This window comes from Schistocerca cancellata, chromosome 5 (genome assembly GCF_023864275.1).
Source record: "Schistocerca cancellata isolate TAMUIC-IGC-003103 chromosome 5, iqSchCanc2.1, whole genome shotgun sequence".
NCBI lineage: Eukaryota > Metazoa > Arthropoda > Insecta > Orthoptera > Acrididae > Schistocerca > Schistocerca cancellata.
The window spans coordinates 355803638-356091995 of NC_064630.1; positions in this window are offsets into that span (position 1 = coordinate 355803638).

Here is a 288358-nt window from a genome sequence, read left to right on the forward strand (position 1 = left end):
TCTCAGCAAGATCTCCTGCTAAGGTATGATGGTGATAGCTCTTGTAAGCTCCTCGCGTATCTTCAGTTAATACACATATTTCTAGAAAATTTAGCGCATCATTGGAAATCACGCTCACGCTCAATACGATGGGCTATTTAGTGATAATTCTTTATTATATAAAACTTTGTTCATTTGCTTCTAAAGGTAGCTAGCACGGTAGAAATTAACTTGTCAATGACAACTGCTACAAATTAAATCATGAACCGTAATGCAGAAAATAAAACCATTCAGTCAGCGAAACAAATCTACTGCCATCTAGTTTCGGTTAATATTTTCCGTCGCAATGGAACTGTTTTAGATAGTCTCCCGCAAACTCGTACGCCAACGTCAAAATCTTTCCACTGCAGTTGAATTATCTGTATTGACACTCAACGTAACGTGAAAGTCAAGTACATCTGACTGTCCCAGTAAGAATATGTTGACGTTGACCTCGGCTGTCACGAGACGCAACCGCTCATACTGATAATGTTCTCAGCCGTCTCCGTTCACAGTTCGGAATTGAATTGAAAATCAAGTGTCCATAATTTGTTGATTGTTGATTACAAAACTCGGCAGTCTATAATATGCTGTTACAGCAATGAAGGCAGTATATACAGCGAACTTTCGTCAGATTCATCACGCAATAATGGAAATTATAGAAACATTCGGAAAACAGTCTAATGTACTCGGCAATCTACATTTACATCGATACTCTGCAAATCACATTTAAGTGCCTGGAGGACGGTTCGTCGAATCACGTTCACAATAATTCTCTGTTACTCCATTCCACAACAGCGCACGGAAAAAAACGAACACCTGTATCTTTTCGTGAGAGCTCTGATTTCCCTTATTTTATTATAATGATCGTTTCTCCCCATGCAGGTCGGCGTCAACAACATATTTTCACATTCGGAGAAGGAAGTTAGTGATTGAAATTTGGTGAGAAGGCCTCACCGCACCGAAAACGCCTTTGTTTCAGTGATGTCCGCAGTACTCCGAAAGAGGACAGGCAAGCGTGGTGTAAGCAGTCTCTTTAGTAGATCTGTTGAATCTTCTAAGTGTCCTATCAATAAATCGCAGTCTTTGGTTCTCTTGAAATGATATTTTTAGCTTTAACTTCCGCGCTTTTCTTAGTTCAATGTAAACAGTTTAACTATTAATTAAATATAACATAAACGATTTCTCGTTCGGTGACGTCTTGTCAGAGAGAAGAAAAGAACTGCAAAAACAACGTCGAAATCGGCAATAACACCACCATCTTTTTACCAGCAACTAGTGCATAAGAAATGACTTCAACAAGTTCAGTGATCGTCTCGTTTTCGTCTCGTAGAAAATTCATTCTTCAGCTTAAAAACCACTAGTTCTAATATTGGTTATTTACTGAATTTTAATAATTCAGGTATTTTACTAGTGTTCCGCTATGTCAGGAAAAAATAAGTTATACTTCTCAAATATTGAACACTCCTCTGATATCAAATATCAACTGTCGACTTACGGAGACCCGGAACGTCCTATACTTCCAATGTTAAATGTAAGGAACATTTTCTTATGAACTATCAACACCAGAATGATGAAACTTCTACAGTTTAATATTACATATATTTAATACCATGTACCATATGGATTTTAATTTATTGGTGTTTTTGGGAAGGTATTAATTATTTTGTTACTGAAAATAATTGACACATTTTCTGGCATAATATCTTTTAAATAAAATCTGTTATCAATTATGTATCACAAAAAGGCTATGATACGAGGTGTATATTGGCATGTTTACATTCCTTGAAAATTTTAAGTCTTTATCTCTAATAGTTTAGCAGAAAATGTTCCTTCTATGGCAAAAAAGTGAACTTGTGGAAAACGAGTTTCAATGTTTCACTAACATTTTAGTGGAGTCCAGCACCATAAGAGGGGTTTTCACTGTCACTAGACATCTCCCCATCTAGCCTTCTTTTCACACCTTTCATTCTTTATCTGGCTTGCCTCTCACACTCCTTTTCTTTCATTTCAGCATCCCGTTTCCTCTCATTGTCTATGGACATCATTGCACTCACCATGTACTTTCCGGGCATCACATCCAACTTCTGCAGCACATTGCACTTTATAATGTCACCTTTGTTGTACGTAGCAATGGCATCATTTATTCCAAAATGAAGAGTATGAATGTCCACAAACACATTTTTTGAGATTCTGGTCCAAAGTAAATTATTCACACTTTCATTTTGAATTTGTGTATGTCCATGGAGACATTTCTTCAAAAGTTCAGGTGCAGAAAGATCTCTGAAAATTGCTTTTATAGCCTTCATGACAGTTTCTGGTAGACTGTGATGATGCTTGTATACACGTTCAGATCCCTGATATTTGTTGTACTTGCACCAGGAATTGGGTCCCTGTGGGCATAGTCCATGTAGTGGTTCCTCGTCAGTCGATAAGGTGTGTTAGTAAAGTGCCATTACAGCCTTTTCCATTGCATCAACACTGTGAGTATTTTGTCTTATTGCCAGTCCACAGTCTCTCTGCAAACTGTTGATTACCTCGTCTGCCAATCTTTTGGCTCCACCCACAGGTTTTCCATCAATGAGTACTTGGCCTTTCATTGTGGTCTTCAGTCGACGTAGCCTTGTTCCCATACATTTCTGAACGTGACCTATGCACTCCTGTTTAGTAATGGTAACATAATTTCAGCTCAGATACAGCGGCAAAAGACTTCGAATCACCATCACCCAGGAACTGTAGGTATCTGACCTTGTATCACAGAAGAGAGCGACTGAAAATGTCTTTCACACCGGATACTTCCATGGCCCCACTAGACCCACCGTAATTCCTTCGACAGTTTTCTGCATACTCATCCTTCACTCTTTTAAGACACCTACAGTGCTTGGATTTAATTACAACATCAATAACTATTGTAGTATCAGCACTTGTTGCAGTTAATACCCCATTATGTGAAGTGTGCCCGCGCTTCTGCCACGTACCATGTAGTGCGACAGTCAGGTCCCGAGGATTCTGAACATCTGGAATTTCTTCATTCACCGCCACAGCCTCCTCTACCGCTTTTTTCGTGGATTCTTGGGCAATATCTTCAACACAGGATCCAACAACCGAGTTATATTTTGAGAATTTCGTTGGTGGTGGTGGTGGATTCATTACACCACAAAACATTTGACCAGCAGAGTATCCCTTACCGATTGACCTTAGAGCATAAAAACATCTAATATTTACACCATAGTACTTGCTTTTCTCATTATCAGTTTCACCTTGGCCTATTTAGATGTATTCTGAGTTCCAAAATGAAACACTGTAATGACAACTAGTACAATGGAGACAGATTTCTGCTGCAAGTCCTATGTATCGCTTGACATTTACTGACATACTCATTTTGCAACATTCCTTAAACAGTACTGAACTCTCAGTCACCTTTGAGAGCAATGAAATGTTAATTATTTCGTTCACATTATCCTCACTACACTTCTCCAATAAACTGTAGTATTTTTCAGTTGATCCATGCAATTTCTTGCTTGTGCTAGAGACAGGAGTAGATTTCACTTCATGAATAACCTCACTATTTTCGGAATCATTTCCCAAGGTCGGAGAAATTGTCACAGTTCCACTAGTGTACCTCGGAGGAGGCTTCTTCCTCTTGTATACTCTGTTACTAAATCGAGGCATTTTTGATAAGTTCCAGTTACGCAATAGAAATACAACACAAATCGTACAATAACCACCAAATGCTCAATGTAAACAACAGTATCCAAAGACTACAATACGCAGACAAAACAATTGCCTATCAAATCGTGTTGCCAACATAATATAAAGTCTTTGGAAAGACCGGAAGTTTTGAAAAACGATGTTTTCAATGAACATGTATCCATGGAAATTCAATGTCGTGACATGCCCTCTACAGCACACTATTGAAAATAATATTTTCAATACTTGGAGTTGAGCTACAGTAAGATTATTATGTCATTTTAAAGAGGAAGATCTGTAGTATTTTATTCCACAATAAACTGAAAACCCAAAATTTCATTATTTTTAGGTTGCGGGTTCCCTTACGTGAGAAAATACAAATTGAGACCAATGAGTTACTTCAGTAATAAATATTCTCACCCCCTTTTTTTCAGCAACATTTAATTTATGATGTTCGAAACAGTGTGTGGAAAGATCTGTGTGAGCTATCGTAATATATGTAGCTGTTTTGTAGAAGAGAGACCATACTTCTCTACAGCTACTGAGCACTCTGTAAGTATGGCAGTGCGATCACAGAAGCGTTTACAGACTATTTATCGATCGTTCCACACTCGAAGACCACGTAGGAGAAGTGAATATCCAAACATGTGAGTGCAGGCTTTCTCGGCGAGTTTCATATATGAAGTCTTCACTGGATGTCAGCCGAGTGGCGTCGTCGTCTCGTAACAACGTTTCGATGGAATGCGTCTCCATCGTCTTCAAGCATTCCATCGAAACGTTTCTACGAGACGACGACGCCACTCGGCTGACAACCCGTGAAGACTTCATATATGAACATCCAAGTATTTCCTAGCGGGCTTTGATTTCACTTATTTAATTACGATTTTCCCTATGAAGAGAGTCAAAATATTTTCGCACTTGGAGGTCAACGTTGATGATGAAATTGCACCAAAAGATTTTGCTCCAACGAAAAGCGCGATTGATATAATTTATGGATGTTTATCTTATTGTGTGGATGAGAGACTTCAGCTGATGATATGTATGAGAAAAAGTACAACCACAGCTGTATCTTGAAAATGTCTTTATTCTATGACACGACTAGTTTCAACGGCATACTACCGCCATCCTCAGGCCTCACCACTGCCAAACGAGTATTTGGTGCATTTACTGTTGGGTCCTTGTTACTAGCACACGTGGGCTAGCTTTCATCAGAAGTAACACTGTATTGTCTCCAATGCCGTGGTACTTTTTCTCATATTGGTATAATTACCGCTGTCCCAATTAGCATATAATATCCTTACATCCTCTCCCCTGTTTCGTGACTATATCAGATAAGCTACTTTTTTTAACTTTTTCGACGGCCTCCGTCAATTCCGTCTGGTAAGGATCCCATACATCAGCACTCCATCAGTGAAGGGATAAATGCTGTGTTGTTGGTCTCTTAAGTAGATTGTTGCAACTACAAGTGTTATGCCAACAAAACGTAGTCTTCCATCCCTCAAAAATTTTCTCTGTGATTGGTTCAGTTTCAGTTGACCGTTATTGTAGTCTCTAGGTATTTAGCTTCATCAACAACCTTTAAATTTGTGTGGTTTATCGTGCAACCGAAATTAAAAGAAATTGCTTTTAGTATTCATGTGGCTGACTTTATACCTCTTCTGTTTAGGGTCGATTGCCACTTTTCACACTGTGCAGAAATTTTTCTAAATTATTTTGCACTTCACTACGGAGAAAGGAATGGTCCATCGTGCAACGTGACTTGGACTGGCTATGGGCATGACTCTCAAGCGCATAATGGCCAGAAGGGGATATCAGTGCATTTTTTGGTGGCTGGAGATTGGGTGCGTAGAGAATGGAACTTTCCATTCCTTTGATCGTGCACATACAGAATGGTTCGCTTGCCACAGTGTTAAGTGTGTACTGCATCTCCATTTGAGGTAAACTACTGCCACCAGAGTCAAATGTCTTGGGCAGCAGGGGCAGCGCTATGGATCATTGCGTCTTCTAGCAAGTGACAGTAGGGACGTAATGGGGAGGAACAATTGCCAGTCCCATGCTGGACAACAGTAACCAGTGATAAACTTTACCATCTAGCATTACCTTTCACCACCTAGTCATCATCTTCGGAAGTCACAACCTCCTGGGTGTGTCAACGGCGAATTACTTCCACTTATTTTCGTACAGCAACCAGATACCCGTTCCTTCAGGAATTCAGTCGCTACCTCATGGCTGCTGAACTGTTTGAGAAAGGCTCAAAAGACACAGGAGGGTTTGTGTGAGCTTCCACGATAGTGACCTCAGTCCTTTGGAGCACATATTGGATTCCATCGAGCGAGACATGTACGTCATTAATCCACCATCGACCAACTTCTTAAGTTACGTGAAAAGCGGTTGAGCACTCTACGATTGCCAAGCTCCACAGTACTTTCAGTGTCTTACAGAGTACTTGCCAGGGTGTATCATCAATGTCAGCTATCAGGGATAAATCAAGTTCCACACGATGAAAGGTAGTGTCTCTGATTTAACTGAGTTCCTTGTTGCTGTGGTCTTCAGCCCAGAGACTGGTTTGATGCAGCTCTCCATACTACTCTATCCTGCTCATGCTTCTTCAAGAACCTACTGTAACTTACACCCTTCTGAATCTGCCTAATGTATTCATTTCTTGGTCTCCCTCTACGATTTTTACCCTCCGCGCTGGCTTCCGATACTAAACTGGTGACCTCTTGATACCTCAGAACATGTCATACCAACCTATCCCTTCTTCTAATCAAGTTGTGACACAAATTCCTCTTCTGCCCAATTCTATTCAGTACTTCCTCATTAGTTACGTGATCTACCCATCCAATCTTCAGTATTCTTCTGTAGCACCACATTTCGAAAGCTTCTATTCTCTTCTTGTCTAAACTATTTTTCGTCCATGTTTCTCTTCCATATATGGCCACACTCCACACAAATACCTTCAGAAAAGACTTCCTGACACTTAAATCTATACTTGAAGTTAACAAATTTCTCTTCTTCAGAAACTCTTTCCTTGCCATTGACAGTCTACATTTTATATCCTCTCTACTTCGACCATCAGCAGTTATTTTACTCCCGAAGTAGCAAAACTCATCTACTACTTTCAGTATCTAATTTCCTAATCTAATTCCCTTGCGTCCTTTATGTGATAAAAAGTATCCAGAAACCTATTACTGGACACTTATTTGGGGTATATCCACATATCTCCTTTGTGATTGCTTGATCTCTGCTAGGGGTACTCTCAGTGAGGGGTGTGAATGTCTGTGGAGGAATTTCAGTTCATCATTATGCGAAAGCCGAAATAAGAGAAGATATTGATGCTGGATCATGGGACCTGGAACGAAGTCGATGTTCTACCTTATCCGAAAGACGTCTCATTGTGTTCAATTCAGGGCCCTGGACAAGCCAGTCCACTTCGGGAATGTTATTATCCACTAACTCTTGCTCACGTAAGCTGCTTTTTACAGTGGGCATCATCATACCGATATGAACCGTCGTTGTCTCCGAACTCTTCCTCTGCTGTTCACAGTTTACAACGCTGCAAGATGTGTTCACATTCTTCCACATTAAGCTTTTTCTAAAGTGCAATGAAGGCTAACCACGAAAAGGTACCCAAACCGTAACATCACCACCTCGGCATTTCACTGTCCGCACTACGGATGATGGGAGGTAACGTTCTCCAGGAATTAGCTTAACCAAAACCCTTCCATCGGATCGCCACAGGATATACCGTGATTCATCACTCCAGATCTTTCATTTCCAGTCATCCTCTGTCGAATTGTGTCACTCTTTACATCACCTCAAACGTGGCATAGCACTGACTACAAGTAGGTGTGGCTTGTGAAGAGCTGATGGATTGTTGCACCCCATCCGTTTTAACTCCCTAGCTGAATTGCTGATAGCACTTTAAAACTTGTGAGTGACCCATCTGCTGATTTCTTGAGACTTTATGCAACCATCCGCCGCAATGTTCGAAGGTGTCTGACCGTCTGTACGTTAGGTCGGCCTGGTTTGGTTTAGCTGTGGCTGTTCCTTCGCGTTTCTACAACCTGCAGTTGACTTGGGCAGCTTTAGACAGGGTGGATTCGTTACTCAGGTGATATCCAATTACGAGTCGACGTTGGAAGTCAAAGTCCTCTGCTAACCGACCTGTTCTTCTATTACTACTTCAATTCTGACAACACAATAATCCCTATCTGCTCTTATATTGGCGGGTCCGCCTCTCGTCACATCTAGTGGCCAGTTCAGCACTGAATAGCCGCGTGTGGATCCTTTTGATCAGATTATGTGTTTGTGACTGACTAGTGAAGAAACAACTGAAGGGGTCGGCAGAAGAAAACACTGATTCTCAGTTTAGCAGAGATTAACGCAGTCTTTATCTCACAAAAAAAATATTAAATCGGGCACTAGTTTCATTCTTTTTTAAAACCGTCTTCAGATCATTCTCTGAAATGTAAGTACATTTACAGACTTCTGGGGACATCTGACAACAAAAGATTACCAACTGGAACATTTAAACATAAGAACAATTAAAAGAAAATGTACCCAATACTGGTAGGCACACGTAGTGAAGGGAGCGGATACCGACTTTTGAGAGATGAACATGAACTGCTGGCTAGTGTGATTTTTTTTTCTTTATTGTAGTTTCTGGCAGCAGCACAGTCCACCACTCTTCAGCCAAATGGTTTTACAACATACATGAAATGGGAACGCTTACAAAAAAACAGGGTGATAAAAGGGGGACATAAAAAACACAGCAAATGGAGATGATGGGAGTTAAGATATACACTAATACAGGAACATGCACAGGGAGGGGAAAGTTAAAAAGTTGACATAATGTTAAAAGAACACAGTTGGCAAATTGTTGCGCACTTAAAATCACAGAAGTTAAAAGTTGGCCACAGTATAAAAATCACACAGAGTGAGACACTTAAAAAAAAACCACTGGAAACGACAGAACACTCACAAATAATAAAAGCCGCTGGTATGGACCTGCTGAGGTACTGGAGGTCAGAGAGGAGGGAAAGAGAGGGGAGGGGGGATGGGGTGGGAAGAAGAGGAAAAGGGGGGACAGGGGGCGCACCAAGAGGCAGGAGATGGACAGGGCAGGAGATGAAGAAGGAAGACAAGGCAGGAGGGAGTGCAAAGACACTAAAGAGGAGCAAAGGAGAGAGAGGGGGTTTATGAGGGGGTAAGCCACTCAGGAGAAGGGAGGGGGGGAGAAGGAGCCCTGAGGAGGAGGCAGGAGGAAGGTGTCATCAGACTTGGGAGGAGAGGTAAATATCAGGGTGAAGCTCATCATCTGGAAGGGCTAGGTGCTGGAAGTTGTGTTGGGAAAGGAGGTGGAGAGTGTGGAGATGGAGAGAGGGTAGGACAAAATGGTAAAGGTGCAGCAATGGGCTGGGGGAGGAGAGGAAGGGGGACACTAGGGGTGAGGGGGATCGAGTCGGCAGACAATATACAGGATGCGGATGTGTTCAAGGAAAAAGAGAAGGTGGGTGAAGGGGATGAGGTAATAGAGGACAGAAGGCGGATACGGAAGGCGAGGTGGAGTGCATGGCGTTCTAGGATTTGGAGGGCTTTATAGAACCTGGGAGGGGCAGAAATCCAAGTGATGCTGGCATAACAAAGGATGGGGTGGATCACGGATTTGTAGGTGTGAAGGATAGTGGAAGGATGGAGTCCCCATGTCTGGCTGGACAGGAGCTTCAGGAGGCAGAATCTGTTGTGGCCTTTGTGTTGGATTGTAAGGAGATGGGGAGTCCAAGTGAGGTGGCGGTTGAGGGTGAGGCCAAGGTATTTGAGGGTGGCAGAGAGGTGGATGGGACAGGCATAAATGGTTAGTTAGAACTCATGGAGATGGATGGAGGGTGTGGTGCAGCCTATGATGATCGTCTGAGTCTTGGAGGGGTCGATACGAAGGAACCACTGGTTGCATCAAGTCAGGAATTGGTCAAGGTGGGCTTAGAGGGTACGTTGGGACCATTGAAGGGGTAGGATAAAGAGCTAGGAAGGCAGTGGCATCAGCAAATTGGTGGAGATAAGCAGGCAGGGGAGGTTTGGGCATATCAGCAGTGTACAGGAGATAGATGAGAGGGAAAGGACAGAGCCTTGGGGCACGCCAGCAGAGGGATAGAAGGTACGGGAGTTGGAATTGTGGATAGTGACATAGGAGGGACAGCAGGAGAGGAAGCAGGCAACGAGACAGACGAAATTGATAGGGGGAGCATAGGTCTGGAGTTTGAAGATGAGCCTGGGATGCCAGACATGGTCATAAGCATTCTAGAGGTCAAGGGAACAAAGATAGCATATCGATGGGTGTTAAGTTGGAGGGAACGAAAATTGGTAAGGTTAAGGAGTTAGTCATCAGCTGAGAAAGAAGGCAGCAAGCCACACTGGGCAAGGGAGAGGAGGTGGCGATGGTTAAGGTGGCAGTGAATATGGCTGGAGAGGACGGTCTGGAAGACCTTACTGATCATGGAGGTGAGGCAGATGGGGGGGGGGGGGGGCGGGATTCCTAGATGTGGCATTAGGTGACGCCATCATGACCAGGGGCAGTGTTGCATTTGGAGCACAGGACGAGTGTGATGTCATGTGTGGTGATAGGAGTTTTGATGTCTGAGAGTGGAATCTGATGCAAGTACTGGAAACTAGGGGGGAGCGGTGGCACAGAGGTATCAGTGTGGCCAAGGGGAGTGGGGAAGAGAGAGTGATCAAAATGGGGATCGTCAGGAATGGAGAAGACCTCAGAGAGGTGGAAAGCAAAATGGTTAGCCTTAATGTTGTCAGGGAAGGGGCGACTGTCATGGAGAATAGGGTAATGTGGTGTGGGATGGCTACCAGTAAGGCAGTGGAAGGCTGACCAGTACTTGTAGAAGTTGACAGGGAGGGTGGAGTTGAGGTGTGTGCATGTCTGGCGCCAGTCCCGGCTTTTCTTTGCTGTAAGGAGGTTCCAGATGTGTTGCTGTAATTGCTGGTGGTGGATGAGTCTATCCCGGTCACAGATGTCTAGGAAGGAGTGGTAAAACCTGCGGGATTCACAAAGAAGGATGGCCTGTGGAAGAAGTATAGGGCGGTGATGGTGGATGAGTTTGGTAGGGGCATGGGTCTCCACAGCATCCATGGTAGTCTTCTTAAGGAAGCAAGAGGCATGGGTGATGTCAGCGGGACGGTGAAAGGTGAGGGGGTGGCTTGCGACCTGTGAGGCAATGGCATCCCGGTAGGCATCCCAGTTTGTGTGGCAGTAGTAGTGGATGGTTTGGAGGGGCAGCTGGGCGAGATGCTGCAGGGGGGCGGGGGGCCACAGGCAGAGGAGACGGTTAGAAGAACGGGGAGGTGGTCACTACCAATGGGATCGAGAACATCTATGGCAATACTACCAAGGAGGTTGGGGGAAGTGAGGATAACATCTGGGGTGGAGTTACTTTCAGGACAGGTGTGTTGTGGGAGTGGAACAAGGTCACAATGGAGGGTGGTGAGAAACATGCCACTGCCAAAGGGAGGCAGGGTCTTGGCTGTGGATGTTAAGGTCAGTGGCAATCATATAGGTGGAGAAGGTACAGTCAACATGAAGTCGTAAGGAAGGGGGGCTGTGGGATGGATATGGATAGTGGCACAGGTGATAGTGAGGAAGGGTAAAAAGGTACGGAGGAGAAGGTGTTCAGTTGGGTAGGGGTAGTGGCCGGACAGAGAGATGCTTGAGGTGGCAAAGAGCGACCCCACCTCGGGCAAGAGGAAGGGAATTGTGAGTGCGGTGAAAGAGGTAGGGAGGGGTGTGGACAACATGGTGAGGTTGGAGGAAGGTTTCATTAAGGATGAAGGAGGCAACCCGAGGCTCGGATAGGATATGCATTAAGAGGTATTTGTTGGCAGGGAGAGAGCGAATGTTGAGGTAGAGGTGATGATACTGGTGACACACCAGGAGATGGAAGTGGGGAAAGGAGCTTAAATGAGTGTGTCTAGGCAGGTGAAGGTAAAGTGGGCCTGGTTCCTGGTTGTGGGAATAGGTATTTAAATGGAAAACAGAGCGGGCGGCGAGGGAAATCTGCTGGAGGGTGTGGGGGCGCTGGAAGGGGTGGATGTTCTGCAGAATGATGACTGGGCGTACATTCTTCAATGAAGAAGGACCAAGAACTAAGGTGCTTGTGAATCTGTAAGACAGAGTCACATACTGCTGTGGGGGGAGGGTGGAGGGAATTGTTGGGGTGGATGGGTGGGTCGTTGCGGCGAATGGGGACAGTGAACTTAGGGTTGGTGGGAGGGGGTTTTGTTTTGCATTTGGAAGTGTAGGTGGGGTGGGACTCGTTGCAGGTGTTGCAGGAAGGGGGAGAGGTGAGGTTAGGACACTGTTTAAGGAAGTGGGAAGCTTTACAATTGGGGCAGGTGTGGGGGAGGGTTTCTTGCAGTTTTGGGTGAGATGGTCGTTGTACAGGAGACAGCGCTGGCAGTGGTAGGATTGAAGAGGGGAACAGGACGGGTCAATGGGGTGGCGGCGGTTGAAAATCAGGGCTCCCTGCGTGAGGAGGTGGTCGATGGAGCAGGCGGATGCAGTAAAGATACGCATGAGGAAGGTAGGGCCAGAAGAGTTGTAAATACGGCGTGCCGAGCGGATTTCCAGGGCGGGGTGGGCGTTCAGTTCCGTCAACACCTCCGCCTCCATGATCACAGGGCTGAGTTTTGTGATCACAGCAGTGTACGTTGGTGGACGAGGGGGTTGAGGCTGACTGGATAGCGTGGTGAGGCAATGGTTTAAGTAGGAGACGCTCCTAACAGCCAGTAGGAGGCACTGTAAGTGAAAAGTTACATACAAGTCGACACATAAAATAAAACACAAAATGTGAAATCTAAGCTAAATAACAACAAAACATAACTGCTAGAGGAATCAGTTTATTAGAATACATTAAGTAAAACTATAGGTAGTGAGATAATAGAAATCTGTTATGAGAATGAATACTGCCCTCTATGAGCAGTTCTTATACTGGGCATCGATACACAGGACATAACCATAGCAATGATAAACTTCTGACATGCCACTGGTTCGCATGGGGATGGCGTGAAGTAGCCATACGAGCTGTCTGAAGCAACCAAACGATAGTACCAGGTGGTTACGATAAAATTATAGCTATTCCCAGAGGCCCGGCATGTGCTGTAGTTATCGTATGGCAGGGAAACATGCAAGATATTTTAATGCGTTAATACGGAACCGATTTACACTGCGAAAAAAATTAATTCAAATTTTGGCCATTAGTTGCAAATTTGGCGTTGTGAATGCCAGGAAGAGATACAGAAATGTATCCATATGTAGTCTACTAGGAACTGGACGTGGGCAGAAAACGTCAAACAAGTGAGAAAGCCATAATATTGATTTTATTATTAACCGCCGTTTCTACAATTTGTTTACTATTAGCCCCGGAGACGTTGACGAAATGCACATCCGTAAATCGACATGGTGAATATTCGCTCGCGTCAGTAACGATGGAATCTCAGCAATGTGTGCCTGCACACTGGCTTTCGGATAAGGTACATACTGAAAGTGTCCCTGGTAAACGCGCTGTTTTAGATATCTCCAGTCTCAAAAGTCTCCTGGATTCAGATCTGGCGATCTTGCACATCATGCTTCTGTAAAACCTCTAGAGATAACACTTCGAGGATGGTTGCATTAACAATATCTTTCACTGGGGAAGCGACATGAGGTGTTGCTCCATCATGCATGAAACCAGTGATTTCACCACAGCTGATCTCTTCCAAAGCAGGAATCACATTCTATGCAAGGAGGCCTCGATAAAGTGCAGACGTCACGGTACGCCCTCTGGGCGTACATTCTTCAATGAAGAAGGATCAAGAACTAAGGTGCTTGTGAATCCGTAAGACGGAGTCACATACTGCGAGTGCAGTGGCTCTGATGCACAACAGTATCCGAGATTCGGCGATTTAGCATTTCTGAGCGTTCATTGCACCCTATAGTGTAAAATGTGCGTTGTTACTTGATACAATACTGACTGGTCACATGTCTTCAGCTTCGATCTGCACCATAAACTGAAGAGCAAGTTCAGTAAATTGCCGTCACTCATGGGGTTTCAGTTATTGCACCGTCTGTATCTGGTATGAGTACCAGCGTAAACTAGATCGCCGTACTTACCGTACTGTTTACCATGGATGGAAAATTCTCGTGAGACTGTACGAGCACTAACACTACCCACGGCGCGTGTTGCACGGTCAGTCACAGAAACAAACACCTCGTCGACAATTTCGAGAGGGGTGGCACGCTTTCCCCTCCCCGGTGCCACACCAAGCTCACCCGCGTTTTCGAATTTCATTATCTTCTTCTTTAAACCATTTAATGACATTGGGCCTCTCCTCAAACCTTTCAGTGATACTCTCTCAGGGCAGCCCTGTAATTGCTGCCGTTCACATAAAACAGTTACATTAACAGCGCACGGCCTCTCTTCCCGGTATCCATACAACTGATCGCGTCACGGCTTTTAAAATGACAGCTCGGAGGTCAGACCGTGATGCAAAGTATCAGATTTTCACTTGATGGGCGCAATTCGTACTGATTTCTTTTCTAGAGCAAGTACATTCCCTACTAACACATTTGCATATCTACCACGTTTCGCTGTCACACGAGAATTACGACCCACACTGGATCTCTGTGGGTATCTGCACTTTAGTTATAACCGACCGATAACAGAGAGGTAATAGCCACTAGCCGCTTTTGCGTGTTGACAGGGAGCGGCAAACACGAGTATCCATTAATGTATCCGTCATCCGCCGCTAGTAATCATGGCGATGTATACAACATGATGAATCGCCGACAAGGCAAATATAGCTTTAGACGTGGCTACAGTGACATGGTTGCTGCATCGAGTTTTGCAGTGGCGATCAGTACGCCGTTGGCCACCACGGACACATGAAGGTTGCAGAATGTTACCCAGAACCCAGTAGCGTCAGTCATAAAATAACGAACCTAAAAATTTAGTGTACACAGTTATAGTCATAATAGTAATTCAACTTAATGGACCACCGTTGGATGAAATACTAAGAGGTTTGCTTTAAAATACAAACAAGCTGATAAAACAGTAACGGAAATGGCGTACTCAAGAATACAACTTTAAAAACCTCAAATAAGGCATCTGTCGTTAAAAAAGTGAAACAAAAGAGGAGGTATCTGTTACAACCAACCATCAAAAAAGATCAAAAAATATTTGTCTCCAAAATCTAACTGCTCATTCAGTAAAGATAACGGCTTCTCTTTGTTATGTGTATAAATTTATGCCTCATCTAGTGTATTTAATAAGACTTTGTGGGCGCATTATGGAGAACTGTTAAATTATCGTGAATGGAATCTTCGGAATTATTACTTCGGGTTAGGTGTTCGCCAAATAACGATTTACCATGGGCGAAGCCTTATGAGTGCCCTATAAACCGATTGGAGATGTTACGGCCATATTACGGCCCATATGTCCGAAATATTGTGTATCATAGTCATCACACTGAAGATTATAAACGCCAGAATTTAGATACTTACTGTCGCAATTACCGATAGTGTGTGCCTATTCTGTAAGAGTTTAGCAGTAGTTTGTTCAATGTTTCAAGTTAATTTATTCATTTTGTCTTAAATATTACCCATATCGGTCGGTCTCTTTAGAAAATTTTCGGTAGACAGTTTCGAAAGATTGACGTATGTGTTGTCACTTATTGGATAAAAAGTCAGCTTCAGTGTTATTAAAATCGTAGTCCTCAGAGACCTGTTTGGGAAGTGTTATTTCTTTTCGAATTACATCAGACTTTTGGGTAATTTTGGTATTCTGTAGATCATTCATTGAAAAAATAATTTTTTTTTAATTTAAAAAGATTGCAGGAAGCAGCATTAATAATGACATCGCAGATAGCCTATACGGCAAAAATTGTGAGATACAAAAAATTTATACTTCTTCAGCCTTCAGTAAAGAAAAGCTTAGGATGAACTTTATTTAAAATATCAGTAAGTGCGAGTATTTCACCTCTGGAGCCATTACAAAACAACAGACTGTCGTCAACATAATTTTGTAGTAGCGAATTTTACTTGTGATTTCAGGGTCGTCTTTGAAAATTGTTGTTCGACAAAAGTAACAAAAAGTTTCGCTAACCTGCCTGCTAGGGAGTGTTCCATTTCCAAACCATCTTTTAGATATGTAATAATGAAATGTGACTGTGTTGAGCAAATATAATTTTTTGTTGTTTTACTACCCATACATGGATCAAAGACGTTTCTCCACCTTCAGTGGTTTTTATATATTATGTGTTGAACAATATACAGAATATTTATGTTTTATGACACCTAATCAACTTTCTTCATATTAGTGACAGAAGTATTATCACGAAGAATAAATATACAACTTATTATTCCATATTGATTTTCATAACTCTGTTTGCTATGTGCAGGACAGCTACAATTGTTGCCTCACAATATGTCATCTCCAATTAATAAGCATTTATCAACGTTTTTAACGTAATTTCTACATCTTTTTTATTTTGGCCTAATCTGATGTTATCAGCTTCTTATTTTTATATTTTTTTCTATTGATCTCCTGTCTGTATATTATGCGTTTTAAACAAAGTTTCGCTATTTTCCCTTTGACTATCGTTTATTAGTTGGAGTATATTTTTTTGAAAAATGTGTTGAAATATGCTGATTGCGAATAGTCTTTGTGAAATGTTAATTCGGGAGAGGGAGAAAACTATGAATGAAAACTTGCTTTTTGCAGATCTCACGTTTTTGTGCTTCTGCAGGATGCCTGAGCTGAATTTCCTGGTACACATTGCTTCACTGTTTGTTTTGAGTATGAATTTTTAATCTTGCAGAGACATAGGCTGTGGGGGTGGGGGGGGGGGTGAAGGGTGCGTTGTTTCTCTGTGTGTGTGTGTGTGTGTGTGTGTGTGTGTGTGTGTGTGTGTGTGTGTGTGTGTGTGTGCGTACATGTGTGTTTTACGTGTCTTAGTCGGTCTTCTGATAATTCCTTTAGAGCTGAGAACAGGTTTCCATAGTATAGTGCTGTGCATTCATTCATCAATTCCTTTACTTCTACCATGGCTTTTTGTATCTGGTAATTCTCTTCTATTATACGTTTCTGTAGGTGGCTTTGCTCTATTTAAGAATTTTTGAACCTGTTTCTGTGTCTGCTGGTCTGCGTTCCTTCTCCTTGTGATGATCTGCTAATAAGGAATGATTTCCATTTCTATTGAGTGCCATACTGTGTTCAATGTATTTGACATTTAATTTTCCACTTGCGGTTTGATTGTTGACGTATAGTTGTGCTGGTGCTTGTGGGTTTTCTGGATATGGAGAACATTTTGGGTATTGTGTCTGTGTATTGTGATGTCTAAGAAATTTAGTTTTTTGTTCTTTGGATACAAAACAAATATGACAGACAAATTAAATCAAAATAATGGATAATGCACCCAACGCACACCAGCTAGCAGATCAACACCAACACACAACACAGAAACATATCATAAGCACACATCACACAAACACACTCAACACGTCTGAAAACGATACATATACAACTAGAAATAAATGGCACACATTCATCTGTAACATAAGTAGCTCACGGAATAGCCAATAAATTAAAAAAAAAAAAAGACTGAAAATTGTCTACAGAACAGGAAACTCAATACAACAGAAACTGAGGACCATTAGCGCTAACACAAGCCAACACAACACATTTGAGATCTACCAGTTTATGTGTCAAGACTGCAACTCAGTTTATATTGGACAAACAAGTAGAAATTTCAACACCAGCTAGACTGATCACAGAAGGGCACGCAAGTGTAACAGCAGTCACTTCACATTAACATATCGTCTCACATCGTCTCATGGACAAGAAACACAGACCAACAGATATAAACACAGACCTAAAAATTCTTAAATACAGCAACAGCCACCTATAGAAACTTATAATAGAAGAACATTACCATATACAAAAATCCACAGTAGAAGGAAAGGAAGTGCTGAATGAATGCACAGCATAATGCTACGAAACCCCATTGTCAGCTCTAAAGGAATTATCAGAAGACCGACTAAGACACATAAAACAAACACACGCCCACATACACACACACACACACACACACACATACATACATACATACATACATACACACACTCCACACACACATACACACACACAGCCTAAGGTCTCTGCAAAATTCAAAATTCCCGCACAGAAAAAAAATGGCAGAACAAATGAACATCACACAAACTGTGAAACAGAATGCGCTAGGAAGCTCCGCTTAAACATCCTGTAGAAGCACGAGAACGTAAGATCTACAAAAAGTAAGGGCAGGCACACAACGTGCGCCCGCCCTCCCCATCTATATCTCACATAGCCTAATCACAGATAGCATATTTCAATACTCTTTTTCGAAAAATTTTCTAAAAACACTGGTAAATGGGAAAGAGAAAATAGTAAAACTTTGTTTACATAATATACAGACAGGAGAACAACAGAAAAGAAGTAAAAATAAAAAATCAATAACATCATATTAGGCAGAAATATAAAATGTAAAAATTACGTTAAAATTGATAAAGGCTCATTAATTTCAGCTGACATATTGGAAGGCAATAATTATAATTGTGGTGCAAATATCAAACAGACTTGTGAACACTAATATGCAACAATAAGTTCTATATTTATTCTTCGTGTTAATATTCTTGTCAATAATCTGAAAAAGCTGGCAAGTATCATAATGCATAAATGCTTCGTATATTGTTCAACAGATGATAAATCAAACCTGCTGAAGATGGTGAAACTTTTATGAACCACTTATGGGCAGTAAAGAAAGAAAAACTGTGTTTGGTCAAAACAGAACCACAATTTCCCGTTTACATGTTGGCAAGAAAATGTAGATAAGGAAGGAACTTTGACCACAAAATGACCATATCTTTTAGGCTATATTTTATGTTTAAAAGAAAAGCATTTAACTGTTAAGTAGTTTCAAGTAGTTCAATAAATTTGGACACTTCTTCTGTACTCATAATTTTATCTCGTAATAGATTATACACTCCTGGAAATGGAAAAAATAAACACATTGACACCGGTGTGTCAGACCCACCATACTTGCTCCGGACACTGCGAGAGGGCTGTACAAGCAATGATCACACGCACGGCACAGCGGACACACCAGGAACCGCGGTGTTGGCCGTCGAATGGCGCTAGCTGCGCAGCATTTGTGCACCGCCGCCGTCAGTGTCAGCCAGTTTGCCGTGGCATACGGAGCTCCATCGCAGTCTTTAACACTGGTAGCATGCCGCGACAGCGTGGACGTGAACCGTATGTGCAGTTGACGGACTTTGAGCGAGGGCGTATAGTGGGCATGCGGGAGGCCGGGTGGACGTACCGCCGAATTGCTCTACACGTGGGGCGTGAGGTCTCCACAGGACATCGATGTTGTCGCCAGTGGTCGGCGGAAGGTGCACGTGCCCGTCGACCTGGGACCGGACCGCAGCGACGCACGGATGCACGCCAAGACCGTAGGATCCTACGCAGTGCCGTAGGGGACCGCAACGCCACTTCCCAGCAAATTAGGGACGTTGTTGCTCCTGGGGTATCGGCGAGGACCATTCGCAACCGTCTCCATGAAGCTGGGCTACGGTCCCGCACATCGTTAGGCCGTCTTCCGCTCACGCCCCAACATCGTGCAACCCGCCTCCAGTGGTGTCGCGACAGGCGTGAATGGAGGGACGAATGGAGACGTGTCGTCTTCAGCGATGAGAGTCGCTTCTGCCTTGGTGCCAATGATGGTCGTATGCGTGTTTGGCGCCGTGCAGGTGAGCGCCACAATCAGGACTGCATACGACCGAGGCACACAGGGCCAACACCCGGCATCATGGTGTGGGGAGCGATCTCCTGCACTGGCTGTACACCACTGATGATCGTCGAGGGGACACTGAATAGTGCACGGTACATCCAAACCGTCATCGAACCCATCGTTCTATCATTCCTAGACCGGCAAGGGAACTTGCTGTTCCAACAGGACAATGCACGTCCGCATGTATCCCGTGCCACCCAACGTGCTCTAGAAGGTGTAAGTCAACTACCCTGGCCAGCAAGATCTCCGGATCTGTCCCCCATTGAGCATATTTGGGACTGGATGAAGCGTCGTCTCACGCGGTCTGCACGTCCAGCACGAACGCTGGTCCAACTGAGGCGCCAGGTGGAAATGGCATGGCAAGCCGTTCCACAGGACTACATGCAGCATCTCTACGATCGTCTCCATGAAAGAATAGCAGCCTGCATTGCTGCGAAAAGTGGATATACACTGTACTAGTGCCGACATTGTGCATGCTCTGTTGCCTGTGTCTATGTGCCTGTGGTTCTGTCAGTGTGATCATGTGATGTATCTGACCCCAGGAATGTGTCAATAAAGTTTCCCCTTCCTGGGACAATGAATTCACGGTGTTCTTATTTCAATTTCCAGGAGTGTATTTCATAATGTCAGTTATTTCTGTAATCAGTTATATTTGTATATAAATTTGTAATATAAAGTGAGGAAAATCCAGCACCATCGAGCATATCAGCGTTAAAAATTGCCTGAGCCAGTAATTTTACGTAATGTATTCTTATAAATTGCTTGTTCTGGAGTTATGTTTTGTTGTTATTTAGCTTAGATTTCACTTTTTGAATTTCATGTTACTACATTGTATTTTTGTAACATTTTTACTTACTGTGCGCCTCATTAGCTGCTATTGATGTCATGCAGAAGAAGGTGGTCCGAGCGTCTACCACTTAAGCCATACCCTCTCCACACCACCCAGCAGCTACCGTTCGTGCCTCAAGAGCCAGTACCTGCTCCGTTCATCACTTCCACTTGCCACCATTGGGTATATTTTCTATTAATTATTCCTACGTTTAGATGTTCAGTTTTTCATATTTTGTTGTCAGATGTCCCTCTAAGTCTGTAACTGCACTTAAATTTCAGAGGATGGTCTGAATATGGTTTCAAAAAAGAGTAAAATCAATCACAGTTTTAATAATTTCTTATGTGACCAGGGCTGTTTTAATTTTTTTTTTAATATTCCGCTTAGATCGCTGTGCAGTTGACAAGTAGGCCAACACATACTAACAGACAGTGCTGCCCCTAAATCCATTTTTTGTCTTAATCTATAATTTTCTTTTTTTGAGAATTTAACTCAAACTGTCGCTCTCATAAATCAAAACTTTCTTCCCCCGATCCCTTCAAATTACCTATTGGAAGAGAAGCATCACCTCATTTTACGCTATCCGTTTTTCATTAAATGTGATGGTCTTGAGAATTTGTTTGGTGACATGGTAGCAATGGTGGGTTTAATGCTGTAATAGGAAATATGTTTCTTCGCTCCGTAAATCTTTCTCGATGAGAAATGTGCACCTCCAAAAGCAGCAGTAGTCGAACAGTTCTACAGATTTGTGAAATTGCAAATGAAAGGAACGAAGATTTCAGTGATTACAGTTTAACGTCCTTCGAAGAGGAGGCCATTGGTGACGGTCCGCAAACTTGATAAGGGACAAATGGGAAAGAAAGTCGGCCGTGTGCTTTCAAAGGAACCGTCCCAGCAGTCGCCTGAAGGTATTTAGGGAAATCAGGGGAAAACTAAATGCGGATTGCCGGATGTGAATTAAAACCATCGTCCTCCTGAATACAAGTCTAGTGTATTTCCATAGCCCCATCCCGCTGAGTTGAGGCTTCAAATGGAATTCAGATTTTGTCGCACGTCAGTCATATGAAGTACCAAATTCCACACTTGTATCCCCTTGATGACCTTCACTGATCACTCAAACTTTGCAATGTGCTCTATTATTTCTACAGGCTGGTCTCTAGAGCACATTTTAAATCGTTTACAGTGAATGTAACTTAGTAAAGAGGCTCAGGTTTCCATTACTGCAGATGACTGACGTTTTTCATTAAGGAGACGCTAATTAGCCGAGCATAAGAAACTCCAATACAAAAAATAAAAGGAAAACATTTTTATAACCAAAAGATGTTTGCCTGCACTGCATATGTGATGTGTTCTATTTGTAACTGTCATTTTTACATGAGTTCCAATATTCCATATTTACATGAGTTCCAATATTTTTTCTTTGTTGTTGTTTCGCCCCCATAGCCCCATATGGGAGAGAATTTGGTTGTCGACGAATACAATTGGGCAATATATTGTAATTCTTTTTAAATATTTAAAAAATTGTACTCGTCAATAGAAAAAATGAATGTTTTACGCAATTTAAAGACAGTAGGTCAGTTGCCTAAATTAAAAGATGAAAGATTGAGTTCTTGACTGATTAAATTATATATACAGATAAATGCAGAATTAATGTTTCACACACTATAAGAGACAGATGGTCGGTTGCAGAAATTAAAAGACAAAAAGTCGGTGTGTTGCTTGACTAAAAAAGATGCATAGAGGAGTAAAAGTGGTGAGAGGATGTAGACTGCCTGGTAAAGGGTTATCAGGGAGTTACAGTATGTGGGGTAGGATGCAGCAGGGTATTTGTGTAGGTAGATGATTGGAGCAGCGATTTGGGATGGTAAGAGAGGTGCAGTTCGATAGCAAACATGAGGAGGTGAACGTAGGAGAATGGTGAAGAAGTGAGCCCTGACACAGAGGGAAGGGTGGTTTCTCCTAGATCTTGTAAGATTGTTATATACCAAAGTAGATTTCAAGGTCATGTAAAGTGAGTTGATTACTTCGAGAAGGGGTGTGGAGTGTGTGCAGGTGTAGTGTTGGGGGAATGTGGTGGTAGACACATGGCAGAGTACCAGGATGAGAGAACAGGTGGGACAGTAATAGGTGGTTAGTGTCGAGTTTGCGGGTTACATACGATACTCGAAGGCCTATGGTAAGGAATTTTATAATTTGGTGGAGGATTCAGGTAGGGGAGGGTAAGTGAATCCGAAAGGCCAGGCAGAATGCAAGGCGTTCGAGGATTGTAGGGCGTGACAAAAAGAGGGAGGATCAGATGTCCAAGCCCCATTTGCAGAGATGGATCACATCAGAGATTCGAAGATGTGGAGGATCGTGGAAGAGTGCGATTCCCATATTCGACATGTTAGTAGTTTTAGTAGGTTTAGACTATTGTGGACTTTCTGCCGAATGTTTAGTAGATGGGATTTCCATGTTAGTCGATGAGCAAGTGTTGTTAGTCCGAGATATTTTAATGCGGTAGTTAATTGGATTGGACAGTCGTAAATGGTAAGATAAAAGTTGTTGGGGAGGAAGCTGCAGGTGGTTCGGACTATAATTATTGCCTGGGTTTCGGTAGGGCTGATTTTGATAAACCGCAGATTGATCCCTAAGTTGATCTGATTGAGATTGAGATGAAAGGATCTTTGGGATTTCTGGGGAGTATGTTAGAGATGCAGAAAGGGCTATCACCATCATACTGGAGGAGATCAACAGGAGATGGCGGCTTTGGCATATCGGCAGTACAGACATACATGGCAGGAAAGAGGACAGATCCTTGGGGCATATCTGTAGTGGGATGGAAGTTACAGGAGTTGGTGTTGTTGACGGTGACATAAAAAGGGCGGTTAAAGAGAAAGCAGTTAAAGTGGACACAATTTATGGGAAGTGTAAAGGTCTGGATCTTAAAGAGGAGACCAAAATCCCGTAAACGATCATATGCGTTTTCGAGATCAAAGATGGCAATAATATTGGGTTCGTGATTGTTGATTTGGTGGGAAAGGAAATGAGTAAGGTACAGGAGTTGGCATCGGAGGAGAAATTTGGACAGACCCACACTGATGGACGGAAGTGCGTAGCTCTTGTTTTAGGTGTTTATGGCTATGTCAGGATCTGATGGACTCTACCGTGCTAAATATGGAAGTGAGGCTGATGGTATGGTGGGTGGAGGTGTCACTGTAATGTTTGTAATTTTTTAGGATAAGGAGGATTCGAGAGGTTTTTCCACCGCTCAAGATAGAAATCCATGTGAAGGACTATATTCTTAAGTGCAGTTAGGATTACCAAGAAGGAGCTGGGGCATTTTTTCAGGTGTCTGTAGGCTATGCAGACATGTTGTTATGGAGTATCTGTTGAATGTCTTGTGTAGTTATCGAAGTATTAAGTTCTGTCTGCGGGATGTTGCCAAGGAAGTGGAAGCAAGGAGCGTGGAATGTGATAGAGGACTGTGCTCGAGAGCTGTCGGGAATAAGTAGTAATCGCAATGGAGGTCATCATGGATGGTGAAGGTGTTAGAGGAGTAGAATATGAAGTGTTTTACTTTTCTTAGGTTGATGGGTAGTGGTGATTACGTGCAGGAGGGGGTAGGAACGAACAGGTTTGTTGCCAGTAAGCTTGTGAAATATCTTCCAGTTTATGGGCACTGTGGTGTTTAGGTTTGTGCATGTTTGGCGCCAAATTAGTCGTTTCCTTGAGCTTAACAGACTTCTAAAGTGCCTTTGTAGTTTTCTGTGGTGTGTAAGTGTGACTCAGTCACAGGTGTTCAAATGGTTCAAATGACTCTGAGCGCTATGGGACTCAACATCTTAGGTCATAAGTCCCCTAGAACTTAGAACTACTTAAACCTAACTAACCTAAGGACATCACACACACCCATGCCCGAGGCAGGATTCGAACCTGCGACCGTAGCAGTCCCGCGGTTCCGGACTGCAGCGCCAGAACCGCACGGCCACCGCGGCCGGCAGTCACAGGTGTGCAGGAAGGATTGGTATATGTGACGTGATTCACAGGGGAGGAGGAGAGTATGTGGATGAGTGTCGGGTAGTGTGGATAGATAAGCTGTGGAATGTGGTGAGTTATGGCGTTCGGCAAGATCTGTCGAAGAAAGGTGGCAACGTGATGGAAGAAATTTGCGCTGGAAAGAAAAGAGATGGCTTCTGATGTGAATAGCAATGTATTCCCTGTAACCATCCCAGTTGGTAAATGAGTAATGCTCGATGTGTTAGGGAAAGCCAGGAGGAGTGGGTGCATGAGTAGAATGCGTTGTGCAGAGGACGGTGAGTAGGAAAGAGAGATGGTCACTTCCAACAGGGTTGAGGACTACTGCAGTAATGTGCCCAAGGAAGTTAGGAGATGCAAGGATAACATCAGATGAGAAATAGTTTTCAGAGTGGGTATACTCTGGGACAGGGAGTATATCACCATGGAGGTCTTCATTAAATCGACGTCACTGCTCGAGTTCAGCTGCAATAATGTAAGTTGAGAAGGTGTGATAAATGTGGGTGAGGAAATCGTATGAGATGAGATGATGCAGTCGGATATACATAGCGGCACAGATAAGAGAAATTGTTTTGAGGAGGATAGTGAGAATGAGGTGCGTGTTAATAGTATTGTAAAGGGATTGTGATCTTGAGTTCTTTTGGTGGCGAATAGCGACTCTGCTTCTTATCATGGGGAGCAGGTTATTGGTTCGGTGGAGGATGTATGGAAAAGTGCAGAGAGTATGATGGAGCTGGAGGAAGATATCGTTCAGGATAAAAGTATCGGTGTTTCGTAGCGATAAGATGTGCATGCAGAGGAGTTTGTTAGCTGATAAAAAGCGAATATTCTGGAATAGGATATCATGTTACTGTTGCATCATAATTTAGGGAGAGAAGTTTTGATCTGAATGAGTGGCTGGGTTGGGTTGAAACTAAGATGTCGAGATGCGAAACAAGGAAGCAGACCTGCTTGCGGAACACATGTCTTGTGAGTTGAGGCGAAAGACAGAGTAGGCAGTATGGGAAATTAGTTGTAGGGTGTGTGGCCTCTGGAAATGGTGGTGTTTTGAAGGATGATGGTCAGAGAACGGAAAATGTCTTCAGCTGTGGGAGGTGGGCAGAAGGAGTTATTGAGGTGGGATTGTCAGGAGGTTGGATGGGAACTGTCAGCTCAGGTTTGGTGGAGATTGGGTTTTGCACTTTGAAGAAAAGGTCGGGAAGGTTACAGGTATTACATGTAGGAGTGGAGGTGAAGTTAGGAGATTGATAGATGCGGCTCCTCTGTGAAGAATGTGGTCAATTGTCTATGGGAATTTGGTGAAAATGCAAACTTGAAAGGTTGGGCCAGAGTCATCAAAAATGCAGCGTGCTTCCCAAACTTCTAGATGCGAGCTGGAGTTGGACTCGACCTCCTGTGCCATGATGACTGCGTCGATCCGTTTGATCATGGCTGAGATGGTAGCGGGTTTGGCTATGAGGTTGCAGTTGTTTGGTCTGGGTGGTAGTGGAAAAGGGTGAGAGGTTTGCATGGATAGCAAAAGTTATTTGGGGGGTTTCCTGGAGGAGTCCAATATGGAAGTCTGGATAAGGGGTTTGATAAGGATTGAGCATTTTCTGGGTATGAGCTGAGAGTTGAGTAAAGAGGAGATATATTTTCAGCTTGTAAGGAGGAGGGTTTTGGGCTTGAAGATGTTGGAGATGGACAGGAGAGGAGGAAAGTATGAAGTCTGCAAAGTCTGGGCTTTGTGTTTGCTTTGTTCTTTTTTTGGGATCGGGTTGGAGGCAGTTTCAGTGCTGAGACATTTCATTGTCTTTCTGATGAGTGTAGGCAGTGGGCGCAACTAGTAGGCAACTGGTGACAGGGTTGGTTGGAAACGGATATGGACGAAGAGGGCACCACATCCCAGGATCTTGTTGCAAAGTTATCTGTCTGAGTCGGTGGAGATGGAAAAAGTGGACCGACAGGTGTTAAAGCTGCTTTCAGTGATGCTGATCCCTGTGCTGGAGGTGCGGAATACAAAGGGGTTGCTATGGAGGACGATGTGCCCGGACAGGAGAGGACTGGGAGAGGAGGATAGTCCTGGTGGAACGTGGAAGTGCTCCTTGCGGTAGTTACAGGGGACTGGGAGGGGCAAGCATAAACAATGCTAATCAAAACGATTTCGGGCTTGCAGCTGGTTGTCGTTAGCTTCCATCCACGATATTTCGACTGGACAACTGCCATCCATCCTCAGGTGAGCCATCGAAGACTGACGAAGACGCCCTCCGTTCCGTAATATATAGCGTGCAACGAGTATTCCGCGCGTGCGTCAAAATCATATGGAGAGACGAACCACACCGCCTGCCAGTAGCGCCCTCGCTGGTGGAACTACAGAACTCAGCTCTCTTCGGCGTTGTCAGTTGCCACGGTCTTCGTCTGGAGCACATCTTAGAGATGACGGGGTTCCACGCATTATCTACGTGGTTTGTCACGGTTGATAAGATTGCAAACTGATGTTACTAACACAGTAGCGCTATCAAATACAGTCTACTGACGGGCCTCGGTATGCACGTATTGCTTCTCGGTTTTCAGTTACTCTCGTAATATTTTCCACAGACATTAAATCTTTGATACAGTTATTCAGAATTTTAACAGGAAATTGTTAATAGTATGTTAAAACCGTTAAATTCATTCAATGTACATTAAGGATACACAGCACGGTTGCGTAGTGGTACAACTCTGGACACGTTTGGAGAAGACAGCGGTTCTAAGCCCCGTCCGGCCATCCTGATTTAAATTTTCCATGGATTCTTTAAATCACTAAAGGCAAATGCCAGAATGGGTGCTACGAAACGTACACCGTCGATTTCGTTGCACACCATCCAACAGCTTATCCTCTGTCTCTAACCACATCATCGTCGACAGGACGTTAAACCCTACTTGTCCTGTCTTTCTTCACCTAAAAGATCAGTATAACCTTTTCGCCAATTTACATTTTATTTTCTGACAAAGCAGACACAACAAAGAAGCAACAGATTAACTCCTGTAAATACTCAGTGATGAATGTAGCAAAATATGACATTTTACTCTTATTGTAGCACTTAAGCTGTCAGTGTGCAGCGGAAGATGAAATCTTCAGGCAAATTTTCCAATTTCGGCACTAGTTTCGGGTTTACAATATGTTACAAACTTAAATGCATTACGCCTAGTATACTTTCTCCATGGTACACCAGAAGATTTGTCGGGTTTCAAGCTAAATGGCCCCAATTTATTCGTACAAGCTATTCTAACTTTTTCTAATGCGCCCTGATCTTCATAGAATTTTTTATTAGCTCTGTCATCTAGTGTTAGTCGCTCTACCCTTACATTAATTCTATATACATATGTCACGATTTTATTAATAATCACAGCATTATATTTGTTAGCAAAAAACTGTGCACCAGTTTGATATTCAAACTGAACATTATGCGTTAGATGCTAAATACACGAGTTTAACACCAATTCCACAACTGAGTTATCATCTTTCAAGAAATGCGAATAAAAAGTTATCTGGACTAATGCTACATTCGTTCAATTTGTTCAATCGCATGTAATGCCGCACACAGCATTGCTGAGGTTCTTGTGAGATTGGATCCACATATAACTATTATGCACTTACTCTTCGTAATATGCTATTATTACTAGAGCGGTACACATACACAGGGTGATCTTGAATAACTAGACAAACGCTGTGAGTTCATTCCATGTTCATATTGGGATTTTTACGAACTACCGGATGATCGAAAAGTCAGTATAAACTTGAAAACTTAATAAACCACGGAATAATGTAGACAGAGATGTAAAAATTGATACACTTGGTGATGATCGTGTGCTCAGCCGCCAATTTCGCCATGCTTGGCCTCCCAGGTCCCCAGACCTCAGTCCGTGCGATTATTGGCTTTGGGGTTACCTGAAGTCGCAAGTGTATCGTGATAGACCGACATCTCTAGGGACGCTAAAAGACAACATTCGACGCCAATGCCTCACCATAACTCCAGACATGCTTTACAGTGCTGTTCACAACATTATTCTTCGACTACAGCTATTGCTGAGGAATGTTGGTGGACATATTGAACATTTCCTGTAAAGATCATCATCTTTGCTTTGTCTTACTTTGTTATGCTAATTATTGCTACTCTGATCAGATGAAGCGCCATCTGTCCGACATTTTTTGAACTTTGTATTTTTTTGGTTCTAATAAAACCCCATGTCATTCCAAGCATGTGTGTCAATGTGTACCTCTCTATGTACATTATTCCGTGATTTATTCAGTTTTCAAATTTGTACTGACTTTTTGATCACCCGGTATATGGTACAGTATCTCTTAAGGGTGGTAGCCACCCTTGACAGTCGACACCGCAAATGGTTTCAACTGACAGCTTGTGCAAAATAGACTGTTTAGTATATAACCCATATTGGGCATTGAACATGACACGTAAGTGCTCACCGATGCTAACGCAATGTAAGAGTACCAGGCAAACAGCGTATTCGACAAGCTAGCATTATCGACGCACAGATGTGCGTGCAATTATCTCCCCAAGCAATCGACCTAGAAGAGAACTGCTCCACGAGTGTACGCAGGTTCATAAAACTGGTCTTTCTACCAGCACAGAGGTTGTCCGTTAAAACCATTTAATGGGTCGATGACCCAGGGTGCCTACTGCCACATAGTTCGTTTACTGACTTTTCCTGACAGATATGAATAGCGTTTAGGACCGAGTCTCAAACCCAGAAGGTTCCCTTTCGTGGGCAAAATGCCTATCGGCTGAGTTTTCCAGGTACGTCTCATGGCTCAGCTTCATTTCTGCCAGCACTACTGTCCCAATATTCCAGATTCTGCAGAAGTCCTCCTTATGTCCAGCGGAACTAGCGCTCCTGATGTAAAGACTATTGCTATAATGATGAATAATTACGCTGCATACTGAGAGCTTAACTGCTACAATGAGAGTAAAATGTCATGTTTTGCTACATTCATCACTGAGCATTTACTGGAGTTAATCTGTTGCTTCTATGTTGTTTCTGCAAGGAGAGCATTCGTAAGTGCTTTTGAGCTGAAACTTTTCAGATCCAGTGTGCAACATGGCCAGAGAGCACACAACTCACAAAAAAAGTTTCATAAATGCAATCTTCATTCAGTTAAAAACGTAAGATTATTACAAGTGCAGTAACCTCTAATAAGAAATATTCACAACTAAATATATTTACTTTAAAATTCCACTGAATGGTTAATATATCTATGCATGAGGATGGTGGCAGATTAGTTTTAAATTTATGTTAATCGTGTATCTCAAAAGAGTCTAGGATCGAAATGCTACAAATGTTTGCTAACGTCAGACAACACCGAAAAGTTCTTAATAAGTAAGATCCTTTATGTTTTCGATGAAGTTCCTTTAAAGGACCTACGAGAACAACGTTAAGGCTGGAGAATACATCAGGCAACAAAGAAAACAAATCTTAAAACACTAATCCAGTAATTGAAATTACAAATTTTCAATAAGAGAAAGCAACAGTTTTGGTCTGATCGGAAGGAGCAACGGCCCGGATTATTATTCTAACAACCGTTTAAAATTTCACTACCTTTCAGTTAGACGTCGTTTAGACAGAACGATTTTTAATCACTGTCCACTGGCCAAATTATTACACGACCACACATGACATGACACATAATATACCCAGAATTGTTAAAACTGCAGTCTTATGCTCTAAGGCAGCTTTACCTATATACAAGACAATATACGTGACCAACTGGTCAAGGCGAGACTTCTACGCAATTCTGAAAAATTTGAGAAAATGAACTTGAAATTTCTGCCCTGGCCAGAAATTTTAATACAGTAAACAGTTCAGGTGGGTTGACAGTTTAATCACTATGCCACAAATATTATCACTAATGTTTTACGCTAAAGTAATCTTATTAGATTTGTTAAGTTTGACATACGACAGCAGCGCCAAGGCCAACGAACAATCACGCAACAATTTTAACATACCTTCGAACATGGACCAATTACGTGCTAATACGAGCCTTATTTGTTGAGATCAGTACCTGACACTGATTTTCAACGACTCATTAGGTTCCATCAAACAACACAAGTACTAAACCAGCTGGGTCTGAAACACAGATTCTTATAGCCAAATCGCATGATACACGACAAGTAATTTAAAAAAAATTTCTTCAACAAATGACAGAGAGGTGAACCAGAATACAAATAAGATACAACTGAACATCAACGAGACTAACTATGCTTACAGTTAGTCTACCAAAAATAATATTAAAAATAAATTATAAAATATCTGCGCTTATCGCCAGTACAGAACATGGGCAAGATGAGACAGAACGGGCGTGCAACAGTCACTCTTTAACGGACAACGTCTACAAACCTTCAACCCCATGCAAGCTGAAAGGCGAAGCTGATACTAAGAAATTGCTGAGCATAACAGACCATTCTGCAACTAAGCCATTCTAGTATCGGCTTTCTTGAGAACCCTGCCTAGCACCATATTAAGGAAACGTTCGCAGCTCGTGGCTTAGGGGCTGGCCTCTGGATCACAGGGTCCCGGAAATTTGGAAATTTGTGGTAAATTACTATGGGACCAAACTGCTGAGGTCATCAGTCCCTAGTCTTACACACTACTTAATCTAACTTAAACTAACTTACCCTAAGGACAACAAACACAACTATGCCCGAGGGAGGACTCAAACTCCCGACGGGGCGGGGTCCCGGGCTCGATTCCCGGCCGGGTTGGGGACTTTCTCTGCCCGGGGACTGGGTGTTTGTGTTGTCCCCATCATTTGTGAGAGTGACTAGATTGCATTGTGAAAAGAAAATGGACTGTGGAAAAATTGGGACTTTGTACGGGCGCTGATGACCGCGCAGACTAAACGTCATCATATTACGCAACAGAGGCAATAAGGCAGATTGGGCGACTGGCAACATACACTTCCCCTTCCGTCAATGCCACAGCCCACTGCCGGTTCAACAAGCAGCGTACAACCCTGATGGAAAAGAGGCAGGAAGGAAATAATAAATTCCAGTCCCACTGGACATTGCAGCAATGTAACAACGAGAAGTCAAAATTTGGGCCGGCACAGACTCGAACCTAGACGCTCCGCTTCTCTAGAACCGTTGCCTTAACCGCATCGGCCATCCAGACACGCTTTCCGTTACACCCAAATTCGCAACTTCGCGCGAACCCCGTCCATTAATCCCATACCCGCAGATTTCTCCTCCTCCGTAGGAATTTGGACGCTGGTTGTGCGTCCGAACCTAACTTTTTTCATCAAACAGCCTTCAAGGCTGTGGAATTATGAGTGGACGTGTCCGACAGAACAGACACCCCTCATATCTCTATCTCTCTGTAATGCCTAAGCTATCCCTTAAACAGCTGTTGCTCAGCAGCCCTTGAATACAGCACGCAGTAAATACGTTTCGGTGTTATTATTGTGCAACACAGTCATTATATCTGATGGGGCCGGTTTTCATAATAGGCTTCAATCATGTTTGTAAGTGCAAAGATAAAACTATAGTGCAAAAACATTTCGCAAACCTACTAAACCACGAACAGTGTATGCGCTGCTCGTACCCAGAATTGTGAATACAGTCTGCAGTAACAACACAAGCAAGTGAAATTTTCGCAAAGCCTAAGACTGTGTGCTGGGCTGGAACGCGAATCAGGAACATATGCCTTTCACGGGCAAGTGCTCTACCGACTGAGCTATTCAAGCACAACTCACTGCCCGCCCTCATAGCCCTAGAACAGTAAAAAGCGTTTACTACATGTTGCATCCATAGACAATAACGGAGGAACGTATCTTCATGCGTTTACAGCAATCTGTAGGTCGTTCTTAATAGCAAAGAGCTTGCACTAGAAGAGATGTGTTTCAAATTTCTAAGATGAAGAAGTGCTCATAGCTCTTAAGGTACGCATTTTAGAGCCCATATTTTCTCGACAGTTTTTCTTGTTATGGTCCACAATACCACCCCTCTGAACATAGGAAACTATTTTTAGCACCCTGTATTCGTATACCATAAACTGTGGAAGAAAATAGAAAACAAAGTTTAATGTTACTTGTAACTGATAAAAGGTCGTATCTGAGGCTGACTGCTCATCAGAAACCAGAACACAATGTAATCAATTTTTTATTTAATTTCTTACATTCTTTATGCCAAAGTTAAGCAAAAGCGTTAGGTTCAACTTCTTGCCGTCAGTAAAAAGTAAAACAGAATATTGGAATTCTCTTGAAAAATAAGTTTAACCTGCTATATGTAATGGATTATAGATGTACTATATGCAATAAAGTTTTACGTTTTGGTTGTATCTGAATAAACTCTTCAACTTGCAACACCTACAATTCCTATTATTCAGTTGCAAAAATCTGTCTCAGCAAGAAATAATTCATTTCCTTAAATAGTCCCTGTTATATATTTTTTAAATTTTTTGTAAATATTGATTAGAGTGACTAACTGCAATGTTGGCAGTTTGAACCTAGTATGACTTTGCACCCTCTCTGGTCTAGATAGATCCATTGATTAAGCTGTGAAGTGTGTCACGGATACGTTGTATCCTCTCCTGACAGAAGCTGGGCCACAACAACCCTTAATATACTGGACACTGCGACTATGTCGGAGCTGACATCCGAGCTGGTTCCATACGTACTCTACTGAGAACAGACCTGGGAACACAGCTGGCCACGGGGGTGCCTCAACATCACACAGACAGTTTTTAGAGGCATGCGACATGCGCCAAAGAGCATTGTCCTCTTCAAACATGGCATCACGAGACTGTCACATGAGAGCTAACACACGAAGATGGTCCACAATATGGCGACCCTGCCTTTAAGTGGTCACACGTGGCCGAAAGGAACCTTGACGACGAATACAGCTGCCCTTAAATTCCAATACACTGCAACATCTGTCCATTGTCACATCCGAATGTCCCACTCAGATGAAAACTCACTCAAGAAAGTCACTACCAAAATGTGTTAGGTGCTGATAACACTGTCTCACACGAGTGTGTGGCACCTTTGTTTTCTTCAGCGTCAAGTCAACTTCTCACACAGTTCGCGCCCATTAAACACACTACCAGGCGTTATAACAGCACTAAATCTTTTTCTTTATTTCTTTTTAAAAAAAGAAAAAATCTTTCGCCACTTTTGGTCAACCTATAAGTTTTCTCACGCTACAAACGAAGTGAAAGACAGTGAGGGGTGAAGAACCAGTTAATAAAGGGTCAAAGTGAATACAAACAGATCTTCAGTTTTTCAGACGAGTTTGCCTTCCTTTACTGCTTATTTAGTAAACGACGTTATTACTTATTAAGAATGAACAACACTAAGAGTGCTTACCAGCAAAAGGAAGAAGATAAAGAAGAGAAAGATTTTGTAACAGCAGAAATTAAAGAAGTCTGTTATGCAAGAAGCAAGATAGCGCGTCGGAACCTAACCAGCAAGGCACACATTTGACCTTGAACGCGTGGAACGACACGAAACCATGCTTAGAATAAAACTCAGTCATAAAAAATCACAGTGGTCTGTGTCATTTCCATAGAAAACGTTGCATTTAACCACAAGTGGCATTTTAAGAAAGAGAAACAAAGTAACAAGATAGCAGTACCATAGACGCCAATTATACTTAATTCAACTACGTCAGTCTCTCGTTACATTTTCAATCAACTGTACCAAAAACACTGTGTTTAAAGTAATTATAATAATGCAAAGCGCACTTACCTTACACACCCGATATGCTTAAATTGGTCCTCTTAGTGCAGCTGTGGGATTTCTATGAAGTAGTTGAAAGAGAATAGAGAACAATGTGCACACCTCACTACAGCCACAGTTTTATATTCAAGATCATTTTCGTATTCAAGCAGTCCAGTATCAAAAGCCATGCTAATTACATTTTCAAATTAAAATGTCATAATCTGTCTTTCACTCCACACATTGCAACATAGGAGTATAGTTTGGCACAGAAAATTGATTGTAAATGGTTCAAATGGCTCTGAGCACTATGGGACTTAACACCTGAGGTCATCAGTCCCCTAGGATTGCCCGAGGCAGGATTCGCACCTGCTACCGTAGCGGTCGCGCGGTTCCAGACTGAAGGGCCTAGAACCACCCGGCCACACCGTCCGGCCAAAATTGATGGTAAATCACTGAAGTCTGATGATAAAATAACGATTGTGTTTCTTCACTTGTGGTTTGGCCCATTGTAGTCGTACAAAATCAGCGATCCTTCTGATACAGAGTTTATATTGCCGAAAGAGAGATACATCAAGCAGTTGGCATATTTTGTTGTTTTCGATGAACGTATCTTCAGCATACCAGCTTTGTTTAGAAAACTTATTTCTAGAATGGTACCATCTGTATGACCTGACCAGTAGTCACACAACAGTAGACTTTTTTTGCTTGATAAGTATTCGCCAAAGACTGAAGTTAGAAAACGTTTCAGGTGTTCTTTATTCATTTTTCTATTTCTGCTTGCCTCCAGATGAATGTTTAGTGGGCAAGTTGTTTAAAATTTCTTTAAAATATGTAGGCCGAAAGATCCTTGTCACTTTTGAAAACAGATGTAAAACTTGTTTGCTAGTCTGCCTGTCATTGATAAATCCACACCAGTGTTGTAGTTGTGGGCAGAGGTACGGACAGACTGCAACACACTAGCTGTTGTTTTCTCTCCTTTGTTCAACTGTTTTGATGATAAGACATTTCGTATTGGAACTGACTCTAGTCTCTTTTCCAAACATTTCCTTTCTCCATACCCTGGCTTGTCATAAGCTTGGTCACTTCCTTCACAAAGTGCTGTGTCTTCTAACGTATACCGTAATCGTCTTCCATATCCTTACGTGTAACAAATGTAGCAATATGCCTGGATGAAATGCCATATTCAGCCTTAACATTGTCGCTTAAACAAATCTAAACTCTGAAATTGTCCACGCTAAGCATTTCAGACCCTTCTAGCACCCACATTTGCAGATACCAATAGTGAGTCGTAGGTACATACTACCTTGCTCTATTAAATTGCAATTTTACATGCTCTTTTATACTTTGTAATTGCGACTGTCTGTTTCCACTGATTCGAGCTCCCGCTAACCATTTGTTAAACACATAATTTAGAATTAATCTGCAATTTGATTCACTTTGAATCCATTTGTAGCACCTCATTAGTATGCTATAGAAATTGAAGTCACGATTGTAACAGTCTTTGTAAATGCACTCTAGTACGCTGCCATCAATACATTCTAATAAACTGAGCCTCGACTGTGTGGGTGGACATAGTTCGTATTCACTTTGACTGGATTGTTCCTGTTGTTCTGGAGATGAACGTTGTGTACTGTTTGAACAGTCACCTTCAGGTTTAGATTCTTCCTGTCCTTAAAAGTCAGTATACCCATCCAGCGTAACATCATATATTTCTGAATAATTAAGTTATGTAATACATCAGCGAAATCTCTATCCTTGATCTCGATTTCATTTCTGTGATCGGTACGTCGCAATTTTGTCCCTAATATATATACCACACTTGTAGGATCTACTCTTTTCATGATAACACTGTACACAGTTCACACAGTAACCCGCATGCGAACACTCCGAGAGATACATTCATACTGGAGCCATATCAACTCACGCAACTCGAGCTACATCATGCCAGAGTTAGCAAATAAGGGCGGAGTTGTAAATGGTAAGTACACAGACCCCTGTTGTTTTTATGATTGAGGGTTAGTGTAATCATGGTTTCGTGCGGTTCCGAACGTCCGAGGTCAAAGATGTCCTTTGTAAAGAAGAACCTGTTTTCAATTTGCGTTTTCTGTTCATACTTTATAGCCAGAAAATTATTAGAAACTGGCGCGTCTAATGATTAAAGACACTGTGTAAGTATACATAGCGCACAAACAATGTTTAACAGTTCGTGAAACACATCTTTCTGTGCATATTCCGTGAAAGACAATATTGCGAGCCATCTGGGATGAGCAGCCGACGTTAGAAACTCTTTCGCTAAACTCCAGAAATTTCAGAAAAGCTGTTATCGTAACGAGAGTTGACCCTCTTATATCTTACTTTAATTAAAACCTGAGGTCTCTACGTCCCACGCAGCGCGAGCAAAATTAAAACCAAGAGGACAAGTCACGCGTAAAAGTGCATAGCTCCATTGCACTTAATCATGCAACTTCTGGGGCCGTCGTAGCGTACATAATGAGTAGTTGTTCTAACTTCGTATAGTAATGCGTCAGCAAGCACAGGAAATTTTTCTAGGCAGACTGAAAAATGTCCTTGTTAAATCTCTTTGTAAGAAAGGTGACACGAAATACCTAAATAATTAACGACCGATTTCATTACTGACATTTTTCCGAAATATTAAAGAATGTTATGAACGCAATATTAGAGTCACTCATAAATATAAAAAGTTTTTTTTTTTATAACGTTGTAATTTGCATTCCAGAAGGACTGCTCTACTGAGAATTCCACTTATTAATTTACCTACCAAATACCACGAGCATTACTAATAATTTACTGCCAGCTGTATTTCAATTGTCGAATGCGTCTCACTGTTTGTATCGTGACACTCTCTTAGCAAAGTTTAAATTTTATAGAATCGATGGTTACACAAACAACTGGTTTGAAAAATCTCAAAATGGGGATCTGCATTAACTTAAAAAAAAGAAAAAAGTTCAGTATATTCATAAATGTATTTGATTTCGATTTGCAATTTCGTTGAATTTACTGAACGGCAAAATTTTGGCACTGATGGAGGAAAGGTACATGCTTTGAGGGGTGACACTATTAGTGACTCTAAACAAATAATTCATAATGACGTATGCCCTATTCCGAATGGTTTCCGAGATAGAACACATTTTATGTAAGTTTTGTAAGTTTCTCTTGAATAACTCGCAAAGTGCACCCTCCAGCGAAAAAGTGTCAAAGTACAAAACTAAACTATATTAAATTTGCTACAAGAAAAGGTCCTATTCATTTTTTTTCTCTAAAACTAGTGGTTTGTGCGAAGAGAGTGAGAGATTGTTGAAAATCTTGCTCGACGCGCATGCGCTGTAGCTTACGTAGTTTTTCCAGGCCAATTTGAGGTAGTTTCCCGACCAGATAGACCACAACTGTCCCGTATCATATTGTCCGTCGCAGCTTGCTACCTCAGTATGCTACCTCAAATTGGCTATTCAAGAAAAATGCACAAAAGTGATATTAAATGTGTTCTATCTCGGAAGACGGCCGCTGTGGACGAGCGGTTCTAGGCGTTTTAGTCTGGAACCGAGCGACCGCTACGGTCGCAGGTTCGAATCCTGCCTCGGGCTTGGATGTGTGTGACGTCCTTTAGTTAGGTTTAAGTAGTTCTAAGTTCTAGGGGACTGATGACCTCAGACGTTAAGTCCCATAGTGCTCAGAGCCATTTGAACCATTCTATCTCGCAAACCATTCGGAATAGGGGGTACGTCCATATGAAGTCAACTACAAATTTGTTAAGATGTCCGTTCACAACAGTACATTCAGGCAGTTGCATTCCGTATCTCCAAAAAATCAGACCGTATTAGTCCCGATTCAGAATACAGGGTGTATGAAAAAGAATCATCCGATTTGTCACGTCTATGTTTCTGACACTAATAAACATATACAATGAATTTTATTTTTTGATGAACGGGAAACTCAAAAAGTTTCTTTCATACCTTTTCACAGGTTTTGAATATACCCCCCTTGAGATGCATGGCATATTTCAATGCGTTATTCGAATTGTTCCCACACTAGCGAGCATGTCTTGAGATACAGTTTCCACTGCCACGCGTAGTGTCCGCGTGGTTTGAGGCGCCATGTCACGGACTGCGCGGCCCCACCCGCCGGTGGTTCCAGTCCTCCCTCGGGCATGGGTGTGTGTGTGTTGCTCTTAGCATAGTTTAGGTTCGTTTAAACAGTGTGTAAGCCTAGGGACCGATGACCTCAGCAGTTTGGTCCCTTAGGAATTCACGTACATCTGAACATTTTTGAACAGCTTCCACAGCTGCTGTTATGCGATGCCTCGGTTTATTCATTGTCATTGGTAACGGAGGCACGTAAACATAGTCTTTTATAAACCCGTACTGGCCTGGGAGGCCAGTAATATAAGGCTAAATCATTTGGTCCAGTGCGATCGTTCAATTTCGGCGATTTGCCTTTACACAAACGACCTGTTTCTCTGAATTGTTCAAGCCATCGTCTAATGCTCTGTTTTGTAGGAGAATCCACACCATACCTAGTACGAAAGTCACGCTGAACAGTTATTATTTACCCGCACTGAGCAAAACGTGGAACACAAAAGTCCTTCTGTTGCGACATCATTTTTACTCGAACTGATGTGGGTGCATATTGCTGCTACCTAGAGGGAACCATAAAAATCTCGATACCTTGCTCTTTCCAACAATATATTGTTTACGCACATGTCTCAAATAACATAATAGCTACGATTTTTTTTAAAATCGGGTGATTCTTTTTGATATGCCCTGTAGTTCCCTCCCTCTTAATATAAACAAATTACCAAGATTCAGTTCTCTCGATTTGCAAGAGAGCGCACCGCTCTGTTGTAGTAGTATGTGGTATGTTGTTTTGGTTGTGCGCTGTGACATGTTTTTGCATTTTCAACAGAATTTGAAAATTCTTTATTTAAATGAGTGTGTCTGTACTTAAATTGCAGGATGACGCGAGAGGATGGAACTTGTACGTTATTTGATACTGAAACAGCTGAGTAAAACTGAACGTACTGAGCCTACTTTCTCTTTACTTCTTCTTATCATGTTAACACTGACAAACAATATTCTAGCGCAACGCAATCTGACTGCTCAAAAAAATTACAGCCTGACTTCAAATAAGTAATTCAGAAGAATGGCCCTGACAAAAAATAAATCTTAACTATAACCTATACATTTCATTAAGCACTTACCTCACTGGTCCCGGCGGATGTTCTAGTCCTCCCTCGGGCATAGGTGTGTGTGTTTGTCCTTAGGATAATTTAGTTCAAGTAGTGTGTAAGCTTAGGGACTGAAGACCTTAGCAGTTAAGTCCCATAAGATTTCAGACACATTTGAACATTTTTTTGAACTTACCTCACAAAAATCTTCATTACGTGAGCTACTGCAATACAGCGAGCGTCAATACTGCCAGATAAATAAAGGATTCTAACTACTAAAGCCACTAACTACTAATAGGCATGTGGTTAGCAAAGGAAAGATTTTGTTGCAAACCAAATAATGTATTTTTTACCTTAATAAAGTGACATCCAGTGCGAATACGAATATAAATCGTCATTGACATCCAGAACAAAGATATATAATCATGAATAATTTTCAATCTCCAAGTCGGATACTTCCAGATCTTTAGCCTACGCTAACACTTCAGACCTGTAGCCTCCATGAATGCTAACTTCTAACATTTAACATCCGTCACTGTTGGCTGTTCATCTCCAACTGCCGAACAGTACTTCCATCACTGCTGGCGACTAACTTCCAACTGCCCAACGCTACTGGTGATTAACTTCAAACAACGAGTCCAACCAACCACGGAGTCTCTTACAAAGAAAGCGCAGTCAGAGATGCAATGCAAAGCGCTACACAGCGCTGCCAACACAGAAGCAGCCCACTTACAAATTCATAATTTCTTTGTTCGCAGAATGAAACACGAAATTAAATGTTGTGCAAAACTGGTCACAGAAAAGGGGACAGGATACAGGGACACATCTGTTGATCTTGCTGGCCACCGAAGTAATTCAAAATCACGAAAACAGTACATAGAGATGCATGTCACTTGTGACTACATAGAGATGCATGTCACTTGTGACATGCCTGTTGAAAATTACAGCACGATACTGTCCTATGAGAGGTAGCGCATATGGGCGTAAGATGGCCGTGACGTAGCACTGCGCCGACAGAGGTCCCTCAGTCACCACCAGCGTGACCCGGTGGCTCCAGACACCGACGGCAGGAGTAACGCCGCTGTGCCTCGCGAAAATGTTGGAAAAATGGGACACCGCTCTAGGTCGTCGCCATACTCACCTTCGACGGTCGTCCGGGGTAGCGCAGATTTGCTATTCATTGCTGAACACCGTGTGACGCCATTCTTCAGCAGCCAGTGCTTCATAGTCGCGGCACATTCCATACGCAGTAGTTCTACACTCCTGGAAATTGAAATAAGAACACCGTGAATTCATTGTCCTAGGAAGGAGAAACTTTATTGACACATTCCTGGGGTCAGATACATCACATGATCACACTGACAGAACCACAGGCACATAGACACAGGCAACAGAGCATGCACAATGTCGGCACTAGTACAGTGTATATCCACCTTTCGCAGCAATGCAGGCTGCTATTCTCCCATGGAGACGATCGTAGAGATGCTGGATGTAGTCCTGTGGAACGGCTTGCCATGCCATTTCCACCTGGCGCCTCAGTTGGACCAGCGTTCGTGCTGGACGTGCAGACCGCGTGAGACGACGCTTCATCCAGTCCCAAACATGCTCAATGGGGGACAGATCCGGAGATCTTGCTGGCCAGGGTAGTTGACTTACACCTTCTAGAGCACGTTGGGTGGCACGGGATACATGCGGACGTGCATTGTCCTGTTGGAACAGCAAGTTCCCTTGCCGGTCTAGGAATGGTAGAACGATGGGTTCGATGACGGTTTGGATGTACCGTGCACTATTCAGTGTCCCCTCGACGATCACCAGTGGTGTACGGCCAGTGTAGGAGATCGCTCCCCACACCATGATGCCGGGTGTTGGCCCTGTGTGCCTCGGTCGTATGCAGTCCTGATTGTGGCGCTCACCTGCACGGCGCCAAACACGCATACGACCATCATTGGCACCAAGGAAGAAGCGACTCTCATCGCTGAAGACGACACGTCTCCATTCGTCCCTCCATTCACGCCTGTCGCGACACCACTGGAGGCGGGCTGCACGATGTTGGGGCGTGAGCGGAAGACGGCCTAACGGTGTGCGGGACCGTAGCCCAGCTTCATGGAGACGGTTGCGAATGGTCCTCGCCGATACCCCAGGAGCAACAGTGTCCCTAATTTGCTGGGAAGTGGCGGTGCGGTCCCCTACGGCACTGCGTAGGATCCTACGGTCTTGGCGTGCATCCGTGCGTCGCTGCGGTCCGGTCCCAGGTCGACGGGCACGTGCGATGGAGCTCCGTATGCCACGGCAAACTGGCTGACACTGACGGCACAAATGCTGCGCAGGTAGCGCCATTCGACGGCCAACACCGCGGTTCCTGGTGTGTCCGCTGTGCCGTGCGTGTGACCATTGCTTGTACAGCCCTCTCGCAGTGTCCGGAGCAAGTATGGTGGGTCTGACACACCGGTGTCAATGTGTTCTTTTTTCCATTTCCAGGAGTGTAGTATTAAGGGCAGCCTGCTGATGGGACGCTGATTCCCAAATCCCGCCGATGCTAGTCTCCGGCCAATGTTGCGCGATCACACGGGATGCTGAGGGAGTTCATTTCTTGTTCTAAGTTGGCAGGAGCAGATGTAAAGATCTTACGATGTACTCGGTGCACAATATGACTATTGTCCTCTGGTGTGATCAGATGTCGACGACAGAAAGCCTGACGATTACTGTGTCTTCCCACTAGACCCCGTGGGGTGCAACATCGGGCGACTGTCACATCTGAACGCCGCAACCAGGCTGTGCAGTGTCGTCAGAACAAGACAGCCAGGACAAAAACACCACAGGCGCCAAAGTGGGAAATGATGCCAGCGCCATGGACACTCGGCACTTGCGCGGGTTCCACTAGCGCCACAGGCGGCGCTGAGGATGAAGATATCGACTTCGCCTCGTCCAATTGCCGACCGAGTACAATCCGCCAATGACCAGACGACAACGGACAGAACCCTACTCGGAAGACAGAATAGCAACTCTCGCCCACTTTGTTACAGATCATCGTCCAGGGGTTTCTTAAACAAGGAACGTCATTTAGTTAACTCTTAGAGGTGAACAGACAACTGTAAATTGCATTGTCTATGTACTGTGAAGTTTACATACGATTATTTGCACTTAGCCATTGAGAGCATTTTATGTCTTACACTACTGGCATTTAAAATTGCTACACCAAGACGAAGTGCAGATGATAAACCGGTATTCATCGGACAAATATATTATACTAGAACTGACATGTGATTACATTTTCACGCTATTTGGGTGCATAGATCCTGAGAAATCAGTACCCAGAAAAACCACCTCTGGGCGTAATAACGGCCTTGATACGCCTGGGCATTGAGTCAAACAGAGTTTGGATGGCGTGTACAGGTACAGCTGCCCATGCAGCTTCAACACGATACCACAGTTCATTAAGAGCAGTGACTGGCGTATTGTGACGAGCCAGTTGCCCGGCCACCATTGACCAGACGTTTTCAATTGGTGAGAGATCTGGAGAAAGTGCTGGCCAGGGCAGCAGTCGAACATTTTCTGTATCCAGGAAGGCCGTCAATGTGAACAAGAGGAGACCGAGACGTGCAACCAGTGGCACCCTATACCGTCACGCCGGGTTATACGCCAGTATGGCGATGACGAATACACGTTTCCAATGTGCGCTCACCGCGATGTCGCCAAACACGGATGCGACCATCGTGATGCTGTAAACAGAACCTGGATTCATCCGAAAAAATGACGTTTTGACATTCGTGAACCCAGGTTCGTCGATGAGTACCCCATCGCAGGCGCTCCTGTGTGTGATGCAGCGTCAAGGGTAACCGCAGCCATGGTTTCCGTGCTCATAGTCCATGCTGCTGCAAACGTCGTCGAACTGTTCGTGCAGATCGTTGCTGTCTTGCAAACGTCCCCCTTTATTGACTCAGGGATCGAGACGTGGCTGCACTATCCGTTACAGCCATGCGGATAAGATGCCTGTCATCTCGACTGCTAGGGATACGAGGCCGTTGGGATCCAGCGCGGCGTTCCGTATTACCCTCCTGAACGCACCGATTCCATATTCTGCTAACAGTCGTTGGATCTAGACCAACGCGAGCAGCAATGTCGCGATACGATAAACCACAATCACGATAGGCTACAATGCGACATTTATCAAAGTCGGAAACGTGATGGAACGCATTTCTCCTCCTTACACGAGGCATCACAACAACGTTTCACTGGGCAACGACGGTCAACTGCTGTTTGTGTATGAGAAATCGGTTGGAAACTTTCCTCATGTCAGCACGTTTTAGGTGTCGCCACCGGCGCGAACCTTATGTGAATGTTCTGAAAAGCTAATCATTTGCATATCACAGCATCTTTTTCCTGTCGGTTAAATTTCGCGTCTGTAGCACGTCATCTTCGTGGTGTAGCAATTTTAATGGCCAGTAGTGTATATTACAACCAGTGTTGCAGACTTCATTATTCAAGAAGTCAAAAAGGTAAGTAAAACTTTTTAATTCATTTGTGTGACTTTGTTTCTATTTTGTTGGAGTGTTGTAGAACCTTCGTTCTCCTATCCTGTTACCTGACCCTGGAGCATAGCTGTGTTAAGTGGTAGAAATTTTCTTAGCGATGTAATGCCAGAAGCCGTTTCACGAACTCACAAACTCGGCCTAGCGTACCAACAGTGGCACCTCGGCTTCCGAAGCAGTAGCGACAAGGCCGTTACAAAACTGGCGACGAGGGTTTACAAAAATCTGGATACTGCAGGATTCTATCAGTTGGTTGATGCAGTCAAACAATGAGGTCAGTTTCAAAATCTGTCAGGAGATGGCAACAATGTCTCACGCAAGTACACGTCATCTTCAAGACCTTCGCAGTGACGCCTGTTATATACTCCAACAGTTCTGATAACAATATTCAATATCAACAGCACTAATGTACTCTGGTTGCCGTTCTAGCTTGTCACAGGGAATTGTAGCTGTAATCATTTACGTTCCCGCCGATGGTTCTTACATCCATAAAATTGAATTGACATCCGACCGTTTTTTCTTCACTTTTTTTTGTCGGGTGGTGCGCTTCAGTCTGGAACCACGCGGCTGCTACGGTCGCAGGTTCGAATCCTGCTCCGGCATTGATGTGTTTGACGTCCTTGGGTTAGTTAGGTTTACGTAGTTCTAAGTCTATGGGACTGATGACCTCAGATGTTAAGTCCCATATTGCTTAGTGCCATTTGAGCCATTCGGGTGGTGCGTAGTGAAAGCTTTTATATACCACGGCAGTTTCAGTGTGCAGTCAGAGTACCAGTTCTTCATAAAGTGTGGCACTGTACGGCTCCCAGTTGATACTCCGCAAATTTGTGTAGAAATGTACACTGAAGAGCCAAAGAAACTGGTACTCCTGCCTAATATGTGTAGTGCCCCCGCGAGCACGTAGAAGTGCCGCAAAACGACGTGACATGGACTCGAGTAATGTCTGAAATAGTGCCGAAGGGAACTGACACCATGAATCCTGCAAGGCTGTCCATAAATCCGTAAGAGTACGTGGGGGTGGACACCTATGATGAACAGCACGTTGCAAGGCATCCCAGATATGCTCAATAACGTTCATGTCCAGCAGAAGTATTTAAATCATAACAGTGTTCCTTGATCCACTCTGTAGCAATTCTGGACGTGTGGCGTGTCGCATTGTCCTGCTGGTATTGCCCAAGTCCGTCGGAATGCGCAGTAGACATGAAAGGATGTAGGTGATCAGACAGGATGCTTACGTACGTGTCACCTGCTAGAGTGGTATCTAGAGATATCGGGGATCCCATATCACTCCAACTGCGCACGCCCCACATCATTACAGAACCTCCACCAACTTGAACAGTTCCCTGCTGACAGGCAGAGTCCATGGATACATGAGGTTGCCTCCATACCCGTATACGTCCATCCTCTCAATAAAATACGAAACGAGACTCGTCCGTCCGACCAGGCAACATGTTTCCAGTCATCAAGAGTCCAATGTCGGTGTTGACATAAAGCTTTGTGTCGGGTAGTCATCAAGGGTACACGAGTGGGTCTTCGGCTCGGAAAGCCCAAATCGATGATGTTTCGTTGAATGGTTCGCACGCTGACACTTGTTGGTGGCCCAGCACTGGAATCTGCAGCAATTTGCAGAAGGATTGTACTTCTCTCACGTTGAACGAATCTTTTCAGTCGTCTTTGGTCCCGTTCTTGCAGGATCTTTTTCCGGCCGCAGCAATGTCGGATATTTACGTTTTACTGGATTCCTGATATTCACGCTACACACGTGAAATGATCGTACGGAAATATTCCCACTTCATCGCCTTCTCGGAGATGCTGTGTCCTATATTTTGTGCGCCGACTATAACAGCACGTTCAGACTCACTTAAATATTGATAACCTACCATTGTAGCAGCAGTAACAGACACTTGTTGTCTTATATAGGCGTTACCGACTGCAGCGCAGTACTCTGCCTGTTTACATATCTCTGTATTTGAATAGCCATACCTATACCAGTTTCTTTGCCGCTTCAGTGTAGTTGTGTAAAAGCTTCCAAGACCATGCGAAAAATCAGCTCTCTTTATTACGGATTTCAACTTCCGCAATACATTCTACCCACTGATCTGCATTGGGTTTTCTCCGCTCACGCTTGTGAAACGTATAGCAGCTACTTTTTATCAAATCTACTAAACTAGATGCCAACAAAATCTTAACATAAAAGAAGCCCTAATCACAGCCATGAAATTGCCATCCGTCGAAACTTCGTTAGTTCAAAAATGGTTCAAATGGCTCTGAGCACTATTGGACTTAACTTCTGAGGTCATCAGTCCCCTAGAACGTAGAACTACTTAAACCTAACTAACCTAAGTACATCACACACATCCATGCCCGAGGCAGGATTCGAACCTGCGACCGTAACGGTCGCGCGGTTCCAGACTGAAGCGCCTAGAAGCGCTCGGCCACTTCAGCCGGCCGTTAGCTCAAATCAAGGGTAGAGTCATTCAATTAGGGGAGTTGGAATAGTACGATTCCATATAAAACATGTTATTACACTCCTGGAAATTGAAATAAGAACACCGTGAATTCATTGTCCCAGGAAGGGGAAACTTTATTGACACATTCCTGGGGTCAGATACATCACATGATCACACTGACAGAACCACAGGCACATAGACACAGGCAACAGAGCATGCACAATGTCGGCACTAGTACAGTGTATATCCACCTTTCGCAGCAATGCAGGCTGCTATTCTGCCATGGAGACGATCGTAGAGATGCTGGATGTAGTCCTGTGGAACGGCTTGCCATGCCATTTCCACCTGGCGCCTCAGTTGGACCAGCGTTCGTGCTGGACGTGCAGACCGCGTGAGACGACGCTTCATCCAGTCCCAAACATGCTCAATGGGGGACAGATCCGGAGATCTTGCTGGCCAGGGTAGTTGACTTACACCTTCTAGAGCACGTTGGGTGGCACGGGATACATGCGGACGTGCATTGTCCTGTTGGAACAGCAAGTTCCCTTGCCGGTATAGGAATGGTAGAACGATTGGTTCGATGACGGTTTGGATGTACCGTGCACTATTCAGTGTCCCCTCGACGATCACCAGTGGTGTACGGCCAGTGTAGGAGATCGCTCCCCACACCATGATGCCGGGTGTTGGCCCTGTGTGCCTCGGTCATATGCAGTCCTGATTGTGGCGCTCACCTGCACGGCGCCAAACACGCATACGACCATCATTGGCACCAAGGCAGAAGCGACTCTCATCGCTGAAGACGACACGTCTCCATTCGTCCCTCCATTCACGCCTGTCGCGACACCACTGGAGGCGGGCTGCACGATGTTGGGGCGTGAGCGGAAGACGGCCTAACGGTGTGCGGGACCGTAGCCCAGCTTCATGGAGACGGTTGCGAATGGTCCTCGCCGATACCCCAGCAGCAACAGTGTCCCTAATTTGCTGGGAAGTGGCGGTGCGGTCCCCTACGGCACTGCGTAGGATCCTACGGTCTTGGCGTGCATCCGTGCGTCGCTGCGGTCCGGTCCCAGGTCGACGGGCACGTGCACCTTCCGCCGACCACTGGCGACAACATCGATGTACTGTGGAGACCTCACGCCCCACGTGTTGAGCAATTCGGCGGTACGTCCACCCGGCCTCCCGCATGCCCACTATACGCCCTCGCTCAAAGTCCGTCAACTGCACATACGGTTCACGTCCACGCTGTCGCGGCATGCTACCAGTGTTAAAGACTGCGATGGAGCTCCGTATGCCACGGCAAACTGGCTGACACTGACGGCGGCGGTGCACAAATGCTGCGCAGCTAGCGCCATTCGACGGCCAATACCGCGGTTCCTGGTGTGTCCGCTGTGCCGTGCGTGTGATCATTGCTTGTACAGCCCTCTCGCAGTGTCCGGAGCAAGTATGGTGGGTCTGACACACCGGTGTCAATGTGTTCTTTTTTCCATTTCCAGGAGTGTATTCTACGAAATGGGAACCCCGGATGCAAGACAACGCCTTGGCCACGAGGCACTATTGCGGAAATTTAGAGGACCGACATTTGAAACAGACAGCACGTAAGATACGTGAAATCAGGACTTGTTCGGACACATACAGACAGCCTTTTTAGCTCGCTCTATTTGTGAGTGGAATAGGAAAGGAAACGATTAGTAGTGGTGCGCTGTACCCTCCGCTACGCACCGTGTAGTGGCTTGAGGAGTATGTGTGCAGATGCAGAAGTAAACTGAAGTTCCAAAACAGTGGAATTTAACTTGCTCAAGAGGCAAGGTAAGGTCAGGTTTGAGCTGAAAGTAGTACAAGTTATTACATCGTAGTACAAGCAGAGAAATGAACCTGAAAAATTTCCTCACGTACATAAGTGACGGCTTTGTACGTGTTAACATAATTAAATATCTTCACTGTGAAAACTGCGACAGTGCCAAAGGAGACTAAAGAAAACTATCTTACGAATATTAAAGGAGAATTAAGTTGGTAGCGTGTAAATCATAGGAGCGACTTCTTAGGGAAAGGTGGGGAATTTAAGTCTTTACCTTAAATCTGAGTGATTACAACAGAGTTACATTGTCTTGCCACGTATTTTTGCACATGTTCATTTATTTATTTAGCCTGAACTGATTAGGACCATCAGACCCTCTGGTACATCGGAGCAGGGTTTCACACATACAGTATCTTTTTTAAATCATAGTTACCTGAGAAATGACAGTTTTAATATGACAACTAGAATTAAAATTATTCAGTATCTGAAGTTGCAGTGTGAGTATTTTATACCGATTATTAATTAATAAAGGTAATACTGGCAGTATTTGAACTACTGCAGCTGCTGCCAATGACAGTGATAAAAGTAATATTAAAAATAATGACAATAACGACAATAATGATAGTGGCAGATACAAGAAGAATTTATAGGTATACAAAATAGACGTTTTCTGATACGCCTATAACGAGTTCTGCGGAAAGGAAAATTTAAGGAAATAAGGTAGATTGGGTTGAAAAGAGGAATGTACAAGAGTAACAAGTGTGTACAGGGACAATGGTAGTCCTTATTGTTGCTTTAGTAGATATGTCTTTAACTGTCATCTGAAGCTACCGATGTTATTCCTTTCTCTAATATAATACAGGAGGTTACTCGAGACTCGGGTTCCTGCTACTGAGAAGACATCGAGAAAGTGGCTAAGCGATGGAGTGGGACAGAATGTATTTTGGTCTGATGGGAGCGGGTGTTTCTGTCATGTTGGTCAGCAAAGAGCGTTAAGGTCGAGGAGAAATATGAGGGACAGTGGACAGTGTTCATTGATAAGACAGTAGAGAACACAGACGGTATGGAAATCTTTGCACTTGTCTTGACGCAGCCAGGATAACTGTGCATATAATGGTGAAATGTGATCGAAAAGTTGAACATTACAAACGTAACGAACACAGGCTTTTATAAGCAATTTCAGATGCCGTGAACTTTCCTGAGAAAGGCCTTGCAGGATAAGATCACTGTAATCAATAATTGGAAGTGTAAGTGTTTGAACAAGTCTCTCCTTCAGGTCAGTCTCTCTCGTTAGTTTTAATTGATAATGGAAACACCCTTGAGCAGCATTCTAGGATGGGTCGGACTAATGTTTTGTCACCAATCTCATATATAAACTGATGTACTTTCATATTATCTTAAGAATCAACTGAAGTCCACTACAACTACGTCTGAGCCAATGGGATCGTTCCGTTTCAAATACCTACAAACACTTACGCTTAGGTATTTGTGTGCCTTGGCTAATTCAAGTTTGACTTATTGATATTGTGCTCATAGGGTACCAGATTTAAAAACGTCCAGTATTACATTTCTGAATATTTGAAGCAAGTTGCAGCACTTAAATCTTATAAAGATCTAACTGAATATCTGTGCAGCATTTTTGAGACAAAGTTTAGTTACAGACAACTACATTGTCTGCGAAAGGTCTGAGTTTACTATTAATATTGTCTGCAAGGTCATTGATATATAATTTAAACAGCGAAAAACGAAACTCCGTCCGAACAGGCCTTGGAAGGCCCAGCGGTACCGACCGGCCACCGTCTCATCCTCGTACCACAGGCGTCACTGGATGCGGATATGGAGGGGCATGTGGTCAGCACACCACTCTCCCGGCCGTATGTCAGTTTACGAGAGCGGAGCCGCTACTTCTCAATCAAGTAGCTCCTCAGTTTGCCTCACAAGGGCTCAGTGCAACCAGAATTTAAGCAGCAAGGGTCCCAAAACACTACCCTGGAGCACTTCTACGTCTTTCGATGACTCTCCACCGCAGATAATACGCTGCGTCCTTGCTAATAAAAAATCCTCAATGCAGTGTTGAATTTCTCTTAATGAGGTCGTCCGCCGCCGTAGCTGAGTGGTCAGCAAGGCTGACTGCCACGCAGAGGACCCGTGTTCGATTCCCGGTACTGCCAGGGATTTTTCCTTGGTGAGAGCACTGGAACGGGGTGCATTCAGCCTCGTGAGACCAACCGAGGAGCTGTGTGATCGAGTACTAGCGCCTCGATGTCACGAAAACTGACAACTGCAGGGAGAGCGGTGTGCTGTCCCCAGGCCCCTCCATACCGCAGCCAATCAAGCCATTGTCTGATGATGACACGGCAGTCGGTCGGTAGAGTTGGGCCTGCCAGGGACTATGGAAGGAGTTTGCCATATACGATCGTACTTTCGATAGCAAAGATCGTCGTCGTGCTTAGTTAAATGGCTTTCGGAAGTCAAAAAACAGTACGACTAACTGCTTGTCTTGATCCACTGCTTTCAGGATGATACTCGTGGAAAGCGGAAGTTGAATGTTAGAAAGGAAATCCGTCTTTGGGTGGTAAAGTGACTATTTGATATACGGGTGTAGTCTGAAGAATGGAATTTTTACTGGAACTTTGTGAAGTTGAGGTAAAGAAGCAGAAATTGACTGCGTTTCTGAAGAGTGTTGGGTGCACTAGGACTAGGAATTGCAACACAAAGTAAGGTGAGAGTGAGAGAAAGTGAAACAGCAGCGGTTTGGAGAATATGGCGGTAGCATTCGGACGAAACTCGAGACGGGGAGATAGGTAGGCATATTGATTTGTTGGAGAATATGGGAATCCTCAACGGGGAGGGTATTTTGTGGAATGTTGTCTACAAAACGGATTGTTTATTCGATGGTAGGGGGAGGTAAGTAGTTTGCTGGGTGAACTGCGATATCAATAGGGCGGATGAAGATGTTAATTTTGGTGATAGGACGCTTAGAAGTCAATTTATAGGAGTAGTGCAGTCTGTCTTCTTAGCTGCGTGGTCAGAGTGTCCGACTGCTATGCGGCAGACCCGGGTTCGATTCCCGGCAGGGTCGGAGATTTTCTCAGCTCCGGGACTGGGCGTTGTGTCGTCCTCATCAACATAGACACGCAAGTCGCCCAATGTGACATCAACTGAAAAGACTTGCAACTCGACGACCGAACTTCCTCAGGTGGTGACTCCCGGCCATCAATGCCATAGTATCATTTCATTTCATTTCATGAGTAGGGCCAGAGAGGGCAGGCCACTAGACTTGGCGGGTTACCAATACTGTTCTTCACCGAGTATGCGAAAGAACTTGCCCCTAGTCTAGCACCAGTGTACCGAAGGTCTCTGGAGGATTGAAGTGCTCCTGATGACTGGAAAAAACACATATCCTTCCAGTTTACAGTTAGGGTCGTCGAACAGACGCACACATCTATTGGTTGTATCTATGACGTCGGTCGGTTATAAAATTTGGAACACGTTTTACGTTCGCATATTATAACCTTTCTGGAGACCGATAATCCCCTTTCTAGGAATCAACGCAAGTTCTGAAAATAATGATCGTAAAGACCCCATCTCGCTGTTCGTCCACGAGCCGGTAGATGCTTGGCTTCAATAAGGCATTTGTTGCAGTTCCGCATTGCCGCTAATGAAAAAAATACGAGCGTACGTAATATCAGACCAGTTGTTTGACTGGAGTGATGGTTTTCCAGCAAATGAAGTGAAGCATGTCGTGGAGAGAAGTTTTCAGATGTAAAACTGACTCCGGGAATACCCCAAGTGACTGTAATAAGTCCATTACTTTTCATAATCTCTACAAGTAACATGACAGGCATCGAAAGTTCCATTAGGCTTTTCACAGATGATGCTGTTACATCAGAGAAGTCGGGACACTAGGAAACTGTAGCGAAATGCAGGAACACCTGAAGAGGATCGCTGCTTGATGCTGGGAGTGGCATTTGGCCTTAAAAATTAACAAATGTCACGTAATGCATATACATAGAAGGAAAGACCTATTATTGTACGATTACACGATTTCAGAACAATCGCTGAGAACAGTTACTTCGGTAAAATATTTTGGAGTATGTGTACGGAGCGATTTGAAGTGGACCGACCACACGAAACCAATCGTAGCAAAAGTGATGCCAGGCTGAGATTCAGGGGAAATATAGTCTTGTCAACAAAGAAAGTAGGTCGCAAAATACTTGTTCGAACAATAGTTGAATATTGCTCGTCAGTCTGGAATCCATACCAAATAGAATTGACAGAGGAAATAGAGAAGTTCTAAAAAAGAGCAGTGCGTTTAGTTAAGTGCATTTAGTAAGCACTAAAGCATCACGGAGATGAACAACCAACGCCAATGGCAGATACTGCAAGAGAGGCGTTCTGCATCACCGTATGATTTCCTGTTAAAGCTTAAAGAGAATACATTCCCAGAAAAGTCAAAAAATACAGGGTGATTCAGATGTCGTTTTATGCAACCCGTAACATTATATCTGGTCTTTACAAATCACGTGCGAGATTTTCATATTTCCTCGGTCGCTACCCCCAAACTATTATTCCAATAGAAAAAATGAACAGGACCTTTTTGTAGCAAATTTAATGTAGTTAAATTCTTCATTTGTGTGGCCGTTGTTCCAATAGTTGCTTTTCAATTCTTGAGGGTATTTTTCTTCTGGCATTGGAACTACAATAATGCGTGATTTTTTTTCACCACATGCGTTTCGCTTTATTGAGGTAAAGCATCATCAGTGGTCTGTAATTAAATTATTTACATTTTGATTTGCGAACAGTTCTTTAAGAATATGTTGATTTATACTTACGGTGATTTTCGCCTTAGCTCTCATTCACATAGGGAATGCCGTCTTCTAGCACATCGTTGCTTTTCTGCGTTAGACACAGATAATATTAGACGAAAATTATCAGTGTCTAACGTAGAAAAGCAACGTTGTGCTAGCAGACGGCATTTCCCTATGTAAGCGAGAAATCAGGCTAAAATGGCCGTAAGTACAAATCAACATATTCTCATCGAACTGGTTTTCGATCTAAAAGTAAATCAAAATGTAAATAATTTAATTACAGACCAATGATGATGTTTTATCTCAATAAAGCGAAACGCGTCTGGTGAAAGAATCAGCATTTTTGTAGTTGCAATGAAACAAAAGTGAGCTTCAGACGCAGCTCCAACGCCACACTCAACCCTCATCAGTCAGGATTTCTATTATGTTGTTCGTGGAACTCCCTCGTATCGTTGTACAAAATTTTTCGACTATTAAACTATTCCCGATATTCCATCTTTTTCGGTCTCTATTGATACGGCTGTTACGCCACCAGCATAGTCGGCCATTTCGTTAACATTATTAGTTTAAACAAGCCCGTGAGGATAACGAAAGGAAAACGATTTTTTGTAAACTTAACGCTAAAACTAATTACGTTGACGTTTCTCCGAAGTTAACCCTCACAAGCACAGTAAGTTCGTAGTCAGAAGACCTGACGAATACGACGATGTAATTATATATTTTACACCGTTAATCGTAGAACTGTTAGGTAAAATTTATGCAAACGTCAATTTTATAACTTTTAAGTGCTCGGTTAAGCCGGGAGTGTAATTAAGCCAGTCAATAAGACCAAAAAAGGTCGAATGTTGGAAATAACTCGTGTAGTCACAAATTTTTGTACAGTTGTAGGAGGGAGTTGCGTCAACAACATACTAGAAATCCTGACTGTGGGAGTGGCGGTGCACTTGAAGGCTTCTTTTTTACGTTTTTTTTAATAACTCGAAAACTGGGACTCTGGCGGAAACGTATCCCAGTACAAAACTTAACTACATTAAATTTCCTACAAAAAAGATCTTGCTCATTTCTTTTGTAGGACTAATCCTTTGGCCGTCACGAGAGAGAGAATATGAAAATCTCACTTGTGATTTTTGAAGGTCAGATATAACATCGCGGGTTGCATAAAACGACATCAGTAGGGGCAGCTGAAATATTCTGTATCTTGCTTATTCCCACATACATACTCGCGGAAACACTATCGAGATAGAGAAATTTGACGCAACACGGAGGCATACGGAGAATCGTTCTTCCAGTGAACCATTTGTAACTGGAACACGAAAAAGGGAAGAGACAGCGGTACACGAAGTACCCTCCGCCATACATAACAGTTTGGCTTGGGGAGAATAGATGTAGATGCAGGTGCAGAAGTGGTTGGATAGGGTGAAGGTACTAGCAAGGGCGAGAAGTGGAAAGCTCTCGTAAGTTAAGCATTTCAGACAACGGCATAATTAGGCTTGGGGTCGGGAAAGTTGAAACGATGTTCACAGCGATAATGAGGCCGCGTTTTTAATGAGATGATCGATATTTGAAGGAGATTCTGAGAATCTGCTCAAAGTTTAATTTACGCTATATGCTTAACGCCTGACTTTGCTCCACAAACACCGTAGCATATAGTGTTACTATCCCCCAGGCTCTCTTCGCAGGACATAGGCCCCCCTGGTTGGGAATTAAATATGTTTGCCGGAAGGAAACATCGCTTATGAAGCAGCGATACAGATTTTATTGACGTCCTTGGTGATTGTTGTTGTATGCTCGTTAGGCCGGTTTTTAAGACTTTGAAACATGACTTAGACCACGTCCTACTGACAATGTAACAAAATCTCACCAAAGAAGCAATTACTGACCGTGAAAGCCTGCTTTGTAATATTTTACCGATACTTTTCATGAAACTGATAATTCACCTAATTGTCAAGGTTCTCAGACAGATGTTATACGTTACGTTTAGTCGCGTTGTGGCGCTGTGGCGACAGTAAGACCGTGAGGCTGCAGGTATAACATAGAATAGTTAACTCGAAAAGGCTACGGTGCCATTTCTGTTCTGAAATTAATTTAGAATAAAGATAATTATGATGGTATAAACAATAATAATTAAATTACAATACGATGAAGCAAAATCAATTAGAATGTGGCAGTGTAACACAATCAAAAATCAAAGTTGTTGTTAGGGAGTGGTTGTCTGGGGGTGCTTGCCTCATTTAGTAAGATATGCTCCTTCCATACGTGGTGATATAAAATATTTCCGTTGGCATTGTCCGGCCTCCAGATGGATGAGATACTTCACATTAACATAACATACATGAAGTGACCATAAATATGGAAACACCACACATCACCATGCCTAATGCGATGCAGGAAAACCATCGACATTCAAAACAGCGTCCAGTCGTCACATTCTTACCATATTCCCTGTAAAATAGCGACAAGCTCGGGTGACGATTATGATACTGAACAGCACCATTTTCTCCAAAATAGACCAGAAAGACTCAATAATATTAAGATACGGTGACCGTGGTGATCTGGGCAGACGCTACACTCCATCGTCGTGCTCAAAAAACCAGTTCTGGTCGATTCGTGCTGCCTGAACAGTGGCCCTGTCGTCTTCGTACACACTGTTACCGTTGGGGAAGAAACCTGTACCATGGGACTGACCTGATCAGCCAAAACGGTCATATACTCCTTCACAGTAAGATAAAAGTAACCATGGACCTTTGGAATAGTACGAAATGACTGTTTAAATCACCAGCTAACCTCCATCATGTTTCACTCTTGGGATGTGATCTTGGCCGGAAGTTGGAAACAGCTTGAAACAACGCTCAACCGACGAAATTACTTCCTTCCATTGCTGCATGGCTTCGGCACCCTGTTTACCTGTTACTGTCGTTTGCATAATTGATGCGTGGTCTTGGAATTCGAGACCCACCCGCAATTCCCTGCCTACGCAGCTCCCTTCGTGTTTTGGTGCTGACAGAGTTCACGAGTGCGACGTTCAGTGCAGCAGTGACTTTGGCAGCCGTCGTCCTCTTATTTGTCATCAGATCCTGTTCTATGACCGTCCGTCACGACCACTGAACATTCACTTTCGTCGGCGTTGTTATTTAGCGGGTGATGGTTTTCAGCTTTCGCTGTATACGGTGTAAATCTACGATACGGTGCCTCTCGGAGCACCAAAGACTTTGATTATATTGTTAACGAAAGCACCCACCATCCGAGCACCAACAATATGGCCACGTTCGTATTCACTTAGCTTCGACAGAGTGCCCTCACGACTAGAGAGGACACTGTCCTTACCAGGACTGACCCTTGCAACGTATTGAAGACTTTTCACAGGTGCCGTTCGTGGTCAAACAGAACAGCGTAACCTGCAGCTTTGGATACCATCTTCGTCTACGTTCAAGCCTACGTTTCTCGCGGTTTTTTCATATTTTTGACCAACCCCTGTGTAACTCTGTCCGACTGTCAGCTAGGGATATTCAACTCTGTGCCCTCCTTGATGTTATACCAGACAAGCAGACTCTCTCTTTTCTCCTCACTATCGTTCACGTCCTCAACAAGGCTGTAGCATGCATTCATCACAGTAACTGATACGAAAGAGTGAGACACCTGAAACGCAAGGCGCTCCAGTAGTCTACATCTACACTCTCCAAAGCACTCTGACGTACGTGGTTCAAATGGCTCTGAGCACTATGAGACTTAACACCTGAGGTCATCAGTCCCCTAGAACTTAGAACTACTTAAACCTAACTAACCTAAGGACATCACACACATCCATACCCGAGGCAGGATTCGAACCTGCGACCGTAGCGGTCGCGCGCTTCCAGACTGAAGCACCTAGAACCGCTAGGCCACACCGGCCGGCCTGTTTTATGGCAGAGCTTGCTTCACATTCCATTGCATTCAAGGTTTCTTGCCTTGCATTCACGCATGAAGTACAGGAAAAATAAGTGCTTAAATATCCCGGTGGGCACTGTTTAATGTTGTCTTTGCTATACCTATATGAACTACATGTAGTGGACTTAACACTAGTTCTTGAAATTTTATAAGTAAGCTATCGCTGGACGCTTTATGCCTATCTTTAAGTATCTGCCAGTTCAGGATTATCAGCACTTCTGTAACGTTTACCTGTGGGTCAAATAAATCTGCCGCTGTTCTATATTCTCACTACCTCCTATTAGTCTTATTTGGTATCGATCCACACACTGTTCTTAGATGGGCAGCACAATCACAAGCAATCTCTTTTTATAATAACTGCATTTTCCCAATATCCTAGCAGTATACCGAAGTCGCCCAACTACTTTACCGATGACTGAGCCTACATGATCATTCTATTTAAATTTAGCACCCAACCCTGTATGAGTTGATTGATTCCAGTTGTAACTCAATGTTCTTTTACTCATCGCATAAAGTTCACAGTTTTACTGAACATTTAAAGCAAAAGACTAACAGCGGCAGCACGTTGAAATTTTATAAAATATGACGATATTTGTGCAGCTATTTTCGGATTGTACTTGCTGTAACTTAATGTTATTATTACTTCAGCCCAAACAGGCACGGTAGCAGAAATGCTATTTCCTAGTATGGATCTATAAAAGGTGGCACTATTCAGGTTAATATATCCAATTTTACGCTTGCTTGAGAGAGTTGCACTAGAACAGAAATGTGGATACAATATAAGAAATAACCAATATCAACTATGAATATTTATGGCATACAATTATACTTAACATTAGTAACAATTTGATGAGTGGCATCTGATGTCCTAAAAATACAAGAAAATCTAAATAACTTTGCTGTCTCTTGGCAGTCTATGACATGACTAAAAGTAATATGCAGGCATTCATAGTGGACTGTAGCTATTTTTTATATAAATAGTGAATGCTAAGCCGGAACTGTTGTCTTCTGAATGGAACTTGAGGAATTGTTCTGTAGCAACACTGCAGAAAATGCTGACACCGTTGGAATGACGAACTGAAGGAACTGAGTGAGTGTTGGTGGAGTGTCATGTTTTGCTGGTGTTGGTGATACAATCTCCTGTATTAGATGGAAGTGAAATAGTCCGCTGTTGGCAATCATCTCTCTGATGGTTGGTAACACTGTCGGCGGCCGAATATTATGCGCCACGGGACGTGGCACGGAAGTAGAGTGTAGTCCCGACTAGCGAGTGCAATCTGAAAGTGGTTACTCGGAACTGAGAAGACGCCAGCGAGAGGTATGCTTGTGTGGTACTGCTGTGTACCTCCAGCCACGTACACAACATTACATCATTATAAATAACTGCATCACCTGAAATAAGTCTGATGCTATTAATAATGTCTACCAAGATTCTAATCTACAACATGGACAGCGAAGGAGCAAACACTGTTCCCTGTGGTACGCCAGAACGTACGATTAGAAAGGTTTGTGGCAGTTTCTGAGCCGTAAGGATAGGTGAGTAAGCAAATACATGACCAGCAAACACACTAATCGTGAACATAAACGTCGAGACAAAAGAGCAGAAATGCAGAAAACACCATTTGATGCTTTCGAGAAAAAGAATAAGTGTTCTTCTCCATTACGGTTGTAAAACTACAGTAGGCTACCGTAAATTGTAGTAAGTAAGGAAGTAAGTTCACATATGCTGTCACTGTCGTACTAGATTCCATTAAAAACCAGAAGTGGTGAAACATTTAGAAACCAAGTGCAGATATATAAGGGGCTGGGTAAATTAAGAAATATTTTTGTTCTAAAAGTTATCCTCCCATCTGTTACTGGCACGTAAACGTTATTTATAGCTAAACTGAAATTGTCAATGTTTAATTCATGTTTTATTCGAAAATTGTTGATTTGCTGTGTGAAACAGAGAGATGTTGTAGTAAAAGTAAAGAAAACAATATATGTTTATCACTTAGCGTTAGATAACATAATTTCCTCAACAAAAACTTAAAATAAAAGAAAGTAAAACAGAAATATATAAAACATCGCCTGAATAGTTAGTCAAACTTACATTAAACATGTTTTGTTATTGATAAACAACTTTCGGGTTCATCAACAATTAACAGGAAACTCTTGGGTTTGATCATCATGAGAACGTTCTTTTGGGTATGAAATAACAACAATAATCATATGTATTTTATATATTTGGATTTAAACTGTACTTGCATCAATATTAATTGCTGTGGTTATATAAAATCACAGAAATTACTCCATCAATAATGTTTATTACTTATATAATGCAATTTACATTTTACAAATATAAAAGAGACACTATGTACTAATACTGAATGTAGTGCTGTTCTAATTATGTGCAAAAGAAACAATCAGCCAAACAAAAAAACAAAGAGAAGTCGTCAGTTCCAAGTTTCTCATTTACACATTTATTTCGTTTCTTTCTCTACGAATACTACCGGCAATACTACCATTTACTACTCATTTATGATTGTGCCATCACCACCTAACTGTAGTTTTGGGTAGAGCGGATCTTTCTTCTCCGTGTATGACTACTTAACTCATTCTGGAGCTATAATATATTCACTTCGACAACTAAGTTGTATCCTCTCAATAATTGTACACGGTGCTGGACACCTGGAAGGAAATTTTAGTCCTGGACGTACTTGTAAACGAGAACTGGAAATGAAATGTATCAGGCTGACAACCCGTGTTGAACCCTGAACTTGGTCCACGTAAGGGCGTTTGTTACCTGCAAAAGGCCGACTTTCCAGTTGGAGAGCACGACGAGTACATAGTTTCAGACTGTGTAGCAGCATAATCATTCCAGAAATACTCAGTAACAAAATCACGAACGCTAAATTCAACAAATATCTTTAATATTTTCACCCTCTACTTACAGCTCAAGATAAAAAGTAAGATTTGCCCATCGTTTAAGGTCATAATATTCTAACGCAAATGAATTTGAGGGTAATTATGAGTACCATTTAGTCACCTAAACAGTAGTTGTTGGGACTACAGCTACAAAAAAAGTTTGTTTAGTGATACAATCCATAACAAGTAATAACAATAATTCTAAATGCAACGCTCCAAGGTGTAATATAGTTATCCATTTGTTACTGAAACTCTGACACATGACAAGATAGATTATTCGGCTACAAAATGCGGCCACTAAATTAAATTCTGGCAGTCAGCGTAAATAATTTCAAAAAGAAATCAAATTTTTTTTCTCGTTGCGATCATCCGCTGTGTGACAGATGAAATTTGAATTGAAACAAATACTTTTTTGTGGGCTGAGCATGCATCTGTCTGTTTGCTGTCTGCCTTCGTATGATGGTGTATGTGTATGTGTTTGTGTGTGTGTGTCTGTGTGTGTGTAAGTAAGTAAGAGAAAGACAGCTCCTTCATATTGATATCCCGTGTAAAATGAATACAAGTAAATTGAAAAGTATTGACATCCATATATAAATGTCAATCACGACTACGTCCTTTTTTTTAAAAAAAAATGCGACTGCTCAAATAACGCAACAGTTTATGGTTGTCGTAATCTGACAGTTAACTGTTACCAGCCGTTTTCACAACCATATTGCGTACTTCTTCTGAATGATGTGGATCATGAACTAACGCGAGTATTCAGTGTCTGGCAACGTCGACGTGAGTTCAATGTCTAATTATTCTGTTGGCTGATTGATCGAAGAGAAGAAAGGAAGCAAAGTTAAGTAAGGGGGAAACAGAAATTCTGCTAGCTGTTTCTTCTCGAATGTTCAGTCTCCCTTGCCGATAAAGAAAGAAAAAGACGAGCAATTTGATACAAACTTAACTTCTTTTTAGGACCTAATACCACGTAATCCCTTACCACGAATGACAATGTGACTTTACATCGAGAAGAATCAGTTGCAAACTGTTACCTCCCGCACTTACAGCTCGGATCTAACATTCAGTTAACTGTTACCAGCCGTTTTCACAACCATATTGCGTATTTCCTCTGAATGATGTGGATCACGAACTAACGTGAGTGTTCAATGTCTGGGAACGTCGACACTAAGATGTGAGTCTACTGTCTAATTATTCTGTTGGCTGACTGATAGAAGAGAAGAAAGGAAGGTAGGTTGCAAAGGGAGAGCAAGCTAGGTTGGATTGGGGTAGGCCAGAGACTGATCGTCTTCTTGTCTACGGAACCAGATGTTCCACTTAATGCAACTTTGGAAGTAAAGTGGTATAAGGGAAACGGAAAAAATTTTCAGAATACATACATGCGAATCTGAATTCTGCTCATTACGAATGCGAACACAGTACCTTAACCATTCCTCAGTAGATGATGGGATGAGTATCTGAAGTATAATTCTGGGCATCTTCCAATGAAGTATTAATATTTGATCGGATTACTTATTTGGTTGTTCCGTGTTCATAATACAAAGACCTCTAAATAAACTGCAACTGTCTTTGAACATGCAGGCCACATGTTCTAGTATTACATTTCTTGTCTCAGCAGAACACAGCGGACACGAAATGTCAGTACAGTTTAAACCAAAGTACATTCCGATTCAGCATCCATCTGAGTCTACTAGATTTGATGTTCAATATTTCTGAAGAAGAAACAAATAAACTGTTTCGAAAGTAATGGAAACAAAACTTGTGTGGTCCTGATAGTCAATAGCTCCTCCTTCATTTTCACTTATCCTTTACTCGCTCATTCCACTGTCGTGTGAAACACAACCCTCAGATGCACTAGAAATCAAAGTTGTATTAGCTACATCTTTAAGTACCAGTTGTAAGGTTTTGAGGACAAAATAACAACGGTGTAAGCTGTAAAAATTTTTGGTTTAATGTTGCAATCATCACAGAAATATACGCATTTTACAGTTTACAATGTGACAATGTTACGACAGTTGTCGAATGAATGCATCTCGTCCTCAGAAAGTGAAATAATCCTAAACAAAACAATGGTAAATTTTAACTAGAAGTTTCTCTACAAAATTAATTTTACGACTACATCATGATGTTGGCCAGTACTACGATAAATCATCCAATTCCGGTACAAAGTTCCGTACTATTTAGGATGACGATCAAGTCTACGGAAGATGGTTAGTTTTGTGATAAGTTGAGCAAAAGATTACCCAAGATCGCTCGAGTTTAGAGTGGACGCAAGCTGATGAACAAAGGACTTTACACCTCTGCTCGTGGAATTCACCTTAGCTGCGATGAGCTGTCGTCTGCATGGCTGCTCTCGTCCTCTGGAATTCCTATAAAAACTAATTAAGCCTTTGCTTATTTTTCCAGCAGAAACTTTCCCTATGTTCCTCGTTATGTGAGAAAACACGTACTCATCCCTAGTCTTGGAATATGGCGATATGCATGCGCATGTCTGGAGCAGCATGCATATTAAAATGCTCTCTCAGTCCTCGTAAGAACAATTAACTAACTGACTGGTTCGTTTCTCCACAGTTGGAGCTCAACGCCGCTACAGCTAATATCTAGCTGAATGTAGCTGCATTGAACACAGTGTTCACACAAAATTCTCCTCTGTGTCGTAGAGAGCGTTATGTGCCCCGTTCTGCACTTGACGCCAGTTCAGAGAAGAGTCCACGAAATTTTCGCTCTCGTCATTCTTGTAGCCGAACTCTCTCTCCACCTGCGTTTTCTCATTCTCCACGTCACGTCTTTTTTCGACCAATAGGAGCGTTTCTCTTGTTTTTGTGGAAACTCTCTCTACCAATCGCAAGGGCCCTACAATTAAACTGCGTCAAAATCTCGGCACTTTACTCCTTCCTAGTTCGTTTCCGCCAATTAGACGTTTTGTGCCCACTCCAGGCGCCTAAAAGTTACATGCGTACATCACATGTGTACCACTCGCTGTTCACGTGATCAACTGCATCACTGGTTTTGTTCATATCCTATTTGGAATTCCGAAACACAGTTCTCTAAAGCTTCATTCTGTCCTACTTCTGGTGGCCCATTACTTGCTCTCCAGTATGCATCACCTGTCCGGTCGCTGCCTCTCGCCGCAGGACGCCCCCTAAGAGGTTTTCGTGGTGCCTCCCGTGGTATGGCCTCTGCGTCTGCCTGTTCCTGTTTCCACAGAAAACGTTTCCTCTCGCTGCTTCTTTCACCTTCTGCTCACTGACATGCATTTTAAAGGAGTGGTGTGTTAATACCGTCTATTGAGTGTCATCCCTATTGCTTTACATACTTATAGGCAAATCTGCTCATTACCGCCGTTAGGTAAGTTAGGTAAGTTAGGTGTCAGATTCACTTTTCCGTTACCATGTATAAAACTCTTATGTTAGGTGCTAAATTGACCTTCATTTATTCTGAGACCCTACAGAGTAATTAGTAAAATAAACTATTAAAACTGTGTAGGCATGTCTTGAACAAAGTTGACTATCTTTTACATCATACCACTGTTGATGATATTAATTACGAATAAATTAAGAAAATATTTCTTCATTATAATATAATATTAAAATATGGAATGACACATACTCTACAATCCAAAACGAAATAAATTTTTACATACCTTATATCTGAAACTATGAATTCCCTACAAGCATTTGTGTTGTCACTGGATTGTAGAGAAACATACCTCAAATACAACAGCATAATTCTATAAAAGAACAGCAAATGTCGATTTAACAATGTTGCAAATACTAGTAAATTTCTTGCAGGATATTCGCATCAGATACAATGCACGCTAGAGATAGAAACATCTGTATGATGAAGTATGAAAGCATTGCAGTAGTTTATATTTCAACCTATGAGTTCGTAAGAGCCTATGATTCCGGTCTTCACTGACCTTATACATTATCCTTTGTTTTGAAGTTTGACTCACATGTATACAACTTCAGTCTAACTACGCGTTTAAATTTCATAATGACAAGAATTTTCTCATAGCGCAATGGAATAATTAAATGGGGGGTTTAACAAGATTTAAACCGAAACAAAACATAACCATATTCCTTACAACGAATCTCACTGAGCTACTGCCTATATGTATACATGAATGAATCTTACAGATGTAATTCGTGCAATGTTAATATGTTTGCACTCTGTATCCTATAACACCTAGTTGAGCTGAGCAGCAGCAGAAATTTTTCTGAAAGTAATCATCTCCAAAAAATACGTCTTCAAGTTCAACAGCAGCACGAACTTACCTGACTAGCTGAAAATTTCATTTAACGATAGAACACTATGGGAAGGGCGGCAATTGGGACATTATATTAAACCATCGTAAATTCTAATACTCCATACTTTATTTAAAGGAAGTCATAATTTATAGTGTATGCACTTGTTAATTTAAATTACAAATTCTCTAATGGTAATTCACATAGAAAATAAATTCAAAATGTCCTGTTTTACACCCTGTACTGACAATACCAGATTGGCGAGAACCGCGAGCTGATACCAACTGCAATTGTAAAATTTACGATGGTTTAGTTATCTATGATTAACTAAAAATCTTTAATGTTAAAAGGAGTTTCTTTCCTCAAGGCTTTAAACGAAGTTAAAGAGCACATAGTACACCCTAGTACGTAGTTTTTTAGTGAACACTTGTAGAGTTTTGAGTAAATATCGAAAAAGCAACACTAAGTTCGTAAGAATCCCAAATTAAATTAACAGTTACTATATTGTTTGGAAACTGAATTCAAAATCTCATCTTTCGTACACAAATACCATTTAACCGACCACCTGTCTTTACTTGATCAGCCACAAACAAAAGAAAAATAAAGCACAATATATTCGTACTATCACCCTCAAATATTATGTGAGGAGTGGAAGGAGAATGAGATAAACAACGTGAAAACTCTTGTGACTGAATGAAGAGTGGATATAGTCTCCTACGTGTTCTAACGAAGTTGTGAATGTGAACAGACACCTAGGTTTACAGACGTTAGACACGACTGCAAATTATCTTGTGCAAAGAAATCTATTGTTCCATAATCTGAAAACACATGTAATGTATAATGGCGTAAACGCAACGCAAGCAAGCATCCAGAAATCATTCCACCACAACCCATTTCAATATCACAAAACAAAGCCTCTATACTGAACAGATCACCACGTCGTCATGAGGGCAGGCGGAACGAGAGATAGTGTCGTGTTGTCCACTGACATGTGGCCACGATAGCGGTTCTCTCGGCTTTTGGTTGGCTCCCGTCAATATTCAGGACACTCGAATGGAGCAAAACTCATAATATTAACACAAAGATAAGGTACCTTAGCAGACGCAGAAGTGACTGCAAAATTCTTTGAAAGAGAACGAGTGTCTTCTGACACATGCGTGTAAACAGAGCATCAAATGAGTGTGACAGCAGACGATTTTCAAATTTTGCTGATTATGTGGATGCCCGTTAATGAAATAGTGCGGTATTGTACTCACCTATTGGCCCTACGCTTCGGACGATTTTACAATAAACGACAGAAAATTTGTAACTAGAAATAATTAAATACTAAACAGATGAGAACTTTTTGCCTGGCTACAATATGGCGAACACGGACGAGCAAACACATTGAAATGCTGTGCTCAGAGACCAGGATTCTACATCCAGGTAGCACAGAGACCACTTATGTCATCCACATCGCCTCAGAGGTTAATCGCCGTTTTCATTTGAAGTTTAATAGCATCTTATTTTCAGGATAAATTATCGGAATTCAGAGCCACTCAGCTATTGTTTTTAATGGACAAACATGTTTCAGAAGCTTTGTACCACATTCAGTGCCTACTTGTAATAAGTTCCACAAATTGCATAACACGTAAACACGTTCTAAGTAATAATTATTGTATCGAAATTAAAGATAAAACAATTTATATTTGATAACAGCCCTGGCCTTTAAAGATTTAACTTCTGCAGGACGTCATTTAGAGATGGTGGACAAAAATAAGAAAGCAACAAAAACAAAGCACATTACTACGCCTGGTACGGTGTAGGAAAATCTTTGGCATTCAAAACAGTTTCCAGTCATCTAGGAATGGATAAATACAGATCCTATATGGTTTTCAAGGGACCCTTAGACCATTCTTCATGCAAAGTACATCTACATCTACATCCATACTCCGCAAGGCACCTGACGGTGTGTGGCGGAGGGTACCTTGAGTACCTATATCGGTTCTCCTTCTAGTCCAGTCTCGTGTTGTTCGTGGAAAGAAAGATTGTCGGTATGCCCCTATGTGGGCTCTCATCTCTCTGATTTTACCCTCATGGTCTCTTCGCGAGATATACGTAGGAGGGAGCAATATACTGCTTGACTCCTCGGTGAAGGTATGATCTCGAAACTTTAACAAAAGCCCGTACCAAGCTATTGAGCGTCTCTCCTGCAGAGTCTTTCACTCGAGTTTATCTATCATCTCCGTAACGCTTTCGCGATTACTCAATGATCCTGTAACGAGCGCGCTGCTCTCTGTTGGATCTTCTTTATCTCTTCTATCAACCCTATCTGGTACGGATCCCACACCGGTGAGCAGTATTCGAGCAGTGGGCGAACAAGTGTACTGTAACCTACTTCCTTTGCTTTCGGAATGCATTTACTTAGGATTCCTCCAATGAATCTCAGTCTGGTATCTGCTTTACCGACGATTAATTTTACAAGGTCATTCCTTTTTAAATCACTCCTAATGCCTACTCCCAGATAATTTATGGAATTAACTGGTTCCAGTTGCTGACCTGCTATATTGTACCTAAATGATAAAGGATCTTTATTTCTATGTATTCGCAGCACATTACACTTGTCTACATTGAGATTCAGTAGCCATTTCCTGTACCATGCGTCAATGCGTTGCAGATCCTTCTGCATTTCAGTACAATTTTTCATTTTTACAACCTCTCGATATACTACAGCATCATCCTCAAAAAGCCTTAGTGAACTTCCGATGTTATCCACAAGGTTATTTATATATATTGTGAATAGCAACGGTCCTATGACACTCCCCTGCGGCACACCTGAAATCACTCTTACTTCGGAAGACTTGTCTCCTTTGAGAATGACATGCTGCGTTCTGTTATCTAGGAGCGCTTCAATCCAGTCACACAATTGGTCTGATAGTCCATATTCTCTTACTTTCTTCATTAAACGACTGTGGGGAACTGTATCAAACGCCTTGCGGAAGTCAAGAAACACGGCATCTACATGGGAACCCGTGTCTATGGCCTTCTGAGTCTCGTGGACGAATAGCGCGAGCTGGCTTTCACACGATCGTCTTTTTCGAAACCCAAGCTGATATCTACAGAGTAGATTTCTAGTCTCCAGAAAAGGCATTATACTCGAACATAATACGTGTTCCAAAATTCTGGTGGCAAGTTCAGGCAACGATGGTGGAGGTGGATAACGATCACGCACACTTACCTTCAAACCAGAGCACAAATGCTCAATAAAAGATCTGATCACAGTTGTGACGGTTGAAACCCGCGTCCGGCCATCCTGATTTAGGTTTTCCGTGATTTTCCTAAATCACTCCACGCAAATACCGGGATGATTCCTTGAAAGGGCATGGCCGACTTCCTTCCCCGTCCTTCTCCTATCCGATGAGACCGATGACCTCGCTGTTTGGTCTCTTACTCCAAACAACCCAATTGTATTGCGGTGACAAATTGAGATATTACAATTCATCCTCGTGGCCACAAAACCAATCCTGTATGATTAGATCTGTGTGAACAGGGGGCATGTGCTTTTGGAACACAGAATCGCCGTCGGGAAACAAATATTGTAAAATGAGATAGACTTGATCAGCCAAATGGTCGCATTGCCTAGCTACAATATGGCGAACAGGGACGGGCAATTTGGCAGTAATGTGACCTTGAGAAGTAATCATAGGGTCCTTGGAATACCACGATATAACTGCCAAATTATCACCGAACGCCCGCCATGTTTTACTTCTGCGATGTAACCTCAGACAGAAGTGGGAGACAGTGAAAAATACGACTCACCCCTCCAAATGGCATTCTTCCATTGCTCCATAGTCCAGTTGTTGTGGCTTCGATACTGTGTTTTCCTGGCATTACTGACGAGTGGTTTGGGAATTCCAGCTCGCCCTCAAATTCCTTCCTGTTGTTTGATGTTGACAGAGTTCGCGAGTGCGACAATTCCACAGTGACACTGGTAGTTGTCGTGCTCTTGTTTCTGGTCACAATCCTCCTCAAACACCGTCTGTCACGATCACTCAACTCACACATTCGTCCGTGTTGTTACTTAGTCGTTGCTGTCTTTCCATTTTCCTTGTATGCGGTACAGATGTTCGACACGGTAGCTTTTCGAACACCAAACACTTCTGCTGCCTTGGTTACGGCAGCACCCGCCATACGAGCGCCACCAATTTGCCCACATTCTAATTCACTTAACTCCGACATAATGCACTCACAACTACACAGAACACTGTACTCAGCGCGACTGACACTTGCAACGTATTGAGGACATTGCGCAGGTGCCATTCGTGGTCAAATAAAACAGTGCAACCTGCACCGTCGGCTAGGATTTACGCTTATTTTTAAGCACACATTTTCCTCGATGATTCCTTATTTTTGTCAAACTTCAGTACATTACTGTCCACCGCTCGTGGTCTCGCGGTAGCTTTCTCGCTTCCCGAGCACGGGATCCCGCGTTCGATTCTCGACGGGATCAGAGATTTTCACCTGCCCCGAGATGACTGGGTGTCGTCTTCATCATCATCATCATAAATCCCCGTTACGGTCGGAGAAGGCCAACGGCAAACCACCTCCATTAGGACCTTGCCTAGTACGGCCTAGTACGGCGGTGCGGGTCTTGCGCATCGTTCCCCTACGATCTGTGAAGACGCATGGGACTTCATTTACATTTCAGTACATTACTGTATGTAGCTTCCCGCCCGGTTGGCCGTGCGGTCTAACGCACAGCTTTCCGGGCAGGAAGGAGCGCCTGGTCCCCGGCACGAATCTTCCCGGCGGACTTTTGTCGAGGTCCGGTGAACCGGCCGGTCTATGGATGGTTTTTAGGCGGTTTTCCATTTGCCTCGACGAATGCGGGCTGGTTCCCCTTATTCCGCCTCAGTTACACAATGTAGGCGATTGCTGCGCAAACAAGTTCTCCTCGTACGCGTACACCACCATTACTCTACCACGCCAACATAGGGGTTACACTCGTCTGGTGTGAGACGTTCCAAGGGAGGGTCCACCGGGGGCCGAACCGCACAATAACCATGGGTTCGGTGTGGGGCGGTGGAGGGCTAAAGTGGACTGCGGTAGTCGTCGTGGGGTTGTGGACCACTGCGGCTGCGGCGGGGACGGAGCCTCTCCGTCGTTTCTAGGTCACCGGTCAACATACAATACAATACAATACAATATGTAGCTTGCCATTAAAAACGAAACAATGTTATTGTGAAGTGCCATCGGGAACAAAATGACGATATTGTGAATTTAGTTGGTGAGTTAAATTTCGCGTCTCCCTAGATATACATCCACACACTTATTCCGGGAATAACCATACGGTTCACGGGGGATGGTACTTTCTACCACCACTAGTCATTCACTTTCCTGTTCAACTCCCGAATAAAGTGAGGGAAAAACGGCTGTCTGCCTGCGTACCACTTCAGGTTTCTCTTATCTGGGCCGGCCGTGGTGGCCGAGCGGTTCTAGGCGCTGCAGTCTGGAACCGCGCGACCGCTACGGTTGCAGGTTCGAATCCTGCCTTGGGCATGGATGTGTGTGATGTCCTTAGGTTAGTTAGGTTTAAGTAGTTCTAAGTTGTAGGGGACTGATGACCTCAGATGTTAAGTCCCATAGCGCTCAGAGCCATTTGAAAATCTTATCTGGTATTCGCGGTTCTTACGTGAAATGTGTATTGGCAGCAGCAGAACCGTCCTGCAGTCAGACACAAATGTCGGTTCTCTAAATTTTCTCAATACCATTTTGCGAAAAGAAGGTCGACTTCCCTCCAGGAATTCCCTTTTTAATTCACGAAGCATGCCTGTAATAATCACGTGGTGACTGAACCTACCGGTAGCAAATCTAGTAGAAAGTTTCTAAACTGCATCGATGTCTTCCTTCATTCCGATCTCGTTTGGATCCCCAACTCTCGAGGAGTACTCTAGGATGGGTTACACTAGTGTTCTATAAGCGATCTCCTTTAAACATTAGCTACACTTTCCTGGAATTCTTCCGATAAACTGAAGTCAAACATTCGCCTGCCCTATTACCTGTCTTAGCACCTTCTCTCATGTCGTATCGTTTTACAACGTTACGCTTGACTGAGTTAGGCAGCACACTATTAATATTGTATTGGAATTTTATACGATTTTTTTGCTTACCCATCTGAATTAACTTACAAATTTTATACATTTAGAGCAAGCTGCCGTTCACATACCAAATGGAAATTCTGTCTAAATCTTCGTCCATTCTGCTTCAGTCAATCAACGGCGACCCTTCCCCGTAGACTACAAACAGTTCCAGATTGCTCCTCACGTCATCCGTCAGCTCATCTACATGTGCAGAGAACAATATAGATCCCATCACACTACCCTAGAGCACTCCTAACGTTATCCTTGTCCCTGATGAACACTCCGTCGAGGACAGCGTACTGGGTTCTATTACTTAAGAAGTCTTCGAGCCACTCACATGTCTAGAAACCTACTCCGTACCTTCGTTAACAGACTGCGGTAGGGCAATGTGGCAAAGGCTTTTCGCATTTTGCGATCTCTCCACATCTTTGGAAAAAGCGCGGGGAAATATCTATTCGTAAGTGAACCGCGACACTGATTTCCGACAGCGTTTAGCTACTTTGCGACACCGGAAGAAACGTAAGGGGTTGAAACGTCGACTCTGAAGCGGAAAACGACGCCGCATTCTTACCTAAAGAAATTTCCGTCAATGAAAATGGCAACAAAAGCCTTCAGACTTACGTAATATTAAATTACTGTGACAGAAGCCCACGAGAGGCGGAGAGAGGAAGGAAATTGGTGTGTGGCTGTATTGATGCGATACTGTTGCTCCCAGCCCAATATAGGACAGCGCAATGAATCACAGGGCGCAATGGGTGGTCGACGCACGTGACCTGACACGTGGCGCTACCCGTTATGAATATTCATCGCCCTCTGGCTTCCTCTCGGCATGCGTGTACGTGCATCGAAATTTCCAAATCCTCTACGCACAAAGCAGCACATTTGCGGCAGATGCAAATCCTCGCTGTCAGTGACCGAATTTCGCGCATGTTAGCAGTTTAGTGGAGAACCGTCATCATGGACTTCTAACATTGAGAGGGCAGTGAAGGAAACTCTTGAGAAGTTTTGGAACTTTCGGAGCTTCCGCTCTTATCTACCGCATTATTAGCATTCGTCGGCTATCGTTCCGCAGAACTACTGCGTTGAACACAATTCTTTTGCCTCCTGGTTTCTTTTGGTGGAGGCTTTCGTAGATCGCCGTCTTCGACTTACATCTCCGACATAAACTGAAAGAGGTAGAAAGCCTGCTAAATTTTTTAGCTAAACTGAGTACATAAGAGGCTTGACTTCTGCAAACTGTTCTTACAGCATTTCCCTTTAATACAGGATTTTGACTGAAGGATAATCTACCTAACGGCTTCAAGACGCCGCATTCTTACCTAAAGAGATATTTCATCTACATCTACATCTACATCCATACTCCGCAAGCCACCTGACGGTGTGTAGCGGAGGGTACTTTGAGTACCTCTATGGGTTCTCCCTTCTATTCCAGCCTCGTTTTGTTCGTGGAAAGAAAGATTGTCGATATGCCTCTGTGTGGGCTCTAATCTCTCTGATTAATCCTCATGGTCTCTTCTCGAGATACACGTAGGATGTACTGCTTGACTCCTCGGTGAAGGTATGTTCTCGAAACTTCAACAAAAGCCCGTACCGAGCTACTGAGCGTCTCTCCTGCAGAGTCTTCCACTGGAGTTAATGTATCATCTCCGCAACGCTTTCGCGATTGGTAAATGATCTTGTAACGAAGAGCGCTGCTCTCCGTTGGATCTTCTCTATCTTTTCTATCAACCCTATCTGGTGCGGATCCCACACTTGTGAGCAATATTCAAGCAGTGGGCGAACAAGTGTACTGTAACCTACTTCCTTTGTTTTCGGATTGCATTTCCTTAGGATTCTTCCAATGAATCTCAGTCTGCAATCTGCTTTACCGACGATCAAGTTTATATGATCATTCCATTTTAAATCACTCCTAATGCCTACCCCCATATAATTTATGGAATTAACTGCTTCCAGTTATTGACCTGCTATATTGTAGCTAAATGATAAAGGATCTTTCTTCCTATGTATTCGTAGCACATTACACTTGTCTACATTGAGATTCAATTGCCATTCCCTGCACCATGCGTCAATTCGCTGCAGATCCTCCTGCATTTCAGTACAATTTTCCATTGTTACAACCTCTCGATATACCACAGCATGATCCGCAAAAAGCCTCAGTGACCATCTGATGTTATCCACAAGGTCATTTATGTATATTGTGAATAGCAACGGTCCTACGACACTCCCCTGCGGTACACCTGAAATCACTCTTACTTCGGAAGACTTCTCTCCATTGAGAATGACATGCAACGCCCTGTTATCTATGAACTCTTCAATCCAATCACACAATTGGTCTGATAGTCCATATGCTCTTACTTTGTTCATAAAACGACTGTGGGGAACTGAATCGAACGCCTTGCGGAAGTCAAGAAACACGGCATCTATCTGTGAACCCGTGTCTATGGCCTCTGAGTCTCGTGGACGGATAACGCGAGGTGGGTTTCACACGATCGTCTTTTTCGAAACCCATGCTGATTCCTATAGAGTAGATTTCTGGTCTCCAGAAAAGTCATTATACTCGATCATAATACGTGATCCAAAATTCTACAACTGGTCGACGTTAGAGATATAGGTCTATAGTTCTGCACATCTGTTCGACGTCCCTTCTTGAAAACGGTGATGACCTGTTCCCTTTTCCAATCCTTTGGAACGCTACGCTCTTCTAGAGACCTACGGGACACCGCTGCAAGAAGGGGGCCAAGTTCCTTCAGGTACTCTGTGTAAAATCGAAATGGTATCCCTACCTTTTTTAATATTTCTATTCACGGCTGAAATCATCGATGTATGAAACTTAGTTCAGGTGTAGGTGAAACCAATTTGGTTGCTGGATGTTTCAACCAACCACTCGATTCTGCAGTGACGCTTCTAAATTCATTCGAAGTATGTCTATTGTCAGCGTGCGTAAATACCCACACCTTGCTTTACTAGTTGGATGCGACTTTAACCTATCGAGTATAGACAGAGGCGTCTATGGATTCACTGCAGGAGGTACAGGCAGACAGTCATGCGAAATACTTTTGAACACGTTTTCTGAAAACTATCTTGAGCAGCTAGTTCGGCAGCCCACACGCAATGTAAATATCTTAGACCTTGCAGATACAAATCAGACTATAGAAACGGGTACTAGCGATTATGGTGTCATTACAACACCTATGTTTACGAAAGTTCACAAATTAGTTAAGAAGGCTAGGAGAGTGTATCTGCTAGAAAGAGCAGATAATCAGTTGTTAGGCTTAGACAGTTGTTAGGCTTAGACAGTAAATTGACATCACTTAGTTCCAATAAGATAAACGTAGAGGAATTATGGGCGAAGTTTAAGCAGATCGTAAATCGTGGTATGGAGATTATGTGCCTAGTAAGTGGATTAAGGATGGGAAAGAACCCCCCTGGTTTAATAACGAGATTGGAATATTTCTGAGGAAGCAAAGATGTTGCACTCTCGATTCAAAAAAGAACGGGCAAATAACGACAAGCAAGGATTAGTAGAGATTCGTGCGTCTGTGAAAAGATCTATGCGCGAAACATACAACTGCTACCACCGTCATAGCAAAAGATCTGGCAGGGAACCCGAGAAAGTTCTGGTTCTGTGTACAATCACTAAGTGGGCCTAAGGCTTCCATCCAATGACTTGTTGACTAGTCTGGTTTGGCAGTTGAAGATAGCAAAACTAAATCCGAAATTTTAAATTTCACGTCCAGCAAATCGTTCACGTAGAAGAATCGTACAAACATAGCATCGTCCCGCGTGAACGACGTAGTAATAATCATCCCTGGTATAGAGAAACAACTGATGGAGTTGAAATCAAATAAGTCACCCGGCCCAGATGGAATCCCAACTCGGTGTTTCATAGAGAACGCTTCGGCAATGGACCCTTACTTAGCCTGCACTTATCCCGAATCACTCGCCCATTGCAGAGTCCAAGGCGACTGGAAAATCTCATGTGCTACGAAGGTGCTTCGGGAAATCAAATGGGAATCCTTCGAGGGAAGGCGACATTCTTTTCGAGGAACTCTACTGAGAAAAATTAGGGAAACGGCATTTCAAGCTGACTGTAGAACGATTGTGTTGCCTCCAAAACACAGGGTGACAATCATGAATTATATGGAAAAAACTTAAATTCCTTACAAACCACGGCGTGCAGACACTTATGTAACATGCAAACGTCATTACAGATATTCGGATTTAGGTTCTGACCTGTACGTTATGTCTACCATCAATGGCGACGATTTGGCGCAGACGAATAGCGAAATTCTGCATGACCCGCTGAAGTGTCGGAACAGATGCTTTCGATGACCCCCTGAATGGCTGCTTTCAGTTCAGCAGTGGTTTTGTGGTTATTGCTGCACAACTTGTCTTCAATACAGCCCCACAAAAAGGAGTCGCATGTGTTCAGATCGGGAGACTATGGCGGCCAATGGAGGCCTACGCTAGTAGCCTCTGGCTATCCCAGAGCCTTAGTGCGGGCCTCAAAGTGCTCCTCTCCTGCTTCGATGGGGTCGAGCGCGAAACACATCTTGTCGAAATGAGGGTCACTTTGGATAATGGTGAAGAAATCATCTTCCAGAACCTTCACGTACCGTTCGGTAGTCACCGTGCCATCGAGGAATATCGCACCGATTATTCCGAGACTGGACATTGCACACCAGATAGTCACCCGTTGACGGTGAAGAGACTTATAGACTGCGAAATGCGGATCCTCAGTCTCCCAGATGCGCCAATTTTACTTATTGACGAACCCATCCACATGAAAGGGGATTCATCGCTAAACCAAACCATACAGCGCATACTAATTCCCATCATGTCCCGAGGCCAACCATGCAGCTTGAACGTCCTAACACAAACCGTTGACAAGTTACGGCGCTACTGCTAACTCAGTTCGTTTACACTTTCCAGATGTCATACATCACCGAATGTACTTGCAGAGTATCACTAAATGATAAATAGTTCAGAAAATACGATGTCATAAACATTGAGCTGAATGAGAAATTAGCATTTGCTTAAAATGTAGCACAATTGACCGAAACCACATTCATCCAGTCTTTCATAATGGGAACAATGAGCGACATCCAAAGAACTTTAAGCATAATTTCAAACCTTTTCCAAACTTTTTCGAGCTCGCATGCTTAACGTCAAATATTTTTAACACATCAACTCATTTATGAGTAAATCAGACGTTTTAAGCTGTTTCATACACGGGAGTTCGATTCTTTAAAGAATCGGGGTTTACTGATGAACGATAATCTATCGCGGTATAATTGTGATGTTCAGAAGTAGGAAATGCTGTACTAGCGCAAGGTAGAATAAAAGGGGAGCTTAAACGAATATTTGGGAGTGCATGATTACGATTATACATTCTATATGCCTGTTATGATCTGTAAGTGCAATTATGATCTATTTTATAGGCAGATCACATGAAATGAAGATGTCGGTGATAACTTGTTCTCAAATCTAATAGAGTCTCGTGTAAAAATGTAACAGATCATGGAAACAGCTTATAACTCATGTGAGTTTTTTCAATGAATGGAAGATGTGAATAAATCGAAAGCAGTTTAGTGTAATTCCTTATTATTAACCATTAAGTCAATAAAAAGGTAGCAACAACGACATTACATTTGTACTATGATGGACCACGTGGGGTACAGCTTCAGGTAACACAAGAAAGAGAACATAAGGAAATTCTACGCACTGTAAAATACTAAGGGAAATGTAATGTTGTGAAAGTAATGGATGCTACCCTCTAGTCTGACGGATAGACAAAGGAAATACCGACATTGTTCCATGAACAACGGATGTTAAGTCTGGATATGTCTGAAGGCACACTTAAACCCCTGAATGCCTTGCAAAGAAAGCGCTAAGCTGTGACAGTACAGCCACGACATCACCATAATTCTTTTAGGATACGGTATCGAAACGACAATCGGAGCGTAACATCGACTCAGCACACACAGCGTCGTCATGCTAGCACCGAACAGTGTGAAGATCCAGCGATATCATAACGGGGAAACAGATTACTTTCATCTGGACTTCACTGGAGCATGGTTCCATCGAACTTTTCTGTGCAGACCAATCGGTTAACTATACTTCCAAAGGTATCGACAGCAGAAATACCTTTCCGAGTTAAAGACTATAGTACGCGTAACAGTCGAGAACTTGGATACAGAACTTCTTTGCACTACGTCAGCGATACACGACTGACTTAAACACAAATGATTTGGAGAACGACTTTGAAAGCAGGACTTTCGTGATGCAGCCGATTTCCACAATGGAAAATCACAATATCCTAATGTCATTAAACCTGTCAAATTACCCTTAGTGAGACGCTAATTGCATTCCAACAATACCGTTTCGATAATACTAGCTTCTTTTTTCCAAACTCTATTGTCACTCTTCGTACTGCTTCCACGAATACCCTCCGTTCTGTACAGTGGCAGCGTAATGAACTCTCCGACAACGAACAAGTATAGTCACACGTCGCAAAGAAGAAGGGATGTCATGGAAAAGCCATTTTTCTTACGTGTACATATCGTTTTTAAACTCAAGCTCTTAAGAAACTGGTATAGGCATGAACATTCAATACAGGGATATGTAAACAGGCGGAATACGGCATTGCGGTCGGCAACGCTAATATAAAAAGTGTATGGCGCAGTTGTTAGATCCATTACTGCTGCTATAATGGCAGGTAATCAAGATTTTAGTGAGTTTGAAAGTGGTATTATAGTCGGCGCACTAGCGATGGGACACTTCATCTCCGAGGTATAGATGAACTGGGGATTTTCCCGTACGACCATTTCATGAGTGCACCGTGAATATCAGGAAGCAAGTAAAACATCAATTTTCCGACATTGCTGCGGCTGGAAAAAGATCCTGCAAGAACCGGACCAAACACGACTGAAGAGAATCGTTCAACGTGACGTTCAACCCTTCCGCAAATTGCTGCAGATTTCAATGGTGGGACATCAACAAGTGTCAGCGCGTGAACCATTCAACGAAACTTCATCGGTATGGGTTTTGGGAGCCGAAGGCCCACTCGTGTACCCTTGATGACCTCACGACACAAAGCTCTACGCTTCGTCTGCGATTTTGATGACTGGAAACATGTTGTCTGGTCAGACGAGTCTCGATTCAAATGGCATCGAGCGGATGGACGCATACAGACATGGAGACAACCTCATGAATCCATGGACCCTGCATGTGAGCAGGAGACTGTTCAAGCCGGTGGAGGCTCTGTAATGGTGTGGGGTTTGTCCAGTTGGAGTGACATGGGATCCCCGATACCCCTAGATACGACTCTGACAGGTGACACGTACGTAAGCATCCTGTCTGATCACCTGCATCCATTCATGTCCATTGTGCACTTAGACAATTCTAGCAGCACAATGCGATACCCAACATGTCCAGAATTCCTACAGAGTGGCTCGAGGAACACTCTTCCGAGTTTTAACACTTGCGCTGGCCACCAAACTCCCCAGACGAGAACGTCACTGAGTGTATATGAGATGCAACGTGCTGTTCTGAAGAAATCTCCACCCCTTGGTGCTCTTACGGATTTGTGGACAGCTCCACAGCATTACTTCAGACATTAGTCGTGTCCATGCCACGTCGTGTTGCGGCACTACACAATATTAGGCAGGTGTACCAGTTTCTTTGACTCTTTAGTGTAGTTTACACAGCACTTAGTCTAATGAAGATCGTAAGTTTTTGTCAAGGAATCTATTTAAAATGACCGTGAGCACTCCTCAGGATCCTCTTCATGAAAACGTATAGGCATCTACAAAGTTGACGTCAGACTAGAACTGATTGACACAAATCCGAAACGAATACAAGGTAGTATCAACAAATTCTCCAGAACCCTCGTCCCACAGATGTATTATTTTTCTAGCTTTTCATTAGTCCCAAGGTGTGGATGTTATAAAATGTTATAGGGCTGGTCAACTTGTCAGATACTACAAGTTGACTTAGCTTGCAGACCGTGAATTACTGATACCGAGGAAGTTAGTGGCACTCTCACAACGTTACAGACGATCATCATAGGATATGACGTCACAGCCTGGTAAGTCGTGAGTGCCTTTTAACTAAATAATTTAATAAGCTGAATTTTATCTATGTTGGATAGAATTTATTGAGGTCAGCAACTGTATTACAAAATTTATAAAATACTTTTTTCACTTCAGTCACATACAACTAGCAATCATTATCACGCCGCCTTTCGACAACATACTACCATCAGCAGGTGCTTTACAAGAAATTTTACATTAATTTTTAACTATAGATTTTTTTTTAGTCTGATGAGGTCTGTTTGCTGGGTGTGCCAGTGGGGCTATGTGCTGAAATTTATGCCTGTGCAGAAATGTTAATTTATTTCAATCTGTGCCTTATGCGAGTCGCATATTTAAATCACTGAACTAATGTCCTTACATTTTCGCTGAATATGTATTCGTCTGGCGCACAGAGCTCAAGAATAAACAAGAAACATCAATAGGCAATTTAACATTCAGTTGTTTACATTTCAAACATTTTTGACTGCTAAGATAACACTTATCTTCGTACGTCACGTAATGTGGTCAGTGGTATCTAGATGGACATATATGAAGAAGTAGAAATTTTTATTCATGACACAGTACACGATAAGTTACTAAATGAAAAACTAAAAAGTTACGATGTAAAATTTTTTTAAAATTTCTTCAATGTGAAAACTTGGTTTATTAATACAAAAAATAACGAATAATCAAGAAAGACTAAGTGATCATACCACAATATATGCTGCGACATAAATGTGATTACACAAAACAGTAATTTTATTATTTGTACTTCCTTAGCAACTAGCGATTAAAATCTTTGTAAAGTAAACAACTGACTGTGAAAATGTTAACTAATAGTGCAATGTTTATTCTTGTGCTCTGTGTGCCAGACAAATACATATTCAGCAAAAATGTAAGTAAAAGCTTCATTGAGAAGATTTAAAAGTACAACATATTTAAGGTACACTCTGAAATAAATTAATCTTTCCGTATAGGGATAAATTTCGGTAGATAACTGCTCTGGCACACCCAACAAACAGCGCTCTTCATATTCCACTATAATCTTTAAAAACATCTATGTATATGAGTAAAATACCAGATGATGGAACCATGCTGCCGAAATGTTTCGTGACAAAACGTATCACTAAAAATTGACTGAAGACGTAAAATTACTTTATATAATATGTTTTAATAGGTAAGAAAACATTATACAAGCTACTCTTGCAATTGTACATAGGTATCGAGTTGATTTTTTCAAAGATTTTTACATTTAAAAAGTCATCAACATCACTTACACTGTAGACTTACTCAACACGTTACACAATCTTCTCCTAGCTAATTGTGGGTTTCTGGCAGCTGGAGAACCTTTAGAAGGAAAACTACAAATCTTAGTAAAGTGGCGCTCTCGGGTTCCATCATTTGCCTGTAAAAAATGCTCGGCGACAGTTATTTGTTTGACTGCACAGGGCGGCCAGCGAATGCAGTTTATATAAAGCTCATTCCTTGTGATTTATCGAGTTATCGACTCGTCGTAAAGCTAGTAATTGAATTTGGGAGACTTCATCGATCAACGCGGCACTTGTACCGCTTTCTTAGAACACCCAGACGCCCGGAAGCCCGGACACGGGAACGCGTTGGCGACCGAGAGAAAGGGAAGAGAAAGACGTTTGTCTCTGAGCACTCGGGGAAAAAGAGGCGAGCGGTGGGGAAACTGCGGCGCCAGCTCGGGCTGAAAGGCAGATTGCTGTAGTGTAGGGGGAAGTGGATTAGGCTCCGACACGGCGCGCTCTCCGCAGCCTTTTACAGCGAATGGCTGAACGTAATGGACGCGTTCGGCCGGACTAATTCTGCTGAAGCGGCCAGGAATAAAAAAGCCGTTCCCACGAACTCCCACACCCCTCACCTCTCACCACTCACCGTGCCACGCGAGGTCTCCTCACGGCACCTGCAGTTTCTCGTGATGTTAGGTCCGTTACGCGTGCATCTGGACTCACCAATAAGCTACTGTATTTTATGTGATGGAGGGCACTCTGCTCCACAGAATCGTTTCGTCTGCTTCCTGTTGCAGACTTGGTTGCTATGTGACACAAAAGATTTCCGGTATTACCTAATGTCGCCATCTTTACCTTCGTAGGGGAAAGAGTGTCGGAGAAAGTGCGACAGTGAAGTACCTATCACTCAACTATAAATTACGCTGAAGAGCCAAAGAAACTGGTACACCTACCTATTATCGTGCTTGCAGAAGTGCCGCAACACGACGTGGCATGGACTCTTTCTGAAAGTGTCTTATAGTCACGAGATCCTCAGATTATCTGACTGCCAGGATGTGCTAGTTCATTTAGCCTTACCCAGGGTGCACGTGTAGTGTTATACTACGGACGCGAACTAGCTTTACAGGAGATCAGGGAACAGCGGATGAACTGCTTCACAACTTGGATGCTGCCAGAAGACAAAAGTGGACGGAAATTGTAGAAAGCCTCAATTTCCAAACATCTAGTAAGCAAGCATGGTCACTGCTGAGAAAACTAGGGAGCGCTTCACCAGTACAACGACAAAAAGGAGCTGTAAGACCAAGTGCTACAGCTGCTCATCTAGTTAACACGTCTAGGACACCAAAGGATAAAACACATACAATCCAAGTGAAGCGAGAACTCAAAATCTTAAAAAATGATGCCACACAAACTGAACACTCTCGCCCTTTCTGTAGCGAACAAATAGGAAAAGCTCTGAAAGATGTCAAATCAACAAAGGCACCAGGTTTCGACAACGTTCACCCTGAATTCATAATATACTGTGGCAAGTATACAAAAATATGGCTGACTCAATTTTTCACAAGCATCATGCAAACTGGCAATATCACACAAGACCTCTAGGTAACAGCTATTCTAAAGTCTGGGAAGCCAGCTGACAACCCAAAAGCTACAGACCAATTGGCCTGCTGTCTGTAATTTACACATTACTAGAGAGGCATATATATATATATATATATATATATATATATATATATATAACAGAATTAGCCCAGAATTTTTCAGGGTGATCCCAGTTGAAAAGGCAGGCTTTCGGCCAGGAAGAAGCTGTACTGACCAGGTCTTGTCACCCAGAGAAAATTGAAAACATCAGTGGCCTTTATTGACCTCTCAGCATCTTACGACACTGTGTGGAGAGAGGCATCATGTACAAAATTCTCCGAGTAATTCCTTGCAAATCTATAGCACGCTTAATAGACAGCGTGCTCAATGATAGGGTGTTCCAGATAAGTATGGGCACTGACTACAGCTCCATCAAAAAACTAAAGAATGGCTTACCACAAGGATCAGTGCTCGCTCCACTACTGTTTAGCCTCTTTATTGCAGACCTGCCGGAAACACAATCAAGAAAGTTCGGGTATGCTGACGACTGGGCCCTCGCTACAAGATGTAGCACAATTTAAGCGTCTGAAGACATCCTAACGAAAGACCTGAAGATAATGGGTGAATATTTTCGTAAGTGGAGACTTCAACCAAATGCTTCCAAAACAGAGGTTAGCTGCTTCCATCTCAACAACAAACTCGCTGGAAAGGAACTCAACATTCTATTTGAAAACACCGTTCTCAGACACAATAAAACTCCGAAGTACTTGGGCATGACGTTGAACAGAGCACTGTCTTTTAAAGAGCACCTAACAAAGACTGCCGAAAAATTAAAGACAAGTAACAACATTATTCAAAAGCTCTGTGGTACTCCCTGGGGAGCAACGGCCTCCACTGTCCGCACCTCTGCTTTAGCAATTGTATTCTCGGCTGCCGAATACTGTGCTCCGATTTGGCTGAACAGCCCACATGTAAAAAAGGTGGATGTCCAGTTGCAGAACACTCTAACGATGATTTCTGGAGTAATCAAACCCACTCCAACGCAATGGCTCCCAATATTACGCCACATCCCGCCGCCACACGTCCGACGTACTGACGCCCTTGACCGTTAATACAAAAACATCATGGGAAATCTAAGCCTGCCAATCCACTAATAGGCTTCGATCTAGGAACCCACCAACAAGAACAGCAAGGACCTGTGTACAAGAAGGTTTCAGGGTCTGCAATATGGAAAGCATAGAAAATCATAACATGCCTTGCATCACACAAAAGCCACCTGGTTTTGACCTAACACGCAAAACGTGCTCGACTCTAAATAGGACTCGAAATCGTCATGGCAGATGTGCTTACTCCCTGTATAAATGGGGTAAAATACCATTCCCTCAGTGTGACTGCAGAGTAAATCAGACCATCAGCCACATTGCTGAAGAGTGTTCCAGAAGAGCCTATAATGGGAGCCCCGACGACTTCCTGCTCGCAACTCCAGAGTCGATAGATTATATTAATAGGCTTGATGTTTGTTTGTAATCCTTAAACTTTGTTATATTAGTGAATTTTTTGCAATTATTAACGTTTATTATATTAGTGATTTGTCTGTTTCTTTCTTATGTGTCTGTATTGCCATACGACAAATAGAATGGACTCGGCTAATGCCTGATGTAGTGTTGGAAGAAACTGACACCATGAATCCTGCGGGGTTGACCACAAATCCGTTAGAGTACGAGGGGATGGAAATTTCTTCTGAACACACAAAGAGAGTTCCTCGAGCCACTCTGTAGGAATTCCGGACGTGTTGTGTGTCGCATTGTCCTCCTGGTATTGACGAAGTCCGTCGGAATGCACAATGGACATGAGTGGATGCAGGTGATCAGGCAGGATGCTGACGTACGTGTCACCTGTCAGAGTCGTATCTAGACGTATCGGGGATCCATGGCACTCCAACTGCACACGCCCCACACCATTACAGAGCCTCCACCAGCTTGAACAGTCTTCTGCTCAGATGCAGGGTCCACGGATTCAGGTTGTCTCCATGCCTGTATGCGTCCATCCGCTCGATGCCATTTGAATCAAGACTCGTCTTACCAGGTAACTTGTTTCCAGTCATCAACAGCCCAAGCGAGGCGTAGAGCTTTGTGTCGTGCGGTCATCAAGGGTATACGAGTGGGCCTTCGGCTCGGGAAGCCCGTATCGATGGTGTTTCGTTGAATGGTTCGCACTCTGATACTTGTTGATGTTTCAGCATTGAAATCTGCGGCAATTTGCAGAGGGGTTGCACTTCTGTTACGTCGAACAATTCTCTTCAGTCGTCGTTGGTCCCGTTCTTGCAAGATGTTTTTTCGGCCGCAGCGATGTCGGAGAAGTTTTTACGGATTCCTAACATTCGCGGTACACTCGTGAATTGGCCATACAGGAAAATACCTAGTTGATCGCTATCTCGGAGATGCTGCGTCTCATCGCTCGTGCGCCAACTATAATACTATGTTCAAACTTAATTAAATCTTGATTAACTTGCCATTGTAGCAGCAGTAACCGATCTAACAACTGCGTCAGACACATGTTGCCCAGTGTGGCCGAGTAGTTCTAGGCGCTTCAGTCCTCAACCGCGCGACCGCTACGGCCGCAGGTTCGAATCCTGCCTCGGGCATGTATGTTTGTGATGTCCTTAGATTAGTTAGGTTTAAGTAGTTCTAAGTTCTAGGGGACTGATGACCCCAGAAGTTAAGTCCTATAGTGCTCAGAGCCATTTGAACCATTTGCACATGTTGCCTTATATAGGCGTTGCCGACTGCAGCGCCGTATTCTGCCTTTTTACATATCTCTGTATTTGAATAGCCGTGCCTATACCAGCTTCTTTGGCGCTTCAGTGTAGATCGGTGGTTGACAACCTGGCGCTAATTGCCTTCCATCTCAAGGGTCATAATAAATTTTCTGATAGGCAAAAACAATAACGTTCAATTATGTATCGCCAATGAGGTATAGAAAACAAGCAGAGTTGCGAAATTCAGTTATTTTTATTTAATTGCTGACCGGTTTCGGGTATCAGAACCAATTCTCAAATTTTCCAGAGAGAAAAAATTGTGCATTCCGTGTTAGCACGCAAATAATCTGATAACTGTACACACTTACGTCTAAGTCAAGTTACGTACTTGTGTCTAAGTCAATTTTCCAGTGACCGTTGGCATGACAAACATGCAATTTCCATGCCAGTGGTCACTGAAAAACTTGACTTAGCACAAGTATGTAATAATAATATTGTTTGAGTGCTGTCACGCAGTTCACCACTTCTTTCTGTTTGGATCATCTGAGAATTGGTTCTAATACCCGAAACCGGTCACCAGTTAAATAAAGAGAACTGAATTTCGCAAGCTGTTTTCTACGACAAACAGATTAACACAGTTTGCGTCCTGTTATTAACCCAGCGTGCTGGAAATACAATTGTATTTCAGTAACGAGCTTAAATTGTTTTTTAAAGATCATTATTATTATTACCGTTTCGTGAGACTATATTTAGTACAGAAGATACAATAATTATTTTTTTATCAAATACCATCGTTAATGCGTGACACTATGTCGTGGAGGTTACGACTTTTGAGACGAATGTATGAACATCATCTTCTTCGCATAATTCACCCTCTGCACGTACGCTTCGTACTCCGTACCTCATACCATGCATCTATGAACATAAATATGGGCTAGATACATCACATATGTGTAAATACCTCCTGAAAATGCTGTCTCAGAGTTATAAGTAGTTTCCGCGTTAGAGCATATATTGATTCATTACTCGCTCACTGCAATGAATGAACCAATTTTCAGTACAACAGGACAGTAATTATGTAGTGGCTAAAAATGTTGTCAGTGCAGGGAAAGTGGGAGGGGGTGGGATGGGGAGGAGAGGAGGGAAGGAAGGGGAAAGGTAGTGTGCTTGGTTATCATCTTAATTCTGATAGCACCAAGTAATAAATGTCTAGGAAAGAGTGAGAAACAATGGATTAGATAAACTAGAAATATTCGTCCTATGAATCGTAAGGAAAATTTCAGAGCCAAAAAGTAACACAAAGTTATGGAAATTAAGAAGTAATGTTTAAACACATGAAAATACACAAAAACAAAAATAATAAGGGAAAGGAGACTGATGTTTTAGAACTTCCAACAACTGATTACCTTACAATGGAATTAATGTGCTAAATATTTGATCTTAAATACGTAAGCGAGAAACAGTTTAGAAAACGTTTTAAATTGCGTTTAAAGTTTGTTGGAAGTAAATAAGCGCTCTCATTATCAAACAATGGATGATACGGCCAGCATAATTTGCGATCCGTCTTAAGCTAACGTTAGTTTTTCATGCATCTCAACGTTTATGACGTCACACGTCCTCAACTTTGCGTCGTACAATTAGAACACTTTGCAGATACATTCAGTGGTACACAGGGATACTGTCTGCAAAATGTGTTGCCAATAGGGATAGTAGTTAATAAGTAATTAATTAAATCGACGTGCCTGATGCGACAGATTTACTGCATTAAAACCGTATCTAGATGGAGAAACAGATGAACGTAGTAAGCGATTTTCTTCTTCCTTTCATCATTTTGTGAGGCGTATGAGCGAGAAAAAGCTTCGTAAATGTTTGAAATTGTGTGTAAAGTTTGTTGCAAGTCATTAAATGCTATATTTCTCAAATACTCGATAAATAAAGTCTGAGAAATTTGCACGCCTGAGTTTTACTGCCTCAAGACTTTTACACAGTTTCTAATGGTAATAACTATTTTACAGAGCTAACATTTGACGTAAAATTATACTTCTTAATAAGTAGAGCCTGACAGCATTTTACATTTTTAAATTCAGTCAGTAGTTATATGAAATACTGAAAATCAAATTTTTATTGCCCCTGAAAACCGCTCGAGAGCCAAGCCGCAAATGGAAATGTTCCCCGGTTTAGCATCATAGGTGAATGACGAGGTTGACAAAACAGTCTTCAGGTATCTCTTGGAATAGCAATTTACAACTAGCTGGAACCAAGAAGTTTAAAAAGCTATAGCAATATACAACGTAAAAGCAGATTAAATAGCAGAAACAGTTATTTTTGGAAGGAAAATGCTATAATTAGAAGGATCTCAAGCAAAAAGCAGTAGGAGCACTGTTGTGAAGTGAGCTGAACAAAGAAGAAAGAGGCATGGAGAGCTGATGAAAGAATAGTGAACGAACAAAGGCGAACAGAAGAGAAATTCTCGCGTTGTGACGTTCTTCTTATCACGAGGTGAATATCGATCAGTCTTAAAGTCTCTGTCTGTCTTCACATTCTCCCGATTCAGAACGCGCAAAAACTATTAATTCCATTCTACGTGAGATTACCGACAACAGCTACCTAAAATAAATCCCAGGTGGATGTTCAGTGATTAATTAAAACGGTGGCCCTGCCTAATAACATATATCTGACTACCTTAAATTAAAGGTCCTCCTTACACGCGATCCAAAATTTTCAATTCTCTAAGAGTTTCTAGAGTTTCCCAAGAACAAATATTTATCATTTTTCATAATTATTTCTCTACACTGAATTAAATTCCAAACTTAAGCACAATAATCACTGCAACATACTATCAGTTCCATTGCACAGAACTATCAATTACCATAAAATAAATGCTGTATCTAATATTTGTATATTCAGCAAACACCATATAACTGAAATACGCCGTATTTCCATACCTTAAAGTAATTTCAAGTAATTCAAATTCGATATTATTTCAAGACTGACTAGGTTCTAATTTTTAATGTCCCTGTGTCCATCACATTTAACATATTTGGGAACGCTGAAAGAATTTGCGTTTCACGGAATATCAGTGTGGGCTCTGAAAAACAAAAGAGCATCAGAGGGCCCAGTGGGCGTCGTGAGTCGAACTTTACTATAAATAAAGACGAGGACAAACACGGCTCACAGACCGATTCGACTCCAACCAGCAAGTACACTTAACAACAAAACCCGCAGTAAAGAAGAAAATCACTGGGACTCTGGTCGAAATATTGAGCGTAACATGGAAACAGGTACTCGGCTGAAAACGCAGAAGCTCGCTATTAATCAATCGCGCTCAGAAAAGCTGAGAGATCACAACAAAATAATCACTTGCAGGCCGGCCGGAGCGGCCGAGTGGTTCAAGGCGCTTCAGTTTGGAACCACGCTCCCGCTACGGTCGCAGGTTCGAATCCTGCCTCGGGGATGGATGTGTGTGATGTCCTTAGGTTAGTTAGTCTTAAGTAAGTTCTAAGTTCTAAGGGACTAATGACCTCCGATGTTAAGTCCCATAGTGCTCAGAGCCATTTTTTTAATCGCTTGCACATAAATCAGTGTGTTTCAAAATACACATTACTTAGTGATAAAGCGAAAGATACGTATGACGCTTAGTAATATCAAAAGAATTTCATTAGTGTGACAATAATCAGCGGCGGAAGTTGAATGACTTCTTTCTGTAAACGGGTGTGATGCATTTGTGCAACGTCGTGTCCATTACCACTGGCTCGATCGTACGTTAAAATAAAAACAGTTTCATATCAGCGCACACTCCGGTGCAGAGTGAAAATCTCATTCTGGAAAAATAAAATCTGTCTACTCACGAAATGAAGATCCTGCTAAGATTTAACCAAACACTTGTCAAATAATTCAGAACTACAACAACAACTGATACCACTATAGCTAGGACATAATACTATTGTACACATGAAAATCTCTACGCAGATAAACACTGAATATTTAAAAATGGATAGAATGGGTACATCAGTAGATTTAATCGAAAATATGAATACACAACGTCCAATAAAACTGATTGTTTCTTTAATTCATTGGCGTTCGGACGTAAGAAATGCATAAAACATTCTGGGAACTTCATGCTGCGTCAGTTCAAGGTAAAATTTCGAGCTTTCCATGGTTTCCTCCATCCTCTTCACCATGAGTAACTGTTTAAACTTCTTGTTTTGATTGGTCCGTAATTACGTCATGCTGTCTCAGAGGGTGTCAACGTCTGCTCTGGTAGCGCCACCGCTCAGGCTGTAGCGTAAATTTGTGATGAATATCTCTGGCGCTTCTCCGCATTGAGATCTCGCCTGCACGCAACGCTACGATTGTATACACTGTCACGGTTGAAGATTTTCTCGCACATTCTTATTTCCACAGCCTCTTTAAGTACAGAATCCCAGTACGTAGGGGCCTTTGACAAAATTTTTGCTTCGTCAAACAGTATTTTATGTTTGTTTGCGAGGCCGCGCTCAGCAACTGAAAATTCATGCAGTTCTCGATTTTTAATATACTGTTGAAGTTCTGCAGAGCAGTCGGAAACGGTGCGGATGGGTTGACCGAATTAATTGCTTCCGCACTCACATGAGATGTCGTAAATCCGAGGGATCTTAAGGCTAAGACTGTCCTCAACAGGGCTTAGCATCTTTATCTTCTTAGGAGATCAGAAAATATATCTGATACCTCGTCATCGCAGGACTCTGCTAATTTTGCTGTGCGTAGCACTGCAAAAACCGAAGGAATGCAATCGGTGGCTCATCACATGAATGTCAAACATTTTCACGTTTTCTTTTCTGGGAGAAGGCTGACTTCATATCACGTGATCCATAGTTGTTCTTTGGGAGCACGTACTTCACATGACTAATTTCGGAATACAAGTGGTCCTCTTTAGAAACAGGTTTTGCTCTGTGAATCAATGTGTTTAGAACTGCTGGGCGGTAATGATACAAATCGGTGTGCGTCAACTTGCAGTAGACTGAGTGGCCGAGACGTATATCCGCACCAAAACGTCCAAAAATGCAGTCCTCCTCCTTTCTTTTTCCCTACAGCGAACATCGTATTAGGATGCACCTTGTTCATGTGTTCAAGGAAGTGCTCAAGAGCGTCTACGCCGTGTGGACAAATCCTAAACGTGTCGTCAACATAGCGATAAAATGAAGATGGGCGAATGAGAGCTAAATATAATGCACATTCCTGAAAATGTTCTAAAAAAGAGTTGGCCATTGCTGGAAACAATGGAGAGCCAATAGCCATTCCGTCTCTCATCTCGTAAAACCTACCGCCGTACAAGAAATAGGTGGTCGTCGTGACATGTCGGAACAACTTAAGTGTTTCAGGAGGAGAATGCTCTGCCAACAGTGACCTCCACAGGAATTTTTGTAAATCGTGGGACTACGTCTACGCTGACTAAAATATCCTTTCAGCCTACTCTAATCTTGAAATAATTGGATGTAGCTTCGTCATCAGTTGCACTCTGAAGTGCAACTTATGATGATGACTAGTACCAACGGCCTTGCCGCAGTGGTAACATCGGTTCCTGCCAGATCACCGAAGTTAAGCACTGTCGGGCTGGTCTAAGACTTCGATGGGTAACCATCCGGTATGTCGAGCGCTGTTGGCAAGCGGGGTGTACACAGCCCTTGTAAGGTAAACATACAGCCGGGAAACCACATGCCCCTCCATACCCGCATCAAGTGACGCCTTTTGGTTGAGGATGACACGGCGGCCGGTCGGTACCATTGGGCCTTCATGGCCTGTTAGGGCGAAGTTTAGTTTAGTAATGATGGTGACTAGCATCGGATATCTGTTTCCATTTTCGAACCATCCGTGCTGTAAGTGTGACAAATACAGGCGATGGCCAGTGTACAGAAAATTATAACTTGCTGTTGTTAAATCGCCGATATATCGCTTTGATTGGTGCAGGGGAAGTTTCTGTACATGGGCAATCACCTGTATTTGTCACGCTTACAGCACGGATAGTTCTAAAATGGACACAGGTGTCCGGTAATAGTCACCATCAATAAATAAAAATAGATACTTCTCAGGGTAACTTACGACGAAGCTACAACTGTTTATTTCAATTACAAGACAAGTTGAAGTCCTATTTTTCACCTGCAGCGCGCTGCAAGTTCGTACAACTCTAATCTGTTTAATTTTCTTAATGAATATCTGAGAGTTTTTGATGTGATGTTCACAGTGACCAACTATCGGAGTCATCAAGTTAATTAAATATTTGGCCAGCCTATAGGTAGGAGAACCATTAGCGCTAACAACTGGCCTCAGTGGAATGTTCCTTGTGGACTTTAGGTAATCCGTACAGCCTAGAAGGCCTAGGAGCTCGTGCCTTAAGATTTTCGATGACATCCTCTGGCAGACCAGAATTCTTCAGGAACTTCACCATTTTTGTGCTGTATGATGGAGTTAAGTCCTGTTATAGGCGTTAGTACGTGGTATCTTCCAACAGCGGCGGAAGCGGTGAAACCACCAGCCCAGACGCTGACACTGTCTGCGACAACATGATGTAATTACCGACCAAACAGAAGCCGTCATTGTGCTACACAAGACCACCACAGCAGGATTTTTGACAGTCGGTTGTTCCTGACGATGGTGATAGAGGTAATCGTCGAAAGCTTGACGTTCTACCTTGAACTGACACGCCAAGAAGTCAGAGACTGTTTTATACAACATAAGTCGCGAAAGACTTTGTTATCATAAGCAAAACAGCCGGCCACTATGGGTTTTATCTAAATATAGATGTAGTGTATCTCTGGATCGCATAATACAGTGTGTTCGGAAATTCCCGTTACAAACTTCTAGGACTTGTAGAGGGGAGTGAGTACATAATATTTTGAACAGGAACCCATGTCCAGAAACATACCTTTTCGGTTAAGATGTGTAACGCGTCAATGTCTGCTGAGGGAAAGAGGTAAGTCTCAGAGGTTGCTTGTTCGGGTATGCAATAGGATAGACAGGGTGGCATGAACTCCAATGGACTACGTCTCGTGAAGTCGTAAGCAAAGTTTAATTTACGAGACTCCTGCAGGGATAGAGAAAAAACTGCTAGCACGAGTCGTGTCGCTGCACTGGAAATTGAAGAGAGATCAGGTGGAATGGAAAGTGTCAACCAGAACATACTTGGTAGATACTATGTAACAACGTTGGTGGTCGCCACATCAACCCGCTGTTGTAAGGCATCAGTACTGTACGTACAGTATGCTGGATTCTTTTTCGTTTTGGATTGATGTGAAAACGCAGTGTTTAAGTTTTAACATGAACAAATCTGCTTAAATGATGACTGGATGTTTCGTTATGTTTCCTTTCTAACTGTTATCTAGTAAAGATACTTTCTCACACGTAATTCAATCCCTCACGCAGAACTGGATGAGTTATACGTATGATGTGAAACCGTCGTTGAACGGAAATGGTTCTTTTGTGGACATAAGTGAATATTCAAAACCCACTCACCTCTACAAATTCTAGGCGTCTGTAACGGGATTTTCCGAACCCCTGTATAACTTACAATACAGACCAATTTAAGATGTTGTAATTCAAATACAATAATTTTTACATAAATTGTGATGGATACCATGATTATTTCCTCATATGTTCGTCATATTGTGAGTAGCAGAAACTTCGTTTATATGTTCCTTTCACTCCCTATGAAGGCATGTGTAGCGGGTAATATTGTTTGATAGCTCGTTTCCCAAAGACAGCTCTTCCTGCAGCACTTTTGTGATCTTATGCTGTCTTCATGGGCAGCCGTAAAAATATGCGTTGGATCTTATTTGGAGTCGCAGTTGCAGTAGGGAGATGGGACCACTGTATTTGCGGAACGTGCTGCGGTTGAATCGAAGACATGATACTGTCAGTTAGAAGTTCCTGTTTGAACTACTTTTTTCCAAATCAAAGATGTTTTGCCTGCGAAATCAATTCCGTTATAAAATCAGTTAACGTTTTTGATAAACTTCATATATTTGCTTTATCGTAGCCTTCGATTAAGGAAAAGAACATACTTTTCATTTGTTTTTTCTTGTTTCGGTGTCAGAGGTCTTCCTCCAAAATTCACAATAATATTTGTGACAGACCCTGTGTGCATTGCAGCAGCGTAATGGCACACATCCTTACTGGCTTTCTCGCCAGGTTTCGAGAGGGTGCGTTTCTGGATGAGGTATCGAATATATTGCTTCCCCCTACTTATACCTCCCGAGGAGATCACGAATGTAAAATTAGAGAGATTAGAGCGCGCACAGAGGCCTTCAGACAGTCGTTCTTCCCGCGAACCATACGCGACTGGAACAGGAAAGGGAGGTAATGACAGTGGCACGTAAAGTGCCCTCCGCCACACACCGTTGGGTGGCTTGCGGAGTGTAAATGTAGATGTAGATGTACAGGGCGAGCATGTTTCTATGCATATAAGTTAAGTGAAATGGCTCAGTAAACGGTGTTCTTCATTCACGTCAAAACGAAACGTACTAGACTGCCTACTCAGCACTTTCTCACACTATGGAACTTAATTTTACGAAACGAACTTCAGAATAATTTCTCGCTTCTTATACAAGAGAAATAGTAAGCCATTACAGAGAACACGTAATGAGAGTCTTACAGCGTGAGTGATGTTCATAATGCTATGCGTATACAGATAGAGAATTGCACGTTGAGTGAATCCCTGAACTTGAGTAAGATGCAATATAGTTTACATCGTTACTTTTCATAGAAATTATCGACGAAAATGTAATTTTATGTGCAGAAGCTTTCGTACTGACTTAATCCTAAGGATATGCCCATATTTGCCCTATTATTGGCAAGTAATGGCACTGACCACATTATTTTCGAGTGTAAAGTTTATTACAGTTCAATGATCACGTAAATTGTTTGTTGGCTACATCGGTTTCAAATAACTGGTCACTATTAGTCGCTCACGAACACTTCTTAGCCGATGGCCTCATCAAACCGTTCTAGGAGAACATGGCGACTGACGGGGACTCCAAGGAAATGTTCACTCATGCTATCTAATATATTATAATAGACGAGGATTGAGAGCAGCTCTCACGGAAATGTTGACACCCACCATATAATGTATTATAATACATAAGCACTGTAGAGAACCCTGAAGGAAATTTTGACTCCTAGCATGCTCTGAGGCAGTCATCGGGTAATGAGTGCTTATGAGCTATAGATAGTGAACAATCAGCTCAAACCGATATACCCATTAAATAGTTTATATGAGAATCGAACTGAAATGAACTTTCTACTTAATCCCAAGGACCTTTCAAGTAAAAACGAGACAGTAGTTCTCTTCACCGGTAGATGAAATGCAAGTAGTAATAAGGAATACTATAATTTAACTAGAATAAGGGAATCATTGGCAAAAATTTCTATGTTATTGTGCCGGCGTAACATCAAGCGCCAGCACGTCGGCCTGGAAATTTACAGCAGAGAGGGCTGTGAGACGACGTCAGCCAATAGTACTCTGTCTAGGGCCACACCACGACAGGGGCGGCCCCTATACGAAGAGAACAAAAGCACCGCTCCGCCTAGCCGAGGCCCTTTCCCCCCTCCCCCTTCACGTTTCCTCCCCTTCCCCCCCCCCCCTTTTTCCCGTCACCTGACCAGTTTCCCCCACCTGCTCTCGGGTGTGGTATGTCATATTTGTGCCAATTTTTTCGTGCAGTGTTTAAGTGAGTGTTCAGTGTTGTGCGTCTTTCCACAGTGTTGCGAACAGAAATCATGCTGTCGCTGGGTGTGCTTTTTATATCTCTTGCGAACAGAACCCAGACTGTCGCCGTGTTTTTTAATTGTCTGTCTATTATTTTTCTGCTTCCTGTGTATTTTATTAGCATCATCCACCCTGTGTTTTATGTTTTAAGCTCCAGAATTTTCTGCCATTTTACCTTTAAGTCACCGATTTTATCGCCAACTGTTATTATTTTTTTCTTTATCTTCATCTTTGTACAACAAATTCTGTAGGCTGAAGAGTGGCGTAATAAGCTGCTGCCAGCCCACCCCCGTTAGGGGGAATTGAAACTCAATAAAGGAAAAAAAAAAGTAGCCGAGGCTGCACTAGAAGACTAGCCGTCATCCAGACACTTTAGCCGTGACTTATGCACTGTTATTATCTACTTGCATGGAAATTGTATACATCTAAGGGCATTTATTATTTGCATGTCGCCATTTGCTTGCGACCCATCATTGTAAATACGCAAAGTTATTGTCAATTTTATCTTACTGTAATAAACTCCATTAATAAGCTTTGCTGTAACTGATGTCCAGCTATCCGAGAAAACAGCTTCCTAGACACCCTATATTAGAAGAGTGGGCCGGGTACGGCAGATATACTTAAGACTTATAAACTTATTCTTCTCCCGACGAATGAAGAAAATGTTGGGATGTATGGTATCAAGTGAACTGATGAGACGAAATGGCAATCTTTTTTAAAATTAAAATCAAAGCGATCAACATGTTTACTAATGTATTTATTACTATTGAGACAGTACATTATAATATTTATTTCTACCATGATGTACATTAGATTTTTAATTATTCAGCTACCACGATAGATTGCTTTGTAACAGTGTGCAACTGGAATAACGTTGTTGATCTTAGCTGTAACTACTCGTGGTTCTTTTAAATTCTTCGTGGGAAAGACGATAACTTTCGGTCGCAGAAACGAGGATCTGATAGTTAACGCCTCCCTTCCAAAACCGATTTTTTTTCGCGAGAGAATATTGTTATTTGGGAAGCAGCAGTGGCAAAATAAAACTGCAGCGGGACAGATGAGCAGAGGCGTCACCCGTATCACTGAAACGAGACACGGAAACAAGGGCCGCCTGTGATGTCCCGGTTCAGCTAGCATTTTCCCCCCTGAACTCACCGAAATAAAATACTCGGTTGGGCGGGGAAAGTGTTTTCAAATCCTGCTATTCGAAATCAGAGCGCAGAACGACAGAGCAGACTGTCCGCGAACACAGAGAGCGATTTCGCTCCAGCTCAGTGCCGACGAGTGGCGCTCGACGTGAAAAATTGGAACAGCTGCACGTGCGAAAAAACGAGTGCCGCGTGCGTACAGTGCTGAAACATATCGGTTTTAGCAGCAAACACAGCAGCGTTGTATGAGTAAACAGATCTCAAATGCAGTATACTCCCCAATTACCGTTAACCTTTAGCAAAGCAAGCACTTTTCCGTTTTTCCATTTGTGTATGAGCAATTTTAACTGCAAAAAATATGGTGTAAAGGAACATACTTAATCTTAGTGCACCATCCGACAGGAATGATTTTGCACTAACTGAACAAATGTACGCGGACACCTGTTAGTCGACATTAACATGGGTTTTTTCCACCCTCAATCTTTATGACGGCTTCAGCTCTGCTGGAGACACTTCCAGTGAGATATGTCTGTGGAGCAATAGTAGCCCATTCCTCCTGAAGGGCTGAAACCAGAGAATATAGCGATGTTGGACGCTGTTGTCTCGATAGAATTCGACGTTCTAACTCACATCAAAAGTCTTCCATTAGGTCTGGTCTCTGAGAAGGCCAGTCCTTTTCAGGTATGTTATTAATCACAAAACATTGCTTCACAGATGCTGTTTTGTGACAGAGTGCGCTGTCGTGCTGATACAGGTATAGTACGTGGTACACAGCAGTGTGTAATTTGTGCATATTCATCCGCATTTAGCGTTTTCTTAAGCGCTATAATAGGGGACCTCAGCCTAACTACGAAAACATCCCCATAGCGTAACACCATCTCTGTACTTCAGTACCGAGGCCGGCCGATGTGGCCGAGCGGTTCTAGGCGATACAGTCTGGAAGCTCTTGACCGCTACGGTCGCAGGTTCGAAACCTGCCTCGGGCATGGATGTGTGTCATGTCCTTAGATTAGTTCGGTTTAAGTAGTTCTAAGTTCTAGGAGAGTGATGACCTCAGAAGTTACGTCCCACAGTGCTCAGAGCCATTTGAACCAACTTCAGTATTGACACTAGACATAATGGCAGGTAATGTTGCCCATGCATTCGACACACCCTAACGCTTCGTCGGATTGCCAGAGGCTATAACATGGATCATCACTAAAGGTCACTTGTTCCGAGTGTTCGCCCCGATAGCTGAGTGGTCAGCGTGACGGATTGCCGTCCTACGGGCCCTGCTTCGATTCCTGGCTCAGGGACTGGGTGTTGTCTTCATCATCATTTCATCCCCATCCGGTGCGCAGGTCGCCCAATGTGGCGTCGAATGTAATAAGACCTGCACTAAGGCGGCCGGACCTGCCCCGTAAGGGGCCTCCCGGCCAATGACGCCAAACGACATTTCCATTTTCACTTGTTGCGAGTCACCCGCCCTCCAGTCACGTCGCACTTGACACCAGCTCAAGAGTCGCCTAGCACTGTCAACAGAGATGTGTCGCTTAGGAGGAACTGGCCGACCCATGTGTTCTTAACTCGATACACAAGACCATTGCGCCATCTCGTCACTGGTTTGGAACTCACTTGTGATTCTTTCCGATGGTTTCATGTGACATTTTACTATCACTCTTCACAATGCCTTACGCTCCCTGCCTGATATAAGTTTAATCGTGGTTATTCATTCGCATTTCCGCTTCATAATCACATCCCTGACAGTCGACTTGGGCAGCTTTAGGGAGGCCGAAAAGTCCCTTATGGATTTGTTACTCAGTTGATATCCAGTGGTACCCATGGCCTCCTTAGTATATGTGAAGAACAGCCTGTTTGTGGTGCATTTGATGTGCTCATAACAGTTCGCTTTTTATATAATGACAAGAAGGCATAAGCTGGTTCACCGACAGAACGACCCTCAATTTAAGGTGATAATGAGCTGCATGTGGCACGTGTTTTACGATCTTGTGTTTTGTCTTTCTTTCTACCTAAGCCCTCAGGTCCAAGCTTTTAGTATATTAGAGGATGACTGACACATTTAGTTATTAACTTCGTGATCACCTTAGATTCTTTTCGGGAATTGCCTTTTAGTGGATGTACCAATCTGATACCAGTACTTTTAATGGTCTTCCTTGACTCGCTTGCTGCATTGTACCGTTCAGAGGAATCAAGAGTGCTATGTTATAAATAGTACAAGCGAGAGTACGTGTCCTTATGTCGTATTTTTGGCTATCCACATATTGTGCGCTCTAGCCCCATTCGTTTCATACAGTCAATGTACGGCTACTGACGACCGCGATATTGAGCGCCCTTAAGTCGTAACAACAACAACAACAACAACAACCAGTGCCTAGTCCACGTTGGAAGCCGCTGATCTCTCTCGACCGACCTATTCTGCTGTTACAGTTTCTCTGCTGACAACAAAATGTGCACCGCCTTCTTTTAGGTTTGCGGTTCTGCCTCTCGTGACTTTTGATCATGTAGTGTCTACATCGTGAACGTTAGTGAACGTACCACAGAACCTATAGTTACAGCGGACGATGGCTTTCCTCCGGATGATACCTCCCCATTAAGAACGAAGCACTAAAATCTATGTTAGCAGTTCCTCAGTGCAAACACTTTTCTGTTCGGATAGTCCGTAAGAATGTACTTTGTGCGGAAATGAATCGAAGGGTTTCTGCAAATCAAGGAACACTGCATCATCTACTGTCATCTGGATGTCGCGAACGAACAGAGCTTGAAGTCGGCCTCCGGTAGCTGAGTGGTCAGCGCGACAGAATGTCAGTCCTAAGAGCCCGGGTTCGATTCCCGGCTGGGTCGGAGATTTTCTCCTCTCAGGGACTGGGTGTTGTGCTGTCCTAATCATCATCATTTCATCCCCATCAGCCGGCCGCTGTGGCCGAACGGTTCTATGCGCTTCAGTCCGTAACTGCGCTGCTGCTGCGGTCGCAGGTTCGAATCCTGCCACGGGCATGGATGTGTGTGATGTCCTTAGGTTAGTTAGGTTCAAGTAGTTCTAAATCTAGGGGACTGATGACCTCAGATGTTAAGTTCCATAGTGCTTAGAGCCATTTTAACCATCATCCCCATCGACGCGCAGGTCGCCGTAGTGGCGTCAAATCGAAAGACTTTCACCCGGCGAATGGTCTACCCGACGTGAGGCCCTAGTCACACAACATTTACATTTTACAAAGCTTGAAGGGTTTCACACGACAGGTGTTTCTGAAGACAATGGTGATTCCTACAGATGAGTTTTTCAATCTACTGACGCGTGGGACGGTTAAAAGCGCGACTCTATATCGAAAGCGGTAGTTGTTACAAAGTGCCATTTGTTCAGGTAGCAACAATTTATCGGCTATCTATTTCAGCACTGCTGTGATTCCACAGTCGCAAAGTTAGAGCTATTGACACGAGACGTTCTCATCACATTTTCTGTCAACTGTTCATTCCTTTCCAAAACACCAGCCGCTTTCTATTAACCCTCGCTCCTCCTATCACTCTCTTTTTGTACACACCGCATCCGTGCCTGGAGCAGTGAAGGATAACATGAACAAGTTGCAAACTATAATATTTATTATTCCTTCCGTTACCCCACATTAACCTGAGCTCCGAACACAATGCCTTGACCAGTAACGCTGTAAGGCACCTTTATACAAGAAGTGGAGTCCAAAGCTTCTTACTAATTTTTCTACAGAGCAATTAATCAAAATTGTAATTAATTGTCTGTGTTCCAGCACCAAGTTACAACAGTGACAGAGTTAACATAGCGAAAAGTAATTGAGACAGTTAAGTCTATTCTTTCAAACTATGCTGGACGCAATTCTGTTAGTCTGTAAGTTCACTTACACGTGATTTATTAGTGGCACTGAGTTCGTGTAGATGACGTCAGCCCAGAAATGTTTCCCCTCTAAATTATCCGTATAACAGTGAGCATTGGGGGTATAGTTTGCAGGAGGACCGTACAGACATACCGTCGTTTTAGCGTTGTCCAGATTTTGTATGGAGGACGTGCTAATCAGCATCCCCAGAATAGACAAGCACCTGAAAGAGTTGAGAACAAGGAAGTCACAAGGTCCGGACAGAATCCCAATTAGGTTTTACGCTAGAGTACTTAAACCCAAACCTCCAGATGTCAGACACTCAGATCGGTACCAAACGTTGTATGTCGATAGAGCATCAACCAAAACTCCGATTTAGTCCGTACTGTGTGCTGTCGTCCAGCAGAACGGGAGTTAACGTTAATTAAAAGTAACACCCACTTCGCAGCACAGGAAAAGCATACCTGTGAGTAACTAATACGTATAGCTTCCACGGGGAGGTTGGTAGAACGTTTGATCATCGTACCAAGCTTCTTATCCTTATGGTCATGGCTTCATATCCCAATTATGACATTTCTTTTATTGTATTATGTGCAAAGTGTTATATGGGACTATTAATACTTCGCCGGCCTCGGTGGCCGAGCGGTTCTAGGCGCTTCAATCGGGAACCGCGCGACTGCTACGGTCGCAGGTTCGAATCCTGCCTCGGGCATGGATGTGTGTGATGTCCTTAGGTTAGTTAGGTTTAAGTAGTTCTAAGTTCCAGGGGACTGATGACCTTAGATTTCAAGTCCCATAGTGCTCAGAGCCATTTGAACCATTTTATTAATACTTCCGCAGGTATGATGAAATTGTTTCTTTACTCTGCTGTTTCGATTGCTCATGCTTACTCTGTGAAACTACAAAAGCACTAGTTGCTTCATCACGATTGGTGTCTGTTCTGTATCACATATCCGACAGAACACCACACCCATCAATACAAACGTACTCAGTAGGTTTGCTACTTTCAATAAACGAAGCGAAAGCAGACTGATAAAAGAACATTGCTACAAACTCCGAAATGTCCTTTTACATGCCGGGAAAATGTTCTGCCGTTTAATAGCGCAACGCGTAAACAGTTAAAACAAACTGTCGTGAATCGGGTTTGAATGTGGGACCTTAAGCTCCACGAAGTCACGTCTATCAAGTAACCCACGCGAGATCTGGATAACTATCATTCACAGATCAATAGTCGTGGTGTCACTTTTAATCACCGTTTACGCATGTTCTGCTGGACGACAGCACATAGCACGAACTAAATCGTTGTTATGGTCGATACTCTATCTACAGACAACGTTTGGTATCGATGTGAGTGTATGACACATGGAGGTTTTTGTGTTAGCTTGCCTTAATCGCAAATCTCTCCCCCGGCGAGAAATCCCGATAAGACCCGGAAAAAAGAACAGATGACTCCCGTATGAAATAAGAGTAAAAGAACGGACCCGCAAAATTATGATAGAATTCCTTTACGTTGGTATTCTGCAGAAATCTTGAGCGTTTTCTGACTTCGAATATAACAAATTTCCTTGAGATAGAAAAGCTTCAATCCGCGAATCAGCACCGTTTTAAAAAGCATCGCTCATGCGAGACCGAGTTTGCTCTTCTCTCGCATGATAATCTGCGAACCATGGATGAAGGGCAACAGGTGGATTCCATATTCCTAGATTTCCGGAAAGCGTTTGACCCGGTGCAGAGTGTTAACGAAGGTCCGAACATACGGAATAAGTTCCCAGGTATGTGAGTGGGTGAAAGACGTCCTAACAGAAGCCAGTATGGTGTCTTCGACGACGAGTGTTTATCAGAGACAATCGTATAGTTGGGAGTGCCCCAGGGTAGTATGACACAACCTCTTTTTGCTCTCTGTATCCGTAACGATCTCATGGATAGGGTGAGCAACAGCTGTGGCTGTTTGCTGGTGAAGCTATTGTGTACGGTAAGGAGTCGTCATTGAGCGACTGTAGAACGATACAGGATAATTTCGACAAGATTTCTATTTGTTGTGGTGAGTGGAATCTTGCTGAAAATGTGAATGTGGAAAAATTTAATTTATTGCAGATGACTAGAAAAACAATCGTGTAATGTTCGAATACAGTATTAGTGACGTGCTACTTGTCACAATGTCTCCCATGAGGCACCGCCTTATCGTAGCACTGTCCGTGTGGGCGGGAGAGTTTGTGTGCTCCAAGGAAGCTGAGACCTATATCGGCGGTAGCGTAGCTACTGGCAGGTCCAACCTAGCCGGGCAGGTCTCAGCAGAGGAGCCAGACAAAGTGTGCCTCAGAATGACCCGTCTTATATCCTATATATCCTATTCCCTACCCTCTCCTCAGTTACCATTCCTTCTCTTTCTCTAATTACCTTAACACACCACTGCCTTGTGGTTGGTCTCGGGAGGGATGAAGGCTAAGGGAGAAAACCCTGAAAGAAAATCTGGAGTGGGGCCCCAAAGGCGATTGGAAGGCGTACTACGTCCCCTTTCGGCAGCTCCTGCAACCGAAGTGATACCAGACGTATTGGCTTGCCTTTCCTCTGGATATTATCATTTAGGTCGAGAGGGAGACCGTGATGATGGGCAACTCACGTGTCTTCATATTTATTGCTCAGGCTTGTAGCATCCTGGAGAGGACACTTCAGCGACGTCCAAGGACTTCGGCACAACACGGGAAGAGGCAGTTACCGGTTATAAGCTCTGTCTGATTGGCGTAAGACTCGAGTGCCAGGGGCCACTTCTGACGGTGGGAGAGATCATTGCATCTCATTGGACAGCTATCGCCCGCCTCAAGCTGGGCAGCCCCCAGCCAATAAGGTGCTGTCCCGCCACTATCCGCCTGCTTCACGGGGTGTGTGAAGCTTAGAAGTAATCTTCGACAAGCGGGTTGATATAGTACACCTACCAACAACAAAAATGAAATAATAAAGAAATCACTATTTCGTATTGCCACCTCGAATGTTAGGACCATGTGTCCTAGGTACATTGACGGTGCCCAAGAAGTTGATTTCATCCGAAAGACTGCCGTAATTGACAGAGAGCTCCACCGTTTGAATGTAGACATCGCGGGACTGCAGGAGACGCGGCTTCCAGACGCGGGCTCTATCAGGGAGGATAATTACACATTCTTCTGGCAGGGGAAGTCTCAAGACGAGCCAAGACTTCATGGCGTAGGATTTTCTGTTAAAAACGCCCTCCTGGACTGTACTGTGCCACCATCCGGTGGAACAGAGCGAATTATTGATTTGAAAATATGCTCCTCAAGTGGCACTGTCAACATCCTAAATGTGTACGCTCCTACCTTATCATGGAAGAGAAGGATCTGTTTTATGACTTACTCTGTGACAGAATAGCCAAGGTACCTAGCACAGAGACACTGTATATTCTAGGGGACTTTAATGCTAGAGTTGGATCAGATAACGACATATGGCCGAATTGCCTGGGACGTCATGGGGTGGGAAAAATGAATGAAAATGGCCAGAGACTGCTTGAAGTTTGCTGCTTTTATGGACACTGTATCACAAACACGTATTTCCAGCTTAAGGATCAGCACAAGGTGTCTTGGAGACACCCGCGCTCTCATCATTGGCATCAACTTGACTTAGTTATAGCTAGGCGTACTGGTCTCAAAAATGTGCTACTGACAAGAAGTTATCATAGTGCTGATTGCAACACAGACCACGCCCTAGTGGCGTGCACATTGAGGCTAACTCTTAAGAAATGTCACCATGCTAAACCGACAGGTCATCCCCGTATCAATACAGATCATGTTCATGACACACAAAGAAAGCAGGATTTTGCCAGTAATTTTGAAAGTGCTTTCCCAGGAAACGTGCAAGCAGAGAGGAATGTTGATAAGAAATGGGCAAAACTCTCGGGTGCAATCTACAACTCAGCAGTATTGGCCTATGGAATAAAAGGAAAAAGAAATAAGGACTGGTACGAGCAAAATTTGGAAGAAATGGAACCAGTCACTGAGGCTAAACGGAAAACCCTGCTTGCTTACAAAAGAAACCCAAATGAAAGAACTCGAGATGACCTACGAAAAGCAAAGAACAGGGCACAGCAAACATCCAGGAGATGCGTAAATAACTACTGGCCGAATTTATGAGCAGGTATACAGAAAGCGGCCGACTCTGGGAATGCTAAGGCAATGTACGGTGGTATTAAGAAAGCAATTGGACCAACTGTCAGAAAAATAGCTCCTCTGAAGTCCAAGACAGGTGAAGTCATTACTGATGAAGGCAAACAAATGGAACACTGGGTTGAACACTACCTCGAGTTGTATGCAGCCGAGAATGAAGTTAGCAAGGATGCATGTGACGCCATCAAACAAATACCAGTTATGGAAGAACTAGATGCAATGCCTACTATGGAAGAACGTAGTAGAGAAATAGATTCTCTTGCTAACGGAAAGGCCTCAGGTGAAGATGGGATCCCTGCAGAGGTTATTAATTATAACAAGTCTGTTCTTCTCAAACATTTATATTCACTTATCACAACCAGCTGGGAAGAAGGTTATGTCCCGATGAGTATGCGGAATTTGAGGATAGTTACTCTATATAAACAGAAGGGAACAGAAGTGATTGTAACAATTACCGAGGCATTTCTTTACTAAGTGTAGCCGGGAAAGCTTATGCAAGAGTCATCCTAATGCGATTACAGATCTTAGCTTCCAGAATCTACCCAGAATCTCAGTGTGGCTTCATGCCCGGCCGATCAACCGTGGATATGATCTTCTCCTTGAGACAGCTAGAAGAGAAATGTCGTGAGCAGCAGAGGCCACTTTATATTGCTTGTTAAAGCGTTTGATTTAGTGAGCAGAAATGGGCTTTTCAAACTGTTGCAGAAGATTGGATGCCCACCTAAACTGCTGCAGATAATTGTCTCTTTCCATGAGAAAACACAAGCAACAATTTGCTTCAACGGTAAAACATCAGAAGCATTCCCTGTTAATAGCGGTGTGAAACAGGGGTGTGTGTTAGCTCCTACATTATTTGGGATTTTCTTTTCCCTTCTGCTCAGATTTGCCTTTGAAGACTGTGAGGAGGGAGTGTATCTACATACGAGGTCTGATGGAAATCTTTTCAACATTGCTCGCCTCAAGGCCAAGACCAAAGTAAATACAGTTGTTATCCGTGAGTTGTTATATGCGGACGATGCAGCTCTAGTACCGAACACAGAAGATGAGCTGCAGTATATAATCAACAAATTATCAAATGCCTGTGAAAAGTTTGGTCTACTCATCAGCCTTCAAAAGACTAAGATCATGGCGCAGAGCACTACCAACCCTTTAACCATTAGCATTGATGGCAATCCTTTCCAGATAGCTGATGACTTTACCTACTTGGGATCCACAATATGTAGCAACTTGTCCATGGACACTGAACTTACTAACAGAATCGCAAAGACGTTATCTGTCATGGCTAGATTGAAAAACAGAGTATGGAACAACGGACTGCTTACCACAAAAACTAAATTAAAAGTCTACAACGCTTGTGTTATAAGCACCCTTCTCTATATCTGTGAGACATGGACAACTCTTCCTAGGCATGAATCTCGACTCAACAGCTTCCATCTCCGCTGTCTCCGGAAGATCCTTCAGATCTCTTGGAGAGATAGAGTACCCAACACCGAAGTCTTCCATCGTGCAAGCACAACCAGCATCTTTGCACTCCTGAGTCATCGACGTCTAAGATGGTTGGGACATGTCAGGCGCATGGATCTTGAACGGATACCGAAACAGCTGCTGTACGGCGAACTTCAGGAAGGTGTGAGGCCAGTGGGACGACCGCATCTTCGTTTCAAGGATGTCTGCAAGAGAGACCTGACCAAGACCAGAATCAATCCAAGTCGCTGGGAAAGCATTGCAGATGACCGTGTCAAGTGGAGAGTAACTGTGCGCAACGGCGTCAAGCTCTCAGAGGACGGACGCACACAGGAACAAATAAGGAAGAGGACAAAGCGAAGAGACAGAGCGGCTTCTGTTCGAAGTCCCTCAAATTTCACATGTCCAAACTGCAGTAGCGACTGCCACTCTCGAGTGGGACTTTTTAGCCACAGCAGAAGCTGCAGACTCTGAACCAAGCATGCTACACCTCAAGGATGGACGGATGCCATTTAACTTGTCACAATCACGTCGATTAAGCATGTAGGCTTAACGTTGCAAAGCGATATGAAATGGAACGAGGACGCAAAAAACTGTAGTTAGGAGGGCGATTGCACGATTTCGGTTAATTGGGAGAATTTCACGTAACTGTGGTTCGAAGACTGCGTACAGAACACTAACAGGACCCATTCGTGAATAGAGCTCGAGTGTTTGCGGTCCCCACCAGGTCGGATCAAAGGAAGACATCTTAGCATTTCAGATCCATGTTGCTAGATTTCTCATCGGTAGGGTCGATCACTAAGCCAGTGTCATGGAGATGCTTCACCAACTGAAACTGGAGTTACCATTTCACGAAATACTATTGAAGAAAATTAGAGAACAGGCATCTTCGACTGACTGCGAAACGATTCTGCAGACGCCGATGTACATTTAGCGTAAGGACCGTGAAAAGAAGACGAGTGGAATAGGAAAGGTAATGAGTAGTGATATATAAGGTACCCTCCTCCATGCACCATACGGTGACTACTGGAGTATATGTGTGGATGTAGATATAGTCAGTAATTTATAATGGCTTACTTTCATGTATCACACATAGGAATAAATATGTTTTTTTACCAGTGATTATTCTTAGCAACGTAGTAGCAGTTCACACTGTTAAGATTAGATAGTAAAAACGTCCTTTCAGCAAGTAATTGAAACTACTTGAGTCATTTTACAAGACGGTAATGGTCCCTTTCTTTGTGTCGCTTAGAAAATGGCAGCCATCATTCCTTCAAGGACTTCTACGCGTCTGATCCTCGCATCATAGGTTTCACGAACTGGATTATTCCGTAATTATGGGTACATCTACATAGATACTCTGCAAATTACATTTAAGTGTATGGCAGAGGGTTCATCGAACCACCTTCACAATTATTTATTATTTCAATCTCGTATAGAGCGCTGAAGTAATGAACCCCTATATCTTTCAGTACGAACTCTGATTTCTCTTATTTTACCATGGTGATCATTTCTCACAATGTAGGTTGGCGTCAACAAAATGTTTTCGCATTCGGAGGAGAAAGTTGGTAATTGGAATTTGGTGAGAAGATTCCTCCTCAACAATAAACGCCTTTGTTTTAATTATGTGCATCCCAAACCCTGTACCATTTCAGTGACATTCTCTCCCCTATTTCGCGATAATACAAAACGTGCTCCCCTTCTTTTAACTTTTTCGATGTACTCCATCAACCCTATCTGGTAAGGATCCCGCACCGCAGCAGTATTCTAAAAGAGGAGGGACAAGCGTAGTGTGGGCAGTCTCTTTAGAACATCTGTTACATTTTCGAAGTGTCTTTCCAATAAAACGCAATCTTTGGTTAAGCTTCCCCACAACATTTTCTATGTGTTCCCTTCAGTTTAATTTCATCGTAATTGTAATTCCTAGGTATTTGGTTGAATTTACGGCCTTTAGATGTGACTGATTTATCGTGTAACCGAAGTTTAACCGATTCCTTTTAGCTCTCATGTGATTGACCACTTAGTTTTCGTTATTTGGGGCCAATTGGCAATTTTCGAACCATACAGATACCTTTTTTCAATCGTTTTGCAATTTGTTTTGATCTTCTGATGAGTTTACTAGTCGATAAACGACAGCGTCCTCTGCAAACAACCTAAGACGGCTGCTCAGATTGTCTCCCAAATCGTTTGCATAGATAGAACAGCAAAGATCCTATAACACTACCTTCGGGAACGCCAGAAAGCACATCTGTTTAATTCGAGGCCTTTCCGTCAATTATTACGAACTGTGACCTGTCTGACAGGAAATCACGAATCCAGTCACACACCTGAGACGATATTCCACAAGCACGCAATTTCACTACAAGCCGCTTGTGTGCTGCAGGCCTTACGGAAATCGAGAAAAACGGGATCTATTTGAAATTCCTTGTCGATAGTACTCAACACTTCGTTGAGTAAAGAGCCAGTTGTGTTTAACAAGAACAATGTTTTCGAAATCCGTGTTGACTGTGTGTCAATAGACCGTTTCCTTCGAGGTAATTTTCGAACGTAATATATGTTCCAAACTCCTGGTGCATATCGACGTTAATGATATGGGCCTCTAATTTACTCCTACTACCTTTCTTGAATATTGGTGTGATCTGTGAAACTTTCCAGTCTTTGTGTACGACTCTTTCGCAGAGCGAACGGTTGTATATGACTGTTTAGTATAGAGTCTCCACGACATCAGCTTGATATTAGTACATCAAATGAATTCGCAGTTGCGAACTTGGACAACCATCAGCTGTATAAGGGAATCACGACAGTGAAAAGTTGTGATGGACCTGGACTCGAACCCCTATTTCCCGCTTTAAGCGAGCGGTCGGTTTAACAGAATGATTATCAGTACACAGCTCACTCTTCTTAACGATGCAGTGTTCCACTGCGCAAGCATGAATGTCTTTCTTACTCGCGACAGAGGCACTGGTATATCATAACTACCCGACGACACCAGAGGTCAACATTCAATTAAAATGACCTCCCCTATACGGGAATTAGACAATGTGTGTACGAATACAGGTTGTGACGCAGCAAATACGACATACACAAGTTTGGGTCTGGTGGTGAGTCGTGCACAGATAACCAAATCGGTTAAGGTGAACGTTCGCGTAAAGCGGGAACTTTGGGTTCAAGTCCCGGTCCGGCACAAATTTTCGTTTTCGTCATTCCCTTAGAATGGTTGTTCGCAACTGTGAATACAGTTAATGTATTTCATAATGCCTGTAACCGCCGAAGTGCCTGTTCCTTCGGAAATGCATGCATCTGTGAATCATCATTCCCTCGTTCATCTTAACAAAATAGGTACTGTAAAATCTTATCGCTTGACGTCAACAGCTCGTGGTCTGGCGGCTAGTGTCGCTGTCTCTGGATCACGGGGTCCCGGGTTCGATTCCCGGCCGGGTTGGGGATTTTCTCTGCCCGGGGATTGGGTGTTTGCGTTGTCCTCATCATTTCATTATCTTCATCATCATTCGTGACAGTGGCTCGATTGGATTGTGAAAAAAATCGGACCGTGTAAAAAGTGGGACTTCGCACGGGTGCCGATGGTCAAGCAGTTGCGCGTCCCACAAAACCAAACATCATTATCGCTTGGCAGTAGCGTCGGATGGGACCGGGCGTCGCATCCCTCCTTCGCAGGACTGCGGCAGTAACCTTCTGGTGCCCCGTGTCTTAGCCACACACAGTAGCACTTTCCATATCTGGCAACCTTCTGACTGCTTGTGTCACAAAGAACCGAGTGTCATGTGTCTTTGACCTCTCTCCTCCCCACATCAACAAACGTTCTCATTGGTCAGCCTATAATACTACAACACCGTACCTCACAATTATCAGTTCATATATTTTGCAATATTAATACTGAAACTTCCTGGTACATTACAACTGTGTGCCGGACGGAGACTCGAACTCGGAGCCTTTGCCTTTCGCGGGCAAGTGCTCTACCATCTGAGCTACTCAAGCATGACTCACGACCCACCTTCACACCTTCACACCTTCAATTCTGCCAGTAACTCGTCTCCTACCTTCCAAACTTCATACAAGCTCCCTCAGATGCCGCGAAATGCAAAGGTCCCGAGTTCGAGTCTCGGTGCGGCACACACTTTTAATCTACTAGGAAGTTTCATATCAGCACCCACTCCGCTGCAGAGTGAAAACCTCATTCTTAAAATATTAATATTGTTTTCTGAATTTAAATGTATGTATTTTATTATTTCATTGACTAAAATCATTAAGATGGGACATCTATTAATGTCAATTTTAAATTTATTTTTTATTAGTATTAAAACTCATACACTATACGTTCCCAGAGATTAAATGATGAAATCACATTCGAAGTGCCTGAAAAATAATTAAATGTGTGACGCGACCTTACTGCGACACCCATTTTTTGAAGCAACGTTTCGATACTAGTTCGATTAATAACGATTCAGTGGATTACTTTCAAGAAAACTTGCACGGGATACAGTTAGAAGGCTGTGATATATACTCTTTGGTTTTGTGGATCATCTGCGTCTCTGTACCGTATCTTAGAAACAATAATGAACCAGCTGCTTTGTTTATGAAGAAGCCATTCTTGTTTTGCCTTGTGCTACTGACAGAGATTTGTGCAAGTGTTTGATTCTTGAATTTAATTATGGGAACTTAGGGAAGATGAAGGTATTAGAGAGAATGAGCTTTAAGCTAGGAAATTTCACTCAAGACATCTTGAGAAAAATTGATTTATAGCGCCTCTCTACAGCTGTAAAGGCAAGACCCGGTTAAGGAAAGAGGTTTCAAATGGTTCAAATGGCTCTGAGCACTATGGGACTCAACATCTTAGGTCATAAGTCCCCTAGAAGTTAGAACTACTTAAACCTAACTAACCTAAGGACATCACACACACCCATGCCCGAGGCAGGATTCGAACCTGCGACCGTAGCAGTCCCGCGGTTCCGGACTGCAGCGCCAGAACCGCTAGACCACCGCGGGCGGCTAAGGAAAGAGGACAAAAAACAAGAAACGAGAAGAGAAACCTTGAAGGGAAAGAGCACGCTGACTACAAATCTGGGGTCTTCTGAGTAGGTGCTATAGGGAAAAACCTTAGGTTTAACTTCAAGTTGCATTTCCCAAAAACTTATTTTTTTTAAGATTATGTACCTTTTCCTCAGAATCTATGAAGACCCGAATTAAGAAATTTTTCCGCACTTATTTCTGTAAACCAAATAAATGTTGACTCAAGAGTAAATTTTGAAATTCTGAGTGTAAGCCGAGATATGGGGCGAAATGCTTGGAATTTTGCATGATTTTCATATTATACTTAAAAAACCATAATCAACTAATTTTTAAATTCTCCTATTCAAAAATTCATGAGAAAATCTTACTCTTTTCAAAGAGATTAAATAGAGAAAATTTTGTAGAAATCTCCTCGATAGTTTCTGAGAAAATCTACATACATTATTTTTGAAAATAAAACTTTTAAATTCTATAAAAAGTTAAATATACATAATCCAAGGAACTTAGCAGTAAACTGGTTAATTTTATCTAAAATACAGTAAAAACTTTCGTTGCTGTATCTTCAAAATTATGGATTTGATTCATCCTTCAAATAAGTGCGTCTTTTTGTTGTTGAGAAACCACTCGAACTCAATTCTGTGAAATACTGTAATGGAAACGCTAGCAAAGTCATGGGCCTTGATTTCTGTAGAATGTTAAGAGTATAACACTAACAACATTGAGCTGAGGAGACGCGGGGCAGACAGAGAGTTGCAAGATTATAGTGATCGAGCATGGATGCGATGTGGCTGTCAATCTGCGTAATTAACTTCATTGTCAATGGGGTACCAAATCTGCGGTAAGGCGCTGTAAATATTTAACAAGCGAGCATGTATTATCAGGGGGACAGTACATATTCTAATCAATAGGAGTTAGCAAACTTGTTTATCGGAAGTATTGTACTGTGGAGCCACAAATAAATTGCTCGTTTCTGAGGTATAATGCCTATTTTTATTGCCAATTAATACATTATGACGGACTATCTGAAAGTCATCATACAGTAAGACTGTGGCATTTAGCAGTGTAATACTGTAAAAAAACTTGCCAGTGTCGTGGAGTCAATATTTTCGAACATTATAGTGCTTTCTCGTAAACTGTAATTAGCATTCACTGTTAATCATTTTTCCAAGTCATCAGCCATCATTAGGATCTTTTCCTGCCACCGTTATTACCTTGTGAAACATTATCAAAAGACATATTATTATTTTTTACATAACTTAAATGCACTGTTAAACGTTTAATTTAACTAATCCATGAAACTACAAGCAGTGAAGTTAACTGCTGAAGTTAACTGCATTCTACAATTATTTGAAAAAAATTAGTGCATATTAAGAATAACTTTAAAATACTGGAAAAGTGTATTGGATTTTTATTTTAAACAAAAGTGATAATATTTTCTGTGTCTCTTAAGTAAGTTTTTTTGTAATCTTGGGCTCTCGTAATTTCGGCGTTGTTTATAGTGACTGCTGCTATCTGTAAAATCATGTTGAACATAGCTGCTATAAACTCTGCTATGAAATATTGATTAATGACAGTCAACCTTATTGTGGGTGACTTCGATCAGCACATATCGCGATAAGTGTTGCTAGTGGCTAATCAATGTGGTTTTCATTGACTCTAAAGTGTTTCAATACAATAATAATTAACTTTCCTTCACTTCATTATCGTCACGTTTTCATTTGAGCTTCCACGTATGCATTTACGCCTAAACACTTGTCAGTAATTAGTACGTAATATGATTTGCAACCAAACAAATATCAGTTGATAACTTCTGCTGAAATATGACCTGGCGACGGTAAATTACCATTCAATAATTAATATTTCAGTTAACCTCAGTTATGTAGTTAATTAAAATTTTGGCTAACTACATTAAGATAATCAACTTGAAAGCAAAGATTGATTCCGCTACATGTTGCCAGTATACTTAACTTTTCGATACCTTTCAGTGATCGCCTTTCCGGCATTGTTTCAGTCAAAGTTATTCTTCGGAATCGATGTCTTTTGTGTGAAGTACAGAACCTTGTCTTATATGGGTCATAAACGCACTGAGGAGTGTGTATGGATTATGAGCCTTCATCCTATTTTATTATGTCAATATTTTAAATCCTTACGTTGTTCAGAACAGTACAAAAATCAATATTTACTCTTTTTACCTAAAATAAATTATTTTAGTCTTTTTAGTGATAAACCTATTAGTAAAACACTTTTCGATTTAAAAAAGTCTTTCTTTGCATTTTGTCTCAGGTTTACCACCAATGACGCTTCTTGTCTGATCTTTGTGAGTACGACCCCACTATATCTTTGTGTGCTACATGAAAAACTCGAAGACGTCCGTCTTTGTACCTATAAATAGTATTTAGCAATATTTCGTAACTTTTGAAAAAATTATCTCGAAGCTCAGAAGAACCTTCATAAGTTTGCCCCGCTGTACGAGAGTTCGAAATCTGTTCCATAATCGTGCAGCACAATGACGTCACGGAAAAAGTCTGTAATTCTGCACATCTCGTCTGGGACCCTTCAGGTGACGTGGAACGACCTGTAGTTTTTGTAATCAAGCAGCACTCTTTGTTGTTCTAGCATCCTACGATAAACTGTTATCAGAACCAATTTTTAAGTTATTTTAAAGTCAGAGGCACTTGAATCTGTTATTAAAAGCGTCTTCTGAGCTTTTTTATAGAAAGTATTAAAAGATTCTTCCTATAAAAAAGCTCAGAAGCCGCTTCTAATAACAGATTCAAGTGCCTCTGACTTTAAAATAACTTAAAAATTGGTTCTGATAACATTTAGTTTCTTTAACAGATTCACTTGGTACACGAGCTTGACTACTTGCTTGTGGAACACAGTACAATCTCAGGATGAAATGTTAATACTTGGAACTGTGCGAGCACTGACAGACTTAGAACTCCTGCACTTTATTAAAACTATCGTCTTTAAAATGGCAACCTGTATCTCGATACGACTGCTAAAACTCAAAGTAAATCAGAGAGAAACGTATCCACCAACGCTGGTATTCCAGAGTCAATGATACTTAAAACAAGTAGTGTGTTAGGTACTAAGCTAACACGAACATCAATTCGGAGTAGAACCGTAGTCTTTATCGAGTTGGAAGCTGCTATACAAAATCTGAAGCGCCTGAAGCAATTACACCACTTTTATGAAAAAAGGGCATAAAAACTAAGATAAATGCCGAGACAGAAACGAGGAAGACAGAAACAAAAATTTTGTGGAGAGTATCGTGTACATTATGTTTGTGTTTTCGAATCGGTTCCGCTAGGACCTAAGACTAACTTAAAAGGAGATATTTGAAAAACCAGAAGTTGCAGTGAATGCTGCAACTGGTTAATTCGTAAATGTGCTTGAGATCATTGATACTCCAGTCTTTTCATTAGAGAGAAAATATTATTAAACCTGTCTAAAGCGTAAAATCAAAAATTTTATTAGAATTTTAAAACGTAATATCTACAGTGATCAATTATAATGGAAAATCTTTCACAAAGTCATTATATCACCAGTTTAACTCAACTTTTGATATAATCCAATTAAATTCTAGTTGATTATATACAGGTTGGTCAGAAAAAGTCTAAAATTCTCGTAAGGGGTATGCAGAATAGGCTGTGCTGAGAAGTAATTGATACGAAAAAAATTGTGTACATTGCTCCGTTTCCAAGTTAATTAGCATTGAAGTTAGACATTCAGGCCGTTATACGCCCAAATTCAAGTGGCCCGTCAAGTAATGTCACCAAACGTGTTTTTCATTTGGTTTCCTAAAACCGAACAAGAGAGCGATACAAAATATGGAGATGGGACTGTAGTAAGGATCGAACCCGAGACAAAACCTGAGGACTCTATCATCTACGCTAGGAAAACAACTTACACAAATTGTCTCTGGCGTGCAGCTATAATTTGAACACGTAAAGGTCTGACTGGCTAATTTTTATGTTAATTAACTCGGAAAAGGTGCAACGTATTCATTTTTTCTGAACATTTATTTCTCAGAACAACCTACCCTGCAAGACCGTTACAAGCTTTTCAGACTGTTTCTGACACAAATCCAGCTCATCAGTTCATGCATACGACTCCAGCGTTGTGCTGTTGCTGATGGAGTACTGGTTATTCTTCTTGTTCTACAGTCGCTCTTAATGTTTGTTTGTTTATTAAGATTTTCGTCCATACAAAGGTTTTCCTCCAACACAGCAAACACTCGGAAATTACTACACCTTAATTTATCTCATTAGGACGTCCCTCCAGGTGTTCCGATCTTGTATACCTTCTTCCTCTGCGCCATGTCTTTCCACCGTTGATCATAGATTTTGGAGCCAGGTGGTCTCACTGCGTCCTCTTCTCTTCTTTCCCTCCGGTTCCCATTCCAGACGCCGGCCGCTGTGGCCGAGCGGTTCTAGGGGCTTCAGTTTGGAACCGCGCTGCTGCTACGGTCGCAGGTTCGAATCCTGCCTCTGGCATGGATGTGTGTGATGTCCTTAGGTTAGTTAGGTTTAAGTAGTTCTAAGTCTAGGAGACTGATGACCACAGATGTTAAGTCCCGTAGTGCTTAGAGCCATTTGAACATTTGAACCCATTCCAGAATCATTTTCGGTATTCTGGCTTCCTCCATTCTTCTTGTATGCCCGTGGCATTGTAACTTCGATAAAATCAATATTACGCTAGACTAATTTGGGTCCACGTAAAATTTCTCTTTAAAAATCAGTTGGTTTATAACGGGAAATAAATCGATGCTTTCCATCGACGCTGGGCGTCGTCTTAAAGACGTTACGAACAGCATTTGTCTGCGCTACCTCCAGTCACACGTTGTAAAAGAGAAGTTGCAAATATCTGCTTAAAACCCAGACAAAATGCCACTGCCGGCTGTTAGGAGAGACAAGCTGTATATACAAGATATTTCGGAGTTACACTGACAGACTTCCAGGGGATGTAGAAGGTGTCTTGAGGAACAAAATGAATCGTGTCCGGAAACGTCATCCAACGACGCTACAGAGCGTCGAAGCTATAGGCGCCGGCACCTGTATATCTGTGTATAAACTGGCTGATTCCGTGATGATGTTACAAGCTTTCAGGGCTGATGGATAAATGTCTCGATTTTAGTTCAGGGACCGTAGTCTGTAAACGACCGAGTCGAAAGTTACAAATGAAAATCGTTCTGATATCTCTGACAGTGTAATTAATATAAGTACCGGTAATGTTATTGCTAGGACTGCAGGGTTGGGAACTTCCAGAGGTAGTAGCATGTACCAAAACTGAAAACAAAATCAAGTAAATATGTGCTCCAAAATGCGTACCTTAAGAGATTGAAGCACTTGTGCAGTAGAGGACATGCGTTTCACAGTAGCGAAAATGAACAACTCTCCATAGCTCCTCAGTTACGCGTTCTAGAGCCCATGTGTCCTGGACTTTTTTTTGTTTGGTCCGCACTACCACCTCTAATAGTTTCCTGCCTTCTAACCTTAGCAACAACATTATCGGTATATGTATTCCACTGTCAGAGGTACCAGAACGATTTTCATTTTGACTTGTTAGTTTCGGGACCACGATTCCTCAATTAAAATTCATAGATTAATCATTTTATCATTCTCCATCATACCTGAAAGTTTGTAACATTATCACGGAATTAGCTTCTATATTCCGGGACATCAGGAGGACTGCGACGAATTTTAACCCTCACTTTCTCCCATCTCCTCCAAATTCTAGTCATAAAAGTAAGTGTATGTGTATAGCAACTATCAGATGTCAATAAATAAGGGTCCAGAATGATCTGCAGCGGAACAATTACAGTTCTAACGCAATCGTATTGAGTTATTCGTAATACATGTAATTCACGCACAAAAGGTGTAGCCTAGATCGCCGTAGTTCGAGTGGCTCTTGACTATGAGACCCTCGGCTGGTACAATTAATTCAATAGATGGATGCAATTCGTCACAGGTCCGGCTACTAATAAAGAGAGGTTCACAAACATGTCTACCCAACTCCAGTGGGAGACACTAGGCTACAAGCGAAGTGCATCACTATTAAAATTCCCAGAATGCATTCATCAAGAAGAGACAAGCAACCTAGTACTTCCTTCCACAGGATCTCACGTAATAGCCATGAAGTAAGTTAGGGGAATTAGAACTCCGAAGAATCTTATTGATTGTCGTTACACTCACTGCCAGTTCCTTAATGCAGTAGGAAAGAGGAGAACAGACAGGAGGATCAGAAGCACTTTCCACCACGTGCTGTAAACAGAATTGCGAATTGCATATGTTTCCTATATTTAAAAAATGAGTAAAAGAGAGTTATTATATATTTTTTATTCTTTTCCCACGTACATGAGGTACATTTCTCTTGAGATCTGCAATTGTAAAAGTAGCATATCGGTTCTTTCGTAGATAACATCTTTTGTTTTTTGTTTTTCCTCTGGCATGTTCTACATCCTCGGTCATTTACTCACTCTTAGGATATTAAATTAATTCTACCTGTTGATGAAATGAGAGCAGCAGTCTTACTAGTGCAGCATAGCGGACAGAGACACGGAATTGTTTAACAGTAGAAACATTAGGCTTTCAGATCTGTTTGTGCCTTTCGAGAGGAGTGAAAAGCACATACCTCTTTAGTTCCTTGAACATGTCAGCTTTGTACATACAACACAGCATTTGTTCCCTTCTCCTATCAACTCAAGAAATCGTGCCCTTAAAGACAAATGCTGGTAGTTTGCTCAGAGACATGACGAAGTCATGCTGCTTCATGACAATGTGAAAGGACATATTACGAACCGAGTGAAGGAAACCTTAAAGGGTCTTCGATAGGATGTCTCTAGCCTCCCTCCAACCCCTCGGTCATATTAACCTGACATCGGCCCATCCAATTACCATTTTCTTCGGTCCACGCGGCGTGGCCTTTCTGAACAACACTGCACATCTCTTCACGCTTTCGAAAACTGTATCACTTCAAAAAAATTCTCAAGTGCAATTAGGACTCCAGCACTGAGGGTTCCGTATATAAACAGCTCACCCATCCTGGGAATCGAGAATTTCAACAATTTTTGCTTGTTGTCGATATCGATAGTGGCAAAATATTGGTCTCGGGAATCCCAAGACCGTTTCAAGAGGTGTACAGTAATTCTTCAGACAAACGAGGACATAAATTAAAAGCGAGCAGGGGAGTTCAATTTAAATAATTTACGTACAGAGAGATGATTTAATAAAACCTTTTTAATTACGTGATAAAACATAACTACAACTTACATTTTATGTTTGCATGCACTAATGTTCGTACTCGTACATTATGCTTTTGACCGACGATGAATGTAATGTATGTTCAAGTGGCAAAAGATATTTTTGTATGACGTTATTACAGTTTAAAAGTTTCAGATTTTTTACTTAGCTTCTATTGTGAAACCTTGCTTCTTGACCAACTTAATGATTCTAAGTGAGCAGGAAGTACGCTGCAGGTTTTTCTGAGTGAGTATCAAAAATATGCACATTAATGACCGACTCGTCTAACTAAATTGACATAGAAGCTTAATTTTTTTACACAACCAAGGAAACATAGATTTTAGTACGTGACATAAATTTGAATCTGATACACCAAACTGTTCCAGTGGAGAAGAAGTCTTAAAAGACGGACAGCCTGGGAGATAAAAAAATGGCAGAATAAATGTTTTCGTGTGATATATTCACAAATTGATAATTTTGGGATTTTTCTTTACTTCTACTGTGAAATCTTGCTTCTTGCCAAATTTTTTCGTGATTCTAGGTCAACTGGAACCATCCTAAGGGTTTTGACGACTGAATTTTTGATTATCAAAGTATGTGACTTAAATGGCCGTATCTTTTAATTACGGTGCTTTGAAGCTAAGGGACCACAGAATTTACTATGTGATATAAATCTGAACTAGATATATCAAACTGTTCTTTAAGAAAAAAAGTGTCTTAACAGGCGGACAGACAAAACGACAGACGGATAAAAAAATTCGAAAAATATTTTTTCGTGTAGTATAATTACAAATTAACAATATTCGGTCTTTTTTCTTTACTTGTACTGTAAAACTTTGCTTCCTGCCAAATTTAATGATTCTACATCAACGGGAATCACCCTATAGTCTTTGATGAGTGAGTTTTCGAGTATCAAAATATGTGACGTAACCGACTGTACCTTTTGATTGAAGCGACTTAGAAGCTTAAAAAAGTTTACAACCTTCAAGGGACCATAGACCTTAGTAAGCGACATAAATTTTAACTTCATGCGTCTACTCGTTCCTGAGAAAATGAGTTCTTAACAGTCGGAAGGATAGACAGATGGACAAAAAAGCGATTCCTGTAAGGGTTGCTTTTTGAGGTACGGAACAATAAAGAACTGAACTGTATTCATCGCGGAATACATTTGTTACCTGGAAAGTAGGGAAAGTTTGCATCTGGCGAAGGACAGTACTTTCAGTAAGTTGTCTTATACCATACTGTTAAAGTAAATGTGATGAACATGTACAGAACAAATAAATGATTACAGTTTTCAGTCTAAAAAACAGCGATAATTAATCCAAGTACCCAATATTAATGTGTACAGCGAACAAGTGGGAATGTAACGCAATCCAACCAATATATGTAAAGGATTATGGGCAGTTATAGCTACGTGGATAAGTCGGGGATCATCTCGTGTTGTGGCGTCGCGTAATATCCGCTCGTCGATGCATACAATTCTCATCTGTGCTGTAGGATAATGTGCGCTTCGCAGCCGTACTGGATAGCCCCACATGGCCGAAATGTCACGATACGAAAAAATCTGGTATCCGAAGATTCCAATCATCATGCCCTGCTCCAATTACTACACGTTGTTGGTGTGTCTTTTGCCTTAGACTAGGCTAGGCGTACTGACGCTTCCATGTTTCCTGTGCATCTACAACCACATCTACATCTACACTCCGCAGGTCACTGCGAAGTGCATGTGAGAGGATTGTTTCCATTGTATTTCTTATTATAGCTTCATCGCATACCATACGTGCAAGGAAAGCACGACGAATAACTACTTAAGTACCTCTCTGCGTATTGTAATTAGTCACAGGTCCTAAGGAAGTGCTACAAAGAGGGCTTTAGGACACACGTAAATCGCTCACTTAACGCTGGCTCTTAATATTAGAGCCTAGTCTGTAGCGAGATATTTGATGTTTGGATGTTGACGAATGGCATTTGAAGTTTCCTGCCTCATCGTTGCGCTCTCCCATACGTACTGCCCTGTTAGATTTCCGTACTTAAGTTGAAATTTATTTGACATACTAAATTCTATGGTCGCTTGGCGGTGTAATGAACGTTAACATGTAAGCCAATGCAATCAAAAGATACGACATTTATGTCACGTATTTCGATACTAGCATATCACTCATCAAAACCTACAGGGCACATCCCGTTGACCTATAATTATGAAACTGGCCAAGAAACAAGATTTCACGTTACAACCAAATCCGAAGATTGAGAATTTGTAATTATATCACAAGGAAAAATATATTTCTGTCATTTGTTATGAGATTGACTGTCTGTCCGTCATTCTATTAAGAGTCCCTTTTCCCAGGAATAGGAAGAAGTTTCAAGTTGATATTTATGTTACAGTCTAAGGTCTACAGTCCTTTGGCCGTGTACAAATGTTAACCTTGTAAGCTAATGCAATCAAAAGATACAGCCATGTATGTCACATATTTTGATACTCATAAACTCATTCATCAACACCTGTGGAGTACTTCTACTTCTCGTAGAAACATAAAAAAAATTAGAAAATTGTTAATCTGCAATTATATCAGACGGAAAAAACATTTATTTTATCATTTGTTGTCCGACTTAATACATGAAATTAAAAAACTCTAGAAAGTTCTAGAATCACTGGGATTGATATCTTGCCAGTAACAATGTCGTTAAGGAAAAAATCTATTTTAGTCTATATACGTAATTAAGTGACACAACTGGCCGATTTTTTATATACGTTCTATATCCCTAGACATTTCTATCTGGTACGGGCCGCACACACCTGAGTAGCATTCTGGGGTGAGACACAAGAGTGTTTTGTAAGCAATCTCGTCTGTTCAGCTACATGCAGTAGTAACGACAATAACAAGTACATTCGTCTTCAGTAATTGCCACCTCCAAGACACATTGCGCCACGAGATCTGCGAAGATAGAATATTCTTATCAAGGAATATGATAAATTAATTAAAAATCCTCAGCACCAAATCAACTCCGCTTTGTTATCAAGGAATATGATAAATTAATTAAAAATCCTCAGCACCAAATCAACTCCGCTTTGTCTGCGCTTAGAACCCCGATTAAAATCCCGGCATACTCTCATAATACAATCAGAATCGCTGCAAGCTATGGATCTGAACATGAACAGGAAGTGATCAGAAACCTGAAACAGTATTACCAACGAGAAACGTCAGTCTCTGTTAAGACAGGGTAGAAGGCCAGCTTCTGCGGTAGACAATTAACAGAATTCACAGAGTCCATGTTACCTATTCCACCAATGGGGAAAGACTTCTTCTTCTCATTGTGACTGTGGCAATGAACATCAAATCATCAGAAACATTGTAACAAGCTGTATCATAGGAGCCTACGCTGGAACTCTAGAAGATTTCTTTGAAGCGATAGACTGAATAAGATTGAAAATTTGTGTATTACACTCTCAGGCATAAAAAACGCCACATAACGAAGGAATTGTCCTAATGAGACGGAAATCGATAAATGTGATGTACATATACAGATAAACAAGTAATTACAACTTCAGGAAAGTGGTATGCTTTATTCAAGAGAAAGAATTTCACAAATTTATCAAGTTAGTTACGCGCTGGTCCATCTCTGGCCCTTATGCAACCAGTTATTTGCCTTCACATTGATTGATTGAGTTATTGGGTGTCCTCCGGAGGGATATCGTTCCAAATTCTGTCCAACTGGCGCCTTAGATTGGCAAAATCCCTAGGTGGTTGGAGACCCCTGACCACAGTGCCCCCAATTCTCCCAATCTGGGAGATATACGGCGACCTTCCTGGTCAAGGTAAAGGTTTGGCAAGCACGAAGAAGCAGACACTCTTGCCCACTGCAGGTGGTCATTATCTTGCTGAACTGTAAGCTAGAGATGGCCTGCCGTGAATGGCAACAAATTGTGGCGTAGAACATCGTCGACATACAGCTGTGATGTAAGGTTGACGTAGGTGAAAACCAAAGGATTTCCGCTATGAAAAAAAAATCATTCCTGATTGTCGGGCCGTATGGCAACCGACTATCATGTCGGTAACCCACTGCTGTCCGAGGCGTCTCCAGAAACGTCTTCGCTGGTCGTCATGGCTCATAACGGAACACAATTCTACTCCAGTCAGTGAGATTCCAGGTCGAATATATCTGACACAACTGTAGACGGGCTTGTTGGTGTACAGAGGTGAATGGTAACCAGCGCAACGAGCGCCATAAGCTCAGCCACTATCTGTGAGTCCTCTATTAATGGTCTTTGTGGTCACTTCAGCACCAGTTGCACGTTGGATCGATGATAACGATGACTCCGCGGCTTTGAGTGCTTCTCTGACTATTGCTCGGTCCTCAAGTTTTGTAGTCCCTCTAGATAGACCGCTTCCTTTTTGAAGCTATATTCGGCCATGATTCACCCATTCCTGCCAGATCGTCGAAGAGTGGCATCGCTCGGATTCAAATGTTGAGTGATTCGCTGATTACTCCAACCGGCTTATTTGAGCCCAGCTACACGTCCTCCGTCAAATGCTGACATCTGTGTACATTGTTCACACGCCTGTCTGCTAAGCATAGTTACTGCCAACTGATTACACGGAGTAAAATTCGCTAAATCTTTTGCCTCGGTATCTGCATGTCCCCTGTTTGCTATCCTTGTTAGCTGCGCAGTGAAATCGTGCTGCAGCGTCACCCATTCATCCATCGGCCGCCAAAGTTTACAATATTGCATTTCAAAGTATAAAGGTCAATAGAACTGTGCAAAATTTAAATTTTGCACAGAAGTATGTGGAGCACACGCTACGCGATGCGAAGTCCAGGTTAGCCAGTACATCAAACAATTGGTCTGCGAGAGAGCAATGCGATTTCAATGAAATTTGAATTAGAAATTTGACTGTAAAACAAATGACTAAGATAAAATTTTGACCCTGAACATTGTTCATCTTTATCTTTAGTCTTGCAAGCAATGATTGTACGAAAACTGTTACTTTAATTACACTGCAAATGAACATAAAATTTAACGCATCTGACTTTCTGATAAAATTACTTGAAAACTCACAAGATAGCAATTTAAGGAGATCTACTACTGATATTAAGCCTCTGACCTGATATGATATTTTCACAAACACATTACGAAAATCACTATAGCTTACAGGGGACATGAATTTTGATGATAATTAAATCTGTTGGCCTACATGTGCGAACGGAACGCTCGTCTGCTCTGCAACTTGTTGCTTTTAGGAATATTGATCCGACTGCCCAAAACCAAATGTCATTTACTGTACTTGCTATGTGCAATGCAAGACGGTATCTTATCACTTTTCGTAAAAGTGCTTTTCAGTATAAAACTCGCGGTGTGAAATGCGAGTATGCAAACACATCCATAAACGTAACGAATGAAAAATGAGGAACTGAACATAACGACTGATAAATAAGAACAAAGACTCCAAGTACAATTATACTTAATTAAGCCATAGCAACAAATTACCCTTTCATAAAGTCTTAACAACTAGACAAATTAGCAAAATATTTCTTAATAGCTGTCTTGTGTATAAATGCCTTCCTTGACACTTATTTCAACTATCAGACAAGTCCAGTTGCTTCACTATAAACTTTCTACAACAAACTTTAATCACACTCCAAGTCTCAACGATAAGAAATTACGCAGAAATTATATATATATATATATATATAAATTATATATATATATATATATATATATATATATATAAACTAAATTACCTTAAAATTCCTCTTTTGATATTCCTGCTTTCATATAATTTCATTCCCTCAAAATTTTGTTCAGAACATATTATTAAGAAATCCTTTTTAAATAACGCTGCCTCGTCTGCACGGCAGGCCAGCTTCCATCCTTCTCAAAGCAAGTACATAGGTAGACTGTTTAACACACACTGCGTGCTACACTCTTCAACGGAAACAACCTCTCTGACCAACATCTGTGGCCTCAGGAGCAGACTTGCAAAGAGTATGGTTATATCAATACTACAGAGGTTGAGTACATTTATCAAATTCATAACTTCCTTAACATTTATTGTCAAAACTTCTCTAAAATCATCATTGCAAATAGGACAGTCCCCTTTCATATTTTTCCGTCGATACCTGTATGAATGTGACCAATCTGACTTTTGTAGATTTAGTGTTTTGCTCCTATTTATTTTGTAACATAATGACACTCATGTATGTTAGTTAAAAATCAGTTTCTATTGCCATACGCTAAATGAAATAAATATATGTAGACCAGTTACATTTTTCGGTGTCCTACCAATGAACTGAAGTCTGCGACTAGCTTTACCTACGACCGCACTGTCTGTGCTAGGTGTAACACTAAAATGTTGTGTCCTTAGAAGAGACCACGCTTACACGCCATCTCTCTGCAACAGCAATCACTTATTTCTCGTGCACTGTAGTACATATCTTCCGAGTTTTTCTTCATTCGGTTCGCTCTCTCTGCGAGTTAAAATTTTCACACACGGCAGCGCAGATGTAAACATCCACCCTATCCTATCTCGCGGAACGGACGAGCTGCCTCACTGCCAAAGCAAAACACGGAAGCTTTTCGCATCCTGTCGCGGTACAGAAGGGATGGTAGAGAGATAAACAACAAGGAGCAAACAAGGAGCCACGGAGCGGAGTAGGCCTCGCCGGAACAGGTAAATGGGCGCAGCGCGTGGGCGTATCGACTGCGCCATCAGCCGGTGATCAAAGTTGCAGCACCGCGCGCCTGCCTGCGTGTTGCCGACATCCTTTATTCAGCGGGCCTGCCGCCTGCCGCTGCGGCAACCCGGCACGCACGGCCGAGAGCCTACTGTACCACCTCGGGAGTTCCACTCAAGGCTCCCATTTGACAGGGAGGTGCATGCGTTATAGCTGGAAAATTGGTAAACCATGTTGGCACCTGCGAATAAAAAACAAAATTATTGAGGCGAGTTGGGGCGTCCATTAACACAGGCTCCACACGAGAGCCTCATTGCTAACTTATGCTATTGGCGAGTTAATTGACGAACCATGTAGTCGAGATTCCGCGCTTCTCAATGAATGAAGCGAAGTACCGGCTATTGCTTCGTCCATCCGCCCGTGAAACCATGAACTAAGAGGGGGTACCCAAAAAAAGCCGTAATTATTTTTTAAAAACTGTTGTTGTTGTTGTGGTCTTCAGTCCTGAGACTGGTTTGATGCAGCTCTCCATGCTACTCTATCCTGTGCAAGCTTCTTCATCTCCCAGTACCTACTGCAACCTACATCCTTCTGAATCTGCTTATTGTATTCATCTCTTGGTCTCCCTCTACGATTTTTACCCTCCATGCTGCCCTCCAATACTAATTTGGTGATTCCTTGATGCCTCAGAACATGTCCTACCAACCGATCCCTTCTTCTAGTCAAGTTGTACCACAAACTTCTCTTCTCCCCAGTCCTATTCAACACCTCCTCATTAGTTATGTGATCTACCCATCTAATCTTCAACATTCTTCTGTAGCACCACATTTCGAAAGCTTCTATTCTCTTCTTGTCTAAACTATCTATCGTCCATGTTTCACTTCCATACATGGCTACACTCCATACAAATACTTTCAGAAACGACTTCCTAACACTTAAATCTATACTCGATGTTAACAAATTTCTCTTCTTCAGAAACGCTTTCCTTGCCATTGCCAGTCTACATTTTATATCCTCTCTACTTCGACCATCATCAGTTATTATGCTCCCCAAATTGCAAAACTAATTTACTACTATACGTGTCTCATTTCCTAATGTAATACCCTCAATATCACCCGACTTAGTTCGACTACATTCCATTATCCTCGTTTTGCTTTTGTTGATGTTCATCTTATATCCTCCCTTCAAGACACTATCCATTCCGTTCAACTGCTCTTCCAAATCCTTTGCTGTCTCTGACAGAATTACAATGTCATCGGCGAACCTCAAAGTTTTTATTTCTTCTCCATGGATTTTAATACCTACTCCGAATTTTCTTTTGTTTCCTTTACTGCTTGCTCAATATACAGATTGAATAACATCGGGGAGAGGCCACAACCCTGTCTCACTCGCTTCCCAACCACTGCTTCCCTTTCATGCCCCTCCACTCTTATAACTGCCATTCGGTTTCTATACAAATTGTAAATAGCCTTTCGCTCCCTATATTTTACCCCTACCACCTTCAGAATTTGAAAGAGAGTATTCCAGTCAACATTGTCAAAATCTTTCTCTAAGTCTACAAATGCTAGAAACGTAGGTTTGCCTTTCCTTAATTTAGCTTCTAAGATAAGCCGTAGGGTCAGTATTGCCTCACGTGTTCCAATATTTCTACGGAATCCCTACTGATCTTCCCCAAGGTCGGCTTGTACTAGTTTTTCCATTCGTCTGTAAAGAATTCGCGTTAGTATTTTGCAGCCGTGACTTATTAAACTAATGGTTCGGTAATTTTCACATCTGTCTACACCTGTTTTCTTTGGGATTGGAATTATTATATTCTTCTAGACGTCTGAGCGTATTTCGCCTGTCTCATCCATGTTGCTGACCAGGTGGTAGAGTTTTGTCAGGACTGGCTCTCCCAAGGCCGTCAGTACTTCTAATGGAATGTTGTCTACTCCCGGGGCCTTGTTTCGACTCAGGTCTTTCAGTGCTCTGTCAAACTCTTCACGTAGTATCATATCTCCCATTTCATCTTCAACTACATCCTCTCCCATTTCCATAATATTGTCCTCAAGTACATCGCCCTTTTAAAAACTATATATTTTCAAACTGTTTACAAAACAACCTTATCCTCTTAAAAATACTCTCCATTACAATACATACGAAGCACAGGTGCTTCCACTCCTCGAAACATTTTTGTAGTCATCTTTAGAAATAGCTGAAATCCCCTTCCTTGTTTTTTTTTCTTGACCTCTTCAGTGTCGTGAAATAGGTGTCCTTTCATGCCCCTTTTCATGCGTGGAAATAAGAAAAAGTCGCACAGACCGAGGTCTGGCGAGTAAGGTGCATCGGGCAGCGGAATCATAACATTTCTTAGCCAAAATTGTCTATCAGAGATGGTTGTGTCTGCAGGTGCGTTATCGTGGTAGAAGAACCAGTCTCCTGTCTGCCACATATCGGGTCTTTTTTGACGAACTGTTGTGCAGTCTTCTTAAAACTTCCAAATAAAAGGTTTAATTGAAGGTTTGACCTTGGGGAACAAACTCTGAATGAACTACGCCCTTGGCATCAAAAAAAGCAAATCAGCATTGTTTTGATGTTTGATTTGAATTGGTGACATTTTTTTGGATGGGATGAGGATGACGCCTTCCAGTGCCCTGATCGTTGCTTTGTTTCTGGGTCGTAACCATAGCACCATGACTCATCACCAGTAATGAGCTTTGACAGAAAATCTGGATCAGTTTCAAGCTGTTGTTTCAAAGCACAACATGTTTCAACTCGACCTTCCTTCTGATTGTCAGTCAGAACCAGAGGAACAAACTTGGCGGCAACCCTTTTCACTCCGTTAAAATTCGCTGAACCGAGCTCCAAGATAACCCACTAATCTCTGACAGTTGATCGATTGTCTGTCGACGATCTGTAAGGACAGGCTCCCGAATTTTTTCAATACCTTCGTCAATTCAGGCTGTTGATGGACGTCCAGAACGAGGTTTGTCATCAATCGACATGTCGCCCGTTTCAAATCGAGCAAACCACTCGTACACCCGAATTTGTCCCATAGCATCATTTTAGTAAGTTGTTTTCAACATTAAAAAGTTTCAGCAGAATTTTTACCGAGTAGAAAACTAAATTTCGCAGCTGCATGTTCTTCATTTAAACTTAGTATCATAAAAAAGAACAAAACAGCGCTAAGACAAAAAATCACTGAAGACTAACAGAACAAGTCAGATAGACAACACAGGCGGCCCTGAACTGGCAGTGAGTTCCACTAAACACGCCTAGCGGCAGAAATGCGTACTACACATGCTCTGCTCACGGCAATGTTATTCCGGCTTTTTCGGGGGGGGGGGGGGGGGGGGGGGGCTCGCTCCCTCGTAAATTCAGAATTTCACTTCATGATGATGATGATGACAATAATGAAGATTATGATGAGGATGATGACTATGGAATACAGAATGAAAATAAACGTGAAGATTTCTAGCCTATTTTTTTCAAGGCAATCAAGGAAGATAGCAACGAAAATTTGTGGCAAGTTAGTGCAACGAGTTGATAACCTCATGCGCCTAGTATGTAAAACAAACAGTACCATGACATGTAATCTAGAAACAAAGACAAAGCTTTTTACTCGTTTCCATCATACTGAATGGCAATAGACACCAACTTACTGGGATTCAATGCAATTGCGAAACCGTCCAAGTTGAACAGAACTTTGTTTTTGTTTACAAGGCGTCCAGTTTACGAACTTAGTTCATTATCAAGCCATAACGTGTGTACGCTGGTCATCTTACTTGTATGAGTGACTAAGTGCACTCAACACTGGACTGTCGTAGGCAAATAGTACATTGCACTTAGCCACTCGCGCAAGATATGTGGCCAGCGTACACGCATTGCCGTAGCACTTATGTGGAGCCGGCCGCGGTGGTCTAGCGGTTCTGGCGCTGCAGTCCGGAACCGCGGGACTGCTGCGGTCGCAGGTTCGAATCCTGTCTCGGGCATGGGTGTGTGTGGTGTCCTTAGGTTAGTTAGGTTTAAGTAGTTCTAAGTTCTAGGGGACTTATGACCTAAGATGTTGAGTCCCATAGTGCTCAGAGCCATTTGAACTTATGTGGATGGCTTGATAATGGACTAAGGTCCGAATCTGGTCGCCATTGAAATGAAAACAATCTCCTGTGTAATTTGAACGATTTCGTAATTTCTTTGAAAACGGAGACGTTGTGAAAGAAATGTGTAATAGAAGGAGGAGTATTTTCTGTGTGTTAAATATACAACTAAGGAAAAGATTAGTGAAACGTTTGATATCTAAAGTTGCACTGCAAGGTTCTGAAACTTCGAGACTACTATGAAGAGAGAAGAAATACACACGGGCTTCTGACATTCTTTTTTGAGATGAATGGAAGGTGAACCGATTAAAAAAGTAATGGGGTCATGTTGCACAGAGCGAACAGGAAAGGCGAAATATTATAAACAACTGAAGGGGTTGTCAAAAGAAACAACTAACACTTAAAATGTGTGTGTGACTTATAAGGCGTAGCTTCCTATTGAAAACACCTCTTTTAACTACTTCGCCGACCGTGTATAGCTACGTCTACACACTATTTCTTTATATCTGTCAGTGGTTTATTACTTTACAGGGTCTCGAGTTTCATGCAATTATTCGTAATTCAGTTGTTGGCTGCCGAATAGCTTGCTGGGCTACCCTGCAGCAGCTAATATGACTCTCTGAATACAGATTAAATACAGTCCTGGAAATTGAAATAAGAACACCGTGAATTCATTGTCCCAGGAAGGGGAAACTTTATTGACACATTACTGGGGTCAGATAAATCACATGATCACACTGACAGAACCACAGGCACATAGACACAGGCAACAGAGCATGCACAATGTCGGCACTAGTACAGTGTATATCCACCTTTCGCAGCAATGCAGGCTGCTATTCTCCCATGGAGACGATCGTAGAGATGCTGGATGTAGTCCTGTGGAACGGCTTGCCATGCCATTTCCACCTGGCGCCTCAGTTGGACCAGCGTTCGTGCTGGACGTGCAGACCGCGTGAGACGACGCTTCATCCAGTCCCAAACATGCTCAATGGGGGACAGATCCGGAGATCTTGCTGGCCAGGGTAGTTGACTTACACCTTCTAGAGCACGTTGGGTGGCACAGGATACATGCGGACGTGCATTGTCCTGTTGGAACAGCAAGTTCCCTCGCCGGTCTAGGAATGGTGCAACGATGGGTTCGATGACGGTTTGGATGTACCGTGCACTATTCAGTGTTCCCTCGACGATCACCAGTGGTGTACGGCCAGTGTAGGAGATCGCTCCCCACACCATGATGCCGGGTGTTGGCCCTGTGTGCCTCGGTCGTATGCAGTCCTGATTGTGGCGCTCACCTGCACGGCGCCAAACACGCACACGACCATCATTGGCACCAAGGCAGAAGCGACTCTCATCGCTGAAGACGACACGTCTCCATTCGTCCCTCCATTCACGCCTGTTGCGACACCACTGGAGGCGGGCTGCACGATGTTGGGGCGTGAGCGGAAGACGGCCTAACGGTGTGCGGGACCGTAGCCCAGCTTCATGGAGACGGTTGCGAATGGTCCTCGCCGATACCACAGGAGCAACAGTGTCCCTAATTTGCTGGGAAGTGGCGGTGCGGTCCCCTACGGCACTGCGTAGGATCCTACGGTCTTGGCGTGCATCCGTGCGTCGCTGCGGTCCGGTCCCAGGTCGACGGGCACGTGCACCTTCCGCCGACGACTGGCGACAACATCGATGTACTGTGGAGACCTCACGCCCCACGTGTTGAGCAATTCGGCGGTACGTCCACCCGGCCTCCCGCATGCCCACTATACGCCCTCGCTCAAAGTCCGTCAACTGCACATACGGTTCACGTCCACGCTGTCGCGGCATGCTACCAGTGTTAAAGACTGCGATGGAGCTCCGTATGCCACGGCAAACTGGCTGACACTGACGGCGGCGGTGCACAAATGCTGCGCAGCTAGCGCCATTCGACGGCCAACACCGCGGTTCCTGGTATGTCCGCTGTGCCGTGCGTGTGATCATTGCTTGTACAGCCCTCTCGCAGTGTCCGGAGCAAGTATGGTGGGTCTGACACACCGGTGTCAATGTGTTATTTTTTCCATTTCCAGGAGTGTAGTTTCAAGTGAATTCAGATTTGTTTTTAGATTCCTTCTCAATATAATCACTTTCTAGACAATTAAGCATCACAATTTTCACTGATAAATAATTCACAGCTCCGTATCGATATAGTCTGATATAAATTCACTTCGTGTAAATATTTCGAGACTACAGATCAACGTGAAGCTTACTGACAGATAAAAACTGTGTGCCGGACCGAGACTAGAAACTCGGGACCTTTGCCTTTCGTAGGCAATTGCTCTACCAACTTTTTTTATTTTTTAGCCAGTTTTTGGGCAAGTGCTCTACCAACTTTTTTCCCCCGGACACGGTATTTTTTTTATTTTTTTCCTTTTTTTGGGAGTGAGGGGTTTGTATTTATTTATTTATTTATTTTATATGAAGGAAGGTAGGAGAAACAGAAACCTTTATTATTCACAAAATAAATATAGTACGTCCTGACACATGATAATTGTCCTGGAAGGAACCTCGCTGCCGTCGTACCATGCAGCATGAAATAACAACTAAATCAAAATGGGGCCACCTCCGGCACCCTAAAGAAAAGTATTTATGGATATGAAAACAAAATTTGAAGTACATCAATTTGCTAACTGTTCAAGCGTGAGGTTTTCGTAGGTCGCATACTCGCATAGTGTTCTTAGTCGATCACATTACTTGGTCGGTTTCACAACGAAAGCACCGCCGCTCATCTTTGCGCACCCGGCACACCCCAAGTAGATGACGGGTCCGCAAAAACCGTTACTAGGAAATTGGCATACCAATCCTTGTACTTTTGTAGCCGTAAAAGTTTTGTGTGTCCATCTTGCAAGTATTGCCAGTAATCCAGGACGTTCAGTAAGTTCGTACGTGTGTCACTATAGATGTAATGGGCCGTCATACCTGTGATCCACGCCACTGGGTTCGTCTTACGACGCGGAAAATATGTTTCCTCTGGAAAAAATACTATGTCAGAACAGACTGCTGTATAGATAGTGCGCCGCATGAACGCTATTATCTTTCTTGCGAGAGTCCAGACAGCCAATGCCTCGCCGCAGACCAGCCGATGGTCATCCGTATCCAGCACGCCGCATTGCTGACACAAGGGCGAATCCGCCAAATGTATTGCGTACTTTTTATCGTTTGTAGGGTATTTTCGGTTGACGACAATGTACCATGTTGATCTGACTGATGTAGGTAGGTGAGGGTGGTGGACCGTGCGCCACACCACGTGCCAAATAACAGCTGGATGTTTGCGTTCCACCCTGTTCCGGGCGATCTGTCGAAGAAGTCCTTCGATGTCGACTGTCGGGTCGTCGGTAAACGCTCTCGAACGTAACTGTGTTCCACGATGAACATGCGCACATACGTTAAAGAGGGCGATATATGGCCGACACTGACTGAAGGAAGATGCGATGTTGGTACGAGTCCCTCGATGATCGTCCCCGTAAGCGAGTGATTCCTGTAGCGCCACCGTTTGAGCATAGTATTAATATATGTGGCACGCGCCTTTTCGTGCACGTTCACTAAACCAACGACCCTCTCTCGCGCTGGTAGGGTAAGCGTATTGTACTGTACCTTAAAGAGTTGTCCCAAGCACACATAGTACCCAAAAGCCGCCTGAATCCTCATAGCCATCGTGTGCGTCAAGGGGAGAAGGTGTGTCAGGTGGCACATCATGGGCGCGAGATAAAGGTTGACGAGTAACACTCGCTGCAGCATATCCATCGACAGTAGGGCGTTTAGTCGTACTGCCGTGCGGACTCTGAGTAACAGTCTTCGGTAGTTGTCCGCAGCCGTTCTCGCTGTCTCTTTATGAAAGGTGATACCCAAACAGCGGAGGGTTTCCACCGCAGGTAAGGGTCCTTCCGTTCCTGGTTCTAGACCACGCCCCACATGCATGAATTGTGATTTTCGGTAGTTGACCACACTTCCAGCTGCCATCGCATTCGTCTGTAGCCAATCCAGTGCTGTTTGAGTCTCCATCTCATTCCGTACGAGGAACACAATATCATCCGCGTATGCTCTGCATTTGAATGATAATTGCCGTAGGGAGATCCCGGTAAGACGGCGGCGAAGGCCTGCGAGACACGGTTCTAAGGCGATCGCATAAAGGAGGATCGACGAGGGGCAACCCTGTCTCACTGATCTTAAGATCTTAAAATACTCAGTACTCCCTCCGTTGGCCACCATCGCTGATCTGGCGTCGTGCAACAGCCGCATCACAGCATTGGTCAATAATGGCGTGACACCCATCCTGTTCATCACCGCCGCAAGGTACACATGATCTACGCGATCAAAAGCATGATCGAAATCTACTGCAACCATCGCCCCCCGGAGGCGGCATGCAGCCGCGAGAGCGACGACGTCACGATAGTCTCCCAAGGCTGTGCGGATATTACTGATGCCGCCAATACAAGTCTGATCGGCATGTATTCGATTCTTCAGCGACTTTTTGATACGACTTCCCAGGATGCGCATGAAGATCTTGTAGTCACTATTAAGGAGGGTCAAGGGACGATAATCACAAGGCCGTTTGCAACCACGGGTCTTCGGTATCGGTATCATGAGCCCTTCCGTGAATTGAATGTGAACCGGTACTTCTTGCCGCAGAAGCTCATTAAACATACATAGCCACATCGGTGTCATAATGGTCACAAAGGCACGGTAAAATTCCAACGGGATTCCGTCTGGACCTGGGGACTTGTTGCAAGCACCTCTTGTAATCGCTTCCTCCAGCTCTTCACACGTAATTTCAGATAACCCGTCCGCTTCCCCGTTCACACTCGTCGCGTCTGGGATCTCTTCCAGGACGTTCCCCAGCTCCCTCTGACCCTCCCCGTTGCTCGCGTAGAATCTGCTAAAATGATCTGTGAACGCCTGTGCTATGCCCCTTTGTGTTGGAAAACGACGGCCATCGCCGAGATCGATCTCATGTATTAAATTCCTGCGTCTTCTTCGTCTTTCCTTTATCACATAATGCATCGAGGGAACCTCGTTGGGCAAGAAATCCTGTGACCTCGCACGTATCATCGTACCTGCCATCTTCTGCGTCGCAAGTTGTACCAGCTTCGCCTTAACTCGGTGGACGGCCGTCTGGTGTAGGTGGTTGAGCTAAAAGTTCCCGGAGAGCCGTAAAGTAAAACTCAGTGGTCGTGCGCTGCCATTGAGAAACCTCCTTCCCGTAACCTATTAACGTCCTCCGTAAAGCTGGCTTCGCGCACTCGATCCACCACTGCAGGACAGAACCGAAAGAATTTCGTCGACGGAGGCAGCCATGCCACGCGTTCTCCACCATGCGTCGGCATTCTGCATCTCGCAGGTGGGAGACGTTCATCTTCCAATTACCCCTCCGTCTCCATACCTGCTGTCTATCAAGGTGAACCGTACAAATATATGCCTCGTGGTCTGTAAACGCTGTCGGCCATATTCCTGCGTCCACCGTCGACATTGCTAACGCCCTTGAAACGTATCCGGTCCAAACGGCCCGCGGAGTGGCTAGTAAAAAATGTATATCCTGGTTGGTTGCGATACTTCAGGTCCCATGTATCGACTAATTCCATCCCGTTGACCAGCTCCCTAAGTTCTTGGCTAGTAGTGTAGTTAGGTTGTTGGTCCTTTCTGTCGAGTACACAATTAAAATCTCCGCCGAGTATGCAACCATCGTATCGTCCCTGGAACAACGGTGTAACCTCATGGGCGTAAAAATCTGCTCTGTCCCTTCTCTTATTCGAGCCTGACGGTGCGTATATGTTTATCAAACGTATTCCACCTATGGTCACGGCCGTACCACAGGCAGAAGGCAAATACTCTACTTCGTCTACACGTATCACTTCCTTTAATAGTATAGCTGTGCCGACGCCTCTCTCGTCACACGGGGAACAGTAAATGTCGTAACCGTAAAAGTCCGAGGGGGGAAGTACACGAACTTCTTGTAATAGTGCTATGTCTAAATCCGCAGCCTTTATCATGTCACTGAGCATCCTAATTTTTACCGGCGTCCCAATGCTATTGATGTTAACAGACCCTATCCGATAAGCTTGTTGCATGGTGGTCAACGTAGATAGGGTACCGTACGGTCCCTAATTTTGCCCTACATAGGCTGCTGTCGGACTAACGTCCCCCGCCGTCCCCTCATATGGTCTGCCATTATTCCGTGCACTCTGCCGGTCTTGCACCGGGAGAGTGCGTGGGAGCAGTTCCTCCGGCATCATCTGTTCCCCACGGAGGTGGCTCTTCTGACCAGTCCCCTAGTGTCCCATCGTTGTCGTGCGGTGCAGGCACCGTAACTTCCTCAGTAGCCTGTTGCCGTCTATCGAGCTCCTTCGCTGTGTCTGGAGCATCGTCAGCGGTAGGTCGTGCCGCCGTCCCGCTGGCCACCGGTGCATCCACGCTAGGCAGTTCTTCTGTATCGATGGTCGTCTGCTCTGTACCCGTAAACGTCTCAGAAGTGTCTGCCAGATCAGAGTGGTCGTTCTCCACCGTGAGGCGGCGCTTCTTCCGGCGTTTTGGTGATCGCTGTTTACGTTGCCGGGCCTCGGAATCAGAGGTCAGCATGGTCTCCAGTTGTTCGTGGGGGGCGTCGGAATCGTGCGCCGTCGTATTATCGACTCTCCAAGTGCCTTATCTGAAGGGGCCGCAAGCGGAACCGAAGAGAGGGCGTCCTGTGACTGCTGCAGGTGGTCCAGTGCAACGTCGTCTTTCTGTGGCTCGCCACGATCCGCCGCTGTCTGTGTGTTCTGGTACGCGTCTGTCTCGCGGCCCACGTCATCGCGTAATGCGGCGACGTAAGTCATGGGAAGCACAGTCGGATGCGGCGTGAGTGGTGGATCATCCCGTGGCAGCTGTAATAACCTTCGTTGAGCACACTCAGAACGTGTGTGTCCCTCCTTCCCACATGCAGAGCACGTCCTTGGTTGTCCGTCGTAAATGACAATCGCCCTACAACCGGCGATGTACAAGTATGACGGGACGTGTTTTCGGAGTTCGATCCGTATTTGTCTGACGCCATTGAGGACAGGATACGTCTTGAAACTCGCCCATTTTTCGGCCACGTGGGATAGGACCGTTCCGTAAGGACGCAGGGCGTCTGTCACCAATTCTTCTGGCGCTTCGAATGGAAGCTCAAAGACGCGGATCGTTCGGAGGCCCATGCCGGCGTGTTCAACTGTTACCGCTCCAACATTCCCCTCCATATGACAGAAACTAAGTCCTTGTCGGTGTCGAAGTAGTAGTTCGTCACATGCCGCTTCATTTATGAGCTTGACATAGACCACGCTGCTGACTATAGATAAGTGTATTCCAACTAGAACGTCAGGTTCGATTTTCACCTCGTCCCGTAAATAACGTTCGATCTCGTAAGCCTTCGGTCAAACATATTCTTTAAAAAATTAAATTTCAGTGTCGATTTGCGGAACGACAAGGTCATGATTCGTTCTATGTACACCGCGACACACCGCTACACACTTAACGTAAACACCTCTCGCGCAGACGTGCGGCAGGGACGTAAACTCCGTCCGAACCGCTGCGCCGCCGAAGGCTGACTGAGCTACCCACGCACGACTCGCGAGCCCTCCTCGCAACTTCAATTCTGCCAGTACCTCGTCTCCTACCTTCCAAACTTTACAGAAGCTCTTCTGCGAAACTTGTAAAACTAGCACTCCTGATTGGTAGCATATTGCGGAGACATGGGTTGGCCACAGCCTAGGGAATGTTTCCAAAACGAGAGTCTCACTCTGCAGCGGGGTGTGCGCTGGTATGAAACTTCCTGACAGATTAAAAATATGTGCCCGACCGAGACTGGAACTCGGTAATTTTGCCTTTTGCGGGCAAGTGCTCTACCAACTGAGCTACCCAAGCACGTCTAGCGACTCGTCCTCACGGCTTCAATTCTGCCAGTACCTCGTCTCCTAACTTCCAAAATTTACAGAAGCTCTTCTGCGAAACTTGTAAAACTAACACTCCTGAATGGGAAGATATTGCGGAGACATGGCTTGGTCGCAGCCTGGGGAATGTTTCCAGAATGAGATTCTCATTCTGCAGCGGAGTGTGCGTTGGTATGAAACTTCCCGAGAGATTAAAAATGTGTGCCAGAGCGAGATTCGAACTGGGGACCTTTGCCTTTCTTCTGCAAGTGCTCTACCAACTGAGCTACCCAAGCACGTCTCGCGACTCGTCCTCAGCTTCTATTCTGCCAGTACCTCGTCTCCTACCTTCCAAACTTCACAGAAGCTCGAGTCTCGGTCTGGCACACAGTTTTAATCTGTCGGGAAGTTTCATATCAGCGCACACTCCGTTGCAGAGTGGTGCTTTGGTGATCATAAAAAATTATATAACTTTCTTTCAGTTACGAAGATTTTCCCAGTTTCAAAAAGAATAACATAATTCTGGTTCTATCTAAAATGAAGAACAGGTTTCTGACATCCTTAGAGGCACTGCAGAGATCTATAGCAAACGAGAATGTCAAATATTTTTACGTAAATTTCGCAGCACATTTTTCACACAGTTAACTTTTACCATCTTAGTAAGCAAAGAACGCAAGAATAAATTGGCAAAAAGTAAACAATCAGTTGTTTTAAGTCGGTGGTTGCACTTTGGAATATAAAAGTAAATTTTTTCCACGAAGATAATCTTTATTATCATAATAAGCAACGAATATAACATGAAATTGGCAAACGGTAAGCAATAAGTTGTTTTAAGGGTTGATTTCGCTTTGAACACAATGGCACTTATAGTTTTCAACCACCCATTATTTCATGCGATATGTTTGAAACTAGCAAGATCCAACATGTCGGAACTTTCATGACTCTTAACGCCTAAAACAAATTATAGTCCTTAATGACAAGCAAAATTGGTCCTAAAATTTAGTAAGTTTGGTATTTCAACCGCATACTGTCGTTTCATGATGCTGATCAAAATAGTAGTACAAACTGAATATTACATTTCAATGACTTAGATAAACTTACTTTCACTTGTAATGATCTCCTCAATATGGCCACTATAAAAAAACCATATCTCAGAATCTCCTACAATCGCATCGCACAATCTCCGCGCCGACCATTGCTTTGAACGCTATAACTGACTCCCACAATATACTACGTTCGTAAGTACCTCTACGTCCCATTAGAAATCTGGCAATAGCATCGGTGGTTTCATGCAAAAGGCGGTAATACTTCAAAAAAATATTAAAATGTTGGTTTCAGGCAGAGACCACTAGGGTTCAAAGTGTTAACGTGATTTCCTGTCGCGATAGAGAATGCTGTGACTGCCTGCCGACAGGTGTCGTGGTACCATCACAACTTCGGACGTTAAACCTCATTGTCAACTAATTTAAATTAGACGGTAGATTATATAACTTTAAAACAGCAGTATTTTGATTACTGTCTTTCATAAGGCAAGCACAAAAGATTCTGTTTCTGCTAATAAATGGGTTTTCAAGCACTTTTATTTGCATTGTGTCTCTCGACAATCCCCAATTTGTGTGTCTCTACGTCTTGTTACATCCCAGGAAATGCGACTGATGCATAGAATTGTGCGAGACTTATCGGCGTGAAACGGAAACACACGAACTGAGGAAAACGTCGGATCGGCTGTCTTCGTCACCACCTTCCACCGGACGCCGTCGCACTGTTCTACCCTTTCGGTTCAGTCCGAGGACTCCATCGTACAGCTCACCAATTTTTTTGTTTTGTTTTTTTGTGGCAAAGCTTTTATTTCTGCTCTGATGAAACAGAAGCGAGTTAATGGTTAGGTTCCCCCGTCAGCCTCTCTCGCAGCGGCAGCAGCGAGAGAAAACGAGAGAGAGAGAGAGAGAGAGAGAGAGACGCCTTTGTAGCGGCTGGCGTCGGTATTACCTGGCTGAGAGGTATAATTTAGCGTTGCGTTCTTGCTATTTGTCTTCCCGCGCAAAAACAAAGAGCGGCGGTTGGAAACTGCGTATTTTCACTTCTGTGAAGCCCGTGACGTGTTCTCTCTAAAGGTGGACTCAACACAAACACAGAGTCTTTTTATGGCGCGGTCACATCCAAAATACGTCCCAGGTAAGTATATATCTGCACCAGCATTTCTGGAGTTACCTATTTTCTGTGTAAATGTAATTCCGTCACGTTATTTAATTCGAAGTTTTCAGACATTGTTATTTCATTCTGCGTATAATCCATTTTTTCCCATAATTTTCCATTATCGTTTCTGATTTGTTTCCTTTCACGTTTTGAGCATTCCTCAACTTCATTTTCATGATTTGCTTAGTAAAATCTTTTTGTTTTCTATCGGTAGTATTATAAGCACCTCGAAAAAAAAAAACATTAATTACATCCAGGAAACATCACGTTCATACCGTGAAATATAGGCGCTAGGTTTGATGTAGAAACAGCCAAACTTATAAGTTTCTTTTAGTTTAATGTATGACTAGTTTCAGGTTACCCTAACCCATTTTCAAATCATCCTGTGAGAAGTAATGTTAAAATTACAATTTATCCAATAAACGGTTACAAAAATTGAGTGCGTCGTACCAAGATATTCGTACCAAACAGACAAAACAGTATTTTCCGTAACAGCACACAAACGATGTTAAGTTTGTACATACATCTGTATCAAAAGTCAGTCTTCTGTATGAAGATTGTCAGCATAAGCATACAACTGCCAGCCCACTTCCTAGGCTACCACAAGGAAACCTCAGTAAAGGCTGTAGGGTGTACTGTCAAAATTCACCAAATTTCTTTATTACAGTTTCCAGTCATCATGGATAAAACAATTAGTACAATCAAAGTACAAGTCAGCTACCACACTTATGCTCTTAAAAATTTTCCAGTAAATGGCAGGACATTTAAAGTTCCTTACTTTTTTGTCGAAAACAGCAGAACATTTAAAACCAAAAAACAGTAAACAACAGCAGCGCCACATATGGTGTACAAAACTAAAGTCGTATTTCATAGCGACACAAACAATTGTTCATTGTTCATAGGACTTTTGTTTGTATACATCGTCCATGGCGCTGCTGTTGTTTACTGCTCATTACTTTCAAGTGTCTCCTGTTTTGAAAAAACTGAACTTTCTTTTAAATGTCCCACTGTTTTTGGAAAATTTTAAAGAGCTTAAGTGTAGTGTTGACTTGTACATTTATTGTATTTACTGTTTTGTCCTTGATGATTGGAAGCTGTAATAAAGAAATTCCCTGCATTCTAATATGGCGCCCCTCCCCCGCTTCCTGAGGTTTCCTCGTGACAACGTAGGAAGTGCACTATCAGTTGTATTTTGTCCTGCCAGTGTTCGTAGGAAAAAACCTTACTTTCGAATACATGTATATACATTCTTAACATGGTCTGCGTGTTAGTATTAAAACTACTGTTTCGTCTGATACGTATGTCCTGGTACGATGCGCTCTGTATCCTGTAATATGCACTCAATTTTTAACAGTTTATTGGATATATTATAATTTTAACTTTCCATTTCACATGATGGTTTTAAAAAGTGTTCAGGTAACCCAAAACTAGTCGCCAATTAAATAAAAAAATTGGATGTTGCAACTTTGGATGTTTCTGCATCAAACTGGATGACAGAAGTTGCTGTCACGTTATTGACCCAGCAGGATGGAAATCCACAGGCTCCAGTCTTACGAATGACATCAGTTCGGCGACAAAGAGAGTCAAAAGGTTTTCAGGAATGCTATATACAGATAAAGCCAATCATTGATGATTAGATTCCATAGATACACCAAATTTTGGGGGTGTACGAAGGAGTTCCAAATATTTTCTATGCAGTTTAGTTCGCTAGTCGACGTGCGATAGGATTCCTAAGCGGATGGAAAACCAAGAATCTATGTATGTTGTGGTGTCGTCCGAAGAACGAAACGAGGTATCATGACAAAGTTGGAACTTCACAACGGGTCCACAAGTAAGCACAATCTCTGCCAGACGCAACGACGAATGAGATGTGTTGGCGTAGACACACCCTCAAGGACGTCCATACCCTTCGTTGCTGAAGCCTTACTTATGCCAGAGTGGCGTGCCGCTCAGTCGACACTGCAATTACGGCCGAAGACGACACCGTCGCCTCACTCCAACACCAGCACTCGAGAGTTTATGATCAGTTGTACATTCAGGGAAGAGACTATTATTCTGTACTGCATCAACTGATGCATTAGTTCCTTTTTCATCGATGACGACAGAAACTGAAGTAATTAAAATTTGTACCAAGTCTTGGTCTTGAACTCAGGTTGTCTGCTTACTAGCGCGAAGAGCTTACCAATACACCTTCAGCCCGTTTCTCCTTCTTAAATCTTATTTCCTAAGCCTTCCGATATTGGAATAGCATTCCAACTTCGTAAGTAATGGGGAAAATCTGCCTGTACCTCAAGTGTAGGTGATTTATTGATCTGATGGAATTACATTTTCCTGAAGACATATGAGTCTCAACTTTACCTTCGATAATGATAGAAGCTGAAGTAATGAATTAAAATTTGTACGAATTTAACTAACCAGGAAAGTACTTGAGATCGAACAAACACAAATACACCAAAGTCGTGTGAGAAATAATGTAAAGGTCTCTTATTGCACTAGTGATACTCCCGCATCTGCAAAACTCTGCAGTCGTCTGTTAGAGGCCTCTGCGTATGCCATGCCGCATTGCACACTGACCTGCCGGTACGCCAGTCGGGACCAGAAGGGACGGTGCAGTGTGCCTCTGAAGTTGCGGTTTGTGACATTATTTGTGTCTTGAAGTGTCAGATGGCTCGGCGATTGGTAATCAATCCTGCTAATGTATTGCGATTGGTTGAGATGAAGTTACGAAGACCCCTTCTTCGTGATGATGGTATTGGTGTAGAAGACGAATCATTCGCATCTTTTCTGGTATCTACTACAGTGCAGAAATACCAGCAAAAGTTAGAAACAGATATTGTTGTAACACTAACACATAATGATGATGATAGGGATGATAATGACGAACAACTTATTGCAAACGGTAGTGCTACGGCAAGTGCGGGAAGAGCCGTTGGAAGCAGTGACAGTGAATACCAACCGTCTCCCAAGAAGAAGGTTAGTCCGCAGCTCGTGGTCGAGCGGTAGCGTTCTCGCTTCCCACGCCCGGGTTCCCGGGTTCGATTCCCGGTGGGGTCAGGGATTTTCTCTGCCTCGTGATGACTGGGTGTTGTGTGATGTCCTTAGGTTAGTTAGGTTTAAGTAGTTCTAAGTTCTAGGGGACTGATGACCATAGATGTTAAGTCCCACAGTGCTCAGAGCCACTCCCAAGAAGTAGGTTAAAGTTGCAAGTATCATCACGGCGTTTGATGACAACACACTGGAGAACATGTCCGATGATTATTACGTAAGAGGTTTCGACACATACGACAAGCTTCTGAAAAGATACCCTAAAATGAAGTCTAAAAGCAATATTGAAAACATACTGGATTACGTGGGAAAGAAAAGAGAAGGAAATACAGTTTTCAAAGGAAATCGTACACTGCTGTTCAAGACCATCAAGGAGCATGTAATGGCGAAATTCGATGAAGCACAAGAATGCGGTTCCACCGTTCATTATTGGCATTTACAACATTGGGCATTGGACGTAGCCAGCAATCTCGGGTGTACAAACTTTACAGCTTCACTAGGATTTATTACTAATTTGAAAAAGGAGTTTAGGATAACATCACGCCGTATCACTATGCTCCAAGCACGAAAAGATAAGGATGACGAAGAAGAGCTGATTGAAAGAGCTCAAACGTTTGTTGCTGACGTCAATGAGCATATCACGAGAGAAAACATCGATATTAGTTCTGTATGGAACTGTGATCAGAGTCAGTTCAACTATGAACTTTCTTGTGACAGAACACTATCCATGAAAGGGGAGAGAAACACTGTCGCGATGTTGCAATCAGTTAACTGTGCAACACATAGTTACACGATCGATGTTGCTATATCAATGGACGGACGATTGGCAGACAAACTCTATATTTGGTTCCAAGAATCCAGTGGAAAGTTTGGACCCCGCGTGTCAAGGGAAATAGAAACGCGGTGCCCTCCAAATGTCGTCGTCGATGCAAGTGTGAGTGGGGAGATGACGAAACAACATCTGAAGACGTTTTTTCTGTCGGTTTTGAATCCACATTTGTCGAGAAAGTCATTAGTACTTCGTGACTCCTGGTCTGGACATAAGGATGAACGAGTACTACTGGAAGCATCTGGCGGAAAACATGTAGATTTAAAAACCATTCCGCCTGAAACTACAAAATATGCACAACCTCTGGATGCGTATTTCTTCAGGCAATATAAAATACATGCCAAGAGAATAACAGACTTCATTAAACTACGTTCCAGTAATATGTAGCCGAAATTGCACGACAGATTCTTTATCATGAATATGTATTCTGTCATTTACAATCAGTTATCTGCGGGAGTATACAGACCAATGCGTCGTTACGCGTGGCAGAACGCTGGCTACGATATTGGTGAATCAGTGAACAACTTCAAAAGCGTCATTGACGTGGCGTTCAACACTGATATTATAGAATGTGCAAATACGCCATGCGATCAACTTGCGTTTTGCAGTCATTCGTATTGCTCGGAGCATGTTATTGACATTCCGTATTTACATGTATAGTTAAGATTGCTGCATTACGTATGGCGTCTACAATTACATCTACAGTGATATCTAGAGCATGACTGCAGAGTTTTGCAAAAAAACGACACCTACCAGCACATTCAGAGGTACATAATGGCCCTGTAACCAAACTTCCATACAGATCTGTTTGTTCGAGCCCAAGTACTTTCCTGGTAAGTAGTACCGACTGACCTCCACTTGCTCCTCTACCAAAGCCGTCTTCAGACAGCAGTATTTTAGCCTTATATGGCTGCCATAATTTGGTGACGAATACAGGTAAGAGGGGGATAGTTGGCTGGAGGCATAAATTGAACCGGCTGTAGAAGCCTATGTAGTTTCTCTGAGACTATGATTTTTGCACGTTTGCGGTAGTGAGTGCGCATCACATAATCCATTACCTCCAGAATGGAAATAGAGAAAGATCTCGTCTCAAGTTTAAAGGAAAGTCAGATACACACTGTCCAATCACGGTAATGTGGCCAGTTATCTAAAGTCTGAATAACTACCTTTTGCTCACGGATCGCTGCGGGACGTGGAGGAAGAATGTCTGTGAGGTTCTGATAAGTACCGATGGGAATGTGGAGGCATGTGGACGCCAGTGGCTTCGCCAGCTCCGCCAGGTTTCTCAGTAGAGGACCCACTGCGTGAACAGCCCAATCAAGGTGGTGCCACAGATTCTCGATTAGCCTTAAATCCGGGAATGCACGGTAACCTCATCCTGGTGCTCCTTAAACCACACGTACACTGCAAGCTGTATGACATGGTGCATTGTCATGCCATTAGATGTCATTGTGCTAAGGAGAAACAAACTTCATGTACGGGTGGATATGGTCCGCTAGTATAAATGCGTACTTCTGTTGATCCATTGTGCCTTCCATAATGACGAGACCACACTGGGAATGTCACAAAATATTTCCCAGACTATAACACACACAGGATGTTTGCTTTCAAACGTTTCACGCCGTACACGGCAACTGCTGTGAAGCATACAACGTCATCCATCTGAAAATACCAGCTGTCGACACTCAATCGAAGGCCAGTTGCAGAACTAGGGTGCAAATTCCAACCTTCGGCGCCTATGAACAGCAGTCACCATGGCTGTATCAACTAGGAACGTGATGCAGAAGCCCATACCCAGAAACATCCGCTGAATGGTCATTGAGGAAACACTGTTGGTAGCCCCGTTGGTTCATCTGGGCAGTCAGATGCTTAAAAACTGCATGGCTGTTGGCACGTACAAATCTCCACAGCCGTCATTCAGCTCTGTCATCTGTGGCCCAGCTGCCTTGGCAACAGTTTTGGGTACTGCCAGTTTGCTATGCACGGTATACTTCAACTATGGTAGCATGCGAACAGTTTATAAACTTAGCCGTTTCAGAAATTCTTCGACTGTTGGCCCAAAAGCTAGTGATCATACGATTTTTGGATGACAGATACATCACCCCATTTCCCCATTATAACAGCACCTGCACTGTTTTTCAATACACTTTACATACTCTTCACTGCTAGTGCTGCTGCCTCACATCTGCGAGTGAATTTTGCACGTTGATGTCGAACATAGGTGGTGGTGACATTAATGTGACTGGGCCGTGCTTTATCTATGTTTCAGACTCAGCATTTCTGACGCAAAATGATAGCAACTGCCATTTCTCATTTCAAACTGTTCAAATGTTGCACATTGCCTTACTTCATGTCGAAATATCGCAATAACTACTAACATTAACCAAGTGACGGTACATAATGAAGCTATTGATACGTAATCAGCATGGTTTCAGAAAACATCGTTCTTGTGCAACGCAGCTGGCTCTTTATTCACACGAAGTAATGGCCGCTATTGACAGGGGATCTCAAGTTGATTCCGTATTTCTAGATTTCCGGAAAGCTATTGACACCGTTCCTCACAAACGACTTCTAATCAAGCTGCAGGCCTATGGGGTATCGTCTCAGTTGTGCGACTGGATTCGTGATTTCCTGTCAGGGAGGTCGCAGTTCGTAGTAATAGACGGCAAATCATCGAGCAAAACTGAAGTGATATCAGGTGTTCCCCAGGTAAGCATCCTGGGACCTCTGCTGTACCTGATCTATATAAATGACCTGGGTGACAATCTGAGCAGTTCTCTTAGGTTCTTCGCGGATGATGCTGTAATTTACCGTCTAGTAAGGTTATCCGAAGACCAGTATCAGTTCCAAAGCGATTTAGAAAAGATTGCTGTATAGTGTGGCAGGTGGCAGTTGACGCTAAATAACGAAAAGTGTGAGGTGATCCCCATGAGTTCCAAAAGAAATCCGTTGGAATTCGATTACTCGATAAATAGTACAATTCTCAAGGCTGTCAATTCAACTAAGTACCTGGGTGTTAAAATTACGAATAACTTCAGTTGGAAAGACGACATAGATAATACTTTGAAGAAGGCGAGCCAAAGGTTGCGTTTCATTGGCAGGACACTTAGAAGATGCAACAAGTCTACTAAAGAGACAGCTTACACTACACTCGTTCGTCCTCTGTTAGAATATTGCTGCGCGGTGTGGGATACTTACCAGGTGGGATTGACGGAGGACATCGAAAGGGTGCAAAAAAGGGCAGTTCGTTTTGTAGTATCACGTAATAGGGGAGAGAGTGTGGCAGATATGATACGCGAGTTGGGATGGAAGTCATTAAAGCAAACACTTTTTCGTCGCGGCGAGATCTATTTACGAAATTTCAGTCACCAACTTTCTCTTCCGAATGCGAAAATATTTTGTTGAGTCCAATCTCCATAGGTTAGGAATGATCATCAAAATAAAATAAGAGAAATCAGAGCTCGAACAGAAAGGTTTCGGTGTTCGTTTATCCCGCGCGCTGTTCGGGAGTGGAATGGTAGAGAGATAGTATGATTGTGGTTCGATGAACCCTCTGCCAAGCTCTTAAATGTGAATTGCAGAGTAATCATGTAGATGTAGATGTAGATGGTGGATGACACTAGGAGTAACAACTTCATTCTGAATAGTTTCTTCAAAATAGTTTGAGAAAGACTACAGAGCAGCTGATACACTCATGCAACCGCTGCAGGAAGAGAATGTTTTGTTCATGACAGATGAAGTTCACAGCTGAGCTGGCGACATGGGAGAGGACTCGTCCAGTGCTGAGAACGAGAATGCGCTTCTGCACAAGGCCAAACTATGTCACATGAGCTCTACACGCTTTGATCATCAGTAATATCTTCATACAACTGTCTTTATTCTGTCATCACAACAGCATTATTGTTGCTGAGAATATGTCAATATACAAATTAATGATATATCTTCAATATCTGCAAGCTACTGAACACCACATATGGAATCACAGACATACCCACCAACTATCTGTCAAATATCCAAAAATCCTCTAAGGAAATGACCAAGAATTCGCATCATTACGCAGAACAGGACCTTAACGCACTCTTATTACTTATATAACATGTATTTATGATAGCTAAAACAGATAACGCTATAATTATAGCAGTTCCTCGAAATCTGTAAAAAAGTTAATCGTGTCACATGTAACCTGCTCATTTAACATTTTGCAGTTTTGCGCTAGGGCTATAATCTCCAGTTGTTGTAGCATTTCCAATTTTGTAGATCTATTCCGAAATGCAAGATTGTAAGACCTTTTTTAGAATTTCGAACAACGGTTGACCACTTTTATAAATGAGCACGGCTGTAGCCCCATTTTCGTAATTATTAATCCGAAATGAACCTAATATTAGTGTATCACGTTTGGAATGACCTTACAGTTCGGCCAATGTATTTCATGTTATCGTACTGCATTGAATTTTGTAGACGCCTGCCTTGTCATAATTATTAAACTACATATTAACTTTCAAACTATGATAGGCACGATCTCACAGGTAGTCAGAATCAAATTCAAAGTTGGCTTACTATTATTATTTATTATACACGTAGTAGACCCTTTGTGGATCACGTGAAGCTTCTAAAGTTTCTTCTGCGTTTTTCCATGAGACCTTAATTTTCTCGCTCATGGCTTTCTTTCTTTCATCCGTTAACTTTGTACCGGTCTTTTTGGCTCTTGTTTCTGGCTGGACTTCCCACTTGTCTCTTTTTATTCTGTAGATGTTACGGTCTGCAGTATCCTGAATGGTGAGTTAAGCATCATTAAGGTCTCTTAGTACTTGTTCGGCCCATGTCATATCTTCAAGGCTTTCAGCGGCTGTGAGTACCTGTCGTGTGAGTCTATACTCAGGGAGTCTGTGTATGTGGCCATAGAATTTTAGGCGTCTATTTCTAATGTCAGCAGCAATATTTGTAATTTTCTCTGTAGTTTTGTTGTTTTGCAGTCTATATCCAGCTTCAGTTTCTCGTGGCCCAAGGTTTTTCCTAGTGATCTTTCGTTCTTCTTTTTTTTTGATTTTGTAGTAGTACCTTGTTTTGGAGAGACAAGGTTTCTGTTGCGTATAGCACCTCGGCTTTAACGACAGTGCTATAGTGCCTGATTTTTGCAGGCATGGACAAGCACTTTTTGTTGTAAAGTTGGTGTGTTCAACCATAGGCTCTCTTTAGTTCTTGTGCTCGAGTTTCTTGAGATTTTTTTCTGGTCCAGTGGGTTAGAAAATTTCCCCCAGGTATTTAAAACGTGGAACTCTGTTTATCCGTCCTTATTTTGTGGTGAGATTCTCTATGTTTAAGAGTGTACACATAAATTCCGTTTTCTCAAAAGAAATTTGCAAGCCAACCTTCTCGGCGAATTCCTTGAGTATTTCTATTTGATGTATTGCATTTTGTTCACTGTCAGTCAAAATTGCTAGGTCATCGGCAAAGGATAGGATTCCATAGGCCACGTTTTCTAAACTCACTCTCCCATTTCCTTATGACTTTGTCCAAAACGATGTTGAACAGAATTGGAGGTAGTACGTCTCCTTATCTTACTCCAGTTCTGATCTAAAAACATTCCGAGATTTCCCCCATTATTTTATTTCAGACATTGTGTTGGAGAGTGTCTGCTCAATGCGCTTACGTGTTATCTGGTCAAGCCCGAGCTCTATTAGTGTATTGACAAGGGATTTACGGTCGACTGAGTCATACGCCTTCCTGAAGTCGACGAATGTACATATGGTGGGCTTGTGTCTAATAGCTCTGTATTTCAACGTTGTTTTTAGATTAAAAATTTGTTCAGGCCAGGAACGTCCGGGTCGGGAATCTGCTTGATACTCCCCAATCTTGTGTTCAGTTTGTTCCTGTGTTCTCTGCAATAGGCATGAAGAGAAGATCTTGTAGGTGACTGGTAGAATTGAAAGGCCTCGGTAATTGTTGACAATCGTTCTGTCTCATTTTTTGTGCAGGAGATGGATAAGTGCACACTTCCAATTGTCAAGTAATTCTTCTGTTGTCCACATTTCTTTAATAATTTCCGTGAGCTCCTCCAGTGGTTTAGGGCCTAAATTTTTCAGTAGTTCTGCTACTATGTTGTCTTCACCAGCCGCTTTGTTGTTTTTGAGATGGTGGATGTGCTTGAGGATTTCTTCTTTTGAGGGTGGTATCGAGTCTTGGTTGGTGTGTGCGGGTTGGTTCAATACATGGGAATCTTTCTGTGGGTTCTGGACAATTCAGTAAATTGGTGAAATAAACTGCGAGTTCTTTGCAGCTTTCTTCATTAGTGCTAATTTTCCATTTTGATTTTTAAAGCAAAGATTTTATGGTGTACATCCTCTTATTCTATTTGTAAATTTCCTGTAGAAATCTCTTATACTGTAATTCCGAAAGTCACTCTACAGTTGTTCCAGTTGTTTGTTTAGGTATCTTCTCTTGGTTTGTCTGATGATTCTGGCTGTTTCTTTCCGTAGTTTGAAGACATTTTGTTGTTTCTGGCGTTTTCTTGCTGCTGTATTTCTGGAAGGCCAATTTGCGTTTTTTAAGGGCGTTTTCACAGTTGTCGTTCCACCATGCATGTTTTTTTTTCTTTTTTCTCAGCGGTAGTAGTTCCTGTGCTTTACGCATTATCTTATTTTTGAACTCTTCCCATGAGTTTGCTTCCTCTTTCTCCCATTCGCCCTTTATGTTTGTTTTGTGGAGACTTTATGTCGAATGTGCTTGAGGATTTCTTGGGATTGTACTTTCGGGGAGTGAATTTTACTTTGACACGAGTAACGTAGTGGTCTGACTCAATGTTGGCACCTCTTCGGACATGTACATCATGAATTTCTCGTTGCTGCGTTTGGGTGACTGCTATATGGTCAATCTGGGATTCTACAAGTTATAGGAGAGCCCCAGTTTTTTGCTTCCTGGGGTGTTTTCGTAAACATGTCGACATTATCTTCAGGTTGAATTGTTGACAGAGATCAACTAGTCGCGTTCCATTTCTGTTGGTAAATTTGTGCGCAGGATATCTACCTACAGTCTTCCTGTGTACTTTCTCTCCGTCCAGTTGTGGAAGAGTAAGATGGTGTCCTTCTTGGGGATATTCGCCATAGTCCAGATGGTTCCAGAAATTCTCCACTTCGATAGGGTTTTTCTTGTTGTCTATGTTGGTTGTGGCGTGAGCGTTGACAAAGGTATGATTTCTGTTGGCGAACTGTATAAGTGCTGTCATGAGTCTGTTGTTGACGGGATTATTAGTATTATTATTATTCTTTATATGTTAAGGGGCTCCGGAACGCCCTATACTTGCAATGTTAAAATAACGCTTATAAATTACATCTTTCCTCACAATGTATTTGAGGGAGGAAGTTGAACATTTTAAAGATTATTTATTGGAATATGGGCTACAACTTAACACAGGGAATTTACAAAATTTTAGTTCAGTTATTAAAGATGATTTTTTTTCAATTGTAATGAAAATTCACAACATTTTTTTGCAATTTTTTATTTATACACTCCTGGAATGGAAAAAAGAACACATTGACACCGGTGTGTCAGACCCACCATACTTGCTCCGGACACTGCGAGAGGGCTGTACAAGCAATGATCACACGCACGGCACAGCGGACACACCAGGAACCGCGGTGTTGGCCGTCGAATGGCGCTAGCTGCGCAGCATTTGTGCACCGCCGCCGTCAGTGTCAGCCAGTTTGCCGTGGCATACGGAGCTCCATCGCAGTCTTTAACACTGGTAGCATGCCGCGACAGCGTGGACGTGAACCGTATGTGCAGTTGACGGACTTTGAACGAGGGCGTATAGTGGGCATGCGGGAGGCCGGGTGGACGTACCGCCGAATTGCTCAACACGTGGGGCGTGAGGTCTCCACAGTACATCGATGTTGTCGCCAGTGGTCGGCGGAAGGTGCACGTGCCCGTCGACCTGGGACCGGACCGCAGCGACGCACGGATGCACGCCAAGACCGTAGGATCCTACGCAGTGCCGTAGGGGACCGCACCGCCACTTCCCAGCAAATTAGGGACACTGTTGCTCCTGGGGTATCGGCGAGGACCATTCGCAACCGTCTCCATGAAGCTGGGCTACGGTCCCGCACACCGTTAGGCCGTCTGCCGCTCACGCCCCAACATCGTGCAGCCCGCCTCCAGTGGTGTCGCGACAGGCGTGAATGGAGGGACGAATGGAGACGTGTCGTCTTCAGCGATGAGAGTCGCTTCTGCCTTGGTGCCAATGATGGTCGTATGCGTGTTTGGCGCCGTGCAGGTGAGCGCCACAATCAGGACTGCATACGACCGAGGCACACAGGGCCAACACCCGGCATCATGGTGTGGGGAGCGATCTCCTACACTGGCCGTACACCACTGGTGATCGTCGAGGGGACACTGAATAGTGCACGGTACATCCAAACCGTCATCGAACCCATCGTTCTACTATTCCTAGACCGGCAAGGGAACTTGCTGTTCCAACAGGACAATGCACGTCCGCATGTATCCCGTGCCACCCAACGTGCTCTAGAAGGTGTAAGTCAACTACCCTGGCCAGCAAGATCTCCGGATCTGTCCCCCATTGAGCATGTTTGGGACTGGATGAAGCGTCGTCTCACGCGGTCTGCACGTCCAGCACGAACGCTGGTCCAACTGAGGCGCCAGGTGCAAATGGCATGGCAAGCCGTTCCACAGGACTACATCCAGCATCTCCACGATCGTCTCCATGGGAGAATAGCAGCCTGCATTGCTGCGAAAGGTGGATATACACTGTACTAGTGTCGACATTGTGCATGCTCTGTTGCCTGTGTCTATGTGCCTGTGGTTCTGTCAGTGTGATCATGTGATGTATCTGACCCCAGGAATGTGTCAATAAAGTTTCCCCTTCCTGGGACAATGAATTCACGGTGTTCTTATTTCAATTTCCAGGAGTGTATATTCAAAAATATACAGTTTTTTGGAAAAAGACTGTGTTAAATTATGCAGAAGGTACTGTGTAACATTTACTGAAAGTTTGAAACAAATATGTTTGGAAGATCCTTAGAAAACATGTAATTAGTATGAGAAAATAAAAGTTTTGGGAATCGAGCGATAAAGATTGGATTAACTTTTTAGTGCATTCCAGGTCCATAGGATGGATTATCTTCATCCTCTGCAAACTCCTCCTCCAGCTTCCTCTTGTTCCTCCTCCTGTTTACTCTTGCTTGTATTTCTAGACTCTTTACAGCCCTGTCTGCAGCCCGAAGGCGTTCCTTGTCTAAAGCAAGCATCGCTCGTACCATGTTAGAACCTATCTTCATTCCCATACTTCTAAATACCTTGCACCTTACAATGTTGCCATCATTGAAAGTCGCAACAGCATCATACACACCAAAGTGAAGTGTTTCTATTCCAACAAATACAGTCTTGGGGATTCTCGACCATATAACACTATTTACACTTTCATTGGGGTTTTGAGTTTTTCCGTGAATACACTTTTTCAACAGTTCAGGTGCTGCTAAGTCTCTGAAAATAGGTTTTATCACCTCCATTACTGCATGAGGCAGACTATGCTTATGAGTGTACACTTCACCAGTTAGCAATCCTTTGTTATATTTACACCAACTGTCTTCTTCTTTGGGACACAAGCTATGTTGGGGATTTTCATCGGTTGAAGAAGTATGAAAAAAAAGAGCCCAAACAGCCTTCTTCATTTCGTCGACACTTTGTGTATTTTGCCTAATAGCCATTCCATAATAGTTCTGTATTTTGTCAATTACACTGTCAGTTAACCTTCCCTTCCCATCCAACCCTTTACCATCACTGAGTTTTTGTTTTTTGTACGAAGCTTTCAGTCGCCGAAGTCTTGTTCCCATTCGCTTCTGTACATGTCCAATACACTCAAATTTCTGCGCTATAACATCATCACCATAGGGCTTCAGTCCTTGAACATGTTTGAAACTTTTAGAATCACCGTCACCAAGGTAATTAACATATCGCACAGCGCCACAGTGGGTCACGCCCATGTAGAACACATTTTTAAAAAAATTTAAAAATAGTTGTAGTCTTCGGAATTGAATAAATTATATATCTATTAAAAGGTAATAATCTGCAGATTCAGAAAACGCAAAAAAGTAAAAATTGAACTTTTCATGATTTTGAGCCTTTCCGGAGCCCCTTAAGGATTTTCAAATTGGCTAATTACATAATACAGAACAGCTTAGGTGCAATCTGAGATTTGTGAGTTGCTTCTTATTCCATGAACACATTCTGATTATCGATTCAAATGTTTCCAATGTTAATAACTCACTTGAGGAATGTCACTTTCCTGCATAGGTAGTTTTCGTTTCATTTTGAAATGGCTTATTTCATTACTAGTAAACCAGGCAATACTTCACAATTGCTAAAAATATATGCTAAAAATATATGGATATGAGTCACTCTCCTTTTGCCACCCTCTCCCTGTCCATAACCTCTTCCCTCTCTCTCCCTCCGTCTCCTCCTCCCCCTCTCTCTATCCGTCTCCTTGTTCCCTCTCACTACGTCCGTTTCCTCTAGACCTCCTCCTCTGTCCATCCACTCATCTCTCCTCTCTCTCTCTGACCTTCTGCCTTTCCTATTTTTATTGTAAAAATAACGTTTATTGTAAACTGAAGTCACTTTAAACGAATGGGTAAATCGGTTGGGACCTTCGGTGGACTTCTCCAGATGCTGAATCTCTAAGGAAAGTATCTTCAGTGACTGTTCTTCACACAGTTTTAATCTAAAACACTATAGGTTACAAAGTTTTAGGCGATTCAGATTCCATAGTAGTATTCTAGTCTGTTATTCTCTTAAACTTCAGTGTGAGGAAGAAAACAAAACAGCAAATTTTTGTGAAAACAATTTTTGTTTCAAATATATATTTTAGAAATAATTTGACTAATAGTTTAAATGCAATGCTATCGTATTTAAAACTATCTGTGACATAGGAAAGCAAACTGCACATTTTCACAAGGAACACCACGGCATTTCTTTATTGGGGTCGGTTTTAATACACCTAAATGTTTGTTAGAATATTTTGTAAAAAGTTGAGGCATCTCCTCCCTCTCAAGGACTTTTCAAGATTTCTGCTAACAGTGCTTACATATATTCAAACATTTATTAGATTATCGAGTGAAAATCTGCAGTAAAATGATCAAAAACTTTTCCAGATATTTGGTAACAATGTCTTCTTTTTACATAGTACTATACATTTAGCAATCATCTAATTTTGCCCCGTTGGATATGATTAAACTACCGAATGCTTTCATTTCGTTTTCCGGTAAGTTCTATTTACACATAAAATTAGTGATTTCCTCCAACTTACTTCTTTTGAAATTGCAATCACTTTATTCTTCAGAGGAACCCAGAAAATTTTTCGACTCTCAATTTCCCATGTAAATTTCTCTGCATCGAAAGTCATCAAGAATTACCATCCAGAAGGCAAATATATTAGGTTATTACGACACGTGTACAGAGATGGATATGTAAGGTAAATTTCACAGAAGAGGAAAAGAAATAATTCAGTAGCTTGATAATGTCCAAGTGTTTAAAATTTCGGACTGCTAACTAATGGAACGAAATGAATCTTTTGAAATAAAGGAACAGTTGACTTCCCTCAAGAAATTCCTCAAGAAATTCACTGCAGCTGTGACGTCAGATATAAAAAGACTATTAATATCAAAGTTTTTTGCAGCAGAATTTTTGTGTACCTTGGTGTTCAGACAGTGTCAAATGACAGGTAAAACTCGAGCTTTTAAATGTTAACGCCATGTTCTTTGTCAGCAGATGACTATCTCCCACGACAAAGATTTTTCTTATAGCAGTGTTCATGCTTGTAATTCCAAGAGACATCACCCAAATGTTCATAACCATAAACACTATCACGAATCAAACATGAACGTTACTGTACAGGAAGCAGCATTTGCTCTTGGCAGATAGTCATCTTCTGGAAAAAATTAAAAAAAAAAAAAACATTGCACAGTGCTTATCTTCGAAAGCTCGAGTCTCGAGTTAGTAACTCCGATCTTACGAGGTCGGAGCTCCGAGAAGATTTTATACGAGTCTGTACATAATTGCCGGCCGGTGTGGCCGAGCGGTTCTAGGCGCTACAGTCTGGAACCGCGAGACTGTTACGGTCGCAGGTTCGAATCCTGCCTCGGGCATGGATGTGTGTGATGTCCTTAGGTTAGTCAGGTTTAAGTAGTTCTAAGTTCTATGGGACTGATGACCTCAGAAATTAAGTCCCATAGTGCTCAGAGCCATTTGAACCATTTTTTTTTTGGTACATAATTGGCACCAGCCAGCATGGTCTATATCTATGGCTATGAGACGCTTCTGGCTAATGCACCTGAGGAGCGGAAGTCCCTCACCCTTGCAAGACACCCCCCCCCCCTCCCGGGGTAGCGTGTCGCGACGCACCTGCGCCTGCCCTAGTCGCCACCATAGTCCCATGCCCCCCTCTCTCATCCCATCACCCCCACTACTCCCCCTCACCATTGTCGCCACCAGCACGCTGCCGTTTTGTCTGCCCCGCCATTGTGCGCGCCAGCTCCGGGCCGGGGCTTTCATTTACGCGATACCATTCCGCGAACAATAAACACACACCGCTGTTCACAGAGAATAAAACTTTCAAGTAGCGTCCCGCGTCATTATCTCTGGGGAGGCGGATTATGCCGGTTTGGCTGGGTCAGGAACGCGCAGGGGCAGAAGAAAGTAACGCAACGTGCTGGGCGGGGACTCGGCTCCGCCCCCGCCGCCTCCACCGCTGCCCTCGTCGACATTACGCGCCGCCCTGTTTATCACGTCGGGCACGCAGAGGCCGTAGAGACACCGGAAAACTCGCAGAGCCTACACTGCGCCTCTGGTTTATCGCCAACGTTAACACGACTCTGAAGTCGGTGTAAAGCTTTCCTCATAACTCATATAAATGTGCACGTACACCAAGTTTTTTAACATATTTCCTTGGAGTTAGATGTGTCCAAAAGAGGAAGGAAAATACTGTTGCCTCGAAGTATCTGCAGTAGTTGATAGGTGCCACACTACCTTTGCAGATGCCAATGTTAGACAATGCAGGTTTTCATAGCCGGTATTTCCATCCTTAGTTCAAATGGTTCAAATGGCTCTGAGCACTATGCGACTTAACTTCTGAGGTCGTCAGTCGCCTAGAACTTAGAACTAATTAAACCTAACTAACCTAAGGACATCACACACATCCATGCCCGAGGCAGGATTCGAACCTGCGACCGTAGCGGTCACGCGGTTCCAGACTGAAGCGCCTTTAACCGCACAGCCACACCGGCCGGCATTCCATCCTTAGTGGCCAAAGTGTCCAGACATCAGTTAGTGGGCATTAACATGAAGAGCGACCACTCTTAGCCTTTATGATTACTTGGACTCTGATGGGGACACTTTCAGTGAGGTGTCTGAATGTCTGTGGAGGAATGATAGTCCATTCTTTCTCAAGAGCCGAAACAGGCGAAGGTACTGACGTTCATCACTGAAGCCTGGAGGGAAGCTGACGATCTAACTCATCCCATTGGGTTTAGGTTGGTAATTTCAGGCAGGCCAGTCTGTTTGAGAAATGTTATTGTCCACAAACCGTTTCCTTACAGATTCTGCTTTGTGACAAGGTGAATTGTCATACTGATTCAAGCAATTCTGAACTGTTCTTCTGCTGTACTCAGTACTGGTAGAAAATTGTGTTCTTATCCCTCTGTGTCCTCTCAAGAGGAATAAGGGAATCATACACTAACTAAAAATACCCCCGTAATACAACACCAACTCCTCTGTACCTCACTTTTGGCACTAAATGTGGTGGCAGGTAACATTCTCCAGCCGTTTGCCAAATCAAAGTCCTTCCATCGGATTGCCGCAAGGTATTGCGTGATTAACCACTGCAAATCACTTGTTTCTAGTCATACACTGTCCAATTGCATCCTTCTTTACTACATCTCAACAGTCGCTTAGGATTAGCTAAAGAAATGTGTGGCTTATGATGAGCTGCTCGACCATCGTACCACACCCTTTTTAACTCCCTCCACACAGTCTTTGTGCTAGGTGGACTCCTAGACACACTTTGGAAAATCGTGAGCGATTCCTTCGCTTTTCCACTTGACAATGACATCACCAACAGACGAAATGGACAGCTTGAGATGGGTTGGATATCAATAATGGATTTGTTACTCTGGTGATATCCAACGACCAAAAACTAAGCTCCGCCCGAACAGGCTATAAAGGCCCAACTGTACCGACAGGCCTCGATGTCATCCTCAGCCCATAGGCGTCATTTGATGCGGATGTTGAGGGCCATGTGGTCAGCACACCGTTCTCCCGGTCGTAGGTCAGTTTACGAGACTAGAGCCACCAATTCTTAATCAAGTAGCTCCTCAGTTTACCTCACAGGGGTTGAGTGCACCCCGTTTGCCAACAACGCTCGGCAGACAGGATAGTCTAGCACAGTCCGACAGCGCTTAACTTCGGTGATCTGACGACAACCGGTGTTACAACTGCGAAGTTTACTGTCAATGAACTCTTCTAACCGACCCGTTCTGCTGTTATTTATCTTCTACTGACAATACAGTAAACCACGTCTCCTTTTTTATTGGATCTACCTCCTCTGACATCTAGTGATCAATTTCGCATTATGTAACGCTGTCCAAATACTTTTGATGAGATAGTGTATGTTTCTGTGCCTATCTTTTCGCCTTCTAATGCTGGAAACTTCATTTGAGAGTCCATGATTTCAATCCTAAACAAACTCATTTCGGCTTTCTGAGATTATTTAAGTTCAAAACTACTATGTGAGTCTTTTTAGCGTCTGATGACGCCTCCAGCATTAGGAAGCGAAACGTCAGGCACGGAAACAAGTCTCGCCCACGGCCTACAGCCCATATAATGCAAGTCACAAAGGATGGAAGTGTTAGTTTTCCCTTGAATAGAGAGCATCTATCATGGGACTGACCATAATACATCTCTGCACCCGCATGTGGCTCTTGCCTCGATCTAATGCGGCTTTTGGCGAGTTGCAATGCTGTATAAGGCAGTTATTCGTCATTCAGTCACTCTCTCTTACCGAACTACATTGTTCTTGAAACTACCTTGCAGACGTACAGTGCGCCGGTCTGGGACTGGAATACGGGGCCTTTGTCTTTTGGGGTAGGTTCTCTACCAACTGATCTCAGCAAGCACGACTCCCGACTGATCCTCATAGCTTTAATTCCGATACCTCACCTTCTAGCTTTTCATGGAAGTTCTCCTGCCTAATTTGCAGGACTAACACTCCTGGAAGAAAGTTTATTGCGGAGATTTAGCTTGGCTACAGCCTGGGGTGTTGTTTCTACAATGGATTTTCACTCTGCAGCTTAGTGTGCGTTGATATGAAACATCTCGCACATTAAAACTATGTGCCATAACGGGATTCGAACCCGGGTTCCCTGCTTTTGCCTGAAGTTTGGAAGGTCGGAGTTCAGGTACTGGCGGAATTACGGCTGTGATGACGGGTTGTAAGTCGTGCTCGGGTAGCTCAGTTGGTAGATCAGTTGCCAACAAAAGGAAAATTCTCGGGTTCTGTAAGAAATATAAAAGTAGTACCTTATAACCACAATCGAAACCAGTTATTGGACAACAGATAATACGAAATTCTGTTGGACAGAGTTCGCTAATGCCATATGACAAGACTTGCTTCATATAAAGAGGAATTATTAGCATTTTACCAAAAATCTGAATTACCTGTTAACTACCACTGTCGCCTATTGTCTATTTATTTACCACAATTATATCATCATAAAATGATTTTCACTTTTACAGCCAGCCAACAATGCAAGAACGTCGCATGCCTCTACACTGTCGTTTAGAGCTGTGTAAACCATACTAGTTACAATCAGTTAATCATCTCCAATCAAAACGTAGCCCATAAAAACTGCTCAGAAAATCTAATTTGTAAATTATCGTCTTAGACCCGAATTACAGCTATTCTCGATATTAAATTGAAATGAAGTGACAATATGTGCGTTGGTGTAACGAGAAGAACAATATTTAATGTTCAAAAATAAACAAATTGCGTTTTTTCTGCTAATTTTAATTTGATAAGAACCAGTTTTCGGATTGTAGCGTCATCGTCATGAAACAGCTCACTAACATTCACAGAAGATACTAATGTGCAAAAAATCAGACATGAGAAATCAAATATCAACAATTACAGAACCTTTGACTATGAGATTGCATGAGAAATCTCACATCGAGAGTTCATCTCTCGCATTATGAACAGTTTCAAACGTAGAACACAACGAAAACGCTCGACATTAAAATACACAATTTCTATCACTCTGATTGAAAGGAGAAACAAAATAAGGTATGTTGATAATTATACTGTGGTTCAAACTTTTGGAGAGAAATTTGATCACTGAGACGGAGGTCAGGGAATGAGTTCCTGGTTGACTGGATCATGTGCAGCTGAAGAGTAGGGATGTACTCAGCTGTAACCGATCGTTTAGAACCAAGTACTAACGCATTAGAAATTCTACTAAAATATTATGTGTTATATTCAAGCCAATTCACGTGCATGATATTTGGTCTGTTCTTGTATATACATGACAAACAAGATAACAAATAATTAAAAAAATAAATCCATTATTATCTACCTAAGGTGAGTTTAGTAGTCGAAGCTTTTTCCCTCGTTGTTGGTTGTCTGCAACACTTACATTTTTAACTTTGTAGATAAGAGCTTCCATGATCACATGTTCAGCAAATGTAAAAACTGTAAGAAACACCACAGCTCACATAATTTTCAGGAATAAAACAGATTTATTAAGCAATACTGCTGCTCATAAAATCAACTACACTGACTGTAACAAACTCTATATTGGTAAACAGGCAGGGTATATTAGCTAGACTGACTAGAAATTTTTTAGAATATGCTATAATATGCTACTACTACTTACTCTTATCAAATAATTTATTGCCACTTGCATCATAACAATATATTGATATAGTACTGTGTCTACATTTGGCAGCGACTTGTATTTTCACATTCCAGTGGCACTGTAGTCATAATTTTGTTTGTTTAATTGAGTTTTCTACGTTTTGCACATATTTCAGTTATTTCCTAACATAAATAACATTCATTTTGACTTCCCATAAAATTTTGGTGAATCATACAAACTTTTAAAATATTATATGTTAACCTTGTTCTGTCCCAGAACAATGCATTGATCGTCTGTATAAGTTTTTTTCATGAAATCTGAGCTCAGATCTGAGGAGATCAAAAGAATATTGGTAATTCTACAGAAAAATCTTTAGCAGCTAGAGGGAGGGGTTAGGTTGACAGCTATTGTGGCAACTAGGGATAGTTAAATAGGTACCGGAGCAATAGCAAGAACTTGTGAGGTAAGAATGTGGGAAATTGGGAAGCAGATAATGAAGAACCTTAGTTCGTTAGTTAAGTAGAAATGAGAGTAAAATGCGATGGGAAGCGGTGTACAAGGAGATTAAACCTGTCGAAAGATTTATGACATTTATATGATCATTTTGAAGGTACATGCTATAGACTGTACATCAATAGTTGTCTTATTGGCAGTCGATAATTCACCCTCTGCGTTTCCAAAATACAACGTCGCAAATTATGCACGAGGACGAGAACGTGGAGTGCATGCCGTCGGCCATACGACTCCTACACGCAGACTGCCGCCCCCGCTGTGAGTGGTACGAACCTAAACCGAGTGGGTCTCGATGAAAAATTTCTGTCGAAACATGCGTATCCTTCGATGGTCAGTAACTAATTTAATTATACTCGAATCTGTGAACCACTGATCTACAAGCAGGCTGTTTTAAAAAGATTCATGTGATTCCAAATTACTATATTCTACATGGTAAACCCTAAGTCGGGGAGGATCTCCTTGGGTTCCGGAATAAGGTGCGTAAGAACACGTGAGACAATACTGACGATACGACGCATCCTAGAATCCTAGAAGACGGGTCCAAGGAAGGCAAACTGACAACGTACTCCTTAAAATACTTAAGGTCATAGGAAAAAACACAGAGGGCGAAAAGTTATCTAAAACGTGTACAGAAATCAGACTGCTGTTATAATATTCGAAGGACATGAATGGGAAGCAGTAGCTGAGAAGGCAGTAAGAAAGGGTTGTGGTCTCTCCCTGGTGTTATTTAGTCTATAGATTGAGAAAACAGTTAAGGAAACGAAGAACAAATGTGGAAAGTGAATTGAAGTTCACGGACGAAAGGCAACAACTTTGAACGTTGCCGAGGATATTGGAATTCTGTCAGAGACGGCAATGGATTTGGAAATCAATTGAATGGAAGGGATAATGTCTTGAAAATATATTATAAGATAACCATAAGAAAACGAAAAAGTAAAACGAGTATAATGGAACATACTCAAATTAAATTAGGCGATGCTGATAGAATTAGATTAGGAAATGAGGTACTAAAAGTAGTATAAGAGTTTTGCTATTTGGGCAACAAAACAACTGACGATGGCCAAAATAGAGAGGATAACATGCAGGCTGGTAATAGCAGGAAAAGCATTCCCAAAAATGAGAAATTTGTTAACATCGAATATAAAGATAACTGTAAAGAAGTCTTTTCTGAGGAACTATCTTTACGGAAGTAAGATAAGGACGATAAACAACTCAGATAAGACTGAATATAAGCTCTTAAGGTATAATACTATAGAAGAAAGCTATGAAGAGTAGACTTGTAGATAGAATAATTAATAAGGAGGGATATAATCGAAAAGTGAACATTTTTGACAGATTTCCTAAAAAGATGGATTGATTAACAGAATATATGAGGATCAGACAGGGCAGATGATGTAGCTGGATGGAATATCTTAAAGTGCGAGGCCTATTTTCCAATACAGTTTTATTTTGGTTCAAATGGCTCTGAGCACTATGGGACTTAACTTCTGAGGTCATCAGTCCTCTAGAACTTAGAACTACTTAAACCTAACTAACCTAAGGACATCACACACATCCATGCCCGAGGCAGGAGTCGAACCTGCGACCGTAGTGGTCACGCCGTTCCAGACTGTAGCGCCTAGAACCGCTCGGCCACCCCGGCCGGCGTTTTATTTTGCCCACCTTGTTGTAACTTAATGCTGTTTATTAACACTATTTCAGTTTCATATATATATAGATATTTTGGAGACAGGGCGATCACTAAACATTCTGCAAAATGCGAATTTCTGTGATGTGGAATGAAAAAAAGAGTAACATTTATTTTAATAGAAAGAAAATAGTCCTAACATTAGAGAACATCCAGAAATGACATAGATGCGCATGGTTATGAGTAATCCAAATAGAACTGGCCTGAAAAATATTTCACACACCTTTACGTACGCAATCCAAGTTACATGATCCGCTCCCAGGAGAGATGATGAAAGTTGTGTTGCTTATTTTAAGGTGCGTGAAATACACTAATAGAAAAGAAAAATAGTACATTCTTTTAGAAGTTTCCAATTCACTCAAGATTTATTGTTGCAACAGTGTATATGGAGTACATGAAATGATTACATGTACACATCTAATAGCACAGGCAGTTCTGAGGTACCAGGTATGGATTCATACTGAAACACTCTTTTTACTACGTGATGTAGCCTCCACAAGCGGCAATGTAGACGCTGACAATGACGTTCAGTCGATCGTACAGATGGTGAATACTGTCCTCGTACACGTTTGACACGCCTGCTAGATCTACTGACGTACTTCTGTAAGGGTTGTTGGTTGACGAGTCGCACGGGTCGCTTCTCGTCGCATCATGTCCCATACGTGCTCCACAGCAGACACGTCCGGAGATCGTGCTGGACAGGAAAGCTGCTCCACGTCTTGCGGAGCACGTCGAGTTTCTCGAGGAGTGGTTGGGCGAGCATTAGCGTGCAAACGACCATCACTTACACGTAAGCAGAATCTGTTATCATCGCTGAGGAAAAAAATAAATAAATGCTATAATTGCAGGCTTGCCTTTCTTCAGCTTATAAATTAACTCGTAGAATACTACGGAGAAAAAAAATTACTAGATATATGATCCGCCTTCTATGCAAGACACTGCTTTTCTTGTTACTCAAACATGTTTCGGCACCTCTACGCCATCATCAGTCGGTTTTGTATATTGAACAACTGTAAAAAATGAACATATATTAAGCTGTAACTGATCTATTAGGTATACAACTTTGCTTCCGCCGTTTTGCAATAGACGGCAGTAGATGCAAGTGGGGTTCGGGTGGTTGGTCATAGGTGTAATACCATAAGCTTAGGCATCTGTAAACGTAATGCCATAAAAATATTAGTCGATTTATAATTGCATCATAAGTTTATTCTCGATTAAGTTCGTCAGCTTACGTACCCATTTCTCGCCATTTGCTGGAAGTTTTAATTTTCTGCTTTAACATGAAGCAATCTGCAGCTGTGGCTCTTAAAATGCTGGGTAAGACCAGTGGTGATGAAACCATTAGTGGAAGAACGTGCAGGTAATGTTTTCGACGCCTAAAGAACGGTGATTTTGATGTCGGAGAAGAGCATGGTGGTGGAAAAAATGGTTCAAATGGCTCTGAGCACTATGGGACTCAACATCTTAGGTCATAAGTCCCCTAGAACTTATAACTATTTAAACCTAACTAACCTAAGGACATCACATACACCCATGCCCGAGGCAGGATTCGAACCTGCGACCGTAGCAGTCCCGCGGTTCCGGACTGCAGCGCCAGAACCGCACGGCCACCGCGGCCGGCATGGTGGTGGAAGACAGAACGTTTACGTAGCTACTGAAACAAACGAAGACAGTCACAGGACAGCATTATCGAAAGTAGTTGATGCGTTGGAGCCCAGCGCTGAAATACAAATGGCCACAATACAGCGATAGACAATAAAGGTAATTTTGCAGCAGGTCAGTGGTCGCCCCCATGTCGCAAAACCCGTCAAAATATACATGCAAACGCCGAATTCTCCATACGTTGCTCTCTCTGACTACCACCTTTTTCGATCAGTGGCATACAGTCTGGCTGACCAGCACTTCCAATCGTATGAACAAGTGCAAAATTGAATCGATTCATGGATCCCCACAAAAGACGCCCAGTTCTTCCGCTACGGGATTCGTATGCCATCCGAAACATAGGAGAATGTAGTGGCCAGCGATTAGCAATACTATGAATCATAATTTTCTTTGTAAGTTTTTCACAATAAAGCTCCAAACTTCGCAAAAAAAACGGCGGAAGCAAAGTTGTTGGCCTAGTAACAAAATGAGACCTAGACATTTTTCGTTTGTTTTTGTTCTTACCTTGACCTTATGATATACGGTTTGCAGGACCATCTGTATGGTGTCCTGTACTGATAGCTTGGGTAGGTACACTTCTGGCCATTAAAATTGCTACACCAAGAAAAAGTGCAGATGATAAACGGGTATTCATTGGTCAAATAAATTATACTAGAGCTGACATGTGATTACATTTTCACGCAGTTTGGGTGCATAGATCCTGAGAAATCAGTACCCAGAACAACCTCCTCTGGCCGTAATAACGGCCTTGATACGCCTGGGCATTGAGTCAAACACAGCTTGAACGGCGTGTACAGGTACAGCTGCCCATGCAGCTTCAACACGATACCACAGTTCAGTTCATCAAGAGAAGTGACTGGCCTATTGTGACGAGCCAGATGCTCGGCCACCATTGACCAGACGTTTTCAGTTGGTGAGAGATCTGGAGAATGTGCTGGTCAGGGCAGCAGTCAAACATTTTCTGTATCCAGAAAAGCCCGTACAGGACCTACAACATGCGGTCGTGCATTATCCTGCTGAAATGTAGGGTTTCCCAGGGACGGAATGAAGGGTAGAGCCACGGGTCGTAACACATCTGAAATGTAACGTCCACTGTTCAATGTGCCGTCAATGCGAACAAGAGGTGACTGAGACGTGTAACCAATGGCACCCCATACCATCACGCCGGGTGATACGCCAGTATGGCGATGACGAAACACGCCAAACACGGATGCGACCATCATGATGCTGTAAACAGAACCTGGATTCATCCGAAAAAATGACGTTTTGCCATTCGTGCACCCAGGTTCGTCGTTGAGTACACCATCGTAGGCGCTCCTGTCTGTGATGCAGCGTAAAGAGTAACCGCAGCCATGGTCTCCGAGCTGATAGTACATGCTGCTGCAAACGTCTTCGAACTGTTCGTGCAGATGGATGCAAACGTCCCCATCTGTTAACTCAGGTATCGAGACGTGGCTGCACGATCCGTTACAGCCATGCGGATAAGATGCCTGTCATCTCGGCTGCTAGTGATACGATGCCGTTGGGATCCAGCACGGAGTTCCGTATTACCCTCCTGAACCCAGCGATTCCATATTCAGCTAACAGTAATTGCATCACGACCAACGCGAGCAGCATTGTCGCGATACGATAAACCGCAATCGCGATAGGCTACAATCCGACCTTTATCAAAGTCGGAAACGTGATGGTACGCATTTCTCCTGCTTACACGAGGCATCACAACAACGTTTCACCAGGCAACGCCGGTCAATTGCTTTTTGTGTATGAGAAATCAGTTGGAAACTTTCCTCATGGCAGAACGTTGTAGCTGTCGCCACCGGCTCCAACCTTGTGTGAATGCTCCGAAAAGCTAATCATTTGCATCTCAGAGCACCTTCTTCCTGTCGGTTAAATTTAGCGTCTGTAGCACGTCATCTTCGTGGTGTAGCAATTTTAATGGCCAGTAGTGTAATATTGAAGACGGTCGCGCTACTTTCCTCTAAGTGAGGTCCACCGTCGCTCTAAACGTGCTGCGGCGTCTGTGATCCGCCAGTCGCTTCAGCTCTGACAGCTCAGCGTGTTCCGGGCCATCCTGCCAGCAGTGTGACGTCAGCGCACGAGGGGAGGGAGCAGAGTTATGCGCCGTCACGCCGCCTGGCTTCGCCCGTGGGGCCAGCGCCCACCCATGCACTTGCTGCAGTCGCCTTCACTGTCTCTTCACCTCGTCACACAACTGACGTCTCGAAGCTTCCCGAGACCTCCAACTGACTATCATTTGATTCAACGTTGTTACCTTCTACAGTGCCGGCCACATAAATTGCAAGGCATTCAACAAACATCTAATTGGTCTCAAGTGTAATAAATGCTCAGATATGCAAATAATAAGCTTCTCAGCGCAACCAAACAAATCAAACAGGAATAACGTCACTTATATTCTGTATACAAGGAAAGAATGCGCAGGAAATTCCTCATACAGAAATCACATTTTGTGAGGATAACGTATTATGTCTGGTCTAACAGGGAGACAACAGTTTATCGTTCACGGAGACGGCTGTTCGCGTTGGTAGACATCCAGCAACTCTCAGATGAATATGGAATCGATACGTTCAGGAGAACCATACTAGCCTGTATATAGGATTTCACTGGACCAGCGCTGCTAGCACTCGAAAGGACCGACATACTCTTTGCTCAGCTGTGCAACCACATGACTGATGTGTAAGCACTTGTTTGTTGCAAGACAAGTGTTAACACAATGTGTATAGCAGCAAGGAGTCCCTGCAAGTGATATTCGGCACTGACAACCAGACTGAAATCGCTGTTCCCAACGACTAGAGTGGACGCAAGAATGGATCCACATCGTCTTTTCAGATCAGTCTTGGTTCTGTGTACAGTATCACGATGCGGATCTGCGCATTGAGGCTCCGAGAACAACGAACGCTGCCAGATTCCATTTGCCTTTGTCAGAGAGGTGCAACACCTGGCGTCATGGTCTAGTTTGCTACTGTGCATACAACACCGTCACTCGTTCTCCGTGTAGCCAACGATTTGGAGAGCAGCTATGACGTTTCTGACGTTTTAAGGTCAGTAGTTATCCATTATCTTCGTGGCCTCTGTGACGTTATGTGCTCGTCACCAGTGAGACTGTGTTGAGAAAGCCGACCGGTTTAGCTGAGCGGTTCTAAGCGCTTCAATCTGGAGCCACGCGACCGCTACGGTCGCAGGTTCGAATCCTGTCTCGGGCGTGGATGTGTGTGATGTCCTTAGGTTAGGTAGGTTTAAGTAGTTCTAGAGGACTGATGACCTCAGATGTTAAGTACCATAGTGCTCAGAGCCATTTGAACCATTTAGTGTTGAGAAATAAATGTATACTATAGACATGAAGGATAAAGGTGTAGATTTTAATAAAATCTGTTTTATTTAAAAAGGTTTAATAGTTCTCACTTAAAAAATTCTAAGGCATTACTTTCCAACATGCTCTCGTACATTCAGCAGCGCGTAGGTAGCTCAGCTTTTTTTACTGGATTCTACAGCTGCTTCCTCCTCATTTAGCGGGTTTCAGCCTTTTAGACTCCCTCTTCGGCATCTCGATTCAGGCCTCGCACCACCAGCCCGCCGCTAAGATGGTGTGGCGGGCGGTTCATGAATTATGTAGCAGAATCGGCCATGCTTTCAGAGGAACCACCAGCTCCACTTACGGCGTGGAGGGAATCTTCTGCGCTGTAAAGAAATCGAGTTTAGGACTTGGAATTTCGTCGGTCAGCGTTTCAGTATGAATGAAGCCCTAGTTTATGCGTGATGAAGTAAAACGCGTTCTTGCTCGCTATTAAAACAGGGTACGCATCTAGGTGCAAAGTTCCAATTCATTTCGTGGCAATCACTGCTCTGCTTCTCGTTAGCTTGCAGCACACATTTATTCCAAGTTTTTAAGACATCAGTCGTGTTTTTCAAACACCCGCTGCACACACTACACACATATCCTTTCAGTTGACGTAAGAACTGTGACGATACACCTCCTTTTCCACTACATTCTTTGTGCGTTTCTAGTGATCTGTCTGTAAAAAAATTCGGTATCCGTCCATAATGAACTCAGAAAAATGAAAGGTGATTAGCATTTTCATCACATATCTTAGTCACACAGTTTTCCAATAAAATCCATTATACTCCGCAAATACAGAACCGACCCATACTTGTTTTATTCAAACAGTCATATACTGTACAGAATGCATTCTTTAATAGACATGGTTTTACTGACTATTTCAACAAGCGGGTTTTCGTTATATCTTTCGTTTCCATGAGTTTATTAAACAGTTTGTAAACTATTTAAATAGGTTCCAACAATGACCATGAATATTGTTTTTGATTATTATGCTTTTCACCGTTTTCTGTAGTAAAAATATTATGACCATATTTTACATGATCCCTACTAAAATAATATTTAAAAGAAAGACTCAGCGTACAAAGATACAGCTTGTAAGAACAAAATACTTCCTGTTGTACACATACAGTAGTCTATAACACGACATTTCCGCTTACGCTGATAGTCAATATTAATCCCTACTTTTTGTCTGTTTTTTTACACAATCTGTGGATTTATCATTCACATTCAGTGCGACAGTATTGCTTTCGGCCTTAAAACTCAATTTTATCGTCTTTTCTTTACGTTTAACTTATTAACCAGTTATGAATATTTCTGAAGGATTCATCTGCTTATTTGGCCGAACCATCATAATCACTTTGAATTTTTGGGGATGTCCAGTCATATATCTTCTAGCATACAAATAAAATCAACTGAATGGAGTTTGTTTCCTCTACCAGGGATTCCGATGATTTAATCGTAATTACAATGTTACTGTCATCCGCAAACTTTTTTCTCTGTGTCTAACTTTGTCTGAAAATAACTCATGCATATCAAGAACAATTGTGGTCCTAAGATACTATCCTGAGGCACATCTATATCGACGTATTTTGGAGCTGATAAATGTAATACTAAAAACTTCATTTCATTTGAGACTCGTACTATGTCTTTCTGATGTATCCTGTTTTACGGCCAAAATCGGAATGATTCATTTGCTACTCCTAATTCCCATAGATTGTTCAGAAGAGGTTGTGAGATGGCTAATTTTTCGTGCGGAAACTCTATCTGACTTAAGAACTTGTTGTGAAATGCACCTACCTCGTGTCTTGAGTCATGTAACTCCGCCAATGTCTCTCTATGTCTTTAAAATTACGTATGTTAATCTGATTTCTAGCCACAAGAAAAAATTAGTAGAATGATCAGCCACACATGTAGAGAGGGAGTAATCAGAAGAAATTTACATTTGAAATGTGTTTGTTTGAGAATCTACACAGCACATCAAACGTGTGACTACTTGGTGCAACACATACAAATACATTCAATGAGGCTGCTGCGTCAAATAAAACATTAAGTTACGCAAGTGAATATTACTACATATCCCCTTTATAGCCTTAATCTAACAGTCCGTACTACCCATGCACGATCCGTAATGAAAAAGAACTGTGAAATTACTCTTGGTACCACGCACGTGTGACTGCTTAATACCATTCTGGACTCCTAACAAAGAGTAGCCGGCTTACATACATTTTCGGGTTCCTTTTCACGTTGCCCACAAATTTTCCACGCCTCGGTGCAAAGATACGAGACAACACAGCCCTTAGAGCTAGTGATCAAACCCGTAACTCGCCTTAAAACTACATGCAAGAAGACCACACGACAAACGGAATTTTGCATATTTTTTTAATATTCATAGCTCGTAACTCAAACATCAGTCACCAAAAGTAGTTCATCGAGCTAGGTGGCGCAGTGGTTAGCACACTGGACTCGAATTCGGGAGGAGGTTGGTTCAAACACGCGTCTGACCACCCTGATTTAGGTTTTCCGTGATTTCCCTAAATCGCTTCAGGCAAATGCCGGGATGGTTCCTTTAAAATGGCGCGACTGCCTTCCTTCCCTAATCCGATGGGACTGATGACCTCGCTGTTTGATCCCCGCCCCCAAACCAACCAAACAACCAACGAAAAGCAGTTCGATGCATCTCTCAAAAATTCTCGATAAAGTCGACTTTGATGTTTACCGAGCGTCTTTAATACCATAAAGTATGTTTGGTCTCTCTTTCCCACGGGAAATGTGGCTCTTGGTACAATCTTACCTGCCACGTAAGATTCTTGGTTTCCATTCCCAGATGACCCAAATTTTTAAACATGAGTGCAAGTTCTAGGAAGGATAAAATACACAAAGACGGTAAATATTAGTAGCGCTCGCACCTGCATCGCTGATTCCAGTCTCGTTTGGGTCATTTTCTTCGTTCATTTCCAATACTTACGTCGTTCGAATACAAAATTCATCAAATATATTAACACGTACATAACAGTCATTTTTATGAAAAGTGAACTTATTATGTATAATTACACATCAGGCATAAAAATCCATTTTTCTTTTCAAATACAAGTTTTTAAGACACAAAAGAGTTAATGACATTAGCTGCCTGTGGACACTGATTTAAATAAATGGGGAAAGTTGAAAATTTGTGCCAGACCGGGATTCGAGCCCGTGTCTTCTGCTTATTAGGCATAGGCCTTGATCACTGCTCCAGGCAGACATCACAAGTGCGTGGATTACCTTCGCCCGTCTGCCGTCTAATCAAATTCTCGGCTTATCTGCACACTACTGATGCAGTGCCCTTGCGAATTACCGTCATTACTTACGGAATTTGGTCAGTTCCCCAAAGAGTTCAAGTGTGGTGTGCATTCGCCACAAAGTGTTCAATGACCTCGTCTCAGTTATATATGTGGTGTCCGTTCTTTTGGACACGTCTGAAAGAACAGATACCCCATTTATAATTAAGGTGAGAGCAGCTAATGATCACTTCAGTGAGGATGCATGTCATGTTCGAACTCTTATTGGAATCGGCGAGTGATGAGGATAATGGGCAAGGGACACTACACCAGTACTGTGTGAAGAAACTGAGAATTTGAATCAGACGGTAAACAGACTAGGACAGTCCATGAACTTGCGAAGGCTGCTGTACTTAGATGGCTCAGTTGTCAGCCATAAGCTTAGTAATCAGACGAACCAGGATCGAATACCGCTCTGGCACAAATTTTCAGCTTTCCCTATTGATTTAAATCACTGCCCACAGGCAAATAATGTCGTTAATTTTTTTGTGTCTTGACTCGTAGTTGTTGCAGGAACAAAACGTTGTCTATTCTTTCGGATATGTCTAAAAAAAAAACAGGCAGCACATTTAACAAAATTTAATTACTAATCTTCTCTAAAAGATTGTTAACAAGGATGGTCTGAAACCATTACAAAAAATTTTTTTGATCCTTAAGTATTTTGCGCTTCACAGAAATGCTCATGGAACATGCTCTTTTGTTTACAGATTTACTGCACCAGGAAATCGAACCCAGGCTGCATAGCTGGTAAGCGATCATTCTACCACTGAGCCATGCAGCCCATGGAAATATTTGTCTTGCTTTAAGATATTAAACACTCTTGGAAAATTTCTAGTCGATTTTCTTGAGAAGATTTGAGATTTCCTTCGAAATGCTCTGGGAGATTAGTATTTGAGCTAAGAACTGTACGCATCACAAATACAAAGAAATACAAAAATCCAACTGCCATGTGGTCATCTTGTGAGTTAACTACTGTATCTATGTGACCAGGCGAGATAAGGTGATAGTATCACTTTAAGCACACAGAAAGAGCGCCAAGCACGACAACGCAGACGCGGTTCAAAAAATGTAGTCAACAGTGACAAATGCTCCCAGATGTGTCTAGCAAAAAACTAATGACCCAAAACATTATGACCACCGTTCACCGCGAGGCTGAATACCTTATAGTGGAGTTACGCACACGTGACGCCGTAGTATACAGACGGAGGAGAGAGGGACGGGGAATCAATCAAACAACAACGCAGGTCGCAATGGGGAAATTCAGTGACGTAAGTGACTTTGATAAAGGTCAGTTTGATATGTCCCTCCGCCCGGGAAACACCAAAGCTGGTCGCTGTTCGAGTGCTACTGTCGTCAGCCTCTACGGAAAGCGAGTGAAACAGGATGGAGCCGGGACAAGGTCATGGGCGTCCATTCCTCATCAAACAAGTTGAAGGCTAGAGGCTTTCCCGATCAGTAAAGCGATTCAGGCGACGATCTCTGGCATATGTGACGACATAATGCAATGCTGGTGCAGTATGAAGATAGGGTACAAGGCAGATGCAGGCACAAGTGTTTCAGAGGACACAGTTCAACGCTTCCTGAACGTGGATGACACCCACGATTTCCCGTGTTACCGAACTACGCTGGTATGCTGAAAAGTATTGTCTCCGAATTTTTTAGTCCTTTATCAACATAGTTGAGGTAATACGTGTCATGCATGTTACTCGGCCGACTTTCCAGCTTCGCTAATGCAGGTTACTACCCTCGACCACTAGGTGACTCCGAATTGTAGCGCGTAACATGACGGTGTGTAACGTAACTACACTCCTGGAAATTGAAATAAGAACACCGTGAATTCATTGTCCCAGGAAGGGGAAACTTTATTGACACATTCCTGGGGTCAGATACATCACATGATCACACTGACAGAATCACAGGCACATAGACACAGGCAACAGAGCATGCACAATGTCGGCACTAGTACAGTGTATATCCACCTTTCGCAGCAATGCAGGCTGCTATTCTCCCATGGAGACGATCGTAGAGATGCTGGATGTAGTCCTGTGGAACGGCTTGCCATGCCATTTCCACCTGGCACCTCAGTTGGACCAGCGTTCGTGCTGGACGTGCAGACCGCGTGAGATGATGCTTCATCCAGTCCCAAACATGCTCAATGGGGGACAGATCCGGAAATCTTGCTGGCCAGGGTAGTTGACTTACACCTTCTAGAGCACGTTGGGTGGCACGGGATACATGCGGACGTGCATTGTCCTGTTGGAACAGCAAGTTCCCTTGCCGGTCCAGGAATGGTAGAACGATGGGTTCGATGACGGTTTGGATGTACCGTGCACTATTCAGTGTCCCCTCGACGATCACCAGTGGTGTACGGCCAGTGTAGGAGATCGCTCCCCACACCATGATGCCGGGTGTTGGCCCTGTGTGCCTCGGTCGTATGCAGTCCTGATTGTGGCGCTCACCTGCACGGCGCCAAACACGCATACGACCATCATTGGCACCAAGGCAGAAGCGACTCTCATCGCTGAAGACGACACGTCTCCATTCGTCCCTCCATTCACGCCTGTCGCGACACCACTGGAGGCGGGCTGCACGATGTTGGGGCGTGAGCGGAAGACGGCCTAACGGTGTGCGGGACCGTAGCCCAGCTTCATGGAGACGGTTGCGAATGGTCCTCGCCGATACCCCAGGAGCAACAGTGTCCCTAATTTGCTGGGAAGTGGCGGTGCGGTCCCCTACGGCACTGCGTAGGATCCTACGGTCTTGGCGTGCATCCGTGCGTCGCTGCGGTCCGGTCCCAGGTCGACGGGCACGTGCACCTTCCGCCGACCACTGGCGACAACATCGATGTACTGTGGAGACCTCACGCCCCACGTGTTGAGCAATTCGGCGGTACATCCACCCGGCCTCCCGCATGCCCACTATATGCCCTCGCTCAAAGTCCGTCAACTGCACATACGGTTCACGTCCACGCTGTCGCGGCATGCTACCAGTGTTAAAGACTGCAATGGAGCTCCGTATGCCACGGCAAACTGGCTGACACTGACGGCGGCGGTGCACAAATGCTGCGCAGCTAGCGCCATTCGACGGCCAACACCGCGGTTCCTGGTGTGTCCGCTGTGCCGTGCGTGTGATCATTGCTTGTACAGCCCTCTCGCAGTGTCCGGAGCAAGTATGGTGGGTCTGACACACCGGTGTCAATGTGTTCTTTTTTCCATTTCCAGGAGTGTATGTCGGCGGGTGGAAAACAGCGTCCAGTAATTCAGTTTCGAATTCGAAGAGTTCGTCCACACGTGAAGCATCCCCTCCTTCAGCATAACAAGGCAAGACCCCACACGAGCACTGTGACATCTTCAAGAATCCGATGCCTTCGATTCATTCTCATCGTTCCTCCTCCTTACAGTCCCGAGTAGGCCATATCCGATTTTCATCTATTCCCACACATTAAAGAACGTCTTTGAGGCCTTTACTTTGATAGTGACGAAGCGGTGCATGCAGAAGTGAGGTTTTGACTCCATCAATAAAGTCGAACATTCTATACTGATGGTGTCAGCGAACTGGTCTCTCTTTGGGGCGCAGCGTGTACGTCACCAGGGTGTCTATGCTCGGGATAAAAATGTAGACATGGAGAATAAAGATGTAGAATGTTAATTATGTTTGTTTTCTTTATAAAGTTTTAAGCGTTTTCACGTAAAACGTTTGGGGCATTACTGTTCAGCACGCCCTCGTACATCGCGAATTGTTATTTGAACGGACATAGGATCGCCGAGATTGGACAGTGGATCGGTGGACACGTATCACCTGGTCGGACGAATAACGATTCTTGATACACCAGGTCTCCATCTACATCTACATGTATACTCCGCTAGCCACCAAGCGGTGTGTGGCGGAGGGCACAATTCGCGCCAATGTCATATTCCCCCCCCCCCCCCCCCCCTGTTCCACTCACGGATCGCGCGAGGTAAAAACGACTGACGGAACGCCTTATCTTTGAACGGTGATCATTGAGAGATTTGAACGTTGGTGATAATACACTACTTTCCATTCAATGGACAAATATAATACTAGAACTGACATGTGATTACATTTTCACGCAATTTGGGTGCATAGATCCTGAGAAATCTGTACCCAGAACAACCACCTCTAGCCGTAATAACGGCTTTGATACGCCTGGGCATTGAGTCAAACAGAGCTTGGATGGCGTGTACAGGTACACCTGCCCATGCAGCTTCAACACGATACCACAGTTCAGTTCATCAAGAGTAGTGACTGGCGTATTGTGACGAGCCAGTAGCTCGGCCACAATTGACCACACGTTTTCAATTAGTCAGAGATCTGGAGAATGTGCAGGCCAAGGCAGCAGTTGAACATTTTCTGTATCGAGAAAGGTCCGTACAGGACCTGCTACGTGCGGTCGTGCATTATCCTGCCGAAATGTAGGGTTTCGCAGGGATCGAATGAAGGGTAGAGCCACGGGTCGTAACGCATCTTAAATGTAACGTCCACTGTTCAAAGTGCCGTCAATGCGAACAAGAGGTGACCGAGACGTGTAACCAATGGCACCCCATACCATCACGCTGGGTGATACGACAGTATGGCGATGACGAATACACGCTTCCAATGTGCGTTCACCGCGATGTCGCCAAACACGGATGCGACCACCATGATACTGTAAACAGAACCTGCATTCATCCGAAAAATGACGTTTTGCCATTCGTGCACCCAGGTTCGTCGTTGAGTACACCATCGCAGGCGCTACTGTCTGTGATGCAGCGGCAAGGGTAACTGCAGCCATGCTCTCCGAGCTGATAATCCATGCTGCTGCAAACGTCGTCGAACTGTTCGTGCAGATGGTTGTTGTCTCGCAAACGTCCCCATCAGCTGACTCAGAGATCGATATGTGGCTGCACGATCCATTACAGCCATGCGGATAAGATGCCTGTCATCTCGACTGATAGTGATACGAGGCCGTTGGGATCCAGCACGGCGTTCAGTATTACCCTCCTGAACCCACCGATTCCATATTCTGCTAACAGTCATTGGATCTCGAGCAACGCGAGGAGCAAAGTTGCGATACGATAAACCGCAATCACGATAGCCTACAATCCGACCTTTATCAAAGTCGGAAACGTGATGGTACGAATTTCTCCTCCTTTCACGAGGCATCACAACAACGTTTCACCAGGCAACGACGGTGAACTGCTGTTTGTGCATGAGAAATCGGTAGGAAACTTATCTCATGTCAGCACGTTGTAGGTGTCGCCACCGCCGCCAACCTTGTGTAAATGCTCTGAAAAGCTAATCATTTGAATATCACAGCATTTCCTTCCTGTCTGTTAAATTTCGCGTCCGTAGCACGTCATCTTCGTGGTGTAGCAATTTTAATGGCCAGTAGTGTAATATATCCTCTACATCCTCGTCGAAGATCGGATTTTGGAATTTAGTTAGCAGCCCCTTCCGTTTAGAGCGTCGTCTATCTGCAAGTGTGTCCACTTCAAACTATCTATGAGATATGTAACGCTCTCGCGATGGCTAAGTGTACCAACCACGAATCTTGCCGCTCTTCTTTGGACCTTCTCAATCTCTTGAATGAGACCCAACTGGTGATGGTCCCATACAGACGAACAATACTCTAAGACTGGACTAAATAACGTATTGTAAGCAATTTCCTTTGTAGAAGGATTGCATCGCTTCAGGATTCTACCAACAAACCTCAATCTAGAGTTCGCCTTGCCCGTTACTTGTGTAATCTGATCATTCCATTTGAGACCATTTGGTATAGTCACACCCAGATACTTGACGGATGTTACCGCTTCCAAAGACTGGGCATTTATTTTGTACTCGTACATTAATGGGGATTTTCGCCTTGTTGTACGCAGTAGGCTACACTTACTAATATTGAGAGATAACTTCCAGTCATTACACCACTCATTTATTCCCTGCATATCCTCATCGATTTGTTCACAACTTCCGTGTGGTACTACTTTCCTGTAGACTACAGCATCATCGGCAAACAGTCTAATGCCGCTGTCAATACCATCAACCAGATCGTTTACGTAAATCGTGAAAAACAGCGGACCTATTACGCTGCTCTGGGGCACACCTGAAGCTACGCTTGTTTCTGTTGAAGTCATCCCATTCAGGACAACATACTGCTCTCTGTCTGTTAGAAAATTTCTATCCAACCGCATGTGTCACCGGATAGAATGTAAGTGCGCACTTTTTGGAGCAAGCGACAGTGCGGAACTGAGTCGAACGCCTTTCGAAATTCGAGAAACATGGCATTAACCTGGGAGCCGGTATATAGAGACAGTCGATGGTCGTATGCGGGCGCGCCATCTTCCAGGCGATCGGCTACCTGCGGCATGCAGCGGTCGATAGGGGAAAGTACTATGTTATGGGGGACGTGAACATTGGCTACCACGGGACATGTGATTGTTTATCTCAATGCTAAGAGTTTGTTGCGGGGGGGGGGGGGGGGTTGATTTGGGGGAGGATACCAAACTTCGAGGTCATCAGTCTCATCAGATTAGGGAAGGATGGGGAAGGAAGTCGTCCGTGCCCTTTCAAAGGGACCATTCAGGCATTTGCCTGAAGCGATTTAGTGAAATCACGGAAAACCTAAATCAGGATGACCGGACGCGGGATTGGCCCGTCTTCCTACTGAATGCGAGTCCAGTGTGCTAACCAGTGAGCCAACTCACTCAGTCCATGTGGTTGTAATCGAAGGGACGATGAATGCTGTGGACTACATGAACATTACTGTGGACCAGCTGCACCCTTTCATGTTTGATGTCTTTCTCCACGACGATGGCATATTCCAACAAGATAACTCTCCATGCTACAGTGGCTTGAGGAGTATGTCTTGGCCACCAACTTTGCCTGATCTCAATCCGATGAAAGAAATTTGGGACGCAATCGCTCGTTATTACGCCCCCACCTGCCACTGGCCAATAATTCACGGAAATTACATGACCTGTGCGTATACTTCTGGTATCATCTTCCTCCGGAAATCCATCGAGGACTTATCGAATCCACGCCACGCTAATCACTGCTATGTTGTTGTTGTGGTCTTCAGTCCTGAGACTGGTTTGATGCAGCTCTCCATGCTACTCTATCCTGTGCAAGCTTCTTCATCTCCCAGTACCTACTGCAGCCTACATCCTTCTGAATCTGCTTAGTGTATTCATCTCTTGGTCTCCCTCTACGATTTTTACCCTCCACGCTGCCCTCCAGTACTAAATTGGTGATCCCTTGAAGCCACAGAACATGTCCTACCAACCGCTCTCTTCTTCTAGTCAAGTTTTGCTACAAACTTCTCTTCTCCCCAATCCTATTCAGTACTTCCTCATTAGTTATGCGATCTATCCATCTAATGTTAAGCATTCTTCTGTAGCACCACATTTCGAAAGCTTCTATTCTCTTCTTGTCCAAACTATTTATCGTCCTTGTTTCACTTCCATACATGGCTACACTCCATACAAATATTTTCAGAAACGACTTCCTGACACTTCAATCAATACTCGATGTTAACAAATTTCTCTTCTTCAGAAACGCTTTCCTTGCCATTGCCAGTCTACATTTTATATCCTCTCTACTTCGACCATCGTCAGTTATTTTGCTCCCCAAATAGCAAAACTCATTTACTACTTTAAGCGTCTCATCTCCTAATCTAATTCCCTCAGCATCACCCGACTTAATTCGACTACATTCCATTATCCTCGTTTTGCTTTTGTTCATGTTCATCTTATATCCTCCTTTCAATACCCTGTCCATTCCGTTCAACTGCTCTTCCAAGTCCTTTGGTGTCTCTGACAGAATTACAACGTCATCGGTGAACCTTAAATTTTTTATTTCTTCTCCATGGATTTCAATACGTACTCCGAACTTTTCTTTTGTTTCCTTTACTGCTTGCTCAATATACAGATTGAATAGCATCGGGGATAGGCTACAACCCTGTCTCACTCAGTTCCCAACCACTGCTTCCCTTTCATGCCCCTCAATTCTTATAACTGCCATTTGGTTTCTGTACAAATTGTAAATAGCCTTTGGCTCCCTGTATTTTACCCCTGCCACCTTCAGAATTTGAAAGAGAGTATTCCAGTCAACATTGTCAAAAGCTTTCTCTAAGTCTACTAATGCTAGAAACGTAGGTTTGCCTTTCCTTAATATTTCTTCTAAGATAAGTCGTAGGGTCAGTATTGCCTCACGTGTTCCAACATTTGTACGGAGTCCAAACTGATCTTCCCCGAGGTCGGCTTCTACCAGTTTTTCCATTCGTCTGTAAAGAATTCGCGTTAGTATTTTGCAGCTGTGACTTATTGAACTGCTATATTGCGTTCCAAAGTTGACGAACACACTACTGAGCAAGTGGTCAAAATGTTTTAGCTCACCAAAGTGGTAGTGTTTTTTGTTTAGTAACTTAATGCTAGTAGTTTTAAGAATCGCCTCCGCAGTAAGTTGCTTAGACTTCCTGCAGTGGTATTCTTTGTCTCCGTGTCGGTGCCTCTCTCGCCACGTAGCGCCACATCCCAAGAATAGCCGTGTTCGGCGGCAGGCGGCGCGCGCGAACTCGTTTAAAATTTCAGACCGGAAGCGGAGCCGCGGCGTGCATTATTTACTGGAGGTGACAGCCAGGCGTCGCTTCTGTCGCCTACCGCCCCCTCTCCTTCTGCCATCGGACGCCGGGCTAAACGCCCCGGGTGGAGACACTAGCATGCCCACGAGCCCTCGACAGTCGCGTTGCTCGCTACGTGTCTCGAATACTCCGGGTCTCCTACAGAAAGCGTCGCCTGCTCTGTAGCTTGCAGTCGCTCCCTCTGCCTTCCGCCGCGGGAAACACTTGCTACTTATCGGCGCGTCGTGTTCGCCCGGAAGTGTCAACTGCATAAAACTGAATATCTGTTTATACAGCGCGTGGAAGTCGATATCTCCCACCATACCAGGGAGGCTTACATTGTCTCTATCGTTCGTTCAAGTCTATCGTCGCGCGGCGTTCTCCAGAGGCCCGTTTGCTGAAACTTGGACCTCTGGAGTGCAAACACATCGGCCCGGATCACCATCTTCTGGTAGATGATAAGAGCCGAACTCATAAACAGGTTAACGCGGGCAAACAAGTTATAAAATGCAAGCAGAATACAGGTTTAGAATATCACGCAAGGATTGCATTTTGTATTAAAACAGGGATCTAGAAACGGCGGAGAGGCTTCGTCCCGCCGTAGTTCTCAGTGGTTCACAACCTCACAACAGGCCACATTAGTCCATCCACCCCACCGCCGCCACACACCGAACTCAGGGTAATTGTGCGGTTCGGCCCCCAGCTGGTGGCGCTGGCCTGAACTGCTGCGTGGTTTATTTTTCCGTAGTCGCAAATGAGTCCATTGCAAAGAAATAGGTGCTGAGAGTGCACCATCATTTGGCCCCGACCAAACACGCATTGCGATCTGTAAGGAAGTATCAGCAGCTCTTCATTCACTTCAAACATTTAAAAAGTGTTTCCTCTTGAACTTCAACGGAAACTCTTATAAATACTTGTACTTCTAAATTTTCATTACTGTGATGCTATTCTTCGAGGACTTTGGTATGAGAGCTCATGGCCATTGGAACTGGTGATGAAAGTTCGTGCGCTACACTTTCGTTCTTTCGACTATATAACTCCTGCATACGAACAATTGTCATGGTTACCTAGATATACCCGTAGACTAGCAATTCTAATACTGTCCAAAACGTAGAGCCACAAGTATACATAAAAGCTGAAAACGTTTTGTAGTAGGTTTTGATATACTCGTACACAATTTCTTGTCCAATGTATGAGAGGCCCTGAAGACCCTAATCTAGTCAGGCTTAATAAGTACATACAATAAATAATCGATTGAGTAAATGTAAGCAACAAGAATAAATAATTATAAACGTTAATGGAGTCACCGAAAATGCCAAAGATACTAACAAAACGAACGGTTTTGATGACATTTACATTATAGAGATACAACTATTCTTTGTACATAACAGCTTCAGGTAACATACATATTATGTTGCCTTGTTATGACAACACTACATAATTAACTCTTTCAGTTATATTGTTCGCGACAGTTTTAAAATCAGATAATGATTGGGGACGGGGAGGGGGGGGGGTAAATAAACTGTTATACTACGCATGGATCTGATAAAGTTTAGGGAGCTGTACTAGGTTAAAGTGAGGAAAGATTTCCGTTTATTTTTGTTGTTATTGGTCTGGTGAATCTAATAAAACATGTCCCAGATGTGTATCTGCAGTAGTTTTCAGGAACATCCAGAGAATATGAATTCACGTGTGTTATGGTATTAATAAATGCAAATGGTTCAAATGGCTCTGAGCACTATAGGACTTAACTTCTGAGGTCCTCAGTCCCCTAGAACGTAGAACTACTTAAATCTAGATAACCTAAGGACATCACATACATCCATACCCGAGGCAGGATTCGAACCTGCGACCGTAGCTGTCGCGCGGTTCCGGACTAAAGCGCCTAAAACAGCTGGGCCACCACGGACAGCTAATAAATGCAGATTACCTGACACATTCACACAGTTTCAGTTAACGTTATTACCATCATTTTTCCAAAATTAAATTCTCTACAACTTCTGTTGAAAAATTTGTGCAATTGTCTGGAATTAAAAAAGCAAATTTAGCCAAGTAATTAATCAATTAAAAATTTTAAGAAATTACTACTTCGCTTCACTGGATGTTCTGGAAAACTATTGTAGATACCAGTGTGGGTAATGTTTTATTAAATACACCAGACCAGTAACGACAATATAAATGGAAATCGTGATTTACTTTAACCTCGCACAGTTTTGCGATAGCTTCATACTGGCGAAGTTGCTAAATCTCAGGCAGAATCTTTTATTAGCTGTGACTCCATAACTAAACATTTGCGGACTTATGTTTATATGCACTTTTTTCTTTAGTTCTACTTGTAGAGTAGCGTATTAAAACACTTGCATATCTTCGTGAATCACCCTGTATACTTTCCTTACCGCATCACGCATCCGAAGCGCAACTAAATGGCATTCGGTCTCTGAATGGGCAATGGTCATAATGTTTTATTTCTTCAGAGTAGATACACGAAGAACCTGAGAGATTTCACGTGTGGACTATGTCTTTCGAAATCACAGAGTACAGCTAGTAGGGAAAGAAGCGAATATGCTCTGTTAACTAGTCATTGTCCAGACAGCCCACAAGTCCAGTGCAGATCAGTGTTAATTGCTCTTCACAACCGTTGCGCGGGCGTTTATCGACGTCCCACGTGTGGCTGTTATAAATATCGAGCATTCATTATCTAGTGCAACAGGAGTCATCTAAGCAAAGTGTATCTCCAGGAAGGTGAGAACTGTCCACAAGGCACTGCCCCAAAAAAAGCGATCTCTCATATCAACCACAGTTGAAGATTACTCTTTTTTTAGTGTTACGAATGTAAATGCTGTTTCCTTATTACTTTCAGCGGAGTGCAATGCGTGACACCCATTTAACATGCACCTCTACCAGTCCTGATCTAAGGCACCTCATCCACACTGCTTCTTAGTTGGTAGCCTGTACAGTTCGTTATTCTTCTCGGTCCTTGTAGTAGCACTAACCCCGCTTTCATTAACTGTAAAGTGCAAACTAAAGAGATGACTGAGAAAGAAGCCTATAGAAACGTAGAAATATAGAGAGATGTGTCAATGAGATACTGAGATGTAGTTAATTTGGTAATAAACAGTGCAATTAAGACATATTTTCGAGAACGTGGGGGACTGTAGACACGCGAACTTGAAAAACTACCACAACATACTCTCCAGCGATAAGGTGAATTTATAATTGTTAAAAAAAGGTCGACCCCTAGCAAAGACTCTACAACTTCAGACATTATTCAGCACGGATCATTTTGCAGTTTAGTCTTGTATCGTGGGTGAAAAATAAAAATCGAGAACTTTGGAAGGAAAACCGGAAGTACTGTAGTGTTATCAAAGCTTGATGTTAATACTACGGTGCTGCCCAGAACTTTTCTAAAACCTTGGCTCACCGATCATAAGATTATTAGAACTATTATTAAAAGTTCAAGAGACTTAGTTCAATTGCAGTTATCTAGTTCCTTCTGATCACAATCGGTATTGTGAACAGTCCTAAATGTGACTGTGGCTACGAATGTAATTGTGGTAAATTCAAAAAGGGTATGCAAATTACTTCTCCCTGGGCGCCAAAACTGTGAGAAATAGGAATTTTTAGTGGAGATTTAGGGAAAAATTATTTTATCTCTTATTTTCTGTTCATACACAATATTTTCTAATTCTTATATGTGAAAGACCAATAGCCGCCTGGAGTGACCGCGTAGTTTGAGGCGCCATGTAACGCACTGCGTGGCCCCTCTCCCCGGAGGTTCGAGTCCTCCCTCGAGCATGGGGGTGTGTGCCGTTCTTAGCATAAGTTAGTTTAAGTTAGTTTAAGTAGTGTGTAAGTCTAGGGACCGATGACCTCAGCAGTTGGGTCCCTTAGGAATTCACACACTTTTGAATATTTTAAAATACAAATACTCGCATAAGGTTTTCATCTATTTGTTGAAAGGTTACGTTCAACTAACTGAATAATGACATATACTTCATCGGCAAAACATTTGCACGATCAGATGTGATATGATTACTGGATACACGCACAAGTTAACGTAGTTTAGGAGAAACACGGGTAAGCTCTCGAGAAACTGGTAATCTGCACTTAGGAAATCCTCTACCGTATCCGCTACAGCAGCGTTTCCATTACAGAACCTGTAAGAACCAAAATTTCGGCATACTCAACACTTGTAAATACATTCACATCTTCACTACCGAAGACTCGACATATATATATAAACATATTCCAATTACTAAGATAGTACAAACAATGAAAATAATCCTTTTTGTATAAACATATGTATGTAATGGCACATTCAAACAATTTGATTGATTGATACTTTTTGGTTATCCACCTTTTCTTCAGTCTATATTAACAAAACAGACACTCCACAATGAAGAAATCTATACAGCTACTCTGTGGCTTAACATTTAACAGCCTGTTACTATGTGCTGTGCCATAAAAGAAAACTTGTAGCTCGTCATATTGGAGTCACTTATCCCTTTTACGTAATTTATGAAGAACATTCCCAATACCCTGCAACAGGTGGTCAATGTCCTTAATGAGGATGGCTATTGCTGAGTTAGCTAAATTGCATGTGTTGTAGGCATTTATATGTTTCACATCCTGCGACATGGTCATGGGTTAAACATAGATCCAGAAAAATTTTTTAAAAATAAAAAGAATTCTCTTATTTCCCGTCAATAACCGATTTCGGTCATCAACGACCATCTTCAAAAATTTATTTATGTGTCTGTTGTATGTTTTTGGGAAATCTTGGCTCAATTTGGCCTCCGTAGAGGGTTTTACGTGTTCTATACATTATTTTGTAAATGTGTGATTGTGTGTGTTTGCCTCGCTGTGTATCTGTGTGGTCTCAGTATGTCTCGCAGTGCGTCCTTATTTGATATATCACTCTAATTGTTCGTATTTGGTGTTTAAGAGCAGCAAAATAGAACAACACTACATAAGATTCAGAAACAAAATGTTGTAGTTCTCGTGTTGTGACAATGATAAACAGAGAAATGTCACCTTGTAATAAGACATTGTTGAGTATCCATTTCATTTGGTAAATTACGATTTTCAGAGCAGGTAGTCTAAAATAAAAATAATATTGCGTTTGTGTTCAATAAATGCGGTAGCTACTGGCAGAATCGAATATTCAGTAATTACTAGTACACCGAATTGTGCCTAGAGAAAGAGAGAGAGAGAGGAAACAGCGTGTCATGTGGTCGCCGTGAGCTGATGAGATTCACTGCAAGTTCGCCGAAAACACGGTCCGTGGGACGAGGCGGCGGCTGGGGGGAATGTGACGTAACGCCAAACGCAGGCTGTCGAGTATCGACCGAACATTATCGACAGTGTCGTGTAGTGGCCGGGGTGGGGGCAGGGGTGCAGTCACTCAGCGAGGTGTGGGTGGGGTGGGGGTGGCGCCGGAGCAGACGTGAGCTGGCGCGGCCCACCTGCACGTGACCCACGACAAGTTGCTTTCAACGGCTTCACTCGAGGCGAGGTAACGTGAAATCGCAGACACGCGCCCGCCCGACGCAGCTGACGTCAGCCAGCACACTGTCTTGGCCAATATCTGTCCTGCTGGTAACGACCGGGCACAGGGAAGATGGCGTCCTGACCCCTGCTCCCTCCCCCCTGCTCCTGGTGTTGCCCGCTCTAATGGAGTCAAGACGGCCAGGCTTTCCAACAACATTCCTGTCACTTTCTTGCAGCAAAACGCCGTAGTCTCTTGTATCACCTCGTTTTTCCAAAGAAATACGTTTTTCGAATTTATGTCAGTCTTTGACCGCACGAACTTTCCATCTGAATAATAGTTTAGATCACTTATGATCATCTTCAGATCAGGCTCGCAAAGACAATATATAAGTCGTAGCAGTGTAACTTGATAATACAAATACTAGTAACTAGCTTAGCGCCCGCTGGTCCGCTCGTGTTGACCGTATGGCCAGCACAGATTTTTCTTTTCTTTAACCGATTTTTTTATGTTTTCCACAAAGCGCAACACCTAAACATATCACGCTGATTAATGCCATAGAAGCATGGTCTTTTCCGAAGGTTCTTCTGACGAAAAAGCGATTCTGGTAGCTGGAGTCCAAGGTCCTTTTTAACCATGTCTTTTGCGTTCTTGTGGTGATATATAAGTAGGAACTTTCATTCCCTAACGCAAATTTCTTTACATCCAACAGCGAAGTGAAATAGAGTACCAATTTCCATAGATTTAGCTTTAAATTTTGTTATATAACGAAATACACTCCTGGAAATTGAAATAAGAACACCGTGAATTCATTGTCCCAGGAAGGCGAAACTTTATTGGCACATTCCTGGGGTCAGATACATCACATGATCACACTGACAGAACCACAGGCACATAGACACAGGCAACAGAGCATGCACAATGTCGGCACTAGTACAGTGTATATCCACCTTTCGCAGCAATGCAGGCTGCTATTCTCCCATGGAGACGATCGTAGAGATGCTGGATGTAGTCCTGTGGAACGGCTTGCCATGCCATTTCCACCTGGCGCCTCAGTTGGACCAGCGTTCGTGCTGGACGTGCAGACCGCGTGAGATAACGCTTCGTCCAGTCCCAAACATGCTCAATGGGGGACAGATCCGGAGATCTTGCTGGCCAGGGTAGTTGACTTACACCTTCTAGAGCACGTTGGGTGGCACGGGATACATGCGGACGTGCATTGTCCTGTTGGAACAGCAAGTTCCCTTGCCGGTCTAGGAATGGTAGAACGATGGGTTCGATGACGGTTTGGATGTACCGTGCACTATTCAGTGTCCCCTCGACGATCACCAGTGGTGTACGGCCAGTGTAGGAGATCGCTCCCCACACCATGATGCCGGGTGTTGGCCCTGTGTGCCTCGGTCGTATGCAGTCCTGATTGTGGCGCTCACCTGCACGGCGCCAAACACGCATACGACCATCATTGGCACCAAGGCAGAAGCGACTCTCATCGCTGAAGACGACACGTCTCCATTCGTCCCTCCATTCACGCCTGTCGCGACACCACTGGAGGCGGGCTGCACGATGTTGGGGCGTGAGCGGAAGACGGCCTAACGGTGTGCGGGACCGTAGCCCAGCTTCATGGAGACGGTTGCGAATGGTCCTCGCCGATACCCCAGGAGCAACAGTGTCCCTAATTTGCTGGGAAGTGGCGGTGCGGTCCCCTACGGCACTGCGTAGGATCCTACGGTCTTGGCGTGCATCCGTGCGTCGCTGCGGTCCGGTCCCAGGTCGACGGGCACGTGCACCTCCCGCCGACCACTGGCGACAACATCGATGTACTGTGGAGACCTCACGCCCCACGTGTTGAGCAATTCGGCGGTACGTCCACCCGGCCTCCCGCATGCCCACTATACGTCCTCGCTCAAAGTCCGTCAACTGCACATACGGTTCACGTCCACGCTGTCGCGGCATGCTACCAGTGTTAAAGACTGCGATGGAGCTCCGTATGCCACGGCAAACTGGCTGACACTGACGGCGGCGGTGCACAAATGCTGCGCAGCTAGCGCCATTCGACGGCCAACACCGCGGTTCCTGGTGTGTCCGCTGTGCCGTGCGTGTGATCATTGCTTGTACAGCCCTCTCGCAGTGTCCGGAGCAAGTATGGTGGGTCTGACACACCGGTGTCAATGTGTTCTTTTTTCCATTTCCAGGAGTGTATTTTCTTAAAAATTTTCATTCCCCATTTCACCCCTTAAGGGTTTAATTTCCAAAAACAGTGAAAGACGTATGTTTTATTTCTAATAGAGAAGTCAAATATAAATTTTCAAAGACTTAGCTTCAAAAACGATTTCATAATGAAATATTTCCTTAAAAACTTTCATCCCCATAGGGGTTGCATTTTCCAGAAACAGTGATACACGTATGCTTTATTGCTTTATTTCTAACAGAGAAGTCAAATCTAAATTTTCATACACTGTTTCAAAATGATTGCCTAGTTAAATATTTCCATAAAAACTTCCATTCCCCCATTTCATCCCCATAGGGGATGAGAAGCCAAATACAAATTTTCTTAGGTTTAGTTTTGAAAATGATTTCATTATGACATATTTTAATAATAATTGTCATCCACTATTTGACCCTCTTAACGGTTGAATTTCCATTCGAGAAGTCAAACACCTGTTTTCGTATATGTAGCTTTAGAAATGCTTTACTTTAATAATGATTTATTTTTAAAAAATCTTCCCGTCCTTTTACCCCCTTAGTGGTTCAATTTCCAAAAATGCTCAAACACAGTTTTCGTAATTTTAGTTTCACCACTGCCCTAATAGTAACATATTTTCAAAAAAAACATTACATTCTACCCTACTTCGCCAGCTTAGGGATGGAACTTCGAAAAATCTTTTCTTACATGTCGCCTACAGTATAAGGTCAACATCTTCTCCAAATGTCAGGTTACTGTCCACAGCAGTTTGGGCTGGGCTATTATGAGTCAGGCATTTCGGACATGGCCTTTTTATAAATAGATAAAACGTAATATAATGGCATAAGAAGCAGATAAATATAATCGTAGGGCAACAAATCTATGTTAATAAGTTAGCATAAAATCATAGAATCTGTAGCTAAGAACAGAAGCGTCAAATAATATAAAACATGGTATCTGAAAGACAAACAACAGTCAGTGACCTATATTGACGGGAAACGTGGGCGCAGCCTTAAGTATAGCGTGCCGACGTCACCCCAATCGCATTCGTCTATGAAACGTATTTTCGTTTTTTGACGATGACGCTCTTGGCTTCAAATTTTACATTGTTTGCACCACTTAAGTAACACAATTATGTTGCAGTTACTGCTTATGTTCTGTTTCTACGTGTTAGGTAAATGCTACAACCGATATTTTTATTATGCTGCACTGCTGCCATTCATATTCCTGCACATTTTTTCTGTTTTTCAAGATGACCTGAAGATGATGATATTCGATCGGAACTAACATCAAACCAAAAATCCCGTGTATCAAACACATACAAATTCGACAAATACGCTCACTGGATCCCTGTATTACTCATTGCTACCATGACACATGTCAGTATAAACACATTACCAGTGAAGTACTGCAATACTACAATTGAATTATTGACAGAAATAAATATGACTGACGCATTAGCAATGATACTACAAATGAAATGAAGTTTCATAATAACCACTACAATAGTTATTAGCGAAACGGCAACAACAAGGAGTATGAAACAAAACTGTGACTAGACTAAAGATCTCTTTGTAGAGAGGATGTAACTTACTACATTGCAGGCAAACTCATCAAGAGATGCAGCTTCAGGTGTCCTCCAAAGAAGTCTGTTGTAATCTTTGCTATTGTGTATTAACGAATATTTATGGGGAATACCAATGGGCTGAGACATCGATGAGGATTTGAACTGAGGAAGGAGGCATGCGAGGGAGGTCTGTGTCAGTGTGGCTTAGCGGTCAACGCGTCTGCCTAGTGATCACGGGAACTGGGTTCAAATCCTGGCCATCGTACAAATTTTCATTCGTCACTTTAGTCTGCATATACACTCCTGGAAATGGAAAAAAGAACACATTGACACCGGTGTGTCAGACCCACCATACTTGCTCCGGACACTGCGAGAGGGCTGTACAAGCCATGATCACACGCACGGCACAGCGGACACACCAGGAACCGCGGTGTTGGCCGTCGAATGGCGCTAGCTGCGCAGCATTTGTGCACCGCCGCCGTCAGTGTCAGCCAGTTTGCCGTGGCATACGGAGCTCCATCGCAGTCTTTAACACTGGTAGCATGCCGCGACAGCGTGGACGTGAACCGTATGTGCAGTTGACGGACTTTGAGCGAGGGCGCATAGAGGGCATGCGGGAGACCGGGTGGACGTACCGCCGAATTGCTCAACACGTGGGGCGTGAGGTCTCCACAGTACATCGATGTTGTCGCCAGTGGTCGGCGGAAGGTGCACGTGCCCGTCGACCTGGGACCGGACCGCAGCGACGCACGGATGCACGCCAAGACCGTAGGATCCTACGCAGTGTCGTAGGGGACCGCACCGCCACTTCCCAGCAAATTAGGGACACTGTTGCTCCTGGGGTATCGGCGAGGACCATTCGCAACCGTCTCCATGAAGCTGGGCTACGGTCCCGCACACCGTTAGGCATGGGCGCTAATGACCATAGAAGTTTTGCGCCCTAAAACCACAAACCAAAAAAAAAAAAAAAAAAAAAACACCGTTAGGCCGTCTTCCGCGCACGCCCCAACATCGTGCAGCCCGCCTCCAGTGGTGTCGCGACAGGCGTGAATGGAGGGACGAATGGAGACGTGTCGTCTTCAGCGATGAGAGTCGCTTCTGCATTGGTGCCAATGATAGTCGTATGCGTGTTTGGCGCCGTGCAGGTGAGCGCCACAATCAGGACTGCATACGACCGAGGCACACAGGGCCAACACCCGGCATCATGGTGTGGGGAGCGATCTCCTACACTGGCCGTACACCACTGGTGATCGTCGAGGGGACACTGAATAGTGCACGGTACATCCACACCGTCATCGAACCCATCGTTCTACCATTCCTAGACCGGCAAGGGAACTTACTGTTCCAACAGGACAATGCACGTCCGCATGTATCCCGTGCCACCCAACGTGCTCTAGAAGGTGTAAGTCAACTACCCTGGCCAGCAAGATCTCCGGATCTGTCCCCCATTGAGCATGTTTGGGACTGGATGAAGCGTCGTCTCACGCGGTCTGCACGTCCAGCACGAACGCTGGTCCAACTGAGGCGCCAGGTGGAAATGGCATGGCAAGCCGTTCCACAGGACTACATCCAGCATCTCTACGATCGTCTCCATGGGAGAATAGCAGCCTGCATTGCTGCGAAAGGTGGATATACACTGTACTAGTGCCGACATTGTGCATGCTCTGTTGCCTGTGTCTATGTGCCTGTGGTTCTGTCAGTGTGATCATGTGATGTATCTGACCCCAGGAATGTGTCAATAAAGTTTCCCCTACCTGGGACAATGAATTCACGGTGTTCTTATTTCAATTTCCAGGAGTGTACATCATAGACATTTCAGATTTGAAAAAGTATTTGGAACCATAGTGCTGCATTTGCTTATAGCACTTATGTCTGCGGTTCAAGGAGGATCCTTCGTTTTGTTCGATACTGAGGTGTTATTCCAATACAGTGGGAGAGCCTCTTAATGCCGTTTGAGTTTAGGGATAATACCATGTGGACTGAGGCATCAATGGGAGTTTGGATTGACGAGGGAGGCGGCCTAGAGTAGTCCAGGCAGTTGTGCAAGCCAACTGTGCCACGATGGGGTAGTGGTTAGCGCATCTGCCTAATGAGCAAGAGCTCTGGTCTCGAATTCCGGTCATCGTAGAAATTTTCATTCGTCACTTCAGTCTGTATAAATACGTCATGTATGTTACTGACTTACAGACAATATTAATAGTAACTCTTGCGCAAGTGATGCAGCTATCTATAATGAAGTTCTATCAAAGATAGTTGCACAAATATCCGTCACATCTTGAAAAGTTTCAGAAAATGTGCAAATATAGTAATTTACTTTAAATAATCATAAATGTAAATGTCGCCTTTGCAAAACACATCTAGTACAATACTGATAAGCCATAAGTGGAAGCAACCAACTCATATAAATAACTAGGTACAGATATTTGTGGGTATATGAAACTGAGTTATCACCCAGGCTCAGTCGTATGTAAAGCACATGACACACACAGGCTAAGTCGAAAGACACTGGGAAAATACAGTAAGTCCACATAAGAGATTTGCTTGCAAACACCCGTGTGATGCATCCTGCAATATTTCTCAAATGTGCGGGACCCATGTCAGATAGGATTAACATGAGTTACTGAACGCAAACAAATATGGGCAGCACGAATGCTTAATTCGCGGAAAAGTGTCATAGAAATAGTGAAAAGCCTGTACTTTCGAAGGCTTGAAGACATGCTCCGCTGGCCGATGTGGCCGAGCGGTTCTAGGCGCTTCAGTCCGGAACCGCGCTGCTGCTACTGTCGCAGGTTCGAATCCCGCCTCGGGCATGGATGTGTGTGATGTCCTTAGGTTAGTTACGTTTAAGTAGTTCTAAGTCTAGGGGACTGATGACCTCATATGTTAAGTTCCATAGTGCTTAGAGACATTTGAACCATTTCTGAAGACATGCTCCAACTAAATGAAAACACTGCATACTTAGTTTCAAAAATCTTTATTATTTGAGGAATCTAAGCTACGTATAGCGTTAGTAGTGACCGTGACGATGATAAGATCAGACTTCCGAAAAGCTGTCGGCGACAATTGAACTAATATACAGTTAAATGTCGAAAACAAGCCGGCAACTAACTCTTAATGAGTAAAAAGTCAAGATACCCAATATTTACGAAAAGTAAAAATGCAGTAACGTCTGAATAAAAATTTTATAAGTCACAACTAATGTTAGTCGCGTTATCCAAATATGTTGTGCAGCATATGGATAGTGGTGATGCAGATTCCGCAACTGCAGTATTGATTCTGAATAAAATACCTGCACCAGTTGCACTTTTCTTTTTATTTGAGAAACCACGACCGATTTCGGTCCCCAACAACAATGTCCAGTGGTATCCACATAGCATCGACAGGCAAACAACAATTTAATTAGTAAAATACAGACGAATGTAGAAATACCTAACATAAGCAACGAAAGGTAATAATAAATCTTCAGAACAACTCCTCCATAAACTTGATAAAAGCAATATATTAAAGAATGAAAGCCATTCATTCACGTGATGATAAGTATATTACTCCAATTACGATTTAATAACATAGAAACTAACACACAACTTAATACGCTGTGACGTATTTCCAATCCCTGCTTACCTCCCTGCCTTCTACATGTCCTCCAAGTAACACTCCACTCCCCAATTTAAGTACCGCCTCCTCGACCGTCTCATCAGTTGTTCTGTGTTCTCTCAAGACGCTTGACGTGTTATTTCACATTACAAACACTGTCGTAAAAAGTTGTACACCTGAAAAAGACAACGTCTGTTTTGATAAGATGACGGCATATGCCACCTGAATACTGATAATCGTATCACCGTCGTCCGCCAACAGACGGCGTATTGGCATAGCTACAAAAGCTCCATCCGTGTCTGCATTTTGATAGGGAATGCGCATGAAGCAAGCAGGCAACTATGCCACGGAGACGCATTTATGCTTCTTACAGCCAAGTGAGCGAGTTTGAAAGACGTCAAATTGTCGCCTACCGAGTGGCGGGATGGTCCTTTCGGAGAACTGCCACACAATTTGAACGCGCTGCTTTAGTTGTGCAACGATTCTGGTGTCAGTGGTCACGTGAACATTCTCACACCCGTAGACAAAGTTCTGGGCGTCCACGCAGCACAGACGCCCAACAGGATCGTCGTTTTGTAAGTGAACCGAGACGTATCAAGACGAACTGTTGCTAACCGATTACCAGCAGTGGGACTACGGGCACGAATACAGCTAGCCTGTCTTCCACTCACGCCACAGTATCGACGTACACGGCTCGACTGTTGCCGTCGGAGGATCACTTGGAATATGGAATGGCGCACCGTGGTCTTCAACGATGAAAGCAGATTCTGCCTGCAAGCAGGTGATGGTCGTGTGCTCGTACGACGTATAGCTGGTGACCGCTGTCCCGTAGAGTGCGTTCGTCTAAGACACACTGGTTCCACCCTACGCATTATTGTGTGGGGTGCGAAGCTACAACTCTCATTCATCTTTGGAGGTTAAAGTGGGAATGGTAACCAGTGCTCTAAGTGCAGAATGTTGTTAGATCCCTTGTTTTCCGTTCTTGCAACAGGGAGGTGATGTGTTGTTCCGACGGGATAACGCTCGCCCACACAATGACCATGAAATTCAACGTGTTCTGCAAGACGTGCAGCATCTTCCCTGGAGAGCACAATGCCCACACTTTCCTCCAACCGAACACGTGTGAGATGTGGTGGGATGAGAAGTGACCCGTATGACTGGTCAACCAACAGCTCTTACAGAACTACATCAACAGGTCGAACAGGCATGGAATAACGTATCCCAGGACAATATTCGCCATCTGTACGATTGACTGGATGCCAGGGTCAGCGTGTGCATTGCCCATCCTTGAAGGCCACACGTTGTACTAATATGGGTGTTTTAGCATGGGTCGAAACCTGGTGCCTCAGAAACGCTTGTGCTATGGATCTGTACACGTAATCATTTCATGTACTCCATACACAGTGTTGCAACAATAAATCTTGAGTGAACTGGAAACTCTAAACCAGCAACGTGTATCGATTTCTTAGTGGTGTCAACGAGTTTGCACAATATTTATGCTATTATGATGTTTTGATGATGCATGTTGACGAGTTCTTTTTCAACATTATTTAGTTTATGTTTATTATGCTTGCTGTTTATGATGGCTATTGATACATTCTTCTCTGTTTGACTAACTCCACTGTACTTTGTATTTTAATACTATGTAGATACCACCTTGTGACCAAGATCGGTTATAGTCTTTAAAGTGAGACGAAAATTGCAACTGTGCTCACATTTTATTCACATTCATATAAATATGTCTAGAGATGCCACGTGGAACGACCTCATAGGTTCAGTTATAACTAAATCAAATGTCTGTGATTTGTTTATTGCATATTCGGGAACACCAATTTCTCTACAAAAGAGGTTACGTAGGAAACGTGTGTGTGGTTCTGTATGGTTCATATCTGCATACGTGTCAACTGTATGGAGCTCATATTTGGTAGGATTAACAGAGTACACCGATTGTATACAAATAACAATAATTCTGTCTGGCTCAACGGTCTGGCCCAAGTTTTTCAACCGGATGCCGCTTCGTCGAACTGCGTGCCCCTAACCTACCCCAGTCATCCTGCTGGAGAAACAGGACCTTAGCATGTTACCGAACCACATGTCGTTCCTGACGAATCGTCACATCACAGAGATATAGACTAGGTTAAAGGGATGGAGTATTCTGTAGCCCGACCAGGTTTCGAACCTCCGTCATTTCGGCTTTACCGTTGAACCACCATATAGAACCGTGCATCTACAGAGACGGGCGGTGTGAATGTCCACAGACTTATTTGTCTTGTGAGATTTTGAAACATCTGAACTGAAGGAGAGAAACGTCTAAAACATCACGAGAAACTGGTAGAGAACGTCAAGCACCGTGGCTATCCTATAGAGATGGTGCAGAAAAAATGAGTCAAATAACATCTCCACACTGCCATACAAGCAGTCCCTTTTAACCACAGTCAAAACAAGAATTAAAGGAGACGTAATTAAGAATACCCCCTGCCACGCGCCTTACACAATTCTGCAGATTATAAATGTAAGTTTGGAAAGATAAAGAAATTGCTCTCGCAGTAGTGGTGCTCCCTACAGTCCATGGCTTCGTGGGGCCTGCACCACACTCGAACCCTACCATCAGCCTTACCAATTTAAATCGGGATTCATCTGATGGTCTTAAGTCACTGCGTTGTCCATGGTGAGAGGTAACGCCTGAAATTTGCCATTCTCGGCACACTATTGACACAGTGGATCTCGGATTATTAAATTCCCTAATATCTTTCATTATGGAAATGGTACGCTGTGAAGCCTCAATTTAACGCAGTACACGATTACTGAAAATGATTGAAGCGATTTTATAAATTCACTGTAGCTACATCAACTGACATATTGTCAGCACACTCAACACAGATCTAGAAAAACTCAAAAAGTTTTGTATTGTTGCAACCGCACTTCGGATTTTTGCCACGAAAGCGCGACACTGAGCGGTTAGGTAAGACGATGACAAGCTCCGAGGAAGCGTATGTTCTGCCCGCAGCGAATGAAGAAACGGTTGACCACGACCAGACGAGTTTCAGACGTAGTCCACAGATGTCGACGAAAAGAGGAAGCAAAGAGCTGAAGACACGACAACTGACAGTTTAGAAGAGCTTAAGCAAACGACTGAATCTGAAGCCTTACCGCTTGCAATTGCTATAAGCCCTGACTCCCGATAACAAGTCAGACGTTCTGAATTTTCGGCTCAGCTTCAACAGCTTATGGAAGACGGTGGGCTTTGTGAAAAACACATCTTCAATGATGAAGCAACATTTTTTGTGAATGGCACAGCGAATCTGGATAACAGAGAATCCCCACATCATCGTGCAGCACATCCGATACTTATTAAAAGTTAATCAGTTTGGAATTAACCTGCCAACAGGATGAGGCTCCACTCTCTACTATCTTTTTGTTCGTAAAGTTTCAACAGGGAACTGAGAAACCTATGGATTCGTCGTGGTAGGGTTGATCATAAATTCGTGATGTGGCTTAGACACTCTCCCCACCTAGCCCTATGTGGTTTTTTTGTGTGGTGTTATGTGAAAGATTCAGTGTTTACGCCTCTTCTACCACTAAACGTGCAAGAACTGCGAGCTCGCATCAATAGTGCTTTTGAACAGACTCATCGGGACATGCTGCACCGAACGTGGGAAGAACTTGACTGTCGACTTTATATCTACAGAATAAGTAGAGAGGGGGAGGGGGCATATAGGAAAACTTGTAATATGCCAAAAAAATTTCAGTTTTCCTACGTGTGCGCAGAGACTTGTGACAATATGTCAAATAATAAAGCTACAGCAAATCTGTGAAATTGCTTCACTCATTTATAATAACCTTGTACGTGACTTGCAGTATACATACGTATGTACAGTATTGGCAAAATAAAACTATTGCAGCAACTATTTGATGGACCTTCAGTTAGCCAATCAAACTTACATCATCTTCAATCATGTGGGGATAGTGTAATCTGGATTGCCTAACTGAAGGTCCATCAGATAGTTTCTGCGATAGTTTTATTTTGCCGTCCGTGTGGATGATTACACGTAATAAACAGACTGTACAGTTACGGCCTGTTTAGAGAACTAAAACGCCCTGTATAAAAATAACATAGATTCGATAAACAGGGATCTTGTAAAACTCAGCTCGCTCTTTCGTCCATGAGATCTAGAGTATCGTGACCAAACGCGACCAGGTTCATGCCGTGTTGGGCTTCCGGAAGGCGTTCCACAGTGTTTTATACTGTAGCGTAGTGAAGCAGAATACGAGATTACAGAGTATTGGACCGGATCAATGACTGAATTCAGAACTTACTTGAAGCTAGAGCTCAACAGTTCGTTTTTAACGGAACAAAAGTGTACCGCCAGTAAAGTCTGATCTATGTTTCGCATTTCCCATAATATTTTCTATCTGGTTGTTGAAATTTAACTTGTTCGTAATAGTAATCTCTAGGTATTCAGTTGAATCGATAGCTATAGAATTTGTGTAATTTATCACCTAATAAATATTTAACAGTCCCTATTTTTAGTACTCATGTGAAAAACTGCACACTTTTCGTTGTTTATGACCAATTGCGACTTTTCGCACCGTACAGGAACCTTGTTTAAATAAAATGTTACTTCATAGTGATCTTCTGCTGAGCTTACTAGACGGCAAAGGACAGCATCACATACACATTAAGAGCGTTACTCATAGTGTCTCCTAAATAGTGACAGTAAAGGGCATATAACACTATAGATATCACTTCGGTTTCACCATTACATTTGAGTTCAGAATATAGATTCCACAACAGGTGACTGTCAGTGAGACTGGAGGTAGTTTTGTAGACCACATGTACTACTACTCTTGTAAACAGGTGTGTCTTGCTTTCTTAAAACCCCTGAGCACTTCTGAGCATTCTTTTTCCGAGTTCCTACAGTATGTTACGGTTATGTGACAGGCCACCTCAGTTGCAGATTTTATCCGTCACAAAAAAAAATATCAAATGTGAAGAGCGTGAGTCGAGCTTGATAACCAACTACATGTATGTGGAACATGACTTTAGTTCTGTGTATCAGTTCTAATTACCTGTGCTCTCACGGGAAACATATCTCTGTCCGAGAGATCTGCGGTAAATTATGGTCAAGAATGGAGGTTATTCGCTCGAAAATTCTGTCCAGAACTTGACAGGGAAATCGCTCGACGCTGCAGCTACATTAAGTTTCAGCGACTTGAGGCCGCTTTTCAACTCCACTAGTACTGATTACCATATCATTCATATTACCAGCGGCATCTCTACACACTTCCGTCTCTGTATAAATACTGCAACATAAATCTATTGCACCTACCTTCTATAGTCAAACATTGGTTTCGTTCTACAGTTTTTACCCCTATACTTCCTTGCGTTACCAAACTGACTATTCCTTGAGTCTTTTCGATACCTCTTCATTAATTATCCTGTCTACTCATCAAACGTTCCGTTGCATCACATTTCTTCATGTCTCAGCTGTTTGTCTTCTTCCTTTCATTTCGCTACAATGCCACACGCCATAGATTTACCTTTAGGAAGGTGATATTCGAATAATATATAATCAGCAATGATAATTAAGTCCCTGGGAGAAAAAATAAAATCTTTCAGGTTTTTCCATGACATAGTGTCTCTCTGACGGCAAAAGACTATAAGATCAGTCGAACGGAACGGATAATGTCAGGAAAACAGGTTTTAAGTTTAACATTACAACGAGGGTAAAAGCGTGGTGAAATTAAATTAGGTTTTGCTGAGGGAACTGCGATTATATTAGATTAGAAAATCTTGTCTCACATTAGGAAATGCAACAAACGAAAGTAGTATTGGAGTTTTGTTATTTGTGCAGCGAAATTACGGACGATCGCCGAAGTAGAGAGAATATGAAATGCACGTTGGAAATAGCAAGAAACGTGTTACTGAAAGAGGTACGTATTTTAACATATAATGTACAATAAGGTGCCAACGTATAGGATAGCGATAAGCAACTATACAGACAGCGGTAATATTGCGTATACAACGTGTAAAAGGGCAGTAGTCTGGTGGAGTTGTCATTTGTGCTCAGGTTATTCGTGTGAAAAGGTTTCCGGCGTGATTATCACCGCGTGACGGGAATTAACACACTTTCAATGCGTAATGGCAGTTGGAGCTAGACGCATTGGACATTCTATTTCGGAAATCGTTAGGGAAATCAATATTCTGAGATACACAGTGTCAAGAGTGTGACGAGAATACCAGATTTTAGGCATTACCTATCACCCAGGCAACGCAGTGGTCGACGGTCTTCGTTTAACGACCGAGAGCAGCGGCGTTTGCATAGAGTTGTCGGTGCTACTAGACAAGCAGCACTGCATGAAATAACCGCAGAAAGCAATGTGCGATGTATGACGAACGTGTCCGTTAGGACAGTGCGGCGAAATTTTGCGTTAATGGGCTGTGCCAGCAGACGACCGACGCAAGCGCCTTTGCCAACAGCACGACACCGCCTGTAGCGGCTCTCCTGGGCTCTGATCGCACTCGACTCGAGAAACCTGTCCTGGTTAGATGAATCCACATTCCAGTTGGTAAGAGCTGTTTTAGAATGTGGGAGAGACACTACAAAGCCATGGACTCAAGCTGCTAACACGGCACTACCCAAGCTGGTGGTGTCTCCATAGTGGTGTTTACATGGAAATGCCTGGGTCCTCCGATCCAACTGAACCGATCGTTAACTGGAAATGGGTATGTTCGGCTACTTAGAGACAGCTTGTAGCCATTTGGATTTCATGTTCCCACACATGTTACAGGGCCATAGGTTTTCGCAATAGGTTTGAAGAGTATTCTGGACAATTCGAGCGAATGATTCGACCACCCACATCACCTAATATGAATCCCAGTGAGCATTGTGGAACCCAATCGAGAGGTCAGTTCGAGCACAACTTCCTGCACCGGCAACACTTCCTCTAATGTGGACGGTTATAGAGGCAGCATGGCTCATTACTCCTGCAGCGGACTTCCGACGACTTGCTGTGTCCACGCCACGTCGAGCTACTGCACTACGCCTGGAAAAAGGAGATCCGACACGAAATTAGGAGGTGTACCATGAATTTTGTCACTTGAGTGTATATATACTTTTATGAAACTAGTGTGAAATGTGGACGATAAACACTGCAGAGAAGAAGAGCAAATGAGCTTTTGTAGTGTTTTGAAGAACGTTGAAAATTAGTTGGGTAGGTCGAATGAATAATCGACAAGTACAGAAGAACCTGAGTAATAGAAGCGATCGTCTGATTAGATACATCTTGTAGCACGTACGAGTTGTTCATTTGGTAATTGAGGGAATTGCGAGGGCACAAAAATTGTAAAGGAAGACCAAGGCTTGACTACAGTAACCAGGTTCGTGTGGATTTAAATTTTAATAGTTACGAAGAGATGAAGAATCTTGCACAGCCTAGACTAGCTCGGAGAGCTGTGTCAAACAGATCTTCAGACTGAGGACCACAACAACATCTGGTCAGCGTGATCAGCTTCCTCTTCGCCTAAAATCACCTTGTCGTCTGCGAGAAGCATAGTATCTAGATCAGCGACTATAACTTCAATATTTTGAAAGCTTCCTACTCGTTTTCTGAACTAATCGGAGTACATAACTGACACGTCATCGGTGAAAATTTTCTATAAATATCCTCCCTGTAGCACAAAATTTTGACCCATGTATGAATACTAACGCGATCTGACTGCCATTTGATTGTTAACCTCAGAAGTAGGAAAGACCTTCACAGCGCAACGAGAAATTTAAGGAAAGCTTTATTTATTTCCTTTCTGTTTATTTATTTCTTTGGCTTTAAGGAGAGCTTGAACATATATTTAAGTGAATGTCACATTACGATAGCCTGACGCGGTGGGCGTGCGGTTCTAGGCACTACAGTCTGGAACCGGGGGGCGCTACGGTCGCAGTTTCGAATCCTTCCTCGGGCATGGATGTTTGTGATGTTCTTAGGTCAGTTAGGTTTAAGTAGTTCTAAGTTCTCGGGGACTGATGACCTCAGAAGTTAAGTCCCATAGTGCTCAGAGCCATTTGAAACATTTTTTGAACCACATTACGATAAACACACTCTGTCCTCCTGGTACGATCTGAAAGTGTATCTGCGTCGTCCGATAGAGAGTACATGTGCGACGGGGACGTAAAACTTGATTTTGTATAATCGCCTATTCGCAATGAACATGAACCACAATAATCACTTCAAATATATTCAGGATAAGCAACAATTCTCTAAATTCTCAGTAACACGAATCTACCTTAACTTTTGCTGAAAAATTCATGCCGATTGCACCTTATGTGAAAAACGATTCTGCTGACGACAGGACGTGTCCACCGATTTAAGTAAGAATTCATAAGCATGGAAACAGATAAGCGCAATGGAACTGCCAAAGTCACGTAATAATTTTGAGACATGACTGTAGGATCAAAATAATTAAAGAGAAATTTAGAATAACTTCGTATTATTATAATCAAGTGAGAAATTGCAGTAGCAAGGTTACATTTGTTCTGTAACGGACTACATGGAGTACACTTCCACTAAGTATTTGAATCAGAACAAAAAGTATTAAATTCCAGCAGAATTATAAAACAAATGCAATAACCACGTACGTCATGACCTACATTCATGGATGAATAAATGAAATAGCAGCGCTGTTGATACTTCAACATGGAACAAAGCCCGTTGCTTTGAACAATGTACTTAACCTTGGTTACGAAGTACATATATCTATAAAGCTGCAAGTCTGCGAATTAAATATTACGCCAATGTGCGCTTGCTAAAAACAACAGCACCGTAAATCACAAACTATTTTATATTCCGGGCAACCGCAGCTGTTGAAAGGCATGAGGTTAGAAAGAATTGGTAAAATTGTTTATTATAACACGACCGGTTTCGCGGCTTTAACCCGCATCATCAGGTGAACCTGCGTTGCAAAAAGCAAAGTACAGTGTCACCGCATTTTGCGGATATTCTTTTACTAATTTGAATATCCGAAAAATGTGGCTACACTGTACGTTGCTTTTTACCACGTAGGTTCACCTGATGATGAGGCTTAAAGCCGCCAAACCGGTCGTGTTATAAAAAACAACAAATTTACTAGCTGTTAGCGGATTTCTTCATAACATCGGCACCGTAAATTCTTGTGTGATGCAGCATAGACATGGCCATCGAAATGAAACTTCAGACAAAATCATCTAGCTAACGCAGGCAACGACCTCGAGATGCATCTACTCGCTACAATCTCGAAAACACAAGTGTGCTTCCTTCCTCTCGTAGTGCACGCGGGCACATTGCTCAGAACTCTGTCACGCTGACATCGGACTGTTACTCCTCCAAAGAACAGCAAGAGACTATGGCCATCTAGCAGAAGACTATGGAGTTCGTAGCATATGAAATCCGTGCATAGTGCGTCTAGGCACCTCGCCTGTGACTAGTAACTCGAGTGAAGATAAATTATTTTAAAAATTTTTCTTTCAAATTCTAGCTATTTTCTTTTTCCATTCATCGATATGAAAACAACGGGTAATAGCGAGCACCTTCATCCAAGACCTCGTTTTATTGCATCAGTCTTATAACTGCGACTTTCGGACCATACGCCACTAACGACAGAGCGCTTAAACGTTCGAGAGAGGAACCTTGGAGTCAGGCGACGACTGCATCACCTGTGCCATTGAGCAGCGTCACAGCTGCGACTGGCGCTATCGATCATATCGACGACCTGTCGACCGCTCGCTGTGTCCGCGACCCCGACCCACTTCCTCCCCCCCCCCACTCCCCCATCCCCCTCACGCACCCATGCGTCCAGATCGCGAACAGAGCCCGTTCCTCCGACCGGAGCCCACGCATCCTCTCCTCCTGGGGCCGGGGTCCGAGGTCCGCCCCCCTTTTAACCTTTCAGGCTCCTCGAAAGGCCCTCGACTGGCTTCGAGCGCCACCAACAAAAGCTATCTCGGGCAGCTCGGCTTCCCGGCCGGGAATCCAGGTCGTTGCCGCAGCCACCCAGCTTACTAAGCGTTTCGTGTTTCGCCACATTGTCTGCCAATGGAGTCCTACATTGTCAGGGTGAACAGACTTCCTCTGACGCGCAGACTAAAGGCAGACAAATTATGAAAATATTATTACTCATTACTGTCTTAAAGGGACAAATTTTGAACTATTTTTTTCTCTCCCTGGACGTACAAACACCGAGCTCCACATATGATAATACATCATAACTACGAAGTCAATGTCAGATTTAAAAAAAATTAAAAAAATAAAAAGATCTGTACAAGTAAATGGCAAAGGCCAAACGGAACAAATGCTATAGTACGCGAAAGACAATCTCTCAAAGGTGTTTTTTTTTTCCACGTAGTGCCTGTAAGTTAGTTCGGAGAATCACCGAGACGGGCGCCACCGACAGTAATATTTGAAAATGGCGGAGAAACCATTTTGTGTGCTACAGTTCTTTCGTTGCTGATCGGTATTGTGTGAGGAAAGAGCTTTAAGTAGAAATTTTCGCAATGCACCACCAGTTTTCAACAGAACAGTGATATTATACAAGAAATTCGACAGGTACGGTTGTTTGTGCGATGCAAAATGTTCAGACTGACCACGCTTGTCACAAAGGACAGTCGGCCGTGTGAGGGACGCGATGTTGCGAAGTCCAAAGTGCCGACCTGTTGAGACAGTACAGAATTCAATATCTCACAGCCAACAGTGTGAAAAATCCTTCGTAACCGATTTAAGAGTGAAGCTGTACAAACGATAGCTCCTGCAAGTCATAATCAATGGCAACAGTTTGCCTGCAGTTCTGCATTTATATACAGATCAATCTTGAAAATAAATTAAATGTATTCGCAGTTGCGAATACGAACAACCGTCACGGTCATAAGCGAATAGCGACAATGAAAATTTGTGGCGGTCCGGTACTCGAACCAGGATTTCTCGCTTTACGTGAGCGGTCGCCTTAATCGCTTCGGCTATCCGTGCACGAATCACGGCCAGACCAAACTTCTACATGTTGTCGTTCCTGTATTATGATTTGTACACACATTATGTAATTCCCGTACTGGGGAGAACATTTTAATTGAACGCTGCGAGGTATCGGCGGATAATACAATTTTGCAGTGCTTGTGTTGATAAGAAGAATGATGCTGTGTCCCTTAGAACGTGCATCCATGTCATGCACAGATATCCAAAACAGTTACGGCAACCGATTGCGTAAAGTGGGAAATCTGCGCTCTAGTCCAAGTCAAGCAAAAAGCTTTTTCTTTTAATTTTTTATTCATAAAAATGTGTATCAAATACAAACCCACCGCCTAAATGAACAGTCAATCCTATAGTTTACCACAATTTTACATACAGCTTGATATACAGTTGTGTTTCTCAGCTCTAATGGGCAACCTGACTACGTTATTGCTCTACCACAAATTACAACCTATTCCTATTATATACTGTACTACACACTAATCCAGCGTTACAGATGTGCCAGCATAAGTATAAACCTACTTTTGTGGCCGGGCCCACCGAGCTAACAGCAGCGGGCGTGCCCCTAGCACTGGGCAGTCCTTAGAAAGTGTATTATCACTGCCGGATCCTATTAATTTCAAAAAGTCTATATTTACTAAAACTACATCTATAAGTAACTATCTTAATCTAGTGCAGTATGCTTTGCTGTCAGACGCACCTACCTCCTAGTCTGCGACTTGGCGGATTCCGATCGTAACGGCAGTCGACCAATCCACGCCACGGCGGTATAGGGTGGGTAACTGGTGATCTTATATTTTACATCTACATCTACATCTACATTTATACTCCACAAGCCACCCAACGGTGAGTGGCGAAGGACACTTAACGTGCCACTGTCATTACCCCCCCTTTCCTGCTCCAGTCGCGTATGGTTCACGGGAAGAACGACTGACGGAAAGCCTCCGTGCGCGCTCGAATCTTTCAATTTTACATTCGTGATCTTCACGGGAGGTATAAGTAGGGGGAAGCAATATATTCGAGACCTCAACCAGAAACGCACCCTCTCGAAACCTGGACAGCAAGCTACACCGCGATGCAGAGCGCCTCTCTTGCTGAGTCTGCCACTTGAGTTTGCTAAAAATCTCCGTAACGCTATCACGCTTACCAAATAACCCTGTGACGAAACGCGACGCTCTTCTTTGGATCTTCTCTATCTCCTCTGTCAACCCGACCTGGTACGGATCCCACACTGACGAGCAACTCTCAAGTATAGGTCGAACGAGTGTTTTGTAAGCCACCTCCTTTCTTGATGGACTACATTTTCTAAGGACTCTCCCAATGAATCTACACCTGGCAGCCGCCTTACCGACAACTAATTTTATATGATCATTCCACTTGATATCGTTCCGTAGGCATACTCCCAGATATTTTACAAAAGTAACTGCTACCAGTGTTTGTTCCGCTATCATATAATCATGCAATAAAGAATCCTTCTTTCTATGCAATACATTACATCTGTCTATGTTAAGGGTCAGTTGCCACTCCCTGCACCAAGTGCCTATCCGCTGCAGATCTTCCTGCATTTCACTGCAATTGTCTAATGCTGCAACTTCTCTGTACACTACAGCATCATCCGCGAAAAGCCGCATGGAACTTCCGACACTATCTACTAGGTCATTTATATATATTGTGAAAAGCAATGGTCCCATAACACTCCCCTGTGGCACGCCAGAGATTACTTTAACGTCTGTAGACGTCTCTCCATTGAGAACAACATCCTGAGTTCTGTTTGCTAAAAACTCTTCAATCCAGCCACACAGCTGGTCTAATGGTCTAATATTCAGTAGGCTCTCACTTTGCTTATCAGGCGACAGTGCGGAACTGTATCGAAAGCCTTCCGGAAATCAAGGAAAATGGCGTCTACCTGGGAGCCTGTATCTAATATTTTCTGGGTCTCATGAACAATTAAAGCGAGTTGGGTCTCACACGATCGCTGTTTCCGGAATCCATGTTGATTCCTACAAAGAAGATTCTGGGTTTCATCAATTATCCCTCAGGTATTCCCTTATTATCTTCGTGGAAACGTCAGTCACCAAGCTGTTAAGGATCTCAAAGGTATTTTGCTGTCTCAATAAGTAATAGGTGTCATTGTTCGGTAATTTTCGCCGCCAAGTCGGCTGCCACCATAATTATATGCGGGGCACTCACAGATCACATGGTCTGGCGTGCCCTCCAAGACTCCATAGTCGCACGAAAGCATCGCCCGCCTCCCAAACCAGCGTAGGTATGCCGGATACGATCCATTTCCTATAAGGAAGTGCAATAGACCTCTGCTTGGTTGAAAATACGTGAGTTTCAGTCGCTTCAAAATACTTGGTAAAAAGTGAAAAGTCCTGCGTCCCGTTCCGTCAGTCTCCCATCTCTCTTGTCATGATTCCTTCCCTTCTCGTCTGATCGAAATTTTATCCCCTACATGAACCCCGATAATTTTTGCCGCCTTTTCAATTTTTCCCCTCTTTACCCAAAACCTGGCCGCCTGCTCCCGTGTATCAATTTCGAGTGGGCCGAGTCCCATTATCACCAGCAGGGCCCCACCTGGAGTTGTTCCGTATGCCTCAATGGATCTCATCAGCACGTTCCGCTGCACTCTCCGCACAGACGTGGTGGGCACGACGCTCCTGAGCCTATGGCCCAGAATCCGATCGAGGAGTGGATACTGTTGTGGTACAATTGGACCAGATTGATCGGAGGGTGGAATCTTTTATGTCCAGTTCCAGTGAGATTGTTTACTACCTCCGTCGATTTCTGAGTTAAGGTCTCAATATGCGGCAAAGTCCGAGCGCTCGTCAATGATGACGCCCAGACATCGGGCCTCTCGACGCTGAAGAACTGGTGAGCCATCGATTCTGATGGTCGGGTTTTTCTCAGTAGCTGGCCTTTTAACAGTAAGGACTTGTTTCGAGTAATCTTCATCCTGGCTTTCTGGCACCAATCAGATAACAAAGATATCGCGCGTTCTATCTTTGGTTCCAGATCATCGTGGCTAGGGCCGCCTACCAACGGAAGGCGGCCGTCTGCGTAGGCTATCGCCTCTAGCACGTCTTCGATACGTTTTAATTCGTCCAATAGAGGCTCCATATTCATTTCCCAGAGGAGTGGACCCAGGACAAAGTTTGATAGTCGTCATTTCCTTACAGGCTACTGCTGATGGTTCCTCGAATGTCGCAGCAGTGCCTGTTCCTTCGGACATTAATGCCTGTCAGAAGGAACATTGTATCGTTCATCTTAACAACACAGTTATTGTAATATCGAATCTTGAGAATGACTACTTCGCAAGGAAATTAATCTCTTTTGGTCCCATAGAACTTACCACAAATTTCCAAGTTAATCTAAGTGACGAAAACACCTCTCGTCGTTCAGGAACGGCGACTTAACACAGGCATATGGGGGACACAGATTCCACATGCAACTGTCAAACACATCGACGATTCCAAGAAAGTTAACGTGCTATATCATGTCCAACATGACAGTCCGTGGATCCTTCTACATTGCGAGAAACCTGTCAGTGATGTCACTTATCATGCCACAACTTGAAACTGATATCAGAGAGTTCATCTTTCAACAGGAAGGTATCCTTCCACATTTCCGAAATTGTCTACGAGATTACCTGAACGAGGCGTCGCCACGTCGATGGATAGGCTGTATGCCGCCGCTATCCTGGCTTTACCCGAGGGGCCGGACACGACACTTTAAGATTTTTTTCTTGTAGGGTTACGTCAAGGATAGCGTTTACGTTCCACTTCTATCACAAAACGTCGAAGACTTGCGACACTGTCTCGCAACAGCTGTTCCTACCGTCACTCCAGATACGCTGGGTCGGGTATAAGCAGAATTGGACCATCGATTAGATGTGTGCCATGCGACACAAAACATCGGTAAAAATTGCAAAAAAAAAAAAGTATTTAATATACTTTATCATATGCTGTGTTTTTCTTGACCATTTATATGTACTGATTTTGTGAAATATTCCGTGGACCTTATAATTACCCTGTCCCTTCTTCATGGCGCATCGGACATTTGTTTCTGTGGCCAGTTGCCAGTTCTGATGCAACGTGTCGGCCTTGAGAGCTTGTTATCGTTACGAGCTGTCCTGCTCGACAGCGATACGTAATTAAGTTTACCGATGTGACTTTTCCTGTAGTAGGTACGTACGAGCGATGATCATAAATTTATAATTATCTCGAAAAATTCAAGTTATTGCAATGAAACTTGGTGATAACGCTTTCTACATATTCTCCATTCAATGTGGAATATTTTCTCAAAGGTGGCTGTCTTGGCTCGTACATTGGTTGTAGAAGTCTGTTGTTCAGAAAACGTTCAATATCGAAAGCTATTTTTGAAACGTCTTCTACCCAATGGTTTCTTAATCTGACGAAAGAGGAAGAAATCACTGGGTGCCAGGGAAATACATGACTGTGAGAGGAAGGAGGAGAAGGTAAATTCTGAGAGCTCAGAGAAGCAGCATCTGTGTGACGAGTTAACTGGAGCGCTATTATAAGTTTGTGTGGTTCAGTGGCTCAGTTCCTTACACTGGACGCCACTTCAATGTCCTGCGTATCCCAGTCATCCTAGCGGGACAAGCAGTCCTACTGTTTTATGTGGAATCCGAACCACATGTCGTTCCTTGCAAATCTTTACACCACTGGCGGTTCGGTTAAAAGTGGCCTGAATAATCTCCATAGTTCGAATGGGATGCGATCTCGCAACCTCTCGGTGTTCTGGGCGTTCCCAGCGGACCACCAGATCCGACTATCGGGGGCGTAAGCATCGAGCAAAGCCATTCCCTCCGACAGTTTCCCACGACGTTTCGCTATGACACCCACTCGTAACCTGGTTCGGAGACTTCAGTAGCATTTTCCTGTGAAGGCTTGACCCTTACGACTATTATCCGTTAGCACTATACCACGACAGTCTCCAAAAGTGTATTGCCATTCTTGATCATGGCTGGGTCTTCCCCTTTTACGGTGATGGTGTATCCGCGTGATTCCACTGCTGTCTTTGCTTCTTTATCTCGACGTCATAGCGATTAGCTCAGCGCTCGTTCGTCGTTATTACGCAGCTACAGAAATGTCTGGATTGGTCCGTCAGGTTGAACCCCGGCAGCATTGCAACATGTTTACTGCTTCGGATCGACGGGCTTTACATATGGGCGTGAGCAGCTGCGGAACGCAGCAAGTGGCGATCTTTGTCATATTGAAAGTGTCGCGCAAGGTATTTGAAACTGATGTTTGATTTTCTCCTTTTTACGCTATGACCCCAAAAGTTATACGCCGGTCTTAGAGCACCATGGCCAATTTCTCTTGTGATTCCTGTTTCTTCAAAGAGAAATGGCCTGCCACTTCCTGCTTCGTCGTTCGGCTTCCTTGACTAATGCATCCCATCTTGCTCGTTGGCATCCGACGGCGATGTCACCTTTCAACTGGATGCCTGTCCGTCTCAAAGGGTCAGAATCGTGCCACAGTGGTTTGGGGAGTGTGATAGCAAACTCACCGTATCTTGGCCACCAAATTCATCTGATCTGAAGCAGAGAGTGTATGTATGGGACGCTATGGCGTCAGCTCCGCACGCAAAAATCACGGGACCGTAATTTGTGGAAACTGCTTGACCTGTGCGAAGACGTCTGATGCCACATACCTTTATAAACCTAACAAGGACCGTGCGATCGTTGCTTTACTGCATTCCGAAGGTCGACAAAACACTGTTGAGGAAGTGATCATCATGTTATAGTTCATCAGTGTATACTCGCATGCTATCTTCCATTGTGATGCGGATGAAGCATGATTGAGGCATGGATCTTCAAGTACTAGGGTGCTCGAGTGAGAGAAATTTCATTTCAGCTTTACTCTGTATAACACTTATGACTGTCGTTAGTGTACTGAACTGAGCTGTATTCGATGTCCTAGTTATCGTTGTTGTACCTGGGCATTTGTTTTACTCTGTATATTGCCTTTGTCAGAAAGCTATGGACGAATATTTAGATAATCAGTTTTAGTTGCAAAGTTTGATTTATCAAACTTTCGTCATGTAGTTGACTATCGGATCTGTAGTTGTTTATCGGTAGACATCTGAATTAATGAACACAGTTGTGAACATTTCTTCGATATTTAAAAGACAGATTTCAGCTGCGGTAAATAAGGCTGTAGACAGTAGAATCTGATGTGTTTTCGCGTTAAATAAACAGCACAAAGTGTAACGATGTCAGTTCAGATAGGCTGGGCAGTTAAATTACATTGCCGATTACATTGACAGAATTTGGTGGAAGTGGCGGTGTTGTTTTATGTTACACTGAGTGACCTCTATGTAACAGTCGGATGGCCACTAACACGAAAGTATGAGTTCTATTTCATGACTTACACTGGTACAAAGTCTGGAAAGTGTGGCCAACAGATCATACGAGTATTGAGCTAGGGGCACAAACGCAACCGTTTACACACAGTACCTCCAGCGCGAAATAAAATACTGAGCTTGGGATTGCTGTAACAACGGGATTTGAATTCTGATCAAACCATTTAGATTTTCGCTGTTTTACCTAAGTGGCTTAAAATTAATGCTGGGGGAGCTTTCTTTAAAACTGACAGGGTTGATTTCTTTGCAGATTCCAAGATTGAGCTCCACCTCTAATGACCTCGTCGTCAGGAGGATGTTAAAAACCTATTGTTCCTTCTTTGCTTCCCATTTTACTTCCCAGCTGGACAGTTACTTCCCTCATATTACACATTATCAAGAGGAAATCTGTTCACCTACTTACAACTAATCTTCCAAATGCGTTGTTACATGTTAAACCCTATTTGAGCAATAATACCATTGCTAGTAAGGAAGTCAGGTATCCAGACAGGAAGACATTTGGTTAAAATTGCCCCCAGCTGTCCACAGTTATGATGTACACGTCACATTTTCCTTCCGTCACCGTCACAGTTAGGAGTTAAATATCACTGGGACTGTCACCAAGCAGCACAGCACCCCAGAAAATCATTGTTTCGATACTAATATCATTCTTTTCAATAACACAGGCCAACGTTGGAAAAACTGTTTTGCTGAAAAAACCTTATTTTTATATTTTTAGGGTGGTAAATCCAAATATGATACTTAAATAACCGTATAACCCACCATTCTTCACATTTTCCAGATAAATTTATTAATTTAAGTGTCTTTTTAAAGAATTTGACTGCTTTTATATAGTTAAAATAATTTAAAATGGAGATGAAATGTAGATGACGTTGGTAGCACTGCTGAAAAACATTAGCTGGCAAAAAAAGGTCGATGTTAACAGATGGTGTTTTGTTTACTGTCAACGTAACCTCACTTTTCCGTTTCCTGTATATGCTCAGTACAATGTCTAATCGTGGTTGTAAGAACTCTGCTGACCGTTTCTGTTATATTTGTAGTGAATTTGTGATTAAAAAACACCAAATAAACATTACAGACTTTGGGAAAAAGGTTTATCTATCATACTTCGGATCTAAACTTGGTGATCAAGATAAATCTTGGGCGCTGCATAAGGTATGTTACGTGCGTGTTGAAGATCTGAGAAAATGGTCCAAAAAGAAGAAAAAAGCTTTTAGATTTTCTGCCACTATTATATGAAGGGAGCCAAAAAATCATTCCAAAGATTGCTACTTTTGTTGCTACTTTTGCAGTGTTGATATTACTGGTCATAATTCAGAAAACAAGGTAATAAGCTACCCTAGCCTTTCGTCCGCCATCCGACCAGTAGGGCATGGTGTAGATTTGCCGGTTCCTGTACCACCAGAGGATTTAAATTCCATTCCAACAGAAGTATTTTCTTATGTATAATGTGATTTAGATGAACCAGATGATGATGAAGTCCATTGTAATACAGAAAGTCTAGAGCCTAAATTGTTTACTCATACCGAGCTTAACGATTGATTAGGGTTCTGGGCTTAACGAAAGGAAAAGCTGAATTGCTTGGCTCTAGATTAAACGAAAAGAACTTATTGGCAGTTGGAACCAGCATATACATGTATAGAAAGAGAGAGCAGCAATTTTCCAAGTTTTTCCAACAACGAGGTGATTTAGTACACCGCTAAAACAGGCTATTCTGCTCATGGTTGGATGATATGAGGCGATCTAAAAGTAACATGCATGCTCCTTGGTCAGCAAGGTGGCTTTACCAAATTTCCATGTTTCTTGTGTCAATGGGACAGTAGGGCTAGGGATCAACACTTGTGCAGAAAAAACTGGCCTCTGATTCAAAAAACGTACATCCAAAAAAGGTACTCCTGAAACTTCTATATATAAAGTTAGGTCTAATGAAACAGTTTGTAAAGATTTTGCCTAAAGATGGACCATGTTTTAAGTATCTCTCTCAAAAGTTTCCACACCTTTCAGAAGCTAAACTAAAAGAAGGCGTCTTTGCCGGACCTGACATTAAAAAATTGATGTTTGATGTTAACTTTGAATCCACTATGATCTTAAATGATAAAGAAGCATGAGTATCATTCAAGCAAGTCGTTACAAAGTTCTTAGGACATGAAAAAGACCCAGAATATGGTTCTTTTATAGCTATAATGTTAAGGAAGTTTAAAACTTTAGGATGTTTAATGAGCCTGAAAGTTCACTTTTTGAACAGTCACCTTGATTACTTCCCGTACAATATGGGAGATGTTAATAAGGAGCGCGTTTTCACCAGGACATTAAAGTGATGGAAAAACGCTACCAAGGCCACTGGAACGCCCACATGATGGGGGACTACTGTTGGTCACTTCACCGAGAAGTACAGCAAGCGACTCATAGAAAGCTAAAAAAAGAAAAGAGAAAGAATATACAAACCAATTCCAGCTGACAAGTGAAACCTCTATTAACACATATCATTGTTTTAAGTAGCTTACTGCAAATACAAACCATGCTTATGTTGTAACAAAGCGTTTCATTAATTTCCCCGTTTACCATATAGCATAGGGTTTTTATACTATATAGTAAAGAGGATATTGGTCGAAAGCTATGGGTGATACAAAAAAACTGAGGCTATATTTGGATTCAACTCATAAAAATCTATAAAGATCAGCTAGCAAAGAACAAAAAAAAGTTTTTCCAACCAAATTTTTCGTTGACCTGGTTATTGTTATATGCATACTTTTAAATCCCAAATCTCATCCTTTGGACTGTTATGGTTGTCTTATCACCAAAAGTCCTATTTTACGTGTAGTACGACATACACGTACCACGTTCGGTTCAAATTACGGCAGTGGTTCTAGAGCCAAGCCTGCATGTCATCAGTTTACTACCGCCACGCCCTCAAATAAGGGTGATGGGGAAGGTTCGCACCACGGTAGTTGTCTCCTGGCACTTCGTCATTTCTGCACAAATCTTGTTTGATTTCTAGAGGTGAATTATGGCCACACTGGAAAGAACACTCCCGTCTCCCTCCACACAAAACCACACTCCGACCAACACACACACACACACACACACACACACACACACACACACACACACACACACAGAACCACATACACTTTTATAGATATAGATAGTTTGTCCTTTCCTATTTTAAATTCGTTAACTAATACACCGAAGAGGCAAAACATTATCACCACGTGCTTGACAACATGTGCTGGTTCACTTCCGGAACCCAATTCAGCGACGATTCTGCCTGTCATGGATTCAACAAGTATTTGGTAGGTTTCGCAGTTGTGTGGTGCCAATTGGCTACACACAGGTCATGGAGTTCATCGTGATTAGTAAGCTGTGAGGTGATGCTCCACAGAGCCCCAGACGTGTTCTGTCCGGTGCCCCCGCGACCCGCGTCTCTGACACGGTCGATGTTTCGAGCAAATGTTCGCCTGGTTGCCTGTGTATTCAGACACGTCCATGGACCTGTTGTAAGAAGAAACGTCTTCCATCCGACCACCCGATATATTTCCACTGATCCATCGTCCAATCTCGATGATCCCGTGTTCGTCATTTCTGCACTTTCAGGTGAATATGGGAGCACGTAGGGGTCGTCTTCCACGAAGCCACACGTCGGACAGTGTGCTCCGAAACTCTTACACCTCGACCAGCATTGAGCTCTGTCGTTAGCTCTGCCACACATCACTGCCTATCCTGCTTCAAAGAGTGGGCAAGCCTCCAACCTCCACATTCTGTGATGAGGCGTGGAAGTTCAATACTCTCACAAGTTGGCGGTTTCATAGTCCTTCAACTACCTTTCGTAGACCCTCACGATAGTATTGCTGCCGGCCGCGGTGGCCGTGAGGTTCTAGGCGCTCCAGTCCGGAGCCGCGCTGCTGCTACGGTCGCAGGTTCGAATCCTGCCTCGGGCATGGGTGTGTGTGATGTCCTTAGGTTAGTTAGGTTTAAGTAATTCTCAGTTCTAGGGGACTGATGACCACAGCAGTTGAGTCCCATAGTGCTCAGAGCCATTTGAACCATTTGATAGTATTGCTGTAATAGGCTACCAGATTCGCAGTTTCCAAGTCACTTGTTCCCAGGCGCCGCCCCATAACAATCTGCCCTTCGTCAAAATCGATTATGTCAGTGAATTTCCCTATCTGCGGCCATATCTTCACTAGAATGATATCACATTCATCTCTGCTCCGTTTATATACTTTCCTAACTTCGTCACACGCCAGCAGAGCCTCCAGGCGGCATGAAATCTCGCCGCCGACGGCGGTCATAACGTTTTGGCACATCAGTGTACATAGTTTGTTCTTTTAGTTCCACAAACTTTGAGATATATGCCTCTACGTGCCTGTGGCCACCAATAAAATGAAGTATTGCAACGTCTTATAAGTAATAACGCATGTGAACTCGTGTATCATCGTTATAAAGTATTTACTGTCATTTATGCTGATTAAAAAAAAAGTACGGTCTCAGAGCTTTTCGCAGCAACATTCCTGAATAAAACTTTCGTGATTTTCAAGCCGGCTCATTTCGAACAAAAAAAACTCAGTCTTTCAACAGCTACCTCAGCCACTGCCATCGATTCAGTTCTGGTGACGAGAGCGTAGACAGTACAGGAGTTGGAAAAATATGGAAACACCAGAAACACAAAATATTATCATGCCTAATACAGTGTAAGGGACCCGTCGGCATCAAATCAGCTTTTGTCTCGTAATGCATGAATACGGGTCATGTATGGTTTTGAAGAGAATCTTACAGCATTCTTCCTGCAAAATAGTGACAAGGTAACGATGCTCGGCGTGGATAAGCGATCACACACCCTCCGCTTCAAGGTAGACCACAAATGATCAGTAATATTGCGATCTGGTGACTGTGATGGACGGGGGAGATATGACAATGAATCGTAGAGTTTTCACAAAACTAGTCCTTGACGATGCGAGATGTGTGAATACGACCCATTCGTCTTTCTTGGAACTAAGCACTGGAGAGCAAACATTGGGCCGTGGCATGGACCTGATCAGGCAAGACGATCACATGACGCCTGACAATAATGCGTCCTTTCAGAGTAACCATAGCAGTGCATCAAAAAAAAATGGTTCAAATGGCTCTGAGCACTATGGGACTCAACATCTGAGGTCATAAGTCCCCTAGAACTTAGAACTACTTAAACCTAACTAACCTAAGGACATCACACACACCCATGCCCGAGGCAGGATTCGAACCTGCGACCGTAGCAGTCCCGCGGTTCCGGACTGCAGCGCCAGAACCGCACGGCCACCGCGGCCGGCGCAGCAGTGCATCAAATACCACGTAATGGCTCCCCAAATCATCAGTGAATTCCCGCCATGTTTCACTGTTGGGGTGTAAAATCCGTCAGAAGTTGGAAACAGTGTGAAAGGGACCTCATCCGCCCAGAAGACTTTCTTCCATTGCTCCACAGTCCACGTTTTGTGGCTTCGGCGCGATGTTCCCCTACTACGAGAATTTACATCAGTGATGAGTGATTTTGGAATTCGAGCTCCCCTTGCAATTGTTTACTAATGAAGCTCCCTTCGTGTTGTTTTGGTGCTGACAGGGTTTGCGAGAGCGATGTTCAGTTCTGCAGTGTTTTTTTGGAGTTGTCGTCCTCTTATTTTTCGTCTCATTTCTCTTTAACGACCGTCTGTCCCGACCACTCAAAATACACTTTCTTCCACGTTCTGACATTGCAGGTGATTTGCTGCTTTTCCTGTGTGCGGTATAAATCTTCGATACGGTGCTTCTTGAATTACCAAATACTTCAACGTCAATTTGCACAAGTTCGACTTTATTTGTCCCCGACATAATACTCTCATTACTATACATTACACTGCTCTGGCCGCGACTGACACTTGCAACGTGTTGAATACGTTGCAGGGATAAAAAAATGGCTCTGACCACTATGGGACTTAACATCTATGGTCATTAGTCCCCTAGAACTTAGAACTACTTAAACCTAACTAACCTAAGGACAGCACACAACACCCAGTCATCACGAGGCAGAGAAAATCCCTGACCCCGCCGGGAATCGAACCCGGGAACCCGGGCGCGGGAAGCGAGAACGCTACCGCACGACCACGAGCTGCGGAATTGCAGGGATCACGTTCGTGGTTAAATATTAGGTTGGTGCATAAATTCATTGCGTTTTTGTTTGGCATGTTGCTATTTTGGTTGCTAGGGGTTCATTTGTCGATTGTTACTTTTTATTTATAGTTCACTGTTGCTATTGGAGTTTACATGTTGTCATTTTGTCATTTGGAGATAGTGAGTGATGTTTTGGACTCTGGAAAATGGAGTGCAAAGTGGAGAAACCGGATGATTTCCGACATGTTCTTCTGTTTGAGTTCTTTAGAGGGGTGATAACAAGGAGGGAGCCAGAAACATTTGCGCCCTGTATCGGGATAACGTCTTTCAACAGAGCACGGCAATAAAATGGTTTTATCGTTTTATGGAGGATCATTTTGACATTACTGACTCTCCACGGTGAGGAAGACCTTCGGGGTTTGACGAAGATCGTCTAAACGCATTGATCCACAACGATCTATGTCAGTGTACTCGAGAACTGGCAAATGTGATGAACTGAGATCATTCCACCATCGTGAAATATTTTCCTACAATGAGGGACGTTCAAAAACCGGGTGTGTGGTTGCGGCATGCTCTAAGCCAAAATTACAGAAATCAAAGTGCGACCATATTGTCACGTAGAAGAAGGTGTAATTAGATGAATGACGAACACTAACTTCACTTAACGAAGGTTTATTCAGCACTTGCACAAACAAGAGCGCGGAGCGAACTGCCTCCGGCCAGTACACATACGGTATATATATATATACAGTTACAGGACATTCCAGTACAATGATTCTTGACATTTGTGGATACTTCTAGAATGTACTCGAACCGAATATATAAATTAAAATTTTATAGTTTACTTGAGTTTTGAACTCAGAAGCCTCCATACAACAGTCTAGTATCATAACGACTGTGCTACTCATATTTTTCTTTGCGTCAACATATGCAACCCACGGGTGGCGATACGTGCATCTCTGTTTGCTCGTCATTATTTGGCTCGTGAGCAAGAGCGATCATTCCTATCTTGTACCACTGTTGTGATGAGAAATTGTGTCTTTATGCTAGCATGAGGAAAACAAAGGAACGGTTGAGCACAAACAATAGCATCAGCTCTCCCTACAGAAACTGCGTGCACCCACAAAAAATAATGTTATGCATCTACTGGAACAGCGACGGTACGGTGTACGACGAATTGCTTCCCCGAAGTGTAACCATCACTGCTGACATTTAGTGTCAGCCTCTTGCAGACGCAGTCTAAGAAAAACGACCAAGAACTCAACGACAACGCCCGCCCGCATTCTGCTAGGCTGAAAAAAAAATAAAAAAATAAAAAAACACTATACTGGAGATGGGTTGGGAATTAATTCCACCTCCAACTTATTCACCTCATCTTGCGCCCTCAGATTTTCGCATTTTCTGTTCTTTTTGGAACAACCTTCAAGGAACTTCGTTTCTGGATGAAAATGCGCTTCGAACGTGGCTCGACGAGTGCTTCGCCTCGGAACCACGCGATTTCTACAGTCGCAGAATCGAAAAGTTATCCCATTGTTGGCACACTGTTGTAAATAGTGAAGAAGAATATATTGTTGATGACTAAAGTTTGTGTTACGCGTATCTGTTGTGTTTAGTAAGCTCACGGAGAAACGCTACTGACTTACGCGCCAACCTACTGCAACAGCACAACATGCAGGTCTGACAAGCATCTGCATTTATATTCAAGCATGCATTTCCGACCCTTGTAGCTGTCTTAGTTTCCCAGACTGCTGCTGCTCGAGACAAACGGATTATGTAACATCTCTGCAAATTTTTGTCGACTTATCACTGGTAGCAGGCTAACGAACAAATAAATAAAAATTGACTCCCAGTCCTCTCTTCGTCACGCTGTAATGCCGATGCAGGCAGATCCTTACTTTGCCTATGAATAATTTGTTCCTCGGCCCAGTTTAGCGACCGTCAGACTGAGGAAGGGGAGATAAGGGAGCCAGCAATTTTGGCACTTTCTGGCAGAGACAACCGTCGGAAATCCCCGTCGAGGCGGCATTGCGGCTGCGCTGGAGCCGCGGCGACATCCCACCGTCTCGTTTGACGCGACACGGCGCGGCCCAGCTAAGAGGCGGGACGCGTGTCTGGGCACGGCCCGTAATTAAACTGCCGCGAGATAAGGCAGCCAGCAGCCCCGCCTCGCCTGTGCTCTCTAGCCCGGCGCGCCCTGCCTCCTGACTGCAGGCGCAGCTAAGCGCAGTCAACTCCGCACAACGCACACCAGACCACAGGTAGGAGGTGGCATTTGTGATGAGTTTGGAGATAGAAATGGAGACATGTGCTCTGGTCGCAATCTCAAATATCATCCCAGTGCAGGGCCATGGTTATCTACTAGCTTTTTGCGCACGGCTTTGCTCACTTACACATATCTCACAAACATCGAGCTAACAAAAGTCAAGGGATAGCAATAGGCACATATACAGATGGCGCACATATCCGTACACGTCGTTTGTATTCATGTGATTCATGTGGAAAGTTTTCCGATATGGTTATCGACGCACGACAGGAATAAACACTTTCAACGAGAAATGTTAGTTGGACCTAGACGCATGAGTCATTGCACTTCGGAAATCGTTAGGAAATTCAACATTCCGAAATCCACAATGTCAAGAATGTGCCGACAACACCAAATTTCATGCATTACCTCTCACCACAGACAACGCAGTGGCCGATTGCCTTCACTTAACAACCGAGAGCAGCGCCGTTTGCATATGGTTGTCAATGCTAACAGACTAGCAAGACTGCGTGACATAATGTGTAACATACGTACTACGAACGTATTCATTGGGACAGTGCGACGAAATTTGGGGTTAATGGGTTATGGCAACAGACGACCGATGCGAGTACCTTTGCTAACGGCACGACATGGCCTGCAGCGCCTCTCCTGGGCTCATGACCATATTGGTTGAACCCTACATGACTGAAAAGCCGTGGCCTGGTCAGATGAGTTCCGATTTCAGTTGGTAAGAGTTGACGGGAGGCTTAGACTGTGGTCCAGACCTCACGAAGCCATGGACGCACATTGTCGAGAACGCACGCTCCAATATGTCAAGAACTCACTGTGCATGTTGGCAGTGGTTCCATAATGGTGTGGGCTGTGTTTACTTGGAACGGACTGGGTCCTCCGATCCAACTGAACCGATCACTGACTGTAAATGGTTATTTTGGGCTACTTGGAGACCATTTTCAGCCATTCATTGACTTTCCAATCAACGATGGAGTTCTTATGGGCAGCAATGCGCCTTGTCACCAGGCCACTACTGTTTGCGATTTGTTTGAAGAACATTCTGGAGAATTTGAGCGAATGATGTGGTCACCCAGATCGTTCGACATGAATCCCATCGTACATTTATGGGACATAACCGAGAGGTAAGTTCATGCACAACGTCCTGCATCTCCAAACCTTTCGCATTTATCGAGGGCTATAGAAGTAGCGTGGCTCAACTTTTCTGCAGGGGACGTCCAACGACTTGTTGGTTCCATCCCACGTCGAGTTAGTGCACTACTCGGGGCAAAAGGAGGTGTGACGCAATATTAGGAGGTTCAAATGGCTCTGTGCACTATGGGACTTAACTTCTGAGGTCATCAGTCCACTAGAACTTAGAACTATTTAAACCTAACTAACCTAAGGACACCACACATATCCATGCCCGAGGAAGGATTCGAACCTGCGACCGTAGCGGTCGCGCGGTTCCAGACTGTAGCGCCTAGAACCGCTCGGCCAACCCGGCCGGCTATTAGGAGGTATCCCATTACCTTTGTCACGTCAGTGTATACGAGGCGGTACCATAAATTTCTAATGATCGCCCTTAAAAATGTGCTGGGGAGTTTGTGTAGATTTTTTTGTTGTTAATTCTTCTCTATGTTGCAACCACCCAGATTCGTACATATTCTTCAGTATTTCTTGACTTTCAGGATGTACTTCAGAATTTGCCTTAAACCGCTTTTCCACTACATTAATGACGTCATCTGTGTTGTCAAATCGAAGTGCTGTTACAGATTCTACATTTATGGAAACAGCAATAGCCAGCTGGTGCGACATCTGGAGGAGGCGGATGCTGCAAGATCTCAAAGCCACATTCCCTCGTTCTGTCAACTGCAACTCGAGATGAATGACCTGGTGCATTGTCATCCAGTGGATGAAAGTCTCTCGAGAACACTGCCGAAAACAGAGCGGTGTTTCCTCGTCAGAGCTTCTTGTAACTTATGCAGAAGATTGCCGTGGATCCTGCGAGTGGTGATTTGACTCTTGGCAAGGTAATCTGTGAGGGTGACTCCATGACCGTCCAACAAAACTGAAAGCGTAGCCTTCCTATCTTACTTTTCCACTTGGCTCGCCTGTCAAGAACAGACCACCAGTGGGGAGATTCCTTTTCCACCTCACAATACTGTCTTAAGATGGGAAATCATTTCCAAAGACGGAAGCCATCTCATCATGGACTTCCCAGGCACAGTTAACCTTCGAATGTAGTTACTTTATCACACTACAAGTCCCAGTTTTCTCCATCTTACACATCAGTCACTTCTCGCACTCCCTATAAAATAAATAAAGGAAACAATTAACTGAAATTTCCATCTTCATGCGCTGGGGGGAACAATGATAACAACGACAAAATTCTTTAATATAACTTAATAATTTCTGGTTGATAATAAGAATTCAATGATACCCCCCGAGTTTCACACATTTATTTCACACATATTTCACATATTTTACACATATTTCACCTGTAGAGATACTGAATGTCAGCTGTAGTTTCAGTTGAATCTTGGGGAGAGTTATAACTCTGCCTTGGTAAAAAGTATGCAGAGATGTCATGGACGACTTCTCATGAATGAAAACTGAACAAACGTGGCTTACATATGTAATAGGGTAAATATTTTATCTTATTTTTTTCACACATGTATCAAATCCACTTGGCTTATAAATGTGGCAGGAAGAAAAACCCCTACCACTGAAATAGTTGCTGTTACGAGTTTGCCTTCTTGCACGCAGCAGCTACACAGATTCGTGACAGGTCAAATGTAGTTACGCAACAAATATGGCAATAAACAGGTGTTACCAGAGATAAATAACAAATTACAACGATTTATCGATGGAAGTTTTTCAATACCTGGTGGACGTGAGAATAATATGAATGCCAGTATAGTTCAGTGTTCACTTGAAATGAGCTGCAGACGTTCATAAGACTCCTAAGTCCAGTGGACGATTACTAACATCACTTGTGAGTGTTCAGTTTGGCTCTTCTAGGCAGTGACTTTAGCTGAGTTCTCGAACATTCGCCAGGACGCTATCCTGATACTATCTGACGATTGTCTAATCTTTGTCTTGAGGTACTGTCCACTGAGTAGAGCCGTGTGTCACCTTATATTCACGTTTTTCGACTGGATTTACACATGGGAATTACTTGTGTGATGTGCAGCATAGGCCCTGTCGTGTGTGCCCTTACTGCAGTCTAGCCTCCACCATGTTGTGCCTGAGCCATAAGCAGCTCAAAGATGTGATCCGTATCCTGTGAAGGACACACCAAATGTGAAGTATAGTTGTGAAAGGAACATTTGTTTCAATTTGGAAACGAAACTAGAAAAAAGATCGGCTCGTGTTCGTTAGACGCTGTGATGAAACACTCCCGCACAGCCTGAATTCGATAGTGTCGTTGATAATGTGCTTCAGTTCTTCGCAATAAGTTCGCTTGTTTTCCTTTTCAGTGAACCTGACCGATATAATTCCGTTTTTTTTTTTTTCAGGCATGTTGACAGCAGTAACTGACTGTCGTTTCGAGAAGAAGACAGTCGCTGGCGACTGTCTAATTCTCCGCTGTTTCATACCTAGCGACTCCACAGCTGACGTTAAATATATCTGTGGTACTCAGTCGTGTGGCATGTTTCTTGACACCGAAACACGTTGACAGAGTTATTGGCTCACAGCAGCGCTCATTCTCGCGACCCCGTTGACCCACTGAGGAACATCGATAATTTTTAATTAACCCTAAATAAAATGTTGATAACATCTTCACCGAAATTCTGCCGTCAGATTTTAAAATCGCTAAGTAAAATAGATATTGTCAGACATTTAATAATTGCCTCATCATTCTTTAGTAAACAACCAAGTAGAGTATGGTACCCAAAGCGTTTTCAGTTCTGTGATGAATTGTTCTCTATTTCGATGGAACCTGGAACAAACGAAGACTATTATTAATATATCTAACATCTGAATAATTCCAATCACAGGTGCCTGAATTTCTCTGTTGTACGCAATACTAATGACAAGTGAGACTACCGTAATTTAATCTCATCCGAGTGATTGTAGACAAAGTTTTGCTTTGTACTGACATGGTATAAAAATAAGGTAAGAGAGGTAAGTGGAGTTGAACCAAACCTTAATATTACATTTACGTTTGATGCTTCTCTTTCCTATTCCCACTGAGATAACGAGTTCCATTCTTACGTCAGTAAAAAGTCGGTGTAAGGTAACTGGATATGAAGGTAAGCTCCGGATACAGCAGCTTTCTTGGCCAACATACCGTTCCGTTATAAAAAAAATGCCTGAATGCGCTTTCACACGGTGAAAATTGATATATTACTTTCTTCGAGAGCATTCCGTTATCTCTTGGGCTATACCGATGACAGCTTTATTACGGTATTTTTTTCTAGTTCCTGGGCACTGAGGATGTTTTTTGAATAAGAAATAACCAAAATCTTTTTTGGGATTCTGAGTTAAATAGCATTTGATGCTCTCTAAGGCTGCTTATTGTGGGCATGCAGCGCAGAGAGGTATAACGCACAGGCGCTTCCACTTTTTCTGAAGAATTTGACTCAGGATGCGTCCGAGATCGTATTGTTGAGAGTAAATTTTCGAAGAAAACGCAGACTATGAATGATATAAACTATTTATTTATCATATTAACCAATTTTCATGTTCGTTTTATAGCACCGGACTGTCGTCGAAAACACTGACATTACAGACGGGAAGTATGGTTCAGCAACACACAGAATAAACGTTATCTTCCATTGTCGTCATCACGTACCCCTCCCCGTTCACTGTTCTTCAGCTTTAAAACATTCTTCAATTTTTCTGTAGTCTACCTTTACTACAAACTTATGTCGTTGTACAAATACTGACCTCCTTGTCGATCATTAGTCCCTTTTATAGCTAGCCTTCCAACCTGTAACAACAGAGAGCGAAATTGTGTACAGCCAACATGTCAATCATCTGAGCACTCTATTCTAAAGAGCATAACATGTTACACGCGTTGTGAGCTACGAGAGGTAAGCATCACAGCCACAAGGTGATTATGATAACATACTCTCACACCAGTTAAATGTCTACCGTAATAATGCGACGTAGTACGAAACGGAATAATCATATGAAATCAGAAGCTGGGAAGGCGAGTGGAACATTGAAGAGCACTGTTACAAAAAATTCCGGAATATAAGCTACTGAGACCTATTCTAGATTGCTACTGCTGTGTTGGGGTCCTTAACACAGCCCAGTCAGCAGATGTTAATGTAGTTCAGAGCCACATTTTCATAGAAGGTCAGTATAGCTCTTACGAAATACGCCCAAACAGCTTTACTGTCAGTGAGTGGAATAAATGCGACTTTGATCTTGAGAAACCTTGTTGGCAAATATTGGGAACCGGTATTCAACGTAGACTGTGTAGAAATTCTGCTGGCTGCAGATTTAATTTAGTGCTACGATCACGAAAATAAGATAAGACATATTAGGTAGTGTTTATTATCTCGTAGATCAGCTTTATCGTTCTAGAAGTTAATGTAACACGACATTAGTTTATACAAAGTGTCCTCCACAACACTTTACACGACAACTACATACAAATTTTTTGACCTGGTAGCAAAAACTAAAAAATGCATTTAACTGTGCATATTTAGATTATTGCAATTTCTCTAGCTTTTTTAGTGAGTACATACATTTCATTCCTAAACTGCATTTCGAATAAGTCTATAGCGTACCTATGTAGGGTTCCCAATAGCTGTCCACATGAACCTAAACGCTGTTCACCAACTATCGGCGTCAAGTTGTCTGCTGAGTATTTATATCCTCGCTTTACAACATGAGTGAAAACGTATCTTTTTTCTTCCAGAACACGTAAAAGCTATAAATATATCGCTGTACATATGTACTGTACATGAATTTGCATGTGAATGTTCTGAGCTTTTCATTGTTGTCTTTAGTTTTTGATAATATTCACCAATTCCCTCTCTAATTCCATCGGGGATTTGTCGTTAATAGATACAAACAATTAACACTAAGCATACTCATACTTCCCTAACTGGGTTTATTTCACAATACTGCCGCTACTTTCAATATATTAATTAACCTTATGACTAATATTCACTACTTTCCCACGCGGAGTACACATTCCAGCCTTCATTTCAAAACTGTAATTGTTTGTAACCATTCTGTTTTGATTCTTCGATAGATATCTACGAGATCTATTCATAGACACTTCGTTTATAAGAATTGGTAAAAGTGTCATCAAGTTGTTAATTTCTAAAGTTTACACTTTTCATAAAACATTTAAAATGAACTAACTTAGAAATTAAACATCGTACCGAGGGTAGGTCTAAACCCTCGCACTCGTCGTAATTTTCTCCTTTTATTTGTAGTACTGCCTTTCCTGTATGCAATGGGTTCACTTTTTTTTATTGAGATATCTTATATTCAACACTGAAGTTGACGGCCTTTGCCTCCATTCTTTGCCCCCAACGGCCAGCGAGCACGGGAAATTCCGATCACGTGTTCGCAGAGCATTCTGTTAGTCACCAGGATTTTTCACACCTCCAGAACGATCCAATACCATAGATTCACAGAGCGCCGATATCTAACAGTGTAACTTCAAAGCTGGAGCCACTGTGGGCAGTTCAGAACGATACTCATGCGGCACGTTTCCACCCCTCTTTTATTGCCAAACCCGCTATCGCGCGGCTGCGTCTGTCGTTCAACCCACAACAAAAGGTGCGGGTACAGCCACGTCCTCCCTCAAATTTTATGGACGCCTTTCTGGGGGCTGTACCGTCACATACCCCACATGATGTACAATGCTTTTGGCCAGTTGGCTCTGGAGATGCGAAGCATATTGTCAAAATGTCGCAGAATAACTGTTAAAGTATACGAAAATATCTTAGACGTATTGTACAAATTTTGTTTATGAAACTACTTTACGACATTATTACGGCAAGCCACATATTAATCTTTTCAGTGGGTCATATACCGGAAATTATCACTTCCATGCATCTAATTTTGATGTCTCCTGTCAATTTCATTGTTTCCGTTGGTGAAACAGACGTTTTAAGGCAAAGTTAATGAACAACTTACGAAAGATTAAGTACTACAAAGGCAACAAACTTACAAGGACATCCAAAACCTGTACGACAGAGATACTAGTTACACAAAGAAAGATTGGAGACGCTTAGATGAGTATGGCAGAACTAAGATATACTTTGGGAAAAAATATTGTGTAATTCACAACTAATTCTTATTTGTATTTTTTTCTGTGTGATTCCGTTTGCTGACAGTCGCCCAACGCTCTGAGAGGCAACTTACACTCTGTGATCAAAAGAATCCGGACACACACAAAAACATACTCTTTCATATTAGGTGCAGTGTGCTGCCATCTGCTGCCAGGTACTCCACATCAGCGACCTCAGTAGTCATCAGATATCGTGAGAGAACTCCGTGGAACTCACGGTCTTCGAACATGGCCAGATGATTGGGTGTCACTTGTGTCATACGTCAGTACGTGAGATTTCCACACTCCTAAACATCGCTAGGTTCACTTTTTCTGATGTGATAGAGAAGTGGAAACGTGAAGGGACACGTTTATCACAAAAGCGTACGGGCCGAACTCGCCAGTTTCTTGACAGAAACCACCGACAGTTGAAGAGGGTCGTAATGTGTAATAGGCAGGCATCTATCCAAACCATCACACAGTAATTCCAAACTGCATCAGGATCCACTGCAAATACTGTGACTATTAGGTGGGAGGTGAAAAAAACTTGGATTTCATGGTCGAGCGGCTGCTCATAAACGACACATCACACCGGTAAATGCCAAACGACGCCTCGCTTGGTGTAAGGAGCGTAAACATTGGGCGATTGAACAGTGGAGAAACGTTGTGTGGAGTGACGGATCACGGTATACAATGTGGCGACCCGATGGCAAGGTTTGGTTATGGCGAATGCCAGGTGAACGTTGTCTGCCAAATTGTGTAGCGCGAACAGTGAAATTCGGAGGCGGTGGTGTAATGGTGTGGCCGTGTTTTTCATGGAGGGGTCTTGCACCCCTCGTTGTTTTGCATGGTACTACCATAGCATGGGCCTGTATTGATGTTTCAAGCACCTTCTTGTTTCGCCCTATTGAAGAACAATTCGGGGATGGCGATTGCATCTTCATACACGATCAAGCACCTGTTCATAATGCACGGCCTGTGATAGAGTGGTTAGACGACAGTAATATCCCTGAAATGCACTGGCCTGCACAGGGCCTGACCTGAATCCTACAGAGCACCTTTGGGATGTTTTGGAACGCCGACTTCGTGCCAGGTCTCACCGACCGACATTTATACCTATCGTCAGTGCAGCACTCCGTGAAGAATGGGCTGTCATTCCCCAAGAAACCTTCCAGCATCTGATTGAACGTATGCTTGCGAGAGTGGAAGCTGTTATCAAGGCTAAGGGTGGGCTAACACCATATTGAATTCCAGCATTACCGATTGGAGGGCGCCACGAACTTGTAAGTCATCTTCAGCCACGTGTCCGGATACTTTTGATCACATAGTGTACACTCCTGGAAATTGAAAAAAGAACACATTGACACCGGTGTGTCAGACCCACCATACTTGCTCCGGACACTGCGAGAGGGCTGTACAAGCAATGATCACACGCACGGCACAACAGCGGACACACCAGGAACCGCGGTGTTGGCCGTCGAATGGCGCTAGCTGCGCAGCATTTGTGCACCGCCGCCGTCAGTGTCAGCCAGTTTGCCGTGGCATACGGAGCTCCATCGCAGTCTTTAACACTGGTAGCATGCCGCGACAGCGTGGACGTGAACCGTATGTGCAGTTGACGGACTTTGAGCGAGGGCGTATAGTGGGCATGCGGGAGGCCGGGTGGACGTACCGCCGAATTGCTCAACACGTGGGGCGTGAGGTCTCCACAGTACATCGATGTTGTCGCCAGTGGTCGGCGGAAGGTGCACGTGCCCGTCGACCTGGGACCGGACCGCAGCGACGCACGGATGCACGCCAAGACCGTAGGATCCTACGCAGTGCCGTAGGGGACCGCACCGCCACTTCCCAGCAAATTAGGGACACTGTTGCTCCTGGGGTATCGGCGAGGACCATTCGCAACCGTCTCCATGAAGCTGGGCTACGGTCCCGCACACCGCTAGGCCGTCTTCCGCTCACGCCCCAACATCGTGCAGCCCGCCTCCAGTGGTGTCGCGACAGGCGTGAATGGAGGGACGAATGGAGACGTGTCGTCTTCAGCGATGAGACTCGCTTCTGCCTTGGTGCCAATGATGGTCGTATGCGTGTTTGGCGCCGTGCAGGTGAGCGCCACAATCAGGACTGCATACGACCGAGGCACACAGGGCCAACACCCGGCATCATGGTGTGGGGGGCGATCTTCTACACTGGCCGTACACCACTGGTGATCGTCGAGAGGACACTGAATAGTGCACGGTACATCCAAACCGTCATCGAACCCATCGTTCTACCATTCCTAGATCGGCAAGGGAACTTGCTGTTCCAACAGGACAATGCACGTCCGCATGTATCCCGTGCCACCCAACGTGCTCTAGAAGGTGTAAGTCAACTACCCTGGCCAGCAAGATCTCCGGATCTGTCCCCCATTGAGCATGTTTGGGACTGGATGAAGCGTCGTCTCACGCGGTCTGCACGTCCAGCACGAACGCTGGTCCAACTGAGTCGCCAGGTGGAAATGGCATGGCAAGCCGTTCCACAGGACTACATCCAGCATCTCTACGATCGTCTCCATGGGAGAATAGCAGCCTGCATTGCTGCGAAGGGTGGATATACACTGTACTAGTGCCGACATTGTGCATGCTCTGTTGCCTGTGTCTATGTGCCTGTGGTTCTGTCAGTGTGATCATGTGATGTATCTGACCCCAGGAATGTGTCAATAAAGTTTCCCCTTCCTGGGACAATGAATTCACGGTGTTCTTATTTCAATTTCCAGGAGTGTATATTGATTACGTGATTGTGCCTGCCTGTATACCTTTCCTAGCATAAACGTTGTGCGCATTGCATAAAACGAATCGGTAGGGGCAGATGAATCATCCTGTACGTGTTCTTTTCAATGTGATCTTAAAATATATTTGCGAGCGTTCCTGATATGCATCTGCCAATAGCTAGGCCATTTTTTTGTTCATACAGTGTGGCCTTGGAAGGTAAAATATGAAGTTAAGGGGAAGCCAAAAGAAGCCAAAAGAAGTTCAAAGTGAAGTATGGATAGCGGAGTGATTTCTTCCTCACGTAGAAAGCGAAATCGCACTGTGAGTGACAACAATAGTTATCTCTGCAGACAATCCAAAATAGAGTATTGTTCTTTCTATGTCTGACTGCTGCAAATTCTGGGTGATTGTAGTTATGTATTGGACATGAAAACTACGAAACTGTGTGTCTTCTATTTGATAATATTGTAACACTTACCTGAGCATATCACGGTTCACAGATTGGAATTCACGACTAAGCAATACCTAAAGACGTCACTAAATACAGGGTGATCAAAAAGTCAGTATAAATTTGAAAAGTGAATAAATTATGGAATAATGTAGATAGACAGGTACAAATTGACACACATGCTTGGAATGACAAGGGGTTTTATTATAACCAAAACAAAAATACAAAAGTTCAAAAAATGTCCGACAGATGGCGCTTCATCTGATCAGAATAGCAATAATTAGCATAACAAAGTAAGACAAAGCAAAGATGATGTTCTTTACAGGAACGAAAGCAGAATAACGTATTTCCTCGAAGAAAAAAGGCCCGATAACGGTAGATGTGGTAAATCCAACCCATACCGTGACTTTCTCGTCGTGCAATGGAGTTTCCACGACAGTTACAGGATTTTCGGTAGCCCAAATTCTGCAGTTGTGGGCAGATCCTCGGAGCGTGAAATGAGCTTCGTCGGTCCACAACACGTTACTCAACCAATCATCATCTTCCGCCATCTTTTGAAACTCCCACACCGCAAATGCCCTCCGCTTCACCAAATCGCCAGGTAACAGTTCATGATGCCGATGGATTTTGTACGGATAGCATCGGAGGGTACGCCTAAGTGCCAACCAAACAGTAGTGTATGGAATCCGGTGCGACGTGCGACTGCACGAGCACTGACTTCCCCGTGCATAGACGAACCCGCTACAGTCTCCATTTCTTCCTGAACTGTCTCAGCAGCATTACGCCTTGTGCTCGGTCGGCCACTACGGGGTCTATCGTCTAAACAACCCGTGGCTTCGAACTTCTCGCCACAGCTGCATTTGTCAACGGACCTTTACCCGTTCGAATCTCCTTCCTATGGCGATAGGATCGTAACGCTGAACTAGCACATTCTCCATTCTGATAATACAGCTTCACTAAAAGCGCCTTTTCAGGTAACGTCAACATGCTGCGACTGCTGGCGCATCTGATTCTCTCTCTCTTTTTTTTTCTTTATTGTGATTTTAAACACCTTATACAAAGGCGGGCTGTCAGCAGCAGAGTACGCCGCTCTTCAGTCTTGAGTTTGACAATAAGTATGACATAGAGGTGGCACAGAGAATACAGTGAAAACGGCGGGCAAAAAATGTAGACACTAAAAAACAAAGAAAATCTGGAGCCGTTCACGCTGGACGGGAAACCTCACTAACACTAGTTGACACGGCGCACATAACATGGATGATGGCGACGGCCATAATGGTGGCATGTCGGCGAACAAACACTAAACACAAACGAAGGCATACACACGAGACACTGATGGCGATGATCTCCGGCGCGCTAATGTTCACTGAGCGTGTGCGAGTCCGGGGACCTGCCAAGAGAGGTGGAGGAGGAAGGGGACTGGGAGAGGGAGAGGGGAGAGCAGAGATGCCATGGGCAGGGGAGATAGGGGGAGGGAGGAAGGTGCAGGGGAAGCCCGGAGGAAGAGGGGAGGAGGGAGGGGACGGGGGAAAAGGAAAGAGAAGGGAAGTGAAGAGAAGGGAGGGAGGGTGCCTAAAGGAAAGGACACAGGAAGTCGGGGGGGGGGAGGATCAAAGTTGATAGGAGGGGTAGATGGAGGGGAGGAGGACATCATCAGGGAGGGGGAGCTGGCGGAAGCCACCTTGGGAGAGGGTAAGGAGGGTGGAGAGATGGAGACCGGGTGGGACGTGGGAATACAGGCACGGCAGCGGGCGGGGGTAGGAGAGGATGGGTGAGACAAGCAGATGAGGAGGATCGAGTTTGTGGGAGGTGTACAGGATCCGTATCCTGTCAAGGAAAAGGAGGAGGTGGGGGAAGGGGATGAGATCATACAGGATCCGCATGGGGGAGGGGAGACAGATGTGATAGGCAAGGCGGAGAGCATGGCGTTCAAGAATTTGTAGGGATTTATAAAAGGAAGGGGGGGGGCGGAGATCCAGGCCGGATGGGCGTAACAAAGGATAGGGCGGATGAGGGATTTATAGGTGTGGAGGATGGTGGAGGGGTCCAGACCCCATGTACGGCCGGAAAGGAGCTTGAGGAGACAGAGTTGGGAGCGTGCCTTGGCTTGGATTGTCCGGAGATGGGGAGTCCAGGAGAGGCGACGGTCGAGGGTGACGCCAAGGTGCTTAAGGGTGGGAGTGAGGGCGATAGGACGGCCATAGACGGTGAGATAGAAATCAAGGAGGCGGAAGGAAGGGGTGGTTTTGCCTACAATGATCGCCTGGGTTTTGGAGGGATTGACCTTGCACCAAGCGGTGAACCAGTCAAGATGGGATTGGAGAAAGTGTTGGGAGCGCTGCAGGGTGGGGGCAAGGGCAAGGAAGGCGGTGTCATCGGAAAACTGGAGAAGGTGGACGGGGGGTGACGGCGGCGGGATGTCCGCTATATACAAAAGGTACAGAAGGGCAGAGAGGACGGAGCCTTGGGGCACACCGGCGGAGGGGAAAAAGGTGTAGGAGTCTGTGTTATGGTTGGTGACGTAGGAAGGACGGTGGGAGAGAAAGCAGCCGATCAGACGGACGTAGTTAATGGGAAGGGCGAAGGTTTGGAGCTTGAAGAGGAGACCGGAATGCCATATGCGGTCATAAGCTCGTTCGAGGTCCAGGGAGAGGAAGATTGAGGAGCGACGGGAATTAAGCTGGTTGGAAAGGAGATGGGTGAGGTGAAGGAGAAGATCGTCGGAAGAGAAGGACGGCCGAAAGCCACACTGGGTAACGGGAAGGAGGCGGTGCTGGCGGAGATGCTGGTGGATGCGGCGGGTGAGGATAGATTCCAGGACCTTGCTGAAGACGATTCTCTCTCTTATTACAGCTCCTTTTATACACGATGGTCATGCGCAGTCATTGTCGTTTTGCTGTCCAGCGCCATCTGTCGGACATTTTGTGAACTTTGTTTTTTTTTTAGGTTCTAATAAAACCCCATGTCATTCCAAGCATGTGTGTCAATTTTAACCTCTCTATCTACATTATTGCGTGGTTTATTAAGTTTTCAAATTTATACTGACTTTTTGATCACTCGGTATAAAGCGAGGTGTAGGGACAATGACAATGACAGGCAGTTTCCTTAATGTCTGAAGTTTGGGAAGGGGAAAATTTCCTTCGTCGTGCAGAAAACGAAATCGCATTGTGTGTGGTAACAGTGAGCGAAGCTCCTCGGCAGGGCAGAGAGGCAGCTGGAGGTACAGTAGCTGGCTGGTGGTGAATAGCCCCGCGCGCCCGCCCGCGCCGCCGCAGAACAATGCGCCCGCTCCGTCTACGTCGGCGATGACGCAGTTCCAGCCAACCCCAGCCCGCTACCAGCCACGTAGCCGCCAATCCCCCCTCCCCACGGCCGCCACCGCACCAGCCAATAAGCTCCGCAACGCCTCCAATGAAGTTTGTTATCGGCTAACGAAGTTTCCCCCGCACGCGCGCTGATTCTTCCCTCGCACCTCGCCGCTCCGTCTATTTTGCACTTCGAGCCTCTTCGTCGAGGGAGCACGAGAGAGAAAAAAAGGGAAAACACGCAATGATAAAAGAAGGCAGCATCGACGGAGGTTCACCTACACCGCACAGCATAGTACTAGTGTATTCCAAACTTGTATACTGCCTTTTACTGGCGTATAAAAGGGAACATCCCTAAACCTGCAAATGAAGCACTGGATGCAGACCTAAATTTCTGCGGTTCGTTGTTTAGTAGTAAACTTATCCCCACTGTTGTTCTTGATTTTCGTGTATTTACTTAATGTTGGACTACGACATATGTTGATACTGTTCCTACATATTCGTTTTAGATCACCATAGAAAGAAAAAGTTTTCGCCTTTTGATATGGACACCTACTAGGAGCGTCTTCCATGGCAAAAGACTTCGTAGGCATAACACAAGTGCAGGAAGCAGCATACAAAGTGTCTTTCAGCTGCCCCTACCTCTGGGTTTTATGCAACCTGCAACGTCTTCAAATACCATGCACAAGACTTATACTATTTGCCATTAAAATTGCTATACCACGAAGATGACGTGCTACAGACGCAAAATTTAACCGACAGGAAGAAGATGCTGTGATATGCAAATGATTAGCTTTTCAGAGCATTCACACAAGGTTAAGCCGCTGGCGACACACACAACGTGCTGACGTGAGGAAAGTTTCCAACCGATTTCTCATACACAAACAGCAGTTGACCGGCGTTGCCTGGTGAAACGTTGTTGCGTTGCCTCGTGTAAGGAGGAGAAATGCGTACCATCACGTTTCCGACTTTGATAAAGGTCGGATTGTAGCCTGTTGCGATTGCGGTTTATCGTATCGCGACATTGCTGTTCGCATTGGTCGAGATCCAATGACTATTAGCAGAATATGGAATAGGTGGCTTCAGGAGTGTAATACGGAACGCCGTGCTGGATCCCAACGCCTCGTGTCACTAGCAGTCGAGCTGACAGGCATGTTATCCGCATGGCTGTAACGGATCGTGCAGCCTCGTCTCGATCCCTGAGTCAACAGATGGGGACGTTTGCAAGACAACAACCATCTGCACGAACAGTTCGACGACTTTTGCAGCAGCGTGGAATATAAGCTCGGAGACCATGGCTGCGGTTACCCTTGACGCTGCATCACAGACAGGAGCGCCTGCGATGGTGTACTCAACGACGAACCTGGGTGTACGAATGGGGAAACGTCATTTTCTCGATGAATCCAGGTTCCGTTTACAGCATCATGATGGTCGGCATGATGGTATGAAGTGCCATTGGTTACACGTCTCGGTCACCTCTTGTTCGCACTGACGGCACTTGGACCAGTGCACGTTACATTTCAGATGTGTTACGACCCGTGGCCCTACCCTTCATTCGATCTTTTCGAAACCCAACATTTTAGCAGGATAATGCACGACCGCATGTTGCAAGTCCTGTACGGGCCTCTCTGGATACAGAAAATGTTCGACTGTTGCCCTGGCCAGCAGATTCTCCAGATCTCTCACCAATTGAAAACGTCTGGTCAATGGTGGCCGAGCTACTGGCTCGTCACAAAACGCCAGTCACTACTCTTGATGAACTGTGGTATCGTGTTGAAGCTGCATGGGCAGCTGTACCTGTACACGCGATCCAAGCTCTGTTTGATTCAATGCCCAGGCGTATCAAAGCCGTTATTACGGCCAGAGGTGGCTGTTCTGGGTACTAATTTCTCAGGATCTATGCACCCAAATAGCGTGAAAATGTAATCACATGTTAGTTCTAGTATAATACATTTGTCGAATGAATACCCGTTTATCATCTGCATTTCTTCTTGGTGTAGCAATTTTAATGTCCAGTAGTGTATATCCTCTCTCTCGTTATGTGTAAACTATTAGTCCTGCCGAAAAAATGAACAGAACTTTCCTGTAGGGGAGGCAAACTTTAGAGTTATTCAAGAAATACGCATTTGAAAGCCATTTTTGTACATTTTTCTTGCATAATTCGAAAACTGCGGCCTCTAGCGAAATCGCTTCCCTATACAAAACTTAATGACATTAAATTTCCTGCAAAAAGGTCCTATTCGGATTTCCTGTAAGATTAACAAACTGCAGATAGTGAGTGCGACAATATGAAAATCTTGCACGTGATATTTGAAAGCCGGTCGGTGTGGCCGAGCGGTTCTAGGCGCTTCAGTCTGGAATCGCACGACCGCTATGGTTGCAGGTTCGAATCCTGCCTCGAGCATGGATGTACGTGATGTCCTTAGGTTAGTTAGGTTTAAGTAGTTCTAAGTTCTAGGGGACTGATGACCTCAGATGTTAAGTCCCATAGTGCTCAGAGCCATTTGAACCATTTCATATTTGAAGGTTTTGTGGGGTGCATAATACGCAGTACTAGAAGCAGGTGAATGACACTGCACATACTGAGTGTCTTGCCTAAGACTCCTCAGGCCAATTTTTCTGGTGTTTCGGCAGGTATATGCAATTTTATCTTTGCAGTTTGTTACTGGATTCAGCCCCAATAAATACTGCTGATCACATCGTTCATATGATTGGTTCAAATGGCTCTGAGCACTATGGGACTCAACATCTTAGGTCATAAGTCCCCTAGAACTTAGAACTACTTAAACCTAACTAACCTAAGGACATCACACACACCCATGCCCGAGGCAGGATTCGAACCTGCGACCGTAGCAGTCCCGCGGTTCCGGACTGCAGCGCCAGAACCGCTAGACCACCGCGGCCGGCTTCATATGATTCCCATTGTCAGTGGAAAGTATCAAAAAATGGTTTAAATGGCTCTACGCACTATGGGACTTAACATCTGAGGTCACAGTCCACTTGACTTAGAACAAGTTAAACCTAACTAACCTAAGGATATCACACACATCCATGCCCGAGGCAGGAATCGAACCTGCGACCGTATCAGCAGCATGGTTCCGGACTGAAGCGTCTAGAACCGCTCGGCCACCGCGGCCGGCTGGAAAGTATCGGTTTGTTTCTAGTTAAAAAAAACTATTTAATGCCCAATGTTATGTCCCCTCTCCGTTGAGTGGTCCCTGTTTAGTCTACTGAAATTTTCGTTTTATGTATATATATTAACAGGAACAGTAAAAGAGGAAGAATATTCAGCACTCCAGCAGAAGTTATCAAGTGCCTCACATTTTTATAGAAGCAGGTACTAGATATGAGGACATTCAGATAGATATCAACAACGTCTACACGTTAGAGGAGCACTGTGCTATGCGCATCACCAAGTCCGATTATTGGAAGGTGTGTTCCTACGAGCATATAATTTTTGAGAAGGAGCAACTTCTGTATTATCGACAGACAGATGGTTATGAGAGAGCTACGTGATCCATATCTCGTCTTGCATTTGTCCCAGATCTATGTTTATAGGACCTTTTTTAGTTTTGACTAGTTCTAGTTCCTTTAAGGAAGTCGTATTTTTGAACATTCAAGGCATTCGTACTGGGTTGCAATACTTTAGAGCAGATGGTTAGTGCGTTTCAAAACTAATTCCTCCCCTCAAGCGAGTAACGAACAACGTGGCGAAGTTGTTAGTCATTGGACTTATCTTCGGGAGGAACTACATTCAAACTCCGGGTGGTCATCGAGATTGCGATTTTCACTGGTTTTCGCAAATCATTTACATAGATTGGTAGGAAGGTTCCCTGAAGAGGAAGTCGCAAATTCCTTCCATATCCTTGGCCCACTCGCACCTTCTCCCTCAAGGTCAAAGTCTAGGCACTTTCCTGTAGTCCATGCTTGGACGCAGGACACCTCTTGCGTGTCCTGTAACATGTTTCAACAGAAAGAATGTAACATATATTTTTATTTTTTCTCAACGTATTTTTCTGGTGTGTTGCCCTGCACGGAAATGAAACAAATATTAAACATAGAAACTTTCGATATCAGGTGCTACAGAAAAATATTTTGTGAAGCAAACCGTCTCGATCTCTCAATAAATTTCTGTATTTATTACGCCGTTACGGCTACTGCTATCAAAGGCGAAAAGAAACAAAGCTCAGCGTTGTGATCCAGATTGGCCAATCACCATCGACCGACCATTGTGACATTCATTGCTAGATCCCGTATGACGGATCATGTGATCGGCCAACGCTCTCCCGGTTGTTGTCGACTTTCTTGACCTTGGAACAGCTACCTAAACCAAGTAGCTCCTCAGTAAGCATTACGAGGGTGACTGAACCCTTAACCAGTCCTCTCATCAAGGAAATATCCCTAGCACTACCGGGAATAGAACCCAGATATTCCGCATTGCACTCAGACATGCTGATCGCTGAACTATGGATGTGCAATCATCGGACATGCATCATAAACTGAGAGGTTCAGTATCAGTATTAAAATCCTTTGCCTAAATGGGGCACCGTCTCAAATGAATGGTTAAGAATAGATGGGTACAGCGACTGAGTAATGAAAAGGTACTGAATGAAACTACCAAACTGTTGCACAGTTTGACTAAAAGAAGGAATAGATTGATAGGACACATCCTGAGGCTTCAATATACAGTATATACGTTGGTGTGTAGAATATATGAGTCTGGCGATATACCATCTGACTTTCGGAAAAGCATCATCCACACAATTCCGAAGACGGCAAGAGCTCCCAAGTGCGAGAATTATCGCACAATCAGCTTAACAGCTCATGCATCGAAGCTGCTTACAAGAATAATATACAGAAGAATGGAAAAGAAAATTGAGAATACGCTAGGTGACGATCAGTTCGGCTTTAGGAAAAGTAAAGGGACGAGAGAGGCAATTCTGACGTTACGGCTAATAATGGAAGCAAGGCTAAAGAAAAATCAAGACACTTTCATAGGATTTTTCGACCTGGAAAAAGCGTTCGACAATATAAAATGGTGCAAGCTGTTCGAGATTCTGAAAAAAGTATGGGTAAGCTATAGGGATAGACGGGTCGTATACAATATGTACAACAACCAAGAGGGAATAATAAGAGTGGACGATCAAGAACGAAGTGCTCGTATTAAGAAGGGTGTAAGACAAGGCTGTAGCCTTTCGCCCCTACTCTTCAATCTGTACATCGAGGAAGCAATGATGGAAATAAAAGAAAGGTTCAGGAGTGGGATTAAAATACAAGGTGAAAGGATGTCAATGATACGATTCGTTGATGACATTGCTATCCTGAGTGAAAGTGAAGAAGAATTAAATGATCTGCTGAACGGAATGAACAGTCTAATGAGTACACAGTGTGGTTTGAGAGTAAATCGGAGAAAGACGAAGGTAATGAGAAGTAGTAGAAATGAGAACAGCGAGAAACTTAACATCAGGATTGATGGTCACGAATTCAATGAAGTTAAGAAATTCTGCTACCTAGGCGGTAAAATAACCAATGACGGACGGAGCAAGGAGGACATCAAAAGCAGACTCGCTATGGCAAAAAAGGCATTTCTGGTCAAGAGAAGTCTACTACTATCAAATACTGGCCTTAATTTGAGGAAGAAATTTCTGAGGATGTACGTCTGGAGTACACCATTGTATGGTAGTGAACCATGGACTGTGGGAAAACCGGAACAGATGAGAATCGAAGCATTTGAGATGTGGTGTTATAGACGAATGTTGAAAATTAGGTGAACTGATAAGGTAAGGAATGAGGAGGTTCTACGCAGAATCGGAGAGGAAAGTAATATGTGGAAAACACTGATAAGGAGAAGGGACAGGATGATAGGACATCTGCTAAGACATGAGGGAATGACTTCCATGGTAGTAGAGAGAGCTGTAGAGGGCAAAAACTGTAGAGGAAAACGGAAGAGCCAAAGAAAGTGGTACACCTGCCCAGTATCGTGTAGGACCCCACAAACTTGCAGAAGTGCCACAACACGACATGGCATGGACTCGCCTGCTGTCTGAAGAAGTTCTGGAGGGAACTGACACCATGAATCCTGCAGAGCTGTCCATACGCCGGTAAGAGTACCAGGGGGTGGAGATCTCTTTTGAACAGCACGCTACAAGGCATCCCAGATATGCTCAATAATGTTAATATCTGGGGTGTTTGATGGCCAGCTGGTGTTTAAATTCAGAAGAGTGTTCCTAAAGCCACTCTGTAGCAGCTCTGGACGTGTGGGGAGTCGCATTGTCCTACTGGAATTGCCAAAGTCTCTCGAAATACACAATGGACATGAATGGATGCAGGTGATCAGACAGGATGCTTATGTACGTGTCACCTGTCAGAGTCGTATCTAGACGTATCAGGAGTTCCATATCACTCCAACTGAACACACCCCACACCATTACAGAGCCTCCACTAGCTTGAACAGTTCCCTGCTGACATGCAGGGTCCATGGATTCATGAGGTTGTCTCCATACCCGCACATGTCCATACGCTCGATAGAATTGGAAACGAGTCTCGTCCGACCAGGCAACATGTTTCCAGTCATCGGCAGTCCAATGTCGGTGTTGACGGGACCAGGAGAGGCGTAAATCTTTGTGTCATGCAGTCATTAAAGATACACGAGTGGGCCTTCGGCTCCGAAACCCATATCGATTATGTTTCGTAGAATAGTTCGTACGCTGTCACTTGTTGATGGACCAGCATTGAAAACTGCAGCAATTTGTTGAGGGATTGTATTTCTGTCAAGTTGAACGATTCTCTTCAGTCGTCGTTGGTCCCGTTCTTGCAGGATAATTTCCGGCCGCAGCGATGTTTTACCGGATTCCTGATATTCACGGAACACTTGTGAAATGATCGTACATCAAGATCCCCACTTTATCACTATATCGGAGATGCTGTGTCCCATCGCTCGTGCGCCGACTATAACACGACGTTCAGACTCACTTAAATCTTGATAACCTGCCACTGTAGCAGCAGTGACCGATCTAACAGCTGCGCCAGACACTTGTTGACATATATTGCCAAATTTAAAAGAACGCATAATCCCGAAGACTGGCAAAGTAATGCAGAAGTTCGAAATATAGCGCGTACTTCAATGGGAGATGCTTTTAACAATTTTCACAACGAAATTCTGTCTCGAAATCTGGCAGAAAATCCAAAGACGTTCTTGTCATTCATAAAGCACACCAGTGGCAAGACGCAATCAATACCTTCACTGCGCGATAACAACGGTGAAGTCATTGATGATAGTGTCACTAAAGCAGAGTTATTAAATACGGTTTTCCGAAACTCCTTCACCATAGAAAAAGAAGTAAATATTCCTGAATTCCTATCAAGAACAACTGCCAAGGTGAGAAATATAGAAGTAGATATAATCGGAGTAACAAAGCAGCAAAATCACTTAATGAAGCCAAGACATACGGTCCAGATTGTATACCAGTCAGGTTCCCCTCAGAGTATGCTGATACAATAGCTCCATATTTAGCAATTACATACAACCGCTCGCTCACAGAAAGATCCGTACCTAAAAACTGGAAAATTGCTCCAGTCCCACCAATACTCAAAGACGGAAGTAGGAGAAATCCGATGAATTACAGGCCCATATCACTTCGTCGATTTGCAGTAGGATTTTGGAACATACACTGTATTCGAACATTAAGAAGTACCTCGAAGGAAACGATTTATTGACACACACTCAGTAGGGATTCGGAAAATATCGTAGTTGCGAAACCTAACTAGCTCTTTATACTCATGAAGTAATGAGTGCTATCGACAATGGATGTCAAATTGATTCCATAGTTTTAGATTTCCAGAAGGCTTTCGACACCGTTCCTAACCACACTGCGTGCCCATGGAATGTCACCTCAGTTGTGCGACTGGATTTGTGATTTCCTGCCAGAAAGGTCACAGTTCCTAGTAATAGAAAAGTCATCGTGTAAAACGTAGGTAATATCTGACGTTCCCCAAGGAAGTATTATAGGCCCTCTATTGTTCCTGATCTGTATTAACGACATAGGAGACATTCTGAGTAGCCGTCTTAGACTGTTTTTTAGATAATGCTTTCATTTACCGTCTTATAAAGTCACCAGATGAGCAAACCGAATTGCAAAATGATTTAGATAAGATATCTGCATGGTACGAAAAGTGACAACTGACCCAGAATAAAGAAAAGTGTGAAGTTATTCACATGAGTACTAAAATAAATACGCTAAATTTCGATTACGCGATAAGTCACGCAAACCTGAAGGCTGTAAATTCAACTAAATACTTAGGGACTACAATTACAAATAACCTAAATTGGAACGATCACATAGATAATATTATGGGTAGACCATACCAAAGACTGTGATTCATCGGCAGAACACTTAGAAGGTGCAACAGTTCTACTAAAGAGACTGCATACACCACGCTTGTCAGCGTATTGCTGTGCGGTGTGGGATCCGCATCAGGTGGGACTGACGGATGACATCGAAAAAGTACAAAGAAGGGCAGCTCGTTTTGTATTATCGCGAAATAGAGAGATAGTGTCACAGACATGATACGTGAATTGGAGTAGCAATCATTAAAACAAAGTTGTTTTTCGTTGCGACGGGATCTTCTCATGAAATTTCAATCACCAGTTTTCTTGATGATGATGATGATGATGATGTTTGGTTTGTGGGGCGCTCAACTGCGTGGTTATCAGCGCCCGTACAATTACCCAATCTTTGCTCAGTCCAATTTCGCCACTTTTCTGGATGATGATGAAATGATGAGGACAACACAAACACCCAGTCATCTCGAGGCAGGTGAAAATCCCTGACCCCGCCGGGAATCGAACCCGGGACCCCGTGCTCGGGAAGCGACCAGTTTTCTTCTCCGATTTCGAAAACATTCTGTTGGCACCCACCTACACAGGGAGAAATGATCATCACGATAAAATAAGAGAAATCAGTGCTCACACAGCCAGCCGGAGTTGCCGTGCGGTTCTAGGCACTGCAGTCAGGAGCCTAGCGACCACTACGCTCGCAGGTTCGAATCCTGCCTCGGGCATGGATATGTGTGATGTCCTTAGGTTAGTTACGTTTAATTAGTTCTACGTTCTAGGTGACTGATGACCTCAGAAGTTAAGTCGCATAGTGCTCAGAGCCATTTGAACCATTTGAACCAGGGTTCACACAGAAAAATTTAAATGCTGGTTTTTCCCGCGCGCCGTTCGAAAGTGGAACGGTAGAGAGACAACTCGAAGGTGGTTCACTGAACCTTCTGCCATGCACTTTATTGTGAATAGCAGGGTAATCACGCAGATGTAGATGTATATAAGCGTTGCCGACTGCAGGGCCGTATTCTGCCTGTTTACATATCTCTGTATTCGAATACGCATGCCTATACCAGTCTCTTTGGAGCTTCGGTGTAATTTGGTAGCGACACATGCTCATGTGACAAAAGCCATGGGACAGTGATATGCACATATGCAGATGTCGGACTATCGCGTTCGTAAGGTGTAAAAAGGCAGTGCCTTGGCGGAGCTATTGTTCGTACTCAGTTGATTGTGATTCAATGATGAGGTTTACGTAGCTATAGTCGCACGAAAGGAGTTAACAGACTTTGGACTCGGAACGGTAGTTGGAGCTAATGCAAATGACATTCCATTTGGGATTCGTTAGGGAATTCATTATTCTGGGATCCACAGTGTCAAGAGTGTGCCGAGAATAACAGATTTCAGAACAATGGCGTTTGCGTAGGGTTGTCAGTGCTAACAGACAAGCAGCTCTAGGTAAAATAACCGCAGAAATCAATGTGGGACAACTGACACGAATGCCTTTGCTAACTGCACGACATCACCTGCAGCGCCTCTCCTGGGTGAGTGACTATATTGGTTGGACCCTACACGACTTAAAAGCTATGGTCTAATAAGATGAGTCCCGATTTCAGTATGTAAGAGCTGACATTAGGATTCGAGTGATGCCCAGACCCCACAAAGCCAGGGACCCAAGTTGTCAACAAGGCACTGTGCAAGTTGATGGTGTCTTCATAATGGTGTGGGCTGTGTTTATATGGAATTGACTGGGTCGAAAGGTCCAACTGAAGCGATCTCTGAGTGGACATGGATATGTTCGTCTACTTCGAGACCATCTGCAGCAATTCGCGGACTTCATGTTCCCAAACAACGATGGTATTTTTTTGGACGACAATGCAGCATGTCAACGGGCCACAACTGTTCACTATTGGTTGGAAGAACATTCTGGACTGTTCGAGCGAATATTTGTAGACATAATCGAGAGGTCACTGACGGCCGGGTGGCCGAGCGGTTCTAGGCGCTTCGGTCTGGAACCGGGCGACCACTACGGTCGCAGGTTCAAATCCTGCCTCGGACATGGATGTGTGTGATGTCCTTAGGTTAGTTAGGTTTAAGTAGTTCTGTTCTAGGGGACTGATGACCGCAGATGTTAAGTCCCATAGTGCTCAGAGCCATTTGTTTTGAGAGGTCACTTCCTGCTCAAAATCGTGAACCGACAACATATGCGTCATTATGGGTGGCTGTAGAGGCAGCATGGCGTAGTTTGTCTGAGGCGGACTTCCAATGATCTTTTGAGTCCATACCACGTCCCGCCGCTGCGCTACACTGGGCAACAGGAGGTCCGACACGATGTTAGGAGATATCCCACGACTTTTTTCAACTCAGAGTGGCGGAGGGGGGAGGAGGCGTAGAACTGATAACTGAGGAAGGAAGCCAAAGCCTGAATACAGTATGTTTTGAAATGCATTAGGTTGCAGTCGCTAAGCAGTGCTGCGGCATCAGCGTCAGGCGTGCCGTCGCAACCAACCAAGAAAGGCAGCAAGATTGTGGTTCAAAGTCCCGTAAACAACGAGGTCATTAGAGACGGAGCGCAAGCTCCGATTGTTCCGAGGATGGTGAAGAAAACCGGCAGTGTTTTTCCAGAGGAACCATCCCGGTATTTGCTTTAAATGTTTTACGGAAGTCACAGCAAGCTTAAATGAGACTGACCAGTCACAGATTAGAACCGTCTTCCTCCCGAATAAGAGTCAAGTTGGTTGGTTGGGTTGGGGAAGGAGACCAGACAGCGTGGTCATCGGTCTCATCGGATTAGCGAAGGATTGGGAAGGAAGTCGGCCGTGCCCTTTCAGAGGAACCATCCCGGCATTTGCCTGGAGCGATTTAGGGAAATCACGGAAAACCTAAATCAGGATGGCCGGACGCGGGATTGAACCGTCGTCCTCCCGAATGCGAGTCCAGTGTCTAACCACTGCGCGACCCCGCTCAGTAAGAGTCAAGTATGCTAAGCCTAACGCCACCTCGCTCGTTACCATCGAGAGATATGTAGGCCAGCAATTTACGCACACTGAGGTGACAAAAGTCAGGGACACCTCCCAAAATCCTGTCGGACCTCCTTTTGCCCGGCTTACTGTAGCAAACCGTTGAAAGTCCGGTGTTGCCGGTGCACGATTTTCAACACGAACTGATCTTTCGATTATGTACCATAAATGTTCAGTGGGTAGCCAAATCACTCGCTCGAATTGTTCAGAACATTTTTCATACCAATCGCGAACAATGGTATCCCGGTAACATGGGGCATTGTCATCCTTAAGAATATTATGGTAGTTTGGGAACATGAGGCCCACGAATGGCTGTAAATGGTCTCCAAGTAATTGAACATAACCAATTAATGATGGGTTCATTCCACGTAAACACAGCCCACACCACTATGGAGCCACCACCAATTTGTACAGTGTCTTCTACACAATATGGTCCATGGCTTCGTGGGGTCCGCGCCACGCTCGAACCCTACCATCATCTCTTACCAACTGAAACCGGGACTCTTCTTATCAGGCCACGTTTTTCCAGTCGTCCAGGGTCCAACCGATATGGTCACGGAGGGAGGAAAGGCCTTGGAGGTAATGTCGTGTTGTGAGAAAAGGCGCTTCGGTCGTCTGCTGCCATAGCCCATTAACGCCCAATTTCGCCACACTGTCCTAATGGATACACTCATCGTACGTCCCACATTGGTCACGCTGTGTTACTTGTATGTTAGTGCTGTCAACTCTACGCAAACGCCGCTGCTTTCTGTTGTTAAGTGAAGGCCGTCGGCCAGTGCCTCGTCCGTGGTGAGAGGTAATGCCTAAAATCTGGTATTCTCGGCACGGTCTTGAGACTGTCGATCCCGGAATATTGAATTTCCTAACGATTTTCGAAATGGAATTTCCCATAAGTCTAGCTCCAACTACCACTCCGCGTTTAGTCCATCATTTCCAGTCGTTTGGGGTCATAATGTCGGAAACCTTCCCACACGAATCACTTGAGCACAAATGACATATGCCTTGTGTACGCGATGCTCCCTTCATGTGTATATGTACATATCACTAGCGCATGACTTTTATCACCTCAGCGTGATTCTGCATCTGGGATTTACAGCAAAGCTGGCGTAGCAGTCTGCTACACAGCGGTCTGCCGTAGAAGTGAACTATAGTATTTCTAGATTGCTACATGCTGTGGCTGCGCTACAACAGCGGGCTATGTGTTGGGTGTCTGCCATACGTGGCCGGAACCATTACACTGGAGCGCAGAACGTAAGGAGGAAAGTAACTTTTGTGTGTTGCGTCACAGCCAAGTAACAAAGCTCCATGCTACACTGCGGTACACAAGCAACTGAAATAAATGATACGAGCAGAAATTACACTTTCATTCAAAAACAACTGTTACTCTGAAGTCATTGCCATTTGTGACTTTCCCACAGACATTACTAATGCGGTGCATCGTTCTTAATGCAGTAGAGCGTGTGATCAACACTGAGGGGTGCATGCTCTGCAACGTGCTCCCATGGCGGCCATAAGGTTGGTAAGACGTCCTTGCGGCAGGACGTTCAATTCCTCCAGCAACCCAGTTGACAGTTGCTCGATGGCCATTAATGCATATGGACTTACAACAATATGTCTACGCAAAGCATCCCACATGTGCTCTGTAGGAGTTCGTTCGAGCGAACAAGCACGCCAGTCCATTCGCCAAATATCCTCTCGTTCCAAGAGCTCCTCCACCTGCACTGCTCGATGCGATCGCACATTGTCATCCATAAAAATATAAGACATAATCGGAGTATCTTTCTATTACATTCTTTTAGAAACTGAAATTCTTTGCACCGGCAAGGGACCGAAGGGATCTTACCATGCGATATAAATTTATTTCATGCATCTACCCATTCTTGGAAAAAGGCGTCTAAACAGTCGGACAGACAGACGGACATAAGAACAACACTGAGGAACGGAAGCTTTAAAATGAAGTCAGCGGTGAATGACTCATGTGGTGAATAAGTACAGTATCATAATAACGTTGGGCTGTGAGTAGGCTGTGTTGAAAGATTTGGAGGTGAGTTCGCCCATGCAACATAATGCCTCCCCACACCATAAGATCTGGAGCACAAAAACGATCACGTTCGACTATGTTCCAGGGTGCATTACGTTTTCCCACATCTAACCATATGAGGGTACATATGAAATAACACAATTTCAGAGACTTTACTGGTATCATGCAGATATGGTATTATGTATACAGACTAAAGCGGCGAGTGGACATCTGTACCAAGGTCGGGAATCGAACCCGCGTCTCCGGTTTACTAGGCAGGTGCGTTAGCCACTAAGCCACCGAGGCATAGCGGTTGACACAACTGCACGGATTACCCTGGCATGTCTCCCTCCTGATCCAAATTCTCACTCCCGCCACAGTCAACTTTAAATTCCCCCTTACACACGAACAAAACTGCCGAGCCTGTCCACGTTCTGGGACGGCAGTGAGAAAGTGGATCGAGAGTAATCTGTGCAGCTGTGTGAGACGCTGTGCAGAGGTGCCTTATTAGCTAACGCACCTGCCTAGTGAACAAGAGACCAGGGTTCAATTCCCGGCCTTGGTACAAATTTTCACTCGCCACGTCAGTCTATAAACAGAAAAAATATGAGGGTACTCATACTGAATCGGCCCTCATACGTGAAGAATACGCTGTCCCTCTCCTCGTTGGTCGGGCTCCTTGTGCTCTTGGCACCATCGCAAACGTTGTCGTCGATGTTAGTGTCAGCGTAATATGAGGTGTGTGATAAAAGTAATAAAGATGGCAACACTGCACGCTATCTGGCAATGCTTTGTTCTTCTACTGGTGTAGATCGGTGTATTCGTCCCCTCCAGAAGCCGGACACGAGTTTCAGCTCGGTACAGCCATCATGTCATTTTTGAGAGTGCCGTCAGTGAAGTTGCGGTTTTGTTATGTGATTGGAAAATGCAACACCAGGATTTAGAGCAACGTCATGCCATCAAGATTTTTTCTTTTCTTTTTACTTCGGAATCCGATAGTATGACCTTTGAAAAGTTGAAACAGCCTACGGGATACATTCCTTGTCCAAAGTTTTTCGCTGGCATAAATCATTTTGGGGAGGCCGAGAACACGTTAAAGATGAACCTCAAAAACGTCGAACGTGTGCGTGCTCTTGTAGATCAGACCGATGTTTAACAATAAGGATTGTGGGTGACCTGTTAAACTTGAGCACTTTTAGCGTACATCAAATTCTGCACATGCAAAATATTTGTGCCTCAATGATGCCAAAAAGCCTTACAACTGAGCAGAACGACAATCGAAGAAACGTGCTCGTTGATTTTCTTCAGAGAATTTCCAGTGCCCACAAATGGTTCAGTCGTGTAATCACAGATGATGAATCCTAGATTTTTAAGGACGATCCTGAGACAAAGCAGCAAAGTGGGGAGTGGGACATCTCCTCGACCGCAAAAAACTCGAATGAGCAAATCAAAGATCAAAACAATGGTGATTTGCTTTTTTGACGTTAACGGTATCATGAACATAGAATTTGTTCCTCCAGGACAAACTGTCAGCCAATTGTCTTATAAAGACGTCCTTGGAAGGTTCAAGAAAAGGGTGAATCGAGTGAGATCAGACATTGCAGAGAAGTGGATGCTGCATCATGTCAGCGCCCAGTCTCGCACGGCCACTTCCATCATGGAATTTCTTACCTCAAAAGACACTCGTGTTGTTCCACGGCCCCCCTGTTCACGTGCTCTGAGTCCCTGTGGCTTTCTCTTTACCCGAAATTGAAAAAGTCTTAAAAGGACGTCATTTTTCAACACTGGAGAACATTCAAAAGAGTCTGACGAAAATGTTAAAGACTCTACGAGTTGAAGCCTTTCAGCGCTGCTACCAAGACTGGGAATTGCGTCTCCATCGGTGGAACACCTGCCAAAGGACAGGTGTCAGTAATGTTGCTTGAAAAAAAAACAACATTGGTAGATAAAAAAATCAATCCTATTCCTTTTCATACACACCTCGCAGCACGGAAAGGTAACTGAAATAAATACGCAATGACTCGATCAGAAAGTACTCTTTTATTCAAAGACGATAATTACATTGTAGTCACCATGACTTATTATGGTCCCCAGGAAATTACTAACGGTGGACATGTTTCTTAGCAGGGTGTGTCATCACTGCGGACGGCCACACAAGCTCAGCAACGTGCTCCCATCCTGCCTAAAAGGCTGGTAACGGGTTGTTCTGGTAGGGCGTTCCATTCTTAAAACAGCGCGGTTGACAACTGTCCAATGGTCGTTGGTGCATGCGGACGTACTTCTACATGTCTCCGCAACGCATTCCACATTTGTTCCATAGAATTTATGTCGGGTTCATGGGTAGGTCTGTCCATTCGCCAAATATCATCTCGTTCCAAGAGCCACTCCAACTGCCCAGGTCGATGTGGTCTGCGTTGTCATTCCTGAAAATTTAAAATTCCGATCGGTCGTGAAATAGAAGCCACAGTGAAAATCAAAAATGTTTTATTTGGAACATTTAGCTACATCTTCCGGCTACTGCTCTACGTAGTCGCCTCTCCGACTTAGACATTTGTCGTAGCATGGTACCAACTTTCCAACAACCTCGTCATAGAAGGCAACCGCCTGTGGTTTCCGCCACCTCCATACACTGGTTTGCAGCTCGTTGTCTGCGCCACAATTCGGTACAAAGTTCAAATGGCTCTGAGCATTATGCGACTTAACTTCTGAGGTCATCAGTCGCCTAGAACTTAGAACTTATTAAACCTAACTAACCTAAGGACATCACACACATCAATGCCCGAGGCAGGATTCGAACCTGCAATTCTGTCCTCACAGGCAGTGGTCCATGTGAGCGAAGACATGAAAACCACAGGGAGCCAATTCCTGGCCGTATGGTGGGTGGTAAAACACTTCCCATTGAAACCGCTGGTTGAACGTCTTCGTTGTACCTGTGATATGCGGCCGAGAATTGTTATGCAGATGGAAACTCATGACAGTTACCTTATGATGCATGACATCAGCTGAAACCCCTCAGCAGGACTTCACACTTGGCGATAGCCATTATTTTCTAGGCACTTTTGCATCTATACTGTGCTCTCAGAACTGAAATTTGTGACGTGGCGCGATGGCTAGACATGCTGCAGAACACCACTGCGCAAAACTTCGCAGAATATTAACTGCGGTTTTAATTTCGCGAGCCCCTCCAGGGGTTCGAGTCCTCTCTCGGGCATGAGTGTGTGTGTGTTGTTCTTAGCATAAGTTAGTTTAAGTTAGTTTAATTTCGCGACCCATCGGAGGCCGGAAAAAAAGTAGGCCTCGTAGTATACCACTGTAATGACCAGACCAACCTCCGTGTAGGTGGCGAGTCAATGCTATTTCACAGTGATATTACAAGGTTTAACACGAATGACGCAATACCTGACGAGAGAAGAGAAAAAGACGACAAAGGAGAATGAGTTACCAGAATATATTAGATACAGGCTCCCAGGTAGATGCCATTTTCTTTGACTTCCGGAAGGCGTTCGATACAGTTCCGCACTGTCGCCCGATAAACAAAGTAAGAGCCTACGGAATATCAGACCAGCTGTGTGGCTGGATTGAAGAGTTGTTAGCAAACAGAACACAGCATGTTGTTCTCAATGGAGAGGCGTCTGCAGACTTATAAGTAACCTCTGGCGTGCCACAGGGGAGTGTTATGGGACCATTGCTTTTCACAATATATATAAATGACCTAGTAGATAGTGTCGGAAGTTCCATGCGGCTTTTCGCGGATGATGCTGTAGTATACAGAGAAGTTGCAGCATTAGAAAATTGCAGCGAAATGCAGGAAGATCTACAGCGGATAGGCACTTGGTGCAGGGAGTGGCAACTGACCTTTAACATAGACAAATGTAATGTATTGCGAATACACAGAAAGAAGGATCCTTTATTGTATGATTATATGATAGCGGAACAAACACTGGTAGCAGTTACTTCTGTAAAATATCTGGGAGTATGCCTACGGAACGATTTGAAGCGGAATGATCATATAAAATTAGTTGTTGGTAAGGCGGGTGCCAGGTGGAGATTCATTGGGAGAGTCCTTAGAAAATGTAGTCCATCAACAAAGTAGGTGGCTTACAAGACACTCGTTCAACCTATACTTGAGTATTGCTCATCAGTGTGGGATCCGTACCAGGTCGGGTTGACAGAGGAGATAGCGAAGATTCAAAGAATAGCGGCGCGTTTCATCACAGGGTCATTTGGTAAGCGTGATAGTGTTACTGAGGTGTTTAGCAAACTCAAGTGGCAGACTCTGCAAGAGAGGCGCTCTGCATCGCGGTGTAGCTTGCTGTCCAGGTTTCGAGAGGGTGCGTTTCTGGATGAGGTATCGAATATATTGCTTCCCCCTACTTATACCTTCCGAGGAGATCACGAATGTAAAATTAGAGAGATTCGAGCGCGCACTGAGGCTCTCCGTCAGTCGTTCTTCCCGCGAACCATACGCGACTGGAGCAGGAAAGGGAGGTAATGACAGTGGCAGGTGAAGTGCCCTCCGCCACACACCGTTGGGAGGCTTGCGGAGTATAAATGTAGATGTAGATGTAGATTTCGCATTTCAGCCACATTTCTCGTCTAATTAGCACAACGCGTTTCGGAAATCACCTGCGATTCGCTTCGCCAACTGGACGCGTTTATTTTAGGTTAGCACTAAACCAGCCACCGTTTGCCGCCTCTCCACTGTTGGTGGAGTAATTACGCGTCTCGCAAAGTGCTCTCTTACCGTAAACATACTCCTGTCCGTTAAACGCCGCACCAACTAGCGCGGGCGCGTGCGAGTGTGCCCGCAGAATAATGAGCCCATTGTGCCGAGTGAAAGTGCAGCTTATTCATCCTGTAATTGCTTCGACAGCCGCGCCACAGCTTTCGGCGCCCCGGGCGACACCGGAGGCGTCGCATGCCGTTGATTCTAGCCGTAAGACCTCGCTTAATGACGTCATCTGAAAGGAAAATGGCCGCCGCCCGCTGCGGAGGTTATTAATTGTAAATCAACGGACGGCCCTCAAAACTACCGCGTGCCAAGCGTGCATAATAGTGCGGTGCTTTTCACAAAAGGCATCTCCTGTGCTCAGCAACAACACACGTGACGTAATTGTGTGCGTGTGTTATTAGTGCGACTACAGCAGCTTTTGTGGCGTAATTGCTCTGAGTTTCCTCTAGCTGTCTAATTACGAGATAAAATTACATTGTTACGTTTTTACAACCTCGGGTAACAGAAGCTGTTTCATAACTGTGTTTGACTGCTTATTTTGTTGGTCGTAAAATACTAAGAAACTAAACTATAATCTCAAACTACCTCCCACATATAGCTACGCGAATTTGAACACGTTGAACACTAATTCATTAAATTATAGCTAAATAGGCCAGAGAAATAACAATATAATCTCCGTTCCTATTGGAGGAACTGAAGGCTACAATGACTTGTATAACAGAATAAATCTTGAATGAGATTTTCACTCTGCAGCGGAGTGTGCGCTGATATGAAACTTCCTGACAGATCAAAACTGTGTGCCGGACCGAGACTCGAACTCGGGACCTTTGCCTTTCGTGGGCAAGTGCTCTACCAACTCATCTACCCAAGCAAAACTCACGCTCCGTCCTCACAGCTTTACTTCTGAAGGTAGGAGACGAGGTACTGGTAGAAGTACAGCTGTGAGGACGCAGCGTGAGTCGTGCTTCCGTAGCTCAGTTGGTAGAGCACTTACTCACGAAAGGCAAAGGTCCCGAGTTAGAGTCTCGGTCCGGCACACAGTTTTGATCTGCCAGGAAGTTTCAGAATAAATCTTGTAACTCTTAACCTGCAAATAGAGTCTGGGGAAAGAAAGCCACGCAGCGAATGAATTATCCGAACAGGACTGAAATTGGTAGATGTGATTTAGATGTACCGCCAGACAAATAATAACAATTTCAGAAACATTGATGATTTTTTTAAAAGAACGAGCTTCACAAACTGAGCAAGTCAATAATGCGGTGGTCAGTGGTCCACCAGTGGCGCTTACGGAAGCAGCTATTCTGTTTGGCATCGATTGAGACAGTTGCTGTGTGTCCTCCTGAGGGATATCGTGCCAAGATCCGTTAAACTGGATCCCGACACGGTTGGAGGGCACTGTCCATAATGCTCCAATCGGGGAGAGATCCGGCTATGTTGCTGCCCAAGGTACGGATTAGCAAGTATGAATACGAACAGCATAAACTACCGCCGTGTGCGGAGCGGACGAGCATTTTCTTGCTGAATTGTAAGTCCAGAATGGCTTCCCAATAAAGGGAACAAAATGGGGAGCAGAATATCATTGTCGTACCGCTGTGCTCTAAGAGTGGTGAGGATGATAAAGAGAGAGGTCCTGCTATGAAACGGAATGACGTCCCTGAACGTCAGTCGTGGTTGTCAGACCGTATGGCGGGCGACACCACCTCTTCGCTGATCATCGGGGCTCAGTTCGAACCGGGACTCGTAACTCGACTCAATGAGGCCGAACATGTGATTCTGACGATGTGATGCGCCATTGGGATAGAATTTGTCACGATATATAATGGTCAGAAGTGGACCAACGCGTTACTGACTTCATCAATTTGCAAAGCTCTTTCTCTTGAATAAATCGTACAGTTTTTTGTGAAATTTTAATCACTTGTTTTTCTTTACTTGTACATAACATCAACCGAATTCCGGCCCATTCGGGCAATTCCTTCGCTTTTTTTTATTTTTATTCCTTATTTTTATTTTTTTTAAGATTAAAAATATTCATAAGATAAAACTGATGTTGCGATGCAACATTCTCAGAGCTGAAATTAGTAACAGTTACGAAACTATTTTCCAAATCTGTCATCTGGTAATGCCTCTCTGCAAAGACGAAACCGGTTACGATAAGGTAACTGGTAAATACGAGCCATGAACTTAAAAGAGGAGACAGTGGAGTTAGAGATGTTATAGACGGGGTATCAGGTTGTCATACGACACTCAGCCGCTGACGTAAGGTGTGGCAGTGAACCAGTGTGCATGTACCAGTCGGTTGTTCAGAATTAGCGTGTGTGTGTTTGAAGCTTACGGGCGCTAAACAGCGTGGTTATCAGCGCCCATCAGAATTAGCGCAATAAGGTAGGTCAACTTGAGGATGTGACAGAACAGTAGAAGTAAGCCATCCGGAAAAATGGAGCTCGAGGAGTTGGTAGTGGAAACTGCCAATAAAAACCTATTTACCCAAAGAAACGATATTGTTTTATTTGACTAGAAGTCAGTGCAACTCTTTACGGAAAAACATAAAATTTTGCTCAAATTAATTGCCATCAGGTTGAACAAACGTACGTAAGAATTAGAACCACGTGCTCCACAGGCGCCAAAAGAATTTATAAAACGTGCATTGTTGCACCGTATTTACAATAAGCAGCTTCCCTCTGTCACCAACAGCGTTGACGTGCGCCCCACCTCTTAACATAATAACAGTATTATAGTTCTTTACGGCAGTAAACTGACCATACATGGCGACTAAAACATCTGAAAAACTCTCATAAAACAAGTAGATAAAACATACACAATGAAAACAGACAAGTCCAGGTTAATACATAGAGCATCCTTAATATATACAAGAAACCCTTACAGAATTCTGAACAAAAATTTTAAAAATCCATAAAAGCTGATAATCTATACATATTATAAAAACGTATGTATGCATGTGTGTGTGTGTGTGTGTGTGTGTGTGTGTGTGTGTGTTCAACATCTCCTCCAACACCACTGCATCACTGGACCGATTTCCATTCTGACTTGGTACACATATCCTTTACTATCAGGCTACACCTACATACCTTAGTTGAGCAGATATGACGTCACAAATAACGAGATGCGTGAAAAACTGCTGCAACATGCAGGCTGTTTAAATTTATTAAGAAGCATTTGCAGACATTACCCACATATAGCGCTGAATGTATCTACGAAATTGTATCATTGTGTGGTACATAGATCAGAAGATAGGACGTAATATCACTGAGATGTGTGCAAAACTTCCACATTTTGCGTCACTTTTAAATTTATTAATTCATTGCTACTAACTCTATTCGCAACATATTTCGCAAACAGTAACCACATAAGATCCTGAATGTATCTACACAAATACACTGAAGTGCCAAAGAAGAGCATGCATATTCAAATACAGAGATCTGTAAACAGGTAGCATACGGCGCTGCGCTCGCTAACTCCGGAAAAAGATACTGCAAGAACGGGACCAACGACGAATGAAGAGAAACGTTCCACGTGATAGAATTGCAACCCTTCCGCAAATTGCTACAGATTTCAATGCTGGGACAGCAACAAGCGTCAGCGTGCGAACCATTCAACGAAACATCATTGATATGGGCTTTCGGAGCCGAAGACCCACTCGTGTACCCTTGATGACTGCATGACACAAAGCTTCACGCCTCACCTTAGCCCGTCAACACCGACATTGGACTGTTGATGAAACAAGTTGCCTGATTGGGAGAGTCTCGATTGAGATTCTATCGACTGGATGAACGCGTACGGGCATAGAGAGAACCTCATGAATCTATAGACCCTGCATGTCAGCAGGGAACTGTTCAAGCTGGTGGAGGTTCTGTAATGGTGTGGGGCGTGTGTAGTTGATGTGATATGTGACCCCTGATACGTCTAGATACGACTCTGACAGGTGACACGTACTTAAGCATCCTGTCTGATCACCTGCATCCATATTCATGTCCATTGTGCACTCCGACAGATTTTGGCAACTCCGGCAGGACAATGCAACACCTCACACGTGCAGAATTGCTACAGAGTTGCTCCAGGAACACTTTTCCTAGTTTAAACTCTTTCGCTGGCCACCAAACTCTCCAGACAGGAACATTATTGAGCATATCTGGGATGCCTTGCAGCGTGCTGTTCAGAAGAGATCTCTACCCGCTCGTACTCTTACGGATTTATTGCCAGCCCTGTGGGATTCATGGTCTCAGTTCCCTCCAACACGACTTCAGACATTAGTCGAGTACATGCCATGTCGTGCTGCGGCACTTCTGCGTGCTCGCGGAGGCCCTACACGATATAAGGCAGGTGTACTAGTTTCTTTGGTTCTTCAGTGTATGTGATTGTACGACGTGTAGTGCAAGTGATATATAGTCATAAACACTGAGATGCGTGAAAAGTTGGAGCATCATCCATCAAGTTTAATACATTTATTCTGCACTACTAAGACACACCTACAGTCAAGTCAAATTAAGGAAATCTCTGACACCTGGCAGCTCCTTTGACAGTTTTAATTGCGAAGCATAAACAGGTATAGGCGAAAACAGTAGCTATTAACAAGGCTATGAAAAGGTGTAGATATTGAGACGTTTACAAAATCACGTCGTCGCTCTAGGACATGTAACTAGAAATATCATTTATAATCAAGTTATGAGTTAAATAAACATTACAGAGAATTCCCACGAATACGTGGAAATGAATTTTTTTCGATATTACTTTAGAAATGCAGTTGATTTTTGTTTTCGTTTCTAATAGAAAATTGCCAAAATGAATACCTTGGCAATGTAAGGTTTGTTAGTTTATAATAAAGAAAATAACTGTTAACATTATAGACATCCGACTTGAAAAGTTGTAGTGTCAAAGGAACTAACTTTATATTAAATACTATAGAATTGGCACTTGTAGTAATTTAATTACTAACGACACGAAAAACACAAGTATTATGTTTGGACGTGCCCATTACTACATAGTGAATGAAGGTGTTAAAATTTATTGTGTATCACTATGGACTGTCCTACGTGTCTATAATGGGTGGTGTAGCACTCGTGAGAAAAGTGGCCAATGACAATCAGTTTCACACACAACAGAAGTTACTGCCGGCAGTGAATGGAGATTTATCTTAAGCAGTTGAAAAGTGAACCAGATGCAGTATGCATTTGGAGCTGAATACCTTGACGAAAGACAATTGCTCACAGGCGCACAAAAAGCTTCAATTTCACAATTGGCCAAACTATACAGGAATTGGACAGTAGCTGACTGGAGGCGTGTAGTGTGGTTCGACAAGTTGCGATTTCACCTCTTTACAAATGACGGAAGCTGCTGAATGTACCCATGTCTTAATGATGCGTTTAATCTGCAGTATGCGGAGGATGCAGCTAGACGATTGTTTCAAGTGTTGGGGGTGTTTTCGTGCTATGAGTCACCCAAACAGAGAGCCGTGAACATGAACCAAATGTTTATATCAACATTCTCAGTAATCAAGTGTTGCCCTTCAATTTACGTCTTTATGATGCTGTGAAAAAGCTCAACTTCCAAGATGAGAACAACCGTAAGAAGCAACAGTGGAGTCATTAGAGACGGACCACAAGCTCGGATCACTGATGAATGGGGCAATAAATCGGTCTTACCCTTTTCAAGGGAATCATTGCAGCATTTGCGTGGAGCGATTTAGGGAAACCACGGAAAAGTTGAATTAAGTATTTCTCTCGACCACCAGTGTATCACTGGACCCTCCGGTTCGTCACGCCCCTCACACGCCCCTGGACTCTCCAAGTCCATGATTTAGGACACGAGAGGATATGAAAGACAATGAAGGAAAAGGAATCACGCATTAATACTCATACACAATAAGACTAAAAACATCATTCTTATCCAAAAATAGTAACTACACATCTACAGCAAATTCTCCAGAGAGAATCCCCATTCCGTGGGTGGCCAAGAGTTCGCAAAAGCAAACGAAATGTTGTAAACTGGATTTTGGACAAATGAATACGTATTAAAGCGACACACACGTATTCATTCGGTGTGTAAAGGGGGCGTATTATTGGTGCAAAAGACACGTTTGGGTGGTTATTAACGAAACAGAAATACGCGCACTTCACTCCACGGAGAACTGCACTTCACTCCACGGAGAACTGCGATACTACAATTCACCCTAAATGTTCGTTTACTTTGATTCAATTTAGGACAAGGACACGGGATACATTTATTGAGGCTTAAACAAAATCGAGTTGATATTCTAGTACAAAGAAAGGATGTAAGATTAAGGTTTAACGTCCCATAGAGAATGAGGTTATTAGAGACGATGAAAAGTTCGTATTGGTTTAAGGAGAGTAAGTAAACCAGCAGTGCTCTTTCATAGGAACCACTCCAGCATTTCCTGGAGCGATCTAGGGATATTACGGAAATCTGGATGGCTGGACTGGGAGTTGAACCATAGTCCCTCCACGACACTCTTATTCGTATGGCTGGACTGGTCTGATGAATACCCGGGCACCCTATCGCACTTCGATTGCCTACGTGAATCACGTCATCTTAAATGACTGGGACTATATAGAACAGCAAGTGAAACGTAGCAGTCAGCGTCCCCGCAGTTTGGTATCTCTACGGGGATCTGATGGTCAGTGAGGCGATTTCACATAGATGTGGTATAACTGGAGATTCTTGTGGACTCTCTCTGTTGGCGAATTGAGGCCATTATCAAGGCTATAAACAGTGTTGCATGGTGTCAGTGTGATGTCTCTAGTGGAGAATTAATTTTTTGTTTACTCTGCTCACCATTTATGTGACATGAAGCTGCAAAAACGTAACACAAACATTTTTTCACAAGACTATGTCAGTACGAGACTCTCACATAAAAGAAAGTACTTGCACAGGTTTGTACGAGAGCCGGGAGAAACTATCGCGGTCAGCAATTAACAACAGACGTCTGTGGGTCAAGAATACATACTTTTTCTTCTCCAGCGTCCCCTATTATGGCAATGCACTATATCCCATATTTTTCCAAAGAAATTGTTTCAATTCAAGAACTGAGATCTAGACACGCACGTCTCCGAGATAAACACTACGACATACATAACCTTCTGTTTCGACTCAAAATACTATCAACCACTTTCCTCGTATCTGGGAAAACACGAAAACAAGATATCAAGGGATGCCACAACTGATGAATAGGCTTCATATCCAATATGTCACTTTTCAGATTCGTCTTTTTTTCATATTTGCACAGTAGTTTATACGCGGCGCATTCTAGTCGTGAAAGATGGATCTATTTTTCCTGTTGCAGTCCCTCCCTCGTCTCTCAATTTCGCTCTTTTCTTCCAGAACACGTACGTAGTACTTCCCTTTTTTTTAAAAAAAAAGGAAATTAATAAAACCAATCATTTTTGAATTCCAGAAAATGTTAGAACTTTCACCGCAGACATCAACTACAGGGCCACCCACTACAGACACCTACTTTGATTGTTTTTTCTGTTTCTGACACGAAGTGATGAACTCGTATCTGATCCGTAACAAATGGTAGTATTCGTTTGTAAAGAGGAGAAAAGATACCTAGAAATTTGGTTTAAAATTCACTACTGGTCAGCGTTTAACAAATGTGGCACACAACTTACACAATGCTATCGCACAGTTATTTCAACTTGTAAATTTGTGTCATACACTTTTCTGCCATGTCTCTGGTGTCGCCTATTTGATACATATGTAATAACTAATAATTCAATATCATACTGAGCACTAGTACTTTGTTTTCAACGTCGCAGCAGTTTTGAAGCTTCCTACTTGTGAATCGTCTGCAAGACAAATACGGCCAAGTTTGACATGAACCGATTATTTCTCAGCTAATGTCTGTGTGTTAATTGTCTGCATCAGAGTTTTATGTGACAAACTGGTTCATTCTGTTACTGTGTGTTCCCAGTCATTATTGTAGTAAAGAAATACACTTAAGTTCCAAAGAAAGTGGTATAGGCATGCGTATTCAAATACAAATATATGTAAATAGGCAGATTAAGGCACTGCGGTCGACAACGCCTATATAAGACAACTAGTGTCTGGCGCAATTGTCAGGACTGTTACTGCTGCTACAATGTCAGGTTGTCAAGATTTATGTGAGTTTGAAGGTGAGTTTGAGCGATGTGAATCAGCATCTCCGAGATAGCGATGAAGTGGGGATATTCCCGTACGACCATTTCACAAGTCTACCGTTAATATCAGGAATCCCGTAAAACAACAGATCTCTGATATTGCTGCAGCCGGAATAAAATCTTGCAAGAAAAGTGACAAAAGCGCAACTCTTCCTCAAATTACTGCAGATTTCAATGACGAGCCAATAACAGGTGTCAGCGTAGGAAACATTCAACGAAACATAATCGATATGGGCTTTCGGAAGCGAAGGCCCACTCGTATACCCTCGATGACTGCACGACACAAAGCTTTACGCCTCGCCTGGTCCCTTCAACACCGACATTGGATTGTTGATGACTAAATTGATGATGACTGGTCGGACGAGTCTCGTTTCAAGCTGCATCGAGTGGATGGATGTGTACGGGTATGGAGACGACCTCATGAATCCATTGACCCTGAATGTCAGCAGTGGACTCTTCAAGCTGGTGGAGGCTCTGTAATGGTGTCAGGCGTGTGCAGCTGGAGTGATATGGGCCCCTGATACGTCTAGATACGACGCTGGCAAGTGACACATACGTAAGCATCCCGTCTGTTCGCCTGCAACCATTCAAGTCCGTTGAGCGTTCCGACGGACTTTGGCAATTCCAACAGAACAATGCGACACCCCATAGGTCCAGAATTGCTACAGAGTGGCTCCAGGAATACTCTTCTGAATCATACAATGTAGGCTTTCACGGCCACTTTACTTCGGTGGATGTCTCCCGCAGTCGGCGATGAAACGTCACGGGGGAGTTTTATACATCGACCACGGCCTATCAGCCAGGAAGTTTTAAGTGAAGACTCTTCTGAGTTTAAACACTTTCCCTGGCCACCAAAGGCCCCATACGTGAACATTATTGAGCATGTCTGGGAGTCCTTGCAACGTGCTGTTCAGAAGAGATTTCCACCTCCTCGTACTCTTACGGATTTATGGACAGCCCTGAAGGATTCATAGTGTCAGTTCACTCCAGCACTGCTTCAGACATTAGTAGAGCCCATGCCACGATATTAGGCAGGTGTACCAGTTTCTTTGGCTCTTCAGTGCATATAAAGTGAGCTATAACATGGAAATAAAAAGTTTCCAAAGTAATTTCCAAATATTTTCTTCTTCTATGTCTCAGTAATGCGTCATGGATATTTGGCAAATCGTTTTTGTTACTTCCTGTACAGAAATATACAAGAGAAAATGATACGTTGTCAGCGTGGACGTGAGCTAACGTTGATGATGTGCATTTTCGTTGGTTTGTCTTTCTATTTGTTGCACAAGAATGTAAGTTAAGTGTCATCTTGATCAGTGAAATAATTTTGCTTACACTGTATTTTTTTAATTTATTTAATCTGATAAGATTAAGATATTCAGACCCTCTCTGTCACCGGGATTCTACACATACACAGAGCAGTTTTTACATCATTTACTGAAGATGATGAATTTTATATTATAAATAGTAATGAAATGGTAATAATGCAATCAATGACAATTTCATTCAAGATTGCAACATATCTACAGACTATGTGAATGAGAGAACTGACCAAGACCTAACAGCATTAATACCAGCGGTACATCTCCTACTACTGGTGATACCACGTCCACCACCATCATCACGACAACCACCATCACCAACACCTCTACTCCTGCTACTACTACTAATTATGATAATAATAATAACAAGAATAATCTTTATACAGCGTGAATTATCTAAAACTTGCTCCGCAAATATTGTGGAAGTGGAAAGCGCTATTGACGTGCAGTTTTCACAGAGCTCGTATTGCTACCCAATAAAAAAATTGTAATAATACGTAGCAAGTATATTTTTGTACAAATACACACTTTTTTAAACGTAACAATGCCTATCGACATTAACAGTCTAAAAGTAGCATAAATTATATTGTCAGTACTGTTTGTTTCATGAGTCAAGTACGAGTCGTCTACGATGTATCGTATTTTGAAGAGTTCCCACAAGGGCACTTGTTACTGCCATCCAACCTGTGTAGTTGGTGTTATGTGCGCCTGTGTTTTCCTTGAGCGGTGCAATGTGACTTGCTAGTCAGTGTGTGACAGTCCAAGAAGTAGGTCATAGATGAGATTTTCCAGCGCAGAAAAAGCCGACATAATGATTTCCTATGGAGAGTGAAGGAGGAATGCAGTTCGTTCTTGTACGGTGCATCCCAATAGACGTCAACCATCTGAGCAATTACTTATCAACCCCTTCAAACGGTTACATGAAAGTGGTAGTGCACCTCCTAGACAACGTAACAGAACGAAGCAAGTGACGACAGAAGAGCGAGAAGTTAATGTTCTTGCTGCTGTTGCAGCTCATCCGCATGTCAGCTCCTGTGCAATCACATGAAGAATTGGCATGAGTCAGGTAAGTATCCCACGCAGTCTGCATCGACAATGATTCCGTCCCTATCACAACTCTCTCCATCAGGAATCTTGTGGAAGCCGGCCGCGGTGGCCGTGCGGTTCTGGCGCTGCAGTCCGGAACCGCGGGGCTGCTACGGTCGCAGATTCGAATCCTGCCTCGGGCATGGGTGTGTGTGATGTCCTTAGGCTAGTTAGGTTTAAGTAGTTCTAAGTTCTAGGGGACTTATGACCTAAGATGTTGAGTCCCATAGTGCTCAGAGCCATTTGAACCATTTTTGAACCTTGTGGAAACAATGAGCGTCGTGTTAACTTCTGTAGATGGCATGTTGGAAGGATACTCCAGATCTGTCACGTATCTTGTTTAGGGATGAAACCACATTTACCAATCATGACAGGTAAACCGCCGGAAAATGCACTATTGGTCTGTTGACAGTCCCCGTTGGCTTCCTCAGGTGGAACGTCAGCGTCCATGGAGAGTAAACGTGTGGTGTGGTATAGTGAACCATCAGCTCATAGGCCCGTTTTTCATAGAACACTGCAAGCGTACAAGTACCGCAGCCTCCTAACAGATCATATTCCACATATGCTAGAAGACGTTCCTCTGCAGACTTGGAGGAACCTGTGGTACCAACATGATGGCTGTCCAGCCCACAGCGCACGTAGTACTGTAGTATGTCTTCACGAATTGTTTGCAAATCGTTGGATTGGACGCAGAGTACCTTTACCTTGTTAGCCGACTCGTTCCCCTGACTTGACATCTGTAGACTTTTTTCTGTGGGAAAAGATGAAAGACGCTGTCTACAAGGACATACCAACTGCACCCGATGATATGCAACGCCGTATTACTGCCATCTGCTGGGACATATCCGTTGAAATGCTAGCACGTGTGCAGCAGTCGTTCCATACCAGGCTGGAGGTGTGTATTGCCGTTGCCGGTGGTCATTTTGTGTCATTACTGGCCAGAATCCACATAACAAGTGTATGCACTTCCGTTGTTATTTAATGTGTGCTACATAGCTACTGTACAAGTGTTGGCGTGGAAACTTTTCAAAATACGACATCTCTAACGTCTCGCAATATAATCTTACAATAAACACCACTGCCATTATAATTTACCCTAATATTAGCCTGTTAATGTCAATAGGCATTGTTCAATTTAAAAAATGTCATGTTTTCACAAAAATACACCTAATAAGCGTTATTATAATCTATTTATTGGCTAAAGTATGAGCATCCGATTACCAATCCATTCTGTGAAAAGTACACATCAATAGCACTTTCTATTTCCACAACATTTGCGGTGCAAGTTTTGGGTGATTCACTCTGCATATAAAAATTCAGGCTACATTTGTTAGTGTTCTCAAAATTTGAAAAGTAGTCAGTCGACTGACGTGAAATTTTGACACAACGCTGCACTCAGTACACGCGTGCTTTTGTTTACCTATTGTTTATTATATGTAATATATAAACAAATGTGTAATACAGAAAAAAAATCTCGAAAAGTTCGCGATCGATTTATTTCAAATGTTTAGAGGTACTCTAATGAACATTCACATGGACATGCGCTATATATTTTTAATATTTATAATGCATGAATATATATGTAATATATACAGGGGAAATATTGTTACCTAAAATCTCAACAAGTACTCGACCATTTTTCTTCAATTTCTTACGTGTTACCTTAACAAACGTGCAATAACAATAAATAAGGCTCAAGGTTAGAGAGTTGGGGGGGGGGGGAGAAGAAATGGAGAGACAGTATTGGTAAGTTCCTATGGGACCAAACTGCTGAGGTCATCGGTCCCTAGGCTTACACACTACTTGATCTAACTTGTTCTAAGGACAACACACACACCCATGCCCGAGGGCGGACTCGAACCTCCGATGGGGGGAGCATCGCGAACTGTGGCAAGGGGCCTCAGACAGCGCGGCTACTACGCGCGGCAGATGGGGAGAGAGGGGGAGAAGAAGATGGTCAGAGAAAGGTGGGAGGAGGTGATGGGAAGAGAGAGGGGGAAGGGCTAGGAGAGTGGCAAAGAGAGGCAGAGAAGACATGGGTAAAGTTAGGGGGAAGAAGGAGAATAGGATACATATCTACTGCTCGTGTATATTCAGCAATTTTCCATTTAATCAGACAGAGCCACAGTAACACGTAACTACAGGCAGTAATATAACATAATACAATATTATAATAATAGTGATAGTAGCAGATAGATGTATTTATGGCTGTTCAAAAATATTTTCTATTCTAGTGAACACTGAGGAAGAAAAATTTTGGTAGACTGCACCAGCTATGAGCTTTGGAAAATGTGAAAGCTCAGATAGGAAAGTAGTGTACTTCAATGTAATGGGGGAAAGAGCACGTATTGGATAGAACGTGGACATTATTGTTGTTTTAGTAGATACCTCATTAACTGTCTTTTGAAGCTGGAGATGTCATTCAGTTCTTTGATGTAGTCAGGGAAATCATTTCCGAATGGGATTCCTGCCACTAGAAAGGACTAAGATAAAGAGCTTGTCTGCACTTATTAACGAGTAATGCTGTATACGATTCGTTCAAGCGAAAAAACTAATTCTGTTACCGACAAAGGTTAGTGAGGTTTCGTAAGCGATTTGCTTTATTTTCAAAGGAGGATAAATCGGTGGCTAAGTTCAAACGAGGTCAATGACCGATGTTCTGACGTGATAAGTTGCGACTAAAGTTGAGAACTTCTATGAAGCGCACGATGTGTACTGGGTCATTGGCGATTTAAGGTTTATGAAATATCTGACACAGTAGATATATCACAAGAAAGAAAGACTTCAGCATATTCTACATGAACAAATCAAGCTATGAAAAAGTTTTGAGTATCTGAGGTACCACAATCTTTGAATCCTCGTCAAAAACAAATGTGAAAACAGTTTAGTCGTCAGAGCTTTGACGTATGCTGATTTGTTATTTCGAAAGAGGCCTGGGTCTACCACTTTACACAAGAAGCTAAACAGCAACCAAAACTTTGTGTGGAAGACATTTTTCCTGCTCCACAAAAAAGTGAAGCTGATTTCAATTGTAGGAAAAAGTATGGGCAAGTGGTTCCTGGGCTTAAAAAGGGAGTTTTCGTATGAAATACTTGGCAAGGACTGAAACAATATATATCAAATGCTGCACACTTCTTCTCCAGCACTAAATAATGCCTGGAAAGAGGCCTGGATAACAAAAAAGAAAAAAAATATTTTTCAAGGTAACAGACCTTCCACTAAGACGCTTTAGCAGTGCGAAAACAGAGATGTGAAGTAGATTTATTGTATCATTCGCCCTGTTCTCGAGAACTGGCGCCCTGTGACTGACTTATTATTACCTCTAAAGAACTCTCTGGTTGGGACGCGACTAGAGCGCAGTGTAGCCGGAATGATAGTTCTTTTAGACCTTCCAAAGTCACACTTCAGGATTGGAAAAGTTGTGAACAAAGTGAACTGACGTAACAGCCGCCATTAAAAATAAACACATTCCTTTCTAAAAACTGGAATGTCCACCTTACTCCGATATGGATACACAACCGTTTCTGTATAGAAACACACTGTTGTAAGCGTTGAATGCTAAAGGTTTTTTTTTTTCATCAGCTTTGTTTAGCAGAGGTGTCTTCGTAAATTAATTTTGTGCTTTTTGACATCCGACGAATGTCGACATTAACTGAAGAGCTGGCATTTCTTTCATGACCCACATTCGAGATTCCTGCACGCATTTACGATAGTAGATGTGTGAGTTACCTTTCAGCGTGATGTACTGCGTAGATACGGAAATTTATTGCAAAAGCTTTGGATTACCACCGCAAGCAAAGTTCACCGCACGCCAGCACTCACTGTAATTGATTTCTGATGGATGGTATTGCCTTTTACGTTAAGTGTCCATCTCCCTGATGGTGACAGAACGGCGATCTATGTACAGCGTTTGGTGGATCCGTACTGAAAAGCAAGGAACGACACGTGGTGTACGACATAATTGCACGAGTAGTGAGAAGAGATCGAGATTTTCAAGGGTACACAAGGTGTTACAACCATGAGCAAAAGTGATTTCTACAATCGATTCATACGCAACAGATTAGCATATCTCTCATTCGTCAAAAGACTCATTTTAGCAGTGGAAATATTGATACTTATTCGTCTTACCCAGTAATGTCATTTATGATAGAATTACGTTATCAGACGGTAAATTATCTTTGATGTATAGCAAAAATTAGCTGTGATGTCATACATTAGGAAATACACTACCATGACGAAAAAGAAAGTAGAGTGCTTGGATTACTATAGAACTACGAGGGACATTTCAAATCTTCTGCATACTGTAAGATAGAACTGAAGAAAATATTTTACAATATACCTTCAGAGGCCTTCAGTATAATCTCCAGTCTTGCTTATGACAGCTTTCCAGGGTTTGGCAACTTCTGCATTCCGGATAGGGCACCTTCGTTGTTGAATGTCTGATTAATCGGGTCACCTCATTGGAAGGTTCATCAGTCATATAAACCATTTTCCACAGAGCTGTTCCTTCAATTTGTGAAACATGTCGGAGTCTGTTGGGCTCATATCAGAGCTGTATGGTGGGTGCAGAAGCATTTTCCATCCATATTTGTCGAGCATTTCTCTCACTCGTAGGGCAGTATACGAATCTGCATTACGGTGCAAAATGAAGACACCAGCTGCAACCATGTCAGGCCTTCTTTGACGAATTTTCGGGCGCAAAATATTTTGTAGAAACTGCTTGTACTACGCCCCTATGACTCCATTCATGCCTTACGCAAACATCACCATCAGAGTCACCTTTAAGAGTTGGCAGAGCAACTTTTCCATTGTGACGACGGAGACTTCCGTTCTGGCTCAAAATCTCGTAAGCATGTTTCATCAAGTGGAACAGTTCTTTTCAGAAATTCTTCTTCTTCTGTTCGATAATGTTGACTCAATTCTTCTGCTTTCTGCACTTTACTCAGATCAAGCGGAACACATCTGGCAGCAATTTTTTCATCTTTAACATTTCAGTTATGATTCTTTAAATTGTACATTCTGGCCCCAAATGCAGTTTCCTCACCTTTTCCGTCGCTTATCCCTTAAAATGTCATTAACAGTAACCTGAGATGTATAGTCGGCTGTATTTGATTGATGGCTTTCAACTCCTTGGGTTACCTTCAGTGCTTACACGACCTCTACGGAAACTAGCAGACCACTTTGATGCTGTGCTTCGATCCATTACACTGTTTTCACACACCTCTCTCAAAGCGTTGTACATTTCCGTTGAGTTCTTTCCTTTTGATGTAGGCAAGCTGATCACTACGTGTAATCCGACCTGACTCGGTTTCTACTTCCATTTTAAAACCGAATTACTGACGGCATAGCAACGCGAACCAGCAGACACATATACGACCGTCACGTCCAAAGTCTCGCTCACCGTTGATATGAATTTCCACTTGATAAAGCACCGTAACGATTGCGCGTGCGCAGTTTCTAGGACTTTTGAAATTATCCTCTTATTTGCCGTAGTTTATTACTGGGTACTGTTTTACGACGTCGAACCGATGCCGAACGACGTGAAAAGTAATGTAAAAACCGATGAACGCAGTTCCAAGGGACAACCAGTTTACTGCAGAAATTATTACCGTAGCTAGCATAATGTATGTAGGCCTATGTATGGTGACCGAGCAACCTGTACGAGAGATAGTTATAATATTTTAACTAATTATCACCTAGACATCTAATCACCTAGACATCTATAGTCGCGTCATTAATTTTTTGTGTGTTTTTTTTTTTTTCAGGTATATGTCTGCAGTTGTGATAGATACTGAAATCCTCGCGCCTCAGACCTTAACACACTGCTACAGGAACCAAAACAAAATGACGTATGACTTCTATAAAGTGACGCAAGCATTTTCGTGTGTACCAGGGCTGCAAGCGTGTACCTGTAAACAAATAAATATGTTTGTTGATTTTATATTTTCGAGGTGATAATGAAAACTTAACGACTACCCCTGATATTGCTTCATCATAGATGTAGACTCAGTGGCATATTGGATGAGACGTGACGGAATGTTTTAGCATTTCTCAAGAAAAGTCATTGGAGATACTGCTCCAGTTGAAACAGTTTTCCATTCGAATTAAAGATGTGTTCATTTGGACTTAAGCGCAGAAACCTCGTAGGGAACAACATCGTCATATGCCTTCGTCGTTACCAACTAAGCTCTGTGAGAACCAGCATTGTCCTTCGTACAAAGGACGGAATCACTACTAATAACAGAATACTCTACTCTTTTTCGCATAGATGTGTGTGATACATCATACTTCTGTTGCCGAAAGGAAGCAGACGTGGATAACTGTTCTGTCTTACCCAAAATACAACAAAACACGTTGGGATCCCTCTTAAGAAGAGCCGTAGGCTTAGCTGTCACGCTACCTCCGATATCCCAACAAAACTACATACGAGCTCGATGATGTTACTGGATAACAATGACTTCAGATTGCATCGAAAAATATTTATTTATTCATAGTGAGTTTTTAAGCACAATATTAAATAAAATTCGAACAGTAGCTCGTGTAATTTACAGACATTAAAATTTTCAGTATAATTAGTTGCGTTGTTCGTTGCCATCAGGAAATCGCAGAAAGGTCCACGGTATGACGTGCTGGTACATTCTGCAGCAATGTCGCCAACGGTTTGCCTGCTGTTCCACTATCTCTTTTTGGAGATGGAGCCCTACCCCATCTACAAAGAGAGTCCGTACTTCTGCCTTGTTGTCCTTATTCCGTATGATTGGTCGCAGACGGTGGATTTCTTTCTTATGCAGGAAAACTTCTGACAACATTAAGGGCAGTTCCATGGTTGTTTTCATGGATTGTTTTCTTGATGTAAGCCGATTTCTTTTTAGGTTAACAGAGTCTTGAAGAATATGGAGTTGCGGGATGCCTTGTGAGTGTTTAAACTCGCTGAGAAGAGCTGCTTTTCGTCAAAGGCCAGGGGCCGGAATGTGGCTCAGTGTTGTGAGGTAACGGGCGAGTTGTGGCGCCCTGGAAATATTATATGTTCGGAATTGAGGCGGCCGCACAGGACGCTCGTCAAAGCCGGGGCCTGGCAGCAAACACGTGGTGCCGAACGTTAGCCGGACGAGAGGGGTAGCCCCAGCGCATGGTCCAGCCGCGTGGCTGGGAATTCCGCTGTGGCGAGGACGGTGCTTTTTTTTTTCTTATTCTTCTAGGATGGGATGTAAGTATAAAAGGAAAACACTATATTTATTTCGCATTCAGTTAGGCTTGGGCACGCAATGGGTCCTTTAGCCTGCTGTCTTTGGTGATGTCTATCTCCTGTGGAGGGTGAAATGTGTCAAGCTGTTATGTGTGACTGCTTCCTCATGTTATGACAGATTGCCTATCGGGGATGAAACGTTGTTGACTTCGATACTCGATACTTGTGCCATCTTGCAGGTTTTACCGTTCCTACCGATTGTAACTGTCGAACTTCGTCCCTAAGGGCATCGATCTTGTCGAAAACTCGTAGAGCCTTGTCACGGACCTTCTCGTCTCGTGGAGTGCGGTGCGGATGTCGACGATTCTTGTCCACCATGGAGCTCCTGTGATCCATCGATAGCAAATGTTTTGCAGCGCTTGGAGTTTGCTGTAGTTCGAGACGCACGTAGTTCCCCACGAGGAGGAGCCATACAACATTGTGGGTTCCACCGTTGCCTTATACAATTGGAGTTTAGTCTTAGGGTTGAGATCCTTACTCTTCAGGAACGGAATCAATGACCTGGCCATCTTCTGGGCTGCCGTCTTCTTGTCGTCAATATGCTGCGTAAAGAGTAATTTTTTGTCAAGGTAGACACCGAGATACTTCACTCCCGGCGACCATGGGATAAATTGGTCAGCTATTTGGAGTCTGTCGTTCAGAACTGGTTTCCTCCGTGTGAACAGAACGGCTGCCGTCTTCGTCGGGTTGATCGTTATCTTATTTTGCAGCGCCCAGCGTTCCATTACAGCAAGTTGCCGTTGCAACGGTGCTTTGTGTCGATGAAAGAGACTTGTACGCCGAGAGTGCCAAAAGATGGCGGACTTTGTAAAACCTTAATGGCAGACATTTCACAGTCTGTATAGAAATTAATAGTAGCCAGATGAATCAAGATACCTCAAAAAGAAACATTTACATTACTGTTATTGGCACGACGATTCCGACGGTGTGATCAAATTTTCAATATATTTATTAGTTTAAAGCAGGGCGGGCCAGAAATTCTGCACGCGTGCGGTGCTCTTGCACATGTGCAGCTTCCGGGTCACAGCGTGCACGCCGCAGCCGTCAGCGTTCATGTAGTGCATGTTTCTACGCACAGATGTCGCTCCTCTGTTACACAAAGTGCGTTATCGACACCTCGTATGTATATCACAACCTGGGCTGGAACTGTAAGATGCTTCATCGAGCGCAACAGAGAAAGCAACAAAATATTTAGCCTTATTTATTAGCTGCCTGTGCAGATCGCCGGCCATAGCACTGATACGTCTTGTCACTGTTTGTTTGGATAGACTGATTTCTTGAAACCTGATAACGTTCGAGGGACACACAAGTTCTGCAGCATGAATCAGACACCCTTTCACAAACTCCCCTTCGGAAAAGGGTTTCCCTGATTGTGCAATTCTTAATGCGATTTTAAAACTTGCTCGCAGTGAAGATTTTGTGTGGTTGTCATTCTGTAAAATTGAAAACAGTACATTGTACAGCGTACAGTAAAACAGACATAAATGTAACACAAGAAACTAAGAGTTCAAGAAGTATCAGTTACTCTGACGTACAGTAAAATCGAGCTGATGTGTCTCATCCATTTTCTGAAGGACATTTAATTTTGCTTGCCGTTCTTCACTGTTGAGTACACTACACTCGTCTTTGTGATATGTATTGTCTTTCAATTGAAAACTTATGCTGGACGCCTATTATTCGGCGGCACAGCAAACACTGTGAGTTTTCACCAACGGCTACAAAAAAGAATTGCAGTCGCCAGTCATTTTTAAACGACTGAGAACATAGAACTCCCGTCCTTTGCTTTTTCACAGTACTTGCCATTTCTCAGTACTTCTCTGTTTAGCTTACGGTCACCAGGACTAAACGAGACTGGATATGTTGCGCTCTTGCTTGTACCACAGGGAAGTGGATCCGCCGCCGTTCATTTAGGACACATGTCTAATAACAGATGTCCTGTCGCTCGCTGTCGCACACGTGCGCACATGTGCAGCACTTCCGCACGTCTGCACACTGTGCAGCGTTTGGCCGGCCCTGGTTTAAAGTTTAGTATCTGACGGTAAATTATACTAGTACCACCTAGCAAAGAATTTCCAACATATAAACGCTTCATCCTATTTTTTCGATCGACGTGTCTTTAGAAAGCTATTAGTGTAAAACTAAACTGGTATGAATTACAGGCATGTAACTTACATGGTACATGTGTTATTGGAGTCAAAGTGGTCGATTACTATCGATCGCGTCAGGCCATAAGTACTCAACAGTTACAGAAAAAACGGTAGCAGCATGCTTATAAATATATTGATCCATTTATGTCTTTGTTTATATCCGATATATACTATTTATGAAGAAATTGGTTAAATATTTACTGTGTGTTTGAAAGCACAGAGACATTAGGCTCCTAGCCTACCTTTGGCTCCTTTTCTTTTGATATATGTTTATGTACTTAATAATGTATGTTAGAGCGTGTTAATGATCCAGCCGTAGGAATATTTATTTAATTTCAAGTATTTAAATATAACTCCATTGGAATGAAGACATGGTGCGAGCGCTGTAGCCAATCACAGCGCTCGTGAATGGGGAGACTGGATGGAAGAAAGTTACCGGAGGGGACACGGAGTAGTTCTGAGCAGGAGGCAGTTCTGGAAGGTATAGGACGGAAAATGACACGGAGCGCCCGCGACGGTACGGCGCCACGGACGCGCAGTCGGCGGAAAGACTTGGACAGTGGAGCAGTTTGCGAGTGGTCGCGGAGGATGGAAATATTTCGGAGTGCCGACCTGTGCTCTTGTGTGATTTCCGTGGCTTCTGCAGTGAAGACGTAGTGTGCGTTTAGAAGTGAATGTCTCGCGAACTATGTTGTTGTTCATAACTAATTACGTGCAGTAGGAATCTATTGTTTCCCTTTCATTCAACACCAATAAGTGTTTTGTAGAAATATACCGCATTCTCAAAAGTACTTCTACTATTGTACTCATCATTTAAAGTCGTGAAGATAGTACCTGCAGATTTTCTTTAATTGCAATCTTTCATTTATAAATGTATATCTTACGTTCAAAATTTGCAATTGCCTAGTGATAGGAACTTCGACCAGTCGATTCATATGTGTATTCTTATCGTGTACTGTAGACTTCGACCAGTCGATTCATATGTGTATTCTTATCGTGTACTGTAGACTCAACAGTATTTGGCCTGTAATGCGGCAACTACGTATCCCAGCCCATAGACAAAGAAACCAGCCAAAATTTTTAATATTGCAACTCCGAATCGGAGGGTGCACAGTTATTTACAAAGCCCGCAGTATGCACATCCATTCGACGAGGATTGATCTCAGCGTACCACTTATAATTTTCATTGTACTGTTCACCGGGATTCAGCTAAGTGTATCACTTATAATTCTCATTTTGTTGTTCAGATGTGCGTCGAGTATTTCTGTGTGCGCGCTATCGAGCCATACCGTATCGCCACATTCCGCAGAAGAGAGGACAGATGTCGAAGTGTGCAGAGCTACAGCAGTGGAACCCCAAGTTGTTTCGCAGAACTTATGAAGCATGTTCTTCGTAGTTCGAATCGTCGCTGCGGTATTTTCGAGATGCTTCTTGTAGGGTAGTGCCTAGCCCAATGTAACCACTAGATATTTTGCGTACTTATTGTGTTGAAGTATCCTGCCACCAAAATGGACCTGGAGCTGTCTATTCACCTCTCTATTGCACAAATGAAAGCAAGTCGTTTCTGTCTTGATGGGATTTGGTTTCAATCAGCATTCCAACAGTGTTTTCACATAATCGTCTGACGGGATGTCAAGATGGCTTCCGTTTCTTCACCCACTGCCTGCATTCAGTAAGTGACGTATCCCAGGTTACGAGGTCTATTTTCGGGTACATCGGAGATGTACAGAGTAAACAACACTGGGGCGAGGACAGATTCTTGATGCCTTCCATCGTTTAGCTTCCTTGAAGCAATTATCTTGTTGCCCAGTATCACCGGAAATGACCTGTCGACAAGTATGCTATTAATAAGTAAGACTATTATTCTTCATTGGATTATTGGAACGAGTCTGTAGAGAAGATAGCGTCTCCAGACTGTTCACGTACTTGTATTTCGTTGATCAAGAAATATAAGTATGTGAATAATACTAGTTTCAACACAGATGCTAGAAAACTTTCATAATTATTATTATCCTATGTTTGACGTATAAAGCCTCTTGTATTTCTCTCCATGCCCTACGATATTCATCGATTTAGATATTTGCTACTGATGCGCTTTTGCTAATGTCATATGGAAATCCATTTAATGCAACGAATTCCAAGTGCGCGGAAGTGAGAACGTGTGTCGTGGAGGAGATGTGGTTGGGGGAGGGGGGGGGGGGGGGGCTGGTGCGCGTGTGTATGCGTGTTAGAACAGAAACTATGATTCGAGAAGTCAATAAATGTAGTGTTGCCGTAAGGATAAATAACTGATGCATAATTTCTGTAAAGATATCGTAATCCAAGTGATCCATGACCTTGAGCCGCGCGGGGTAGCCGTGCGGTCTAGGGCGTCTTGTCACGGTCCGCGCGGTTTCCCCCGTCGGAAGTTCGAGTCCTCCCTCGGGCATGGGTTTGTGTGTTGTCCATAGCGTAAGGTAGTTTAAGTTAGATTTAGTGTGTAGGCTGAGGGCCCGATGACGTAAGCTGTTTGCTACCTTAAGATCTTACCACAAGTATCCAATTTTTACCAAATCTTGAACTGTCAAAGAACCGTTTCGATCGACGTGAATTTTCACATATCGACGAAGGATGATTGCTAACAACACTCCCACTGGCTTAGATCAATATTCGATTGTTGTATGAAGAAATGCGAAATCGTCAAGTGAGGTGCCTTTCACACATTTTTCAACCTTAAAAGCGTCGGTGACGAGGGCATTAAATTACGAATCGCCAGCGTAAAACAGCGATTCAGTCGTTGTAGCCCCATCCGAGACGCTCCTCCGCTCAGTGTTTCTTGTCATTATAGTGTCGTGTTTTTAACGGTACACACACCGCACCCCTATAAGAACACAAACCACATTAACGATGATGAATGCGAAGACTTTAGATTGCCGTGCGATGCTATTTGCGAGCCGCGCTGCCGGTAATTGCATTTAGCTACCCATTCTGGCAGGCTGCGAGCGAGTGTTAACGACCGCCTCTGACTGTAATTGCTAGTGGACGACCTCGCCCTGATCTTCTCTGAATACCTACAGCTGTCTGAAACAGAGTACACAGTCGTGAAATTGCATTCAGGTACGCTCTAGAGGTATTTACCGAGAGAGGTGAAGCAGCGCATTAGACTCGCGTATAGGAGGTGGGGGGTTTAAATCCCGTCTGGACATTACACATTTAGTTCTCTTCGGTTCCCCCAAGATTATTAATAAATAAGACGGCATGATTTCTTTATAAATAAATGTTCAATTTCTACATATAAATAAATGCACTGCAACACGTTTTAAGTTTTCTTCCCGTTCCATTAGCGCATGCAGTAAAGAAAGAATGCTTGATGCTTCCGTGCGCCCTGTAATTTTTCTAAGGTTGTCTTGCCAGTCCCTACGCAACCTCCATTTCCCATTAGACCAACCTTTTAGTTGTTGTTGTGGTCTTCAGTCCAGAGACGGGTTTGATGCAGCTCTCCATGTTACTCTATGCTCTGCAAGCTTCTTCATCTCCGAGTAACAACTGCAGCCTACAGCCTTCTGAATCTGCTTAGTGTATTCATTTCTTGGTCTCCCTCTATGATATTTACCCCCACGCTTCTCTCCAACACTAAATCGGTGATCCCTTGAAACCTCAGAACGTGTCCTAATGTAAGTAGGCTGTTTAGGTTTTTATGTTGGTAACGCCACGTAATGCTCTGTATGATAATCGCTGACTGCGCTGTGTGCAGTCTGTGGCTGCTTGGACTCATTGTTGGAATATTCGCTTGTGAAGTGTTGGGCAGTTGAATGAGAACAGTGCGTAGTGTTGTACAGTTGGAGGTAAGCCGCCAGCAGTAGTGGATGTGGAGAGAGCGAGATGCCAGTTTTGAGAGGTTACGATCTGTACGTGTGTCCGCCAGAAAAAGGAAATTTGTAAAGATGGATGTCATGAATTGATAGATAGATATATGATGACTTTTTAACATCATTAAGGTAAATACATTCTTTGTTCTCTATCAAAATCTTTCATTTGCTAACTATGCCTATCAGTAGTTTGTGCCTTCAGCAGTTAGAATGTTTTATTTAGCTGGCAGTATTGGCGCTCGCTGTATTGCAGTAGTTCGAGTAACGAAGGTGAGGTGACTCATGAAAGGTATAGGTTACTGTTAGTCAGGGCCATTCTTTTGTAGGGATTATAGAAAGTCAGATTGCGTTGTGCTAAAATATTGTGTGACAGTTTAGTGATGATCAGAATAAGTAAAGAGAAAACTGTCTGAATACGTTCAGATTTACTCAGCTGTTTCTGTATCAAATAATGTAAGAGTTTTTCCAGCACCGTCATTCATAATTTTTCCAAGGGGACGTTACACTACCAACAGATCCCTTCTTCTAGTCAAATTCTGCCACAAATTCCCTTTCTTCCCAATTCTGTTCAGTATCCCCGCATTAGATACGTAATCTGCCAATCTAATCTTCAGCATTCTTCTGTAGCAAACCTTTCAGTACACATTTAGATTTACACGAAACATCTCATTGGTGTCGAATCCAGGATATAGCTAGTCTTCCGCACGTAGCATCACAGGCATGTCAGCTTGTACTACCCCACGGCCTCCGCCTTTATGTAGTAACCTGTACTGGTATGTAGATGCCCAATGAAGATTGCAAACTATCATTTGTTACGCAAGAATTTTTTATTAATGCTAAATTATGACTCTACAGACTACAAACGAGTGTTGGAATACTGACACTTGAAATTTTGTGACCGGGTGAAATACGAACGTATTGAAAGTCAAAGTTACCAGAAGTTCGGTTGTGTGTTATAAATCTTCACACAAAACGAATGCAGTGGTTGCGCTGAAGTATGACATGAAAATGTTTAATAACATCCGATTCACTGACAAATTATCCCAAGAACATGAAACAGCTACAAGTAACTAAGTTTGGCGGAGATTTAAGTCAAGGAACTGATAGGTAGGTTACTACATTATTAACACCCTGGTCTGTTTCCGCAATCTCACGTCAGTGATTGCCAAAATTTGATTTCGTAAAATTATGCGTACCAGCAGAGCATCTTCCTCCTATTCATTAACACTTTAGCGTTTCCTCAGTACGTTGTGGCCTATACATGCCGAAGCCGATTGTAGATTTTAGCATTTTTTTAACAGCATTGTTGCCCGCCAGCGCTGCTGTCGCCGTCCACTGTGGACGATACCGGTGAGTCCCGTAAAGCTACCTAATAAAGTCTTTACATCATGAACCAGTCGGAGCTGCAAAGTGAAATGACTACTTCTTATAGCGAATTCTGCGAACAGAATTCGAAGTGATTCTCTCACTAGCAGCGGGCAAAGTGGTACCTTAGTTCCTCCTGCGTTCCTTCGTAACATTCACCCCTTCTTCGAGAGCCAATCTTAATCTCACATTCAGTCACAAGACTCAATTCTCGCGGAGCGTCCACCCACTTCTCAATTATTTTCCAAAGCTACTACGTCAGATCAGGCTGACAAATGAAATTCCCATATTTTGGCTCCCAGAGGCCTATAGCTAAAGAAAGGCATCTGTTTTGGCTCTGTCCTGTCGGTGTCTCAAAGGAACGCGTTAACTTGTCTCCCACGAGCCTCCAAAGATTCCTATCTGGTTTATATAACAAATATTTCTGGGACGAGAAGGTTGCAGTCTCACACTTACAGACGCCTCACACCTTGCCCATTGTGTTCTGCAGAGATCATAGAGCCGTAAATGCCTGTAGCTTTCACAGAGCCTGCGCGGTGTCCATCGGAATATTGCTCTCCTATCGGCAGACTGGCGCCGTTTTCTCTGCATTCTCCGCCAAAGACTCATTGTTGCTGGCCTTCCTGGGCTTCTACTGTATTTTAGAACGCCCTCAGCGCAGAGAACGCTTTAGAAACGGTGCGGTCATCCCGTGCAGAATTCCAACGACGGCGTTGCCTGCTGTCAGCACTGTGTTGGCCCGCGACGGGCGTCCGCTCAAAATGTCCAGTGCACACAACAGCCTTCGCCGAACGCTGTCCTACCTGGCGTCGGCGTCACCTTTACAACCTGCATTAATAATGGTGCCCATTGGCACGCTTTGACCTGCTGCCTGTCTGTGAAACCGCCAGCCCAGCCTAACGTAATGCTCAAGAAATAAAACGCCTGCAAACACTTCAGGTATTGGCAATCACTATCAGATAATCTTTAATAAAAATAAACGAACATGCTATTTTCAAATCAATTTAATTCGATCTACGTATCACTCTACATAATTTGCATCTCAAGTATGGATAACATGAAAGTCGTCGGAACCATCAGTTTCACTGTCTTTCAAGCTCCACTGCCTTTTAGAAGCTCTGTAATCTCTGGGACTTTGTTGCGAATGCTTCGGCAGTTGATCATTGTTGACGCTGTTGTCTTCAGTCCGAAGTCTGCTTTGATGCAGCTTTCTCCCCCCCCCCCCACCACCACCACCACCCCGCTAGGCTGTCCTGTGCCAACCTCGCCATCTCTTAATAGCTAATGTGATCCACATCCGTTTGAAGCTGTTCACTGTATTCATGTCTATGTCCCCCTCTACAACTTTTATCCATCACACTCCCTCCAATACAGACTGGCTATTCACTGATGCCCCAGGATGTGTCGTAACAATTGCCCCGAACTTTTAATCAAGTTGCGCCACAAATTTTTTTTTTTTTTTTTGCCCAATTCGATTCATTATCTAAACATTAGTTATTCGATCTACGCATCAAGTCGTCTTCTATTGCACCACATTTCAAAAGCTTCTACTGCCTTCTTTTGTAAACTAATTATTGTCCACGTTTAACTTCCGTGCAAGGCTACATGCCAGAAACACTCCTTCATAAAAGACTTCCTAACATTCAAATTTATTTTAGACGTGGTGCAGAGCTTGTGAGTGTCTGATGATTGTACCAGCGCGCACTTTTAATTTGTCTGTGTTTTATAAACAACACATTACAACACCAAAGCGCATATGAACTCCTTCAGTAATTCACTGCGATCAACAAATTACATAAAAGGGAAATAATTATTCCCCACACTGTAGTAAAATAATCTGAATGCCAGTCCGGTACACATTTTAACTCGTCGCCGCTGATTCCGCTTAATGTACCACTTCAGCTGACAGCAGTGATACCCCTTCAATACAGTATTTCACAGCTGAGGATTCTGGGTGGTGTCTGTTCTTTCGGACATGTCTTCATGTCTATGAACTCCCGTCTTCTTCTGAATGCCCGAAGGAAGACACTGTCTGCTACCACACCTCCACAATGTCTGCGGTACAGCTAGCCATGCCCGCACTGAACGTTGCAGTACACTATAGCTCTTCCGCGCTACTCTCGGCTCTATAGCAGTCTGCTACTCCAGGATTTGTTTTCCTTTAGAACTGCCATTGAGCTCGGCGCCATCTCTCCTTAGAACTGTGTCTCCTGGCTACTCTAACCAGCATGCCAAACAAGGTCCTAGACGCACCCCACGACTTCCCAGCTGCTGCCCGCAGCTGCCTACGACACTGAAGTCTACATTGGCACTTCCACTACATCCTGCAGACTCACCCTGACCCTGCATATCATGCGTCATTATATGTAAATTAAAGGTGAAAGGAGGGGGGAGGGGAAGAAAGGAAAAGAATTACTGTGGTGTGCGTGCTGTAAGACCTTCGGTACACACACCATCAGATTATTTGACTTGTCGCTCTAACGAAGTAGGCGAGTGTCAGCAATATGTCTCGTGGTCTTATCGTGGCGTGTTCATCTTCTGCCGTTAGGTCAGACGATAGAAATGCCACTTGCACGCTTAGAGTAGCAGATTGACGGTGACCAACTTTAAACAGAACTTGATTAATTTTTACACACATTTATTAAATTAATAACAATCATAAAGCTTACTTAACTCGATTCTGGATGCTGTTTACAATTGACAATCTGAAGTTCCTTTGGTCTTGGTACGTTAATCTTATTCTCACATATCTCTGATACTTGACAAAGTGTCTATTCATTTATCTTCATGGCTATGTACAGGAATATGATAATCTTATTAGGCGCAGACTGAAACTTGACTATAGACTGGTACAGACAAATGCAGACTGATGCAAACTGACTAATCGGAGGTCTGTACACTCGTTATAATACCTCGCGCGTTCAGGTATCACTGCGCGAGTGTGATCCGCGAGGAGAAAAGGTACTACGTTAGCAGCAATCTCATTGGCTGCGTTACATATTAACACGCGGATCGGCGGAAGCAGAATTTGGTCCGTCTTTATGGCAGCGCCATCTCGTAGTGCGGAGACGGACGAGCGCTGCGCCTGCGCTGTTGTGCTTAGCGGGCCGCGCTCTAGTGGGAACGTTGTGCACGCGGTGACTACGCGGAACTATGCACCCAACAATTACTAACGTGAGCTGCTACAAGATATTACGTGGAATCAACGGCGACGAGTGAAAATGTGTACAACACCAGGATTCGAACCCGGAATCTCCTGCTTACTACGCAGGTGCATTAACCACTGCGCCTTGCGGGACATAGTGTTATCGCAGCTGCACGGACCACCTCGGCACGGCTCACAGCCGACTCACACTCCCACCGGGCGCCACCTATCCGCAGTCCCTGTCCATATCCACCATGCTCGCTACTCTGACAAGGGAACCTCCCTATCGCTCCCCCCTCAGATTTAGTTATAAGTTGGCACAGTGGATAGGCCTTGAAAAACTGAAAGATCAATCGAGAAAACAGGAAGAAGTAGCGTAGAACCATGAAAAAATAAGCAAAATATACAAACTGAGTAGTCCATGTGCAAGATAGGCAGCATCAAGGAGTGTCTGAGCTCAGGACGCCGTGGTCCCGTGGTTGGCGTGAGCAGCTGCGAAATGAGAAGTCTTTGGTTCAAGTCTTCCCTCGAGTGTAAATTTTACTTTCTTTATTGTTGCAAAGTTATGATCTGTCCGTTCGTTCATTGACGTCTCTGTTCACTGTAATAAGTTTAGTGTCTGTGTTTTGCGACCGCACCGCAAAACCGTGCGATTAGTAGACGAAAGGATGTGCGTCTCCAATGGGAGTCGAAAAAATTTGATCGCATGGTCATAGGTCAACCGATTCCTCCACAGGAAACATGTCTGACATATTCTATATGGCATGTAAGTCATATGACAGGAATATGTTGTCGACCCACCTAACTTGTACACTTGGCGAATGGGTAAAAAGATTCTTCTACCTTGTCCGATTTAGGTTTTCTTGTCGTTGTGATAATTACTCCGAAAAAGTGATGAAAACATAAGAGTTTGTTACATAAACTGCAACAAATGAATTACCTGAAAATTAAAAATTAAACTTTTCCCTCGAGGGAACACTTGAATCAAGGACCTTTCATTCCGCAGCTGCTCACGCTAACCACGGGACCACGGCGCTACTGAGCTAAATCTGACCTTGATGCTGCCTATCTTGCGCATGGACTGCTCAGTTTGTATATTTTGCTTGTATTTTTTCATAGTTCCACACAACTTCTTCCAGTTTTCTCGATTGATCTGTGTTCAGTTTTTCAAGGCCTATCCACTGTGCCAATTTATAACTAAATCTGAGGGGGGTGCGATGGGAAGGTTCCCTTGTGAGATTCCCGCAGGAGGTCGGACGTACGTGTGCATCCACACTGAAGAAGGAAAGAACAGACACCACACCTTCATATGAAACCATGGGCCAGCCCGCTGGTTTCAAAGAAAGTCGGCCGCCACGCCAGTGCATAGCCCCTGACGTCGCACCACAGAGATATCAGCCACTTCCGTACTGCGGCCACAGAGCTGCCCTCCAGGTGATGTGACCGGTAGCATAGCCTCAGCAAGGCTCGTTGTTTAGCACTGCGTCTGCCCTCTCACCACCACACGCCGTTTCTAGGAAGACAAGAGCGCTTGGCCCACGCAGCTGTGAACAGCTGGGCGGGTGTGAAGGCAAACATGAAGCGAAACTTAAGTTTCAAGGCAAAGATACCAACAAATTCCTTTTTTTGCATGCATACATTTCTCGCTACTGGAAGTATACATTTTATATTCTCCATAATCCACCACACCTACAGCGCTTCTCATTTTCTGCGGATGGCATCTGCCAGTGCGATGAAGTCCCTAAACACATCGTGTTGTACTGTGAGTGCCTGCACGGCGAAACATACCAGGAATCACAACAGACACACTACAACTCACATTCGGGTATTCACACAAACGGGAACAACTAAATGAACCTAAATCACATTTCCAAGATAGAAAACACCATCTATAAACAAATGAGAACTTCCACGCAACGTACCATACGTAAAAGAGACGACAAGGTTTGTCCAGATGAGGACTCCAGTACTACAGACTCCTCCAACACCGACACAGACGACGTAACACTCGAAAAAGAAGACGTAGTCACCTAAATATATGAACATTAGACATAGATCAAACCAGAGACACATGTTCTACATCTACATCTACATATATACTCCGCTAGCCACCAAGCGGTGTCTGGCGGAGAGTACAATTCGCACCAAAGTCATATTTCCCCCCGTCTGTTCCACTAGCGGATCGCGCGAGAGAAAAACGACTGTCTGGGAGCCTCAGTACGAGCTCTAATTTCCCTTATCTTTGAATGATGATCATTGGGCGATCTGAAAGCTGGTGGTAATAATATATGCTCTACATCCTCGGCGAAGATCGGATTTCGGAATTTAGTGAACATCCCCTTCCGCTTAGCGCGCCGTCTATCTGCAAGTGTTATGTTCTGAAGAGCCAAAGAAACTGGTACACCTGCCTAATATCGTGCGGGGGGCCCCGCAAACACACAAAAGTGCCACAGCACGACGTGGCATGGACTCGACTAATGCCTGAAGTAGTGCTGGGGAGAGCTGACACCATAAATCCTACAGGGCTGCCCATAAATCCGTAAGAGTAGGGGGGGGGGGGGGGATTAAAGTCTCTTCTGAACAGCACGTTGCAAGGCATCCCAGATATGCTCAACAATGTTCATGTCTGGGGAGTTTGGTGGTTATCGAAAGTGTTTAAAATGAGATGAGTGTTCCTGGAGCCACTCTATAGCAATTCTGGATGTGTTGGGTGTCGCATTGTCCTACTGGAATTGCCCAAGTCCGTCGGAATGCACAGTGGACATGAATGGATGCAGGCGATCAGTAAGGATGCTTACGTACGGCTCACCTCTCAGAGTCGTATCTAGAAGTATCAGGGATCTCATATCACTCCAACTGTACACGCTCCACACCATTACAAAGCCTCCAGCACCTTGAACAGTCCACTGCTGACATGCAGGATCCATGGATTCATGAGGTTCTCTCCAAGCCCGTACGCGTCCATCCACTCGATACCATTTGAAACGAAACTCGTCCTACCAAGCAACATGTTTCCAGCCATCAACAGTCCAATGTCAGTGTTAATTGACTCTGGTGAGTCGTAAAGCTTTGTGTCGTGCAGTCGTCTAGGGTACACGAGTGTGCCTTCTGCTCCGAAAGCCCATATCTATGATGTTTCGTTGAATGGTTCTCACGCTGACACTTGTTGATTGCCCAGTATTGAAATCTGCATCAATTTGCAGAAGGGCTGCACTTCCGTCATGTTGGACGATTCTCTTCAGTCATCGTTGGTCCCATTCTTTACCGTGTTCCTGATATTCGCGGAACACTTTGAAATGGTCGTACGGGAAAATCCCCACTTCATCGCTATCTCGGGTAGCTGTGTCCCATCGCTCATGCGCCGACTGTAACACCACGTTCAAACCCACTTCAGTCTCGATAACCTGCCATTGTAGCAGCAGTAACCGATCTAACAACTGCACCAGACACTTGTCTTATATGAGCGTTGTCCACCGCAACGCCGTATTCTGCCTGTTCACATATATCTGTATTTAAATACACATGCCTATATCAGATTCTTTGGCGCTTCAGTGTGTAATCGTAGCCAGTTATTGTAACAGGCACCACATTAAACCTATTGCTATAATAACATACATTTTTTAAAAATATTTGGTATTAAAAACAGTCTTGATCACAATTTATTTAGTACGGTGACCGGTTTCGACCACTACTGTGGTCATCTTCAGACCAATGAGTAAGAACCTCGTTCTGCTAGAGAATCACTAGTGATTTTCTAGCAGAAGGAGGTTCTTACTCATTGGTCTGAAGATGACCACGGTAGTGGTCGAAACCGGTCACTGTACTACATAAATTGTCATCAAAACTCTTTTTAATAGCAAATATTTGTAACATACTGATCACTGTAACTCCCATAATGTATTCAAAAGTAATCTCTTCAAAACATAGTGAAAGTGAGAACAAGAGTAAGCAACTGATAAAACTCGTGAATAGACACAGTACATAGCATACACAACAGGTATTAATAGTAATCCTTGATCACATAAAATACAGACACGATGTAAAAAGAATTACCTGGTGCCGACAGTTATTTTACTAGGCGCCACGGTAAACCTATAAAACACTAGAATTAAATAGACTGTAACATTAATACACTTTAGTAAGTAACATTGCGAGACACTGCACAGAGATGTCAGGCTCGAGATCACTTTCGAAGACCTCGCCCCGGGGCAGCGTAGGTGAAGGGACTTCTACTAATCAATCTATCGTGCCCTGTTTTATCGCTCTTTTTAAATCAAAACTTTTTTCTTTTATAATTTCGTATTACCAGTATCATGTATAATAGTTTTATAACATAGCTGTCATTTACACAAAGAAAGACGACAAAATATCTCCATGAGACCCCACATCCACGTGGTGCTGCATCGGCAACAGAGCATGGGGCTTCAGCTGCGTAGTATGTGAGCTGCATGTGGGGGACTTTGGTCCAGGCTAAGCGGACTGGGCAGAGAACTACAGCCTGCTCGAAACTTACTAGATGGCGGGCCCTACTAGTCCAAACGCAACATGGAAAAAATTAAAAAACTCTCTAATTCAGCCACCATTTTTTATATTTCTGTCCAAATAGCGAACTCATCTACTGCTTGTAGTGTCTATTTTCCAACAGACTACCTTCAGCATTATCTGATTTAATTCGACTACGTTCCACTATCGTAGTTTTACTTTTGTTGACGCTCATTAATAAACTGTTTTCAAGACGCTATCTGTTCTTTTTACTGCACTTGCATTTCCTTTGCCGCCTCCAACAAATTTACTGTTTCATCTGGAAATCAGATTTTTATTTCTTCTCCCTAAACATTAATTCCATTTCCAAATTGCTCATGGTTCCTTTACTGCTTGTGTAATGTAGAGACTGAATAATATTCTCATATATTTGCTTCCCCTTCATGTGCCTCTAATCTTATAACTGAGTTTTATCCTTATTGTCCTCATAATTTCAAATAGTGTTATCTAGCCCTCATCATCAAAATCTTCTTTAAATTCAGAAATCCTATAAATGTAGGTTCGCCTTTCTTTTAACTATTTTCTAAAACAAGTCATAGGGTCAGTTACCTACGTTTCCCTGGAACCCAAAATGATCGTCCTTGAAATTTCCTTCGACCAGTTTCTCCTTTCTTCTGTTAATAACTCGCGTCGGTATATTGCAAACATGATGTATTAAACTGATGATTCGGTCTTATCCACACCTTTTTCGGAATTAGAGTTGCTCCATTCTTCTTGAAGCCTGAGTGTATTTCAATGTCTCATATCTTTCACACCAGGTGGAATAATTTTGCCACGGTTGGTTCTCCCAAGAACCTCAGTAATTCTGAGGATATGCCATTTACCGCAGGGCCGTTGTTTACACTTTAGGCCTTTCAGTGCCGTGTCTTGCTATCTATCTCACACCTCATATTCATTTATTTACTCTTCAAATTCTGTAATATAGCCTTCAAGTTCATTTCCCTTGTACAGCCCTTATACTCGTATACAATACGAAATCTAATTAAAAGATCACTTTCTTGAAATCCCGATGTTTTGTTCCATTACGACGCAGATGTGTGAAATTTGTCTCAAAGGTGCCGGCAACCTTTTCTGTAATGGTACAAGAGCACGACATCCTGCGACGTCTCCCTCGGTCTCAGCGACCCTTCAGACAGCAGTGTGTTGACACAAGCGTAAAAAAAGGATAGATCTCAGTTCATGTGAGGTTTACAGTGGGTTAATGAAGTAACGTTGGCACCAAATTTCAACACAATTTCACCCAACGCACTGTCGACGTGTCACACGATGGGAAGGCCGTCACAATATTGAAATCAAATAGTTTTCATTGAGGTGGTCGAGGAAAAGATTTCAGACACACACCATGCATAACAGACTCAAAAACGCCTCAGGCCCTTCCCTTGGTGCAAAGGGCCCTTGTAAAGCCACCAAGTACGGTACCACTCTGAATGCCACCCCCACATCTTTGTCGAACACATTAAAAATGTGCCTCTAAGAGGCAACATTTGACTGATCCTAGGCGCCTGCAGGTTGGCAACCCCTTCGACACCCTACGACTGAGTAGCGCTGCATTGCTGCTCTAGTGCCCACTTTCGAACATGAAGAATTTGAGGGGTGTCGAGGGGTTTCGTACAGGCACTCAACAAGTTGTTGTCAAGTCGTCGAAGGAAATACTCGGATAACGAATTCATAGTATCCATATACTGAGGGCTCCAATATGTGAGTGTAGATAAGTCTGATTGCCTACACACAAAGCATATTTAGGACCTGAAGATGGCATTATTGAGATGCCGAAACTGGTTGTCTAAATAAAATAAGTTCTCAAAATGTACGACTAACTGTCGAGTTTTCTTAGTAAATATTTGACCAGCCGCTGTCCCATACCCAGAGTGGATCAACAGACATTACTCATGTAGTCGATCTTGACAACACTACCAGGTCCGTGTTCGAGACCAATGTTATTTTATATACTTTATTATTTTCAGTTGTACCTCCTTTATATAGGATGGTCAAAATAAAACATTCCTATAAAATATTTCATTTGCCTTAAGATGGACAAACCCAACTTACATTGTCCACACCAGACGCGGATGGCGTAAGTTGTGTTGCCTATCTTAAGGTACATGAAATATTTTATGGGCCAGTTTTACTTTGCCGACTCTATGCAAAGTGATTAGTCAGCTCTCACTCATTTACAATCATCTGGAATACCAGGACAATTTCGTAACAACGTCTTTATTGTTTTTAATAACTTTTTCGTTGTCTTCTGTATTTCTTCACACACTCTCTCATACTCTCTGTGTATTTCTACCTCCAATATTAAACTCTCTCTTCTTTTCTTTCCTTCCCCCCTCCCCTCTCCCTCTCCTAGATATCTTTCATTCACTGGAATACTCTTTTAGCAACAATTCAGAAATACTACTGCCATTTTATTACATTCTTTTATGCTACAACAAAATGAAACCAACCATAAATCGTCCATTTTGCTGCGTTTTGAAATAACCTCCGTTGTACCACTATTCGGACAGTATAATGTGTAACAAATTATGCCGTATAGTTCATTGCATAAAAGGCGACCTGTCCTCCAAGCGTTGTCAGGGGAACACTGCGGACTAACCCGCTTTATTGTACTCGGCATAGAGCCATGATTTATAGGCCAAGTTAAAAGTGATGCCCGTACCTGCCAGCGGAGGTAGCTTCATAAATCTCGAATGGAACTTTATAAACGCGCCATACCATCACAAAGGGATTTGTCATTCGCCGCGTCGGTTCTTTATGGCACTCCTGCGATTGGGAAACTTGAATAGGCCAGCCTGCTTCACGGGGTGGGTTGGCGGCAGAAGAGGAGAGGAAGTGGGGGTGGGTGGAAACCTCGCGCTTCCCTTCCCTCCCCCCCCCCCCCCCCGCTTTTCCTTCCCCACGAAGGCTTTCCTGCCCCAAACACAACTTTTGTCTTCCACTGAGCTACATTACATTATGCAGTGCCAGTTACGTTACATGATTAGTGAGATAGTACTCATAAACTCACTATAAATTAACCGGCAGTAGCGCAACCGGACACACCACAATACATAATTTATCATGCTGGATCTGTGACAAAGACACCACATCTTACCAGTACAGCGAGTTACAGGTTTATTAGGCTCCATACAGTGGCATACAGAATATACGATCCTGGTGCTGTCAACTTGTAAATGTATGGATCCGGTTTTTCTTCTGCTCCCTGATGCAACGAGCGTGAAGTGCATTCTGCTACCTCTGCTAACACGCTGCAGCCGTCAAATACAAAGCAGCACTGTCGGTACATCACTAACATTAACCGTACATTTTCTGCGTATAAATCTACGTAGGATCTGCTGTTAAAGTTTGCAGTACCATAGCATTTTTCATAACGCGCATTCCCAAGTGGGGAGGGAGTACATTGCACCCACGATAAAAATCTTCTTAAAAAAAGAACAAACAAAATTAGTTAATTATTCTTGAATTATATTACCAGCTTAGTTTTTGAAGAGGTACTGATGAGTAATGAGGCTCCATAACCCGAAAATATCTTTTTAGCACACTCTTAGTAGTAACAACGTACTCTCAATGCCATGCTCTGCTGACTTTGTGACCACCACAGAAAAAATATGAACAATACAAATTTCGTTCATTGTTGTTGACTTTTACTCTCAACGTATTATTTAAAGAGATATTGTTGTGTAACTTAGGCCCTGAACCCGGAAACGTTGAATACGACGTTCACTAGGGAATGACATCTACTACTGATTTTTTTTTCATTTTAACTGAAAAAATTAAGAAATATATGTAATCTGGTAGAATAATTCATTAAAAACAATAAACATTTTTTTTAATTTTAAAATATAAATAAAGTGGCTAGATTACAATATTTTCAAAAGTTGGTCATAAAGTACGACTTGATATTTCGAGGGTTAATGCTGAAAACATACTTTGTAGAAAGTAAATTATCTTCCAGTGAGTGAATTCCTTACAGACAAAACACATCTCTGTCTGCGAGCAGCCCCTTGCACTTTCAACGTCATTCCCTAGATGTTACACATATCGCGAACATTAACGTTCATATATAAACAGGGTGGCGCACGAAATGTATTACCAATTGTTTCTTTCACAACTTAAGACGCACATTAGCTATCCCGCTGGGATCTCTACAGCAGTACCAGCATATCTTGGAAAAACAAATGAGTTACCAAATGACGTGTAATTCACGATACTGCCGCTAGGAGACTAGTAAGCAGCAATGGCTGACAATGGAAGAATGACGACACAGCGACGATCAGCAATTGTGTTACTTTTTCATGAAACGAAAAGCCTTGTTGTGACTCAGAGGCGTTTTCGACAACAGTTTAACACACGATGGGTCCCTTGAAAGAAGACCATCCACAGGTTGTACGATAAATTTGTACAGGAAGGAACAGTATTGGAAACGAAGCGACCTCGGCCTAAGCCTGTTTATTCGCCGGTGAATATTGAAGTGGTACGAGTTGCTGTACAGAGGAGTCCCGGGAAATCGTGTAGAAAGGCAGCAGTGCAACTGGGAATATCCAGACGCTCCGTACAACGCGTTCCTAAAAGTGACGTCCATATGTACCTATAAAAGATGACCTGTGCACAGAAGCTCACTGAAGAACACAAGCGGCAAAGACTCAGTGGGCGGAGGATAGGGAAGAAACTCTCAACAACGTTTGGTTTTCAGACGAGGCGCATTTTCATTTAGACGGTGTGGTTAACAAACAAAATGTACGCTTTTGGGCCACTGAAAACCCACAAGTGCTTCATGGACGACAACACTATGCTCCGAGGATTACAGCGTGGGCAGCAATTTCCAGTCACGGACTTATTGGACCCTTTTTCTTTGAAGAAACTGTGAACAGCGAGCGTTATTTGAGCATACTTCGCAATAGCTTCATTTCACAGCTTCTTGCTACTGCCTTTCCCTTCAACACACAGTGGTTCATGCAAGATGTAGCAAGACCACATACTGCAAACACTGTGTTGGAGTTTTTACACGAGCATTTCGACATGCGAATCATTTCACTCAGGTTTCCAGGTCGCTTCAATGACGGACAAAATTGGCCCCCCAATAGTCCAGACCTCAATCCATGTGACTTTTTTCTTTGGGGATACCTAAAGGAAAAAATTTTCCCGAAACGTCCACGTGATTTAATGGAGCTCAGAAGACTTATTCTTCAAGCTTGCAGTGAAATTAAGGAAGACATGTGCCGTAAGGATAACTTCAGTGTTCGTTTGAAGGAAGATAGGAAACAAAATGGTGGACATATTGAGCATGTGCTGAGTTAGAACAAATCTCCATGGACGGCTCTTCATTGTAGTATATGTTCCTTTCAGATTGTATTGACAATGAAGTTTATACTCAAAAACAAAATGGAACACATTTCGTGCGCCACCCTGTATACATGAAGATGGTGTCCGTTCTCTTGGACATTTATTAACGTTCATGTAACGCTCCCTTGGAGCACTTTCAAAATTAGTTGTACAACTGATGACATCCCGTTCAGGAAAAAAGTATGCTATGTGCTATACAGTCGTGAATCTCGTCATAGATCTCCGAAAGCCGCCTTACGGTTTGTGTCGGAGGACATTTACGTCGCTACTATCTGTTCTCTATTCCTTGCTCCATTCAAGAATGGTGCAGGGAAAACAACGACTGTCGATAAACCTTCATATGAGCTCTAATATCTGATTGTCTCGTCGTGGTCACTTCGTGAAACGTATGTATGAGGAGCAGTATGTTAACCGAATCTTCTTGGAACGGAATCATCTCCTTGGTAGATGACGCCTCTTGTACCTTCTACCAGTGGAGTTTTCAGAGCATTACCGTAACGCTCTCGTGCTTACGAAACAACCCTGCGATGAAACATACCGCTGTTCGTTGGATCTTCTCTGTCTTTTCTGTTAACGTGGTAGGTGTCCCAGACTGATGAGTCATCAGAATCGGGGTCTGAAGTGGATTTTAAGCCACATTTTTCGTCTCCTTACGAATCTGGACCTGAGGTCGAATAAGGAAGACGGGCTAGACACTATTCAATCGGAATTTGTATAATCATTGGGGAAAGTGGCAACCAAACGACTATTCAAATTGGTGAGTAGAATCTATGAGACTGGCGATTTGCCATCAGGATTTCGAATAAATACACCGCTTGACAGTTCCTAAGGAACAACTGTCAATTGCTATGGAACATCCGACTAACGATCGTAGAACTAAATGTGCAGGAGGGAGGGGAGGAGTGGGGGGAGGAACGTGTTAACTTCAGAGAAGCCTGTACACGAATTGATTGCATGCATTCGAGAATTGAGGATGTATGATGTTTGACGAAGGTTGTTGTGGAACCGATTAATGAGACATTCCGTGTGGCACGGCAACGCGCCTGCTTGACATCATCGGAGGCTTGACGATCGTGCTCACAGTAATGAGTGCGTCCAAAAGTGCCATGTTACAATTTAAAAAAAAAGGCAGCTGAAGGTAGTAATACTATGCGAAAGCAGGTCGTAGACGGACCACAACACAGCAAGAGGATCGATATGTAGCCCTAATAAAGAAAGTAACAGACATTTCACTCCTAGGCAGATCGCTGCAAACCTTGCAGCTGCTATCGGTACTCGTGTCTCTGACAGACCCATTTCGTGACAATTAAATCAGGTTGGTGTGTGTGCTCGGCAACAGTGGCCCAGAGTGATGTCCTCCGACGAATACTGCTTCACTGTGGCGAATTACTCTGGCCACCATTTAATGTGGAGGGAGAATAGACCACGGAATGTTCATAAACGTCGCCGATATGGCGTTGTAATGTGGGCAAGCTTTATGCACAGTGGCCGAACACCGCTGGAAATCTTGCACAAGGTACCACTACAGCATAGCGGTATTGTCGAACTTGGTGGAAAGAGAAGATATTGAACGTATGGAATGACCTGTGTACCTCCCTGACCTAAAACCTCATACAGCACGCCTGGGATGCTACTGGCAGACATGTTTCTCAACAAACACCCCCTCCCCGAACTGTGCTAGAACTGAAAACTGCTTTGAGAGAGGAGTGGGACAATATTCACCAAGGACTCGTCAGTAGTTTGGTAGCTAGCATGAATAACAGGTGCAAAACGTGCATTAGTGGCCGAGGAGAGCATATTCCTTACTGAGAGTCCAATATCGACCTTATCTAGGGAATCTAACCTGTGTCAAACATGAACGTTATTTATGTCTGTTGTACTGTTCTCCCATATACCATATTTCGTTATAGATATACCACTACATCTCTATTACATGTTCGTGTTTCATGTCGACAATCATTGGCTGTGATTATTCCTGTCCGATAATGTCTCTAATCCTTAGCACCGCTACGGTCGCAGGTACGACTCCTGCCTCGGGCATGGATGTGTGTGATGTCCTTAGGTTAGTTAGGTTTAAGTAGTTCTACGTTCTAGGGGACTGATGACCTCAGATGTTAAGTTCCACAGTGCTCCGAGCCATTTGAAGCATTTTATTCCTTAGCAACTGTGAAGCAGTGCATCATCCACACAATTCTGAAGATAGCAAGATAGCAGAGTACTTGTTTTTAGTATCTCCTAGAACCTTTCGTTTATAAAGTTGATTTGTACAGTGGCTCTTCCAAGTGTATTCTGCTTTAATAGCTCCATGTACTCCATTGTCAAACGATTTGGGCTCATAACAATCAACAAAATTAGAAACCTGATGGGGTCCATCAAAGATGCCACCGACTTTCAGCACTCGACAGTAGTTTATGAGGTCCTTTGTGAGTGCGGATTGTTTGATATCAAAGAGATGCAAGCGACCTATCAGAATGTGACTAAAAGAGCGTGAACTTCGCATACAGCCCGGACAACATCATAAATGCGCTACTGTCGTGGTTTCTTGGTTGCCGGCA